Source organism: Panthera tigris, chromosome E1, assembly GCF_018350195.1.
Source record: "Panthera tigris isolate Pti1 chromosome E1, P.tigris_Pti1_mat1.1, whole genome shotgun sequence".
Taxonomy (NCBI): domain Eukaryota; kingdom Metazoa; phylum Chordata; class Mammalia; order Carnivora; family Felidae; genus Panthera; species Panthera tigris.
This window is the reverse complement of record NC_056673.1, coordinates 3,568,092-3,777,717: the sequence shown is the minus strand read 5'-3', so window position 1 is coordinate 3,777,717 and position 209,626 is coordinate 3,568,092. Positions and strand designations below refer to the sequence as shown.

The 209,626-nt window shown below is 53.7% G+C and overlaps 1 protein-coding gene and 2 long non-coding RNA genes across 3 annotated transcripts; 2 read left to right on the top strand and 1 right to left on the bottom strand.

Moving 5' to 3' along the window:
• Window positions 1-761: 761 nt before the first annotated feature.
• Window positions 762-170,764, bottom strand: NTN1 (netrin 1). The gene is made up of 6 exons (XM_042966267.1): window positions 169,747-170,764; window positions 64,649-64,837; window positions 51,507-51,656; window positions 48,969-49,022; window positions 16,872-16,946; window positions 762-1,097 (listed from the first exon to the last, which is right to left on the bottom strand). The coding sequence occupies exons 1-6, from the start codon at window positions 170,762-170,764 to the stop codon at window positions 769-771; spliced, it is 1,815 nt and encodes a 604-aa protein (XP_042822201.1). The 3' UTR covers window positions 762-768.
• On the top strand, window positions 3,002-6,560 carry LOC122233525. The gene is made up of 3 exons (XR_006211100.1): window positions 3,002-3,397; window positions 5,578-5,879; window positions 6,288-6,560. It is a non-coding gene; the product is annotated as an uncharacterized LOC122233525 (long non-coding RNA).
• Window positions 123,034-124,181, top strand: LOC122233524. The gene is made up of 3 exons (XR_006211099.1): window positions 123,034-123,363; window positions 123,457-123,686; window positions 124,003-124,181. It is a non-coding gene; the product is annotated as an uncharacterized LOC122233524 (long non-coding RNA).
• Window positions 170,765-209,626: the final 38,862 nt, after the last annotated feature.

Genomic DNA, 209,626 nt, shown 5'->3' with positions numbered 1-209,626 from the left:
CACCCGGCTGGGGCTGCTCAGGGGTGTCCTTGGGCCCACTGCCCTCGGCACGGGCCAGAATTCCGGGCCGGCACCCATCGCGCAGCTGGGCGGTGACAGGCGCGGACCCCGCGCTCCGCTCCTCTGGCTCCGCGAACTAGAACCCCCACCCCACCCCACGACCCCCCTGGAGGACCGAGTCAGCAGGTGGCAGCGGAGGCCACAGGCCGCCCGGGGACTGCTAGGGGGACACACCGCTCCGGCCGCCCCCAAGTGCCTGCAGGCCCCTTCAGACGGGGGCCCAAGTTGTCGCAGCCAGGGGTCCCGTGTGGGGATCCCCAGACAAGGGAGGGTCAGGGGGAAGGAGGGGCGTCTCGGTCTTCTGTGTCCCGGGTGGTGGGCGGCCGGGCTCGCTCGGTCCCCGGCCCCAGGTTCACAGTTCTCACGTCCCCTTCTCCGGGGGCCACCCCACCTGCGCGGCTGGGCGCCCGCCCTCCGCCCCCCGCCCCGCCCCGCCCCGCCCCGGCCGGGACCAGCGGCCCCGCCCCCTCGTCGGCCCCGCCCCTCCCGGGGAGCGCGCCGCTGCTCTGGAAGGAGCCCGTGAGGTAGCTAAGTCTCGTCCTCATCTCTCCCGCCCCGGGCGCGCGGCGGGGGCGGGGCGGGGGGCGGGGCCGCGGCCGGAGCCCCGCCCCGCTACGGCCCCGGCCCCGCCCCGCCCCCCTCGCCCGGGAAAGCGCGCTCGCGCTCGGCCCCGCCCGCCCGCCCTCCCGGCGCGCCGCTGCCTCCGCGCTAGGCCTTCTTGCACTTGCCCTTCTTCTCGCGCTGCTGGAACTTGCGCAGCCGCCGCGCCCACGTGTCCCGCCATTGGATCACCAGGCTGCTCTTGTCCGCCACGATGCCGCTCTGGTCGGGCGAGTCCTCCGCGTTGCCCAGGAGCAGGTACTTCTTGAGGGGCTTGATTTTGGGACACTTGCAGGCGATGTCCCGCGAGCGGATCCACAGGCTCTGGTCACCGCGGCGGATGCGGCTCGTGCCCTGCTTGTACACGGAGATGATGTTCACCGTGAACTTCCACCAGTCCCCCGCTTTATCCGCCTTCAGGATGTGGATCTGGACCGCTGCAAGGAAGCACAGTCGGGCTAGTGCGCCACGGGCCGAGAGCGCCACCTGGGCCCCCCATTCCACCCCCTGGTTCCTGTGACCCACCCACCCCCTCCCCACCCTCCTCGAGCCGAGGGTGGGGCAGCCCACCTGACGGCGAAGGAAGACGAGACCCACAGTTGGAAAGTGTACAGGGTACCCCACTGGGGAACGCGTGGGTGGTGCGGGAGGCTGTGGAAACCCACCTGCTGACGTCTGGACCGGGGCCGCTGCTCCAACGAGCCTCACCCGGTGCCCAGCTTGAAGCTGCCACCCAGCAATGCCTTTGAGCACGAGCCCCCTCTGGGTCCAGGAAGGCCAGGAGAAGCTTACAGGAACTGACCGCCCGTCCTCCCAGCCCTCTGGGCAGAGTCCGCCTGCCCAGGACAGGTGTGCTCTGTGAGAGCAGTGGGGGCCACTCCTCACAGGCTGGGCGGGAACCCCTCTCAACCTTCCGCCATGGCTTTGACAAAGGCTCCAGTCATTTAACATGAGCCTCAGGACCAGACGCACCACCTTGACCCAGTCTCAGAAAACCATAATGGGATCTCGGTGCCAGTGCCGAGTACCGTGAACCTGTCCTTCCAGGTGGCCGCAGTCCCCTTCCAGAGTCCAGGGTCCTCTGGATGCCCACCTCCCATGCCCGCCAAGCTGCCTCCCCCTCTCCTGACCCTCCCCAGTTCCCCAGGCTATCCCCCCCGCTCCTGATTCTCTGCCAGTCTTTCCTCCTCCGGTACAGGCGTGCCCCACCGGAGCCTGCAGCAGAATCCCCCGGAGGGCCTGTCAAACACACATTGCCTCGCCCCGGAGTGTCTGATTCCGTGGAGCTGTTCGGGGCCCCAGAGCCCGCCTCTCTCACAAAATACCAGCTGGTGCTGACACTGCTGCTGCAGGAAATACACTTGGCCCTAGGAAGTGTTAATAAAGGTCATTTCTGCACATTAGGTATTACAAAAGTAGGAAGAAATGCTTTTTAAAGAAAAAGTGGGCAGGGGGGAGCTGGGCTCAAATACGTTGGTGAAATTCTGGGTCAACCAAAGTCTAGAGGTTTCCTGACTGCGGGACTTTTCAGAGCCTTCAATCTACAAAGTGCGTGTACGTGTGTGTATGTGTGTGTGTGTGTACGCGTGTGTGTTGGTTTCCCAAACAAAGGTGATGGCAGACCTCTCTGGCTAGTGCATCTCAGGTTAGCAGAGCCCCGTGGGGTCCATCTGGGGAACTACTGGGGGGACGTACAATCATTCCAGGGGATAAAGGGAGGGGGTCTCTGTGCACTAACCCATCAAGGAAAACCTGGTCATCTTCCCCATCCCCATGGTCAGAACAGAGGACATCCCCCTTGTCGAGCCCACTGGCCACCCCTGCACCCTTCATCTTTGGGCCAGGCTGAAAACTGCCCTGGCAGGTGAGTGGGCTTGAGCCGTTCTGGAAAAGCAGCAGCAGATGACAGCCGAGGAAACCGAGTCGCCGGCAGGCTCAGCCGCTCCGGCAGCCACGAGGACATGTCCCCAGGGAACACCGATCGGTCACCCCCTGCCCACCTACGGCTCGGCCGGGCGTCCCGTGCTGGCCAGCCTCTCTCCGGGTCTGCCACCGTCACCCCCGGGGGCCCCGTGCCCCCCTTCCGTCCCCGCGCTCAGCCCAGGACGACGGGCAGGTTCAGGGACGGCTGGGCTCAGGGGAGCAGCGAACACCACCCTCATCTGGGGTGAGGGAAGTGGCAGATTTTCCCAGATTTTCATTTCAGCTGTTCCTGGACATCCTGAACTTTGCACTCCAGTGTGAGGGCTCCAAAGAATGGCTGCCATGGCAACCGTTTCCATGTTTTCGTCACCAAGGGACTCAACACTCAGTGTGAACTCCGAGGTGGGGTGGGGAGCCCTCCAGCCTGCAGAAGTGGCTGGGCCGTGTGTTTGACTGTGCAGACGGGGGTCACCGTGGCAACTGAGTGCCCCTCGGCTAAGCGACGGGGGAGCCGGCGTCCCTGAGAACCCCGGTTTCCTCTCCGTAGGACTGAGCTGAATACACAATGAGCCTCCCTCAGGATGCCACTGTTTCCCTGCGTGCCACCGCAGACCCCTGGCCCGTCCACGCTGGCCCCCGCCACCACCCCCCGCCAGCCGGGGGACCCTGGAGAACGCGGCTGTGATCCCAGGCACTGAGCGTCTGCTGGTGTTACAGGCTGAGCTGTGTCTCCCAGATTCATATGATGCAGTGCTAGCCCCCCACCCCCGTTTGTCGGAGAGGGATGGTGCTCGGAGACAAGGTCTTAACGGAGGTAATTAAGTTAAGACAGAGTTATTGGGGGCGGGGGGACGGCTAATCCAGTATGACTGGTGTCCTCGTGAGGAGAGGAGATCAGGACACAGACGCACAGAGGAAAGACCCCACGAGGACACAGCGGGAAGACGGCCGCCAGCCGGCCAAGGAGAGAGGCCTCAGGAGAAGCCAGGCCTGCAGACTCCCTGGATCTCGGGCTCCCGGCCTCCAGAACCGTGAGACGATACATTTCCGTTGTTTAAGCTCAGTCTGTGGTACTCGCTTCTGCAGCCCTGGTGAGGGGTCCCAGCTGTGCTAAGGAGAGGCCGGAGAGAGCCGGCTGGACAAGGTCAGGCCTCGGGCTGGCCCTCCAGGCCCCCAGGGGCCCTTCTTTGTCCCCGGAGCTGCGCAATGCGGTCCTTCAGGAAGCAGGAGACCCTGCCCCACCTCTCCTGGTCTGGAGTCTCCCTCCCCTCAAGGAATTCCCTGGAACAACGGGCAGGGCGTCCGAAGCGGCTGCCCACCCCACCCGTACTGGCCGGGCCTGAAGGGGATCCGCTTAGCACTGAGGACGCAGCCCAAAGCGGGACCCAGCCCCGGACACCTCGCCGTCCCCGAGAATCTGGGGGGCAAAGCAGTGGACGCGGGTCCTCCTCCGACCCCAGTAGCTCCCTGGCCTTGCGGTGGGACGGCACGGGGCGGGGGCGGGGGCGGGGGAGGGCGGCGGGTGGATGCATGTGATTATGCTGGAAAACATCCACAGTTCCGCTGCCCTTGGCGACGCCTCCGCACATTACACAGCCCACCAAGTATGAGCCGCACACGCGGCGCACGGGCCAAGTCCCTGCAGCACATATACAGCTGAAAATATTCAAAATACACACTGAAACGGTGACCTCAGGCAGACCTGCTCCGCACGCCCGGGAGCGCACCAGGCACAGCCCAGCGCCAGGCCCGCCGGCCCTGCTGGCCGGGAGCCCGGAACGACTGGGGTCTCCCAGCACCCCCCCCCCGCCCCCACCGAGGCACTGCCCCACCGGGACGCCAGGCACAGCGGCCAAGGGCAGCCCTGCCCGCCCAAGGACCTCGGTCCCTGAGGCTGTGCCCCTGATGCGCACATGACACTCACTCCCGGCCAATTAGCCTCAGCCCTCAGGACGCCTGAGCCCCCACCGTCTGTGCACCGATGTCCTCAACTGACCTCAACGAGGACAGGATGGGGGGGATCCGGTGAGGATCCCTCATCGTGCAGTCAGGAATGAGAGAGATGGGATTAGCCCCGGAAAGGCAGACCGTGAGATCAGTCTGGGACGCTAAGAGGCGTGCTGGGACCAGCCGGCAGGAAGAGGGACCCAGCCGCAAAGCCACAGTGGTCCTTCTCGGAGGCAGATGCTGGCTGGGAGGGGGAGCCTGGCCCCCACGCTGCTGGTGCCTCGGGCCCCTCTGTAAGCGACGCGCGGCCGCATCCCTGGGTCCACACCGCCAACGCCCTCCCTTACTCTAGCTCACCCACAGAATGCGGGCTGAGGCTGGGCAGCAGTTGCTACTAAGCGGCTGTGCTCGTCGCTTGGCGCCCTGCTCTCCGCGCAGACAAAAGCAGGCATCGGGGTGTGGGACCCGGAGCCCGCGAGGCGGGATGGGTGAGGGTGGCTCTGGAAAGCCCAACCGAGCTGGGGCACCCGCGGGCTGCAGAGTGGAACAGATGCCCGTGGAAAAGCAAGGAGAGAGCGCTCAGGCTCCGGGGAGCCGGGAGCTGGCCCCCCACGCCCCGGGCCTACAGGCCGGGCTGCACTTTGTCTCCCGGCCTTGGAGTCCCGGAGCGCCCCACGTCTGCAGCCAGCAGCCGAGCTCTGTGAGCAAGGCCGCGAGCAAGGCGGGGCCGCGGCCACCCCACGAACAATGCCGGGGCTCACAGGAAGGACCTAGTAGCCACCGGGGCCGGGCTGTGATGACTGACTTCTTTTCTAATTCAAGCCTGTTGCTGGGCGGGCAGGGGCACGCACCTCCCCATCCCGTGACTCCAAGGGGCGAGAGGGGGACTGAGGGCCAGGCCGGGCCCCTTGGCCGGAGTCAGCAGTAACGGCCGTGGCCAGAGTTGAGCTGGTCTGGCCAAGGGGCGGGGGGCCAGCCCTGGGGGTCCTCTCGGCTGGGTGGGGGCATCCAGGCCACGGTGCTGGCTGTCCACGTGTCCTTCTATAGGAGCAGACCTCGGCCGTCCTTCCCAGAGCTCCCCGACCTCCGCAGGGTCCCAACGCGAGGAGACTCTCGGGCCACCAGAAGCAATCTAAGAAGTAGGACGCTCCGGGTCCTGTGCTTGGGTTCCTCCAAAGGGGGCCCCGCTCCCCTAGGGCAGGCAGCCTTGTTCGTCATCCCAAGCCTCGCTCCCCGGCTCCAGTCCTGGCCCAGGAGACTCACAGCCTGTCAGCTCTGGACCCTCGGAGGACCTGTCCTCCCGGCATAGCGGGAAGTAGCTCCAAGCTGACTTATGTCCCTGCTTGCAGGTTTGGGGGACCTCCTGCGGGCATCAAAGCTCCCTCCCGGCCTGGGCCAGGTTCTAGGAAAGCTCTTTCCTCAGCACAGGGCATAGAGTAGTTGCTCATTCATCTGCTGGGGGAAGGGCTCTGGGGGAGGGCTCCAGGGGATGGGGCTTTGGTGGAGAGGCTCTGGGGGATGGGGTTCCGGGGCAGGGGGCTCTGGGGGAGGGGCTCCGGGGGATGGAGCTTTGGTGGAGGGGCTCTGGGGGATGGGGTTCCGGGGCAGGGGACTCTGGGGGAGGGGCTCCGGGGGAGGGGGCTTGGGGGGAGGGGCTCTGGGAATGGGGGCTCTGGGGGAGGGGCTCCGGGGGATGGGACTCTGGGGGATGGGGCTCTGGGCGAGAGGGCTGTCAGCCATCTTTCTCTACCCACCAGCCTTGAGCCCTGGGACACCTCTGCGGGGAGGCTTCCTGCCGGCTGGAGGTCTCCTGGATTTATGGACCGCTCAGGGTGGGCCCCCAAGGGCTTCCCAGCAGCTGCCCCTCCCAGGGAGGCTTGGGTGGCCAGCCCCGGGCCTCCCCCCCTCCCAGCCATACCTTCCTGTTGGGCCAGTCCAGCCAGGGAAGGCTTGTCACCCATCTGTCTCCGAGACAGCAGCCAGGACGAACGGGGGAGGACACTAACCCCACAGAAACCATTAAAACCATGCAGCCCCATAAATCTCCTGGTATAGAAAGTATGTCATGAGCTGCAGCTGCTTTTATAAAATGCAGCTCTGACCACATGTTTCCCAGGCCCCCGTGAAGGTAAGAAGCAGCCGAGTACAGCCAAGTCCTGTTCTCGGAGATGCTGACTCGCCAGCGGGGGCCGGAGCAAGCGTGCGGGGTCGGGGGCGCGGGGCATCTGGGCGGGCCGACGCACCCTCGATGAGGTGTCACCGCCTCCCCCACGAAATGAGGTGGAGAGCTGGAGGCTGGCTGTGGCCAGGGCAGGTCACCAGCCACAGCCACCCACAGGGGTCCTCAGGCTTCCCGGGGCTGCCCCCTCCTGCGGCATCCGCACATTGACGTGAAGGCTGCCTCGGTTTTCCCTGCCAGGCCCTGGTGCTGAGGCTCCATTCTTGGGAGAGGAGAAGGGGTCAGGTGCCCGGGACCATCTGACTGCACAGGGGTCCCCGGAGGAGGAGGGAACGTCCGGAGATCTGGGAATCGGAGAGCCAAAATCTGGGAGCCCTGTTCCCTGGGAAGCGGTCCCAGTCTTGCCTGGCCACCTGCACCCACCCCCCCCACACACACACCCCACCCTCACAAGTGTGAAGGGGTCGGGAGACTGGCTGCCCTGCCTGGAGAGAGGCTCAGGCAGGAGAGTGGACCTGAGCCCTGCCTGCTCGGCGGGGCCCCCTCTCCCAGGCAGGAGGAACCCCCCGTCTCCCATCCCCTACCCCTCACCCGCGGCGTGGCCACAGCTCCAGAGTCAGCCGGAAGGACGGCCTCACACAGCCTTGGGAGACGCCCGACTCACCAAACGCACCTCCCAGCAGCCCCTGAGGGCAATGGTGGGGGGGGGCCTGGCGCTGGGAAACACCCCCCCCCCACCGAAAGGCCCGGCAATGAGCACCGCCCCGGCCAGTGCGTCTGTGGGACCCTGGCCTCCGAAGCAGGGGAAGGCAAGAGGGCCGACCTCCCCCAATCTGGCCTCCGTCCAGGCCCCTCATCACCCCCTGGTCCCTCCGGGACCTGCGACCTCCAGGACTCACAGAAAACTTAGCACACAGGGTGCTTCTGGCCACAAACTGACAGCCGCCCCACAGTGGGGGTGTGGCCTATCAGGCCCCCCAACACAGCCCAGTTCCCCATTAAGCCCTCTGCCTCCAGCAAGCCCCTCCTCAAGAGCGGGAGCCCAAAGGGCAGCCCCCGCCCCCCACCCAGCTGGAGCCCTGGAGCGGGGCATCCCGCAATCACTGGGCCTGTCGTGCACTTGCACACCGGGCACCCTTGGCACACCACGCCGGGCTCCCGCTCCTGAGGCACCCCACGCCTGGAGGACGGAACCTGCTTCCCCAAGAAAACCGGAAGACGGGGCCTCGGGCCCCGACACAGCAAGCAGGCAGGGCCCAGCACAACACCAGGGTCCCGGGGCTGCTCCCGAGCCGGCCAAGTTCGCCTCGGGGAGTCGAGCGGGCGTCTCTGAGCTTGGAAGGGTGTTCCCGGTCCCACGCCTCGCGTCCCGCAGCCGGCCCTCGGGGCTGGTGGCTGGTGGCTGGGGCCTGGCCCCACCTCCCATCCCGGCCGGGCCGTACACAGGCAGGTGCTGGAAGAGGACAGGGCAGGCCTTGGGCAGGAAGCCCCAGGACGGTGACCGGCGCGCTGGGGACCTCAGTGCCAAAGGCACTAAGCCCAGCGGAGGGGCAGTGTCAGGACCACCAGAGCCACCCCACGGCGGGGAAATGCCCAGCTGAGACGAACACTGGTTGCGGGCAATGCTCTGTGACCCTGGAGACAGGCCCCTGGTGAGCAGAAGACGGGTCTACCCCTGGAGGGTGTCCCCGCCCCAACTCGGCCCCAGCAATCCAGGCACCTTGGACAGATCCCTCCTCCCACCCCTCCGAGCCTCCGCATCCCCATCTGCATCTGTGAAATGGGAGGAGAGAGGAGACACCTTACATTAACCAGCCTTCCCCAGCCAGCCCTCCTTCCTAAAAACCGGTGCTCAGAGGAGAAGAGACTGTGAGAAGAGAAAATGGAAGGAAGCTCCAGGGAGGGCGAGATGCGGCCGGGAGCAGCCCCAGCCGCCCGGAGGCCCCTCTGGAGCTCAGCACCCTGCGGGCGGCTGCGGGGGCGGGGAGGGTAGTGCTGGGAGCCCAGAGCTGGGGACTCCCTGGGGATAGAGGGTCACCTTGCTGGGAAGGGCTGCGGGAGACCAGGCAGCGCGGCACCCTGCGGGACCAGGGGCTCCTCTCAAGCTGTCCCTGGGGCCCGTGGGCCCTCCCTGCCCAACCTGGTGGTCACCCGCATTCCTCGACCTCCGCCTGCCTCACGCTCACCCCGCTCCGCATCTGGCCTCCATATGGGGCTGGCGCTCTGGGGGTGGGGAGGAGAGGAGGTCACATCTGGCTGGGGAAATCGGAGGATGCCCAAGGGGCCAGTGACCCCCAGGGAAGGGTCAGTGAGCCTCTGAAACACCAGGCCACGTGCGGCCAGCATCTGTGTCCCGCTCCCTGGAACGGCGGGTGATGCCTTGGGGGCCGGAGTGGCGTCTCCCAGCCTCAGCCGGGGGCCCTGCCAACTGCCTGGCTCCCCAGGAAGCTCTCCCTTTGGGGATCAGCCCCCCGGGTGCTCCTCTAACACGTGTACCCACACCCAAGCCCCGAGATCACAGGACGTTACAGACACAGGATCTCCGGTTCTAGGACGGGGTCGGTAACCCGTCCGGCTCTCTGAACTTCAAGGGTTTGACCCCGATCGCGGGAACAGCTACTGACCTCAAGGTCAAGAAAAGGAAGGGGAAGGGGTGTACAGAGGCAGAGATGCCATCATTTGCTGAGAGGCCCCGTGTCGCTGGAACCGGTCAGGCAAACAGAAGCCCGAGGTGGGAGACTCGTCCCCGACCCCATCTGATTTCCAGCCTGAGCAGCTAGACCGGAGCCAGGCTCAGCCACAGTGTCCCCAGCGTCCCACCCCCAGCGTCCCCCCTACACACGCCTTCGTGGCCAGCTGGGGCGCCCCCCCACCCCATCACGGATCCGCCCGTGACCTCCCTCCCCGACACCACCATGCCCACCACCGGCACCCCCTGCCCACCCCACCGTGTCCGTCACACCAGCTCTGTCATCTCCAACAGTCACCCCAACACCACTGTGACGCCTCCCGCTTGCTTCCCCGGCAGGATGCGTCTGGCTTCCCCGGGAGCGGAGAGTCAAGGATCCTGTGGGGAAACCAGTTCTAGAGCCTTCGAAGGGACTGCTGTGCCCACTCCGGGCCGCCCAAGGCTCAGCGCCCTGGCAGCACAGGGGACAAACCTCTCGGGCTCTGGAGTCCCTGGCCTCCAGCATCTTACCTTGTTGCGTCTCAGCCTATCAGGGCGGGGAATGAAATTCCCTCTGTCCCAGGTGTTCAGTGAGGACGGGAGAGGGGAGGTGTGAGGTGTCCCATCGGGGGCCTGGCGAGGCCGCTCCTCTCCTGGGCTTCCGCGTCCCCCGGGGGACCCAGGGCACACCTGGGGGTGCTGATGCCAATCAGAGGCCCACTGAGGTCCCAGACCCTCTTCGGCCACGGGGCCCCCGAGAAAGCAGGAGTACGGACAGGCACGCGCACGCGCACGACCCGAGAGCCTGGTCCCTCCCCACAGGTGCCAACGGTGTCCCCTTGGGAGCCGTACCTCAGAAGCCATCCTTGCGGATCTCAGGAGGAATCCTGGACCCAAACCGTCTTGTGGGAAGCATTCTGATTTTTCCATCTGCTGGTGCCAAACGTCTTTCAACAAAGGGGGTGACTAATAAACACTTCTGGGAACGAATAATTTTTCCAAGAACTGGCAAAAGTGAGATGATCTCACCTTTCAGAATGTGAGCTGTCTGTCTCCCCCCCCCCCCACTAGCCTCTCCCCTGCTTCCCCGGCCCCCACCCCTGCCCCCAGCCTGTTTCCACTTCTGTGCCCGACGCCTTTCTCCCTCTGCCCGGGAGCCTTGCTCTGCCCTGTGAGCGCCAGCTACCGGGGCTCCCTCCTCCAGGAAGCCCTCCTGGAGAACGGGCCACGCCCCGCTTGTGCCCACCTCAGGCTGGACGCTGCCCACACGTCCACCCTCCGTGCTCTCATCTGTGTGCCCGTCTCTCCTCCTCGACTGCAAGCTCCTTGAGGGCTGAGCCTGGGTCTCCTCCCCGTTAAGCTCAGTGCCCAGGACAGGACGGGGCACACAGCAGGTGCTTGGTGGGTGTGCAAAGAGGGGATGGCGGCGGGACTTCCCGGGCTGCGGTGAGCACACGTACGCACGTGAGCCTTCTCGCACACACACCACGCTGTCAGAGGAGCGCACATACTCTCGCACACACGGTCGCACAGGCACTCGCACGAGCAAACTCACATGCTGTCACACACGCACTCTTTCATGTGCACACTCATACATGCCTGCTCACATGCACCATGCGCTCACACCGATGTGCACACGCATATGAGCACACCCACGCACGCTATCACACGTACACTCACACACACGCACACGCGGGAATACACATGCACATGCGCATATACGGTCATACTTGCACACCTACATACCCGCATGCTGTCACCCACTCATGCGTGTACTCACAGGAGCCCACTCACACACATACCCACACTCACTCACACACACACACAAGCATACACGCACATGCTCAGTCACATGAGCACACCCACAATGCTATCACACATGTACTCACGTGTGCACACTCACAGGCTGTCACACACACTTTTGCACACATGTATGCCCACTCACACCACACATGCACACCGACATGTGTGATCACATGAGCACACACGCTCACACACTATCACATAAACAGCCACAAAGCTCTCATACAAACACACTTACACATGTCCACCCACAGGAAAACACACCCACATGCTGTCACACGGGTGCACTTGTACTTGCCACTTGCACACCCACATGCTGTCACACACTCGTGTGCACTCACATTAGCACACTCACACATGCCCACACACACCTGCACACATGCACAGCCGCATACACGCACGGTCACACGAGCACACCTGCACACGCACACCCTCACGTACACACTCACATGCCGTCCCGCATGCACACTCACGGTGTCATACGAGCACGCTCACACCGTCACGTGCACACTCACAGTCCCGCCTGCACTCGCACACACGGCGTCACACATGCCCACACACGCACCGTCACAGTGCACACACATGCTGTCCCACGTGCGCACACACGGTGTCACGCGAGCACGCTCACACAAAGGCCCGTCCCGCCCGGGGCTGGGTGGTCCCGGGGACCCGGCAGGGATGCCAAGACACCGGACGATAACGGAAACTGCCTTCTGCGAACCGAACCACCGTCCCTCACCGAGCCGCAGGCTGGCGCCTTCTCAAGCATTTGCAAGGTGAGCCGGATCCCCCTAGAGGGCGACAGAGGGCTGGGGTGGCCCAGGAGAGGTGGGCGGAGGTGACCTCTGCCCCGAGGAGATGGCACCTGGCGCAGCGGGCCGCCATCTGGTCTCATCTAGAAGGGCGTCGTGTCCCCTTGACGACACCTGCATCTGACAGACTTGGAGCCTGAGGCCCAGGCTGCCGAGACTCCTGTCCAAAGTCCCCCAGCAAGTCGGGAACCGGTGCCTCCAGATCCCGGGCGGGTGCCCCCTTCCGTGCCCGGATGTGAGGGGCGTGGCTGGCGGGCTCAGCCCCGAGGCCCGACCCCGACCCCACGCCTTCTCGCCTTGCGCGGCGCCCGCCCCAGCCCTACCCACGTGGGGCCCCCTCGTGTCAGGAACGTGCCCGAGACGACACAGGGCAGGACCGGCACAGCCCAAGCCAGCCACTGATCATTTCTCACCGCCCTGCTCCCCCCACCCCCCACCCCGCCTTCCGTCCGCTGCCCAGGTCAGCGGGGTCCCAGATCCACGACCTCTGGCATGAAGAAGGGGGTCTGGGGCCTGCTTGTCACCTGGCGGGGGCGGCAAACCCGAGGTACTAATTAGCTTCTGGAACACCCCGTGCGCTGCCTGGAAGCGAAGGAAACGCGTTTTCTAATTGGCTCCCTGCCGGGTGTCAGTCCGAGAGGACGCGGCCCCTCAGAGGCCCGCTCCCCAGTCCTCCCCGGCCCCCCCTGGCTGCTCTGCCGGCCTCACCTAGCTGCCCATCCCCAGGCCGGGTCCCTCCTGCTCCTCGTGCCCCTGGGCTGGCCCAGGTCTGCCCCGGGTAGGAGAGGGATGCCCCCCACTCGCACTTTTCCGGGGCTCTCCAGTCCCAGCAGAATACAAAGAAGATTCTCTACAAAAGTCCTGCAATCCAATCACGGGATCTACCCCCAGCCCCAGAGCACCCGTGCGCCCCCTGCACCCACCCCTGTGGGCACCACTCACTGCTTCCGGAACAAGCCTCTCCCCGACGGCCTGACGCCCACCCTGCTGGGCTCTTGGAGACCCTCCCCCTGCAATTCCGTCTCCTGACACATCTTTGTCCTGCCTGCTGCTTGACCACGCAGGCCTGGATGCTAAGCTGGGGTGGGGACTGCTCCCCAGCTTTTAGGTGACCCCAAGGGAATCAGGATCAGTCTTGGGGACCAGAAGCCCTCCAGGATCTTTGGGGAACAGGAGGGGACAGTGCCAGTCCGGGCCTCGAGCCAACAGGCTCTGGGGAACGGTCAGGAGGACTTAAAGGCTGGCGGCACGACAGCCTCAGAGCTCGTCGGCTCCCCGAGGGGACGCCCCACTTCTCCTGCCTCTGCTGCCCCTCAAATGTCACCCAGCGGCAGAACCGCGGGTGCCCGGGCAGCGAGTGTGGGGCAGGAGCTGGGGTGGCCTCCGTGAAGTCTTGCAAGGGTGGGCCCGCTGGGCTATTCCTCACCCCTCCCGGCCTTGGGGCAGGACCCGGGTGAGGCTAAAGGTGATTCGAGAGCGGCCGCCCAGGGCAGGCCATTGTGGACCGAGCAGGACAGGCCTCCGTGGGCAAGACACCCGCCAGCTGGGTGACACGAGGGGACTGAAGCCAGCCGCCTTTGACACCGCTGCTCTCGGATAATCCATGAGGAGCCAGGGGCTGGCAGGAAGGCGAGGGTCGGGCGGAGGGGTGGGGGGCGGATGGCAGAAGGAATCCCACCTTCCACACCCCCAGAAAAGATGTCCCTGCCGCCCGGGTGCCACGGCAGGTGAGGGGCTTCTGGAGTGGGGTGGGGCCCTCTGGGTTTAGAAAAAGAGGCTGTGCGGCCTGCCTGCTGGTAGGGGACAGGAGACCACTGAGGGGGACCAGGGTCCCTTGGAACATCACAGGTCAGGGAGGCAGAATCCAACATAGTAAGAAGAGAACAAAGTGGGGCCAAGTCAGATAAAACCAGGTGGAAAACAGGAGCTGCCCCGGGAATGTTTTTAAAAAGTCTAATTGTTCCTTCCTTTACTTTGCAATGAGAACAGGGGCTGTGGGCCAACACCTCACGGGACCACCTGGCCCTTCCCTTCCTCCCTGTCCAGTTCTGGGCAGGTGCGGGGGCACAAGGCTCTTCTCTATGACCCCGGGCTCTCTGGGCCTGCGGAGACAGCTCGTGCTTGTCCCCAAGCCTGGGAACACGACGGCACCCTTGGACCTTCCGGCCTGAGGCCTCATCCCTCAGAAGAGCGCCTGGACCTCAGCAGAGGCAGGATGCTTCTGGCGGAGAGGACGCGACCCTACCCGGGGCCCCTCCTTGTGGTCGTCACCAGGGCTCAGAGATGACTCAGGGCCCAGCTCCTTTACCTTTAAACCATCCCAAAGTCTGTTATTTTCCAGTGGAAGGCAGACGTTCCTGCGGGCACTGTCGAGGGGCTTTGGGGAAGGTACTGTGGGCCCCAGAAGGGTCTGGAACGGGGATCCCCACGGCCTGATCATGGCCGGAGTCACTGGGATCATGCTCTGGGCTCCAGTGTGGGGTGTGCACGCGTGTGCGTGTGGGTGTGTGGACAGATGCTCTCGAGGAGGAAAATGAGCAAGTTTTACGAGTTCTCAAAATTCCTTTGGGTTCCCTCGGGCCTCCTCGTTCATTTCGTTATGCTAAAAGGTCCCGACCACCATCCTTATCAAAGAAGGAAAAAACCACAAAAACGTGTTTGGTTCAAATGGCCGACCCAGGTTAAGACCCAGGTAAGACCCAGGTAAGACCCAGGTAAGACCTGGCCGGATGCCCTTGGGTCGGGGAGGGACGGACCAAGGTTCTCTTCCACCTGCTCTGCTCCCTTCCTCCCCTCCCCTCCTGCCCAACTGACTGCCGACCAGCAGACGACACCCCTTCCGGGGAGCCCATCAGGCACCCGGCCCTGTGCTGGCTGCTTGTAGACACAGCCAGCAGGTGCACGGCCTTCATGCTGCACACAAGGAAACGGAGGCTCAGAGAAGCAAGTGACACGTCCTGGGTTCTACAGAAGGATTGGGGGCAGACCTGGGAAGCTGCACAGACGTGAGAAGCCAGAGCAGGGCTGGGGGCCGGGGGGACAGGGCCGCCGAGGCCTCGGATGGGGAACTCGCCTCCGAGAGGCCGACTGCAGAGGGACAGACGGGACTGGGCAACACCCAGCGGGAGCGGGGAGGCGGCGCATGGGGGTGGGCAGGGTGGACCGTCCGTGCAGGAGGAGGCGGCCCAGCCCCCGTCCAAATCGGCCAGGCCCACCAGCCTGGGGGGAGGCCCCGGACGGTGGAAGCCACACCGGGCCCGGGTTCAGGGCCCCTCGGGCCCGCATCCAGGCGGCAGTGACCTCCCGGCCGGGTGACGGGGGCCTCGGCTGCCCACATAGATGCCCGGCTCTCGGCACAGGGGCCTTCCCCAGCTGTGCCCACAGATCCTCCTGGGACTTCTGTTCACCGGGCCGGCTCTGAAGTGCCCCCCAGCTCGCTGTGCACATCTGCCCGGGGGCCCTGGGGGCTTCCTCACCTCCCGCGGCCTCCCCGACTGCTTCCCACCCACCATGACCGCAGTCAGGCCTTGCCCCTGCACCACGTGATGTCTGGCCAGCGCAGGCCCCCAGCCAGCACAGACGCACTCAGGTAGCGGAAACCACAAACCCAGCTCCCGACCACAGGGAGAAGGGGCGCGGGGAGCATGGCCTGGAGTGAGTGACGGGCTGAGTCGCCCCTTCCCGCCGAAAGGGGCCTGACGGCTCGAGTGACGGGGCACCTGCACGGGGCTCCCGGGGCCGCCAGCCCCAAAGCTCCCGGCTGCAAAACCCCTTTGGTGACCCCCGCAGCTGCGTTCAAAGTTCAGGTACATCAGAATTGTCAGCACGCCCTGTAAAATGCAGATTCCCAGGTCCACCTCAGCCCTGCAGGGTCGACCTCTGGAAGGAAGAGGCTTCAGAAATACGAGTTTTAGGGGCGCCTGGGTGGCTCGGTCAGCTCAGCGTCAGACTCTTGATCTCGGCTCAGGTCACGCTCTCACGGTTCAGGAGTTCAAGCCCCGCATTGGGCTCTGTGCTGACAGCGCACAGCCTGCTTTGGATTCTCTCTCTCTCCCCCTCTCTCTCTGACCCTGCCCCACTCTCTCTCTCTCTCTCTCTCTCAAAATAAATAAATAAAGATTTAATTTAAAAAAAAGGAGGGGCGCCTGGGTGGCGCAGTCGGTTGAGCGTCCGACTTCAGCCGGGTCACGATCTCGCGGTCTGTGAGTTCGAGCCCCGCGTCAGGCTCTGGGCTGATGGCTCGGAGCCTGGAGCCTGTTTCCAATTCTGTGTGTCTCCCTCTCTCTCTGCCCCTCCCCCGTTCATGCTCTGTCTCTCTCTGTCCCAAAAATAAATAATAAAAATAAAAAAAAATAAAATAAAAAAAAAAAATAAAAAAAAGGAATAGGAGTTTTAAACCCTTGGAGCTCCCACCGCCTTTCCTGAAGAACCCCACTTTGAGCACCGGAGGGAGACTCAAGTTGGAAGCCCATAGAATGGATGAGGGCACCGAAAACCAGAGAGGTAAAGTGACTAGGCTGAGGCCACACAGCAGCCCCCCCCTCCCCATCTCCGGGACAGAGTGAAGACCAGAGGCCAGACTGGGCATCCCAGCCGCAGGGGAGCCCCACTGGCCCGGATGCCAGATTCTCCTCCCTGCCAGGGAGAGAACCCAGCCCTCGCACCCCGCGGCCCCTCCCGCCCCACGGCCCCTTGCCTCCGAGGACCCAAGTGGAAGAGGTGACAAGCCCCTTGGGCGTGGGATGCCACCAGCCGGGCCCCTGGCCGGTCACAGGGACTCCACGACCAGCACGCAGCCTGGACCACGTGCAACCGGGCCCCACTCCCGGCTGGTCACGTGGCCCCGCTGTCCCCGCCAGACAAGGGGACTCACACTCACCATAGTCCTTCCTGCAGTACTTTTTCATGTTAATCTTCAGCTTCCCTTTCGAGGCCTTGCAGTAGGAATCACAGTCTGCAGGGGAGGGAGAGCACAGACAAAACCTAATTAGGCTGGCAATGAATAGGCTGCAGGCCGAGTGGGAGGCCTGCCTCCCCAGATACCCAGAGGCCTGCGATACCCTCGGGCCGAGCGGGCGGCCATTCAGGGCAGGCCTGGCCTTCTAAAGAGGCGCCTGGGACAAAGGCTCCCCCCCCCCCCACGGCCGACCCACCCCCCTGGGGCCTGACGAATCCCTCCTCCGCTGCCCGCAGCCCCCCTTGGCCTCCGTGAGGGATGCGGGGGGCTCTCGTATTGTGCCACCCAGGGCTTCTGAGCGCCACACAGATTCCCCCCACCCGGTTCTTAAGACACAACTGGAGCCTGATTAAAGCCGATAGAGGCCTCATTGTCACCCCGTGCCCTGGGCCTGTGTCAGGCGCTGGCTTTCATGGCGCGGGGCCTCTGGCTGGGGTCAGACCCCAACAAAAGAGGTCACGGAGGAAATTAGCAGCCCATGAAGCATTAGAAAGCCCCTTTGGTGTCCACTCTACTGGAGTGTGCAAATAGAATGTTCCACGAAGAAGAGTTCAGTTCTAATGGGCCCTACTGCTGAGAGCCAGGGCTGCTGGGCCTGCGTGCGCCGGGTATCACTTCGGGGGCTTCCCGGAGCCGGAGCATGAGCCAGGCGCGACGTGCGGGCCCTGGGGCCTGCCGAGGTCCAGTCTGCTTCTCCCGGGGGCGGCCTCTGTCCACCCGAAGCAAACCTCCAGCCTCGGCCCAACCACGCCCTGTCCCCCACCAGCTCTTCCCGCTCCAGTGATGCAATTCCTTTGCTGGATCCGTGTGTGATGTGACACCCTCATTAGCGCGACGGCCAGCCCAGCCCAGAGGGGCCTAAGAAGTCGCCCCGGCCCGCCCTGCACCACCGCCTGACGGGTCTCGCTCAGTTCTTGATACGTGGGTGATACTCCCTTCTGGCAGATAAGAAAGCCGGGACTACCCGCCCGGTGCATCTTGGAGAGCCGGTGCCCCGGCTGGGCCTCAGACTCAGATCTGAGATGCTGCTCGATTACTGCACTAGGTTATGCCGAGCAGTGTCTCTGCAAACCAACGGATTCCCTCAAATGTGGGCCATTACGCTCAGAGCTGGGGACGCACACACCACCGGTGGGGAAGCGGCCTGGGGGCTTGGACGGCCCAGCCTGGTCTAGGAGCAGACACGGCATCGGGCAGTGGATGTGAGCTGGGCACGTGTCCTGGTGACGGGCGAGGAGAAGGGGGCTACAAAGGTCACACACACACAAAGAGGTGACCGCCCCAGGAACAGGTGCCATCCCTCACTCTGCAGAGGGGAACACCAAGGCCAAGGTCGGGGTGAGCAATGATTTGTGTGGGGGCACAGGACAAAGCGAGAGCAGCAAATCAGGCCTCCCAGTGCATCTGCCCCCCTGCCCCCATCATGGCTCCGACAGGCAGAAGAGAATATTTAGAGATTTCCCGAAATTTCCTGAGATTTCGCTAAAGTCAGCCTCTGGCCCCATGGGAGGTGGATGCCTCCTTCCAAGTTCTGGAATTCACTGACTGGTGCCTCGGTTGAAGGAAAAACAGCTCCATCCCACTGCCCTGAGGACCATGGGCCTGGCAGCCCCCTGTCCCCTCCTGAACCAACTTCCTGGGGCACCTGGTTGGGTACCAGTCTCAGGAAATGGTGGAGAAAAGCAGCCCCTCCTCCTGTTGCCCTGCGGTCTGAGCCCTTGGACCTGAGCCCTTGCCCACCCGCTGGGAGGCCCCACCCCCCCCCAGGATGCCCCGCCCACCTGCCAGGAGGCCCCCCTCACCAGCCAGAAGGCACCTGTCAGGATGCTCCGCCCACTCTCCAGGAGGCCCCGCCCACCTGCCAGGAGGCCCCGCCCAGGAGCACCAGAGGCCCTGAGTGCTGGCTGGCTGGTGACTGCAGCAGGGGCCTCTCGGGACGCAGGATCTGGGCTGTCCAGACACAGCAGCCTGCATTCTGTGGCCAAGCCCGAGAGGTCAATGTGAGGTGATGGTGGCCCGAACGCACACATCAGTGGCACTGGCACCATGACCACCACAGCGCGCTTCACCCGTGGGAACGGCTGCTCTTAGCCACATCTCTGCCAGCTCAGGGACAGATGACGCTCACAGCAAAGCCACCACTGCGTCTGAACCCGGGTTGTGCGTAAGTCCTTGTGGTCCTGAGCGAGCTGGCTCGAGTCCCTCCCTGCCCTCTCCACTGAGGGAAGCGAATTGGAATACGAGCAGGGCTGGGTGACGTTATTCCTGGGGCAGCCTTGAATCCACTCTCGTCGCTTCCTTATTATTTTTACGAAGGTCGAACGTCGTTGGCCCGAGTCAGGACTTGCATTCCAGTCTGCAGGAAATGCCCCACACCCTGCCTCCCCGGCACTAGGGCCAGACACAACCCCTCCGTCTCAGCCCGGGGCACACAGCCCAGGCAGTCAGCGCTAGTCCCACCTGAAAGCCAGGAAGGTTCCAGAGCATCTGCCACAAGTCAGCCCGGCACCGTGGGGCTGGAGGGACGGTGGCCGGACCCCGTGACACCTTCGGCCCTGGCGCCCTCCTTTCCCTCCTGGTAACATCCACAGCTCCTCCTTCCGGGGCCAAGTATCCACCTGGCACAGAAACCGTCTTAGAACGTGTGGCGTGCATCCCTGCCTAGTGAGACCCTGCTTGACAAAGCCTCGGTGGGTCCCCGTGATTATCGAGACCCAGCACCTCAATGGCAGCCCCTCAACATTACCAACGAGGCACGAGGTGTGAGCCCTCGGCCCTGACAATTACCGCCTTTTAGAGATGAGGTGGTCTGGCTGGAAAACTGCTACTCACACCCCGGTGGTTCCCCACCCGGGGCCCTAGGGGGTGGAATTACCCAGAAGCTTTAAGAAACACTGATGCCTGAGTCCCACTCCCAAGACGTTCTGATTTCACTGGTTTAGGGGGCATGTCCCGATTTTAAGTTTTTATTTATTTATTTATTTATTTAGAGAGAGCGAGCGAGCGAGCAGGGGAGGGGCAGAGAGAGAAGGAGAGAGAGAAGAATCCCAAGCAGGCTCCTAGCTGTCAATGCAGAGCCGGATGCGGGGCTTGAACTCATGAACTGTGAGATCGTGACCGGAGCCGAAATCAAGAGTCGGGTGCTTAGCCAACGAAGCCACCTAGGTGCCCCTGCATGTCCTGCGTTTTAATTTTTTTAATGTTTATTGTATTCTTGAGAGAGACAGAGAGACAGAGCATGAGTGGGAGAAGGATAGACAGAGAGAGACGGAGACACAGAATCCAAAGTAGGCTCCAGGCTCCGGGCTGTCAGCACAGCCCCCGACGTGGGGCTTGAACCCATGAACCATGAGATCATGACCTGAGCTGGAGTCGGACACGTAACTGACTGAACCACCCAGGTGCCCCTGTCCTGATTTTTTAAGTTCCCCAGGTGAGTCTGATGCGAGGCCAGGGTCCTAGGAGTCACTCCTGGAACTAACTATAGGTGTGGAAGGTAGGGCCAGGGTGCCCAGGGCACCCAGACTGGCAGAGGAAAGGCCCAGAGACGTGGTTGTTGACTCAAAGTGGAGGGTGCTCACAGAGAGCGCCTGCCCTTACCAGGCACTGGTAAGCATTTACAGTTGTATCTGTTTTCACTTTGGTGTGTGAGTTGTGGGGTGAGAGCAGGGGTCCTATGTCTTTCCTTTTGGTCCACCAGAAACACCTCTTTTTTTTTTTAATTTTCAAAAAATTTATTATTTTTGAGAGAGAGAGAATGCACGTGTGAGCAGGGAAGGGGGTCGTCAGCATAGAGCCTGACACGGGGCTCGAACTCACGAACCGCGAGATCGTGACCTGAGCTGAAGCCAGACGCTTAACCGACTGGGCCACCCCAGTGCCCCCATCAGAAACACTTCTTAGGTCAGTGTGCCCGTTGTCAAAAAACGTTCCCTATCCCCTTCAGAGTTGCCGGTTCCGATTTGGTTGTGGGCTAGGAGTGCAAAGACCAAGACCGTTAGAAGTGTGCAGAAAACACGGGTAACCCGGCTTCGAATGAGGGAAACGGAAACACTCTCCTTTGGGTAAAGCGAATAACGCCCGGAACATGGACACCGTGGCAGCTATCTGGCTGCTTGTGCACTCTTTGTTTGGGTTGTATTCCAGAGAACTGAGGTCACTGGACAAGTGGTCCCTGGATAGGGAAAATGTTCCTGCACTTCCTTCTTTGATCAGATGCACACACAGCTAAGGAGCCTGCTGCGGGACGGACGAGCCACAGCTTTTACACGACGCAGTCCCGACTCCGTCAAAATGGCACATCTACTGGGCAGCTCCCGTGGAGCCTCTCCTCGTTTTGTTCCAAAATAGCTGTAAAGACGATGGGGGGTGGGGGGTGGGGAAGAAATTCACGCTAATGCCAAAAACTAAACTGATAGATGACCCAATGTTGGAATCTGGGAGCAATCTTTATTAATTAAAGGCAGATGGTGGTGAAGCAAGCAAAACCTGTCCCAGGTTCTACCTCGAGATGCAGCCTTTTGTCTGATGAACAGAAAAGATCTTGAAAAAAAGAGAGGACACAGAGGCAAAACCACCAGAAAACAAAGGGGCAGGAAGTGGGTGGGGGCATCGGCGGTGGTTCCCTCCTCCAGGGAAAGGAATCTTTTTTTTTTTTTAATGTTTTATATATTTTTGAGAGAGAGAGAGCGCGCGCACGGCTGAGGGGCAGGGAGAGAGAGGGAGAGAGAATCCCAACCAGACTCCACACTGTCAGTGCAGAGCCCCATGTGGAGCTCAAACTCATGATCCGTGAGATCACGACTGGACCCAAAGTCAAGAGTGGGATGCCCAACCGACTGAGCCGCCCAGGCACCTCTGAACGTGCATTTTTATCAAGATCACTAGTGCAGAGAATGAGGAGACCAGGCAGTGCAGACAGAAGGATAGCATCTCTACAGAGCAAAAGTGAATTGAGGGAAAATGCTGGTAGGACCCGGGGAGCAGGGAGGGAGCTGCACGCATTCCCCCTGCCATCCAGCTTGGAGCTGAGATGAGAATCCGTCTGTCACGCCAGTAGAGGGATCTGCAAATTTTTTTTTTGCAAAGTGCCAAACAGCAAATATCTTCGGCTTTGCAGGCCATACGGTCTCTATCACACGTATTCAAACTCTGTCACCACGGCTTGAAAACAGACACAGACGACATGTAACTGAATGGGCATGGCAGGCTAAAAAAGATCTAAAAAGGCACCACCTCTATGCAATTGGAGAAGAAAGCCATAAGGGAAGACCACTTGAGCTGAAGAGACTGTACCATACAATAGTACACAGAGTGTGACACAGGAGAGAAAGAACTGGGAAAACCAAAACCGAAGCCAAAACCTAAAAACTCAGGAGCACCGTTAAAACCCACTTTGGCGGTTGGTGAGATCGAGCCCCATGTCGGACTCTGTGCTGATGGCACGGAGCCTGCTTCAGACTCTCCCTTTCCCTCTCTCTGCTGTGCTCCCCTGCTTGTGCTCTCTCAATAAACAAAAAAACAAACAAACAAACAAACATAAAAAACCCTCCTTTGGAAGCAGGAAAAAGAAATGATACTGGAGAAACCTGATTCAGACACAGAGAGAATAAACTGGAGAGACACTCGTGAATTCTAGAGGAAAAGGTTAAAGACACAGAAACCACAAAAGAGAAAGTGGTAAGGATATAAGAGAGACAGTGGAGTGGGAGACAATGCAGCAGAAGTCAAGTGGAACAGAAACAAGAATCAAAGATTGGGCTCTTGAGCTAAAGGCAGACCTACATACACACAGGGAGAAGGTTCATGGATGTTTTGGAAAAACACCAAGGAAAAGACACCAACACTCAGACATGTCTCTGCACGACATACAAAATACCAGGATGAGAGAAAATTCTATATGGATGAAAAATCAACAACAAGAAGCCGGCCAGATGACCATGGAACAATGCTCATAGGAGGAGGGAAAATCTGTTGGTCTAGGATTTTTATACCCAGCTAGACTGTCTCATATGTGTGCACACCGCAAAGAACAGAAGGTGTTCTTCAGTGTGAAAGATCCCAGACAATATTCCAATCATGTATCCTTTTCTGAGGGAGATACTCGAGAATGTTTTCCAAACAACCATGAAATGAATCAAAAGTAAGAGTTTAAGAGGGGAAGTCTTGGTGAGCCTTGATGAGATTGTACAGTATGAATGCGCCGGTGATGGGCTCTGAAACCAGCCCTTGTGGACATTTCATATTTGGTTCTAAAACTGAAAGCAAATATCAAAATAATTTAAAAAAAATTTTTTAATGGTTATTATTTATTTTTGAGAGAGAGAGACCGAGTGCAAGCAGGGGAGAGGCTGGGACAGAGGGAGACACAGAATCCAAAGCAGGCTCTAGGCTCTGAGCTGTTAGCACAGAACTGGATGTGGGGGTTGAACTCACAAACTACAAGATCATGACCTGAGCCGAAGTCAGATGCTTAACCAACTGAGCCACCCAGGCACCCCTCAAAATAATTTTTAAATTTTTGAAAGAGAACATCAGTGAATGAGTATATATAAGGACATATACGTATAAATAACGATAAAACGTAGCCTGAAATTTTAGATCATATTAACAAAGACTAAGCAGTAGAATGGGGTGGGGATACAATTCTTAGTCTTAAGTAGGTAAAAATTAAGAGATGCTGTTTCATTTTTGACTCTAACAAATAAAAGCCATTAGATCAAATAGTGCTTTCAAAAAACTCAAAGGCAACCACAAAACACCAGAGAATACGGGAAATATGTTATAGGTAATATGGGGGCGCCTGTCTGGTGAGGTCAGTAGAGCATGTGACTTTTTTTTTTTAAGTTTATTTATTTATTTTGAGGAAGAGAGAGACCAAGCAGGGGAGGGGCAGAGAGAGAGGGAGAGAGAATCCCAAGCAGGCGCTGCCCTGTCAATGCAGAGCCCGATGAGGAGCTCAATTTTACGAACGATGAGACCATGACCTAAGCTGAAATCAAGAGTCGGACGCTTAACCAACCGAACCACCCAGGTGTACCAAGCGTGAGGCTCTTGCTTGATCTCATGGTTGTGAGTTCGAGCACCACATCGGGTGCAGAGATTACTTAAAAAAAATTTTTTTTAATAATCATAGGAACTATGTAAAAGAAAAAGAAAAATAGAAAAAGTGGAATATATAAAAAGCAACTGAGGTTAATCAAAATTACAGAAGAGGAATTACAGTTGTTATAGAAAACAACTGGAAATGGAGTCAACCCCTCTACTGAAAAATGGATTAAAAAATATTATATAACCATTTCAGCGGCACATAACTAAATGAAACAATTTGGGTTTTTTTTTCAAGTGTATTTATTTTGAGGGGGGGGGGGTGCAGAAAGAGAGAATCCCAAGCAGGCTCTGCACCATCAGCACAGAGAGAGATGAAGGGCTCGAACTCCCAAACTCCCAAACCATGAGATTCTGACCTGAGCTGAAATCAAAAGTCAGTCACTCAATTGACTGAGCCACCCAGGCACCCCTGAAGCAGTTTGTTTTCAAAGCTTACAACACTGAAAGAAGTTGTAAGCTTCTTTAAGGAAGTTATGTTCATCACTAAGTAACAAAGAAGTTCGCCCAGTAATAAAAATGGAGAGAATGTTCTGTGTGGAATAATATCTTATTGAAATATATTAACCAAAAGGTATTAGCAACACACAAAGGAACGGGCAGACACATAAGCAGTAAAAGGATGCTAAATTAATTCCAAAAGAGCTGGAAATGTACAGGCCACATTTCCCAACCGCATCGTAATAAACAGGATTTATTCTTAAACGGAAAACAATGAAAACAAATGCACTCGACTCTAGAAGTTAGAAAGTGAGCAAAACAACATCTGAAGGGAGCTGGGGGAAAAGATTAACAACAGAAGTAGAAAGTAGTGGGACAGAATAGCAGAAAAACTCACAAGACGCAAACACTCCCAAGAAATGACTCTCAGGAAAGCCCCCGAACCAATAAACTCCAGCAAAAACAAAAACAACAAAAAACAAAACAAACAAACAAAAACCCAAAACAACAACAACAACAATAAACCAAGCAAACGAAGACCAGACAAAACACTGTCAGGTTTAATTATGAATTAAGAGAGAAACCTCAGATACGCTTCAGGAAGTAATGAGGAGAGCAGTACAACCCACGGTCTAAAGAACATTTTACAAAGTATAAAGCTACCGTAGACAGCTTTAGGCTGAAATCTTGGACACTGAATGAAAGGCGTTACTTTTTAGGAAAACGTCAATGACCAAGTCGGACTAAAGAAGAGAGAACTCATCTTCAGAAAACCCTGGATCCGATGCTACTTGATCTGGGGCAGAAACACAGAAAAAGGTGGAAATCGGTTAGCAGGACCGTGTGGAAGTCCCTAAAATCGATCATTTTTCAAGTTAAAAAAAAAAAAAAAAAGGGAAAAGCAGTGTCCTACTGGTTCGACGCTGATATAAAAACCAGCAGGAGCGTGTGCACCCACAGACCCTGCAGACCAGCTGACTGATCTCATTCAGCAGCCGACCCCGCGTTTTGTGCCCGGCACAAATGACTCTCAGGAAAGAGGGTCCCGTCCTCGCCGGGCCAGTGGCCGGGCCCCCCGGGTGTCTCCGCACAGGAGCAGAGAGTGAGGGGTGGGCCCCCCCACTCTCTCGGGGGACCCCCTGGGGCTCGAACTGAGGGTACGGATCAGTACAGTGAGATCCGCAGGGGCCCCTACGCCAGGGTCACCTGCCAGTCCCATCCTCCTCCCCGGAAAGACGGGGACGGACAGGGACGGACGCAGGGACCAGAGAGAGCCGCCGAGGCCCGGAGGCTGCCGTCTGCAGCTCGCAGCAGGCCCATCCTGGCCGGCTGGCGTCCTGGCTCCTCCTGGGAGCAGCCGACCTCCCTTTTATTCCCCCCACCTGCTCCCCGGACCAGCCCGCAGCCAAGAGCCAAGAGGGGGCCCTACAGGCCCAATCCCAGCGGCTGAGCCGCTCCCGTCCTCTCCCACCACCTCGGGCAGCTCACCCCTCTGGTCTGCCTCCTGTGCCCCAGGTGCCAAAAATCCTGCTGGGCAGGCCTGCTCGCCAGATCGAGGCTCATCTCCGAGCATATGGCAGGCGGGGCCCAGCGTCCCCCCGTTGGAACCAGGGGCACTGCATCTGGCACCTCCCTCGGAGCAGGGCGGGGAGCTGGCCAAGGTCTCGCTCTGAGCAGCACCCCTGCCTCTCTGCTTTTGGGCTGTCAGGCTCGGGAAGGTGGGGGTAACGAGCAAGGGACACCAGCCACCGCGGTCCAGCCCCAGGCTGAGACCTGCAGGGCTGGGTGAGCTGCTGGGCGCAGGGGAGGGGGCTCCTGGTCCCCACCCCCCACCCCCCTCCACCGCCACCTGGCCAGGGTGGAAAAGTTCAGGGGGCAGGGCTAGGAGGGACACCTGGCTGGCTCCATCCACTTCGACTGGGCCACTCTGTCCACCAGCAGCTGACAAAAGGCAGGTGAGGCCAGTCTGTCCGGAGAAAGTGTGTTTGGGCTCCACCCGACCTAGAGCCACAAAGCCACTCAGACCTCCTCAGGCCAGAGTCCCATTGGCACACGGTGGGCGCCCGGGGGCTTCATAAATTAGGCCATTGTAGGGAAGGCGTGGGGAGGGTGGAGGAAGCACTCCTCGTGAAGCCAACTCCCCCCCCCCCTCCATCCAAGGCTGCAGGTGATTTAAAGACTCTCCCCGAAGTAAGACCACCTTCCTAGTATATCCACCCACAAGCCCTTTACCCAGGGTACAGCCACCTCTCGGGGACAGCCAGGGTCACAGGCCGGACATCTCTCTAAGCCTGTGCTGGTCTTGCCAATCTGCTCTGTCAGCCCTACCTGCCTCTACAACGTAATGCCCTTCTGACTTTGGGCTCGGGGGCAGAAATGCCTAGGACTCCCCAAATAAGGCAGCCCCCAGGAACGGCCTGGCAGAGGAGCTAGGCACCGGGTGCCTGTGACCTTTAAAGCAAACGACTAGAAAAAAGCCAAAAGTGTTTGCGACATAGATAGGATGGGGGTCTTTAATATGTAAAGAACTCTTGGGAATCAATAAGACAAGCAAGCTAAAATTCAAAAGAGAGAAACAGGCAATTCACAAGAGAGGGGGATAAAAGGGACAAGGAGATGTAAAAATGGGCAATCTCAAGTGATCAAAGAAATGCAACTTAGATCCACGGGAATATAGCACTTTTGGCTCACAAACTCGCACACGGACACACGCACAACGTGGTAAGGGTGCAAGTTAATGTTCCTTGAGTGCAACCGGCATCGAAATGTCAAAACCCTGGAAAAATGCATACCCTTTGACGTGGCACCCCCACTTCTACGGATTTATCATCCATCCACTCACTTAAAGAGCTTGCTAAGCAATTTCCATGTGGCCAGCTCTGGGAGGCGCTGGGTGGACAGTGAGGCTCACGAAACGCTGGGGAGGCTTCACAGCGGGAGGAGACAGGTCAACAACATGAGCGTAATCACGCCTATCAAAGAGTGACACTCATAAAGGGGAGGGAGACGTGAGCAGCGCGTGTCAGTAGAGAACGGGGGCGGGGATGGAGACCTACTCAGATATGAAGGTCAGTCCGCGGGAGGTGGCATTTAGGAGGACAAGGACTCAGCTCTGTGAGGCACACAGGGCGGCAAAGGGCCAGGCGGGACACAGACACAGAAAGGAGGGGAGCCTGGAGCTGGTGAACGGGGTGGGACTGCGTCGCTTGTAGGGGGTCCCTGGGGGCTTGTCGACCTGGGCAAGGGTTTGAATTCTATTCTAGCAGAGTATCTTATGCACCAAAACGTTGCCTGGCGGGACTAGGGTTGGTTTTTATGCTCTCGCTTTGGCTTATCTGTATCTTTAGTTTTACCGTAATGAGTATACAACTCTCGTGTTCAGAAGAAAGGAACACTAAAAATATTCCGAAGCGAGTCCCTTCTTCGGTGAGGATGGGGACCACTTATTTATGGGATAAAACAACCCGGAGACCTAAACAGTGCAAAGGAGGCGGGGCATGAAGATCTGAGGGCAGAGGGTTCCAAGTCAGAAGAAAAGCCTGTGCAAAGGCCCTGAGGCAGGATCAAGTGCCTGGCACAGCCCAGGGACTGAATGCAGGCTGGGGTGCCCTGCACAGAATGAATGAAGACAGAGGCAGAGATGCGACTCACACAGTCTGACAGGCCGTGTGCAGCCAGATACAGATTGGGTTCTATTTTAAATGTCACGCAGAGCCACCAGGGGCTTCCGGCCCAGCCTCGGTGGCTGGGGGCTGCTGGGTGCAGGGTCTCAAGTTGCACTGATGGAGGCTGGCCCTCACCCTCTCACTAGCAGGGATGGGATGGGCCCCCGCCCCGCCCCGCCCCGCCCCGCCCCGGGCTGCCCAGACAGCACTTCACAGCTGAGGCCACCGCAACGTGATCGCCACTCTGGACTGTCCTCACGAAGAGCCAGTTCCCAAGCCTTCTCATTCCGCCCCACAAGCCTCATCCCTCGTCAAAGACCACAGAGACACGTTCCGGTGAGGAAGTGTGGACACGGGTGTGTGCTCCACAGTGGGGTGAACTGGATCGTCCTCCTGCATGAAGCTGGGGGCCCGGGGCTCAGTGGGTTAGAGCCGAGGCTGGTGCTCCGGACCCTTCCCCATGCTCCAAGGTAAGCCCTGCCCTGCCTTTCTGCCCCTTCCCCGGCTCCGGCCACCGGCGCCCAGGGCTTCCCAGATGGTCCCCTTGCTGCACCCGCATGGGTGGAGACATGTGCGCTGTGCCAAGCCCAGCCAGGACCCTGTTTTCCCGTACTTTCCCCTAGAGAGGCTCAACCATCAGACCCGGGTCTGACGGATCCAGAACAGCCTCCCTGGTACCCACCCTCCTTTCTTCCCAGATAGCAAACCCCGATGTTTGCAACTTCAGATACTCTCCTTCCGAGACCCCCCTGCAGCCCACCACGGGCCCGGCCCCACTTCTGGCCCCAGAGAGGAGCTCCAGGGGAAGCAGCTGCTTCTTATAAAACAAGATCGCATGCCCAGCCCAGTGATCTGGGGCCCTTAACTGCTCCAAGTCTCAGTCTCCCCATCAGTGAAATAGGGGCACGGCAATGACAATAACCGTCCTGCCCCCGCGCGGGATTTAGGAGGAAGTGACAGTAGTGTAGCGTCAGAGACGGCTTCTCTGGGACAGGACCTCGTGGCTGGGACCTCGGGGAGGAGAGGGCGCTGCGGAGTGGGCGTGGCCCTCGGAGCACCCCCTAAGCGGGTCCCCAGCTGAACGACAGTGAATGATGAGCAGGGGGAAACGTGGGGCCGGACCAGTAGGGTGACTGGACCTGGGCTTCAGCACAGACTATAAAACTGACCCCCACCGAGCAGCAGGTGGCACGGTGGGGTCTGGGCACCCGAGCGCATCTGCCCCCACCATCTTTCTGGACCCAGAGCGGGCAGCCAGCGTTCCGAGCGCCTATCTCACGGTCCAGAACAGCCTGTCTGCCACGTCTCCTGGAGGTGCACCGGACCTCGGTCCCAGCACCGGGCACAGTGCTGGCTGAACCCACCGGCCGTGGCACCGTAACACCAGCCGAATGCAGTTGCCCCTGTGAGATGCTGCTGGGACACACAAACCCGCAGATACAGGGTCCCCAAGCAAGAGACACAGTCAGCCCCCTTTGCAATGATCCCCGTGACACCCTGAGAAAGGCTGGGGCGTCCCTTAAACCGGCTAAGCTCTGCGACAGCAGCACAAGCTGGGCTGGAGAGGGCTTGAGGGGCACCCGAAATCAGGGTGCCCTACTGCCCGTATTGAGACGCGCCGCTGGGATCTGAACAGCAGCCCCCTCGAGCTCCGCACCCGGGGGCTCCTCTGCGGGTCCTGGCCTGTTCCCTTTGGAGTGTCTGTCTCTACCCGAACCCCGGGGTTCAATCCACTGGGAACGGTCCACCCCAGAATCTGATGGACTGAGGGGCACTTAGCAGGTGGCTGTCGAGGAACCCAGAGGACTGGCTCCATGACTTTCAAGCTGTGTGTCACTGCATGTCTCTGAACCTCAGGTTGCTCGTGTATTAAATGCACGGAACCCTCTGAAGATCTAACGACATGCGAAGCTCTAAAACACGTAAGCTACCCTTATTTTTTTACTACGGTTCAAGGACCAGGACAAGAAAACGAATCTCGGTGTATTGTGGGCGCACCCAAAGAAAAGAATTTCTTTTTCTTTCTTTTTTTCTTTTCTTAAATTGCTCGCTCGAATATGTACTGACTGACCTCTGGTTGCTCCAAAAAGCAAACCCATCTCTGGGGGATCTGGTTTCTTCCCAGTACTTGTCACAGAGGGCTAGAAGCTACACACGATTCAATTCGGTGTGTTGATTTTCTGCCCTGCCTCCCGGAGGACGAGGGGCCGCTGCCTTGTTCGCCGCCCTCTCCCCGGGGCCTGGGACACATGTAAGCCCTCGATAAATATTTGCTGAGTGAGTTGAATAAAAGGGGGGCTCAGCTGACACCACGGCTCCGTGCAATTTCGGCACCCCCCTGTCCAAGGGCGGGAGGCACCAGGCCCTACAAGGGACCCCGCCCCAAAACGCAAGTCTGTGTAAAAACGCAGGCCCGAAGCGGGCTGCTGGAGGGAGGCTGGAGAAAGACAATTTGGGGGAAATGCCGCGAAACACAAAAGCTGAGCCTGGACGAGTGGAGGCTCCAGGCCTGGGAGTAGACTGGAGCTGATAAATCTCCCCTCTCCGGGGAGGGTGGAAGGACGCTGGTGTTTTGTTTAGACTTTAGGCACACGGGTCCTGGGGCGCCTGGCGGGACTCAGTCCGTTAAGCGTCCGACTTCTGCTCAGGTCGTGATCTCTCTCGCAGTTCGTGAGTTCGAGCCCAGCATGGGGCTCTGTGCTGACAGCTCGGAGCCTGGAGCCTGCTTCGGATTCTGTGTCTCCCCCTCTCTCTGCCCCTCCCCCACTTGCTCGCGCCCTCTGTCTCTCTCAAAAATAAATAAACTAAAAAAAAAAAAAAAAACACAGATCCTAAAGCTGCTGCTTTAATACGAAAATATAATTGCAGATTTGAAGTCCTGGGCCTGGGATGCTGAGGGCAGCCCTCGCAGGAGGAGGCCAGGAAGGTTCCGGGCCGGACCGACCCCACGGGAACGAGCATTCCCCTCCCGCACCGCCCGCCCAGAAGCCTGTCCTGCTTCAGTCAGCCTGACGCAAGAGGCGGGCGCACTGGACTCCCGGGAGAGGGGACCCGCAAGCGGGCTCTCCCTCCCTGGGCTGAGGAAAGAGGTGGCCAGCCCCCAGCCCCTCCCTGCAAGGCGGCCCGGTTTGGGGGCGGGGTGGCCGGGCTGGGGGAGGGTCAGGGGCTGCACTGGCCCGCGTGAGGCAAGAGAGCAGCCCCTCTTCTCCCCTCGGAACAAGAGGGTGCCATGAGTCCCCGGCGCACTCTTTCTTCTTACTGAACAAGATGGATTGGAAAACAAATTGGCTCAAATAAAGCATGTAATTAGATTAAAGCCTCTTGCCCAGAGCCCTCGGGGCTGCAAAAAGCGCTCCTGACTGGAGGCAGGAGAGCTCGGCACGCCGAACCAGCTCCTGGACGTCCAGAATTTTCTCTTGACCCCTGGCCGCCCACCCCCAGTCCTCCCCAGCTGGCGTGAACCACGCCGAGGGGATTAATTCGACGGCAAAGATGGCCCCAGACCCTGCTCTGTCACCAGCCCCGCGGGCCTTGGGGTCAGCCGGCTCCCCGCCTGCGGATCCTGCCCGGGCCTCAGACGGCTGCTGAGTGCGGTCCACGGGGCGCACGCAGCTGGGGCCCAGCCCACGTCCAGCCGGAACACCCGGGATGGTGCTAAGTCTCCACTTGGGCAGCCCTCCCTCATCCCCGTCCGAGCCACGTAACGGCCTCTACGGGCATTTCGCCTCTGCTAACACCAGCTGCCTCTCACCCCACGTCGGAAGAACCTCTGTCCCCAAAGCCAAGGACAACCCGATGACCACTGAGCTATGCCCCTTCCCCTGCCCCCACCCCGAGCCAGGGGCTCCAGGGCCCATCCTCTCAGCTTCCGGTTCTCGGGCAGAACCACACCCTTTCCACCGGCGCGCCCCTGCCCCTCGTCCCAGCAGCCAAGGCCTTGGAACATGCAGCTGTGGTCCCAGAGGCTGCCAGGGAGAGGAAGGGGCAGGCGGGCCACATTCAAGAGCTGCCCCACGGAGGGAGGAGTCTCCTCCTCCTCTTACCGCAGCTGTTTCGGGAGTAGTTCCTTCCCCCAACGAGTTGGCAGATGAGCTCCCGGCTCTTACTGTAAACGGGAGTCCAGGCGGTGCAAAGGAGAAAAAGAGGAAAGCAGGTATGAAACTTGGGGCTCCTAGACGAAAGGCTTGATGATCAACAACCTGTCTCCGGAAAAAAAAAAGACAACGAGGGCTGCCGGGGAAGACACAGGTGGAGCACAAGGCTGGGTGGGGCAGGGAAGCCACCAGGCAGCAGGTGGACCAACAGTCTCCCCGGCTGAGCTCACGGCAGACATCACTAATCAACCTCAGAACTCAACCAAGGCGTTCCGGTCGCCCTGTGGGAAAGCCGACACATTCTCTCCCTTGCCAGTGACTGGACGTAGGCCACGGGGGGGCCACCTGCTTGAAGGTCGGCCCATCCTGGCACCTCCCCGTGGCCATCCCGGAGCCTGAATCTGCCTCAGCGCTGATCCTGGGGCTGCACGGGACTTCTGTGAGCTGAGCCTCACCTGTTTCTGTCTCTCCCCCCGGTGGTCTCAGCTCCAGCCCGTATGTGCCCACCACCTGTGTAACCAACAGATCAGCCCGCAAGACCTTCGAAGAAAGCGCCCCCTCCCTGGCAAGCCTCCCTGGGTCCTTCAAGCTCCAAAAGCATGGCTTTCAGGTGCCCCACCACATTGGCCTCTCTTCTGAACCTGCCTGTTCCTCAGTTCTCCAAAGGGAGAACCAAGGGGGCTCTTCCTGTCTCCTCTTCCTGGGCGTCTGGGTTGGGTGTGGAAATGCTTCCTGGCTACAAAATCCCTCTCAAGTGGAGGCCACCGGTCTCTTTATCTCAGTTCTCTGGAATATAGGGGAGAACCAGGAAGGGACAGGTCTGGATGGCCCAACTGCCTTACAAAGGCAATCCCTTTGGGTCTTTGCTATACTTTAGAGCTTATTTATTTATTTTGAGAGAGAGAGAGAGAGCACACATGCACATGTGCGTGTGCACGTTGGGGGGGCACAGAGAGAGAGGGAGAGAGAGGATCCCAAGGAGGCATCAGCACGGAGCCCGATACAGGGCTTGAACTCACGAACCTCGAGATCGTGACCTGAGCCCAAGTCGGATGCTTAACCCACTGAGCCACCCGGGGGCCCCCGCTCATAGTTTAATTATCCTTCCTTCACGGACTCCGATAATAAGTGTTGTTAGCACTGCTCCTTGAACACGGTATGGAAGGATGTATATATTTAAATGGTGGGGGACCCTCTAGAGATGGGCCCACTGGCGAGAAGAAGGAACAGGTGGCCAAGAGAAGGAGAAGACGACGCACAAAAGTAGGAGACCTAGACAAGCAGATGTGGGATACCTAAGGGCCACTTTGAACAGAGGCAAACAGTCCCTACCACGGCCCAGAAGCTTCGGGATTGTGGCCGCATCACAGCACGACCCCTTCTTGCAACCCCTGCAACATCCTGAAAGGTGAAATCACGTTCAACGGGTAGTGCTCACCGAGCAGGAAAGTCGGCGATGCGTCTGGGAAAGATCTGCCTCCAAGATGATCAACCGCAGAAGAGTTGCATGGCATTAGCTGTCTGCAAACCGTATTTATGGGGGCCGCTCGCTCCCCAGCAGAGCAAGACCCGTGGCAAACACTGCGATCCGCCCTGTCGAGACCCAGCCCTGCTAACCTTCCCACGTGGAGAAGGAAGGTTGTGTGTCTGCTCTGGGGAAGAAAAGAAATCAAGAAAGACTCCAGGTAATCAGAGACACAGATGCTCCTCCTGCAGAAGGTTCTAGGAGTCTGCATGTTCCAGGGGGAGGCACAGCTACTCTCCCCTGAGCCACTGCAGGGCCTAGAGGTTGGACGTCACCAAGGGGCCAGTGGACAACTTGGACTTATCCCCACCCTGCCCTTGCCATCTGGACACGTCTAGGCTTGCACAAGACAGTCAAGTTTTTTTTTATATCAGTCTTTCATGTCGTAACCACCTCTTCAGGCTCCAGGAACTCCCAGATTTCCAGCAGATGCTCCACATCTGTCCCCCAGTCCTGGAGGGCCTCCTGACTCCCACCCACCACCCACAGACCTAAGGGAACCAGAGGCCTGGCTGTGCATCCCACAGATCCGCCAATGGTTGCACCCGACGTGCCCGCTGGAGAGGCGGCCGGGACAATTCTGGTGCAGAGAGACCAGCCAGCCTTCACCCCTGGGTTTGGGGGGCATACGTGTGGCACATACCATTTAGCTCTGTTCCTGGCACCCACAAGCACCAGCTCCTGTTAGAAACCGGGCAACAGCTACCTGTGCCCCCGCCAAGGAGAATTCCTCAGAGCCCACTGATTTCATGCGCCTCTGCCCTGGGGAGAGCAGGCTTTACGGTAGGCCTGAGGTCCAAGCCACCCCCTTCACCCCCCACCCCCACTATAACATGCTCACCTAAACCCTGAGCCACTGAACAAGTTCCAATATCTCGTCCGAATCAAAGATCAAAACTCTTGCACCAGAGATGAGCTCTGGAAAGCCGCTCGAGAGTATAGACAGAGATGTCTTCTCACTGCAGAGAGCTGAGCTGCCTCGCCTAATAAGGGGGGCTGCCTGGCTGGGGCAGATGGCGGGGGTCCCGTCTCTACATGAGGGAGAGACACGGAGACCGAATCTGCGTCAGAGCCAGAGGAATACGGCTCCCTAAGCTTTCTTCAAGGTATAAAGTCTGCCACATTAGATGGACTTTCCAGAGGTTTTGCTGGAGGACCCCAAATTTCTAGCCTTGCCCCTGATTCTCTTTATCTGCCATTAGGAAACAAAAGCCCGCCTGGAGGGATGACAGGCACCTTGGACTTGAGGCTTTGGACGAGGTAGAACAGACCCAGCAGGCTCTTGGCGAAGCCTGACATCGGGAGGCCCACGCAAGGCCACGCGGGATGCCTGGCTCTACCGTGACAGGCAACAGCCTGAATCAGATTCATCGATCTATGCCTCTTTCTCACACAGTAAACCACGGTCCCCTGAACTCAGGCCCCGTGTTCCATCCTCCCCGTAACCCCAGCACAGGCCCTAATACAGGCCCTCGGTGAACGTGCCACGGATGGATGAATGAACAGACAAGCGCACCAACCCTCGGACTAGAATTCCCAAGGAATGTTGGGGATGGGGGGGGGGGCTCCAAAGAGATCCCCATTTTCAGCCTGCAGCCCAGATGAGGTCGAGGGAAGGATTTATAGAGCACGGGATCAGTATTTCATAAACCCTTCCAAATTGCAGGCAAGGCTGCACCTGTCTCCGTCAGTCTGCGGCTGCTAATCCGCTGTAACAGCTCTGTGCCCCCCATTCTGGCTCCCGCCTGGAGGGCAGAGTTATCCTGTGTATCCGCCTTTAATAAGCGGCCGCCTTTCGGGCGCTGCATTCACCGGAATCTGCTCCCACAGGGCCAGCCCCACGGGGTCTCCTTGTCGGCTCTCTGAATGAACAGGGGATTTTGTGTTCGGCAGGGAAAACAAAGCTGTCCCAATGGGGATCCAGTTGGCTGTCGATACACCCGTCCAGCCAGAGCCAATGGTGGACACGGCCTGGAGCGGCCGTCAACACTGAAGGGTGGTTCGGGGGGAGCAGGGGAGGGGGAGGCTAAGCCGGGGCTCCCTGGGAAGGTCATGAATGAGGGATGCTTGTAGCCCCGTAGCATCCACCGGCTGCCTGGTTGGCCGTTTGGCCCAGCTGGTGAAGCCACTGCCAATGAGGCCATGCCGTGGAACCCAGCGTCGCCTCTGTGTACTTTCCCGGGTGCGTCTGCACCCCAAATCCGGGCAGCTGTCGGGCAGCACGCAGGTCCCTTGTCCTTCCTACACAGAGAAAAGGCCATCACATTTTTAACTGTTTCTTTCCAGTGCCAATAACTGGATGGCTGCAGATGCCCCTGAGGCCAGGACAGTGAACAAAGGTCTGTGGCAAAAAGCGTCAGCCATTCCTGCTCCTCCTGGGATTACGGACTACATTAACCGGCATCCCTTGCAGCAGGTGTGGTCAGGTGACTCAGTTCTGGCCAATGGGACACAGGTAGAAGGGACGCCCTTCTGAGCCTCCTTCCTGCTGCCCTAAGCTCTCTCTTGCCAAACCAGTGATGACCCCAAGGCCCTAGGGGAGGGCAGAGCCTCCTGACCGAAGGAGCCTGGACCCCCGACTCACTGCTTGGAACGGAGCCGCCCCACCAGGAACACCTGCGTTGGGTCGCTGGGGCTTCTTGCTGAAGCACAAGGCCCACCCTAAGCAACACTGTCATTACTGAGTGACTGGCTGGGTACCAGAGAGGGGACACGGGGCCCCAGGGGATAACCACCAGGTCTTTATACAGTGTGGGGTGGCTGGAGTAGACAAGACAGAAATCCACAGAGGGTCCCCAAGTCCCAGTAAAACGTGTGTCCCCCTCAAATAGCTTACCCAGTAGAGCAGATGTGATTGGTACCCTGCCCAGAGCCCCCTTACGGGGCCAGCACACCCACCTCTGGCCGCTGCAGGTGCTGAAGCCTAATGGCTCCCGCTCACACTTTCTCTGAAGGCTTGCCCTGGGCTGATGGGAACTCTACTGGAAATATCTGGAAAGTGGCACGCCCCCTCCCGGGGAGGGGGGGAGGCAGTCCCCAGCCTATGGCTAGCTACACGGGCAGGTATAACCGTCCAGCCCTTTAACCTTTCTTCAAGCAGGACAGCTGTGGTATGAGTCACAGTCCAGCGCTCTCTGTGGGAGCAGCTGGAGGGAAGAGGGCAGTGACTGAAGCCTAACCCAGCTGGGCTGGAAGGAAATTTCCAAGCTGTTCTCATTTCCAAACCTGCTGCCCCAAAGTTCATGAGTGTCGAACCCGTCTCCAGCAGAAGGAATCTCTTCCGAGCCCCAATGTCAGATTTCTCCCGACGGCTCACTCCTCGGAAGGACGCTTGCTCGAGGCACCTCAGTAAATGAAACGTTGGCAAACCTGGATCCGCCCCTGGGGTCCTGCCGTCAACCTGCTGTGTGACCTGGGGCAAGTCACTGTCCCCCTCTGGGCCTCAGCCCCCCCCCGCCACCTGTCAAATGTGGGCGCCAGACCGGATATCGAGATCCAAACTTCCATGCCCGGGATGCCCTTCGGAGAAAATGCGGAGAAAAACGTAACAACCAGCGCTCTGGGGAGAAAAAGCCTCGATCTGTCGCATGTGCTAACTGCCAAGGTGTTAGTATTCCCACCAGGGCCAATTCCCAACCACCAGCGTGGCGCCCTGAAGGAGGCGGGAAGAGGGGTGCCCCGGGATTCTCAGCTGGGAGGGGTTGGATAGATCACGTAGCTCATTTGGCTTCATTTCATTGAGAAGACTGAGCCCCAAACCATCAAGTGGCCCGGAAGACACTTTCATTGGGGGTGGCGGGGGGAAGGGTCACGAAATCCATGCTCTTAAGTAAATAACTGTGGATTTAAAGTTGTGGCTACAGACTACAACCTACTACAGCCTGCACGGTATCCCACCAAGATCCCCACAATGGGATCAGGACCCTTATGGGAAGAGACGCCAGAGAGCTCTCTCCTGGCCGGGTGCACCGGGTGAGGACACAGCGGCTCAGCAGTCTGCAAGCCAGGAAGAGGGTCCACACCAGAACCCGACCACGCCGGCGGCCTGATCTTGGGCTTCCAGCTTCCGGAAACAGTGAGAAAGGAAACTTCTGTTGTTCAGGCCGCACCGTCTCCGGTGTTCTCTTGTGGTGGTGCTGGCAGACTAATCCATCACTACGATTACGATTAGTTTCGGTCTAGAGTGGTTTTAAACCTGGCAAGGTATTTAAGAAATCGGAGGGACGGCTGTGGGGGCTGCCTAATGCCCACCTCTGGGGCGGGGAGGCTTACTTTGCTCCGGGTCACTGGTTGTGGAGGTTGTGAGGGGCCAAGCCCGACCGCGATCCTGACCAGAGAGGACGGACCGTGAGCTCAGGGGCTTGGCCAGGGAGCCCCGCACAGCCCAGCTACGGTGCGCACCGCCCCCCCCGACCAGCGCCCAGCCCCAGGCCTCGAGAGGAACCCCCCCAGGGAGGCTCAGGCCTCTGCCCCCACCCTGCCCCTGCCAACAAGGACCCTGTGATATCTGTGACACAGGGGCGGGCCCCCGGGATTCCGATCGCCCCTCTCTCTGACACCTGTCACTTGTCCCATTTCTCATCGGCCATCCCCTTGAGTCTCCAGGGGGAAGAGCTCCCGGGAAGGGCTAAATATTCCGCCCCCGCTCGCTCCTCTGGCCGCCCAGGCTATCCCTTTATCCTCTTCCAGCCATGGGGAGACAATGGGGTCCTGGGACCCGCTATGCAAATGGCTTCCTTTGTGCTTCCTGGGGCGACTGAGGCCCCAAGCAGGGGGTGGGGGGTGGCAGTGCTCTCTGGGCCCTGCTCACCCCCAGCCTGACCTCTGCCCCAGCCCTTTGTGCAGACCCCCAATGGGGGAGAGCAAAGGGGGAGGGGGAGGAGACCGGGAAAGAGAAGGAATAAGAAAGGTGGTGGAGAGGGGTGATGAAGAGAGACAGAAGTAAAGGCAGAGAAACACAGAGACGGACAAACAGAGAAGGAAGGAAGGAGGACAGCTTCACAAAGGCTGCCCAGAGCAGGGCCTCCTGGCCCAGAGGAGCCAAACAGTAAGCTGGACCCTCCAAAGTGGCCGTTTCTGTGGGTCACCAGTGGTCAAAGAAAATGGCAATACCATTCGTTCCAACAGATTCGGTGTGGGATGAGTTTGGTCCCCAGCCAGGGTGCAGAGAGCAGGTCCCACACACGGGCCCCATGTCCCTTGAGCTCAGCCTCTGGCCTCCTTTCCTGGGGTGTTCTGGGGGTTGTTTCGTCCCCCAGCGACATTTGACTATCACAACTGTCTGGAAGGTGGAGGCCAGGACAGCCCCCCCATCCACCCCAACTAAGAATTTTCCAGGCCCTCTGTCAGCCACGCTGGGATTGAGAAACCCTGCTTTACACCCTCCTCCTTGATGGACACCTTAGGTCACTGCACAATGTCTCCACACTCCCACCATGGAGACACATAGCAAGGATTTACGATGTTGTCCCATTCCCTTGTCCCCTCCACTGTGAAGGTGCCTCTCTTCAGGGACATTCCCCTGAAGGAAGCTCAGAGCTCTTGCCCCCTACCCCCACCCCAAGTGACAGGGTGGGCCTACACTCAGGCCGGACATAGCCTCGCCCCTTGCCCTGCGCTGACAGCACCGAACCTGCTTAGGATCTCTCTCTCTCTCTCCCCTCTCTCTGCCCCCCTGTATGCATACTCTCTCCCTTCCTCTCTCTCAAGACAGATATATAGATGACAGATAGATAAATAGATAGATAGACAGATAATAGATGATAGATAGATAGATAGATAGATAGATGATAGATAGATAATAGATAGATGATAGATAATAGATGATAGATAGATAGATAATAGATGATACACAGATAGATGATAGATAGATAATAGATGATAGATAGATAGATAGATAATAGATGATAGAGAGATAGATAGATAATAGATAATAGATACAGAGATAGATACAGAGATAGATAATAGATAGATAGATAATAGATGATAGATTAGATAGATAGATAGATAGATAGATAGATAGATAGATAGATAATAGATACAGAGATAGATACAGAGATAGATAATAGATGATAGATAGGATAGATAGATAGATAATAGAGAGATAGATAATAGATAGATAGATAGATAGATAGATAGATAGATAGATAGATAGATGAAACTATTTCAGGAAAACATGTTGAAGCAAATGGGACAACACATTCATTGTTAAGTCTAGGCAATAGGAATGTGGATGTCCCCCCTCTGTTCTCTCTGTGTCTCTGAGGTTTTCACAGAAGTTTAAAAACTGGGGGCGCCCGGGTGGCTCAGTCAGTTGAGCATCTGATTCTTGATTTCAGCTCAGGTCACGATCGCAGGGTCGTGGGATCGAGCTCTGTGCCAGGCTCTGCACTGAGTGTGGAGCCTGCTTGGGATTTTCTCTCTCTCTCTGCCCCTCCCCAGCTCACTCTCTCTCTCTGTCTCTCTCAAATAATAATAATAATAAAAAAACGTGTAGCAACTGGTTAAGCCACGTTAATTCCAAAATATAGTAATTTATAGTAAAACTGAGAATTCGAGATAAATTTTATTCTAGATTCGGCTAAATTTTCCATGGAAAACGGATTAGCAAACCTTTCCTGGGTGAACACAGGATTTCCTTGCTGAGGTGAGAAAACCCGCTTTTTAAAGGCTCCAATGCACCCAATTCTTTTTTTTTATTTTTCTATTTTTTTTAACGTTTATTTATTTTTGAGACAGACAGAGACAGACCACGAGTGAAGGAGGAGCAGAGAGAGAGGGAGACACAGAATCGGAAGCAGGTTCCAGGCTCTGAGCTGTCAGCACAGAGCCTGACATGGGGCTCAAACTCACAAACTGAGAGATCATGACCTGAGCTGAAGTCAGACGTTTAATCGACTGAGCCACCCAGACGCCCCCAGAATCGATTTATCTTTAATCAGGCGTCTGGTCCAATTCTTCACCAGAGTTGACCCTCCCTGTGTAATGTGCTTTGGCAATATACTATATTTTTCCATTTCATATTTGAATATTCTCCTGCAACATAATTACACGGATATCCCATAATTGAGTAAGTAAAACTCTACTGAAAGACAGCTGGTTCTTCCCCTATTTTATTATAAACAACGCTGTAATAACAACCTTATAGCTAAATCTTGGCATGCATCACTATTTCCTTAGGCTAAATTCCTAGAAATGAAGGGATGGGGTCAAAGATACATTTTGATACACGATGCCAAATCATCCTTCACAAAAGTAGTACCGGGTTGCCCTTCCATAACCACAGTGGACGAATCTGTTTCTCCAACCCATTCAACACAGGGAATTACTTTTTGTTTTGTAAATAGTTACCAATTTAATACCTTTTGAAATGCCATTCCTGTTAATGTTGTTTTTTTTTAATTACTAGCTAAGTATAATATTTCAGATGCTTACTGCCATTTGCTCAAATGCTCTGAATTTCTAGTTCATTTTGTCAGCCCAATTTTGTATTAGAATCTCTCTCCCCACCCTTTCTTATTGAATTATAAGAACTCTTTATTTATTGAAGATATTAATCTTTGGTCCTCTATGTCACAAATATTTTTCTCAGCTTTTAGTTTGTCTTTCTGTTGCTTCTAGAGAGTTCTGATGTACCGAAGTTTTCATTTTTAGCCACTTAAAATCTTTCCTCTTATGATGTCTGAGTTTTATATCATATTTAGAAAGCTTTCCTCACCCCCAAGATTACACTGACATGGATATGTTTTATTCGAGAACTTTTAAGGATTCATTAAAAATACAGAAATTATTAATCCTGGGATTTATGTTGGTTTATAGCATGAAGCAGAAATCTCATTTATTGTTATTTTTTTTTAAAAATAGGCAGTTTTCCCAGCACTGATTCCTTTCCTCACTGAGAAATAATCATAGCTTTACCACCTACTAAGTTCTTATGTTTACATTTGAGTCTATTTCTGGACTTTCTACTCAGCTTTTGTGATTTCTCTATCACACTAATTTAAATATCCTGGTTACAATATTGTAAAAATCTGGGAGGGCACATCACCCTTCCCTACTCTTCTTTTCAAAAAATTCTTGACTATTAGTACTCATTTATTTTTCTAGCCGAACTTAAGGACCATGTCCTATCCCATTAGGATTTTGACTAGAATCACGTTAAACTTATTTAGGGGACAAGTGACATTTTACAGTGTTCAGTCTCCCCCACCCAGAGCACAGTAAGACCTTCCTTTTTTTTTTTTTTTTTTTTCCTGGTCTTCCATAATGTCCCTTGGAAAAGTTTTACCCTCTTTAAAAATATACATTCTGAGGATGCCCGGGTGGCTCAGTCGGTTAAGCATCCAAGTCTTGATCTCGGCTAGGCTCAGGTCACGATCTCACGGTTCATAGGTCCGAGCCTATGAACACATCAGGCTCTGTGCTGACAGCGTAGAGCCTGCTTGGGATATTCTGTCTCTTTCTCTCTCCCTCTCTCTCTGCCTCTCCCCGACTCCTGCATGTGTGTGAGTGGGTGCTCACTCTCTCTCTCAAAGTAAATAAATAAACATTAAAAAATTTTTTAAATACACTGTACTTTTAATGCTACGTTTATTTCTGCGTATTTGATATTTTGGCTACTGTTCTAATTGGGATTCTGTTTCCATTATACGAATGCTGTGTATTCACCCAGTAACACTACAGGCCAGACATCCCCTTAACATTTCACTCACTGGGACACTGTTTGTAAGTAGTTCCTGTTGATATAGAAGAAAAGTTCCTGCCCTCTGAATGTTAACTTTGCAGTGGCCTCCCTGCCCTCCTCCTACCAGTGGTAGAGGGTTTTCTTTTCGATTTTGGAAAAGGCATGTTTTTATAATGCAAATTTCATCCTGGGCGCACGCGTGTGCGTGTGCGTGTGTGTGTGTGTGTGTGTGTGTGAAACGCACCTGCTCCCCTATCCAAACTGTTCTCTCATCTAAGCTGACCCATCTGCCCTGTCTCACTCGGGGCTGCCTTGTGACCACAGGGACCGAGTCGTGCATGGTCCTCCATGCCCACTACCAGTGGCTTCAGCCACGCCAGCCCCACATGCCAGCCGGCCACACGCTCCCTAGAGCCGCTGTAACTGGCACCTGCAAAGGACAGAAGCTTTTCACTGCCTGCCCCTCCACCTCCACCTCCGTCCTCCGACCTCGCTGCTGCACGGGTTCGTCTCCTCTCTTGGCAGGATGCTACCACGCCGTCAGGAATTACCAGAAAATTACCCGAAACTGACCAACCAGCATAACTACCGGAGGCAGAATGACACAGAGGTCAACGCCACTCGCGGACTCGGAGGCCGGGGGACCTTGGCTGGAATGTGGCTGCAGCTGCACTGCTTCCTGGGACTTCTTAACCTCTCTATGACTCAGTGTCTCCTGCTTAAAATGGGGGCTCATCGCAGTACCTACCTCATCCGGGTGGAAGGGCTGGTTAATGGTTAATGACTGAGAAGAGTGCCCGGCACCGAGTAAGCATTACATAAATGCCATCTCCTTCCCCTGCTTCATGCAGCCAAAATCTGCTCCTCGTTACCTGGTCCAACCTCTTCTGGGGATGATGTTTATCTGATGGCAAATTCACCTACACAGCTGATTCCGGACAGCCTAACATCCTGTTCCATGCCAGCTTGGAAAAAACCAGGGCCTCAGTCAATTCGCAGACCCTCTTCTTCCAGGTGACATGGGCTGCCCGCGTGGTCCACGGTCTCAGCGCCTTCCAGGAGTCCTCCCCTCCACCCCCATTGGATCCACGGGTCCCTTTCCCCTGTACCAGGAATACTCAGGGCCCGGGGAACACATCCTTCCCTGGTGGCTCCAAAGGGAGAAAGACGATGCAGGCAACGTGGCCAGACTTTTTCTATATAACGCGAGGGGATATGGTCGCTGCCACACATCTGGAAAGCGACAGATGGACGTCTGCCATCAACCCCGTGTTGGCTGAGCCACGCCAGCTGGGAGATAAAGTGTGGAGGTGCCAGAAGGCACCCCTTGACCTTCAAATTCTCCCAGTGAGCAAGGGGACTGGAGGGCAAGCATGTCCCCCATTGCTGTTCAGGCCCCAGAGCCCTGTCCCCATGGCTCCCGCTCTCCACTCAGCCCGCCCCAAACCAACTAGGTTCACTTCACTCTTGACTGTGACCTTTAAACATTTGACTTCTTTTTTTTTAATTGTGGTAAAATACACATAACATAAAATTTTACCACATCACCCGTTTTTAAATTGGGGCAATTCAGTGGCATCGAGCACATCCACAATATTACCTGTCACCACCACCTAGTTCCAGAACCTTCCCGTCACCCCAAAAGGAAAACCTGTACCCGTCAAACGTCACTCCCTGTTCCTCCCCACTCTCAGTCCCTGGCAACCACTAATCTGCTTTCGGTGCGTGGATTTGCTCATTCTGGGCATTTCACGTAAGTGGGATCATACGCCATGTGGCCGTGTGTCTCCCGCATCTTCCACTCTGCACACCGTCTTCACGGTATCCCGTTCCTTTTTCTGACGGAACACTAGTCCAGGCCTGGGTAAGCCGCGCTGCGTTGAGCCACTTTTGCGACGATGGGCATCTGGGCTGTCTCCACCTTTTGGTTATCGTGAAGCCAAGTGCTTGGCCCTTAACTGACTTCCAGTTTTCGGCTCCCTGCTAGGTTTAGGGTCCAACAGCAGCTGCTGGGAAGGCTGTGTGACGAGGGCACCCAGCAGTCCCCCGCCTGTCTCGGGCAACACCACCCGTTCCCTCCCAAGGTCTTCTCAAGAGCCCCACCCCCAGCAAGCTGACCCCGTACACCTGTCCTCATGCCAACAGCCCACACGGTAATCCTGCCTTCCCCATGAGCCATCGGGAGACCCTGCATTGTCCCTGCCGTCCTACTGGGTTTTCACTGAGCATATGACAAGCCCACCGCTGAACCAGAGCCGTCACCCGGATTCATCTCATGCAGCCCCCACGGCGACCCTACGAGGCAGGGCTATTATCACAGCAGGGCCCCCTTATCCGCGGTTTTGGTCACCCACGGTCCGGAAGCAGGCGATCCCCCTTCTGATGTGTCATCGGGTCAGCAGTGTCACGTCACCCTTATGCCCACCTCCTTCGTCCCATCCCGGGGGCATTTTATCATCTCCCAGCCTCACAAGACAAAGGCTGAGTGCAGGATGGTAAGATTATTTTGAGACAGAGACCGACCACATTCGCGTGTCTTGCGTTACACATACCGCCGTAGCTGTTCTGTTTTATTATGAGTTATGTTGTTCGTCTCTTACTGTGCCTGGTTGATTACTCAAACTCTAACACAGGTATGCACGTAGGGGGCAAAGCAGAGTACGTATAGGGTTCCGTACTGTCTGTGGGTGCAAGCATCCCCTGGGGGTCTTGAAACGTGTCCTGTGTGGATAAGGTTGGGGTTGGGGCGGGACGGGAGGCGGGACTACTGTCTCAGGAAACCAGATCAGGCACAACTCAGGGTCTCAGGCTCCTGATTCGGTCAGTGCTCCGTCGGCCCCCCGTCCCGCCCCCCAACACCTGGCCAATACCCGCATTCAAGTGTTACCAGGTGGTTTTTTCCACACTCACCCAAGCTATTCCTTCACTTGGAAAACAAAAACCCCAAAAGGAGAAAGACCCAGACTCATCCAGATGGCAGGTCTATATAAACCCAATTTCCTTCCATGAAAAAAAAAAAAAAAAGAAGTATCAAGAGGTGACCAGATGAGACACATCTAAGGTCACCCCCCGCCCAACACCCACACCTGGGGGTGGAGTCCTTCCTCCGGCCACTGGGCTCCGTGGACGGGATGTCTCTGCAGGGCTGGTTGCCCGGATCTGGGGCCTCGGGAGCAGGAGGCAGGGTGCAGGCCCCCAAAAGGGTGAGCCACAGAGCAAAAGTGGCAAACGTGAAGACCAGGCCTTCCCCAGCCGTCGTCAACTCTTCACCCCAGTACCTCTGCCCACACCAAGCTCTGCAAGGGGCTGGGGAAGAAGCCCGTCACCAGAGGCACGGAGACAGCCAGCAGGCATGACCCGAAGGTCATTGCCACCGGGAGAGGCAGGGCAGGGAGGGCCCCAGTGGCCCCAGCTCGCCTTCATTCTTCAGGGGGAGGCAGACAGAAGTCTGAGTGCCTTCGGAGGCCTCACAGCCAGTGGAGACTCAACCCCAGATCTCCCAGCTCCAAACCACAAACCAAACAAACAGATCAACAACCACCCCGGAGCGGAGGTGATGGAGGGCGAGGGGAGGCAGGCGGTCCCTTTTTAGCCCCGGGATGGAGGTGTCTAGGACCGTAAGTAGGCAGGTTTGGGGTGGGCAGTCTGTATCCCCTTCCTATCCGGTTCCCCGCTGGGCCCCGGGTCCCCGGACCTCCCACGGGCAAGGCATCCCTCACCTCCCGGCCCGGGAGAGGGTCCCAGCCCGCTCCGTGAGCAGGTGGTCAGTGTTCCCTGAGGGAGCTGGCCCTTCAATGGGAACGGGTTCAGGGCGAGGTTATGTCCATCAGCTTCTAGGACAAATTCTCCGTTTATTAATTCTCCTCCATTACGCAGGCAAAAGTAAACACGCTTTTCTCAGGCAGCCTGGCACAGAGGCCTTCCCTATTCAAACACTGCAAGAGTCTTGGACGTATGAGCTCCCAGGCCTGCTTCCCAGGGGGCCCCCTGGCCTCCTGCCCGCGACATCCCAGCCTGCCGAGACAGGAGAGCGGAGCTTTGTGCGGTGGCCGGCTCCAGGGTCCGGCGCTCAGGGCCTGGGAATGGCCTCGGGTCTGCAGGAAGCACGGGAGATCCCGGTCGCCCGGGGCACAACAAGGTCAGAAAGGGTCTGGCCAAAGCTGCGGGCGGGTGTCACACCTGCCCACTTAACCCCTCCATGAGAAAAGCGCTTTGCAAAGGCGTTGAATGCCTGCTTCCATTTAAATCATGCTTTTAAAGGTGCGGGGAGAAGAAAGGAAATACACAATAAGGAAATGAAAAGAACTGATAAATGCAGGCTTTGCAAAGGCGGATGCTGCACCTGTTTCTAAGTACTTGCTCAGGAATCTTTTACCTGCGGAGCAGAGATGATTGCATGTTTTTTTTTTAAGTTTATTTATTTCTTTTTGAGAGAGAAAGAGAGAATCCCAAGCAGGCTCCGCACTGTCAGTGCAGAGCCCGATACGGGGCTCGAACTCACAAACCACAAGATCATGATCGGAGCCGAAGTCAGATGCTTAACCAACTGAGCCACCCAGGCACCCCGATGGTCGCATGTTTTATACCAGCTTCTTGCGGCCTGGGCAGGAATCTCACAATTTGTTTTTTCCTTCTATTTCCACCCCCTCCCCCCCCCCCCATTTCTGATTGGGAAGGAAAAAAAAAGCCTCAAACCACACTGCATGAGGCATAAAGTCAAGCTGCAAGCACCAGAAAAGGGGAGGCGAGACAGAGAGAGAAAGAGAGAAAGAGAGAGAGAGAGAGGGAGGTCACCACCCACCTTGCCCTTGGATGAGCCGTGTCCAAAGCCCCCAGGAGCTTGCCCAGGTGACTTCTCCTATGACCAACGTCACATGGCGGAAGCAAGAATCAAGACTCGGTTAAATGTAAGCATCTTTTGGCTGCAAAACTGCTCTCCCCCAGAGCTAGACTAATTGGGAGGTGCCTTTACATTATGTTTTTACTTATTTTTTTACGTTTTCTTTATTTTTGGGAGAGCGCCAGCGGGGGAGGAGCAGAGAGAAGGGGACAGAGCATGCGAAGCGGGCTCTGTGCTCGCAATCTGACAGTGGCGAGCCCGATGCGGGGCTCGAACCCACGAACCCTGAGATCATGACCTGAGCCGAAGTCGGACGCTCAACCGACTGAGCCCCCCCCGGCGCCCCGCATTATGTTTTTACAGAAAGAGCCTCATCCCACCTCCCAGGTCGTGCTACCTCTCCCCAGTGCTTTCCCATTACTGTTTCTCCTGGAAGTGTCCCCTGCAGCTCAACCAAAGGGGACTGAAGACTATCCGGCAACTCAAGACTGAGATCTTTTTGGTTTTCCGTGGAGTGTGGCCACAGGCACTTTCTAGAATGTTCCTCTATCCTTTCCGATTTGAGGACTGTTGACCAGGGTGGCTGGTCCCCACCTGGCACCCCCTCCAGCCAAGCTATGAGCCCAAAGCCGGGGCTATGTAACCCCTCCCGGACCAGGGACTGGTGACTCCTGGGGACCCTTTCTCATGGCAATATTTCTAATTTTTTTAATGTTTATTTATTTTTGAGAGAGAGACAGAGCGCTGGGGGCGGGGGGGGGGGGGGGGGCAGAGAGAGAGGGAAACACGGAATCTGAAGCAGGCTCCAGGCTCTGAGCTGTCAGCACAGAGCCCAACGTGGGGCTCAAACCCATGAACCGGGAGATCACGACCTGAGCCGAAGTCAGACCCTTAACTGACAGAGCCACCCAGGCACCCCTCAACAGCAATATTTCTAAATGCAAACACAAAATACCCAGAACTCCAAAGGAGACTGATCGTACTGAAATACGCTTACCCAAATATCTTACAAAAACCCAGCTTTACGGTACAGTAACGGAATAGACGGGCTTCTTTAGTAATGATTACAAATCACGATCTGGCAGAGGGTTCTGTCACTTCCGTCATGTCGAGGCAACAAACGAGCACAGACAGTATTGCGTGATAGCTGCACAATGTGACATCTGCACCGCCTCTCACGTGGTGTGAAAGGAGCTGTGATTTCCGTGGGCTGCCCACTCTGCCGCGGCTCGGGGCCGAGCTCCCCGGCGGAGAGAATGCCCGATTCCGGGCGGAGGGGAGGGACGCTGAGGGTGTGACCTTCTTCCGGTCCGGGTTCCCGGTCCCCCTGAGTTCTGTGCTCAAGGTGCCTTTTCCAGCCCCACCCCCACCTCCTTCCTTCTTCTCTGCAGCCCCAGCTGGGCGTGCAGGCAGCTTGTGACCCTGGGACCGGCAGGTGGGGTGCAGCTCTGAGGGCCTCAGGCCTGGGCGAGAAGCTGGTTCACAGGCACCAGGAAGCCCCCCTCCCTTTAATCTTGGGGGGAGCATCACGGGAAAATGCCCTGTGTTTCCATCCTCCTCGATCCAGCCCAGGGGTACCCCTCACACCCAGCGGCGCCCCGATGGTGATTCTGAGGCCTGTGGCAGCCCCCTCCCCTCCCCACGGCGAAGCAGGACACGCCTACCTTCCGGTTCCTCCACGCTGCTGGCTGCGGTGGTCGGGGGTGCCACGGGGATCTCTGTGGGGTTCGGGATGGGAGGAAGAGAAAACCAGGTGAGAAGATGTTACTTTTGGCCTTAGAAAAAGACGAGCACAGCACAGACTCCTCCCTGGGCCCTCCTCCCTTCCCCACTCCAGAAGAGGAGGGCCAGGGAGGAGGAGGAAGCTGGTACGGGTGCCCGGAATGTGGCCTTGTTCTCCTTCGGGGAGGCACGTGAAGGGACGATGCGGGGGGATCTGTGCCCCTGGCCCGGGCTCCCGCAGGCCCACACCTCACAAACTAGGCCATTTTCTCCGTGGCCAGAACAGACCGGCCACGGAAGATCCAAGGGCCTCAGAGACGCATGCGCTTTCCGGGGGTCGCTCCCTTTGTACCTCGAATGGCAATTCCTTCATACTAGCTCCCGACTCCGCCCTGTACCAGGAAAGGGGAGGAGGTTCAGCCAGTCTCCAGGGGGGAAACCACAGACCAACGGTCCCTGAGGGGAGGGACTGGCCTCCCCTGGTGAACAGAAGGGTCACAAAGGTCTCCACGAATCCCCCCAGACTCTGGCCACCATCTGGCTGCTGGGGGCAAGACCTCCCTCAACCTCAAGACTCTGGATCAATTGGGGCCTGAGGCTTGGTGGGTCGAGATGGAACACTCAGGCCTGGGGGCCTGCCGGAGAGTCACCTTCAGAAGGAATGGGCAGGGGACCCAGCTCTCAATTAGGAGTCAGATCCTGCTCTCGGGGGACTTTTCTCTTGGCCCTCATGAGCTACGCGGTCCCAGCAGAGTTTCCGGAGGGAACATCGATGGCCCACGTACACCCAGCAATGGGGCTCCCCAACCCCAGTTCCTGGGCCAGTACTGGGCCATATGCAGAGGGCCCGGCTCCCAGACCTGCGACAAGTCAGGCACCAGCCCCCAGGGAACACTGTCTGGGTGTCTGTAGCCAGCGGGTGGCCGCGGGAACACCCGGGAATCCCGTGGGAATGCCTGGGCCCAGCATCGGCCCGCCCTTTGTGAGGGGAAGGGAGAGAAGGCACAGAGTGGGTCGGAAAGCGAGGGTTCCACTTCCCGAGGTTTCTGTCTCCTTCTGTCCCCAGACTGTGGACCATCAGCTCCATTTCAAAGGCTTTGAAGTGATGTTTCCAGCCATTTCTGAGCTCAACCCCCAGCCCCACCTCCCCGTGGCAGCCCTGGGTTCCCCCAGCATTCCACAAAGATTCACTTTGCAGCTTTTTGGACAGATGGAGGAGAAGGGTTGTGGCCAATTCTAAGACTCTGACAGCTACATGTAGTCGTGAAAACCATTTCTCCCCTGGATGGATACTGAGCTCAATTTCCCAAAGGCTGGGGTCCGGGTTATCAGCTGTTACCGGACCCCTGGGAACATCCCGGGTCAATGGACTCTCCTGTAAAGAGCCAGCCAGTAGATACATTCGGGGCTCCGCAGGTCGTCCGGTCTCCACTGCAGCTACTCAGTTATCCTACAGCTCAAAGCAGCCGCAGACAAGCAGATAAACCAGTGGGCGTGGCCATGTCCCCATAAAACTTGATGGACACTTCACTTTTCATTGCCTATCATTCCACACGTCATAAAACATTAGTCTTCTGACTTTGCCTTCAAGCGTTAAAAAATTATTAAAAGAAAACATTGAGCCACACTAAAACAGGTGACGGGTCAAATCCCCAGGGCCAGAGTGGGCTCACCCCTGCTCTGGAGAAACAGACCTCATCCCTCGGGTCGGCCTGCTTAGCCGGGACCCGATATTTTTCTGCTCTCCCTTCTGGGTTGAGTTGGCCTTGCACAAGGAGTCGAGAAGGCCAAGGCCGGGGGAAGGCTCCCAGCCAGACTGGACGTCCAGCCAAGGCTAAGTCTCCATCATGACAGATGGTTCCATCCTACCAGTTGCAGAACAGTAAGCCCCTTCTGAGCCGGGACCGCTGCTGAGTGACCCCTGCCGTCTTGCTCATCCCTTCCCCTGGTTTCAGCGACTGAGGAGTTAACAGCTGGGCCGAGGGGCCCCCAAGACACTAAGGGGTGCTGTCATCCATCATGGCCCCGGGGCGGGGGGGTCACGCATGGGAACCTGTAGTGTCAGTCCCTTGTGAACCTGCCAGGGCAGGGGGGGAAACTGGAACCCCGCAGCAGCCACAACGGCGACCCCCAGGACAAAGCCACCCCAGGTCCAACGCCAAGGCAGAATACAGGAACAGGCCCTGGGTGGAGGAAAGGGGCTCGCTTTCCTCTGGGGGCAAGAGACTCAGTCACTCTCAGGACGGAAAACAGCAGACTGGCTCTGCTGAGCTCCCAGCTGCTTCTGCAAGAACCCCACGGGTATGGCGGGGAGGTGGGGGGGGCTCGCATGGGGTCCCACCGAGTACAGCGCATCGAACACAGAGACCCCATGTCCATCAGCGCTCAACCCGCTGGACGTCAGCAGTCGGGGTTGAGGAAGGGTTTCCCTCCCACACAGCCGGGGGCGGGGGCAGGGGGGCGGGGAGGCTCGCACGTACTTATGCAGGGAGCGATGGGGGAGCGGCTCTGCTGGTAGCCTTTGGCACAACGGTTGCAGGTGATGCCGGTCACGCCATCCTTGCAGGGACACTGGCCGGTGGTCTGGTTGCAGGTCTTGCCAGCAGCACCCACGGGGTGGCAATCACAGGCTGTGGAGGACACAGGACAGGAGGGTCAGAGGGCGGGCAGTGGCCAGCCCCTCCCTTGGGGCTCCCCTTTGAATCCCATCCCGGACGAAGAGCGGGCCAAACACACACACACACACACACACACACACACACACACACACATTCCAGAGGCTCTGAGAACTGGCCACCTGGAAATGGGGAATGAAAATCAAAATGGACCATCTTTTTTTTTTTAAATGTTTTATTCATTTTTTGAGACAGAGAGCGTGAGCAGGTGAGGGGCAGAGAGAGGAGGAGACACAGAATCCGAAGCAGGCTCCAGGCTCTGAGCTGTCAGCACACAGCCCGACACGGGGCTCCTGGACCATGAGGTCATGACCTGAGCTGAAGTCGGACGCTCAACCGATTGAGCCGCCCAGGCGCCCCTCAAAATGGACCACCTTGAAAGGCTGTTTCAGCAGCAGGGAAGCAAAGCAGGGGAGCCCCTCCAGAGCCCCGAGAGGAAGGCTGGCCCGAGCTCGAGAATGTTTTGGCAAAGGCCAAGCCCACAGGCTGATCACAGGTGGGAGAGTTCAGAATCTCAGCGGGTGAGTCTGTGCCCCTCACTCCTCCGCCCCCAGCCAGCTCCCGGCCCCCAGGTGTCCTTCCCTACCCTCCAGGTGGGAGGAATGGAGTTGGGGGCCCGACACGGCCGCGGGGCTGGCCAGGTCTGAGATGGGTCTCTCCAGGCCGCTGTGCCCGCCTTGATTGGCAGCCAGGTGGCCCGAGACCCAGGCTTCTGGATGGCACAAGCCATAAGCTGTCGCACCAGGAAGGGACACAGGGGTCACCTAAACACCCTGACTGGATGTGTCAAGACTAGAGAGGGGAAGAAACGTCCCGGGGCCTCGCAGAAAGGGAGCGGCCTTGCTGGGAGGTGGAGGCCCCACTGGGCAGGTCAGACAGCAGAGACAGTGTGGGTGGGGGGGGCCACCTGAGTCCCTGGCTGAATGTGATGGGTTAGGAAGTGGGGGGGGGGAGGGGAGTTGTCTGCAGGAAGCTGGTGTTTCTGCCCCAAGTGGGGAAAAAAAATCCAAGAAAATAAGGGCGAGCAGAGGGTCCAGCCAGGGTCCAGCAGAGGGTCCCCTCCAGGGAAGGGAGGCCCTGGCTGTCACGTGGGCAGCCCGGGGTGCGGGTGGGGGGAGGTTGTTGGTGGCTTTCTCTCATTGAAGGATCCACGGGAGCAAAATGGAACCGTCCCAATCTCTCCCGTGTATACAGCAGTAAAATCCCCCCCAGGAGCCGGTCTTCTTAAATCAGCCCTACGTTCATGTTCATTCCCTGTTGGTCTTGTCTTCCTTTGTCTCCTCTTCCTTAGTAAGAAAGGACTCAGCCTGACACAAGCTGGGGCTTGTGCTGTGAGGGGGAGATGGCTGGAGCAAACCTCTGGCCTCTCCCTGGGCCCTTCAGTCCCCTCCTGCGGCGGGAAGGGTGACCGAGCACGGGCAGCATCTCTAAGACGGCCACGTGGAAGCTGAGGGCCCCAGCACGACCCCCCACCCCCCACCATCCCGAGCCTGATGGGGGCACAGGCACCGGGTGGGTGTGGCCTCCCGAGGCTCATGCCAGCTGACCTCCCGTGGCCTGCCTTGCAAGCTTGCTGGTAATGCAAAGATTCCTGCCAAACTTCCTCCCCTCCGTGCTGACGGAACACAGCTGCGTGCCAGTAACTTCTGGATCCCGGCACTTGGCTGCAAGGAGGTCACCAAAGGTTGCTCGGGCACTGAAGGGCCAGAGCTGAGCCACCGTGGGCACGGGGCACCTCTCCCGAGGCAAGAGCTGTCCAGAGCAGAATCTGGGCCAGGGGTGGGGGTGGGGGGTGCATCAGGAAGGCAGCAACAGTCCTCACCTCACCTCACCCCCTGCCCACCTCTAGTCTTTGCTGCCCCTCGCGGCTGGTGACCTGTCGGCTGCCTGGGCAGGAGCCAGGCGCCGGCTGACAGCGGTCGGGGCCGAGGGCCATCCTCAGTGAGGGCAGGCCCGTCCTTGGATCAGAGAAAGGGGCTGCCTCCTGCTGGGTTTCCAATCTATCTGCCCCGACTCTGCCAACACTTTGAGCCACTGGCCCCTTTCACCTGGTCCGACAGAGGCAGCAGGCTGGCTGGGCTTCCGCGAAAATCGCTATTCCAGGAAGAGACGCCACCGAGGTCCCAAAAGGTGGGGGCCTCACAAGGCTTACTCGGGTCCCTTCTAGGGCGGTGGGACCAGCATTCCTCCGGCTCAGCACCACCGCCCGGATACCTGTGAACACCTGAGCGCACCCACACGCTCTCACACGCCGTCCCCTCGGCTCCTCACGCCAGCCCGTGGAATCGGCACGGCCACAGAGGAGGGGACTGCGCGCTGGCCCGGAAAACCACAGGGGAAGGGAGGCAGGCGGGGCCTGATCGCGGAGGGCCTCAGCGTCTCCGGACAGCCCCCTCCGGAGTTCCTGTTCTACAAGGAGAAAGACCTGCTTACCTGTTGAGACCAAGACTTGGCAGGATTGCTGTTACAGGCGGCCAAGTGCAATCCTAACAGCCTCACCCGGAGCTCATTCTCAAGTCCAAGCACAACAGCCCCAAAGTAAGGACCTTCCCCCAAAACCTACAGACAGAGAAAGCCCAAGTTCTCCCCTCCGTGCAAAGAAGGGTGAGCTTCAAGGTGTGGGGAGAAGGGACAGGTGACAGTGCCCCACAGTGGCTTCCTCTGTAGCCTGGGACAAGACAATCCGCTAGCAACGTCTGAGGGAGGGAGTCTGAGCCCACAAAGGAGGCCCCAGGCCCTGGCCCCTGGGGAGAGAAAACCAAAGGGAGCTTGCTGTGTCCCCTCAACCCTGAAGCATGGCCACACACACACCCAGATTTCTACAAACTCACGTGCACACATACTTAGACCCCCACAGCTACAAACACACACAGACTCCTACAAACTCACACGCACTGGCTCAAGGGGCACCACAGCGGGCAGGGCAGTGGAGGGGTGGGGCGGGGCTGAGCAGGGGCGCGGGGTGGGGGTGGGTGGGAGATGCAGAAGTGAAGAGAGCGGAGGTCTTTCCTTTTGCGAGGGGTCCGGGGAGGGGACGAGGACAGAGCTTCCCTAATTCTTCCGAGAACGGGGCCTGGGGCAGGGCGCGTTCCGCCCCTGGGAGCCCATCTGGTGACTCCAGTTTCCCTGGAAGTCAGCCACTTTTTCTAGGAGGTCAATCCCCTCCATGGCAGGTCACCCTGTCTGCATGGGCCAGGCAGCACCTGGTCATGGGAAACAATGTACCCGAGGTTTTTCCACAAAGAGGAAGGTGAGACCAGACGGAAGCCCAGGGCCCTGAGAAGGCGGGAGGATTAGGTTTCTCACGCACTCGGCGGGGCTGGAGTGCCTCCCGGTGCAGAGGGGAGCCCGGGCCGTCTCTGCCCAAGGCCATCAGTCAGGGCCAGCCAGCTCGGGGCACACAGGCGCTTTCACATGAGCCTCAGGAGGCCCAGGTCCGGGCCTGTTCCTGCCAGTACTGCTGTGTGACTCTGGGTTAGTGCCTTGCCCCCTCTGGACCACAAGGGGCTCATCTGTAAGGACGGAGGTCTGCACGGCCACTAAAGTCACTTCCAACTTAGTGTACTGCTTGTCTCCACGGCTCCAAGGACCCAGCCGGCACCCCCGCCGTCACTGCGGTCCTGGCCCAGAGGACGGCGCCCAGTGCACCCGGCCTTCCGTCCACACCCTCTGACCATCCTGCCCCGACACTGTTGCCCGCTGAGCTGCGCCAGGATCTCGCGGAGATTCGGTCTGTCAGCTAAGAGAAGCTCACCAGGCGTTTCTGGGCGCCCTGGCAAGGCTGACCCGAAAGGCAGACCGTCCCGACCCCGGGCCGCCTGTCCCGAGCACTGCCTCTCCCAGCACCTTCTGATGTGCTCTGTCCCGGGTCCCTGAGGGCCCACAGCCACCATCAGGACGGGGCGCATGTCTGAGGCCGGCCGCCTCCACCGCGGCTCACACCGTGGCTTTTAAAAATCCATCCTGGGCTCCTATCAGGGGATCTGGTTCCTTTTCCCGCAGCCCTGGCCCCAGGGGGCCCTCCGGGTCGGGCAGGACCCTCCAGGGGGCATGCTTGCAGAGGACAGGTGAGCTGGCTCGGCACCCGGACCCTCTGAAGCTTCTCCAGGCAGAAGGGGTGAGAGGGAACAACCACAGCGCTGACCCCGGCTTCAGAGGTCATCGTGGCCGCCACCTGGGCTTCCAGCCAGTTGGGAAGGACAGCTTTGGACCTGATCTCACCTACAGGCTCAACTGTGTCCCCCCAGCATCCATGTTCCTAACCCCAGGTACCTCAGAGCGTGACCGTCTTTGGAGAGAGGTGAATAGGGTAAAATGAGGTCACCGATGTGACTGGTGTCCCTCTGAGAAGAGATGAGGACACAGACACACACAGAGGTAAGACCGTGTGAAGACAGGGGGTGAAGGTGGCCATCTGTAAGCCAGAGAGAGGCCCCAGAAGAATCCAGCCCTGCAGCCTCCTTCACCTCACACTTCCAGCCTCCAGGACTGTGGGGAATAAACGTCTACTGTTTAAGCCCCGCGCCTTCCCAGGCCCATTGCTGGCCTCGAGAGAAGGCAGACAAGCAGCCTGGGGATCCTGCTCATACTGTCAGTGAATGTGGCTGCTCCCCCAAGGGCCGTGTGTGCCTGTGGTGCTGGGTGGGGGTGAAACATTCTCCTCTGCGTTGATGAGACTGGTCTGTGTGCCTGGATGCCATCCACAACGAAGGCAGAAGCAGGCAGGGCCCTCCATGTGGGCGAGGGTGAGCTCCAGCTGCTGTGGGAGATCAGGTAGGGAGGAGGGAGAGGGAGGAAGGAAGAGGAAAGAGGAGGAGGGAAGAGGGTTGAGAAGAGAGGAGGGTGGGGGGAGAGAGATGAGGAAGGGGAGGAGGGGGGACGGGAAAGCTGAAGGAGGAATAGGAAAGAGGAGGAGGAAGGGGAGGAGGGAGAGGAGGAGGAAGGAAGGGGGGTGAGAAAAGAGGAGAAGGAGAGACAAGGAGGGAGAGGAAGGGGGAAGTGGGAGGACGGGAGGACCAGGAGAAGGGGGAGGAGGACTGGAGCACGCTCAGTGCAGGTGACGGTAGCACAGGAAGACAGAAAAGGCCAGCATCGTCAGAAAATCAGGTTCAGATCCAAAGGGTTCCCACGTCTCTTGTATGTGTGTCAGGCCTTGTGGGGGAAGCCTGGTGGGAAGCCCCTCACCCAGAGGTGGTGCTGGGAGAGGACAAATGTCAGGTGCTAAGGGGTATCCAAGAACCTGCTTTTTCTCCATTCCCAAAACAAGGTGAGGACTGGCCACCAAAAAGAGAAATGTGAAAGCTGGCTAGGGCTGATGGGGTGTTCCAGAATGGAGGGGACCTGGTACAAGGTGGGAGATCGGCGAGGTGGGTCTCAGGGAGGCCGGGCAGGAGGGGGAGTGAGTGCTGACCCAAGGACAACTGGTGACCAAGTGAGTTCAGGGCTGTGAGGAATGGGAGATGGGGAACAGGGAGGTCCAAAGACACAGTGTCAGAGAGTCCTATGGAAGCAGCTTCCTACCATCACTATCACCCAATCAGGATACAGAACATTCCAACTCTCCCAAGAAGCCCCTCTTGTTCCTCTGTGGTCAGCCCCCCATCCCAACTCCTGGCAACAACAGATCTGTTCTGTCCCTATAGCTTTGCCTTTTCAGAACATTGTATTCTGGGACCATACAGTACGTACAATGTATAGATGTATGGCATGTAGCCTTTGGGACCGGCGTCCTTTACTCAGCCAAATGCACCCGAGCTGTGTTTGTGCTGCTGTGTCGATCAAAAGCCCATTCATTTTCATTGCTGCATAGTATTCCACGGTGTGGATTGCAGGGGTTTACGGGAGACCTATAATTTTGTAAGAAACTGCCAAACTGTTTTGCAGAGTGGCTGTGCCATTTTGAGTTCCCACCAGTATATGAGTTCCAGTCATTACACAGCCTCGCCAATGCTTGGAATTGTCAGTATTTCTTATTTTCGATGTTCTAACAGATATGTGGTGGTGTCTCAAGGTTTTACTCTGTATCTCCTTAATGACTATGAGGGTTCCAGTATTTAATTACCATCTGCGCATCTCTGTTAAGTACCTGTTCAAGTATTTTGCGCATTTCTAACTGAATGGTCTGTTTTCTTACTGTTGCGTTTTGAGAGTTCTTTACATATTGTGAATCTCGTCCTTTGTCGGATCTGTGATTCGCAAACATTTCCTCTCATCTGTGGCACAAGGAACATTTTAAAAGCTAAGCCAGACATATCACTCAAGTCTCTCCTCTCCTGACTGCTCCACCTCGTGGCTTCCACTGCTCTTGGAATGGGGCCCACCTCCCGTCCACGTTCCCAGGAGCTGGCCCTGCCCTCTGCCTTGGCTCACTTTCTTTCCACCCTGTGTATTTCCTCCATGTGACTCACCACAATCTATAATAATCCGCTACTTACTTTTTCTCATTTGCTTTCCATCAACCTCCCTCCAGAAAGTGAGCTCCAAGGGAATGTGTCTGCCTCAGTCACCTCTGTAACTACCCTGGCTTCTGCATGTAGCAGGTGTTCAGTAAATACTTGCTCAATCAGTGCACAAACTTGGGCCAAATCCCGGCCCCAGCGGGGGGCAGCAGGAAAGATAATCCCCTCACATCCTAGATCATCAGCAACCACAGTGTGGAACACCCCCCACTCCTAAATTTTCCATGCTCATGAGGGAGCGAGGATAATTTACATCCACAAAGTGCATCTCAGCTGTCTGCGTCCACCTCCTCCCTAGCTGTGTTTTCCTTTCTCCCAGCAGTTGCTAACAAGGCACAAAAGAATAAATGTTTCAAGTCGCACTACCTCGCCTTTCCCCTGCCACCTTCGGATCAAGGTGCAGACAGCAGGAAGCGAAAGGGGAGCAGAGCCCTCTAATCCCAAGCTGGGTTATTTGACCCTCCGTGATCTAGTTAACCATAGCCTTCCTGCACCTGATTTACAGCCGAGGCAGAAGGCACGGGTCCTACAGATGGTTCCCAGAGAGAGGCTGAGGGGTGTGTGTGTGTGTGTGTGTGTGTGTGTGTGTGCGCACAGGCTCAGGGCAGGTGGCCAGGGGCTGGGCAGCAGAGTGGGGAGGCGCCGGAGGGCCTGGGTCCTGTGCAGTGGGGTAGTGGGGGCCAGCTGGGGCCTGGCATCCCCCTCCCAGCCCCAGGCCAGTCAGGTGCCCCCAAGAGGCTGCCAGGCCTTCCTTAGTAGCCCTGAGATGTACTTGGGCACACACGCGGCCCGTCTCCACCTCTCCGCAAGCAGCTGCCCGGCACCCATCTCTGCCGTTCAATTCATTTGTCATTTTTGCTCCCAAGGCGTGTCAATCCTTGATGGAGAGTGTGCAACGGCATTGGGGCAAACCCCGGGGCCCTGCCCAAGTCCTGTGGGAATTGGCCTCCGAGTCCACACCCGGGCCGAGCCCTTCCAGTGAGAGGGGCCGTTCCACTCACTGAACACACTAAGGCAACCTGAGGTTCTCTGCTCTGTGTGCGTGCTGGCGGGGGCAGGGACCCCTAGTTATTCATCTTAACCCCCCCTACCCCGTCGCCTAATGGCTAACAGGTACGGAGCACAGGCCTCGTGCCGGGACCTCCTCTACATCATCTGGTTTCCTCGACATCCCCAAGCAAAATGCTCTCCATCAACTGGGGAAGCTCAGATATGAACGTTTGAGCTTTTCTGCTCAAGAGCAGGGCCTCTGGGGACTTCCCAGGAATGTCCAGGATGGGTGGGCTTCAGAGAGGAGGTGGCTGACAACCGGGGTGCCAGGGAATGAGACACAGAGTAGAGCCTGGAAGGCCCCGCAGGGCACTGTGTGGGCCGGTCCCGGAAGCCACGACTCTCTTCACTTGTAAAGACCCTGGGACCCAACCACCTGCACCCGATTTCCTGGCTCCACCAGCTTTTCCAAGTTCCCGGGCCGCAAACTTCACTGACACAGGACACTGTCCCATTGTTGTGGGGTGGGGGGGGGGGGGAACCCGTAAAATTTTGAACATTTAAAAAGAGCACGCGGGATGTAGAATGTGGAAGTTGGCTGGGACTCAGAGATCATAAATCTGGACGCGATTTCACAGAGAAGGATACTGAGGTCTAGGGAGGTCACATGACTTGCCTGCCGCTGCAGGCTTTGAACCCGGAGCCAAAGCCAGAGATCGGGATTTCTGACCTCCACGTTCCCCAGGGAACAGGGAGAGGATGCGCCCACAGCGGCCACAGTCGGAGCTGGCTCTTCCATGGGGGATTTTCTCTCTCTCCATGGGTGCTGGGCCATAATAGCACCCTGATAGCACCCACCCCCTCGTGCGGTGGTCTCTGTCCTCTAAGCTGGGAGCTGCTGTGGCCGCCGAGTGCCTTCCTGCCTGAGACAACCATCCTTTCCCCTGCGGTCCCGGCAGAACAGACAGGAAAAGGAAAGGTCACAAGGGACCCACAGAAAGAAAGGGCGTTCCCAAGGCTGTTAGGCTTTTGTAGGCTGCACGGACACCGCCTTAGAGTCAGGAAGGAGTATGGGGTCCCAGGCTCCTAGCTGTGCTGTGACTAAACCCTCAAATGATCCAATCTCACAGGCGCGTGCGCACACACACAATCTAGCTGTGATAACCAGCTGATCCAATGCCTTCCTCCGGACACAAGCACCATAGGACGCACCAGCTAAGCTCCCAACCTTGCCCGGCAAAATTTAATTTTTTCTTTTTCTTTAAATTTTAAACACAACCCCCTCCCACCCAGTTTTCATCAAGAGAGCCATAAAAAAAAAACACTTGAATTCACTGATAAATCTCTCCTCTCAAAAGAATAAATCCTGGGGATCTGTGAGCGCCTCCTTTCTCAACGCCAGCACAGCCCCCCAACTCCCCGACCTTACTCCTATTCCCCAGCGCTCAGGTCTCATCTGACTCGTTAAATAAACCAGAATCCCCCCAGGGCGGGGTGGGTAGGACTCACGCGTCAGTATTTTCAAATCTCCAGGTGATTCCAAATTGCAACCAAAGGTGAGAACAAGTTAGAGAGAAATCTACTGAGGGTGCCCTGGAGTGATGGTCGAGAACCGAGGGTAGGAAAGACAAGGGGAGCCGCGCTCATGGTCAGGGAGCCAGAGGGGGTGGGTCGGGGAGCCCACTTCCTCCCCAGGTTCTCGCAGAGCTGAGGGAAGAAACAGGGGGTTGGGGGGGGGGGCAGCGGCGAGGACCAGCGCGCGCTGCCCCGTGACGGCCCGCATATTCCAAGGACCCGGACACCTTCTTGGTGACCTGCACCGGCCCACGCTGACCGCGGCTTTGAAGGGGGCAGCGCATCCAGCGAAAGAAACCCTGCTGCTCAGCGACGTGGGACTCAAGCCCTTTTGTGCGGGGGCGCTAGATGCACCGGTTAATTTCTTAATTCTCTTCGCGACTCGGTTCGCGGGAGACTCCCGGAACGTCTTTATCCGTCACAGATGGTTCGGGAAGATGATAAATTAATATCGTTTAAATGGAGACACGGCTGGAATGGTTAAAAGGCGGCGTCTTCTCTGCCGGCCCCAAAGAGAAAAGAGCCCCCAAGTCCATAAAGAAGACAAACGATAAACAAAACCGCCTATCTTTTGACAGATTCCAGGATGAGAGTATCTTTCACAAACCATTCTGCGGAGAAAAGGGAGAAATTCATCTCATCTGACTTTGTATAGGACAACAGCCCACGCCATAATGAGGCCTTCCCAGTGCTGTGAAATTGCACTGAATAGCCGAGAGTGCAGCCGCCTGTTCCCTGGGCATGTTTATTACAGCCCTTTGTATGCACCAGCCCGGCCAGCCAGCCCCGGGCTTGGTTCTAAACCAGGGGAGGGGAGAAAGAACCCAACGAATTTGTTGCTATGTAACTTCCCAAATGGGACGACTGCATAATAACGTTTGGAATCTAATGCCCTTGCTCCAAGCTGTTCTTGTCTGGGTCCAGCCCTGCTCCAACCGATCAAGGTCGAGAGCCAGCCAATCATCAGCAGTGCCTGGGTGGCCTCAGCCCCCTGCCTGGGGCTCCTCCCAGGCCCTGGGAAGTCAGGGGTAAAGAGGGCCCCAGTGGCCATTCCCAAGCACCCTCAGGTCAACTGTTGATTGGAGTCAAGAGCCTCTGTCAGTTGTCCCAGTGCCCCCCACCCCCACCCCAGTGCAACGCTTCCAAAACAGAGTGAAAAAGCACAGAACGTGAGGCCACGACGGGGCTCCCCAAGGTGAGCCCCGGGAGGCCGGGGCCTGGCCAGGCTGCACATCTCCAGGACTTGGGAGACTTCAGCAGCCTCTGAGAGCAACCCATCACAGAGCAAAATGCTGGGACCATTTCCTTAAACCGTCCCGCCCTGCAAAGACAAGACTGTGGACAGACTCCGTGGGGTGGGAGTTGGGGAGGGACAGAGAGACTCCTGTCTGAACACCTCAAGGGTACACAGTCCCCTGCCGGCATCTGACCTCCTGCAGCCGGTTCCCCCCAAGAGCTCAGGGTCTCAGTCTGGTGGGAAACGTCCCAAGGGGGAACAGAGGATTCAAAGATTCAGCCCCTCCGTGGAGGGGGAAGGGGAAAGATCAGGAACTTCCGAGAGACGCCTTTTCTCACCGATGAAAAGGCGGGACCTTTCAGGTCACATTCCTCTTGTTCACCAATCAGGGAAGGGATCTTCTTCGCAGTTGTCTTTCCTCCCCAATCAGGAGGCAGGATCCCTGAAGCCTTGTCTTCTCCTGCAAGTCAGGAGACCCCTTGTCCCACCTCTGCCTGCCTGTCACGTTTCCCTGGCAGGATCCGCAGGCGTCCTTCTGGGCAGAATAGGTTCTTACATTTGTCCTCTTCCTTGGGCTCTTCTCCCAGGGTCCCACCAAACCTGGAGGCAGCTGCTGTCCAAGGCTCAGAGGGAAGACAGAGCCACCAAGGCCAGCCACAGTGCTCGAAATAACGAGACAGGACCACCGGGTGTCTCCACGCCACTTAACCGGAGTGGCAGGGCCCCAGAGGATAATCTGCAGGTTCCCAGGACCCTGTGGCTTCCGGACATCTCACCCTGAGCCACGAGAGGCCACACGTGGCTCTTGCACCTTCCACATCAAGCGAGCAGAGGGAGAGGAGGCAAATGGTAAGATGACGGAGGCCCCCGCTCCCAACTGCCTCTGCAGGGGACACAACTTTCCTTCACGAAAGGCAGAAAGAAACTGGCATCACAGTACATAACCACTGCCCTTCAACGCAGAGCTGAGACCTTCTCCACAAGGGGCACGGGGCTGTCCACCTGAGTGCCTCCCGGTGATTAAAATTTCCCCCAAGGAATTTATGTCTACCAGTTGTTTCCAAGACTTTGGCTTTGATTTCTGTAAACAAAAGACAATAAGCAAAGGGGCTGGATACCTTCCAACTATGGTCTCAAAACCCAAAGCCCTCTCTCCCTGGTCATGCCTTCCCGCCATGGTAGCCGTTTCTGGGGTCCTTCTCCCAGGCCACCTCAGCTGCTACTCAAAGTCTCCTAGGGGAGCCTCACCTTGATTGGCTGTTTTGGGGAGGCGGAAATAGCCCAGCTGCCTTTAGGCGTAAACTTCTCTTGACTACCACTAGAGGCAGCCTTGAGCCCACAGATCTGGAAGGACAGCTTGCTGGTGTCTTGGGAGCCACAGGATTCATCCGTGTTCCTGGGGAACCGAAGGGATTTCTCCTGGAGGAGACAGACCGGGAGGCTGTTTTGTTTTGGAGAAAAGTAATTCTCCACAAGCAGGGCCGGCTTCATGGGCCCAGGGCTCACAAGGGCACGTGCTTGGTTAAGGATCTGCTGCTGCCATTTTTTAAATTCTTAGCAATTCCAGAACAAGAAGCCCCGTGGTTTCATTTCGCACTGAGGCCCACAACTCGGGTGATCGGTCCTGCACACAAGTGCCCAACATCTGGCAGACTTCCTGATAAGACGCTCTGGCTTCATCCAAAGGCTAAGCCGTGGCCACTGAGGGGTTTCTCGACCGCAGCTCATCATCTTGAGCCTGACAAGGCTGGGGTCTTGCCCGTGTGGGAGTCTACGCAGGTCCGCGTCAGGACCCCGTCCACGCTGGATGGTGGCCACGCGCCCTCAAGCATAAAGATCTTCTTGGGAAGCCCTGCTCACGGCAAGCTCTGGCCCTAGACCCCAAGTTTTGGGCCCGGACAGCTCAGTTTCCTGGAATTCCCAAAAGCAAACGTGGAGTCGGGGGGTGGAGCGGGGAGGGGGCCACGTCTCCCCACCCCCTATGTCACTAAGTTCCCTGGCATGTCATCAGCTCCTCTGAGTCATCTGTCCATTGCTTTTCTGCGAGGGGAGAAAAACACCTCGCAGAAAGTTAAAACATTCGAGCTCGCCTCCGTGACCGAAAATAGTCTCCGGTCTCCCTTTAACTTCGTGTCCTGAGAAGCAAAGCTATTTGCAGGTGGATTAAATGTTCCTTCGGAGACCCTGCCCCTGAAGCGGTCCGACCTCACCGCGACGGTGACCGTGTGTGTCTGGGCGAGGGCCGGGGGGCCGGGGGGCCGGGGGGCCGGGGGGAAGGGGGGCGCGCACACATCCAAAGGAATAGGCTCGCGTGGCTTCGGTAAAAGAGGGCCCTTTGTGCCGCCGCCGGTAAGCCTGGCGAACTTGACCCCAGGCCTGTGGTATGCGGCGCACCTGTGCAGCCGGAGGAGCAGCCGGGCGGGGGCGGGGCCTGCACCCTCACCGGGGTCCCACCTCCTTTCTTCTCCTCGGAGCCACTTCTCCATCGCCCCTTTGTTCTGGCTTCCACCTCCGAAGGCCGGGGGCCCGTGTGCGCATGCGTCAGTGCGCGTACGTGTGCGTGCGCGCGCGTGTGCGCATGCGTGCAGATGACCCGCTCTCTTTCCAGGCAGGTCCGTACCCGGGACCAGGAAACGGAAAAGCAGAGGGAGGGGACTGTGTTCGCGAGGCCCCGGGGCCCTGCCTACCTTTGCAGGCCTTCCGGTGGGTGACGGGCTTGCCCATGTCGCGGTAGTAGCCCTCCTTGCAGTAGTGGCAGTGGCGGCCGGCGGTGTTGTGGCGACAGTTGAGGCAGACGCCCCCGCTCTTGCGCCCCGACAGCTTGTACAGCTCGGTGTTGAAGCGGCAGCGCCGGGCGTGCAGGTTACAGTTACAGGCTGCGGGGAGGCAGGGAGAGGCGTCAGGGCAGGGGCGCGGGAGAGACTGTCCCCAACATCCCCCCACTCCATTGCTGAACCGCAGGGGAGACTGTCCCCAGAATCCCCCCCACTCTAATGCTGGACCATGGGAGAGACTGTCCCCAACATCTCCCGCTCCATTGCTGGGCTGCGGGAGAGACTGTCCCCAGCTTCCCCGGCCAGACCGCAGTCCTTCCGTGGGAGCTTCTCCTTGGCTCCCCTCTTTGCAAACAAAATTGGATCCAGAAGAACCCACCGGCCACCCAGCAGTACCTGAACCACGGCCGTGGCTTCTGCTTCCCTCTCAAACGGAGTCTGTTCATTTCTACCCAGCAACCTGCAATCCCCAACCCTCCCATCACACATACACACCCCTCAAAGCTGGGAGGTGGAGCTGGCATCCGCCTCATCTCACGCCCCGATCCTGCCTGTTGGGGGGGGGGCGGGGAGGCCGAATGATGCCCCTCTGTCCATTTGTATGCAGAAGCGCTAACCCTACACCCGAGAACAGGTCTGTGTTTGGAGATGTGGCCTTTCCAGAGGTGATGACATCAAAATGAGGCCCCGAGGGTGGGCCATCAGCGAATGCAACGGAGTCCTGATAGGGAGAGACAGTTTGGACCCACCGGGTGCACATGCACAGGAGAGAGGCCCCAGGAGAAACCAACCCTCTGGACACCTTGACCTTGGACTTGGAGTCTCCGGAACCCTGAGACATGCATGTCTGTTGGTTAAGCGCCCAGCCTGAGGTTTTCTGTTAGAGCAGCCAGAGCGGACCCCTGTGTTGCTTCCAGGGCTTTCGGCTCTGGCCAGGCACACTGCCCACCCCCTTGAGCTCCAGCCACCAGGCTGTCCTCTGTCTTGGGCTGCTCTGAGTGCACTGAGGGCTGGGGGGGCCGCTACACTGTCATCCTTCCCGCCTTCCCCTCGGGAAGCTTCGCACGGCCCTGGGCACCCTCTTATCTGCTTTTCCTCCTGCCCAGCCAGTCCTCTGCTTCCCTCTGCCTGCTCCCTGCACACCCCTCAGGACTCAGCACCCTCTCCCCTCTGCTCAGATGTCACTGCCTCCTACTCCTGGCTCCCAAATGCGCATTCCAGCATCCCATGTGGGGCCTCCACTTGGGCCCAGAGGCACCTCCCCCAAACCCATCCCTTCCTCACCACCCCATCCATCGCCCAAGCTGGGCCCTCCAGGCTGCCTCAACACCACGCGCAATTCAGCGGCTCTGAGCTGCAATCTAAGGATGTCCACTGCCAACTGAAAATCTCTCAATGGCCCTGCCGATGTTCCTCTGGGTAAAATCTAAATCAGATGTCACAGCCCTCGGAGCTCCGAATAAGCCGGTCCTGCTTCTCTCCCCACTGTAGCTCTGCTCACCCGCTCTCATTCTTATGTTTCAGCTGTCCCAAATCTTTTTCAGTTTCTAGAGCATTCCATGCACGAGGACCCCTTGCCTGCCCCCTCCGTGACCCTCTTCTCCCCAGGCTCCGCCTCATCTGTCTGCATCCTTCTTATCCTCCAAGCCTTGGCTTCAACGTCTGTCCCTGGCCCATCTTCCCCCCACCCCAACCCCCTGGCATCCAGTGTGGCCCCCTCAGACCACCCCATGACGCCCATGACCTGCTTCTGTAGGCTGGTACCTCCAGGATACTCCAGCTTACGTCTTGCCCACTCTTGCTTCAATACACTTTGCCTGCTTTTGTGCTAAGCATGTTTCAAATCGCATTTTACATAACATCTAAAGAAATGCGTGGGGCCAGACACTTGATAAACAAAAGCAAAAAAAGAGGAAAAAAATGCACTCAGATTTCCAGTGACCGCTGTTAATGCAGGGGTCTCTCCTTGCAGGCTTGAATTAACCTTTGCTCAGCTGTGGAGCTATTTTATTCTTTCCCATGGACATGGACCATACTGTACATTTCACTTCGTGGCCTATTTTCTCACAATGATGGCCACCATTTAATGCCAGATACAGTTCATCGTGATTTTGAAAGGTTGTCTAATCCTCTCCTGCACGCATATATGTCATTGGCTCCCTGGAATCCCCAATAGGTGCATTTAGAGGCGGGTTTGGTTGTATATTTGTGCCCTGCCCTGATGGCTGCTGTGCAGTGAATTTCTCAAGACAGCACAACCGGGTTAACTTTCGAATCTACATGTTTTTAACTCAGGATCCAAATTGCCCTGAAGAAAGGCTGTCCTAGCTTCCACTCCCTTCCAGCAGGATATGAGAGCTACTATTTCGCCACACCCTTGAAAAAAAAAATAACAACACGCATTTAGTATCAGAATTCTTTTTTTTTTAACGTTCGCCAGTTTGTCTGGAAAACACACACACACATGATTTTAATTTGCATGTCTTTGATTCCCAGTAAGGTTGGACATTTCGCCATGTGTTTGTTTTTCTATTTATATTTCTTTTGTGTGTGTGTGTGTGTGTGTGTGTGTGTGTGTGTGTGTACATTGCCTGTTCATGCCATTTGCCCAGTTTTCAAATAAGGTGGGGTTGTTTTTTTTTCTTACCACGTCCAGTGCTCTTACATACGATTGATTAAAAACTATGTGTCTTTTCTACCACACAAGTGGCACAAATTTGTACCAGCTTCTTATTCATTTATTACTTTTGTGATTTAAAAAAATTTTGCCTCTTTAATTTGGTCTCTCTGACAGTACACGTTTCTTTAAATGTTCTTGCTAAAGACACGTCCATTAGTCACTCAACTGACAAGAAGAGAAGGATGGGGCTCAAGGGGAGGCATTGTAGGGGCCACAAGGGGGAAAGCCTCAGTTTATGCCTGAGTGTGGAAGCAATCAGAAGGCAAATGAGGCCAGAGAATGATTCCTGAGAGTCTTACCAAGGGTCCCTCAGCCCCTTCAGTGTCTGGGACTGAGCTCAGCCTCACCTGCCCACCAACACAAGGGACCATTGTGCATGTGTATGCATGTCCACTGTCCCTTTGGACTCAGCCAGATGAGGGTGCTGAGGGCTACTCAGAGGGGTTAAGTGACCTACCATTTATTGCACCAAGGCAATAAATGGGGGCCCAGGACCAGAACCTGGGTCTTCTGGCTCTTGGCCCAGCACCTCAGAGGAAAGGACCCACATCACTGGAAGGAACAGCAGGGACTATAGTACAGAATCTGGAGCTTTCCTACTGGCACAGAAGTCAAAGGACCTGGCACCCCTGCCCAGGGACAGGGATCTGGGAAGAGCACCCAGGTCTGGCTTCCTCAAGGCCCTCTCGTACTGGGAAAAGCCCCACCAGCAGTATCTTCTGGTCCTTCTTGGAGGCAGATGCTAATCCTGTGTCTTCCTCCATAAAGACAGTGCTAGCTGTCCCCCACTTCCCCAGTGGGGTTGCCTGAACCTCTGAGCCCCTCCAGGGAGCTCAGCAACCCCCCTTCCCCACCCCAAGGGGAGCCCCAGGTGGTATCCGTCTTCCATATGCACCTTACACCAACAAAAGGTTCTTCCCAAACAACCGGTCACACAAAAGAAAACTCAGAGGCCGGACATCAAAAGGCAGGGCTCCCCTCCCTCCCACCTCTTGGAGCTGTCAGGGGACATCAAGTGGCAATTGCCCACGCTCAGGCTTCTACAAAGTATTTTACGGCTTGTTTTCTTTTCTCTGTGTTTTATTTTCTCTACACAAATGGAAAAATGCATCAGGCAGAGCGGCCCCCATCTGGGTCCCTCAGCTCCACACAGAGATGTCACCCCACTCCCAGCCAGGCCCTCAGAAAGACACCTTAATCCCTCAGGCCTTCCTGTTTATCTCCTGCCTCTCTTGGAGGCAAAAATATTGGGTATTAGTTTCATTATCAGATTTCAAGGCTTCAAGGGAAGGAAAGGGTAGCTTTGTGAGAACAGAGAGGTCAGCCTGGGGGAGAAGGGGGCAGGGGGGCAGCACAACCTCTGACGAACCTCGGTGAGCCAGGGCCAGGAGCCCTGCAAGGCACTGCATCCTATCCAGGGGTCCCCCAGCCACCCAGAGAGAGCTGGTCTGGTCTAGACCCCAAGCCCCATGCCCTCCTTCAGCTGTCATGTGGGGATCCCCAAGGACACATCACGTGTGGCTGCGTTTCAGACCCAGGGGCGTAACACGAAGCAGGAGGTAGGAGCAGGAGTTCACCCCCCCTCCATCTCCGCCTCCTGAAACCTGATGGGGAAAGGGGCCCAAGAGATGGTCCCATCAAAATATCCTCTAAATCCTATTTTAACATATGCCTGTCACCACCATTCCTTAAGCTTTTCCAAACCTGTCCCACCAAGATGGGTTGTCTGATCCCTCATCAACCCCCAGGCCCATTCAGTTCAACACACATTTGAGTGCTCCAGCTACATGCCAGGCCCTATGCCATTGGCCATGAGGGAGACAGGGATGGATGATGCCTCCTCAACTATCCAGGGCTCCCTATCTGACAGAAGGAGGGGGCAGACGAGGGCTCTCGGCAACAAGCTCTCAGATAAAGCGGGACAAATGCTCTGAGTGTGCTGGTTCCTAGAGGACAAGGCAAGTGTTTGCCCTTACATTCTCTAGCCCAGAGCAGATCTCGACATGTTTTCATTGTATAGACAAGAGCGAGCCAAAGTGGGCAAGTCAGAAGGAAGACAGATAATAAATAGCTGAGTGGGTGGTGGATGGATGGATGGATGGATGGATGGATGGATGGATGGTTGGCTGACTGCATGGATGGATGGATGGATGGATGGATGGATGGATGGATGGATGAGTGGGTGGATGGATGGATGGATGGATGGATGGATGGATGGATGGATGGACGGATGGATGGCTGAGTGAGTGGATGGATGGATGGATGGCTGAGTGGGTGGATGGATGGGTGGACGGATGGATGGCTGAGTGAGTGGATGGATGGATGGATGGCTGAGTGAGTGGGTGGACGGATGGATGGATGGATGGATGGATGGATGGATGGATGGCTGGCTGGCTGAGTGAGTGAGTGGGTGGATGGATGGATGGATGGATGGATGGATGGATGGATGGATGGCCGAGTGGGTGGATGGATGGATGGATGGATGGACGGACGGACAGACGGATGGATGGACAGATGGACAGATGGATGAGTGGATGGATGGGTGAGCTGGGTGGACTGGTGCATGAGTGGATAGATCAATAGGTGGGTGGGTGAATGGATGAATGGAGAGAAGGGTGGATAAGTGGATGGATGCATGCATAAATGGGCAGACAGGTATGTACGTGGATGGGTGCATGGGTAGATGGATGAATGGGTGCATGGGTAGATAGACAGGACAGATGGAGAACTGTGTGTTCTGCCTGGGCCACATTCTGACAAGACATGGCTTTGTGACATTTGTGACATTTCCTTTATTGTTGCTTTGAGCTACTTAAAACTTGTCTTGCTGCTTTAACTCACCAATTTATCTCCCATCTGCTCAAGTAAGACTCCAGCGCTTTAAGGAGAAAAACCCACATTTAGGATGCCCTCAATTCCTCCCAGAACCCCCAAGGAGGACCTTACAATAGAGACTGAATCTGCATCTACTGGTTTGATGAGTTTACCAAACATGGGTAAACTCTCCCAGAAGACCTTGATAAACTTAACTTCCAGTCCCCCGCCTGGGTTCTCCCAGGCCCAGAAAGGATCCTGAAGACACTGTTAAGCTGTATCCTGGCCCTGTGTCTCAGGGACTCTGGCCCTGGGTCCCCCAAACTTCACACGGCTCAGGGGCTCTCTCAGTGGAACAGCGAGGCCATTTGACAATGGGCCCCCTCAGAGCTCTGGGCTGGAGCCAGGGGCCCTCCTGTGCCCTCCCAGGACTCTGGATCCCTCTTAATTCTTCCCTCCCTTCCAGGGCAGTTCTCTTAAGAAGGAGACCCCATGTTGTTTCTCTAGCACAATAGGAATCTTAGATTTACATATCCGCAGCTACACTTTCCAAAATAACTGGCCTACGTATGCACTGTCCACAGGCTGGGGGCTTTGTACGCAAGAAAACGCTCCCCAGCCCTTGGTTACCCGCACCCCCGGGTAAGCTCAGCCCTCGGATCTACCATGATCATCAACAAATTTCTACACATCCAGGCCAACAGGGGCAGTGTGGGGCATGAGAGGCACCTGCAGGCTGGAGGCGGGTGCTGCTTTCCTCACCAGCTCCTTCGCCAATGTTGTCTGTGACTACTGGGTAGGGACCACGGGACTCAGCAGGTGCAGAGCTGATTGAATGCCGGGGATACGACAGCAAACAGGACAGAGTCCTGCCCTCAGCATGCTTCTGCCTCCAAGGAGAAGAACGATTGGCTGTCTAGCAACTGCACAGGAGATCAGGAATGTCCAACTGTCCCAAGTGCCGTCAGGACTGACACTCACGCAGGGCATTCTGCTCGGTGGACAGCGCAGGCCCTGAGAACTGGGACACAGACGCCAGGTTCCCACCAGCCAGAGCTGCCCCAACTGCGCCGGGCACAGGGGCCACCTGGGCACCTGTTCAAATGCAGATTCAGCTTCAGGAGGTCTGGGGCCGGCCTGGGAGTCTGCATTCCTGACAGGCTCCCAGGTGCTGCTGCCGCGGGTCCGCAGCCCCGTCGCAGGCTAGTGCACGGGCAACGAAAGCGAAAGAAACGGGTTGGAATGTGAGCCTCTCCCTGGAGAGAGAGCTCAAAGGGAGATAAGGGGTAGAGTTTACAGCCGAGAATCCTCTGAGGCAGCAGGCAAAGTTTCAAAAGAAACTACTCTGTAAGCGATTGGTTCAGAACGATGCAAATATTTGAATTATTTTTAAGAGTTTGAGGCAGCTTGTATTTCCTTTTATCTGTTACTTCGCTACTCTATGTGGTATCCTATTTATTTAGAAACGGTCTGACCCTTGTTTATAAATCTTACGCTTTCCGCCCCCACGTGGCCTGTTGTCTGAGCCCAGATGTCAGCTCCCCGCAGAAGGCGACCAGGCCGAGCAGCGGCTGCTCCCCGCACCTGGCTCCCGCCAGCACCTGGGGACACCCTGAGCTGGGTTTCCCCACGGGCTCCTTCCTGGAGCGGGGCCGAGAGACGCAGGCCTGGGGCCCGGACACTCTCGTGCCTAGTAGTGAGCTGGGCATAAGTGAGAGACGACCATGCATTTAGATGCATTGACAACATGATCACAGCCCAGACCGCAGGGTTCACTTAATACTCGTGGTAAGTGCGGTAGCTCGTGGATTTATTTATTCAGTCCACAGATCCTGCCTGAGCCCCTACGGCGTCCCAGGCGTGAGGCAAGGTGCTGGGGATATAACAGTGAGCCGGACACCTTACTCCAAGGTCTGCCCCTATCTCCCAAACAGAGGGCTTCAGGCTCATCACCAGAGGCGTCAACCAGCAGGATTCTGCGAGCGGTGACCGGCTGGGGTGGGCCAGACAGACTGAGGAATCGCCCAGACACTAGAAGCAAGAGCAATCTGCTTCCAGGCAGGGTCCTAGGGTTTGCGATCATCTGAGGGTGCCGTGTATCGATGTTAATTGAAGGGCCGTCGGAAAGCATCGCCTAGACACGGACCAGGAGAACTGGCAAATTCGCTTGTCTGAAAGAAGCGAGTGAAGGGTCCACGTCGGACGTGACAGAGCCCAGGGGAGGTGAGGATTGTTCTGTGGGATCCCCTGGGTTCCAGAGAGCACGTGTGGGAGGACTGAGCACCACCCCAAGTCGTGGGATGGGGCCACACTGGCGTCCCCGACAGGACCCGCCTCTGCAGGACTGCTGGTTCGTTTCTTCATTCAACAAACACCGATGGAGCCCCCTGGACGACACGTCAGCCTCTGAGTCGGGAAGGACTGCTGCTGCTGTGGGATTGACACCTGTGCACGTCCCACTCTCAAGACTACACCCCCCTCCTCCTCTCGAGTTCTGATTGGCAATTCAAGTAGCCACTAACTCCCCCTCCAAGACCCCAACGTGCAACGGTTCTCAAACGTGGGTGCATAGAATCACGGAAACTGCCTGCCAAGACCCAGAGGGCTGAGCCCCAGCCCTGGAAGTTTCTGATTCGCTAGGTTAAGGCTGTAGGCGGGGCGAGACGGTCCGCACCGGTAACCGGTTCCCAGGGGATGGAACTCCGCCCACTCAAGGACCACACTTTGAGAACCACTGGTGCAGATGATGCAGAGGTGAAAAAAGCTGTGTGAAGACAAAGTCCTTGGCACTAACGTGCGGGCGTAATTATTATTTATTTTTAAGTTTATTTATTTATTTTAAGAGAGGGAGAGAGAGCAAGCCGGGGAGGGACAGAGAAAGAGAGAGGGAGAGAGAGAGGAGAGAGAGAGAGAGAGAGAGAGAGAGAGAGAGAGAGAGAGAGAGAGAATCCCAAGCAGGCTCTGTGCTGTCAGAGTGGAGCCCGGTGTGGGGCTCGAACTCACAAACCGTGAGATCGCGACCTGAGCTGAAGCCGAGAGTCGGAGGCTGAACCGACTGAGCCACCCAAGCACCAGTCAACAGAGTATCACAAGGCAGCAAGGGCCAGAGGAAAGGCCGCCGGAGGGGATTTGGGAGACCTGGACCCCGGGGGCTGGTGCCGGCTCTGAGGCTCACCCAGGTGGGCACCCCTAGAAAGCCCGCTTGGCCTGCCTGAGCTTTCGTATTCTTGGCTGGGAAATGACAACCCCGGGGTGTGAGGATTTCTGGCCCTAGAAGTCTAGAGCCACGGGATACCAAAGCTCCTGGGAGGTAAGGGGCAAATTTTCGTGGGGAGGGTACGTGGGAGTTCAGGAGGGGTCTGCTCCAGGTGTGAACAAGCCTGGGGGCTGGGACTTGAGGGGACAAGAGGCGGGGCTGTGGGAAGGGCAGAATAGACCAGCCCCAGCTGACAGGCAAATCGCAGGTGGGCATGGCCCGGGGTGAGGGGGGGGGAATGGAGGGGGTATCCTGCAGCTTCCACGTGCTTGTCCAGGGTTGGGGGGGGTGGCCAACAGGACAGTGCCCACCTGGGTCTTCCAGAAGGGCCAGGCATGGCAAGGATACTCACCAGGTTATCGACTGGAAGCCATTCTAAGGAAAAGAAAAGGAATCCACTTTGGGGCATGTGGGGGTCGGTAGGGGGTGGCTTGGTGGTTAGAAGCAGAGAATTGGCCGGTGGATTCAGGAGCCCCAGCCCCCAAAGCCACGTTCTCACAAGGAGGAGCCCGGACCCCTCCCCAAGTCTCTCTGCCGTGCCCCGCCCCCCTCGGTGGACATAAGGCCTGGGGAGCCACAACAGTATCCTTCTTTAAAAAAAAAAAAAAAAAAAAAGTTCCAACTTGAAAACCGAAACTCTGACCCCCGGACCTGTGCTTTCTCTCTGATATCAGAAACAGAATCTACAAGAAATGGACCAAGGTGGTCGGAAAAATGAACCATAAAAACCCACCGGGAAACCCGGTCCCCGGTGTCAGTCAAGGAGGCTGGGAGCTGGCTTTAGATGGTTCCTGATAAAGTCCCGGGAGATAAGTGGCCTGTGTTTGTCGAGGGCTTAGAGAGCTTTAGCGGAGTCTGCACACAAAGGGGTCCTCTGTCAACAGTCCCTCAGACCACTAATAGGGCTGAACAAACACTGAGGGTAACAAACTTTTCACACCTGTGGGGCTTGGGAAAGGCCGGCCCCTTTGTAGGGGTGTCAGACAAAGGAGTGGCTGGGAGCTGTACCCACACCCAGCCAGACCCTCTCTGGCTGCTGCCGGAGAAGGAAGGTGCGGGGGGGGGGGGGGGGGACAGATCTGAGGTCTGCGGGGGCTTGCCTCCTTTCTCTAGCAGCACCGTGAACTTCAGCTGGGCAGAGGGGGCGTCCCCGATATCAGGCTGATGGCGAACTGGGGCTGGGGTCAAGGGTACCGAGGTCAGCGGCCCTGCTCTCCCCCTGTGCACAGCCGTGGCCCTGCTGGGGCGGCCGGCCCCCCTCCTCAGTGGACCGTGCAGGGCCACCCCCGAATCGGCTTGACCTCGCCGTCACTTTTTCCACTGACTTTTTTTTTTTTTTCTTCTTCTTCTTCTTCTCTGTAAACATCTTAGCGTTTTCTTCCCTCTGCCCTTTTTTGGCTGCTCTCTGCCTCCCCTAAGGCTTTGAAACGATAGCTCCTTTCTCGCGGCTGCTAAGGAACAACTCAGGGCTCCCACCGCACAAACACCCTCCTCGTCACAGGGCGGGGAGGCCCCTCTCCGTGGAGGAAATGCCAAGGAGGCTTTGGTGAGCCGGGAGCAGTCATCAATTCTTTGCAGCCTATTCCTCAGATCCTCCCTGTGGGCCTTTCCAGAGCCCCGCCCCAGGCAGCTGGGCAGAGGGGACCCTGCCCTGTCACCTCTCCCCGCCTCCCCCTCAGCCCCGGGACTCCAGTCCCCGTCCGCCCCAACTCCAACGGCCCTCCTCCCCAAATCCCCCCTGAAGCTCCTCTCACCTTGTCACCTCCCTGTTCCGGAAACTTCCAGGGGGAGGGGGCAGCCCACTAACTACAAGATGCAAACTCTCTTGCCCGCAAGGGTACTTGGTTGCCAAGCAGAGGTCCAGAGTCCAGGGGTCTTACTTCTTCCTTCCAACAGGACCCCGTATGAACACAGCTCCCCGCCCCCCCCCGACCCCAGCCTCACACCAGATCTATCTGCCGAGCACGGCAAGACGATATTGTCCCCCCAAGGGCAAAACCAGGATCTTGGAGCTGGTGCGGGGCTTTCAGCTCTTCCCAGTTTCACCCTCTTGTGGAAGACGAGAGGAGACAAATGCGGCCCCAGGGCAGACAGAGAGACTTCGCCAAGGACCTGGAACTAGTTAGGGGCGCTCCTGATTCAGGGCCCTTTCCGGACCCCCAGCACGCGAGAATGGCATGGCCGGGGGCAGGACAGGGCTTGGTACACACCCCCGTGGCTGCCGGGAGGCATTCCTGAAGCCCCAGAAGTTTCGAAGTAGAAGAGGTTGTCCGAAGAGAGCCTCCTCCCCCCACGGCTTTGGTCCCCACGAAACCCTCCTTGCCCCGTGTGGCTCGGCCACGCTGCCCAGACGCCTGTCCGGCAGCCCTGGGGCTTCCTTCCAAACCCTCCTCCCCAGAGGTGATGCCCATGCTCCCCGGGCTTTCTTAAACGGACACAGGAAGGCGGATTTGCCAGCCGCTCCGGCCAAGCCTGGCCCCTGGCTCCCTGGAGTCATTTCCCATCTGTAATGGGTCCCATCACCGGATCTGGCACATGCCGGGCTGGAGACGCAAGGCCGGACTCCAGCGGCCACGGGAGAGGCCGGCGGCGAGGGGGGACTTAATGACTTGCAGCGGATTCCGCCCTCCTTGACACCCCCCTTGACACCGAGAAGGGAAAACATGCAATTCCCAGGACACCTTTCCCTTCCCGCCACCGCCGACCCACGGGCGGTACCCCTCGTCCGCTGGACCTGTTACTTATGTCAACTCCGCGGTTAACTCTGACTCAGGCGGGCGGCTGCAGAGACTGGCCGAACCTGGGGCCCAAACTGCTCCGGGGATCCGACCCGGTACACAGGACCTTGTGAGCCCCAGGGTCGGGACACACAGTTCCCTGCCCTTGGGACGGCCACAGCCCGAAACCGGGCTCCCGGCGGGTCACTCCAGGTCAACCTCCCTTTCTATTTTCCTAATTCGCTCTACGACAGGATGCCCAGTAAAACTGGAACGTCAACGAATACTTTGCAGTGAAAAGAAAAGAATGCCCGGAGAATCGTACAGCTATCCTATCTCCGACACCTTCCAGATCCCCAGCAGACGTGTGCTTTGCCTAAAATGTGTGATTTTACATAACAGCTTTTTTTTTTTTTTTTTTAAATCAAAGGCAGCTGTAATCTTGTCGGCATCCACAAGTCCCGCAAAAGGGGAGGATGGCCGGGGGCGGCAGGGTCCCTGAATCCCGCGGGAGCCTCGTGGAATCACACCGCCGTTCAGGGAGAAACGGGAGGGGGAAGGCAATTTGATCAGAATGGCCCCCACTCTCCAGGCAGAAAAGGCCATTTTCATCAGGACATGCTTCGCAGTGGAATGGACCAACAACTCTGTGCCTCTCCTCTGAATCTAGTTATTTTCATCACACCAGCAGGCCTCCTTCGTTTAGATATCAGGAAAGCGTTTCTGAGAGCACAGTTAAAGGCTTTAATTACACGTCACGTCACTGAAGAATGTAGGGGGCCGAGCGCAGGACAGAGGGAGTGACAAGGAACGGCAGATTCCAGGAGACCAAGAGTGAGATGGGCCACCCCCTGGAAAGAGAGTGATCTTGCCGCTTCTGGAAGCATTCAAGCGGGGGGACACAGTACAGGAGAGTCTAGCTCCAAGGAGGAGGCAGAAGGAGACTGGTGAAGTCCCTGCCACCTCAGCCTTGGAGAAGACACCGTTCTGCCTCTGGGCTGGGAGATCCTTCCCGGTTTGATCTCATACGCGCACAGGTAGAAGGGGTGTCTTGAGACATCTTCCAGTCTGGAAATGACCCTGAGCCCTTGGGGCCAGGGACCGTGCATGTCTGAAGGAGACGGCAGAAGTATCGGTCTACCTGCGGACAAGCGAGGGGGATTAATCTGCAGGAAATGAACCCAATGGTCCCTCTGCAACGACGTTCTAGTTATCTGGGGGAAATGGCCTGGGGACTACGGTCACCTGCTCCTCGTGGACAGATGATCACTCTGTAGCCCAAGCATTTGCTGGATGTTGGCCTTTAGAATCTGCGCAGGGGGGCGCCTGGGCGGCTCGGTCGGTTAAGCGTCCGACTTCAGCTCAGGTCATGATCTCACGGTCCATGGGTTCAAGCCCCGCGTCGGGCTCTGTGCTGACAGCTCAGAGCCTGGAGCCTGTTTCAGATTCTGTGTCTCCCTTTCTCTGTGACCCTCCCCCGTTCATGCTCTGTCTCTCTCTGTCTCAAAAATAAATAAACGTTAAAAAAAAAAAATTTTTTTTTTTTTAAATCTGCGCAGGGACAGCGGGACAGTGGGGGCTTAGTTAAAAACAAATGAACAAACAAACAAAACACCAGCCACTCTTTCAGAGTTTCAAAGGCTTTAGGGCAGACCAGTCCTCCGTGGAAATGTCCCAGGACCGCTACATGCGGCTGGCATGTCCTCGATGGGTGGTGCTGGGAAGTGTGGGGCATTTTGCACAGATCCCGTGGACATAGGACAATAAGCCACACCAGGGTTTTGCTGGTTCTATCAGGGTGAAACTCCCAGGCAGGAACCACAAACAAGGGACCGGCCCTGGGGGGGAATGAGGAGGGTCCCTTAACGAACAACCCCTCCAGCCTCCTCCAGCCTCCTTGTGCAAACTGTTTTCAGGGCCAATGTGGCCGAACGCCTCCCTCCCTAACAACCAGAGAGAGCAGGGCTCCCCCAGCCCCAAAGCCGGCCGGCGACCGCAGGAACAGCTCTCCGTCCCCTTCCTCTCCGCAGAGAGGGAACGCCAGCACAGACACATTCGCTCTCTCACACGCCCCGCGCCGGACGACTTTCCTCGCGTCTCCCCAGAGGAAGCCATAAAATAAAAGTGCCGAAGGACCAAGGAGGCTTAATTTCATCTGCCTTGTCCACCGAACAGCCTCACAAACAGCCCATCTTCCAGGCCGGGACGTCGAGGCCCCGCGCGGGGTCCACGAGGCCTCCGCTGGGCTCCAGCTGGGAATTTGGCACCTTCCCCCCCTCTCGGCTGCAAACGGTGGGGCTGAGCCCTTCCCCCTGGACGTCTGCTGGCTTTGAAACCAGAAGAGAACTCTTTCAGGCACAAGCTGAGCTGGACGGGGGCTGGCTTATAACAACAGTGCCCCTCAGGTAACGTCTTTGGAAGTGTTTTTTTCTTGCCCTAAAATTAGGGGGTTTGGGAACCAGACAGGTTCCTTGTACAAGGGGCCAGGGGCAGGGAGGGGGAGACCCGCATGTGAACGCCCCGCATTTCTTGGCCCTGGTGCTCTGGCTGCTTTGGATTTTGGCTAATTCCCTGGGCGCCCTCGGTAATTCCACAGTAATGTGGCTTTAATTGTCCCCAAAGCGGGCCATTCTTTCTTTATTGTGCAGTAAATTTCCCTCCAGAGTTCGGATTTCATGCGCCTGCCCCGGCTCCTAGGCCGGGAGCCCGGGCCAGCCTCAGGGGGAGGCACCGCCGTCCTCACGGCCGCCCGGGGCCCTTCTCCCCCATCCTTGGCCCTCACTGGGACCCGAGATGGCCGTGCGGCTGTCGGACCCCCGTGGGTGGGGGGAGTACGCGGTGGGCAGGAGGCAGGGACACTGGTCTGTGGTTCTGTCTGGAAAACCAATTAACTTCATAAATTCAAACAAGCTGCAATCCCGGGATTCATTAGGCCGCAGTCGGGGCGAGGGACCAGGTTCCACCGTCTGCCTCCTCAGCAATCGCCACCGAGGCAGGAGGGGAGGTCCTGAGACCGGGTTTAGGGGCCTGTCGGCATCTTCCACCTGTGTGCCCGGGGACCCGTCACCTGACCCCCCTGCCTGTAAAGGGGCAGTAATCCTGAGCACTCCCTTATCCGATGAGATAAGGCTCGTACAACACAGCGAAGAAGGTGAACCTCGAGCTGAATGCCCTTGAATCCTGCCCTTCCCACCAGCACGGTGTACTTGACCTTGGGTGCATTTTGGTTACCTCTCTGTGCCTCAGTTCCCTTATCTGGAAATGAGGACAATGACGGTGTCCACCTGTTAGCAGCAGCTGAGCTCCGATGGTCGTTCTGACCATGCTGTTGCAGGTGCAAGGGGGACACAAGCCTAAGAGGTGGGCCACGCCCGGCCAGCTTTGTGCCCAGGGCTTCAAGGGCTTCTCTCTGGAACAGTCTTTCCTTTCCAGGACGATGCGGAAGGAAGAAAATCCCCGAGCGGCCACACCGATGCTCCCCGGTTTCCCCCACTGAGACGGATGTTATCACGCCCACCAGGCCTCTGTGGCAGGTGCGTAAGAGAACTGGGGTCTACATATGGCAGGGCTCATGGGACTCCCAGAGGTGATCCCACGCACCCCTCCCGTCTCCGCTGAGGAGACCCCCCCCCCCGCCCCCCACCGGGTCTCCAGGCCATCTACTTCCCCGGCAGATGGTCAGGCCCGGCCACCCGCTTGGGCCACACCAGCATCCGCAAGAACAAGTCAATCAGGGCCGGTGAAGGGGCCCCTTCATGGTCATGACCTCCTCCTCTCTCCTCTACTCCGGCCCACACCGGCCCACACAGCCGGCCCTTCTAGGAAACTCACACCACAGGGAAGAGGGACTCCCCATAAATCCGAGGCCACCGGCCTCCCCAGACAGCCACTCCTCTCCCCTCACCACTCAGCTGTCCCTTCCCAGGCAGGCCTGCCCTGGCCACACTCCTGAAAACCACACGCTCACTGGTGGCCCTCCCACGCCCCCGCTCTGCCCGTAGCACACGTCGCCTAGCACACGCACGGCACACGTGGATTTCTGCCTGTCGCATCATCTTAACAGCAGTCGTAGGCCTCACACATCCGCTGATTTATTTACTGGGCTTCCCCTGTCCCAAATGGAAGCTCCGTGAGGTCAGGAAGGTATTCTGGTGTCTCTTTTGTTCATGGCCGTACCTCCAGGGTCAAGGACACAGGGCCTGGTACACAGTAGGTCCCCAATAATACCTGCCGGGTCAAGAATGCATGAATGGGGCACCCGGGTGGCTCGGTCGGTTGGGTGTCCAACTCTTGGTTTCGGCTCAGGTCATGATTTCGTGGTTTGTGAGTTTGAGCCCCACGATGGGTTCTGCGCTGACAGCTTGAAGCCTGCTTGGGATTCTCTCTCTCCCTCTCTCTCTCTGCTCCTCCCCTGCTCTCTCTCTCTCTCTCTCTCTCAAACTAAATAATGAATGAATGAATGAATGAACGAATGAATGAATGAAGGGGTCCTCAAGACCTGTCTCCCTCTCCCTCTCCCTCTCCCTCTCCCTGGAATGACCCCTCACTTCAAGTTCTCCACCCTCGTTAAACCTCCGGCCACTCCCTCCTCGTCCCCACCCACCCCTGTCATCTTAGCCTCACCTCCTACTGCTCAGAGGAGACAAGAACGCCTCCATCCTGTGGCTCCCACGTTGAAGCCACCTTCTCAGGGGCCGCCCCTTCCTCCCCTGCAAAGCCCGTATCCCCGCTACGGGCCTCACCCCTGTGCCTCCTCAGAAAGCACAGCATCACCTCTCCCCTCCTTCAGACACCTGGCCTCTCCCTTTCGTCCCCCTCGTACCGGCAGGACCCCCAGCTTACTCCCCTCTGTATGAGCCCTCCGTGCAGCCCACAGCTCCCGATAGCTGCCCTCTGTCCTGGCATCCCCATCTGGGCTCCCCGGCTGCCTCACCTCCAGCTCACCTCCACCCACCCCACTCTGCCTGCCCCATCCCACAGTCCCAGCAGGACACCATGCTAAGGCCACCTCGATGCTGCGGACCCCACCGATGGCCACCACCGCTCCTGCGGAGCCCGTCCATGGCTCTTCTGCAAGCCCTGCTTCCTCCAAAGCAGCACCCCACCTGGCTTTCCTCCCCTGCCTTGTGTCCCCTCCTACTCGCTCTAATCAAAGCCGGGTCTCTTCCAGAAGCTGTGCTCCTCTCCTCCCACTCCACTGCCCTCCCTGAGCATCTCACCTGAATCAATTATCATCCTGTATCTCCAGAAATCCTCTCTGGGCCTCTGACGTGTGTGTCCCACCACCCGGCCCCCGACTCCAGTCTCCCAGGGGCCCAAATCCAGCCGTCCTCCAGGACACCTGCCAGTACATGCAGGCTGGACACAGAGGGGTCACACCCCTGCTTCCTGACCCCGACACCTGTTCCATCACCAAGTCCCAAGTCCCATTTACTCTTGAATTCTCAAATCTCCCCCAAATCCCTTCGTTCCCTTCCTTGGTCTGAGTCAACCCTGGGATCTGAGCCCCACCGTGCCAGGGGTGGGGTGGGGTGGGGGGGCTGGGGGGCTTCCGGTCGCAAGGGTTGGACAGACACCATCCCGTCCAAAGCCAGCCCCCGGGCTTGCTCACCTCCAAAATTCCATTTGCAATCTGTGGACCTCGGCACATGCCTCATTTAGCAATTTTGTTTGTTCACCTCTTTTTAACTTTTTTTTAACGTTTATTTATTTTTAAGAGAGAGACAGAGTGCAAGCGGGGGAGGGGCAGAGAGAGAGAGGGAGACACAGAATCCGAAGCAGGCTCCAGGCTCCGAGCTGTCGGCACAGAGCCCGACGCAGGGCTCGAACCCACGAACCGCGAGATCACGAGCTGAGCTGAAGTCGGACGCTTAACCGACTGAGCCACCCAGGCGCCCCTGTTTGTTCATCTTTAAATTACTTCATGCCGTACTTTGTTTCTGTGGCTTTCAGAGACAGGGTATCCGTTCACCACACAGCCGGGAGCAGGGGTGCGGACACACGGCCGGGAGCGGGGGGAACCAGTACTGCTCAGCCCCGCTCTTCGTCACTGTCCCCACGATGACCTCTCCTTTCCTGGTGACCCACGGCACACACAGCCCCCGGAATCTGCCAGACAGATTCTCCCAGACTGCCCGCTAACTGGTATTCAGCATGACGGTTTCAGCTCTCCAGGGTGGTCGGTGCCTAACAAGCTGAAGGTAATCACCCGTTAGCAAGCAGGTCACGAGATGGGGGTAATGGGTTCTGGGACAGCGCTAAAAATAAAGAAGTGAATGGGAGGTATCGGGGTGGGCCACACATAGCAAGGGTTTATTCAACTTGGATGGAGGGATGGATGGACAGATGGATGATGATGGATACACAGACAGACGTACTAGGTCAGGGTTCATAACGGTAAATATATTTCTACTGTGTGTCTGGTCCAAAAATTTAACTTAAGTTCCACCGAACGTGGTTATGGTTAGTTCTTGAGGGCCAAGGACATGTTTTCTTTCTTTTCTATTCCCTTGCCGGGCAGAGAGGCGTGCTGGGCACCCAGAAGGCTCTCTTGGCCAAACACTGGGAGACAGGGGGTCAGGTGAGTGTCCGGGATAGTGAGGGCGAGCCCGGAGGGGTAGCCTGGGCCACCTCTCTTGGAACTGAGGTCCGTGAGGTACCAGCGAGCTCTCCATGCAGCTCCCCCTGCAACAGCCTCACGGTCGACCCTGAAGCCAGGCTTTGGGGGGAACTGGTTTCCCTCAGCGTGCGGCCACGGGGAGACTGATACATGTGGGTGGCAGGCACCAGGGCCTGAGACACCCGGGCTGCCCACTGGGGCCTCCCCCTGCCCTCATCTTGCCCACTCCCTGCCCACGTGGGGTCCTGCCCCACACTCCCTCCTCAGCACCCATGCCACTGCTGGATCTCAAGTGTCTGCTCCCCCAGGCGCTTAGTCTGTTGCAAACATGCCCTGGGTCCGCAGAGCCCGAGGGACAAACCTAGACTCCTCAGCTTGGGACGTAGGCTCCCCACGACCTCTCCGATCACCATTGCTCGTGTCACCCCACGTCCCGCCACTGCCCCGCCCACTTAGTCACTCCCCCTGGCCCCTGGCAGCCACAGACTTGGCCCGAACACCTGTCCCAACCTTCTCCGCCACACTCAATCAAGCAACAGCACGCAGCAGGAGGCTGGCCTGGGGCTCCCAGACACAAGCAACCTGGGGCTCCTCTGGTGGGAGTTCAGCCCCAGAGGACTCCTGGCCAACCTTCAAGACCCTCTTTTTTTTTTTTTTTTTTTTTAACGTTTACTTATTTTTGAGAGACAGAGAGAGACAGAGCATGAGTGGGGGAGGGGCAGAGAGAGAGAGAGAGACGCAGAATCCGAAGCAGGCTCCAGGCCCTGAGCCATCAGCACAGAGCCCGATGCGGGGCTCAAACTCACAAACTGCGAGATCATGACCTGAGCCAAAGTCGTATGCTTAACCGCCCCTTCAAGGCCCTCTTAAAGTCTCCATCTCCGGCGCTTGGGTCCCTGGTCTCGTCTCCGTCCCCCTCCCCCTCCCTCACCCCCGTTCCCCCAGAGCTCTGACAGCCGGTCAGCCCTGGCCTGGTACCTAACACAGCCGCCTTGTCTTGTGCGCACTGCCCCCCACAAGCTCTTATCTCCTGGTGTCTTTCACTTCTTCGTGTCCCCAGGGCGGCACCCCGCCTGGCCGTCAGGATGCCGGTGCACTCATTCAATAAGTCGGTGCGGACTGATTGACTGATGGCAAGGCGATGCCAGAACCCAGGTGGAAGCCGGGGTCCGTCAGGCCTCTGTCTCCCGCCTTTGGTGACAACGTGAGGAGAGAAGGGGAGACACCGAGGTCACGGACGGGCAGGTCTGGGTCCGACACAGAGCCCCCACAGGGCACGGAGGGTCCCGGAGGCCTCGTGGTCTCGTCTTCCTCCCACGGCCGCTCCTGCTCTCGAAGGAGCTTCGGCAGAGGACAGAGCCCAAGAAAGTCGCGGATGCACGTGCCGGGGCCAGACTGAGGCCCCGCCACTCGTCTCCGCGGCCCTGTTACGAGGTCCATTTGAGCTTCCTAGGCCTGGGGCAGTATCTCACCACGAAAATTTATGCAAATGAAATAATGAGCAATTTGGGGAAAGGAATGAAGTGCTGAGCAGGGTCCAAACCACCCCAGACACCCGCCTGCAGGGGTTTTCAAGTTGAGCAATCATTTTAAAGTTGACTGAAAGTCACTCGCTGGGAAAAAACACACCAGGGCCTGCAAACCAGCAGGCCCTGTGGCTTTGGGAGGCTGCTGGCCTCACCGGGGGCAGCAGGGGAGGCCGGGCTGGGGAGGGGACGTTGCTCACTGTTCCCTGCGGCTGGACCAGACGGGCTTCGGGGGGGGCCCTCCTGGGCAAAGCCTCTGGCCGGGGCGCCCCGAAACACCCACCTCGTTCCCGGAATCAGACACGGACGGGGAAAGCTCCCGGTGCAGCCAGGAACGCCCCAAACGGGCATCAACTCTTACTAGCAGAGACATGACTGCCCCAGACACGGGGCACTCGGCGTCTTTGTTCGTTCATTCCTTCATTCACTCAGCAAACCTTCCCGGAGCGACCACAACCTAGAGGTTCTGTCCTACGACACAGCAGCAAACAACTATTCGCTCAGCGAATGTTCACTGCATTCCCCCATCTTCTTAACATAACTGACCGGGGTTGGGGCAGGGTGGAGGGGGTGGGCAGGAATACAGAAATGAACAGGAGACCAGGTCGCCGGCCTCTGGGAGTTTACAGCATGACGGGAGGGGAAAGAAAGCAGACAAAACTCAAATTCCAGGCACAGATAGTGTGTGAGGAGGGTTTTTAGAAAATGCAGAGATCACTTCGGACAGGGCAGCAGAGAAACCATAAGGGAGAGGCCATGCGAGCCAGACCCTTGAAGAACACACAGGAGCCGGACACACGGGAGAGGGGAGAAAAGCATTCTGGGCAGAGGAAATGGCACGGGAAAAATCCAGAATGACATGGGGAGTCCCGGGCCATCAGCCTCTCTCTGGATCCCTGAAGCCGAGAATTAGCCTGAGTAAGTAAGCAGTCACCTTGTTTATTTTTTTCCTACCATTCATGTACATTCCGCTAAAGAGCTCCTACACGCTCCCAGTTTGCAAGACCTGGGCAGGTGAAGCAAAAGAAAGTATAACATTTTTGAGAGAGACAGAGTGTGAGTGGGGGAGGGGCAGAGAGAGAGGGAGACACAGAATCCGAAGCAGCTCCAGGCTCTGAGCTGTCAGCACGGAGCCCGACGCGGGGCTCGAACCCACAGGCTGTGAGATCATGACCTCAACCGACTGAGCCCCCCAGGGACCCCTGTAGTATCCTCTTCTCTTAACTACTTCAAAATAAAACGAATTTTGGTTTGCTTTGGTTTTGTAATGATGGCAGAGGGGCCTTGAGTGCCGGTTCTGTGGACCCCAAGCGCTGGCCTGGGGCTGGAAAGCATCCTGTCCACTGCTTCCAGGGAAAGAAGCCCGTGACAGCTTCCGCTCGGCGGGGACGGACTCTAGGACGATTCCAGAAAGCAGCAAGTGGTCAGAGCAACAGGAAGGCGCCAGGAAGAAAGCCCAGGGCTTGCAGGGAGGCAGGTGCGTGTGTGCGAGTGCACGTTTGCATGGGGCTCCGGCCCAGAGCGCTCTGGGCTGGGAGCGTTCGCACTGCGCTCTGGGCCTGGGCCGGGCTCCGACGGGTCGGGGCGGGCCCAGGGCCGGCACTCTGTGGTCTCCCGAGATGCAAAGCCAGTCCGATGCTCTGTGAACTCTGGATGCCAAATCCTACTGCCGGGGCGTGATCCCAGGGCAAGGCCTCCAGTGGGGCTACCCCAGGGAGCCGCATGACCTCAATCCACAGACGAGACAATGGTACCAGAACGCATCAGGGTCTAGTACCTGCAGGGAGAACAGGCTTTGCAAACACCCACTGAACCCACCAGCGCCATGGGCTTCAGAACTCAGGAGGGCGTCCATGGGCTCCACAGAGCATGGACTTGAGCTAATCCTCTCCTTCTGGGGTCAGGAGAGAGGCTGAGGGTCACAAAGGGCTAAGCAGTTGACCCCGAGACTGTCTGGTGGGGGGGCGGGAAGGAGACCGGCTGAGTCTTCGAAAACCAGGGGGCAGGACGGGCAAAGAGGGCAAGCAGCACGAGAACAACTTCAACGCGGTTTGGCTGGCGCGACAGGGCCTGGAGACGGGAAAGGAGTCGGGCAAACGTGTGCTGGGGGACCTGGAATATTCAGACCCAGGTGGCAGTTGCTCTCAGACACAACCCGCACAGCAGGGAGCTGCTTGGAGCAAGGAGAGACCAGGCCAGGCAGATGATGGGGGTGGGGGCGCACAGACCCGGCAAAGGTGAGCAGAGGCGGAGGCCTGAGCTAGCGGCATAGCGACAGAGAAGACGGGATCGCCCAGGGACAGTCCGGAGTTGGGGGGCATCGTGCCCGACTGGGCCCGGAACAGACGGGGACACCAATTTCTGGGGACAGAGCTCGGAGGGTTTGGTGCAGGGTATGCGGGGTAGAGACACTGGGGGAGTATAGACGGGGTGTCTATTCGGAAGGCAGCACTCCCTGGGCCTGGAACCCAGACAGGCCTCCCAAACTAGACTGTCAAGTCCTGGAACGAGTTTGCTCACCTCTCTCGGGACCCAGGACTGAGGAATCCTGGCTCGGTTCACTTCGGGCCTGCAAATACCTAACAGGCAACCACCGTGGAAAAGACCCCAGGCCTCAGGTGGCAACTCCACGCACTGTGGCACGGGGGCTGTGTCCCCACACTCCCCTTGCACTTGGAACGGTCCCAGCAGGGCAATAGGTATGAGCAGCTGTGCCCAGAACGACACCCCTGGGACCACGGGGCTGCCCGGAAGGACTAATTTGTTTTTAGAGAACTGGTTCTGGGGGTTCACCATTCTTGCCGCAGATCAGACTCCCCAGGAAAGTACAGAAGAAAGAGCGGCTTCCCCGCCACTAGATGGGGAATTGATGAATCCGATAAACGAGTCCAAGTGAGGCTCTGATGGGTAGTTTTGAAAAGCTCCCAGGTAATTCGAACCTACAAGGTGTGAGATACTAGACCCCAGGGGCACAAAGGTGAACAGGTGGCTGGCAGGTGGCTTGAAAAGTTCATATCCCAGCCAAGGAGGCAGGCACGGTCGAGGGAGTGGGGTCCCTGCTGGAGGGGTGCATATACGTAAGGGTGTGCGCTGGGAGGAAGGGTTCAAAGCAGGCGAGGGATGCAGAGGAGTTTTCCACAAGGCCAAAGGTAAGGGCATCCCGGAACAGCAGGAGCAAAGTCGCGGAGGTGGAACGGATGGTGTTCACAAAAGCCCATGGCTCGTCACCGCACAAAGTGAGGGAGAGATGAACCCAGGGTGAGTGTGAGGGGTTGGGGGAGGGGACAGAAAGCAGGATGTGGGCTGTGTGGCCAGGTGGTAAGGGATTGGGTGGGAGCTACAGAGAAGCCACCCGGGGAGCCAGCCTCTCAAAGTCCGAAGTGACGTGCTCAGATTTATACTCGGAAAATTCAGATGGAGGCCGAGACAGTCACTCATCACAAAGGAATCAAGGAAATACTATGGCCCAAACTAAGACAAACGCAACACGGCCCTACCCTCAAGAAGGCCGGGGTCTAGTGGAAGAGAGGCCAAAATGGACCATTTAAAAAATGGGGTAATGCACTTCATTCATTCATTCATTCGCTCATTCATTCAGCAGATGATTTGTTGAAAGTCTTTGTGCTGGGCCCAGGGCATTCAGCAGCGGACAGACAAAAGTCCCTGTCGCTAGTGACTGAGGAGAGACAATCAACAGGGCAGGTAAGGAAATCATCCGACACGTAAGAGGATAAATATCGTGAAGAAGAATCAGGCAAGAAAGGACAGGGTATGCTGGGTGTCAGAGAGGAGCGCTGTGATTTTAAATGGTGGTCACGGAAGCATCATGAGAAGTGACAGTGTGAGCCATGCTGATACACAGGGGAAGAACGTTTCAGAAGAAGAAACAGCCAGTGCAAAGGCCCTGAGGCAGACTGTGTTTAGCAGGTTAGGGAAGAACAAGAGGCCATAATTAGAAGACACACAGGTAATCAGGGCTGGGACCGAGGAGGGGTATCTAACCCGGCTCCAACCACAGGAAGGGCGGAGAAAAACACCTGGTAGATGTAAGCCCAGCCTCCACATTAATGAGCGAATAGAGTCTAAGACACTGAGATAATCAGGATACGCGGCTCACGATAGGTAAGAACAACCATCATGCCACAAGGCCTTGCACACTTGGGCGGGACGGGATGGAGACTGGAGGCCATCCGGGTGTGGGCTGGGGGCCTGAATCAATGGGAACAGGGCAGGAAGCCCACTATGGAAGTAGTTAGGCAGACGTGGGGTTGCACACCAGCGTGTGAAGATTGGGGGGGGGGGGTATCTGGGTGACCCTGAGGTTCTTAGGGTCCAAGAGACTTCAGGGACCAAAGGTAGAATCCAGAGCAGGGACAGGTCTGGGGTGGAGGGCAGGGTGGAGTCAGCCCTGGGTGGTGGAGTTCGAGGGGCAGCCAGTGAGAGGGAGCTGGCCACCCGAGCTGCAGCTGTGGGGCACAGAGAGGTCTCTGACCGGCATCGGGAACTCCTGGAGGACAGGCACTGAACCACCCACCTGCTCTCTGACGGAATCCCCCAGCACCCGGGAGAGGGAGGAGGGGAGGGGAGGAGTCTCTGAGCAACTATCCCGGGTCTCCACGCCACCGCCCTTAATCCTTGGGATCATCTCCATCTTCTAGCCAAGGGAACAGGTGCACGGAGGGCTGACATACAGGAAGGGCAGACCTGGGAGGGAATGCATGTCTCTCTCAACCCAAAGGCTCTGCCCTTCCCTACCTCCCAGAGGTGAGAAATTCAAACTTGCTGCTGACTCCCATCAAGGGAGAGAGCCGGAAAGTCAGGCATCGAGCACCCTGATGCGGGAGTCACGGCTCGCAGAGCGGGTGTCCGAGCAAGCCCTTAATGGCTTTCGGGCACGAAAGAGACTTAACTTCTCGCACCCTGAGCACCAGCACAGCACAAATAAGGCACCTTCTTCTGGAACTGATGTCCAAACACCTGGGTCACTGGAGATGGTCTGGACACAATCCCTGGCCCCGTGACATTGTAGCTTTCAAACTCTTTTGTTGGACTGAGATATTTAGGATCTCATCCATCCGAGATGCACGCTTTTCTGCCTTTTGCCACCTCTGGGGCCACCGCAGACCAGGTGGCGGGGGGGCTCAATAGTCCCTTGGCTGCACAGGAACGTCCGATCCCGCAGGGTGGGAGGCGACAGCATAGCTAATGGGGCACCTGTGATTCTGAGTCCACAGAGACTGGATGTGATGTGTGACAGGCTACGGGAGCTCCTGGGCTCATCTACAGTTTCCTTTAAACACATGCGCAAGCCTTAGGCTAGAAAGAACCGTAGGTGTGATGGGATTCACTAGGCCAGTGGCTGAGGGCTGGGGCTGGAGGGGCTGGTTCCTCCCAGAGAGGAAAAATCCATCAGGGGAATAATCCATCAGGGAAAATCCATCAGGGGAATAAAAGTAATTCCAGAGTAACAGCATTCAGCCCAGAGGCACCACAGACTCAGCAGGGCATTCGGCTCAGGACTCTGCCTCCATTTCAGACAGCTCTTCCCTGGGCAGGGGAGGCAGGGCTCTCCAGGGTGGAGCCTTCCGGGCAAAGTGCCTCTTAAAAAAAATTTTTTTTAATGTTTATTTATTCTTGAGAGAGGGAGAGAGAGAGAGACAGAGAGCCAGCAGGGGAGAAGCAGAGAGAAAGGGAGACACAGAGTCCGAAGCAGGCTCCAGGCTCTGAGCTGGCCGCACGGAGCCCGACGCGGGGCTCGAACCCACAACCGCGAGGTCATGACCTGAGCCGAAGTCAGACGCTTAACTGACTGAGCCACCCAGGCGCCCCTAAAGTGCCTCCATTGTGAGGCCAGACTCTCCGGTGGTTCTACAGCCTTGCAAGATGGCCCTGAACGGCGTCTCCAACGGAGACCGCATGCACGTTTTACCAATTTCTGCAAAGACGTAACTGAGAGTGTCCATCTCAGTCCTCGTGTTTTGCCGGACTAGGCAATGAAAATTATCGCTGCATCAGACAGTGTTACTGCCGGAAAGGGTCTGGGGATCACAGAGCCAGCACCCTGACTTTGCAGGTGAAGAATGAGCCCCCGGCCCGGGTCACACAGGACAGTGTCCAAGATGGGGCTGCAGGGCCCTTGGTTCACGTAAATATCTCTTTCTTCTTCTCCCCAGCACCTCAGAGAAAGTCACGTGGGATTTCTTTTTTTTTCTTTTCTTTTTTTGATCCTAGGGACCATGTCTTTCTGTTCTCAGTGTCCAGGAACTCCAGGAAGATTCTGATGTTGGTTCCGACTCTGCACTCGGTTTAGGTGAACATCAACCACGTAGCCCTGGGAAACCGGCAGGGTGGAACTTACTAGAGGCCCCGCGGTTTGGGGAAGACGCCCTGGGGGTATGCCAAGGGATCAGGCATGCGGAGGACCCTGGGTTTCTGGCTCCTCTGAAGATGTGAATGCAAGGAAAACATCCAGGTACAGTGTTAGGTTCCGATGGAGAAAAGTAGTCCAAAAACGAGAGTTTGAGGCAGGGGTGAGGCACAGGAGGCGATGCTTTGCTCTAGGGATTAATAAAGAACAGGTGCCAGGCTGGGGAGCCACCCCCACCTCCCGCCAGCAGGCTCCCTGGGTCTTGGGGTGACGTCCAGGAGCGTCAAGTTCACGGCCCATCCTTCGATACCCTTCCGCATCGCCGGTGAACCACAGAAATGGCTCTGGAGTGGGCTGGTCGGATCAGAAGCTCCCGCTCCGGGGCCACAGGGGCCAAGGTGGCCTGGGATACCCTTAGATGAACCTGAGCTTTCTCTTCAGCGTCCCAGGATCAACTCCACCCAAGCCACTCACTCCTCACTCATTAACAAGGTCACTGAGGGTGGCACATTTCCTGAGGAGACTTCCCACCATTCCCAGGGCAGGAAGTCTGGGGCACCTGGTACTTGCCTCCCCACCCCGCTGAGCCCACAGTGGGTTGTAAGGTCAGGAGTGCCCAGGGAAGGCTGAGCTCAGCCAGGGAAACCAGGCGATGAGTCTGGCCCCTTCGCTCCTGAACCTGCCTCTCCTGCTCTGAGCCTCTGGGTCTGCACCCCACTCCCGGGGCCACAAACTGGGGACGAAGAAACCTTTCCTGCTCAGCCACGTGCCAGGTCCTTCTCCAAGGGGAACATGGGACGGGACGGGACAGGACGGGACGCATGCAGCCTGCTCCCCAGTTCCACCCCTAGGGGAAGAGGGGCTCATCAGTCCTTCAGGCAAACACCCATTCTGGCCGCCTAAACACAAGCCTCCTACAGCACAGATCTGTGCCCCCCCCCCAACAGCGTGACGCCCTCGAGGCCACAACTCCCCGGTGTGCTTGCCTCCTGTGGCTCCCGTCCGGTCCCCGCAGACCACAGACCTCCTCGCAGTGTCCCAGCCCAAGGCCAAGCCGGCCCCTCCTGGCCGCCCATCCCCTGCAGCTGAAGCACTGAGCCAGGGAGAGCAGCGTAGCCGGGCACCGACGAGGCAGGCAAGCTGAGAGTCTACCCCCCCAGCACTTCCCACACCCCTCGCTTTTCATTTCCCTCACAAACCCGGAGGCGGGGAATCCGCTGTCTCTCCTCCTGACGCCCATTAGCTCTTCACCTTTACGACACCGGCTTCCCTAGATCCTAGGAAATCCCTTCAATGTTCTCCCGCTCTCCAAGCCTTTCAAATACTGTCCCTCGTGTCCACCCCACTTGTCCTGGCTGTGCTCCAGAGCCAGGCCAACTGTGCACGACACCTGTCCGCTGGCAATCTCTGGCTAGCGACTCGGACTCCCCGAGCTCCGGGTTTCTTATGGTAAAACAGACATGACACCCCATCCAAAGGCTTCTCGAAGGTTCCATCAGACAATGTGATACAGAAGCCAGCACGATGCGGGGCAGTGATGATTCCGTCAGTATCGTCATCATATGTTTACTGAGCATCCACTCGGCGGACAGAAGGTGCTCACGGAGCTTGCAGTACCAGAAGCCTAGGGGAGATGTGCACGCACACACACGCACACACAGCTGCACACACACACACGCATGCACACACATGCACATGAACACACGTGCACACAGCTGCAAACATGCACATGAACGCATGCACGCACACACAACTGCACACACATGCACATCAACACGCGCGCACACAACTGCACACATGCACACACACGCACATGAATGCATGTGTGTGCACACAGCTGCATGCACACACGCACGCACACACAGCTGCACGCATGCACACACACGCACATGAACGCACGCACACATGCACGCACATACACAGGAACGCACACACACACATGTACACACATGCACAGGAACACACGTGCACGCACAGCTGCACACACGCACACACATGCACAGGAAGGCACGCACACATGCACACAAGGAATGCACACACACACACACACAGCTGCATGCACACGTTCACACATGCACATGAACGCATGTGCACACAATTGAACACATGCACATGCGTGCACACACACAACGGCACACATGCAGGCACACGTGCACAACTGCAAGCACACGCAGGCATGCACACACAGCTGCACGCACACATGCACACGCATGAACACACATGCACGCGGACACATGTGCACGCACACATGCACACGACTGCACACACATGCACACACACGACTGCACAGACACAGGCACATGAACTCACATACACACACGTGTGCACACGTGCACACACACAGCTGCAAACACGCAGCATGTACGAGGCACCGCCAAACGTCCTAACTCATGTAACCCTCACATCACCCCTGTGAAGCATCATGCCCATTCTACAGATGAGGAGAGTGAGGCACAGAAAAGTTAGGTCGTTTGTCCACAGGACACAGCAGGGCCAGAGTCAGGGCTCAAGCCCACGCAGTCGGGTCCCGGGTCCGAGAGCCCCCCCCCGCCCCCCACCTGGCCCTACTGCCGTAGCAAAGAGGACGGGGACCGGCGCTGACAGGGCAGGTTCCCCTGCACCCCCCACAGCCCCCCGGCCGCTGTTCGGGGCACAGAGCAGGTAGACGCTCAGCCACTGAACACTGACCTGTGAACCCAAGGCCTCTGCAGGATTTCCACTGCGTCATCCGGCTACTGCCCAGTCATCGCCGAGCTCCCCCTCCTCCTCATATCACAGGCAGCCCCGTCATCGGAAAAGAAAGCACGGCTGAGCGTGGTCTGAATGTGGCCCAGGCCCGTATTAGGCCCTGCACGAGGTGTGGCCGAGGATCACTTGGAAGCCTGGGCAGACCACCCAGCAGGCTTCCCACCCACAAGCTGCCTCCGAGTTCAGGAAGTGGGATCCGGAGAGAAGCCGGAGGGAGGAGGGCACAGGAGGACGTGTCTGTCCGACCACTGTCATGGCAACGGCCCCTACGGGGGTGGGGAGGGGAAGGGGCGCCCCTCACCCGCTGACACTCCATGGCCCCCACGTTTCCACCCCTGAAGTCCCCACCTCGGCAAGGAAAAAGCAAGGACTGTGCCCGGCACACCCAATGACAGAAGGGGAGCGTCTAGGAGTCCGAGAACATGAGTCAGCAGAGTGGGGTTGCTGATTTTTAAGAAAAACGGATGTGATTATGAGACGCGGAGGAGCTAAGGGGCCCCGGCTAATGCAGACCCGCCTTTCCCGGGCATCAGGACCCTGGTGGGGCTTAGTGGCAGGGGACAAGCCTCGGGCTGCGAATAGCCCTGAGCGTTCGCTGCTTCGGGGGAATCCCTGAAGGAAAGCTCTAAAATAATACAGATGGTTTACTCTCGCCAGGGAAGACGATATCGGAACATACGGATATACAACGTCATGAACAACTCTTTGCTTTCTGCGTGCCGTCCTGCCATTGACGAAGCCTCCCGGAGTCTTGAAAGTGTAGCGTGAGCCTCAAGAATCAAAACAGCGTGAACCAGCATAGAAGAATAGAGAGAAAAATGTAATCAAATGGAAAGTCTAAAACAAGACCTGTTTGTATCACAGAAGGGGCCAGGGGGGCGGGGGGGGCGGGGGCAGGGAGGGACGTCAGGGAGACAACTGGTCTACCATTCACGACAGACACACACACACACACACACACACACACCCCATAATAGTTATGCTCTACTTCCACACCTTCTACCAAGATGGGGGGGCTCAGTCGGTGAAGCGTCTGACTTCGGCTCAGGTCATGATCTCACAGCTTGTGAGTTCGAGCCCCGCGTCAGGCTCCGTGCTGAGCCCAGAGCCCGCTTCGGATTCTGTGTCTCCCTCTCTGTGCCCTTCCCCCACTTGTGCTCGCTCTCTCTCTCTTCTCTCTCTCTCTCTCAAAAATAAACATTAAAAAAAAAATAAAAAGCAAATAAAAATAAAAAGGGAACCTGCAAAAAAGAAAAAAATAAGACATAATCCCATGTTCAAGAAGGCCTGTCTAAAGTAGGACACCAGAAGTGAAAGCTGGAAAACACACGATGACACTTATAAACACATCCTATGTCAAAAGCAGCACAAGTTTCAAAATTTCAATAATAAAATACATTAACCTGAAAGACATATCTGTAAGACAAAAGATGGGCCAAAAGCTATGATCTTTAATATATAAAGAGTTCACTCAGAAAAAAAAAAAAATGAACTTTTACTAGAAAAAAAATGTATGAATGCCCCGATTGGTAATCCGCAAAATACAAATTCAAGGAGTCCTGTTCAGCCTTTCCCGTTGGCTTTGAGAGACACACAAATTAAAATAATCGAATGCCACTTTTTTGTCTTCCAGGTTGGCCAGTATTTTTCAAAGTAACTTGTGCCCAGAACACATCAGGAAGTAGGGGCAAACACGCCACGCGCTGTAACTTGGGGTAACTCTACGGACAGCAATGACACAATATGGATCGAAGGTCTTAAGCCTGGTCTCACTCTCTTACCTGGAAGCTCCACAGCTAGGAACCCATCCTAAGGGAACACTGAGATGGCAGAGAGAGAGAAACAGGAGCGTCTGAGCAACCCAGAAGGACAGTCAGGACAGCAAAGCTCCGAGGGAAATGGGTCAAACGTCCAAACTTAAATGCCTGATGAATAGAGTCATGGTAGTGCCCCACTGATCCCACACTAGGCAGCCACTCGAAACTACAGGAAAGAAGACTATCGAACAGTGTGGGAAGACGGCAACAAAACGCGAGTAAAAAGTTCTAAGACTGCCAGAAACACACACACAAGGAGAAAGGTCTACAAGGTGACAGGCCCTCCCTCCAGCAATCGCGTGGTCGCCAGAGCTCGAGGCATTAACTACCACCTACATTTTTATTTATTTAGCCATTTTATTCCTAGCCTGTATCTTGTAGCTTTTTTGTTTTGTTTTGTTCACAATGAATAGGTATTGACTTGTCACATGGAAAACAAACAGTACAATAGCTTCATCAGAAAGAAAAGCCCAAGGGGTGCCTGGGTGGCTCAGTCGGTTGAGCGTCGGACTTTGGCTTAGGCATGATCTCGCGGTTCATGGGTTCGAGCCCCGTGTTGGGCTCTGTGCCGACAGCTCGGAGCCTGGAGCCTGCTTCAGATTCTCTCTCTCTCTCTCTCTCTGTCCCTCTCCCCACCTCAAAAATAAATAAAAACATTTTTAAAAAAGAAAAAGAAATGCCGAGAGGTCCCGGAGAGAAAAATGAGCATCTGAGCTGAGCAGAGGGAGGAAAATCGCAGAGGAAGTGTGCTTGGAGGAGGCCAGATTAGCAGAGAAGCTGGGGGAGGAAATCAGATATAGGATGAGGTACAATGGCCAGATACTCTGCTTCGGAAGGAAGAAGGATTACTCCTGACGGAGGGAAGGGAGGGAGTGGCCCGGAGGTGGTAGCTCAAGGGGAAACAGAAAGCCACGGGGGAGCTTGAAGCTGAATTGAAATGGCCTTTGGGAAAGGGCGAGAAGCGTCCTTCCGGGAGGAGACAGGACCTCTGTCACCAGTGGGTCATTAACAAGCTGGCTGTGGGGACGCGGTTCATCCCGTGAGCAGCTCAGCCCCCACGGGAATTCTAATGACACCCAGCTATCTGCCCGGTGTGTCCATCTGGGCCACCTGCGGGTCCCCGCCCCGGCCCTGCACTGACACAGGGCCAACCTCCTTCCTCCTTCCTGGTCCCACCATGTGGGCCCGCCTGGTGCCTTACCCCTCAAGGTCCCCGTGCGTCCCCTTCCTTGAGGCTCGGGACGGGACCCCATGGAGGGCCGGAGACGTGCTTGAAACGCCGAGGTCAAACCGAACCTGAGTTCAATCCTCGCCAAAGACTATTAACTCTCGGAACAACCGGGATATTTTTAAAAGCAGGAAGAAAACGAACAGGAAGGCTTATACGGAGCCAAACGGCCACCTGAGCCGCAAGCAGCTGGTGCCAGACAATTCGGGCTGACGTAAACGCAAGCCAACGGCCCAAGACCAAGGCGCCGTGACGAAACGGGCGGGCGGGGGGTGCGAGGGCAGGACGTGGGGCGTCTTGATGGGGCCCCCATCGACACCGTGCGTGCTGGCCAACGGGGCTGCCGGCCGTCTCCGGGGGGCCTGCAGGCGAACAGAACCCAAGTCCCGAGCGGCGCTGAAGTCATTGCCAGGTGTGGGAGGCACGTGCCCGCCACTGGGGACTCGGGGAAAACCAAACTGGAAAGTGGCAGGTGGGCGTGGGGGCAGCAAACGTCCCAGCCTCTCCCTGCATGGAGGAATATTTGAAGACAATGCAAAGCTGACCACTGGCCATTTATGCCGTACCCTCCGCCCCCATTCCCTGGCACAGGTAGCCCAGAAGTCTGGCACGGCCAGTTCTGGCAAATCTCCCTAGCGGTGACCTACAGGGGTGCTTCCCCCGGGGCCAGACATTCCTCCAGCCCTTCTAAGGACTAACTTATTCATTAAAATGGACAAAGAACCTGAGGGGCCCCTGGGTGGCTCAGTCGGCTGAGCGTCCGACTTCGGCTCAGGTCGTGATCTTAAGGTTCGTGGGTCCGAGCCCCTCATGGGGCTCGGAGCTAACGGCCGGGGGCCTGCTTGCGAATCTCTCTCCCCCTCTCTCGGCCCCTCCCCCGCTGGCGGGTGGGCTCTCTCTCTTTCAAAATAAAGAAACTTAAAAATACATACATAAATAAATACACGTGTAACCATATGGTATATCCGTAACACTGGAATACTACCCAGCCACTGAAAGGAAAGACGTTCTGTGATACGTATTACAACATGGATGGATCTGGAAGTCAGTATGCTAAATGAAAGAAGCCGGTCACAAAAGACTGAACCGTATACTTTGAAATGGGTGCATTATATAGTATGGGAATTATATCTCAATAAGGCTGCTTTAAAAAAGCTATTTAACTTGGGGCGCCTGGGTGGCTCAGTCGGTTGAGATCTGACTCCTGATTTCGGCTCAGGTAGCGATCACACGGTTTGTGGGTTGGAGCCCCGCATCAGGCTCTGCACTGACAACGCAGAGCCTGCTTGGGATTCTCCCCCTCCCCCTCTCTCCCTCTCTCTCTCTCTCTCTCTCTGCCCCTCCCCTGCTAGCTCTGTCTTTCTCAAAATAACAAAATTTAAATTAAAAAAAAAAAAGCAATTTAACTTAATCCTCATGTTCTTTTGGGGTAGGTGCTGGCATTAATCCTGGTTTACTGGTGAAGAATCAGAGGCTCAGAGAATAAGGTGGCCCCAGGTCACTTGAAAAATGACAGAGCCAGGATGAGGGCCCCCCCCCATGCACACACACTCTCAAGCACCAATGGCAACTGTTTGCAGCCTGATTTATGCATTCGTCCCTCTTATGCACCCGTCCCTCTTTATTTGCTCCCTCTTTTTTTTTTTTTTTAATTTTTTTTCAACGTTCTTTATTTATTTTTGGGACAGAGAGAGACAGAGCATGAACGGGGGAGGGGCAGAGAGAGAGGGAGACACAGAATCGGAAACAGGCTCCAGGCTCCGAGCCATCAGCCCAGAGCCCGATGCGGGGCTCGAACTCACGGACCGCGAGATCGTGACCTGGCTGAAGTCGGACGCTTAACCGACTGCGCCACCCAGGCGCCCCTATTTGCTCCCTCTTTACTTGCAACGCGGAGGGGACAAAGCGGGCACGTTACACCCCTCTCGCTCCTTCCCCTTGGGGTCTCAGGCAAGGTGGCTCTCTTGCCCCTACCGTGGACCTTGCCCCCTACCCCAAAAGTTTGGGTGTCAAGAGTGGGGACACGAGACCCGTCCAGACAAGCCTCCTCCAGGCAACAGCTCACTCTGCCGGGCACAGACCGGAGGCTGGTGGCTCTGTCTGTCCTCATGCTTCAGAAATGCCCAAGCCCGGGGGCGCCTGGGGGGCTCCGTGGGTTCAGCGTCTGTCTGACTTCAGCTCAGGTCGCCATCTCACAGCTCATGAGTTCCAGCCCCACGACGGGCTCTGTGCTGACAGCTTGGATCCCGGAGCCTGCTACGGATTCTGTGTGTGTGTCTCTCTCTGCCCCTCCCCACCCCTCTCGAAACTAAATAAATATTTTTAAAAATCACAAAGAAAGAAAAGCAAACGCAGAAGCCTGACTTCTGCCATCAGCCGCCAAGTGTTGGGCCCTCGCACTCAACCTTCCCTTGGGGGGCAGAACATCCTTGCCACACTCCCCGTGGCCAGTGGCCAGCAGCACGGCCCCTGCTACCAGGCAGCCCCTTCCCCCCCAGCTTCCCGGACAATCTGTGCCGTGTCCTCTCGGCCTCCCTGCTCTGTCTCAGCTTTCTCTCTATTCGCGCGCTGTTCCCTTAGACGCTGCATTTTTTCCTATAACATCATGTCTGATCCAGACTTTCCTAAAAGCACCCTTTTAGGGCTCCCAGCTTCCCCGGTGTCGCTCCGGGGGGGGGGGGGTAGGGACCGCACAGAGGCCCCCCCCACCACCACCACCTTCGCTGTCAGCCCAGCCCAGCCCAACGGGGGGCGGGGCGGGGTGGGGGAAGGGGCATGTAGGTCCTCCCAGCCCCTCCCCCACGCCCCTTTCAGGGAGCCACAATACACATTTTCATATCAAAAGCCACCCCTAGGCCACAAATCCTTCCTGAAGGCAGACAAGATAACCTCAATCAAAGATAAAATAAACAGGATGTCCCCCGACACTAAAAAATATTTCCTCCCCAGACTCTGTATTTTCACGTATCAGAATATTCTCCCCACCTTCCAAGTAATACGTTCTTCTCACCTTTTCTGCGGAGGACAAGGGGTAGTTTTCCACGGTTCTGAGGAAGGCCAGTCCCCAGGCAATACAAGCAAGACCCTGTACCGAGAGGCCTCTGGAGGCTGACCTTCTGGGACCTTCCAAAGTCACAACGAGAAGTGGGTGGATGGGAGCGTTTGCTGCCCCCCATGTTCAAGTTCCTCAGCTCTACAGAGAGGCTGCTATCTCCGCTTTGGAAATAAAATAGGGGAGGATCTGTGCACGAGAGAAGGAGGCAGGGGAGGGGAGAGGAGGGCCTCGGGCGGAAGTCCCCTCCATCACAGCGGGTGCTTCAGCGGTTGACACAACCAGACCGACAGCAGAAGGTCCAGAAATCTTCCAGCTTGACCTTCGGGAGCAAGAGACGGGACACTCGGGCCCAGCGAAGGGAAGGACTTGCCAGAAGCCACACAGCTAGTCCGTGGGGGGGTGGGGGGTCACCCCGGGGGCCGCTTCCCGACCCCGCGGGGGCTGTGCCCTCCCCCCCCCGCCCCCCCCCCCCACACACGCTGCTGACTCTTTGGCCCAGGAGCACCTGCTCCATCCCTCGGCGTTCTGCAGACACTTGCCTGTGTGGACAAGGGTCTGAAAGGCCCACAGCCTCCTCTCCAAGAACAACAGAGCCCTCGCCAGCACCACGAGGCCATGTGCTCGGTTAACCAAATATGATGAGACCCACAGGCGGCTTTCCCAGGAAAGCTCGTCCTCCGAGAAGCTTCCCCAACCTGCCCCCCAGGAGAAAGGCTGGAGAAAGGGCCAGCCGGCCCGTCCCCGGGGCCTCCAGCCCGTCAGCTCGTGTTTGTTTTGTGCGAGAGGAAGATTCTCAGACTGGCCACCGAGGGAGGCGTGACGTGGGTCCCTTCCTCCCGGGCTGGGGCCCCAGGAGACGGCGAGGCCCGCGCTCCAACAGGCGTCCATGGCACGCGGGGAGAGAGGCTCCCCGGGCTCCCCCCACCCCAGGCCTGTTGTCTCTGGAGGCTGTGGCCGCGGGAAATGTCAGAGACGTGTGTCACCGCCCCAGGGGGAAAGATGAGTCAGTGCGCAGACCTCGCTCCCGCCTGCCTTCTTTCCTTCTGAGGCCTCCTGATTGTGTCTGTGAAGCTGGTTTTTAAATTAACTCCGGCATACACGCGTGGGGGCGTGTACAGCATTTATCAAACCCTTCTCCAGACGGCAGGCAGCCGGGATCTGTCCAGCTCCGGGGCCTCTGTGGACCGGGGCACGGTCGCAGCACAGATGGATCAGGGGGATGACTGCGTGCCCCAGCCCCACCCCGGAGGACACGGGCCAAGCTGAGGCCAATGCAGTGGGGTCACTCTGGAGACCCGCGGGGAGCCGTCTCCAGTTCCTACACCCCCACCCGAAACCCCAAAGGTTTTCTCAAAAGTCTTGAACTTGCCAGTTGGGTCTCAACACACCTTCTGGTCCCTCCCCAGTGAATGAGCACCGGGCCAACCTCTTCATTCCTCCACCTCCCTCCCTGAAGAAGTTCGGGCCGGGGTCGGGGAGAGCCGCCCGGCGGCCCCCAGGGACAGAGCTCTGTGGGGTACCCAGGCCCTGAGTGCCTGCTCCCTGATGCGAGCCCAAGATCTGCCCCGGGAAGGATGCCCCACGCATCTCTCATGGGCACCCACTCTGTCAGTTTCCAGAAATACTAAGACTAGGGCGCCGGGGTGGCTCAGTCGGTTAAGCGTCCGCCTCTTGGTTTCGGCTCAGGTCGTGATCTCACAGTTCGTGAGTTCAAGCCCCGTGTCGGGCTCCGTGCTGACAGTGCAGAGCCTGCTTGGGATTCTCTCTCTCTCCTTCTCTCTTTCTTCTCTGCCCCTCCCCTGCTCTTACAAACACACACAAACACACACACTCTCTCTCTCTCTCTCTCTCTCTCTTTCTCTCTCTCTCAAAATAAATAAATAAACATTAAAAAAAGAAGAACAAGAAATACTAAGACTGCCCTCAGCAGTTCACAGCCTCAAGAGGGGAGGGAGCTGGACGCAGACACAAACGAGTGCAGAAATGAGGACACTGCCACTCATGCAGGACCCAAGACCCGTAAGAGATGAGAGGGGGGAAGATGTGTTTCCACACGACTCACACTAGGAAAGCCTGGCTCTCCTTATCCCCGCCTTAATTTTATTAAAAATTTTTTTAATGTTTATTTATTTTTGAGAGAGAGAAAAAGAGAGAGAGACAGAGCATGGGCAGAGAGAGAGGGAGACACAGAACTCGAAGCAGGCTGCAGGCTCTGAGTGGTCAGCATGCAGGGCTGGAACCCACAAACCATGAGATCATGACCTGAGCCAAAGTCGGATGCTTAACCGACTGAGCCACCTGGGCACCCCACTTTAATTTTTTTTTAACTCAAGTAATACATCCATACATTGTTTTGCAAAAAAAAAAAAAAAAAAAAAAAAAATCAAACCGTACAGAAACATGCGTGGTATACAGGAAAAGTAACTTTTCTCCCACCCTAAATAACATAGTCATCCAGACCTTCCTCTAAGTAAGCATTTTCTTAAAAGGGGAAATAAAAAAACTTACCATGTGCTCATAATATTTTTTTTTATTTTAGACAGAGAGAGAGTGTGAGCAGGGAGAGCGGCAGAGGGGGGGGGAGAGAGAGAGAGAGAGAGAGAGAGAGAGAGAGAGAGAGAGAGAATCCCAAGCAGGTTCCGCACTGTCAGCACAGAGCCTGACATGGGACTTGAACTCACAAACCATGAGATCATAAGCTGAGCTGAAGTCAAGAGTCGGATGTTTAACCGACTAAGCCACCCAGGCGCCTTCATACTATTTTAAATCCTGCTTTTGTCCTCCTAATTCTTTGCAAGTCAATGAATAATACACAACACCTTAACAGCTGAATTATACATATTTCGCTTTATGGCTATATCAGAGCTTACTTTCCCAATCTATCGTTGGAGACATTTTTTGTTCCTCACTGAAAGCTGTATGGATTTCGATCCTGCGATTAACTCTTTACGTTTCTTGTAATCTTTCTCTATATGCCATCTTACCCTGCCTTTTAATGTCAGTCTATCCTCTACCGAGGAATGTTGGCTTAGGTTACACAGAGAACGCGTCTGCTCGCAATTTGAGGCTGCCGATGTCCGGACATTCGCGCCTGGATTTTTGTGGTCTAGTCATTTTCAGAGGTGGGAACTTTCAGATACAGTTGACTCTCATTATTCAGGATGGTTGTATTCTTTTTTTCAAATTTTATTTTAATTCCAGTGTAGTTAGCTTAAAATGCCATGTCCGTGTGGGTACAGTCTATAAAGTTGCTGGAAAGACTCAGCTGGCAAATACTGAACCATTGCTCCTAAGAGAAACACAGGATCAGGTTCCCGTGAGCCTGTGCTCACAGCCTTTTCACAAACCCTTTAATATGAACCTTGTTTCGTGCATGTTTCTGTTTAAAGACACCTTATTTAGTATATATATTGTTGATTGGTTAGCAGTGAACCCATGGCCATCATCACAGGAACTTGTGCTCATCTAAACACGCATATTTTCTAAATCACCAACCAAAAGCACAAAAATTCAAAAAATGTGGCACCAAGTAGACTGCCAAAAGGACACTTGTTTACAGAATGAGAGCTGCCACAGGAGGTCGAGAGTCACTTTGTTCGACCTCCGCTGGGATGTGCACGTAAGGTGACTCACATTCTTCACTGTTGTGCTCATGCCATGGGGACCTGGAAAAGGCCATGAAACTGTTGTTCTTGGGGCCACAGATAAATTTCAGTGAGTAGGTAGATTTGCACATACAGAGACCACAAAGAATGAGGCGTGACGATTCTATTCTTTTTCCTTGACTCTGCTCTGCATTTTTTATGGGTCCTGCTTGTTTCCCCTTTACTTATCTTCAAAAGGGCAAGACCCACACAACATTAGTATCTGTTAAGGGTCACAGGAGCCCACCCTTGGTCCTGTCCTGACCTGCTTTTGCTGGGGGACAGTCGCTTGCTCAGCTGAACAGTGGAGCGACAGATTGACGGCCACTTCCAAGGTTCTACCTGGCTTATACCTGCTCACCCAAGGAGACGCCTTCCTTTTTATCCGTTTCCTGTTTTCTGGGACTCTGAATAAATAGAAAAACGTGATAAATTACAATGCCCAACATGTACGGCCCCTCCTCTCTTGGGGAATAACACCTCTTAGAATATACTGCTTTCGCAGAATGTACTTTTCCTCCTCTACTTGGTACCCCCCTCATACACACACACACACACACACACACACACACACACACACACACACACACACCCTGCTTTTAGCATAGCTATTCTCTGGGATTTGTGGAGTTTGCTGAATGTAGTGGATCAAATAGCCCCAAAAGATATGTCTATGTCTCAATCCCTGGTGTCTATAAATGTGACCTTATTTAGAAACAGGGTCTTTGCAGATGTAATTAAGGTAAGGATCTTGATACGAGGTTTTTCCTGGATTTAGGGTGGGCCCTAAACCCAACAGTGGGTGTCCTCCTGAAGAAGGGAAAGATAGAAGAAACAGAGTCACACAGAAGGGAAGGCCATGTCAAGACAGAGGTGGAAACCACCATGATGTGCGTACAAGTCAAGGAAGGACAGGCGTCCCCAGCAGCCACCATCACTTAGGAGCGAGGCAGGGACAGATTGTCCCTTGGAGCCTCCAGGGTGGAACAATCCTGCAAACGCCTTGATTTCAGGCTTCTGGATTCCTGAACTGTGACAAAACACATTTCTGTTGTTTTGAGCCATCTGACTGGGGCTATTTTGTTACAGCAGCTGCAGGGAACTCATATACATGGAGAGACACAGACGCAGGAGGTGGGAAGATGGGAAAGGAATTCTGCTCTTTCCATCTCAAAGGGCAACACCTGAAGGGATTTTGGGTTTTCGCACTGATACAGACACTGAGGTTCTGTGTCGGGGTGAGGGGTGGGCATCCAGTGGGGAAGCATTGTTTTGCCCTCACTCAAATAGTTCATGAAGCAAAACCAGGTCAGAGGATACAAAAAACAAAACAAAACAAAAAAAACAGAATGGAAGAACAACAATAGACTGGGTAAAAAGAATGGCACCACATATAACACAGGATTGGCATCTAGAATATATAAAGAACTCCAACAAATAAATAAGAAAAAGACAACCCAATAGAACACACACACACACACACACACACACACACACAATAGCTATGAATATGCACACTACAGAAAAGGGAATGTGGACAGCCAATAAGCACGAAAAGGAGCTCAACCTCACTAATCATCAGGCATATGCAAATTAAAGCAATGTGTATGCAAATTAAAACCAAAACATATGCAAATTAAAACAATGCATATGCAAATGCAGGCTTAAACAATACACCCATCAGACTGGCAAGAAATATACAAGTGTGATAATATCAAGTCTTAGCTAAAGCAGAGGGAAATGAAAACTTCCAGGCAGAACTGGGGGGATTGGGGCAATCATCTTGGGCAGCAATCTGACAGTATCTGATAGTGTTGGAGATAGCCAAACAGTTACAGTTTTTGATGTCTATGATAGAGAAATCGCACACATGACCCCAGGAAGGACAAACTGATCTGTCTGCTGCAGCAATGTCCATAATAAGAAAAAGCTGGGGGGAAAGAGTGGATGGCCATCAGTAGGAAATGGATCAATGAATTGTAGCTTGTTTATGAGATGGTATGTGGTAAAAGCCTTAAAATGAAGGAAGTACACAACTCAAAAACACAGCAAATCACAGGGGTGCCTGGGTGGCTCAGTCTGACTTTGGTTCAGGTCACGATCTCACGGTTTGTGGGTTTGAGCCCCAGGTCAGGCTCTGTGCTGACAGCTCAGAGCCTGGAGCCTGCTTCGGATTCTGTCTCCCTCTCTCTGCCCCACCCCCTGCTTGCTCTCTCTCTCTCTGTCTCTCAAAAATAAATAAACATTAAAAAAAATTCAAAACACAGCAAATTACAAAATGATCCACCTGGTACAAAAGAATTCAGATAAACTCTAAACTCATTAGCTCAAAAAAAAACCACTCTATATTGTGCATAGATACACATATGCAGTAAACGTTGCAAAAAAATATAGAAAGAGAAGTTGTATGATTGGTCCCTGGGAAGAAGGGAGTTTAATGGAATTAAATGGGAGAACAAGGTACTATATCAACAGTGTTCTCCTACTCAACACAAGTCACGAAGACATGGAAGAGAAAACGTGAAAGCCCGTAACTATCATACGAAGGAGAATAGCTTCCTGGAGAGTGAGAGAGAAAGTGCTCCCAGAATGCAGAGGACACAGACTTCCACCTTGGGACAGCTTCTGGAGGAGGTGGCCCCTGAGCCTTGAAAGACAGAGAGGTGGAATTTGGAGATGGGTCTGAGAACCTCTTCCACAGCTCCCTAGGCCAGCTCTCTCAACACTCTGGGCAGGTCTCGTTTGCCGTGTTTACCGAATAATGTCTTAAGTTCTCGAGTTTCAATATAAAAAGTGAAATATAGTAAAACCTTGGGTTGCGAGTAACTTGTCCGGCGAGTATTCCACAAGACGAGCAAGCATGGCTAATAAATTTTAACTCGATAAATGAGCCATGTCTTGCAATACGAGGAGTACATGACCCTGAATGTCACATGATCACAACTGAGCCAATGGTTCTTCTCTCTCTCTCTCTCTCTCTCTCTCTCCCCCTGGGATTGTGGGTGATCATCTCCCATGTTCGGATGCTCCGTCTCAGGCCAAGGTGTTTGGCAGAAATCAGTGATTTTTCGGAATGTTGGAAGGTGCCCACAACAGGCATTAGTGTATTTTTTGTCACTTCCAAGCATCTCTGGACAGTCCTTTGCTTTTCCATCCAAGAGCGAGCCTAGGAATGTTGTGCTCCATTCTAGGTCAGGCTGCCTGCAGATACAGACCCTTTCCTCTGCTGCCTTATGGCCAATTACACTAAATACAGTATAAGAGTTTATTAATACCATACTGTAGTCAACTTCCGTTAGTGATAGTGAAAGTCGTCCTACGCAGTAACCCTCCTCTCTTGTCTCCCTCACACCAGCCACGAAAGTTTTCAAAGGTAAGTGCAGGTGAATTTTTCTTGATATTTTGTATTTTCTTTATTACCTTATACCATATAACAGTACTATAATCATTTTTATATGAATGTTTTTGGGTTATAGAATGAATCATCTGAGTTTCCATTATTTCTTAGGGGGAAATTCACCATGAAACACAAGTGCTCTGGATGACAAGCATGTTTCCGGAACGAATTATGCTATGCAGAACCAAGGTTTGACTGCATCTACCTTTCAAGGCAAAACTACCATCTCGAGATGGTGCCGTGTGGCGGTGGCCTGTCTGATCAGCGTCCAGGGGCTGGAGGGCAAGAAACCCCTCTCAGGCTCCCTTGCAGCTGGGCTCTGTGTACAATTTAGTTCTGCCAGTTAGACTTTTGTGTGAATCAGCAAGGAGAGAGCCAGGGCGAGAGCATCCTTTCACAGGGCGGGCTGTGCCAGGAAGGTGTGGTCCTGGAGCTGGCAGAAGGGCTCCACTGGTGGTGCACCCGGGGGGGGAGGGGGTCGGGGGGGGTGGGAGGGTTGGGGACTTTGCTCCCGTGAGTCCGCACACAGTCTTCCCTTCAGCCCTCCTGGCAAGTCTGAGAGTCACCAAACTCTTTAACAAATCCCCTTCTGCTTGAGGTCATAGATTCTGTTATTTGCAGCTAAGGACCGTGACCCATGCAAGTTCACTGAACGTTTCTTTCTCAAGCCTCTGGTCCTTGATTACATTTTTCTCGTGGGCCCACAGCCCCTGAGCTAAGGTCTCTCACCACTGTGATCAAACCACGTTTGCGAGATACGTGAACTTGGCGAATGAGGGAGTTTCAAGCCTTTGTGACACGCAGCGGAAAGAAAATTCAGAGGAGACATCCAACATGTTAACACGAGACCGGGGTCTGGCAGACTTTCTTGCCGTGAAGGACCAGACAGTAGATATTTTTGGCTCTGCCGGCCACGCGGTTTCTGTCACAATGACGCAACTCAGGCGTCGCCGTGTGAAAGCAGCCATGGACAGCATGTAAACAAGTGCGTGTGGCTATTTTCCAGTATAACTTTATTGACTAAAAGAGGGGCTGGCTGGATTTTGCCCATCGACCATAGTTTGCCGACCACCCCCACCATAGGCTAAACATTCGTTAAACCAATCACCAAAGCGACCCCGATCTGTGCAGAAGTTGGGACAAGTCACACCCCAGGCATCTATGTCCCTGTCCCCACTGAACGAGCCATAAACATGATCTCATGTCTCCATGTTCGTACAGGGTCCTCTGCCCCACCTCCATCTTCCTCTTTCCCTTAAAATCTATGATCTGGAAACAGTCATAACTAGGAAGATAGCATACATGTGTCCTTCCCAATTATTTTTGTAACACTGTAAGTCATTTATTTATTTTTGAGAGAGAGAGAGACAGCGTGTGAGTAGGGGAGGGGCAGAGAGGAAGGGAGACACAGAATCCGAAGCGGGCTCCAGGCTCCGAGCCATCAGCACAGAGCCCGATGCGGGGCTCAAACTCACAAACTGAGAGATCATGACCCGAGCCGACTCGGACGCTTGACCAACTGAGCCACCCAGGCACCCCTCCACTTTGGTCTTCAATTAAAACACAATTACAATGCAAATGGAAATCAAAAGTAATACAGACATTAGTGTTTATAAGATGCTTTGGCTCCCTTTAACACATGATCATAATAACTAAGCAAATTTTGACACTTACAGAACTCCTGCCCCACAGTTGTGGAACTCAGGGACCGTCACAAGTGCACTACAGTTCTGCCTGGCCTCCGGAGCGTAAGAAAGTGTGGTGTTCCAGTCACATGTGCCTCGGCCCAAATCCCATCTCTTCTGTTACCAAGATGAATGACCGTGAGCGCATTATTCTCCTTCTAAGCCTCGGTTTCCTCAGTTCTAAGTGAGACTGGTACTGGGTAGATGTGACAAGCCCAGGGCAGGGATCCCAGGGAGCCCTTGATAAAGGGTCAGCCCTATGATGATGGTAGCAACGATGACAGAAAAACATGGTTTTAGGGGAGCCTGTGGGGGGGGGGGGGCTCAGTCGGTTGAGCGTCTGACTTCAGCTCAGGTCAGGATCTCGAAGTTCATGGATTCGAGCCCCACGTCGGGCTCTGTGCTGACGGCTCGGAGCCTGGAGCCTGCTTCGGATTCTGTGTCTCCCTCTCTCTCTGCCCCTCCCCTGCTCATGCCCTGTCTCTCTCTCTCCCTCAAAAATAAACATTAAAAAAAAATTTTTTTTTAATTTTTTTTTTAAAGTTTAAAAAGAAAAAGCTTGCTTTGAAATATCCGTGATCAGAGAGCAACCTGGCGATATGAGCCGGGCCCGCAGCATTTGGGGCCCTCAGCTCTGGGTGTTAACTCTTGGGCCTCCATCCGACCTCACAGCTCTACCCGCCCTCCGTGACAACAGCTCGCGCAAAACTTCGGTCCCCGAGACACGAAACGCAAATGGACTCGCCCAGGCACAAACTCTCAGTCCCAAGAGTTAGGTGTGGCTGCCCCATCTCACCTACACAGTGGGCAGGGAGCCCCCCCCCCCCCCCCCGGGCAGTTAACCCTCTGGGGCCACAGACACCCACTTCACCCTCTGGGCCAGGATGCGTGGCCCGGTTCGCACTTTCCAAACTTCAAGGTGCATGTGAACCGTGGGGGATCTTGTTGAAATGCCAGCTGGCCGTGACTCGGGGGTGTGAGGCGGGGCCCAGTAACGTGCATCGCCCACAAGTTCCCGTGTGATGCCCAGACATCCTGAGAGCACGCTTTGGGGACCGCTGGCCTAGAAGATTCCCGGTTTCCCACAGCCCCAGCCTAGCACACTTCGATCCGAACACTAGGGCGTGTCTGCTCACCATCCATCGCCTTCTTTTTCCTTCCCTTCCACCCACTCCTCTCTGTCTTTGGGCCGCCTCCTTTTCTGCCCCAGGCCCTGGGTTCTGGGGGTGAGGAGGAATCTCATAGTTGCTAAAGAGCCAGAGATAGGTTGCCTGTTCTCCATCAACAGCACAAAGAGGCACCTGAGTGGCTCAGTCGAGGCTAAAGGGTGAGACTCCTGGTTTCGGCTCAGATCATGATCTCACGACTTGTGAGTTCCAGCCCCGCATCGGGCTCTGTGCTGACCGCGTGGAGCCTGCTTGGGATTCTCTCTTGCTTCCCCTCTCTCTCTGCCCCTCCCCTTGCTCACTCTCTCTTTCTCTCTCTCTCAAGATAAATAAATATTTAAAAAAAAAAAAAGGGCACAAAGACACAGAGTGCGTGCACAGATCGCAGGGAATTCAAGACAACCTTTTAGGGGCAAATTCCTCTTCTCTCTAGCGTGGAGCCCTCACCCCCACCCCACTCTCCACGCAGATGCCAGGATTAATATCACAAGTACTGAAGAACTCCCACGTCTCCACACATTTATAACAAAACTGTCTCAGCAGGAAAAATTATTCTGGATTAATGCCTCCTACATTCACCTGCCAGCTGGGGAGCATTCTTTTCTGAGCCCCCCAAAATGTGCCTAAGGCGTTCTGGGGCCACCATGCAAACACGCCAGGCTCCAGATACCTCCAGAAAAGGCCCCGATCGGCAGCTGGCTGCCGGGGAGGACGGGCCTGGGGTGGGGCGGGAAGAGCCCAGACCCAAGACTGGGCAGAGGAAGTGGCCCCAGCTGACCGGCCGGGGCTGGCCCTGAAGTCCAGGTGTCAGAAGGCGGCTTTTCTGGGAACCGTGTCCCTGCTGGTAAGAGTGTTAACAACATGCCTTCCCGTCCCAAAGCGGACATTCAAAACCAAACACCTGACCACACAGCTGCCCAGGGTTCTGGCACATTCAGGAAGCATGAATTCTGCCCCCACAGGCCCTGAGGACAGGTCAGTAGGGCTGCTATTCCCAGAGGGCACCCCCCTCCCGCCGACCCTGCCCCCTTGGAGGCTCTCACTGCCACCTGGCCGGTGGTGTTCAGGCATTTGCCTCTGACTTTGCATGTCCTGTGGGCAGCAGGCCCTGCCTGGCACGCGGGCCCGCGGTTCCAACTACCCAGAAGAAAGCCCGCAGAGGAAATCCCGCCAGTGCTCAGGCCAAGTCGCCCGTCTGAAGTCTCCCGTCCCCAGGACCGGACAGAGGTCCTGCTGCTCCAAGTTCACACGAAGGCCAGGCCGGGTGCTGCGGGGCGAGAGAAGCTTCTTTCCAGCCAGCACGCCTGCCCTCCACCGAGCCGGTTTCTACACGTCGGCCCGCGGGCCCGCTGGCTCTGACCTTAGTGCCGCCTCCCAGGTCTGTGGGCCACTCTCCGCCCTTCAGAACCTCCCTCCAGAGCCCCCTCTGCGCTCTGGGCTCGGCCGCAGCACCCCCTGCCCGGGGTTCACCCCCGTCGGGAGACGGGGCAGAGCCGGCTTCGTGCCGTCCAGCCTTACGTGCATCTAGTTTTTTTTTTTTATTGTCGTAAAACATATATGACGTAAAACCCACCGCCCTGCCGGCTTTTTTTTTTTTTAATTGTCGTAAAACATATATAGCGTAAAACCCACCGCCCTGCCGGCTTTTTTTTTTTTTATTGTCGTAAAACATATATGACGTAAAACCCACCGCCCTGCCGGCTTTTTTTTTTTTTATTGTCGTAAAACATATATGACGTAAAACCCACCGCCCTGCCGGCTTTTTTTTTTTTTATTGTCGTAAAACATATATGACGTAAAACCCACCGCCCTGCCGGCTTTTTTTTTTTTTTTATTGTCGTAAAACATACATGACGTAAAACCCACGGCCCTGCCGGCTTTCAGGGCACTGCTCGGTGGCATTGAGTTACCTTCACCCGTCGTCAGTCGTCACCACCGTCCGTCTCAACAAGTTCTTCATCTTCCCCGACTCAAACTCTGTCCCCACTGACCACCACCTCCCCCTCTCCCCCAGGCCCTGGAGTCCACCATTCTGCTTCCCGTCTCTGTGACCTTGACCGCTCTACGCACGTGCTGTTAGCACAGTCGCACAGTATCTGTCCTCGGGGGTCTGGCTCATTGCCCTCAGCATAACGCCTCCAAGGTGCCAACGTATCGTAGCTGGTGTCAGCACGCCTTTCCTTTTTAAGGCCGAATCGTGCATATCCCATTATGTTGTGTTTATCCATCCACCCATCAACGGACGGTTCAAGACCCTGCCTCCAACTCTTTTGGGGTGCGTACCCCACCGATTACTTTCTTAGAAAAAAATTTTAATGTTTAATTTTGAGAGAGAGCGAAAGGGGCAGAGCGCGAGCAGGGAAGGGGCAGAGAGAGAGGGAGACACGGAATCCGAAGCAGGCTCCGGGCTCCGAGCTGTCAGCACAGAGCCCGAGGCGGGGTTCGAACCCATGAACCGTGAGATCATGACCTGAGCCGAAGTTGGAGCCACCTAGGCACTCCCCCCACCGCCACCAAGTACTTTTCAACTTCTTAACATAGAATATTGGCCCGAGGGGCACCTGGGTGGCTCAGTCGGTTGAGCATCCGACTTCAGCTCACGGATCGTGGGTTCGAGCCCCGCGTCGGGCTCTGTGCTGACAGCTCGGAGCCTGGAGCCTGCTTCCGATTCTGTGTCTCCCTCTCTCTCTGCCCCTCCCCTCTCTCAAACACAAATAGACGTTTAAAAAAAAAAAAAAAAAAAAAAAAAGGATTTATAACACAAAATGCTTGTACCAGTTTATACTCCTGCCTGCAGGGTATCTGACCAAAACCTCATATTCTCTTTTTCATTGCAGCCGTCCTAGTGGCTGTGCAGTGGTCGTGCCCTGGGCCCTTCATTTGCATTTCCCGGAGGACCAATGAAGGTATTATTTCCTCTCTAGTCTTAGCGACAGGTCGCAAGCCCCCAAGAAGAAGGCGCAGCAGGGATCTCAGTGTCTTTCTGGGCTGGATCTTCAGCCTCCCATGCAGCCGCACAGGATGAAATCCAAGGCCGAGCTGTGTTACACGAGACGAGGCTAAGCCTTCTGCTCACCTGGCCAGGCTGTTGGGGTGGCCCCGGGCAGCATCAGGTGTGGCCAGCCCGCCGCCCCTCAGTACCTCTTTGCCCATAACGGTGTCCCAAGGGCCAGGCCTAAAGGCTAAAGCCAAGAGTGCTCGGATGTCACTGGGCCGCACTGGCTCATGTCAACAAACACAAGCGTGCAACTCGTAGAACAAGTTCCTCTCTGGAGCACACACACCGCAAATAACGGAGCATTCCGCAACGGGAAAAGGACGGAAAGTCACCCGGGTCTGGTCTTAAGGGTCAGGCCAACCAACTCCCTGAGCCAGACCTGATCCCTTGGTCCTCCCAAATTCAACACAGTTCCATCTAGCGGGCATTTCCGGAGGTCTCTACTAGGAGCCACACATTGGGCTGATGATGCTAGGGTCACAGACGTGGAAGATGGTCCTCGCCTCCGGCGAGCTTTACGGTCTCCAGGAACATACCTGATATGAGAGCAGGATCCGATAAAAGTAGTAAGGTATGGACATAGCACAGGCAGGACATCAAGACTATAAGGGAGAGAAAATGTCTGGTTACAGGGAACCAATGGGGGTAGGGAGGCAGGGGGTTTCAACAGCCTCTGAACAACAAATGGGGCATCTCAACCCCTGGAAACTAGCAAAGAAGGCCCTCCAGATGGGGAACAGCACACGCTTAAAGACACGGGGAAGTCGAGGTTGGTAGAGAAAGTTTCAGAACTCTCGAAGAATTGGATGTTAGTGGTGATTATTTCTAGGTAGAAGAGGGGTTACTCGGTTACTTTTTCTTCTTCATGTTTTTTTGCTCTGTTGTGTAATTTTTTTATTTTTATTTTTATTTTGAGTCAGAGAGAAAGAGAGAGAGAGCAGGGGAGGGGCAGAAGAATCCCAAGCAGGCTCCACACTGTCAGCACGGAGCCCAATGTGGGGCTTGAACCCACAAACTGTGAGATCACGACCTGAGCCAAAATCAAGAGTCAGACCCTCAACCGACCGAGCTGCCCAGGTGCCCCGTTTCATTTTTTTTTTTTTAATAACACTGATTAAAATTCAGGAAAGAAACAATTCAACTTTAAAAAATATGATACGCATGGGGCACCTGGCCTACTTCAGTCGGTAGAGCGGGCGACTCTTGATCCTGGGGTCATGAGTTCGAGCCCCACACCGGGCGTAGAGACTGCTTAAAAGTAGATATATGGTATATGATAATTATTCTCCTGGTACATAGGCAAAGATTTTTTTTTAATAATAACTATTGGGCAAGAGTTTAAGGCATTCTCCTATGTTTCTGGTGGAAACAGGATTGCTTTAATCTTTTTGGAGAGCAAATTTAAATTTTTTTTTTTAACGTTTATTTATTTTTGAGACAGAGAGAGACAGAGCATGAACGGAGGAGGGTCAGAGAGAGAGGGATACACAGAATCTGAAACAGGCTCCAGGTTCTGAGCTGTCAGCACAGAGCCCGACGCGGGGCTCGAACTCACGGACCGTGAGATCATGACCTGAGCTGAAGTCGGACGCTTAACCGACTGAGCCACCCAGGCGCCCCGCAAATTTAAATTTAAAGCTTATCCTTTGACCTGAGAATTTCACCTCTAGGAATCTATTATACGGAAAGTCTGAATTTACACAAATATACATCTAGGACATTCGTCGTAGAATTTTTTTAAGGGGAAGGAAGGAGGGACGGAGGGAGGAAAGGAAGGAAGAAACAGAGAAACCAAAACAGCCTAAGTTTCTAACAATAGCAACTTGGTCTTAAATAAATGATTCTAGGGGCGCCTGGGTGGCGCAGTCGGTTAAGCATCCGACTTCAGCCAGGTCACGATCTCTCGGTCCGTGAGTTCGAGCCCCGCGTCGGGCTCTGGGCTGATGGCTCAGAGCCTGGAGCCTGCTTCGGATTCTGTGTCTCCCTCTCTCTCTGCCCCTCCCCCGTTCATGCTCTGTCTCTCTCTGTCCCAAAAATAAATAATAAAAAAAAAAACGTTGAAAAAAAATAATAAATGATTCTATACTCGTAAAGTAAGACTGTATGCGACTACTGAAATGATGTTACAGGATATTTAATAACGTGGAAAAAAACATTTCGAAGGAGGCGCATAAAAAGCCTAGGTTACAAAACAGTATGTGCAATTCTATTGCACCTAAAGATTCAGGTGCAAAAAAAGGAATAGGAAAAAATACCAGAAGAATGTATGCCAAAAATGTTATTGGTGTTTTCTCTGGATCGTAGGACTTCAGATCGCTCTGTCCTTTGCAGTTTTCCCTATTTCCTTAGGGAAACAGATCTCTCAACTAACGCGCCTGGCTTTCGGAATCAGAAAGAAAACGAACATCAGCCTAAGTTAACACTGAGGGGCAAGCGAGCGAAAAATCGCTCATCCCACCCGAGCACCCTAAGCTCCCTCATACCCACCAACCCACCAACCTTCCTGGCCCACATCCCAGTTACGGATGGTGGTTGGTCTCTTCCTGCGCTGGGGTGGCTGGAAATGCCCCGCAGCATCCCATGGCCTGCTCCAGCCCAGGTCCCGCAATGACAGCATCGGGCCTCGTGGATGAGGTTCCTGCTTGGTGCTGTGTCTCTGCCAGAGTCTCTCTGCAATGACAGCCCCCCCCCCACCCGGCCCCCACATCCTTGAAGACCTATCGCACAGCAACACCTCCATGTCCCATTGTTTGCGTTTCAGCTCACTGTGATGGCAAGACCACACAGGTGCCCCCCTGACGGCATCGCTGGGGATGCCGCATGGCCAGGTAAGACTCGCCTGGCCCATACGTGATGCTGAGGAAACGAACAGAGAATCAAGGACAGCCCTGGTGGATACAGGTCACATGACCAAGTAGTGTCAACCTCGTCTCCAGGGACAGAGGCAGGAGGGATCATTTATCCGGCAAACTCATTAGTAAACAAGGCCAGGTGACAATAAAGAAATGAGTCAAGGGGCGCCTGGGTGGCTCAGTCGGTTAAGCATCCGACTTCAACTCAGGTCACGATCTCGTGGTCCATGAGTTCGAGCCCCGCATCGGGCTCTGGGCTGATGGCTCCGAGCCTGGAGCCTGCTTCGGATTCTGTGTCTCCCTCTCTCTCTGCCCCTCCCCCATTCATGCTCTGTCTCTCTCTGTCTCAAAAATAAATAAACGTTAAAAAAAATAAAAAAAAAAAAGAAAGGAGTCAAGGTCCCACTTTAGAGCTGCAATAAACAATGTAAAGTCCTTGACTAAACTCCATTCACTTTGCTCAAGGGAATCATCAGACCCTCGTTCAGAACCTGTTTATTCCCAGTTTACATTCAGCATCCAATGGTTCACCTGTTCCCCTTCTCACAGAAATCAGAGTAAGTAGATCAGGAACAGAAAATCAGAAAAGGGGAGCCAAGGCTTATATTTATACAGATGTTCACTGTAGCTGTTTTTGTCATAGCAAAACACTGGGAAAACTTAAGTTTTCGGTACTTATCGGTAACTGTGTGAATAAATTAACCTGCATTCGACCGCATAATGAGAGATTCATAGGTGCTGATTTAAAAAGACTGGGTGGCTCAGTTGGTTAAGCGTCTGACTCTTGATTTCGGCTCAGGTCATGATCTCGCAGTTCACGAGATAGAGCCCCTCGTGGAGCTTAGCCCAGAGCCTGCTTGGGATTCTCTCTCTCTGCTTTTCCCCTCCCCTTAAAATAAATAAATCAATAAAAGACTGTCACAATATAACAAGTGGAAAAAAAAAAACACTTTATCATGTGACAGTGTGTTTCAATTTGTATTAAAAAAATACAAAGATGTATATTTAACACGTGTCCTGGTACAAGCATCAAACCTGTCTGGAAGGATACAAAGTTGCCTTTTTCAGAGTGAATAAATAGTCTGTGTGAGAGAAGACACTTTTTATTACAATGTTTGAATTTTCCGCTTTTTAATTTTTACTTTTGTTGTGCTTGAAAGGTTTTCCATGCTCATGGATTATGACTTCAATTAAAATAACAATTTAAAAAAGAAAAGAGAGGAGAGGGAAGTACTCTTTTGGAAGCAGACTCAGTGACAGCAGAAATAATTGATAACAGACAGCTTGGGAACAAGACAGAAGATACAAGGAAAATTTAAGTAAGTCAATCCTGTGAGAGAGAGAGAGAGAATGAAGGTAAGAGTAAAATAGAATTCTGGGACCTACAAGTCAAATAGATACACAAGACCCTGCATTGATCCCTGGTGATGTTACTGTATGATAGAATAATTTTTAATTATGAACTAACAATTCCTCTGAAAGATCAAAATTAGATTGCACTGAGCACTCTTTAAGCAGAAAAGTTTGAAACACTAGAGATATTCCCTCTTAAGGCAGAACTAAGGTAAGGATGTCTGTTGTCATCCTTGCTATCCTATTGCCTTAAAGTTGTTCTGAAGAGTGTAGCCAACGCAATAAGACAAGAAAAGAGAATGAACAGCAGATATGCTGGAAAGAGACAGAACACTCTATCAAGATGCTATGATCGTCTACAATTAAACCCAGGAAGACAGTCCTACAGTTAAGTGAGCAGGCCTATTCCTAAATAAATGCATGAAAATCGACTTCTTTTATATATGCCAACAGCAAACAATTAGAAAGGATAGTGGAAAATGCCATTCACCTTGGCTGCAAATATCTCAAAATGCCCAAGTATAAACTTAAGAAACCTACACAAGAAAACCACATGAACAACATCCACTGAAGTTTCAGATGAGAAGATCCAATATTATAAAGATTCCAATGCCCTCTACATTCATCTAGAAATGTAATGCAATTTCAATCAGAATCACAGAGGAATTTTTTTTTCCAAGTTGACCAAATCATTCTAAAGTTCATCTGGAAATAAAATGCAAGAGAACAGCCAAGGAATTTTGTAATCATGGGATTCATGCCCTAAAAATAATTAAAATATTAAAACAGTGTGGAACTGGCAACAGAAAATAGATTCATATCATTGGACAGAGAAAAAAAAAAAAAACCTCCAGAAACAGAACCAAAAGTATGTGAGAATTAACACATGGCAAAGGGAGCGTTTTGAACCAGTAGGAAAAGGACAGTCAGGAAGAGGTAAGGTTGGATTCTCTACTTCACAGGAGACATCCGATCATTTTAGAAATGCATTCGAGATTTAAGTGTGAAAAGTGTAGCTACAAATGTGTTAGGATAAACTAAAATGTAGACAAAAATCTATAACATCTTAGAGAATCACGAGTCACTAAGAATGATACCAAATGCAGACGTTTAGAAGAAAACATTTAGAAATGTCTCCACATGAAAACAAAGCTTTTTTTTTCCTTTTCTATTCTTTCTTTCTCTCTTTCTTTCTTTCTTTCTCTTTCTTCGTTCCTTCCTTCCTTCCTTCCTTCCTTCCTTCCTTCCTTTTTAACATCAACAAGCACTAAAAGCAAAACTGAGGAGTAAAGGGCAAACCGGGATAAAATTGTTTGTGGTCGATATGACAAACAATTTACATCTTTGATACACAAAGATTTCTTACAAATTCATTTTTACAAAAATATGAAATCCCCCCAAGGAAAAAATACACCAAAGGTCACGAATAAGCAATTCCCCAAAGAAGGAACACAAACAATTAAAAATAATTTTTTTTTAATGTTTATTCATTTTTGAGAGACAGAGTGTGAGCAGGGGAAGGGCAGAGAGAGAGGGAGACACAGAATCCAAAGCAGGCTCCAGGCTCTGAGCTGTCAGCACAGAGCCCGACGCGGGACTCGAACCCAAGAACTGTGAGATCATGACCTGAGCCGAAGTCGGATGCTCAACCAACGGAGCCACTCAGGTGCCCCAAAACAATTTTTTTTTTTTAAATGACAATATGAAGTTCATCAGTGAGGGGACGGGAAACCACTACTCTTTTGGGCCACTGAGGAAAAGAAGTAAAACTCATCGGACAAGCAATTTGCCAATATGTGTAAAAGATCCAAAAGATTGACAAATGGACATATACCCTCTAACCCACTGACTGTGGTTCTAAAAATCTGTCCCAGAGAAATAAACAAACATGCGCACAGAGGCTTCACTCCAAGGATGTGCCCTGCATGCTGCTGGGAATAGAGGAAAACTGGAAACTAGTGGGAAATGGGCTGGAAGTTGTGGTACATTCATGTACCGAAATGCTAAGCAATCATCAAAATTATGTTGCAGCCCAGGAGTCAAGGTATCATCCAGTTTCAAAAAGCAAGATACAAAATAGTGAATGTGTTCGAATATGAAATCCCTGTTATTAGAAGCAGGATGTATATACACATTCATAAGTGAAACACGGGCACCTGGGTGGCTCGGCTGGTTGAGCGACTGACTCTTGATTTTGACTCAGGTTAGGATCTCACAGTTCGGTTGGTGGCTCCAAGCCCTGCATCAGGCTTGGCACTGACAATGTGGAACATGCTTGGAATTCTCTCTCTCTCCCTCCCTCTCTCTCTGCCTCTTCCACACTCGTGCTCTCTCTTTCTCAAAAAATGAATAAATAGGGGCATCTGGTTGGCTCAGTCGGTTGAGCGTCCGACTTCTGCTCAGGTCATGATCCCACAGTTCGTGAGTTCAAGCCCCGCGTGGGGCTCTGGGCTGACAGCTCACAGCCCAGAGCCTGCTTCCGATTCTGGGTCTCCCTCTCTCTCTCTCTGCCCCTCCCCGACTCGTGCCCTGTCTCTCTCCCTCAAAAATAAATAAACATTAAAAAATATTTCTAAATAAATAAATAAATAAATCTCAAAGAAAATAAGCAAAACACAAGGGCATATACCGAAATTTAAATACATATACACCAAAAGTTTCCCCAGATGATAGAATTAGGGATGATTCGTGTTCTTTCAACTTGCCTGCCTTTTAAAAACGCTCTTTAATGACCATACCTCTGAAATAAGAAAAAGCATTTTTCAAAAGGCACTTGCAAAAGACACCCCCATTCATAGCAGGACTGTTCGCAACGGCCCAAAGGCAGAAGCGACCCGAGTGCCCAGCGACGGATGCGGAAACGCAAGGTGGTCTGTGTGCATCGTGGGATATTATTCAGCCTTAAAAAGGAAGGCAACTCGGACACCTGCTCCAACACGGATGAACCCTGAGAGCGTTCTGCCGAGTGAAAATCAGCCAGACACAGAAGGACAAATGCTGTACAAATACTCCACTTCTACGAGGCTCCTAGAAGAGTCAGATTCGTGGACACAGACAGGAGCACGGTGTTGCAAGGGCCTGGCGGGGAGGGGCACGGGGAGCTGGCACTTGCTGGGGACACAGTTTCAGTCGGGAAGGATGGAAGTTCTAGAGACGGACGGTGACGACGTAGCACAACGATTTAAAACGCATACGTTTGGGGCACCTGGGTGGCTCAGTAGGTTAAGCATCTGACTTCAGCTCAGGTCATGATCTCACAGTCTGTGGGTTCGAGCCCCGCATCAGGCTCTGTGCTGACAGCTCAGAGCCCAGAGCCTGCTTCGGATTCTGTGTCTCCCTCTCTCTCTGCCCCTCCCCTGTCATGCTCTGTCTCTCTCTGTCGCAAAAATAAATAAAAACATTAAAAAAAAAATTTAAAAAAACAAACGCATACGTTTAAACACACAAATTTAAGATGGTAAATTTTACGTTATGTCTGTTGACCACGATTTTTTTAAAAAAGGCTCGATACACAAAATAGTTCGGTTGTTAAAGCTTGGGGTGGGAGCCTCAGTTCTTTAGCAAAGTCGCTTAGAAGAACAGTTCCGTCTCCAATAATGCCAAATAAATTAGGTGTTATTATAGACAGTGAGACATGACCAACACGACACTTCGGAGAACTTTCTCCTCTGCCCGGCACCCAGGAGGCCCCCCCTCGAGCTGGCACCTTTTCAGCCCTTCTTCCTCCGGGCAGCTGTGCCCACCAGGCTCGGGGCCGAGGGGTCCCACGGGGGAATGGTGGGGGCAGCAGGGTCCCCCCTCCCTGGCCGCCCCCCTCCTCCCTCCCCTGCAGCAGCCTCAGAGCGGGGCAGGCGCCCGAGTGGGGCCGACCCTCCGTCAGCCCCGCCAGCCTCCCTGCCCCCTTCTCTTGGCTCCCAGTCCAGAGGAATATTGGACTTTCTTCTGCTTCTCCCCCTCCTCACAAAAAAGGCCGAACGTTCCCCAGGCACTTGGCCTGATTTCTGTGCCGGAGCAGAGATGGCCGGGAAAGGCAGGCAGTGAGAAGTCAGCCCCAGTCAGTTCTCGAGGGCAACTGCCTGGCACGCCTCCCGCTTTGCAAGCCAGCATCGACGTGCCCGTCTTTCTGCTCCTCGGTGGCCAGAGGTATGAAAGGACTTTCTCGCTCAGGGTCGCAGATGGGAGTCCCTAACTGCCAGGGGGCGGGGGGGGGGGGGAATGAGAAAAATCCAGACTGGGGCGCCGGCCCCTGGTTCCCCACCAAAAGACGATCAGTGTCTCAAGCAGCAACCTCTGTTCACAACCCGTGGCCTGTCCCGTGGCCTCGGCCATGTCCCCCCCGTGTCCTCAAATGCCCATCTCCCTGCGGGGCCTCAAAAGGACGGGCAGGCACGTGGGTCTCGGGATTTCCCGGCCCAGAAGAAAGCCGTGTTAATTTTGCTGCTGTGTCCGGATAGCTTTGTTAGTGTTTAAAAAAACAACCCTGGCCACTCTAACAAGTGCTGGCCAGAAACGGCAGGAGGCTGGCGGCAGGAGCCAGGTTAGAGCAGGGAGAGGGGACCCCCCTACCCTCACTCCTTAACCCCAGGAAAAAGATGGTCATGTGCAAGCGGCTACAGCTGTGAACACAAGCCCGGTCTCCAGCCCGGTGATGTTCAGGGGGAGCGGAGGGAGGAGGCCCCAGGGGGGCTGAGGACGGACGCCCAGGCCCAGGGGGGGCCTGTGCCGGCAGGGGGGTGGCGGGGCTGGGGTGCTCGAGGAGGGAAGGGGGCGATTACCACTCAGGGTCTACCAGCAGCGAGAAACCTACCAGGAAGGGGTGCATCTGAGAAAGACTCAGCCAACTTTCATCACAGTGTGTGATCTGCCCGAGAAACGATCATCATCCAGAACGTGGCTCCTGCGTGTGCCTCAAGGTGTGAAAAGGGAAAACTGCAGGGTAACCAAAATAGGTACGCCGATGTAATGACCCCAGCTCCTCCTGCCTGGCTTTTTTCTCAGATGTTCACGACAGAGGAGAACCTGTCCCCCGGCTGGGAGCACCGACTCCCCAAACGTCACCACCGTTCACACGGCCGCCACCCAAGGTCCGGGCGTGGGGCCGCAGAGAGATTCATCAATCAACCCCACCACTTAAATTTTTCAGCCACGTCACGCTTTGCAGGGTGGACAGGCGCACGAGAGGTTTTGGTGACGGTTGGCCACAAGGAACCCGGAGAGAGGCCGTTTCTCTGGATTCGGAGTCGTTCAAACTCTTGGTACTGGAAGGAGAACAGATTTTCAACCCCGAGGTCCCCCGTTTCTGCTCCCGGCCAGCTCGGAAAATAGTTACCGTGACTCAGCCAAGCTGCCAGCCCCGTCTGAAGACCCAAAACCTGCAAGGAAGATAATTGAAGCAGAAAAACCCTCCATCTGGGACGATTGAATGTGTTCCAGGCTTCCGGGTCTGCCCTGAGGTCTCGGGCTTCAAATATGCTCAACCCACCCAGGAGTAGCGCAGCGGCCGACGCGGGGCCGGCCCACCCATCTGTCTGGGGCGCCTACTGAGCCTGGGTCGCTGGGGTTCTAGGAGCTCCAGAGAACTGTACGGGACCTCAGAGGATTCCTGAGGCCAACCCCTTGTTTCTTAACAAGCCCCAGAGAAGGGCAGGGCTGGCCCAACGTCACCCAGGTTGCTGGTGCTAAAGCCAGTCCTGGGACGCAGAACTCCTGACCCCAGCTCAACGGGGATCCCTCCACATCTCGTTGTAGAACAGGTGGCCCAAGACCCCTGAGGCTGGCCTGCAGATAGACCCCCTACCGAGGCACGGCCCCCCCAGCCCAGACCTCAGCTGTTGTTCTTTCCTCCAGCCTCCTGCCTGTTCACCCCCAACACCAGCTTGGTGGAACCGGGGTTCTGGCAGTGGTGTGGCCCCCAGCTCTGGACACGGCGGCCCCGTTCTCCAGGACAGTCACTAAGAGCCGTGCCACGGCCTCAGGGAAGGGAGGGGACAGCAGCAGGGAGCACGGGGCTGGTGGGGCTGGTGGGGCGACACCTGCTTCTGAGCAGACTGTGAGCTCCCTAGGGGGGCAGGACGGCCAAGGGGCAGCGTGCTGAGAAAGGAGAGTGATGGGTGTCCCTGGGGGGAACACCTGAGGGGACCTGGAGGGGACCGCACACGCACCGGGGCATCCTGTCCTTCTTCTTCTGGCCCCGTGCCTCTCAAATGTGGGGGGGTCTACTTCTACTTCAGACTCCCCCCAACTGCTATCTCCCTGCCTCAGTCTCCCCTCTTAGCTCCTGTGTCCACCTGGCAACCACAGTGATCCTTCCACAGCACAACTGAGTTGTGCCTGCCTCTCCTCCACTGCCTTCCTCCTGCTGCCGTCACAGCATCCAAATGCTGGAAACGGCCAACAGGGGCTTATGGGGTGGACTCTGCCCCCCGTCATCTCTCACCCCTCACACACAGGTGCCGACCACGCAGCCTTTTTGGGTCCTCAACTGCCACCACTGGGCCCCGTGCCTATGACCCTCTCTCCCTGAAATGCTCGTGACCCCCACCTGCCTGGCCAACCCCCACCCGTCCTTCTAATGTGGTCCGTAAGACAAGGTTCCAGAGCATACATCAGCAGAAATGTACCTCACTTGGACTCTACCACTAACTACAAGAAGCCACCTGGAAGGCTCCTGCTTACAAAGTGCCCCAACTTGGAAATCCCACATTTGGTAACCCTGAGAGCTGGGGCTGGGGGAGGGGGGGAGAGTGGTCAGAAGAGGTGACAGTTCTCCCCGAGCAGGCACTGCTGTCCTCTCCACTAGGATACAAGCCGTCTGAGAATGGGGACTTCGGTTCAGTTTGCTCCCTGCGGAATCTCCAGCACCGTGAACACACAGTGGGCACTGGAACCCTACTTGTTGATTGGCTGAATGAAAACAGCCATCACGGCAGCTCCCATCTGAGTACCCGACTCTGTGTGGACGGCGGGCAAAGTCCTTTCTCATGTGTCATTGAGGTCGGCAGTTTTGTCGTTTCACTTTCACAGACGAAGGTACTGAGGCTCAGGGGGGTTGAGGCAGGGGCCGGAGGGACTGGAAGCGGTCCTGTGGACCCTGTTCTGTAGATGCAGAAGGAAAGTGAGGCTCTGTAGCAGAGACGCTAACTGTCCCCCTGCCCATCCCACCCCTTCCTCTTAGTCATGGGGTTTTGTGGCCACCCGTCTATAGACCATACCTCCCAGGATGCCTGGCATCTAGGTGTGGCCATATGGCCAAGACTGAGGCACATGGGGTATGACCAGAAACGATAATGTGCACCTCCCATGCCACTTCCTTAAAGAAACTGCTCTCTCTCCACTCTCCTGGCAGGGCTGGAATGAAGACAGGGTGCTGGGGGACCAGCTTTCACCACGACATTGAAGACAACACCCACGGGGCCGGTGGAACAACAAGACAGAGGGCTGGGTCCTGCCCGGGTGACGTCATGGAGAGAGCTGCCCACCTCCCAGCTATTAAGTGAAAGAGAAATAAACATCCACTTTGTCTGAGCCCGTGTGTTCTGAGGCCTCTGTGTTCCAGAAGCCAAACCTACCGCTAACCAGGGGTTCCCTGCCCAAGTCCCACAGCTCATTCCATTTGTCTGTTTCCTTAGCATCCTGGTACAAGGGAGCGGAGCTGCTGGTCTCACGCGTGTTGCTTTAAGTACCAGAAGGAAGTGGTAAAGCTCCAAAATACAAAAACAAAACAAAACAAAAAAACCCGAAGCTAAGAAGCCCCCAGGACTGCCACGCAGGGAGCTGTGACATGTCCAGAGGTCTCCTCCCACCAGCGCTCTGCAGAGTGGCAGGACAGAGGAGCCCGCACTCAAAGGCGTATGGCTCCCCAGATGGAAATCTCCCGGACAAGCCACTCCGCGCTCCCTCCAGGGCCACCCGGTGACAGCATCTTGTGAAAACCTCACTCGGGTGGCTGTTTCTACACTGGAATGACGACAGCCGGTGGAGCTCGCGTCTTCCTCCCCCAAAATGACTAGACAAAACGGCTTTTGAGTCACATCATCCTGGGCCTTTGTGAAAATGTTCTCTTGCTATTCCCAGCATGTCCGTGGCAGCTACAGGACACGTTATCTCATGCAAAACACGTGCTCCTCCGAAGTTAACAACTCCGCGTCTCCGTGAAACCTTATCCTTTTAAGAAGGTATGTGAGTGAGCTCTCCACTGAAAGGGCTGTTGGGCATCCAGACTTAAAAGCAGATCATCACCCTCACTGGAGATGCTTTTTAAACCTGGGTCCCACGTGCTTGGCCAGCCTAACAGCTATTCAAGGGACACCCTGCAATCTCTCAAGATGCCTCTAAAAGACCAGGGCCCAGAAGCAAATGCAATGTTCAAGGCTTCTGTGTCTCTCCCCAAGCGAGCAAGGTCTCTTATCCCTGTGGCCAACGAGACCCTCCATGTGCCGGGGAATGGTAAACTCAAGCCAAAATGGCTGAAGAGAGTTTTGCGGGTCTGGGTCACTGAAAGGTCTAGCGGTAGAGCTGGGTTCGTCCAGGGAGGTCCTCAAGGACTTGGCTTCTTCCATCTGTCCTAGCCCATGTGGTATCATCCCAGGGTGGGTGTCAAAATGGATGCAGCAGCTCCAGGCTTTGTATCCACATGCCACACCATCTGGGGTAAGAGAGAAAGGGCTGGCTTCCGGCATCTCCTCCGGAAGAGTGAGGTGCCTCATCACGAAAGCCTCCAACCAATGTGCTCTTAGGAATCTAGCCCAAACTGGGTCACACATCCGCTCGTGAGCCGACTCCTGTAGCCAGGGAAATGCTGTGTGTTGACCAACCATGTGGCACGAGGAATGGAGTCATCCTGATGGGATCAGACAAATCATAGACAAAACCCACCAGGACCACAGCCCACCAGGCTGTAAAAGGGAGAAGAAGGGATGATGAAGGCATTGGGCAGATGATCAGCGGCCAAAGACTGCACCGGCTTCCTCTGGCGGCCGCATCCCACATCTGACACCTACAAATGTTCCCTTCCCCTAAAATCCTTAAGTCTCTCCGATAATAGGGGGACCCCCCCCTTAAAACAGCGAGTAAAGGGCTGCTGTTTCTATGAAAACCAAACTGGAAAAACAGCACAAGTAAGTCACTACATTTACAAAACTGCTGTCAACTGAGATGTGGAGGAGGTCTCTGGGAAAAAAAAAAAAAAAAACTGGGGAGACGTCGTAAGAAAGAAAAGATTCTGAACTCAGATAACTTCACAAGCTTCTCCACGGGAGTCATTTCACTTTGATAAAAACTGGAGACCAGAGACCATGCATTGTAGGCAGGGTTTCTGCAAGAAAGAATACAGGACCCAACCGGCAGACCCAGACTCAAAGAAAATGCCTTGGCCCTTCATCAAAAGCTTGGCAAGTGGGTGTCCATTCACATGTCTTAAAGTCAAATATTTAAATGTTTATCTGACTTATTTGATTATTTGGCCAACTATTGCCTTCAGCCGGGAAACATTAAAGGGCTCCCCCCGCAACGGCTCTCCCAGCCCACACACACCCAACTTCCGGCCATTCAGAACTTTACTGGCCAGTCATCAATCTCTTCCTCAAAGGAATAAAAACGTTGACAAGGGCAGGCCTGAGCCTACAACTCCCTCTGTGCCAACAGGTCTGCTTTCTCGTTGACGCTGATGATGGAAAGAGGTACTTTATGACAGTGAGTGTGGATCTGTGAGGCAGGTGGGAGGACCAGCTGGGAGGGTAGTCAAGTCTCTGGGCGAAGAAAACTTTTTGCATGTTGGCAATAAGAATGGAAAGAAGCAGGTGTAAACAGGGCAATACAAATCAACAAGACTAGGTGATCAGTTGACGAGTCAAGGGCTCCTGGGTGCCTCTCGTTGGCCCACACGGAGGAAGCACGTTTTGGTTTATAGGCGAGATTTCAAATGTTCTAAGCCTGAGATGACACTATTTGAAGTTTCAAGAAAGACTAGAACATGGATGGATAACTTGGAACCATTTACATCTCCATGCTAAGGATGAATGGAGTCATTGAGATAAGGGGTCTAGAAGGCTAAGTGAATACCAGGGCTTACCCCAGAACCAGGGCACCCACATCTCAGGAGGTGGAAGAGGCAAAAGCCAAGGAAGGAGAGAGACAAGGCCTGAGCAGAGACATGGGGACACACACCATGGCCATGAAGCCAAGGGTGAAGAGAGTTCAGTGGGGAAAGAGAGGTCCATTTAGCCAAACGTTTCAAAGAGGTCAAGCAGGGCCACCGGATTTAGCTATCAAGGTCAGTGGTTACCTCACTTAAAAAAAAATTCAACTGTGTGGGGTCCCACAAGAATCCAGGAATCATGGCTGCCTGGGGGCCATTCCTTCGGGGGCCAGAAGCAGTTAGGAGGGGTGTTAGGGGGAGGGGATGGAATTCAAGGGGAAAGAAACAAGGTTTACCCCTGAAGCCATCAATACAAGGGGAAGAGGAGATTAGCTCCCGGCCCACCCTGTTAGGCAAGACACGTTCTCAGGAGGGCAAGGAAGGAGCCAAAAGCTCAGGAAGCAGTGTTTCAGTCGCTGATGAAGCGGCCAGGCTGGAGAAGGTGGAGCACAAGCCACCACACTCTCCCCTTGGGGACCTGCCACGCAGTGACAACCCACCATCCTCCAGAAGGGCTCCTCTCCCACAGCACGGTGATGGGAGTCTGCAGAGGAAGGCTATCCGCAGGGAGAAGAGGAGCTGAGGTCTAGTGGGACCTCATTTCCAGGATGCACAGAGAACTCCAGGAGCAACGTACCGTTGGACTTCTGCTCCTTTGCCATTTCAGGTCCTGCTTCCCGCAGTGGGTCTCCACTCCCAGGGCCCAAGGCTGGTGTGTGGAGGGGAGAAGCTGGGGAGTCACGAGGACCACGGAAGCCAGCAGGAACCTCCTTTCCAACGGATGTGCCCCAGACTCCTAAGTCAGTTTCTACATACCCCCAAAGAGTGGGTTCAAAATAAAGCAGAAGGAGGGCGGGAGGGCGGGGAGGGTAAGAACAATCAGCATACTGAGTGTTGACAAGGAGACCTGAACCACCATCTGGGAAGGGGGGACACATGAGCAACAGAACGTGTTAGGGAAAACATCTTCTTTGGGATGACCTTCACGCTCCCAACATGGAGCCCAGGGCCCCAGAAGCCTCCACAAATACTGATGACCAACAGATGATAACTGAGCTTCAGCCCGGCCACACCCACTCAGATGGATTCTTGGCTCTCTGGTATGACTCAGGGTTGGATCACTTGTCTGACATTAGATGAAAGGGCGGCTTAGACACCATCTCTTCTGTCTGAAATTCCCTCCAATGGCCTCTTCACCGTCTTGCCAATCTTCCCGGATGTTTTACTAGCCGTTAAAGTTCATCCTCCCCAACTCTCCCCACTCTGTTTCTACCGGATACATCAGGTCGATGATGATGGTGATGACATTGATGGCGGTGATGATGACGGTGCAACACCCAAAAAACAAAGGGTGTCATCTCTGTCTCAGCTCATTTGGTCTTCACAACTACCCTGGGGGGTGGGAGTTGGGGATTATTGCCTCCATTTTGCAGGTGAGGACACTGAGGCTCAGAAAGGTGAAGCGACTTGCTCTATGTGCTAAAAAGAACGGATGGTACCTCCGGCCTCAGAAACCTGGCCTTTTTCCCTCCCGGCCCAGTGCCCCACCTCCAATATCCTGTTGCCTCTGGATGCCTTCCCTCTCACCTCTACCGCATCCGACCTTCTGTTCTCCTGGGTCCGCTCCTCAAACAGTGTAGCCCCAAACCTTGTCCCTCTTCCTGGCCAAAACCCACATCATTTCTTCCATTTCTTTTCTTTTTCTTTTTCTTTTTTTATATTTCCATTTCCAGCTGGACAGTTGGGGCTGGCTGTCCACATTTTGGAGACATTTCATCTCCAGCTGTTATCAGGTCTTTCCGTTCTCCCTTCCTTTGTTAATTCCAAGATGCCCCAAACAGGAAAGACAGCAATAGCATGGTCAATCCTACATTCACCCAACCGTGTGACCATGGCCTGCCACAGAACAGGGCAGGGTGCTTCTCCAGGAAAGAGAGGGGGGAAATCAGCAGTGTGGCTGTTTCGGCTTCAAAAATGAATCCCCTCCCCTCTGACTTCTTCTATGCAAGGTGAGCAAGACGCTGGAACCCACACTCACGACTCAAAGCTCAGGGTCGAGGCCCTCTGAATCGTCACCATTTAGGAATGTGCCAATGGTCTACACTGGATTTCCTCCAGTAGATACAGGGGAGCTCCCCCAGCAAGAAAGCACCTCTAACAGCATGGAGCCAGGAACACCCTGGGTGGTGGCAGGTGGTTGATAAAGGCACCCAGGAGGTGAAAATAACTGATGGTCAAAACACACAAATCGGTAACCGCACAAAATGCATGGCTCTTGTGTATTCATTTTGGACTCTGTTTGTTAGACATGCTGAAGGCTGAGAAACTATAGGAAAGGGGACGTGTCCAAGCATCCCCATCGCTGTGCCCTGAAGCAATCCCCAGCTGTGGCCAGTTTGTGTGCACAGGATGGGGAAGACAAGGGACTCCGCAGGCCACTCCTCTAAGGTTGACTCCATTCCACTTTGATTCTGGGGCCCCCTTTTGGCAGCAGAGGTGGTGGCTGTCTCGAGTGTCAAAGGGCACCCCGTGGGCATACACCTTGCAAAGAGGGGAGGCTCCCATGAGTGATGCCAGCTGGCCTTGGGCAATCACTTCTCCTCTTTGACCGGCAATTTCTAAAATACCTCAAGGGGCCCCAGGATTTGGTGGCATCACTTCAAGGGCAACTCTGGGGCTGCGGGGTGGCTCAGCCTGCGACACCTCCCTCCCTTCAACACAAGCAACTCTTTCTTCTTTTCTACCTACCCGGGGTCCCACAGGATCCTGTCAGCTAGACGAGTGTTTGCCAACCACTGACTAGTTACCCCATCGCCGCCCCCTAGGGTGGCGCATTCTCGCCCTGACTTCTGTCCTGTCTCCTGCCCTCAGTGCAGGGCCTGTCGTGGGGCCACACCTCCAGATGGCTGCAGGCTGACACCGGGCCACAGATCCCCCTGGCCTCAGACCACAGGGCTAACGTCCCTGAGGTTCCTAAGGTCCCTCCCAAGGCGGCCAAGGGAAGCAGTAACGTGGAAAAACTGACCCACAGAAGTAGGTAACTCGCCCAAGGTCGTACCAACGATGAACAGGTGGGGCCCGGATCTGAACCCAGAGAGCCTGGCTCCAGAGTTCACACCCTTAGTCAAGCCCACCAGGCTTGACCACAACATGGTGAGGTTGACTTTTCGAACGCGCCAGACCGTTCCACACCCGCACGCACGCCCGTTCCACTAAGACCCTGGCGTGTTGGGGAAGGCAGGCTGAGTACTTGTCTTAAGGACCTGCCCCCGGGGGCTTCTGAGTATCCCAGGTGGCGGCAACTTCTCGAGCCCCTGGCTCCGTTTAAGACGTTTACATCCAGCCCCAAACCTTGGGTGTCAAGTCTGGCGAACAGGCTCAGAGAGCAAGCTTGGGTGATGTTGTTGTTGGACGAAAACTAACCGTAGTGACAAGGCAACAAAACCAGTTCTCCCCCATGGGGCTGGTAAAAGGGCTGCACAGGCCAGCGGAAGATGTGTTTTTCCTCCCAAGGTGGCTACTAAAGAGGACAGGACACTCATCTGGGCCTGTCGACCCGGGGCTGTTTGGGGAAAAACAAAGAAGTCGGTTCCGTGTTTTACAGTCACACCTCCAAAGCCAAGGAGTCGTGAACTTGGAGTTGTTTTTCCAACGGCGGAGACGACTTTCCACTGATCCGCACACCCGCTCACCCGCTCCACGGCTCTCCTCCGTAAGGAATGACACACATTTTCGAGAAGGCTGGCCAGGTGAGGAGTTCAGCCCAAGGCCGCGTGCAGACACACACTCGCTGACCCTTGAGGAGCATGAGTCACAAGCACCGAGCTCCAACCAGAGCGAGCTGGCCGCGTCCCATCCCTAATCCCTCTGAAAAATGCAACTGCTGAACTCACCCACCACCGCTGTCGCCAACCTGTTTGGCGTTGGTTGGATCTCAGCGCCGCGAGCTGCTTCCGGCACCACTGCCTGCTTCCGGATGCCCCCTGTGCTGCCTGAGTGGTGCCTTCGGCTCGAGGTCCCCTGACGTCCTCATTCAACGCATCCACCGATCCCTGGGCCTCTTGGGCTGGGCACCGTCCCCAGAGAGCTCAGGGCGCTGCGATACTGGTAACAAGAACTACGCGCCATCCAGGCTCTGTCTCCAAACAGCTTCCCTCTTCCCCGTGTCCCTCCCAAGACCACTGCAAATGGTAGGGAACCAGCTCAGGGGTGCTGAACTCCCTGCACCCGGGAGAGCTGGGAATCCCAACGGGCAGCCACACCAAAGAGAAGACCACAGCCACCTTCACGGCAAGCACTTTCCAAGCACCTGTTACGTGCCAGGCACTGACCAAGCCGGATGCTGCTGTCTGTGTCCCCAGAAGGCACCAGCGAGATCAACAGGTGCCACTTCCGGAATCCTTCTCCGAGGACTGACCTTGCGAGGGAGTAAGCACCTGTCACCGGAGGGGACAAGGGAGGTTAAGTGGCGGGATCAGATGTTGGAAAATCTCTAAGGTCCTCTGGACGTCTTACATTGAATAAGTCTAGGGGCGCCCGGGGGGCTCAGTCGGTCTGACTCTTGACTTCAGCTCAGGTCATGATCTCACGGTTCATGGGATCGAGCCCTGCGTGAGGCTCTCTGTTGAGTATGGAGCCTGCTTGGGATTCTCTCTCTCTCTCTCTCTCTCTCTCTCTCTCTCTGCCCCTCCCCCACTCTCAAAATCAATAAATAAACTTAAAATCTTTTTCAGTAAGCCTACAAAAATCTGATGCAAAGAAAGATGCACACACACACACACCCAGCCTACCACGGATGCCAGTGCCCCTTCCTTGGTAGAGATGGAAAAACTTCACCCCAGGCTCTTCCAGGGACAGAGCTGCCCCAAGATTCAGGCCCCCGGCCTGATGAACTCTCCGGGCAGGAGGCGACAGAAAACTGTCTCAGGCACTTGGTTGAGTTCGATTTCTTCCCAAACGACTCGCTTTCAGGCTCTGGAGACCACCCCCACAGGCATCTTCCCCCTGTTCTGCCCCTGTTCTCTGCACGCAGGAGGCAGGTGTCTGGGCCCAGGTGGGAGCGCCGACCCCCAAGGGCCACCGCTGGCAAAGCCGGGCCCCCGTGGGCCCTGCCTCCTCCTCGCGGGCCCTCCACCGTGCAAACCAAAGCGTGCTGCCAGCCTGCTTCCAATATCCGCTCGTCCCTCGCTGGCCTACCAGCCAGACGGTCCCCCCACCCCTTTCTCTTTGAAGAAAAGTGATTTAATTTCATGAGACTTTGGGGTAATCATGTTATGATCTTCAACATTAACCAGAACCAACTCCCTGCTACAGGAGGGTGGGGAAGGAAAGGGGAAGAAAAAAGTAAACAGTCCCATTCGGGATTGCCAGAAATGAGAGGAAAAAGAAAGTCACAGCAGCTGCTTTGCTGGTTCCCCTGTTGAGGACGGGCCTCTGCCAGAAACGGGGGCCTCTGTGCCAAGGTTTCTGGAAATAAGGAAGTTGGGCTTGGCAGGGCCTCCATTTCTACAGGTTAATCAGCTCAATTCAGGGGAGGGGGCGATACTGGTTTTCAGTCCTCAGCCTCCCCCTTCTTCCCACCCCACCCCCAGCTGAGATGACCCAACATCCTTCTGGGGGGGGGGGGCGGAGCTCGGGCCTCCCTGCCTCCTCTCCGAGGCCGGGATGCAGGGCTGCTCTGGAGACCAGGTCAAGCGGCCACCTTGGCCCTCCGGGAAGGGCTTCCCTTCCACTCCCCCGCCCACCTCTCCCAGCTCTTCAGGCGACAAAGTGAGGCTTGGTGAGAAGGTCGGGTTGAGGGGAGGCACGGAGGAGTCAGGAGGAGGGGGGGCTTCAAAACCAGAGAAGGAATCATTCAGGGCACAACCCCAGAACAGTGCATGTAAGGGTTAGCTGCAGCCAGCGAGGAATTCTCATGAACAATGGTCCTTCCTGGCAGAGAGTCCAAGGGTGTGGTGCTAGCTTGAAAAAAAAAAAAAAACAGCAAATAACCCAGGCTCCAGGGCCACCGGGGAGGGGGCTGGTGTGAAGCTGGAACGCTGGGGCCAGGGCCTTCCCGCCGGGTCACACGGCCCCAGAGACACCTTGGCAGACCTCAGCTCTGTTCCCCGGCCCTGGCTCCCCTCCCGTCTCTCGGGGTAGCCGGTCTGCTCAGACCCCACAGAGGCCTCTGCCGGTTTCCCGGCCCCTGCCCACGGATGCCGAAAGCACAGCGCCTACTAGAGGCTGTGGCGAGCGGGGACCACACCGCCGCCATCCGCCCGGACCCCCCCCCCCCCCCCCGTGTCCATCCAGGTTTCACGGTGGGACCCCGAGCGTCTGAAGAATCCTGGCAGGGAACAAAGACCCCGGACGTGACTCTGGAGACATATTCTCGTGGTTTCAGTCCCTCTCTAGGGTGCAGGGAAAAGAATACAAGAGAAATGGGCCACCAGGAGATGGCATGTTGCCCCCCGCCCCCCACCCTCCACACCAGGCTGCTGGCAAAGGGCACGCGTGGGGTCTTTCCCTCCGCCGGGCAGGCAGGTGGACCACCCCCCGGACCCAGGGTCCGGTCTAAGCCAAGTGCGCTGGCCTCCGTGGGGCAAGACGGTGCTGGCTGGAGAAAACTGTAACTCCTTTTAATAACATTTTTTGTCTTTGCAAACACGTTTCGGGTCTTTTGTTTGTTTGCTTTTCGACTTCATATAAAAAAAATTTAATTTAAGATAAAGGTCAAACAGAGTAGAACGGAGGGATTATAAAGTCTAATTACCAAGAACGTGAAGAGATACCATTAAACTAGAAAAGTGATCAAAACAGGCTTAGAGCAAGCCGTCGACCACGTCAGGAGCTTAATGTGGCCTTTCCAGAGACGGCCCTTGAAACGCTCGAGAAATACTGAAGAAAATCATCTCTGTCCAAGGGTCTCGGTGTTCATTCCGTGTTATATCAAAACTAGATCTGTGTCCCCTGAGACAGCAGACTCCTTCGGGCAGCTGACGAAGGTGGAAAAGAGCTGTGGGCTGTTCCTGCAATATGGAAAGTTCTAGGAGGCTGGAGGAACTGAGGTCTGTAGGGAGGGGGGACCAGAGAAGGGCTCTTTGGGAGGCACTGTGGCGGTCGCTCGGGGCAGGAACATTCTGGAACAGAGTAGCCCAGAAGTCTTGGGAAGCCCCAGTTGGAGGTCTAGCCGCCCCAAAGCAATCCATAAAACACTTATCTCTCTCCCTCTCTCTCTTTTTAATGTTTATTTATTCATTTTGAAAGAGAAAGAGAGATAGAGAGTGAGCAGGGGAGGGGCAGGGAGAGAGGAAGAGAGAGAATCCCAGCCCGACGCGGGGCTCGAACTGACGAACCGTGAGATCGTGACCTGAGCCGAAACCAAGAGTGGGACGCTTAACCGACTCAGCCACCCAGGCGCCCTAAGCACGCGTCTCTTAAAAGGGAGCTGCAAGTCAGAGGCCGCTTGGACGAGTGGGGACAGCACTGAACAAGGAAGAGGTAAGAGACTTAGCTTCTAATTCCACATACGCTTGTCCAAGGTCTCGGTGGGGGGGGGGGGGGGGCACTCAGGCTAGAGGAGTCGGGCTTGCTCTGTGTCGACTCCGTGTCTCTGTGACCTCTCCAAATAGCAGAGTGAGTTTAGACAAAAGTAAAACAACTCCCTTTCTGGAAGGGAGGAAACAGCCACAGATGACATTTTCTGAGTCGTCCTGGCCAGCGGCTTAGGTAAAAGCCACCCCGAACGATCACAGCGAACATTTACTGAGCACCTGCTATGAACCAAATACGGTCCCAGGTCCTTGAAGGAAGTTACTGGACACACGGCAATCACAGGAGGGCACATCCCCATCACCCCGGACAGACATTAGGAGAGCGTGGGTCGCGGAGTGGCTAAGACACCTGCCCAGTGTCGCAGACTCAGTACTGATAAAAGTGGGGTTTGAGCCTTAGATGCTGGGACAGAGGGACAAGACTACGTGCCTTCCAAGAAGGAGGTGTGGCCGCAGGATTGCCAGTGTGCCCTGGCCGTAACAGTCCTTAGCCACGTTCCAGGAACACAGAGACTGGCTCGCCCTCTTCTCTCAAAGGGCTGCCCGCTTATATCCAGGCTCCCCACTGACCCCTTCCCAGGAGGGTGGTCCCCAGGTGGTTCGTTTGACCTGTGGCAAAACATGGGGTCTCGGTCCACTCCCCAAGGGAGACAAAGGTCTCCAAGGGCCACAAATAGAGGGTCAAAACCTCAAACATTTTTTTCTCCAATGTTTGCTTATTTTTCAGAGACAGAAAGAGACAGCGTGTGAGCGGAGGAGGGGCAAACAGAGAGGGAGACAGAGACTCCGAAGCAGGCTCCAGGCTCTGAGCTGTGAGCACAGAGCCCAACGTGGGGCTCGAACCCACAGACCTCAAGATCATGACCTGAGCCAAAGTCGGATGCTTCACCGACTGAGCCGCCCAGGCGCCCCTTAACCTCAAACATTTGCTTAACATGTCGATCAACCTCACAGTCCTTCTTCCTTAGAAACAGCTGGGAGCCCCATGAAACACCCCTGCTTGAGCTCTGCACATCCATTCTCCAAGTTGCCTTTTGGCCCTTCTGTCCCCAGATCCCTAAGTTAGGTCCCTGAGAAGCAGACAAGGCAAGACCTCTGAGGTGAGGGACAGGGGCCCAGGGAAGATAGCACTCAGAAGACAAATTCTCCTTGAGCAAGAAATGACCTCCTTGGCCCTACCATTCTGTTTCTCCCAAGGTGAAAGTGGATTAATCCACATGCAGACCAAGAGTTTACATGCAGAGTCTGCTGAGGGCTTTTAAATTATGAAATATGAAAGGGAAAAAAAAGTTCATTCTTCTGCTTTGCAATAACAACCAATATTTAAAGACCAGAAGGAAATGTCCCTAAAACTTAATTCCTACTCATTTTTTTTTAATTCCCATAACTATAAACTAGCTGAAGAGACCTTTCAAATGTTTTAATAGGAAAATTCCTGGGAGGGGAAGTGAGATCTTGGTGTCTAAGAGGTTCAAATTTAACAGCTAAGAAAAGCGTCTCAGCAGCCCGCAGTCCCCACAAGATTGTGAAATTCACCAACACAAGGCTCCTGGTGCTTCCTATGAACGGTGGAAGAAGCCAGGCTGGTTAAAAAGCAGACGAGCCTATTCCTATACGCGTGGAGGGGTGGATGCGTGTCCAGAACGCAGGGCGCCAGGCGAGGAGAGAGCTAAGGGGTCAGTTTGTATAGGTTGGCATGACTTGGGAACCTGTCACTCTCTATCCTTCCCCCTGGATCCCCTGCTAAAAACTTGAGGTTGAGTCGATACACTGTTCCCTCCCAAGGATCTAAAGTGAGAAAAGATCGAGCGATCGATTGATGGGTCGGTAGATAGAAGATGGGAAGCAGGGAACATAATCTGACTCTCTATTCACACCAGAGAGGTACTTCGTAAGCTCATCGATCCCCGCTGAGCTCAGCCATTTATCTGTACATCTATCCAGCCCATAAACCTTTTTTTTTTTTTTTTTTTTTTAATTTTTTTTTTCAACGTTTTTTATTTATTTTTGGGACAGAGAGAGACAGAGCATGAACAGGGGAGGGGCAGAGAGAGAGGGAGACACAGAATCGGAAACAGGCTCCAGGCTCCGAGCCATCAGCCCAGAGCCCGACGCGGGGCTCGAACTCACAGACCGCGAGATCGTGACCTGGCTGAAGTCGGACGCTTAACCGACTGCGCCACCCAGGCGCCCCCCATAAACCTTTTTTAAGCATCTCCAGCGAGACACTAAGCACCACGCAGGGAGACACGACCTGAGCTCTACAGGAGCAGAACCAAATGTGCGTGTTTGTGCCAGAGGGCATCTGGGAGCGTCCTGGCTGAGGAGGGATGCACCTGGCATTCGTCACCTGACCCCCACCCCCCTCACCTGTGGGCTGGACCCACGGACACGCCTGCAAGAACCCCACACCCAGGCCCAGGGTACCAGCACTGCACAAACCTAACAGGACAGAGGTGGGGAGGTGGGGAAAGAGGTTGGAAGAGGGCAGCTGGGAAGGGGCGGGGCAGAGCCTTGAATTCCCTGCGGAGTTTTGGACTTGACTGTGTAGGAGACAGGGATGGAGACTCAGAACCACGGGAGGCAGCTCGGAGGGCGGTGTCCCCACGAACAATGGGCGTGTGAGTGGATCCATCGAGAGAGTGGGGGGCTAATAAAATGCACCTTATTTCAGTGGTTTGTGTACTTGTTATCATGGAAATTATGGTTCCACGGCAAGGCTCAAAGACACTAAGATTCAAAATCTCTGTGTTCTTCTGTGGCTTGCTCTAAAACTCAGAGCACAGATTCCTTCTCCGTCCCCACGTCCACAGCCTCCCGACGACGTATCCAACAACCTTAGGAGTCGCTGCCACGTGCACGTCCCTACCGACAGTGCCACGTTCAATACCAATTACTCAATGGCACCTGTGAGTTCAATTCGACCATTCCGGTCATCCATCATTGGATTTCCTGTTTGGGCCACACAGAAGGCAACCGAAACTAGTGTATGATATCTTTATGTTATTTTCAATTTAAAGCTCTTCTCTTTTTAATGTTTATTTATTTTCGAGAGAGAGGGAGAGAGGGAGAGAGAATGAGAAGGGGAGGGGCAGACACACACACACACACACACACACACAGAATCCGAAGCAGGCTCCAGGCTCCGAGCTGTCAGCACAGAGCCCGATAAGGGGCTCGAACCCCACGATCCTTGAGATCACGACCTGAGTCGAAGTTGGACACTTAACCGACTGAGCCACCCAGACGCCCTTTATTTTATTTTAGGGAGACAGAGAGAGCATGCAAGAGGGAGAGAGACAGAGAATTTTAAGCAGGCTCCACACTCAGCGTGGAGCCTAACTGGGGGCTCGATCCCACGACCCTGGGAGCATGACCTGAGCCAAAATCAAGAGTCAGAGGCTCACCTGACTCAGACACCCAACCCAGGCGCCCCTCTAATGTCTTTAATACAACCGGTGACCTTCTTAATCCGGCAAGAAGATATGTTCTTGCATGGTATCCATTTTCCAATGTATTATGGACACATCCACGTGGGGGTGTCTACTCTATTGCATTTTGGGCTGGCGTTGTATACCTTTTCCCAGATGCAGATGTGTGTGTATCATCTCAAGCTAAAGATAAGTATCCTAGCAGAGAAACGAGGACTAACAAAACGACAAATGAGGAGTCTGTGCCTCGACGGTCAAGTCTGTTCATTATTACAATTTGTTCAGATCAAGCTTTCCTCCTCCTTTTCTAGGAACTTGTCAGTAGGTGGTAAAGTGTTTAAGGGTCCACATACCTCGCTGACCCCACAGCACAGGCCACCCCGTGATAGGCCAAGGCGCCCAACAGTATCCTGCTCGTGGTCATTCACACCTTCCTTCCTTTTTTTTTTTATCGTTTATTTATTTTTGAGACAGAGCATGAACGGGGGAGGGGCAGAGAGAGAGGGAGACACAGAGTCGGAAGCAGGCTCCAGGCTCCGAGCCGTCAGCCCAGAGCCCGACGCGGGGCTCGAACTCACGGACCGCGAGATCGTGACCTGAGCCGAAGTCGGACACTCAACTGACTGAGCCACCCAGGCGCCCCCACACCATCCTTTCTTCACTCACTGCAGACTATTCCTGAGCTCACACGCTGTCCGCAGAACAGTCCCAGGCCTGGGGCACAGGGGTCTCAAAGCAGACTCTGTCCTAATGGCACATTCACTGTGGTGCCGGGAGACAGGCATGAAATGCACACGTATGTAAACCAGATGATTTCAGATGGTGAAAACAAGACCCCATGGTGACACGGTGTGAGGCCACTACCTGGGACCGGGTGGTCAGGAAAGGCCGCTGGAGCCTGGGCTGCAGGAAGAAGAGGGCAGGTGGGAGCCCCTGGGTCGGGTGGGGAAGGAGGGGGAGGCTGACGGGGAGGGGGGAGACAGGGCGGCACAGCGGGAGCCGCCCAGGGTTTACAGCAGTGGGTTTGCCATCTAATGAGACCACAGTGCTGCCTTGTGCAAATGCACCGAAGACGGGGACCAGCAGAAGCAGGAGAGCAAGGAAGAGGCAGCGATGGTGGCCCAAGAGAGGACGTGGGACAGACGGGGGAGAAATATTCTGGATGGTGCTGGCCAGACTCAGTGATGAACTAACTGGGGGCGGGCGCGGGGGCAGAGGAAGAGGGGAGGCGTCCTCTCCTGGGTGTCTAGCCTGAGCGGTGTGCCCACGAGACCCCCAAGTGAGGCGAGAAATCGGGAGTTGGGGGTTTGGAGCTCAGAGGCGCGCCGGGGCCAGAGGATTTCACAAGGCTTCCTGCAAGGTCAAGGAAAAGGTGAGGTCACCTACAGAGAGACCACGTACAAGGAAGGGAGGAGGTAACTTGGGCTTGACTCCCCGACCTGTTGGTCAGATGGGGGAGGAGGGGTCAGGAGAGAAGGCTGGGCAGGAAATGGACAGATGGACGCATGCGTGGACGGATTTACATGCCAAGAGCCCTAACCAGCCACGTAAAGAGAACTATTTTCTTGATACACTCATTATCCTCCCCACTGGCTTATGGTTTCAACATCCCTACAAGACAATACAACCCCTCTTTCCTCCCCCTCCAAAGACAGCAACAAACCATAACTGCCCACTGGACCTCGACCAAGCAAGAGCCAAACAAGGAACCTGTCACCAGGAGACTCTGTATTGCTCACTTAATGCTTGAAAAATACATAAATCATATTGGAAAACGCTGGGTAAAGAAATCAAGATGGATTTCTCTCCTTCCCGCACGACAATAAGGTTATGACAGTGGCTCCTTCCTTGAGGCAGGCATCGGTCTTGGCTAAAAGCGAATCATTCCTCTGCTAAACGCACATGATAACCTCATCGTCCGTAGCAAGGTGTGGAATCTTCAGATTACGGCGAGAGCCTGCCTTTGAGCTCAGACCACACAGAGAAACACCATCTTCTGTTTATCGTCGCAAAAATACAACAAAGCTTTGACCGTCGTTAATAAGGATATCTATGAAAGGCTATGGGATACAGGATGGATGGAAATTAGAATGTTTCCTTAAAAAAAAAAAATAATAATAATAAGGGTATTATAGTCTCATCTCCGGGGTGGGATTTCTCAGTAGAGAAAAAGGAAAAGTAGAAGTTGGGAAGATGTGTTTTCGGATTTTAAATAGGCATATAACAATTTCTAAAAATGTTTGCCACAACCCTGTATTTTTTTTTTTCTCCCTTAACAGCTGGCAAAGGCTGTTCGATTTCTACTACGAGTTGACATTGTCACACCTACAGATACACTGGGCGTCAGATATCCTGATCACATGATACATGAAATCTAATGCCTGAACATAATGTTACGTGCTATTTCTCTAAGCTCGCTCTCTCTTGAAAAGCCGGGTGACTTCTTGGGTAGCAGCAACTTAAGGTTCACACTCCGGTAATAATCAAGGTGCCTGATTGCCCTGAATAACATTCCAGGCTGTCAGAATATTTCATGGCTGTGAATTAGCATTTCAAAACCTTTTGAAACCAAGGGTAGGAGGGCTCTTTCCCCTTCGCTAAAGACTCTGCTGGCTGCAAAGAAGTGAGCGTTCAGGGAACACCTGGAGAAGCCGTATTTCTGTCGGGGGAGGAACCGGAGAGAGCTTTCAAAACAAAACCAAAATATGTCAAAAGGCACATACATACATACGGCCTGAAATTCCCCCAAACTGTCTAAGTTCCAACATTTTGTTCCATGTCTCTATAAAGCATTAACCCATCCTGAAAGTCTCAGGGGCGCCTGGGGGGCTCGGTCGGTTGAGTATCTGACTTTGGCTCAGATCATGATCTCGAGGTTTGTGAGCTCGAGCCTCGCGTGGGGCTCTGTGCTGACAGCTCGGAGCCTGGAGCCTGCTTCGGATTCTGTGTCTCCCCCTCTCTCTGCCCTTCCCCTGCTCACTCTCTTTCTCTCTCTCAGAAATAAACATAAAAAGAAAAATGTTTAAGCATCCTGAAAATCTCAGCACTTAGGCAGAAACATTCTTCTGCATTGTTTCTCCAGCCTGGGAATAGACCTAAGTCTTCTGATAGCCACAGTCTCTAATCCCAAATTGCGAAAAACATACCAGGGGAGCCTGGGGTCATCAAATTATAACAGTGGTCTCAAATTATTTTTTGCTAGCAGGTGATGTATGCATCCAGGTGTAAGGATCCACCAAGATATGACCCTGACCGGGGGATACGACCACCTGATTTCACAAGTGACTGCTCTCACAGCCACCATCTGTATCTTTCCATCAAGCTTGTCCCCTATTAAAAACTGGTCCTGGTTTCCCATGGCCTATGAGTGGTTCCACTGTGGCCTCCGGGCCAGCAGCACCAGCGCCATCGGGGAACTTGTCAGAAATGCAAATTCTGCGGACCTTCTCCCGGACCTACTGAGTCTCTGGGGGAGGACGCGGCCATCTGGGACTCCGACCACCGCTTGCCTATGTAAAGCCCACGCAACCCGCCCGCCATCTTGCCCGTGCTATCCCCTACCACTCCCCCACTCCAAGCCCAGGTCCTGCCAAACTACTTCACTGACTGGACACCCTCTGAAAAAATGTCAGCCCCACCCATTCCCTCCGGACCATTGCTCACCTAGAGTGTGCTCTATTCTTCACTCCCTTGTCCCACTGCCACTCAACTAACCCAGATAGAGCCCTCCGCCCCTCTTCCACCAAGCCTTCTCTACCTCCCTGGCCACCTAGGGGCTCTACTGGTGGGACCAGAGGGTTCTACCATGACAACAGAGCACAGCGGTCTCCCCCCAGCACAAAGCAAACTACCTAAGGAGACTCACTTAAGGGCGCTGTGGCAGAGTAGCTAGCTGTAATTTCATCAATGTATGCTTTTCAAATTACGCCTTTCTCCTAAACCTTTGCTGCCTCCTCCTTGCTCTCCCACTAGCTAAAGGAAACACAGATGAACAAGCTGCAAAAAGCATGATGACTTTCTATGCTCTGCATAGAGCTGCACCTGTTCCAAAGCCCACTGGTGGGAAGTTCCAGTCATGTGGCAGGTAACGTACCTTCTGGGATCAAACGTACTTCTCTTATGTATCCTTCCCTAATCATAAGGGCCAGTGTTTGGGTAACGTTTGCACGCATGCACCCTGATCCCAGTGTGCCCAGCTTCCTCTGCCCTGGGCCATCCTTCCATGCTATTACTCCCCTCCCTCACCCCCAGGGCTCAAAGACATGCACACTCGGCTGTACATGGCCTTGGTGGCTTGGACCTACCCTCTGGTGTCTTCTCATCTCCATGGGTCTTTTTTGTTTTTAATTATACTTCCTTTGTTTTTTTTAATTTACTTTGAGAGAGACAGAGACAGCACATGAGAGACAGGGAGAGAGAGAGAGAGAGAGGGAAAGAGAGAATCCCAAGCAGGCTCTGAACTGTCAGCACAGAGCCCGACACGGGGCTCAATCCCATGAACAGCGAGATCACGACCTGAGCCGAAGTCGGACACTTAACCGACGGAGCTACCCAGGTGCCCCTTTTCCTTCTTTTTTTAAAAAATTTATTTTTGAGAGAGAGAGAGAGAGAGAGAGAGAGAGTGCGGGGGAGGGACAGAGAGAGGCGAGGGATCGGAGGATCTGAAGAGCGCTCTGCACTGACAAAGGGGAGCCCAATGTGGGGCTCAAATTCACGAACCACGAGATCATGACCCAAGTCAGACACTCAACCAACTGAGCCATCCAGAGTCTCCTTTTCCTTCTTGTCTTTAAGCTGTCTGGTGTTGTTGTTGTTGTTGTTGTTGTTGTTGTTGTTGTTGTTTGAGTGCCTATCATGGGTCATGGGTCAAGAATCCTATGTAGGCCCTAATGCTCACAAAATTCCTATAAGATAGGTATAATTGCCGGGGCGCCTGGGTGGCTCAGTCGGTTAAGCGTCCAACTTCGGCTCAGGTCATGATCTCATGGCTCATGGGTTCGAGCCCCGCATCAGGCTCTGTGCTGACAGCTCGGAGCCTGGAGCCTGCTTCTGATTCTGTGTCTCCCTCTCTCTCTGCCCCTTCCCCACTCATGCTCTCTTTCTCTCTCTCAAAAATAAACAAACATTTTAAAAAACAGAAGCTCGATTATGTTTGGGGTGCTCTGTTTAAGAAGGCAGGTAAGTATAGGGGCGCCTAGGTGGCTCAGTCGGTTAAACATCCGACTTGATTTCAACTCAGGTCATGATCTCATGGTTCATGGGATCAAGCCCCATGTGTCCAGCTCTGCACTGACCATGTGGAGCCTGCCTGGGATTCTCACTCTCTCTCTCTCTCTCTCTCTCTCTCAAAAATAAATAAAAACATTAATTGTTTTTTAAAAAAAAAGAAAGCAAGTAAATATAAAATGCGTTACAGAAAGATGCTATTCCAAATTACAAGGTAAAATAAAAGTATTGCATTTAGACGAGCGGGGTGTAATTTTCCAGAAAATTATTTTATGTAAGGCCTGTCAAACCTGATCATGGCCTCCAGTCAGTGACCTTGCACAGTGGGTCAACAATACCACCTTCCCACCTGCAGCCTTTACTGAGGTGTTTTGTAAACTGCGATCAGCAACTGAATTATAAAAACAAGGAAGAAACAGCAGCAATGGAAAATACCGAGAACTCAATCCAAACAGAGATGGGGAACGGTCAGCAGAGTGAGAAGTGTCACCAAGAAAGCGCCGGACAGGTCATGCTATCGCCCCGGGAAACAGATCAGCAGGAAGGGCAAAAAGCAAAGAAGCGAAAGGCAGCCCTGGCCAATCGCTAGGAAACAGACTCGGGGTCACCACGGGATCTCTGTGCAATCAACCGGCCGCACGTCAAATTGAGGATTAAGTGAAAATGAAATTATTTCGGCCAACAGACCCGTCCACCTGCTGTTTACACAGTAAATTGACTGAGGTCAAAAATAAGAGGTTGTGGAAGTTGGTACCAGGGTTCTCCTTACAAACCATGTCCCCTGGGGCCCTAAGGGTCCTTTGGTCATGGGGAAGTGGGGGGGGGGCAGTAAGACAGGGCGTGGGGTGGCTGGTGGGGGGTGCAGACAAGGATGATACATTCCAGTCACCCCCCCACCCTTTCCTAAATGCCTCTTTCAACCAGAGCAGCTCAACGTTGACCAGTTCTCCCACTGAGTTTCCATGTGAAATTTTAAGATTTCATGTTTAAGTCATCTCTACACCCAATGTGGGGCTCAGACTCACAACCCCGAGATCAAGAGTTGTGTGACATCAAGAGTTGCTGGCTGAGTGAGCCAGTGAGGGGGACACGTGAGTGAATGCATGAAGGAATGAGGAAAGGAATAAGTGAATGAATGGAATGAATGTGTGAGTGAATGAGTGGGTGGGTGAATGGATGGATGGATGGATGGATGGATGGATGGATGGACAGATGACAGGAAAAGGAATAAGTGAATCAATGGGATGAATGTGTGCATGCTTAAGTAGATGGAAGGATAGATGGATGGATGGATGGATAGATGGATGGATGGATGGATAGATGGATGGATGGATGGATGGATGGATGGATGGATGGATGGATAGATGGATGCATGGATGCATGGATGGATGTGTGGATGGATGGATGTGTGGACAGATGGATGGATGGACGGATGGATGCATGGATGCATGGATGCATGGATGGATGTGTGGATGGATGGATGTGTGGACGGATGGATGGATGGATGCATGGATGGATGGATAGATAGATAGATAGATGCATGGATGCATGGATGGATGGATGGATGGATGGATGGATGGATGGATGGATAGATGGATGCATGGATGCATGGATGGATGTGTGGATGGATGGATGTGTGGACGGATGGATGCATGGATGCATGGATGGATGTGTGGATGGATGGATGCATGGACGGATGGATGGATGGATGGGTGGGTGCCAAGAGGAATAAGCAAATGAATGGGATGAATGTGTTACGAATGAGTGACTGGATGGAGATGGCGAATGAATGAGTGAATGAGAAAAGGAACAAGTGAATGACCGAGGGAATGAGTGTATGAACGAGTGAACAGCTGAATGAAGGCAGCAAGGCCTGAGGAAGTGTCTGGCTCAGACAGGCACCCACCTAGTGATCCTCAGCCCCGCCCACAGCCCTTTGCCCAGGGGAAGGCTGAACCCAGCAGAGTCCTGCCCAGCCTCGGCGGATCCGCTCCGGTGCCCACGTCGCCCAACTGAGATGCTGCCGAGAGGGCATGTGCACTTTGTTCTGCTTTTTCGGAACCCAGATAAAACTTTTACTCTGTCCATTTACACCGCCATTGTTCGGCCCTCCCCTCAGGAAGGGCCAAAACTAAAATTCCTTTCTCCACTCATTTTCCCCTTTGTTGCAACAGAAATGCTCCATTTAGCATTCCTAAAGGCCCATTAGCAATCCCAAAGCTCTTGTGCAGCCCGGCTGGAGGCTGTTCCCGAAGGGAAGGGCTGTGGGCCGATGCCACCCGGCCAGGCAGCGCTCGAGCTGAAACTTGGGCCCCTCAACCCCCACCCCCGCCCCAAGCCCAAGCCCCCTGCCACTTGGCAGGGTCTCCTGCCTCGCCCGCCAAACCCACCCAGCCCTCTCATTCCAGATATTTAGCGTGGATTCCCGTCCCCGACTCCTGTTCTGAAGCATCCCCCCCCCCCCGCCCCCGCCCCTTTCTTGCGGCCTCATGAGGGCACCTTTTGACAAATACCGCACGGGGGATCTTTTTCATTCCAAAGAAAGACCCCCTCTACAAGGCAAGATGAATATCCCCATTATAGAACAAATGGGGGTGGGGGGTTAATCCGTCCCTCGCCACCTGCCCCCCCTCCCTGCCCTCCAGCCCTGCTCGGAGAGAAAGCAGAAACCAGCTCCCCAAGCGAGGCAGGTCGGACAAACCTGGGAAGGCAGCCGGCCACAGGACCACGGGACAACTCGTGTTTTTCTAGGCTTTTCCCCAGGCCTGAATGAGCGAGATTTCCTCCCGGAGTTAACAACATCTGGGCTTGTCAGGGACGTCACTCTGTGTGGCACATTGTTCTAGATAATCACCCTGCTGCTGAAATTAGCCTGTGAATCAGACAAAACCTCTTCTGGAAATGCTAACCCAGTTGCCTGATTCTCTGGGACACAGACTCTCTTTTCCCATGGCGACCTGGTGGGTCCCACACACAGCCTAAAAACTTAGATGTCAGGTACCCGATAGGGATCCCTCTGCCGAAGCACACGGCTGAGCGCCCAGTCCCGGGGAAGAGCCTCTCTCTGCAGCCTTAGAGCAAATCACGGGCACCAGGAGGGGCCGACACAGTCACGGCAAGACAGATCTGCTCCCCGCGGCACCCAGAGCCCCGACCATCGTCACCGGGTCCCCAGTGAAGGGAGGCAAAACACTCCGTTTCCAACCGCGGTGTGCTAGACCCATTTGCTAACCATTTGTCCAGCTTGTGGCTTCCTGAAGGTCAATAAATTTCCTTAATTTCTGGTGAATGCCCTCTGGATAGGCTGCCCAAAGCAAAAGAATGAGGCGACTCTTATTTTCAACACTTTTCATCCATGTATTTCTCCCCCACCACATGTTTATTTAAGCACCTGTTCTGCACCAGCATTCAGAGAGGCCTTAAGGACATAAAGACAAAGGCCAGAGGACTGTCCTTGGAGGCTGGGACATAGGGGTGGAGGGGGAGGGAAGGGAGGGGACTCAGGTATGCGGGGGAGGGGGCTTACTTAAGAAACAAGGCATTTCAGAAGTTCTGTGGCTAACTCCTACAGAGAGCTACACGGGGAGGACGTGGCTGCAGGACTGTGTGTTGGTGAAGCAAAGGGACGTGGTGACTTTCTTAATGATTAATTTATAATAAAGCAAGCATCATCTGGGCTTTTACAGACAAACCCCACTGAGCCGCACAGCAGCAGCAGGGAAGGGCCGGCTCTTCTGAACAGCCCCCAGGTATTGGAAGCGATGGGGCTGGGGGCGCCTGGGTGGCTCAGTCAGCTAAGTGTCTGACTCTCAAACTCGGCTCGGGTCATGATCTCACGGTTCTTGAGTTCAAGCCCCATGAGAGCCTGCTTGGGATTCTCTCTCTCTCTTTTTCTCTGCCCCTCCCCTGCTCATGATCTCTCAAAATAAATAAATAAACCTTTAAAAAAAAAAAAAAAGGAAAGAAACGGGGCTGGTCTGGGAGAAGGGATGAGGACAAGGTTCAACAACCTTTTTCTGGAAAAGGCCGGATAGTCACTATCTGAGGCTGTGCAGGCCACACAGTGTCTGTCGCAACCACAGGGCCCTGCCATTATACGGAAAGCAGCCACACACAATCCATAAACAAGTGGGTGTGGCTGCGTGCCAATGTGAGTTTACTTACAAACCAGGCAACAGGCAGAATTTGGCCCACAGGCCGATTTTGTCAATTACATACAGGGCCCAGCTCAGGGCTCAGACAGACCAACCCCCTGGCTCTTCGTTAATTTAATGAAGTGAATTAATAACCCGCGCGTTATCAGCGAGGCCAGTGAGGTCACCAAGTTCCCGAAGCCAGATGCTATTCTGAAAAGCACCTACTGTGCGCCAGAGCTGAAAAGCAGGGGTGCAGGGATGAGGGGAGACCCCTCAGGGGAGCACTGCGCATCAGTGGTAGATGAGGCATGGGATTTCGTTTCGATGCATCAGTGGTTTCATACTATCCATCACGGCATCCTGCCCAGGGCCACACACGTTAAGTTTACGGTTTTCACCTGCAGCGTTAGATTGTACGTTAACAGTTTACGTAGCCATTTCCTGCCACGCACATTCAGGCTGTGTTTCTTTCTGCGTGTGCATGTGGAGACAGGTATGTGGGTATTACAGACGCAGGTTATAGCTACACAGAGACTGGGGCACCTGGGTGGCTCTGTCGGTTGAGTCAGACGACTTTGGCTCAGGTCAAGATCTCGCGGTTTGTGAGTTCCAGCCCTGCATCGGGCTCTGTGCTGATGGCTCAGAGCCTGGAGCCTGCTTCCGATTCTGTGTCTCCCTCTCTTTCTGTTCCTCCCCTGCTCACGCTCTGTCTCTCTCTCAAAAATAAGTAAACATTAAAAATTTTTAAAAAACACTGATTTCTGGGTGACTGGGTAGCTCAGTTGGTTAAGCGTCTAATTTCAGCTCAGGTCAAGATCTCGCGGTTTGTGAGTTCGAGCCCTGCATCGGGCTCTGTGCTGGTTTGTGAGTTCGAGCCCTGCATCGGGCTCTGTGCTGATGGCTCAGAGCCTGGAGCCTGCTTCCGATTCTGTGTCTCCCTCTCTCTCTGCCCCTCCCCCGCTCGTGCTCTGTCTCTCTCTCTCTCTCAAAAATAAATAAATGTTTTTTTAAAAATGTATAGTTATAGAGAGATAAAAGGAAGAGAAGACAGACAGGTAGACAGATCTCGATCCACAGAAATCCGGGACACTCCCAGGGTATCTTTCTGTGCACCTGTGTGTTTCTCTAGGGTGGGCGCTGACAGGTGAGGCCTCCATATCACAAGGAAAGCAGGCTTGAAACGCACTGGGGCATTCCGACGTCCTATGACTGTGCCTTTTTAACTTTGGCTCATTCTCCTGCAACCCTCTGCTCACGTGGGAGACCCAAGTGACAGAACACGGAGGAGGCTATGTGAAAACACACCCTGAAAAACTACCTAAGGTACCTGGCCTGCTTTGTACACTACCCGCTTTGTTTGACTTCAGGATAATCCATTAAGAACACCAGCCGGGCACATGTATCCACATGCCGCAAAGTTGGGGGAGGAGTCAGAAGGGGAGGCAGGTGGACGGAAGGGCCACCTTCGGGCCCGTCGCCCGGTCTCAGCTGTCAGGAGAATACGCACCGTGGGGGAACTGGCTCTTATTTAAGTCTAATTAATTTGTCCGCAGAGTCAACAATCAGAACGAGCCCAGGAGAGGAGCTGTGCCCCCGGATCCTTGGCATTTCTGCAAATGGGAGCCAGGATGGTCTGGTCTGTCTGCAAGCTCTGAGGACTTGGATTTCTGCATTCAAATGCCAAGCCAGGCCTGGCACTGGCCAGGTTGAGCCTTCCTTTGTGTCTGAAAACCCTTTTTGTTTGAAGTTGGTATGACTTGAAGCAGCCTGCCAACAAGAGAAAGCTCTTGTGAGAAAGCTCCCAGGCCGGCGGCTTCTCCCCTTCCCTCTCCCGTGATGCCCCTTTCCTCGGCTGCCAGGCCCAAAGAGCCCAGCCCAGAGGACCGATCCCCTCCCTCCGAGGTGAGAGGTGGAGGGGAGACTGGCGTTTCCCCGAGCCCCTGCTTCATGAAGGTGCCGCACTTGGCATTTTACGAGCATCACTTCATTCAAGCCTCCAACCATCCTAGAACACCGACGTGATTAAACCCATTTCCCAGATGAGGAACTGAGGCTGGGAAGCCCGAGGTCTGGCTGGGGGTCCGGCTGAGGGCCGTCTGATCCCGAAGCCGGGGCTCTTCCTGCTAACCCAGTGGTTTTCAGGTTGGGAATCGTGACGCTCTAGGAGAGTGATTTCTTTGTCATTTTTCAATTTGAATTTTTGACTCCCAAAAAAGGTGCAAAAGACTGCAAAGAATTCCTGGGTACCCTTTACCCAGCTTTCCCCCACTGTTAATGTCTCAACATACCCATCCCACAACGACCACAACCCAGGAAACTGAAATCTAATCTATAACACTCATAAGCTGTGACAACTGTCCCACCACTGTCCTTTCCTGGTCCAGGGCGGATCCAAACCAGGGGCTGATGTTGTATTTACGTATCTTGTTTCTGCTCTCCTCTCCCGTCTGGGCCAGTCGCCCCAGACTTTCCTTGCCTTCCTTTGCTACTCCGGAAGAGTACGGGCCAGTTACGTGGTAGAATGTCTCTCGTTTGGTTTTAGCTGACGTTTTGTCACGATTAAGCGCAGGTTATGTATTTTCAGCAAGATCCCACAGAAGGGATGTCACATCTCCAGCACCTCCTATCAGGTGGCACACAACGGCAATATGTCCTGTTGCTAGTTATGTTAGTTCTGGTCACGTGGTTAAGGTGACGTCTGCCTGGTATCTTCAGTGTAGAATGACTTCTCTTCCATTGGAAGTTGGGGCAAGATACTCGGATGCCGTGGAAACTTTCTGTCTCTCGTACCTTCACTTGCTAACTTTAGCACACATTGTGATTCTCTGCAACAACTATCACTGGGATTTTTTTTTCCCCAAATAGTGATTTTCTATACCCATCACTTTTGACATTGATTAATTGGACTTCTCTTCTTTTTTTAATTTTTTTTAAACTTAGTTTAGAGAGCGCGCACAAACCGCGGAGAGGGGCAGAGGGAGAGAGAACCTTAAGCAGGTGGGGGCTCGATCCCACGACTCTGGGATCACGACCTGGACTGAAATCAAGAGTCGGGCGCCCAACTGCCTGAGCCACGCAGGCGCCCTATAAGTGGACGGAGATTCTTAAACCTCTCTGCAAGCTGGTTTCATTGAAAGTGTTAGCCAATCAGCAGATTTCTAGGCTGTACCCCCAGAGAAGTGACTTCGTGAAACCAGGGAAAGGCTCAGAAATACACATTTCAATAAGTATTTCCTGCTCCCCCCAAAAGTTTTTTTTATTGATATAATTTGCATACCATGCAATTTACCCTTGAAAAGTGTACAATTCCACAGTTTTTAGCACAATCATGCAGTCGTGCTAAAACCATGCACATCACCACCATTATTTCATCCCCAACAAGAAACCCCAAATAGTCATTCACCCCTCCCTTCAGTCTCTGGCAACCACTAATCTACACCCTGTATGAATTTGCCCATTCTGGACATTCCATATAAGCAGAATCATATAGTACATGGTCTTACGTGACTGGCTTTCAATTATCGTGAAATGTTTAAGATCTGTCCACGTTAAAGCATGTCTCGGTACTCCGTTCCTTTACATGGCTGAGTACTATTCCATTGAATGGATATACCACACTTTATTCATCCATTCGTCTGTTGGTGGATATTTGGGCTGTTTCCACTTTCCAGCTGTTATGAATAATGTGCCTGTGAGCATCTGTGCACAGGTTTTTGCATGCACATGTACTTCTGTTTCTCTCGAGTGTATACCTGGGAACAGGACTGTGGGTCACCTGGTAACTCTGTGTTTAACCCTTCGAGAAACTCTTTCCTAAAGCGACTACCTCGCTTTTCATTCCCACCAGCAGTGTATGCACGAGGGTTCCGATTTCTCCAGATTCTTTTCAACACCTGCTATCGTCTTTTTGATTACGAGCCATCCCGGTGGGTGTTAAGTGGCATCTCAGTGTGACGTTGATTCACATTTACTGTGGTTAACGAGGGGAGCTCTTTTCACATGCTTTACCGGCCACGCATATGTCTCCTTTTCAGTTTGTTTGCCTTCATATCGTGGAATTGTAAGATTTTTTTTTATAGATGATATTCTTTAAATATTCTGGGTCCTTATCAGATATATAATTTGCAAATATTTTCTCCCATTCTAAGGGTTGTCTTTTCATTTTCTCAGTAGTGTCCTTGGAAGCACAAGTTTTAAATTTTGATGAGGTTCAATTGGTCTGTTTTCTATGGGTTCCACGTTAGATTTTATGTACATCATCTATGGGCAGCTGTCTGGGAAACACTCCAGGGTTTGATTGAGAAACTAGGATGTTACACTTTCAAATCTATTAGCATAAAATTATTCATGGTATTACCTTTTCTTTGTCTCTGCCAGATCTCTAGTGATGCCTTTTTTTTCATTCCTCATGTTTTTCTTTGTGCCTTCTCTTTTTCTCTTGACCAGTCTTTCCAGATATTTGTTTATTCATCTTTCCAAATAACCAACTTTTGGCTCTGGCTGATCATCTCTGTTGGGTTCTAGTTCATTCACTCCCGATCTTATTTTGATCTCCCCCCCCCACCCACCCCTTTTTTCCTGGCTTATTCTGTTAATTTTTTCCTCCAATTTCTTAAATTGGATACTTAGCTCGTTAATTTTAAGCCTCACTTATGGTTCTGGTGTATTCTATGAAATACATGCCTGTCTTCAGCATCCCCCTCTTCCTCCCATGAATCAATCACCCCTCGGCAGGAAAAGGAGGAGAAACAGAGACAGGCATGTGCTGGCTCTCCTGCCCGTTCCCGCAGGAAGCCGCCTATGGAACACTGTTTCAGGGAGCTCAGGGCTCCTGGGGGTGGGGCAGGGGGCATATTCCAGAACCAAACTAAGCCTTTGGGGTCATACGTCATTACGGGAGGCGGCGCCCCATGTCAGTGAGTTCTTGCGGCCTCCCCATCTTGTCCGTGTAGACAGACTTGTGTTTCAACAAACCTCCTTTGCCCAGACGAAAGGCAATGATGCTCATGTAAGGACAGGAATGAGCCCAAGTAATAAACTCAGCCCACCTGTCAGACCAGGAATCAGCCTGTTTTTTGTGCTGCTTCTTCTCCTCATTCCAGGTTCATTCCCTCCCTGGCACCACTTAGTGGGGAACCCCAAAACCACCATCATGGAACGGGAGCACTGGAAGAGACTGAGGAATCACCTGCCAACTCCCTGTTTCCGCTAAGGAGGAGCCCAAGGCCCAGGTGACACCCACTGAAGTTCACGGTACGGTGCGTGCGTTTTTCCTGGTATCAGTATACAAGAACCAGCTTTGCCCTGGGCACAGCATTCTGCTCGGAACTTGACCTTTCAGATACGACCCCGTGACACCCCCGCTTTTACTCGGAGTTCATGTGCCATATACGCCTTTGCACGTCCCCAGTTTTTTAAAAGGTTGGACGACTCTGCCTCCTAATTGGTTAAATACTGAGAGCGATGGATAATGTTAGCATCTCCCACTAAGATTGTGTTTTTGCTCCCCGTAGGCGAACATAAAAACAAACATACAGAGTATCTGGAAAAAAAGAAAAATCGGTAGAGATCAATTTAACTAATATGTTGAAGTCTGCCCTAACACAGAGTCCTCCTTCAGTTCCTATGGAATATCAACAGAACTGATCTTACACACACACACACACACACACACACACACACACATACAGAGACACATGAGATTATTAATAACTATACAGGCTGCAATAAAGTTGGCCATTAATAACAAATCCTATATTTTAAGGACCCACTTGCCTGGAAATGAAAATCCAATTCATAAATAACTCCAGGAGCAGAAAGAAGGTGAAAGTCACAATGACACATTGTCATTGTCAAAGCAGGGACAGTGGCAGGATCAGACTGAATGGAAACGAAGGGCGGGTACTAAGAACTGCTCTGTAGACAAAAGTCACGGCCTCAGATGGTTTCTCTGTCAAGCAGGAATCAGAAAACTGTGATATTAGCTGAACTGAGCATTTAACGAAAAATATCTCGAGGGCCGCAAAAACAAGAAATGAATAGAAATGAAACGGAAATTAGAAAATTGGAAATAAGGGCACCTGGGCGGCTCAGTGGGTTAAGCGTCTGACTCCTGGTTTCAGCTCAGGTCATGATCTCATGGTTTGTGGGTTCGAGCCCTGCATCGGGCTCTGCACTGACATCTTGGAACCTGCTTGGGATTCTCTCTCTTCACCCCCTTCTCTCTCTCTGTTTCTCTCTCTCCCACTCTCTCTGCCCCTTCCTCGCTCTCTCTCTCTCTCTCAAAATAAATAAATGAACATTAAAAAAAAGAAAATTGGAAACAATATACAACATTCAAAACCAAGGGACAGCACCAAGCAGTAAGTTAAGAGCCCTGCTACTGAGAGCAGGTGGGTCCTGTTGGCCTAACACCCTGGGCTTTGTCACCGTGTGACATCAGGCAAGTTCAAGGTCTTTTTTTTTTAAGGTTTATTTATTTCTTTAAGTCTATTTATTTGGGGAGACAGACAGAGAGAGAGAGAGCGCAGGGGAGTAGCAGAGAGAGAGGGAGAGAGACAGAATCCCAAGGAGGCTCCAAGCTGTCAGCACAGAGCCTGACGCGGGACTCAAACTCACGAACTGTGACATCATGACCTGAGCTGAAAGGAAACCAAGAGTCGGATGCTCAACCGACTGAGCTGCCCAGGCACCCCAAGATTTTAAAACCGAGTGCACACACAGTACTCAGCACGGGGCCTGGCACACAGAGAGCGTTTAATAGACGTTATTAGGTGTTACCACCGTCGCTCTCAAAAATATCAAGAAAACAATAAACCTAGACAAGAAGAGAGTGAGAATAAATATGCAGTGTCAGAAATCAGAAAGGTGGTATAGACACATATGGAAATTTTCAAAAATAGTTTTAGTGATTGTTATCTTTACAACTATGGTAAAAATCTGGGTGAGTGAGGGGCGCCTGGGTGGCTCAGTCAGTTGGGCGTCCGACTTCGGCTCAGGTCATGATGTCAGCATGTCACAGTCTGTGAGTTCGAGCCCCGCGTCGGGCCTTGTGCTGACAGCTCAGAGCCTGGAGCCCGCTTCCGATTCTGTGTCTTCCTCTGTCTCTGCTCCTCCCCCACTCGTGCTCTGTCTCTCTCAAAAATAAACATTAAAGAAAAAACTTTTTTTTTAATCTGGGTAAGTGATAATTTTCTTGGAAAACAAATTACCAGATTGGACTCAAAAAGCAGATGAAAAATTCCTGAATAAACATATAAGCACGGAAGAGATTGAAATGGTTATCGAATAAGTACTTCCACAATGGCACAGGGCCCAGATGGGCTAATTCGGGCAAATCGTCAAGGGACATCTATTTCTCATGCTACTTAAATTATTCCAGAGCACAGAAAAGTCTGGAAACTTCTCACTTCAGAATGTAAAGTTAGAATCGCCCCGATACAAAAGGCAATATAAAGAGAAAAAAAGTTCAGGCAAATCTCACTTTTGAAGAGATCTAAAAAAACCAAAAATAAAATACTATCAAAGAACAACCTGTCACCAGATAAACGTCTTCCAAAATGCTAAGAACAGTTCAAATTTAGAAAATCATGAAACCACAATGAGATACCACTTCCTACCCACCAGAATGGTTATAATCAGAAAGAGAATAAGTATTCACAAGAAGAACATGGTGAAGGGGTGTCTGGGTGGCTCAGTCAGTTGAACGTCAGACTCTTGATTAAGCTCAGGTCATGATCCCTGGGTCATGGGATCGAACCCCGCATCAGTCTCCATGCCGAGCATGGAGCCTGCCTAAGATATTCTCTCTCTCTCTCCCTCCCTCCCTCTCTCTCTCTCTCTCTCTCTCTCTCAAATAAAATGTTTTAAAAAGCAAAAGAAGAAGAACGTGGCGAAAACGAAACCCTCACCTGTTGCGTGTGGGAATGTAAAATGGCGCAGCTGCTTTGGAAAATGGTCCGGCAGTGCTCCAAAAAGTTAAAGAGTTACCGTGTGACCCAGCAAGTCCCTCTTAGGTATAAGCCATGAGAAACAGGAACACACATCCACATACACATATCCACCTGAACATCAGTTCTCATAGCGGCATCATTCCTAACAACCAAAAAGTGGAAACAACCCAAATGTTCGCCAACCGATGAACACGTCAATAAAATGTGGCATATGTATACAATGGAGTACTCTTCAGCCATACAAAGGGATGACGTACTGACACGCTACAACATGGAAGAAGCAGGAAAACATTACGCTAACTGAAAGTAATCAGTCAGAAGGGCCACATATGGTATGATTCTCTCTGTGTGAAATGTCCAGAACAGGCAAATCTGTAGGGATTGAAAGTGGATTACTGGCTGCCTACGGTTGGGGTGCTTGTGGGTTAAGTGGGTTAGGAGGGAATGGAGAATGATGGTCAATGGGTACAAGATTCTCTTGTTGAGAGAAAGAATGTTCTGGAATTACCTTTAATGATGGTTGCACCACTCCATAAACATGCTCAAAAACGTTGAATTGTATACTTTAAATGGGTGAATTGTATGGTATATGAATTATATCTCAATAAAACTATTTTAAAAAATTTAGGAATGCAAGTAATGAAATTCATTACATTAATAGTCAAAGCAAGTATATGATCATTTTGATTAATATCCAAAGGATTAATATTCCACATATTCTTCTTATTTAAATAATTTATTTATTTTGAAAGACAGAAAGAACCAGTGCGGGGGGTGGGGGTGGAGAAAGAAGGGGACCGAGGATCCAAAGCAGACTCCAAGTTGACAGCAGAGAGCCCAATGCGGGGCCCAAACCCACAAACCACAAGATCATGACCTGAGTTGAAGTCTAACACTCAACTGACTGAGCCACCCAGATGCCCCAATATTCCACATATTCTTAATTTAAAACAACAACAACAAAAAGGAGCAAACTTCCCAGTAAATCAGGAACAGAAATAATTTCTTTAAGCACAATAAAAAAAATCTATATTAAAACTAGTAACAAAACATACCCAGTGATAAAACTCTAGAAACATTCTTACTCGGGTCAGAATCAACACACAGGTATATGCCAGCATTCCTATAAACTGTTTTTTTGAATTCTATCCAATGCCATAAGACAAGAAAAATAAAAGTACAAGTATTAGGGGGAAAAAAACTAAAACATTCATGGTTTGAGGATTATAGTTGAATATGAAAAAATCCAAGAACAGAGAATTAACTGAAACACTATTAATTTAAAGACCTACAGGTTGCAAAATACTTATATAAAAATCATCAACCTTTCTATATGTCAGCAATATCCAGTTAGGAAATAAAAGGAGAAGGAAAAAATCTTTGTCCTAATAGTAATCAGAATTCTAAACACATGGAAATCAACTTTCTTTTAAGAAGTGTGAGGCTGGGGCGCCTGGGTGGCTCAGTCGGTTGAGCGTCCGACTTCAGCTCAGGTCACGATCTCGTGGTCCGTGAGTTCAAGCCCCGCGTCGGGCTCTGTGCCGACAGCTCGGAGCCTGGAGCCTGCTTCCGATTCTGTGTCTCCCTCTCTCTCTGCCCCTCCCCCATTCATGCTCTGTCTCTGTCTCAAAAATAAATTAAAAAAAAAAAGTTAAAAAAAATGAAATAAAATAAGAAGTGTGAGGCTAGGGGTGACTTCATGGATCAGTCAGTTGACCATCCAACTCTTGATTTCTACTCAGGTCATGTTCCCAGGGTTGTGGGATCGAGCCCCACATCAAGCTCTGTACTGAGGGTAGAACCTGCTTGGGATTCTCTCTCCCCCTCTCTCTCTTTCTCTATCTCTCTCCTTAAAATTAAAAAAAAATGTTTTAAATGTGAGGCTAAGGTTTAAAATTGTAAATCTATCTACCATATACCTCTTAGAATGCCTAAAATTAAAAGTCTGACCATATCACCATGTATACTGAAAAGACTGACGATATCAAACGCTGGTGAGGAACGAAATTGGAGAAACTGGAACGCTCATACACTGCTGGTATAAATGGAAAGTGGGAGTACAACCATTCTGGAAACCAGTTTGGCAGCTACTTAGAAACTTAAATATACCCCTACCATATTATACAGTCACTCCACTCCCAAGAGAGATGAAAGTGTTTCTGCCTGCAAAAACATGCCCCAGAATGTTCATACCTGCTTTATCTGTAATAGCCAGAAATAGAACATGACGCCAATGTCCATCCACAGGTGCATGGCCAAATTGGGGTATGTCCACACAACAGAATACTACCAGTGACAAAAAGCAGTGAACCGCGATGCTCATAGCATCATGAATGAAGCTCCAAATAATCATGCAGACTAAAAGAAACCAGACAAGGAAGAAGACATACCATATGACTCCATTTATATAAAACTCTAGAAAGGCAAACTAATATAAAATGACAGAAAGTGCTCTGGTGGAAAGGGGCAGGAAGTGTGGGAGGAATGACCAAGTAGCATTAGGAAATATTTGAGGCTGATGGATATGTCCTATATCTTGATCGTGGTGATGCTTTCATAGGTACATACACATGTCAAACTTAACCAAAGTACACTCTTCAAATATGTGCAGTTTATTGATTTCAATTAAAACTCAATAAAACTTTTTTTATTTAAGAAAACATTTTTTTAATGTTTATTTTTGGGGGAGAGAGACAGAAACAGAGACAGAGACAGAGAGACAGAGAGTGAGCAGGGGAGGGGCAGAGAGAGAGGGAAACACAGAATCCAAAGCAGGCTCCAGGCTCTGAGCTGTCAGCACAGACCCCGACACAGGGCTCGAACCCACAGACCGCGAGATCATGACCCGAGCCAAAGTCATAAGCTCAGTCGACTGAGCCACCCAGGTGCCCCTCAATAAAACTTTTTAAAAACTTATCTAGAAGAAACAAAGGGAAACACAAAATTTGTGATTTTGACCAGATTTATATCGTACCCACTTCTTATCCTTACAACCCTAATAGAGACATTTCGATAATCTAATCTATTAAGCACAACAGTCGAGTTGATACAGTTACAATTTAAAAAGTGTAAAGCGATCCATTGTCACCAAGTTCAGTTTAAGAACAGAGTCATCAAATTATCAATGGCATGCATACCAAAGTTTGACAAACTCAACTAAAGCCCACGTGTGCATACATACGTAAGAACAGCAATGAGAATAAATGAAAAAGAACCAATGTGAAAAGAATAAGTCAGTAAATACTGAAGCCACCAGGCACCAAAATGCACTATCCAAACAGATAGGAAGTGGCAGGAAAACAGATCAGTGAAACAAAATGGAAAATCCAGAAAACCGATCCAAGTGTATAGAATACTTAAGCATTTAATAAATATGGCATCTCAAATCACTGAGAAAGAATGATTTTTTTCCAACAATTGTCACTGAATAACTGGCTACATATTTGATGAAAAAAAATATAGAGATCCTTACCTCACACCATATGTCACAATTAATTCCAGATGGACGAAAGATTAAAATATATGACTTCGAGTTCTGGCAACAAGGGGGACTGAGCTCATGCAGAACCCCTACCGCTGCTAACATGTAGAAATACTAGATGAAATGTACTTTTAAAAAATATTTAATCCACAGCAGATCTCACAAGAAATAAAAGGAAATCCCCAGGTGCTGGAGGAAATAAGAATCTGAAAGCTAAAGTATTAGGAGAAACATTGAGACCGTGGTGACCAAGGGATGTGTGTGAGTGGAGCTGGAAGAGAGGGAGAAGAGATCAAAGAAAAGAAAGCCTGGTTATTTGACCTGGAAACAGGCCTTCGTGGCTTTGGACTCGGGTTTTAGGACCCATACACAAAAAGGAAATGAGACCTTGGGTCTTACAAGGCCAGGAAGGAGTTAGAAATGAGACCCTGAATTCTTTCCTCTAACAAATACTTTAGTGAGTACCTACTATAGGCCAGGCCTCTTGTGAACAACTCAGACAGGACTCCTGCCCTTGCATAATCTTGCTTTCTTTTTTTTTTAATTTTTTAATGTTTTTATTATTTATTTTTGAGAGAGAGAGAGAGAATGCCAGTGGGGAAGTGGCAGAGAGAGAAGGAGACACAGAATCTGAAGCAGGCTCCAGGCTCTGAGCTGTCAGCACAGAGCCCTGCGCAGGGTTCGAACGCACGAATTTTGTGGGATTTCCACAAAATTTCCCAAAAAGATAAGCTCACAGTCAGACATTACAAAACACACGAGGAAATCACTTGCATGAGCAAAGGTCAGGAGACGAAGCAAACAGGATGATTGGTCCCCCCAAGAAGCTGAGCTCATCCCATCAAATAAAAAAGGACTCCAGGCTTACGTTATGTTTCAGACTATTTACAAGGAAATGACGCTGAGCAAAAGGCAGGTACCTGAAGGGAACATATGGGATGATTTCATTTATATGGAGTTCAAGAGCAGTCAAAACCAAATCAAGGGTGCTAGAAGCTAAGATGTCGGCATACGGTGGGGTGGGTGATTTGAAGGACATACGGAGGCCTTCTGGAAATATTTTCTTTCTTGATGGCTGAGCTAGTTACACAGGTGAGTTGATTCTGTCAACATCCATCCAGCTGCACACGCGCGATCTGAAGAGAGGAGCCCAGCCAGCTGACACGCAGGAGGGCCAAGAAGGAACACATCCCACGTCTTCCCCTCCCCAAGTGGAACAGAGGAGGAGAAATCCCTGGTGGTCTTGAGGGGCGGGCCCAAGTGAGGTCCTTCGCTCTCAGAGCCTGACCAGTCTTTGGAGGGACCCCCCCCCACCAATGGAATAGAGAGGGGTTGGGTAATACAGACCAGGAAGGAGGTGCATTCTGCAGGAACACAGACTATCAGAACTGAAGACGGTCTTCGTGCCCCAACCCCTCACTTTACAGAAGAGGAAACTGAGGTCTAGAGAAGCCAAGGGCACCTTTGCCCCCCCGCCCCGGTATCATCGGTTTTAGATCTGGATATATGCGGGTGAAAGACGAGAGGCAGCCAGACACAGCGGTGAAAAGCAAGACTCTGGGGCCCACCCCGCCTGGATCCTAATTCCAACCCCACCTCCTGCTCCATGCGTGACCCTGGGCAAGCTCTGTGTCTGCCACGCGCCTCTGTTTCTTCCCCTGTAACGTTATGCACAAATGTGAATCTGCACGGCCGCCTTCTGCAAAATGTTGGGCCGCTGTATAACCACCATGTCCTGGGGCTGAGCTGACACCTCCCCCAGGGTCCAGGGATGCTGCCTCTGGACACACGCCCAACAGAAACGCATTCGCATGTGCACGTGGCAAAGACGAGAGAGGAATTTCCCGAAGAGTAATAATAACATAACCCACGTCATAGTCTGCTGTGGGGAGCAAATGAGGTAATATCCGTACGGTGTTTAGAACAGAGCGCGGCAGTAGGGAGGCTGACGGACGTGTGTGTGGTGATAAAAACCCAAAGTCGAGGACGAGCGCTCTGTCTCTGGGTCTCCTTCCTATGCAGAGGCTCCTCTCTTTCCCCGGCCCCCCATCTACCACGGGGGTCTTGCACGGGCCCCCAGGACGCCAAGGATATGGAAGGCACACAGAGCTTCAACGACGTACCCAAAAGTCCCAAGCAGTGTGAGGCTGGACGTGGGTTCTTTCAACCATTACCCCTAACGCATACATCTTGACAGTCCATATATAGTTTTTTCATGTTTATTTATTAAGGGGGAGGGGCAGAGAGAGAGGGAGACACAGAATCCGAAGCAGCTCCAGGCTCCGAGCTGTCAGCACAGAACCCAACGCGGGGCTCGAACTCTGCGAACCGTGAGATCACGATCTGAGCTGAAACCAAGAGTCGGACGCTTGACCAACTGAGCCACCCAGGCGCCCCCTGATAGTCCATATATTCTTAGACAGAAAGCCGTGCTCTCCGATCTTCATTCCTACGGAGCAGGAAAATAGCACGTGCCTGTCACTGACATGTGGCTCATATTCTTCTGCGGGCATCCTGGACTTAAGAAAAACCACCAGCCCTCCCACCCTGGTTCTAACAGTAAACAGGGCTGAGAAACACAGAGAAATGCCCCGTCTCATTCTTCCCTAGCATTTCTCGCTATCGTGATGGCCCATCGGCCCGGGAACACGGCTTCAGAAGGGCTGGAGCGAGCAGTGCTTTGCGCCCTTCTCGGCCGGGCACTCTCTCTCCCCGAGTTCTCGCATGGTCTGAGCCAGGAAGGGAGACAGGGCCGGGTCTGGGAAGGAAGAGTTGGCTGGGAGCACCCTGTCCACCTCTGAGGGCTGACTTTGGGCAGAGGAAGCAAGCTGGCCGCGGGACTCGGGGCAGGGTGTCCAACAGCCCTGCCCTGGGGCGTCCAACTCAAAGGTACTTTCAAGTTTCTGATGCCAAGTCCTGTATCTGTAAACACAATGTGTTTCCTTTTTCATGCTGGGGTTGGAGCCGTTATTGTCTGGCACTTTCTACGCCGGCCGGAGCGTAAGCAGAGCACCGGCGGAAGTGGCCCCGGGCAGAGTCTCTCAATGCCACACAGATGTGGCTTGGGGGGGGCGAGGGCCCCGCTTCTCAGGTGGGAAGGGCCCCCCCCAACCCGGGAAGCCTCACCTCACCGGAGTCCTGAGCCCCGTCAGGATAGCTCTGGAGTTGTCCCCGTCCAGTCCAGGGGAACCTGCCTGGGAGGGGCAGACGCTGTGGGAGGACACTCTTTTCAGAGAACCTGGTCTCCCACGCTCTTGGCCAGAACAGAAAACACAGCAACAGAGCAAAAATGCACGCCGAAAATGTGTCGCAGTGGACTGTGACCCAGTCCTGCCATGTGACAGGAGCCAAATCCAGACCCTGCTTCCTCTGCAGAGCTTCAGAGCCTCCCCCGATCCGCGGCGTTGGGCCAAATTCCTCCCTTTGAACTGTGTTCACGGTTTAAAGTACAGGTGTACAAGAATTCACCCTTCTCATGCACAGCCTCCCCCCCCCCCCCCGCAATGAGAGTACATCCCACCTGCAGGGAGGGCACCCACTTCATGTGTCTTTACGTCCCGGACCCAACAGAGCCCCCTGACCCCTGACGGCTCTAGAAACGTCCACTCCCAAGGGACTTCTTGGTCTGCCGGCCCGGGGAGCTGGGGAAGGTCTTCTGGGGCCACAGATGTCATACAGTTTTCATCTCCTAGGCTAATCCTAAGTAAGACCGGCTGCCTCGCGTGTTATAACGTAAAGGACTCCAATACCCGGTAACCATTTCTGGCCTTAAAGGAAAAGAGTGCTGTGATCGATTAGCAATGTCTGCCCTGGTGTCAGAACGGGAGGAGAGCTTTTGCTGAGTCCTTACCCTGGCCACTCCAAGCAGGAAACAGATCAAATCAGAAGCCCTGGCCAGTGATAATCAGACGGGCCGAGGTGAGGGGCCCAAGTATCTACTTGAGATGCTCCACCAAGTATCGAACGCAGGGCAACACACAGGTGCTCTGGGAAACTACGAGAGGTCTATTTTCACTTCCTGGTTACCTAAGTAAGACTCAGTTATTCAAACCCAGCCCATTTAAAGGTCCCTATGGCCCTACAGATTGTTGAACTCAGGCGTGGAACTTTTGGAACGTGGAACAGACAACTGCTCGTGACAACCAATACTCTCTCTCATCTGTAGGCAGAAAAGGACCCAGGGAGGAAAAAATCTAAAAATCTATCAATAGCACCAGCCGGAAGAGGGCACGAATGGGCTCCACACTGAAACTCGGACTACCTGCACAGGGGGCTGATATCTCCCATGCGTTACCCAGGCCAGTCCTAAATCCTCCACAAGAGGCAGACTTTCCAGCACCTTCTTCCAGGCTGAGGTGGGAAGATTCCTTGGTTATCAGTGGCTGTAACGCACTAGGGTGTCGCTTTCTGCCTTTCAGCGTTTCCATGCAAGAAATTTACTTCGCCCTATGAAAAGCCACCACCCCCCCCCCCAACACCGCCCCGGATCAGCCTGGACGTCCGCCACACCTACAGATATATGGGTCTTCTAGATCTCCTCTACACGCGTAAACGCACTGCAACACGAATTCATTTCACCCTAACGACAGCTAATACACCAGTCCCAACGGCAGAAGACCTGGGGACCTCCAGGGAATGCCTCGAACATGGGCAAAGGCAGAGCCCGCTTCTGGGGCAGTCACTGAAGCGTCGGAAGAGAAAGTCCCAGATGAGAGGCATCCCACATTTCGTCCATCCCGTGACCACAGCCCCTTCTTGTCTCTGTCAGAGCGCAGAACCCGCACAAAAGAACTGGGGGAGGCGGGGAGAGGGGGGAGGCGGGGGGGGGGGGGATTCACACACATTATACAACGTTTCGAAGGCCAATTAAAAGCCAATTCTGAGTTTCCAATGGGAATGCGTTTTTGGAACAAGAATACAACGATGCGATACTGAACTCACTATGTTGTGCGACACAGGTCAATCAGGACGACAGACAGCATGGAGGCAAAGAGATAGACTGTGTCTGGAGGACTGTCTCAGGGCAGCTCAGACATTTCAGGTGTCGTTCAGAAAAACTGCCCCTCGGAGCTGGTTACAACAGGATGCGGTTCTTAGGTAATCAGCCTTATTATTAGTGTTATTATTAAGGGTTTTTTAAATTTATTTTTGAGGGGGGGGGGGAGACAGAGCATGAGTGGGTAAGGGGCAGAGAGAGAAACACACACAGAATCCGAAGCAGACCCCAGGCTCTAAGCTGTCAGCACAGAGCCCGACGCGGGGCTCGAAGTCACGAACCACGAGATCATGACTGAGCCACCCAGGCGCCCCTATGTGACCAGCCTTTGAAACGAGCATGATCGATACTCCCCCTTGCTCTCCGCGCATGCAACGGCCTCACTGAATAAGCCACGGTGTGCCCCGCAGACCGCTCCACACTTAGTTGTGTCTGTGCAAACACTGCCCTTTGGTGGCGGGGACGTCCGTCTTTGGAAAGCTCCCATTCCATGCGGTAATCCGATTCATCAAAACAAGGCACACAGGAAGCATCTGGCACGATGCCTGGCGCTTAGTAGGGATCTGTGGTCTGTCCTCCAGGGTGCAACCTGACGGTCACCTTGGACCGCCACCGGAACCTCTGCCATTCCCCTCGGCCGCCCAAGCCGATCGATGCCCCATCTTCCAAGGCTGCAGAGACCACAAGGGCACTGTGTCTTTCCAGACGACAGGCAAAATACTGTGGGCCACTCTGAGTAAGTATTAGGCTTAAATCCTGAGCGTTTCAAAAGCCCTCTGAGACCTGCAGTCTCCCTCTAATGAAAGGCATTGCAGAAACCCAAGGTATGATTATCACTTCTGAAAGGAAGAAAAAAAAAACAAAAAACCTACTGACTCACAAAATCTCCTTACTGGTGCATCGACAGATAAGGCTGTTTTATAATCCAGTTCCCTAGAGAGCCATTTATTTTGGTGAGGCCAATGTGCATAACAGACACTATAGAAGCCATCGAGATAACACGAAGAACAACCCAGTGGACATTTGAAGTGTAAACATAAAAGTCTATTAAGAATACAATGTTGGTTTAATCCCAAGACAAAAAATTTACTTAATGAAAAGCACAACTCATTTCAAGAAGGAAATATCGATACCAGCTGTGAGCAGAAAATGAGGGGATTCCTTCCAGGGAACATCTGAATTTCAACCCACTGCCTTTCCAATATTTACTCTGGACATAAAGTCTCAAATACTTTTCCGAGGATCTCATTTTTCTACGGGAGGAGGAGGTCAGAGAGGAGTCTGGGCAGGGCCAAAAAGGCCTCTTGGCAAAGCCTGGAAATGCACAGACCCACCCTCGAAGGTTTACCCAGACACAAGTCTGTCTCCCGCCTCTCAGTAGAGGAGGGAGCAGCCTCCTTGCCCACCAGGTGCTCAGGAGAAGCCCGGCGGAGACCCTCCCTCCAGCTGCCGTGGGGCCCACCGAGATAAATGTCGGCCCCGCGTTACCAACCTACGTGAGCTGCACCCACCAGCTCCATGCTCGTGGCCAGGATGCGCCCGTAAACTCCCCTCTCCAACAACACTCCTTGGCCCCTTCCTTGGTTTTTTTCCATATGTTCCAGAGAAGCAAGGGAGATAATGAGCACTAGGGAAAAGGAAGAGGCCTTATTAAAGAGGATTTTCTGATCACGAGCTCTGTTCCACCACCTCCGAGAGAGCTCGCGGGCCCTGGAGATGAAGAAAACGCTTGGCCATCACCAATGCTTATGGATGTCAAGACCCACCAGAAAGCATCCAAAGTCTCTTCCCTTATATTCCTAACAGCCAGCTCCCATTCGTCCTGATGGCTAAAATGAAGGACAATTTCTTACATGCAATTTCACATTTAAATATGTATGAGCACAATTAATACAGCACGACATAATCAACATAGACACGGAACCATCTCCACTTCCAGAAGTAACAGGTCGTTCCATCTTCTCTCCTGTATGTGGATATATAATGGCCCCCCACCCAACCACCGACCCAACTATCCATGCATCCATCCATCCGTCCGTCCATCCGTCCATCCTATGTGGAGTCAGCGCGAAGGGTCCGATGCGATAAACGTCAGGTCAAAAAGTTTCTAGCTCTGCCATCTATTAACTACGTGGCTTTGGGTAAACCATTTTAGTGTCTCTAGGTCATGGTTTTCTCATCTGTGAAATAAGTGCCATCATCCTGCTTATTATTAGCACAGCCTCAATGATTAAATGACTAATACGAGTGCTTGGCAAAAAATAAGCTCTCAAGCGTTAACCACCATAATGACGGTAATTATAATAATTACGAAGACTGTAAAAACATTCACTGGTCTACAGCTCTGTGCCAGGCTCTAGCCTAAGCGGCACATAATTTTAGCCTTCTGATTTTGCAAGAGTCTTTAGTGGGGCATTGGATTTCTCACAGCAACACCTCCAATATAACACCCCTCTCCTGCTGGGGATGATGGTGGGCCAAAGTGCGAGAGCCATTTACAGCATGAGGGACCCCCCCACCGCCGCCAGTCAAAGCCATGTTTAAACAATTACCAGCATTATGTTGCAGGTACCCATGACCATAGGAGGCTAGCCCAGCACGGTGCTCATCTTGCAGAGACCTCTTTTGTGTGGGTTTTGGGTTTCAGCTGGGCAACGCAAAGCCATAGAGTGAGTCGCAAAACAAGTTTTCATAAGCTTACCCTGTCACAAACCAGGCAGGGGTTCACAGTGACATTCCCACAGTAAGATTAAACAGCATGCTTCGTCAGGCACTAAATACTAACACAGCTCCGATGTCAGGGGGACACTGATTAAAACTGATGTCAATAATTTATGAAACACAATATGGTCTTCAGATGCTCTTTTGGAAAAAAAAAAAAAAAAGAAGGGGGGAAAAAGGGCCTAGCAACCCAGGTGGTTTAAAACTGTTCATGCATTTTCCCTTGAACGTACGCACACCCCCACCATGCATGGATGCTTCTTTACGCAGTGAATGTAAATGCACATGTGTATAAGAGCATGTGAATGCTGCTGATACATATGGGCGGAAGAAAGTATTTAGTTATTCCACTGAGGGCTGTCGAGGCTGTAACGTTATACATGGTCTTGTCTTTCATATTGTTCTGAGGGGTTTTTTTCCTCCAGAAGAAATCCAAAATTGGATTTAAAATAAAATTGGGCTTTACAAAGTTCACATTTATTCCGGAGAGAACTCAACCTTGAAACACCAGAAAGAAAGCTGACCAAAGGAAACCTATAGGACATACACATTTCTTAGCAACCAGAAATTACCGCGGCCCCATCTAGAACCATGTAGTCAAATAATAACATCCATGGGTATTTTTTAAGTTTTAGGGTTTGGGGGGGGGGGCGGGTAGGGAGCAGGGGGGTTAACCTAGGGAAGGATGCCATTTTAGTCTATTATAAATCACTGTCTCATTATTTCATAAAGGCAAAGACAGAATAACACAGTGATGCTTCATTTTTTTTTTTTATCAATACCGATTTTTGAAATTAAAAAACAACCTTCTTTACTTTGGCTCCGTTGTAGATAATCAGGGTACCTTGACTTGATACGTCAACAGTGTGAAATTCACAAGATGGGATTAGGTTGGGGAAAAAAATCTGAGCCGCTGATAGTACAAAAGTTAGTGTTTGAAGGATTTATTAATGCTTTTTTTTTTTTCCCTAGCACAGTGCCCTGTAGTGTCTCAGAACACCTGTCAAATACTAATTCACTCACATATCTCCACTATAGGGCCTTTTCATAAAAAGCTCGACCTCTAATTGTAAATCACTTCTAAATTGTCTTTCCTGGCTTTCTCTTCTGTGGAATGATGGAAAAATCACCAAGATTTCAATTAAGACTTTATGGGAACTTCAACCTGACACTCCCGGGGCTATAACTACAAGATATCAGAACATCTATTCAAAAAGGAAACTATAAATAACTTGAACTTCGTTGAATTGGCTTTGCTTTTATGAGGTGACTGAATAATCGGCGAAGATTTAAAGATACTTTAACTACTGAGAATTAAAATCACCTCAGTTAAAACCCAGAAAATATTGTTAGCTGATTGTTTGTCATGCAGATGACGTCCTCACCAGGCCTAATTAAACTTTTTGAACAAAAACACTTACTAATTACATTAGTTCATATGTTGATTGCTCAATTTGGCTTAAAGAAAAAAAAAAAAAAGCAGTCAATCCAATTTCTGCACGTAGTCAAGGCTCTGGTCAAAAGACAAACTCCTAAACTACAGAGACTATTCCGAAAGCATGACCATTGTTAACAACAAATGCGGTTTGTGTCTCCACATCCGAAGTGACTGGCAGAGCTGGGGGTAGGTGACGCCTGTGAACACCATGGGCTAAGAGGAATCTTCAAGCCAGTACAATGTTACCACGAGACCCAGTTTACTGGCCTCAGTGTAGTGAGCTGCTTTTGTCCAATTTCCACCCTGCCCACTGACAACTAGAAGGTGTCTTTCGTTTGCATGTAGGAACTCAAACTGATAGCAAAACCGTGGGAGGCCCTTCAAATGTCAATAAAGGGTTTTTACGCACAAAAGGAAGAAAAGAAAAGAGGGAGGGGGAAAGAGAAGGGATGGGAAAAACCAACATTTCTGAAGGAACTGAGCAGATCAAAGGAATTTTATTCTCAAAGACCACTAAGTCAGGGTATAACTACTAGCTGGCTGCGGAATCCTGAGAAGTCTCTTCAATCTGGCAACCAGTCCCAAGTCCCTTAAATGAGGGGCATGAACAATCAGGTCTGCAAAAGCGGGACGCAGTGCAAAAATGGAGGCCGTGCCTGTGCAACAGGAGGCGAGACCCTTCGCAGACCAGGGCGCCTGACTGGGCCTCGGTGCCCACCCGGCTCTCCGAGACCTGTTTTGCGCCGGCTTGCTCAAAAATCTGCATCCACAGTCATGAGGCACAAACTATTCGACAACACCATGACAATTAATCAGAACCAGACTCCGAAACGTGTGTTTGTGGGGACGAGCAAACTTAGCCATGTGCCACAGTGGGAGAAGAATCACACAGTGGCAGCTGGGGGGTGCGGGTGGGGGAGGGCGCATAACTATAGGTTCACAAAAGATGCACACCCAATGGTATGTTGAGGGGCGAAATAATTTTCATTAAAATAGAATGTGGAAATTGGAAATTTACATCTCATACTAGAATCCTCTGGCATTCCTCTCCTCCTCCCCCCTCCCTTTTCTCTTTCTTTCTTTCTTTTTTTTTTTTTTTTTTTTTTTTTTTTTTTTGCTGGGGAGAAACTGACTTTCCACTGCAGCAAAGCTGTACAATTCAGAAATAGAACGAATCTCTCTCTCTCTCTCTCTCTTTTTAGCCTCATTTCTGACCCAACAGTGTTCACAAGTGCAAGCCTTGTCAGATTTCTTTCAGGACTTAAAACCCCATTACAAAGAGAGAAGCTGGATCCTTGGTTAATTCAAATCTGTTTCATTTCACCTAATTGTGACGCTAACAACACACACACACACACACACACATTTTGGTACACTTTTCTGGACCAGGATTGAATTATTTTAAAATCATTACTGAACTCTCCTTTGTAATCTGTGGATAGTAATTAATTTAAATCTCATCTTTAAATCCCAGCTAACACAAATACGCTGTTCAAAAGGGGCAAAAAAAATATTTTTTGCCCCAAACTATGAAAGGCAAATGGAGGACGCAGGAGTGATATGACTCGCCCCAAACTGCAAATCCCTTTGCCATCTCCCAAGGGATCTGTGATTGCGGAGTCGGAACCCCCCGGGGAACAGGGCCGGGGTTCCCAACAGGGTGCCCAGCTGCAGCCCTGGGAAAGGGGGAGGGGGGGGGGGGTACAGCGGAGGCGGATCCCAGGGTCCCGCCAAACTGAGGTTAAAGACAGTGGATGCTTTGCATTTGAGCCCGGAGTTAGGGGGACCGGTCGGCAAGCTTCCTGCAAAACCCTCTCCCCCGAAGCACTTCTCAGCCTTCCTGGCTTCCAGAGCCCGCCGGGCGCAAATCCGAGAGTCCCCGGCCAGCGCCACGCGCGCCCGTGAGCCCGCTCTCAGCCCTCCCGGGCCCAGGACTTCCCGGCACGCGCCTCCCACGGCCCGCGCGGCGTCCACGGGGCAGGCGGTCCTCGGGAGCCCGCCCGCCCGCCCGCCCGCGTCCCCGCGGCGCCCCACTCACCCACGCACTCGTTGGCCTCGCGGGCCGTGGCGCGCTGCCAGGGCCGGTCGTAGTGGAACGGCTTGCAGCGGTCGCATTCCGGGCCGGCCGTGTTGTGCCTGCAGTCGCACACCAGGCTGTCGTCGCGGTCGCGCACGCAGCGGGCCGCGTGGCCGTTGCACTTGCAGCGGCCGCCCACCTGCAGGTCGGACACGGCGTAGAAGTACGAGTCGCGCGCCAGCTCCGAGTCGTCCTCGTTCTCGTCGCCGAACGTGTGCAGGCGGCTGAAGGCCACGCGGATGTCGGTGGCCGTGACCCAGTCCTGGAGCACCGGCGAGTTGTCGAAGTCGTGCGCCGAGGGCCGCCCGTCCAGCGTGCTGAAGGCGATGAGGCCGCCGGAGAGCGGGCGCATGTCGGTGTGCGAGTCGGTGCACACGGCCTCCTGCTCGTTCTGCTTGGTGATGGGCGCGCGGTGCGGCCGGTTGTACATCTTGCGGCACTGCGTGGAGTAGAACTGGAAGGGCACCCACGTGCGCCCGTAGTCCATGGACTTGTAGATGGCCATGGACTCGGGCCGCGGCGAGCAGAACTGCAGGCTCACGTAGGTCACCTCGAACTTCTTGCCGAGCGACAGCGTGAGCGTGACGTTGTGCGGGAACTGCAGGTAGTTCTCGGACTGCCAGCACGTCAGGTTGTGCGGGTTGTTGAGGTCGGTCAGGAAGGCGGGCGGGTGCGCCTTCTTGGGGTCGGACGCGTTGCAAAGGTGGCAGGAGCGCAGCCGCTCCTCGCCGCGCTCGCTCACCACGCAGTAGCGCGCCGGGGGCCGGCCGCAGGTGCTGGACACGCGCACGTCCTTGCCGAAGGCCGCGTTGACGAAGTCGGGGATGCAGCGGCGCGGGTGGCCGTTCTCGTCCGAGCAGGGGTCGGGCTGCGCCGCCTGGCCGGAGAACATGCTGAGCCCGGGCCCGCCGCGCACCGCGCCCACCAGGCACGCCACCGCCGCCAGCGCCGCCAGCGCCTCCCACACTGCGCGCATCATGCCGCGTCCAGCCTGCCCCGGCCCCGCCGCGCCGAGGAGTCGGTCCGCCCGCCGCAGAAGGCGCCTGCGGAGAGAGGGGAGCTGCGCTCAGCCAGCCCGCCCCGCGCCCTCCACCCCGCGGCGGGCGGCGAGCCCGGCTTCCCCGGCACCATCCCCGCCGGCCGCCCGCCCGCCCGCCTCGCCTCGCCGCCCGCGGTCCCCGGAGGAGGGGGGGGGGGAGGCTTCCCCCCCACCCCCACCCCACCCCCGCGCCCCCCGAGCCCGTTCTCCCCCGGCCCGGGCGGCGAGCCGGGGCCGCGGGCTGAACGCTCGGCTCCCCGGGCCACCGCCGCCTCCACGCCGCCCGAGGGGGGCACGCCCGCGCCCGCCCGCACCCTCGGCGGCCGGCCCGCCCGGCGCCCCGAGCCCCGGCGCCGCCGCACAGCGCGGGGGACCCGCACGGCCCGCGCGCCCCCTTTTTCCGCCCGCAGCCCCCGGGGGTCCCTCCGGGCCGGCCCGGGTCGCGTCCCCGCCGCACAGTCCGCGCTCGGGACTTTACCTCCGGAGAGGGCAAAAGAGAAAGAAAAGTTTGCCCGGCCCCGGCCCGGAGCCCGCGCGCCGCACGGCGGAGAGCCTCTCGCTCGCGGCCAGCAGGCGCGTCCCGCCTCAGCGCGGGCTTGCGAGCTCCATGCCCGGCGCGGCCGCCGCTGCCCCGGCCCCGGCCCCGGCCCCGGCCCCGGCCGCCTCGCTCGCCCGAGTGACGCCGCGGCCGCCCGGCTCCCGCCGCTCCCGCCGCGCTCCGAGTGCCGCCCAGCCCGCGCCCGGGGCGCACACACACTCACGCTCGCTGGCGCGCACTCACACACACGCACGCACGCCCCCGAAGGCTCCGCCGCCGCCGCCGCCGCCGCCGCCGCCGCTGCCGCCGCCGCCGCCGCCGCCGCCGCTGCCGGGAGTGGGGGGCGGAGGGGAGCGCGGGGGCGGGGGGCGGGGCCGCCGGGCGGGGCGCCGGCCAATAACGTCGGCGAGCAGCCGCCCGCTCGCGAGCAAAGTTTTAACCCCGGGAAAGAAGAAAGTTAAAGGGAAGCGTCCCGGGGCGCGGGGCGAGCGCGAGCGCCAGCGGGTGGGAACCGGGGCGCCCGGGGAAGGGCCGCGGAGACAAAGAGAAAGCGAGGCGGCGAGCGCCCGGGGAAACCCCGGAGAGGGGGCTGGGCCCGGCGAGCACCCCGGGGAGGGGAGGAGGGGCGGGCCGGGGACTGTCAGCCTCAAGCCCGGGCCCCGCGCCGCCCCGGGGAGCCCCGCAGGTTTCCGTCGGCCCCACGCCCCGGGGGAGCGCGCCGGCGGGAGGGCGGGGAGGGGGGGGGAGGGAGGGGACGCTGTGCTCCCTCCTGGTCCCAGCCAAACACATCTGTGTTTGTTTTCTTTGCTGCGCCGAGGTCGGGCCTTCCTCCAAGCCGGCCCGATGGCCCCCGGTGGCACCGCGCACAGGGCCGTGCCCCTGTGGGCAGACAGCCGGGAATGGGGAGGAGGAGGAGGAGGAGGAGGAGGTCACCTCTGCCTGCTCACCCCTTCTTCCTGAAGCCCACCGGGGGCAGGCGAGAAGGGGCTACTGGCGTGTGCCGCCCCCGCCCCCCCACCACAGTTGTCACCCTGCGGTTGGCCTATCTGCCGGAAGGGGAACGCGGCTCCTCGCATGCCGGGGATGCGGTGCTGGGCTGGAGGCCGGAGGGGAAGGCCCCTTCCAGGCGGGTCTGCCGGCCTCAGGCTGGGGACAGCCCAGCCCGCCCCAGGTCCCCCCCCCCCCCCGCCACAGGCTTGTATTTTCAAGGGTGCTGTATACCCTGTACTATCTCACGGGAGCCTCGCAACAGCTTTGCAAAGTAGGTCTTAACTCCATTTCGCAGATGAGGAAACCGAGGTCAAGAAGCTTGCCCCACGTCTCCCAGCTAGTAAACATCAATCAAATCCGGGAGTAGACACCAGGGGCTCCTGCCTCTCCTCCTTGTCAAATAAACCTGCCCAATTATCGTCTCAGGAGGCATCCTTGGGGCCACCCAGCTTGTCCTTGCCTCATCCTCTGCCACCTTACCAAAAGGACCCAGGACAGTGAGAGCCTCCTTTGACACTCTCGCAGCGGTAGCCAAAGCACTTTGAGGGAAAGAATACACCGGGCTGAGAGTTTCGAACTCAGTCGCAGCTGGTTTGTTACTTTCGGATGAATGATCTAGCAATAAACCTGGACTTTTGAAAGCCCAGGGTCCTGGTTCCGGCCCAAGAGCTGGCTTCCTGGATCCTCTCCATCGAGTGTCGCGTTCGGTCTTATTGGCATTTTCATAAACTGTGAGAATCGAAGAAGGGGCCTCGGGGCTCATTTGGCCCAGCTCAAGTCTCCTTGGGAAAAAACCGCCTTCCCCAGCCTCCCTGAGAGAGGGCCACCCAGGCCAGCTCTTCCAGGGATGGGACTTCACCCACAGCCCAGGGACATAAATGTGTTCCCTTGCAGGAAGGGCCCGGGGTTCATCCTCTGCCCTCGGGGAACACTTTAGTTCTGCCTTCTCCCCGTGCCATTGACCACTCCCTACGCTGTTTATTTCTGCCTTGCCTTGTGGCAGAGAGGATTCTCGGTGACGTATGAGGGTACTTACAACATGACAAAATAACATAAATTAGACAGTGGGGTGGAAGGAGAGAAAGGAGAGGTTTAATGCTTGTGGGCTGTGAGATCCCAGTGCTGTTCTGAAAGGCAACATAGCAATGAGGAGCAGCGCTTTGAAACCCGAGCGTGTGGCCTTGGCAAAGTTAGCATCCTTCTGTGTTTTGCTCTCTTCATTTGTAAAAAGGGGACAAGAATATCCATCTCATAGGGTTAGGAGCATCAAATGAGTTAACACATACGAAGATTGTAGCTTATAATACGTGTACGTACACATTGTACTCCCATAATGTACGTGAATAAAAGCGTCTGTGTGAATATACCTAAAGCCAGGCGCATGGTAAGCGGATGTAACAATGTTCGTCGTTACTATTAAGTTGCTAGATCCTTACAGACGTTGGCAGTAACTTAAAGTAGAGCCTTTTAATTACACGGAGAGAGGTTCATGACATATTATAAAATGGGGGGGGGGGGAGCAAATTATAACACACTATGCCCCCAAAAGACACTATGCACAGTATAAGCTCATTTTTATTTTTATTTCTTAAGGATGCATAAAAAGACAACGCGGTTCACTGCCATCATCTCAGGATAGTGAGATTCCAGGTGATTTGCATTGAGTTTTGCCTGCAGGTTCTCAAGGTTGAGTGGTAAGGTAAGAAGGAGAGCTAAGAGAAGGAAGAAAAACCGGGAGTAGAAACGGGAATAAAGCTAAACTCCTCCCTGGAAGGCCCTGTTCACCTCCGGTGGGTGGGCCACAAATGTGTCCCTAAGCTTTCTTGCAGCCAAAATTAAAAGGAGACCGTGTCGGTTAGACAATGCCCAGCGTCCGTGAGATAAAAACAGACCCATTACTCAAGAGAATTATAATTATTCATGGTGCTAATGTCAGACAGGCATTTCTCCTGGGGGGGGGGGGCGGTGCATAAAGGAAACACAGTATGTGATAGTGAGCACACATCCTCAACGGCATCACCATGGTGGTCATAGCGGCAAGCTCCGTGGGACAGTTTCCGTGATGGCCCATGACAGAAGCTGGTGGCATCACACCAAAACACGAGTCGGGAAAAGGCAGTCCGGCCAGGACGGGTCTGAAAGAGGCACGTCGGGGAGCCCAGCTCACTGCCCACACTACTTGGGTCTATTTTGGGGTTATCTACTGGGCTGGCTCACGGAGCTGGCTCCGAGCCTTCCTCCTGCCGTGCTGTTTCTGTCTGCAGAGTTTGTTTTTCTTTTTTTAATTTTGTATTTTTTAAGTAATCTCTACACCCCATGTGGGACTCGAACTCATGACCCCAAGATCAAGAGTCACAAGCTCTACCCACAGAGCCAGCCGGGCACCCTTGTCTGCAGAGCTCTTGATGGATCCTGCATGGCAGCAAGTTTGGAAATGGAGCGTAGCTATTCTGTGTTGATAGCTGGGCTCGAGCCGTGGTCTTGGGGTGGGGGGAGAGGGGCACTTTGATCTTTTATTGTGGTCACTTGGGTACTAAGTGACTAAGTACTAGTTGACTTAGTACTAAGTGACTAAGTGACTAGGTACTGAGCATATCTTCTTTAATAGTTCCTGGTGGGCAGGACTGTCTGTATCCTGGAGGTCCAGAACATTCTGGGACACAGTAGAACTTGTCTCCCTCCGATCAAAACCCGCCTCCCTGCCGCTAATACACTTGATTCCATTCCAGCCCCACACGGAAGCCCAAACCAAGGCTCTCTGCCTCCTCAAAGTTTTGAGGTCAGCCCCCTATCATCCTTCATTTTTATCTGTTAGGCACGACGTTTCCAGTTTGCTTCACGATTTCCCACGGGACAGTTTTCTGGCCACTCGGCAGCCTCTCCCAATGCCTCTAATTTGTCAGTGTCCCTCCCTAAAGTATACTGCCCTCCGAGGGGACAAATGAAAAAAACAGATGTCCAAGTGTTGTGCGAGCTTCTCACCGTGGGGGTTATAAATACACACCCGAAAAGGCATGTTGGGCTTGAGCAGCAGGGTCCAGAGCACACACAGGAGTTCAAAACACAACAGTGCAGCTCTTGGGTGAGAAAGCAAATCCCCAGGTGTTTCTGGAAGGAATGCATCGGGAGGGGGAAGCCGCCATTCTTGGTGCCCAGCCTTACCTGGGAAGCCTAAGGATCCTTCTAGGAAGAGGTGAATGTGGCCGTTTTACAAGAAAATTTAGAAATAGAGGAGGAGGAGCAGGAGGGGGAGGAGGAGGAGGAGGAAAGCCAGAAGGCTCAGGCGCCCTAGAAATCAACAGGGGTGTTTCAAGGAAGGAAGGGTGGTGAGCAGTGTCCACATGCCTTCACGGTCAAGATAAGACCTGAAACGAGTCCTTTGGGTTGACTGAACGGCCAGGAAGTCGTGGGTGACCTTGGCTGTTTGGCTGGCAGTGGCAGAGGAGTGGTGGGGACAGAAGCCAGGCTGCCTCGGGTCATGAAAACGGGGACAGCAAGGGTAGACAACGTTCACGAAGTGCGCAAACACGTGGAAGGAAAGAGAAAGGGCGATAGGAAGGAACAGACGCAGAGACGTTGACGACGGATAGAATCAGCCTTGGAGAAGTGGCCGTCAGGTGTCCTGAGAGCACCTCTTGGTTCAGCGGAACAGAGAGTGACAGCATCTCCTGAGGGCACGGGAGCAAGTAGAAATATTATTGGGTCATTACGTAGGACAGGCTGATGCTTGCTGGCCAGAACTCAAGGTCCTGCTGAGGTTGGCGACCATCTGCGAGAAAGAAAGCCCCAACCGGCAAAGCCACCCCCCACCCCGCCGTGCTCAGCAGCCCTTGTGTAGACCTAGAAAAAGCAAAACCACTGAATTAATCTGGAGTTGCAGGTCTTTTCCAGGAGGTAGGACGGAAGGGGAAGAAGGTGGCTGCTGGGATGGGCCACAGAAGTAAAGTTAAAGAGAGAAAAAGTGAAGACAGGCCATGGACGGAGGAACTGGAGGCCAGGGTTCTAGAGCCGTGCTGTCCAATACGGTAGCCAGGAACCACATGGAGCTATTTCGATTCCAGCTTGAGTGATTTAAAATGAAATAACGGGGGCGCCTGGGGGGCTCAGTCGGTTAAGCATCCAACGTCGGCACAGGTCATGATCTCACGGGGCGTGGGTTCGAGCCCCGCGTCAGGCTCTGTGCTGACAGCTCAGAGCCTGGAGCCTGCTTTGGATTCTGTCTCCCTCTCTCTCTCTCAAAAATAATTACACATTGCAAAAAAATTGTTAGTAATAAAAAATAAATAATGAAAGATATAAAATGAAATGAGGTTAAAGCTTCTTCAATTGACCCTCATTTGGACAGAGGCAATAAAGATCCCTTCTATCATCGCAGAAAGTCCTATTGGACAGAGCTGGTCTAGAAGATTCAGGAAGACAGAAGAGGTGTGGTGAGTAGCTGGAGTCTGAATTAAGATTCCAGAGGTGGGTGATAACAAGGCCCGCTGAGGACAAGAGGGGGCTTTCTGCTGGGAGGCAGAGGGGAAGGTGACTGGAGATAAAGAGGTCAAGGTGCTGGATGAGTATCTTTTTTTTTTTTTAACGTTTATTTTTTGAGAGACAGAGAGAGACAGAGCATGAGCAGGGAAGGGGCAGAGAGAGAAAGGGAGACACAGAATCCGAAGCAGGCTCCAGGCTCCGAGCTGTCAGCACAGAGCCCAACACGGGGCTCGAACCCACGAATCGTGAGACCATGACCTGAGCTGAAGTCAGACGCTCAACCGACGGAACCACCTGGGCGCCCCTGTCCACCTGCATCTTAGAGACGTGCTGGCCCGGCCTCAGGACTTGGGGCAGAGATGAAGGCTGAACCAGGGTCTGGTGTCTTCAGAGAAAGAGGAGCGTGCCCTGGATTGTGGGGCGGAGGCGGGCGGATTCCAAGAAGGAGCTGTGGAAGCTACAACAGGTAAGTGTGGTTCTGGCCTTAAAGGAGCAGGGTGTCGTTTCTCCGAAGAAGCTGGAAAGAACTTTGCAGGTGGAGGAGGACAGCGGCCCCCGGTCCTGGGCGTTGGGCAGTATGGTGTGGGAGAATCGTCCCACTGAAGAGGCCCGTGGTGTGAGTGAGGGCCAGGCTGGGGGGGTGGGGGGGAGGGTAAGCATGAAGGTTGGGTGGGGGGAGCCATCAGTGAACACGGTGAGGACGCAGGGGAGGGCACCGGGGATGGGGGGCACCGGATGGCCCAGGCTGATGGTTTGAGAGTAAAGGCTCAGGAGAAGTGAGATAACCAAGGACCTTCATCCTGGGCATGACCGCGGGTCCTACTTTCTAAATCAAGCATTTACTGAATGCTTACTGTGTGCCAAGCCGTCTTCTAAGCATTCCATCAATGGCTAACTCGGAATACTGGTAACAGCCTTGCAGGATGGACACAGATAGCCTCATCATCTCCTCTTTACGGAGGAGGAAGCTGAACTACAGAAAATTACTGTGCTGAAGTAGACGGCATCACCGGTAAGCAGACGAGCAGGGATTTGAACCAACACGGGGCGGTGCCCGTGTCCGGAGGTCTCAGTCACGACCCACGGGCAAGACAGGCTTGGCTGACAATAAGCTTTTGACACATACGGGCCTCAGCTACGGCTGGACAGCGGAAGGGATGTGTGTCTGCCTGAACTATGAGCTGGGACCTGACTCGACTGAGCTTCTGAGTGTGTCTGGTTGTGTTAGGCGGGCAGACACGAAACGATTGGGTCCCCGGGACCCCCGACGGAGGCTGGACACTGCAGCAACGGAAGAGTGTGATGCAGGCGTCCGGGCTCCCCACAAAGGTCAGGGTGGCCTGCTTCGACAGTGTTTCCCTCAGAAACAGGAAGAAATGGAGGCAGGCAAACCTTGAGTTCTGGCCACCCCTGACCAACTGTGTGACCTTGCTTTGCCCATCTCGCGGTGAAATGGGGGTCATCGCGGGTACCATACAGGCTTTGGAGGCTGATTGAAAAGATGGCTGTGAAAAGAAAGAAGTTGGCCCGAGAGATGACAGTGTAGGGGTTTTCTGGCTTTTGACTCTCGACATCCCCAGATCTGGCTCCCGGATCCCTCACCCTGGAAGAATTAGGGGCATCCCTGTACTTCTAGAGCCCAGCTCTCCCGGTGGGCCTCCTGGAGGGTTGCTCGAGGGATCCCCTTTCCTCGGCAGAATTTCGGGAGATACGACTGTTCTGGAAACAGTTTTGGAGCATAGAAGAACAGGCCTGCAGAGAGTGTAGGGTTCCTGGAGATTTAGCCATTTCCTCAGCAGTGTGGATGATTCTCATCTTGAGCTCGGGCCTCCCCTATTGCCTGGCTTCTTGGCTGAGGATTCAGCAGTTGGGCACAGAAGCCCATACAAACCCCAAATCCCCCAAATCCTTTAATCTACCAGAGCTCTTTGAAGGGGTGAAAATGCCCCGGGGATAAGGGGACTGAGCCCCTGTCGTTTATTTTCATTTGCGAGAAGCTTTTGACAAGGTCCCACCCTGAACTCTATTAAGATAAAGAAAATGGTAAGATAAAGAAAATGGTTCGTGGTGGGAAGCTTTGTCATGGGTGGAAGGAAACAAAGAATGAAAATAAGAGGAGAGTCCTGTGGGTGGAGAAAGTCGTTGGGGGAGGGGGTTCTCTTGAGTCCAGAGTTGGGGTTCAGTTCATTCAACACTGACACACACTCTGGAGGACATCCCCTCAGGGAAACCTCAAAGTCCAGAGGTGACATTGCAGTGATTACCCAGAGGAAGGGAATGAGTGAGAGGCTTTCAAGAGATAGTGCAGGCAGGGGCATCTGGGTAGCTCAGTCGGTTGAATGTCTGACTCTTGATTTTGACTCAGGTCATGATCCCAGGGTCATAGGATTGAGCCCCACATTGGGCTCCATGCTGAGTCTGGAGCCTGCTTGGCATTCTCTCTCCTTCTCCCTCTGCCTCTCTCTCTCTCTCTCCTCCTCTTTCTCTCTCTCAAATAAAACTTTAAAAAATTAGAAAATGGAAAGTATAAATGGGCTGGGGACATATGGTTAGCAGAAGGTGATGTATTTGGGGGAGAAATAGCCTGAAAAACTATTATAGGGCTAAAGGTTTTTAGGTACAGTTGAAAAATGCTATTTTAGGGCCAGAATACAGACTGTTTCCTTAAAATTGTTTCCCCACAGGGGTGCTGTTCACCTTTAGGGCCAGAAAATTCCTCACTGGGCAGAACGGTCTTATGCCACTGCTGGACATTTAGCATCCTGGACCCCTGCCCGTTAAACGACAGTGGGTCCCACCTCCCTGAACACACCAGTCATTTCCACCACTGAAAAAATGGCTCCTCACATCCCTCCCTAGAAGAGCCTCCTATTCTCCCACACCGTTCTGATCCACTTGAAATTTAGCCCAATGTGTCACTAAGCACAGCCTTCCCTGCAAAAGCTAAATAAATTCTCAGAAAAGGAGTTGCAAATGAAACAGGATGCATTTAAGGTTAGGATCTTCTGGAAAGTTCTAGTCATCACATCTCAAAATGCCCTCCGAGATGGAGATGGCCTGGACCAGAGAAACATGATTGTGATAAGATCTGGTAACATGAATAAGGCAGAGGACGGGATGGAGAGTGTCAGGAAGGAAGACGCATTTTACACAAGGTACTGGGGTCGGGGAGGGGGATTGCCTCTCCGAGAAGGATCCAGTAGAGGAGAGTTAAGTGAGGAAGGGAGCTGTGGGGGTATGGGGAGGGGGGGAGGAAAACGTGTGCTCCAGGCAGAGAAAACAAGTGCGGAAGTCCTGAGGCACAGCTTGACTTGCATGAGGAACAAGAAGGAGGCCAGCTCGGTGGGGGCTTGGGCAGTGAGATGGAGAGTGGTAGGAGATGAGGTCAGAGAGGTGAGGGCAGGCCAGGGTACGCACGGTCTTGCAGACCTTGATAAGGAATCTGAACACTTTGGGATCCATCCTGGGTACCTCTAGGGCCTTGGAGTTGTTTTTCCCATGGCTCTTAACACCACATCGTTGCCCTGACTTGACTAATCCATGGGCGTCTTGAGGGAGGGAGACCCACTGTTTCACACGCTGCCAGGCACAGACTAGGAATGCACTACAAATTCATTAAAATTAAGCAACTAAAACCCACAGAATTATGGAAAAATGCCGCCCCCCCCCCCAGAAGCCACTTGTGTCGTAATCCCTGGGACCTGTGAATGTGACCTTATATGGCAAAACAAGGTCTTTGCTGACGTGACTCAGTTAGAGACTATGAGATGGGAAGATCGCTGTGGATTATCTGGGTGGACCCTAAATGCCATCCCAAATGTCCTAAGAGAGAAGCAGAGGGAGAGCTGACAAGACACAAGAGGAGAAGCCACATGAAGTCAGAGGCAGAAATGACAGTGACGCAGTCACAAGCCAAGGATGCCAGCGGCCACCAGAAGCTGAAAAAGACAAGGGACTTGTTCTCCTCCAGAGCCTCTGGAGGGAGCACAGCCCTTGATTTCAATCCAGGGACACTGATTTCAAACCTCCAGCCGCTAGAATTGTGAGAGGATAGATGTCTGTTGTGGAAAGCCACCAAGGCTATGGGAGTTTGTTATCGTGGCCATTTACCAGCAAATCCTAGGGCTGCCAGAATGAAGAGGGTCCCCCTCAAATCTTAAAGGGTGAGCTTGGGGTAAATGAAAGGAACAAAGAGAGGGACCACTAATAGTCTGATCCTGAAATGTTCCTGAAGTCTTGCTTTCGGTCTTCTCCTCATGAGCAGTGACAGAGTCTCGCTGTCCATTCCCTCCCACAATGCTGAGTTGAGCATTTTCTGCATAGGCTTGCCGAGAGCTCACTGTGTTGGGGTATCATAAACCCCCTTTTCTGGAAGCCAGGATTCCAGCCCCTTTATGATTCAGGACCCAGTCCGGAAGAAGTTTCGATAGTCTCCTGAGCATTTGAGAGGAAAGGAGCCACAATATGAGGGGTCTTAGCCCACGGGGAAGCCAGAAGCTCTTCACTTCGAGGTGTTTATACACTGAGGTCAGGCACCTTCGGTTCTTCTGGAACCACAGATTAGGATGCTTGAAAGAATGGGAGACCACTGGACGTTGTGACTCTATGAAGTCTATCCCAGTCACCACTGAGGGATTCAGAACAGGTCCCACTCAAATTCCCAAGGGTGCCTCTGTATTGGAGCCCAGCGGAGTTGGAGAAGGATGGGAAGAGCCCTCAGAGAGCATCTTCTTCCAAGGGAAGAAACTGAGGCAGGGAGGTTGAGCGAACTGCCCAGGAGATGATGTTCCTAAAGATGGCTGGGAGTCATCAAAGTAGGTTATGGGTCACCCACTCGACCACACCTAGGGAAAACCTGCTACATTCGATCCTGCTAACTTAGGTGGGGGGAAAATATCATGATTTGATGAAAAAAACGTTTTTCATGACAAATGATTACATAAAAAGTTTCTATATATAAAGGAGTAAGCTTCTGTTTCTTGCCAAAATCAACTACGTAGAATAGCTTATTCCCCCCCCCCCCCCCAAACATCAGTGAAATAAGACATTGCTGGTCTACACATCACACAGGGAGAAAGTTTAGGGGACTTAATTCCAAGAGGTGGTACAGGATGAAAACAGACGCGGACCATTGATTCGGATTGGGTGAGTGCACAGATTATTCGACCACAACAAGGTGTTAAAGGAACGTAGGATTGGGGGAGGAAGAGAACCTCTCTGTCTCACTGATGTTGCCCTTCAGGCAAGGAGGAGCCAGCACGCTAGCCCCCCGAATGATGCCAGAAAGTAGACACAGGGCTGCATAGACGCGACCCACCCTGCAGAGCGACCTCCTAGCCTCTGGCTGCGTGTGTGGTTTATGGGGTCTGTGCGGGCACCCAGCTTCCCGCTGCTGCTTGCGAGGAGCTCCTTGAGGGGTCAGCAGGGCAGGGCAGGCCCGAGAAGATCACGAGGATCGTGCTCCAGTCACACCTTCAGCTCTACACCCCTGTGACAGTAGGTGCTTGGACTACGCAATTATGTCCCTCCCGAAGTCATGTGTTGAAGCCCCAATCCCCAGTGTGATGGTATCTGGAGGTAGGGCCTTTAGGGGGGAATCAGGTCATGAAGGCGGTGTCCTTATGAGAGACACGATCTCTCTCCTGGCCGTGTGAGGACGCAGCGCGAAGGCAGTCATCTACAGACCAGGAAGAGAGCCTTCACCAGGAACCAAACTGGCCGGCACCTTGGTCTTAGACTTCCCAGCCTCCAACTTGTGAGAAGTAGATGTCTATTGCTCAAGCCTTCCCGGCCGGTGGTGTTCTGTTACAGCAGCCTGGGCTGACTGAGTCAGCGGGCAAGTCGTTTCGCCTCCGGGAGCGGCAGTCACCTCTCCTGAGAAACGGGGATGGAAGCGTTCTCGGCCTCCTCCCTGCCTGCCGCCCTCCCTCCCTTCCTCCCTCCCATCTCTTCCGTGGGTATATCAGGAGTACCGAGTACAAAAGACCGCGAGATGTCCCGAGCTCCAAACGAATACACTTTTTATAAAGAACCCTGTACAACTGCCCTCGCCATGGTTACCACAGGGCCACCCCCCTCTAGAGAGGATGACGAACTGCCCTGGGCCACTGGAGACCAAGTAGGGGACGGTGACACTGGTACCACAAAAGTCTGGACTTGGTGTTAACAATACTTTACTAATTACTGGTAAGTCAATGAGCACGAATGATAAGTATTGTTAAAAGAAACCACTTCAGCTTGGGGTTGGGGAGATCCCAGCTTGGGGTTGGTGGAGTCCGTAATCATGATCACGGCCACAACGACCCGGCCACCATCACAGTCACCATCACCATCACAACCACAGTCACATCACTGTCACCATCACAAACATAATCACAGTCACCACCAGAGTCACCACCAGAGTCACCATCACCGTCATAATCACTGTCACCATCACAGTCACCCTCACAACCATAGTCACTGTCACCATCACCATCATGACCATAGCCCCCGCCACCATCACTGTCACCATCACAGTCACTGTCACCATCACAACCATAGTCACATCACGGTCACCATCACAAACATAATCACAGTCACTGCCAGAGTCACCACCAGAGTCACCATCACTGTCGTAATCACTGTCACCATCACAGTCACCCTCACAACCATAGTCCCTGTCACCATCACAGTCACTGTCACCATCACAACCACAGTCACATCACTGCCACCATCATAAACATAATCGGACACCATCACAACCATAATCACAGTCACCGCCAGAGTCACCATCACAGTCACTGTCACCATTACAGTCACCCTCACAACCATAGTCATCATCACCATCACACCATCACCATCACAATCACTGTCACCATCACAACCATAGTCACATCACTGTCACCATCACAACCATAATCACAGTTACCGCCAGAGTCACCATCACAGTCACCATCACAGTCACCATCACAGTCACCATCACAGCCACCATCTCCATCACCCTCACAACCCTAACCACAGTCACCACCACAACATAGTCACTGTCAGAGGCAGAATCACAACCACAACCACAGCCACAGCCACGAGCACAACCACAGTCTGCATCGCCATCGCAGTCACAGTGACAATCCCGGCGGCAGCTCACGCGTGTGGAGCCCCGCACTTGCTGTCGGGCTGGTCCGGGAGCTGGCGCCCTGGGTCTCCGCCAGGGGGCTCGTGGCCGCGATGGTGGTGGCCGTAGGGCGGCTGGAAGGGAAATCGCGAGAAGTTTCTCTTCTTAGGGAGGCCCGGGGGAGGGGGGGCGTAGCAGTCCCTGACCCATGACGGCACGCGTCGTCCCCCGTGCTCACTGCTGCACGCCCGACGCCTAGCGCGGAGCTCGACGCAGGGCAGGCACGGAAAACCTGCTGCTGAGTGAACAGAGAGGGGCCCAGACGGACCATCGGCACGTGGAGAGCAGGGATTCTTCGTGTCCAGAGCGTGTCCGGGCTCCAGGCTAGCGGGTCCCATTTGACATTTGTTTCCCATGAATCCTTCACCCGCCTGAAGCCTTGCAGGTCATGTTGGGCTCGCTCTAGGACTCGGATGATCCTTGGCAGAATCAAAATTCCATAATCTGTCACACACACACACACACACACACACACACACACACACACACAAATACCACGTCTCCTGGCTCCAGAGCGGGAATCAGCCCTTTTCAACGGCAGCCAAGCACCCTCCCTGGGCTGGGTGCCCTCACCCTGGGTCCAAAGGACTCAGGAGACAGCTGTCTCCTGCCTGGGCCCCCTCAGCTAAGATCTGATTTTCTCATCATCTGGATAGTCTCAGAGACTCGCAGCAAAGGGATGAACCAGGCTGACCTTTCTGGAGGTTTGTTTAAAGCAGAACAATGTTTGTCTTGTCCAAACACTATGAATTACTCCAAAGAATTCTGCCCAGTTTTACAATCCACAGCTACAAACGCCTTACATAAATAGGGACTCGCCCCCTCCTCTCCCCCCCCAGCCCCGTTTTTAACAGCTTCTCCTACTCCCCCCCCCCGCTTTCTCCCACTCTTCTGGGCCTTCCCCCTTCCCCCCCTCACGCCTACTCTCCTCTGAGCCCCAGCCTGGTGAAGGGGCAGGTGTCGGGTGTTGCGGGCCACAGCTCACACCTGGGTTATTCCTGGCACGGATCCCCTATGGGGGGCAGCTTCTCTGTCCCTAGTGTGGGCAGGGTTTGCCTTGCCAAGGGGGGGAGGGGGGCTCTGGGCACATTTGTACTGGTGGGGGGCGGGGCTGCTGTGTTAAGTCCTGCTGTAAAAGCGTGTTGGTAAGAAAAGGCCCCTAGGTTTGGGGGTTCAACGTCCAGTCGGCCTGCAGCCCACATCGACCGTCCTCGTTTGGTGGGGTGCTCAGCTCACCCACAGTCTTTCCCTCGCAGGCTGCACATTCAGGGGATCCCCAGGTATCTCCTAGGAGTAGACCCCCCCTGCCACTTCGGGCCTCCAGTGGGGGTAGGAGGCAGCAAGTTTACTGTTGATCAGATATAAAGAACACCACACAACCATGGGTCCCAGGAAAGGGAGGGGCAGCCGGGGACAGAGCCCAGGTTCCTAAACTATGTCCCTAAAAATAGTCCCTACACCACCTGCATCAAAAATGCTTCGGGAAGCTTGTTTTCAAAAATGCAGATTTCCGGGCCCCTCCCCAGGCCTAGGGAAGTTCTCTCTGGGGTTCCGGCCCAAGGCCGATGCCAGAGTCTGACAAATGCACTGTAACCCGGCTCCTCTGACCAACTGGGACGGACGTCAGCTGGTTGGTGGCTGGGGGTGTGAGTGGTCTGTGGGATCCTTCCACTGAGGGTCCCCGCTTGGAGTCAAGCCTGTTCCCATTTCCTCTTTGCTCTGCAGACAAGGAAACTGAGTCAGAGTAGGGAAGAGTGACTTCCACTCAGAAGCGGGTGAGGAGACTTGAGATCCATCAGCTATAAGCTCTGGGACACGCACCTGGCCATTCCAGAAAGGCCCCCTCCTCCCCCCGCCCCCCCCCCCCCCAGCTGCTTCCCTGGTCATTCCAGCGTCTCGACGGAGCTGAAGTTGGATCTTAAGAGGGGTCACTGCTCCTTCTCTTCCCTTGATGGGAGGGTCCCGCCGGGCAGAGGTGACCAGAGCCAAATCTGTCCCTCGAGAGGGACACACGGCGAGCCCCAGCAGCAGGAAAACCAAGCGCCTGGAGCCTCTCACCCTGGATAGAGCCAAGCCGGCCCTGCCCACCCGGAGGCTCGGCAGCCGGGCTGGGGGCGCTGTCGGCGCGCGGTCCGCGGGGTTAGGGCCGCGGCTGCGGCGCGCGATCCCGCTTCGCCAGAGGGCAGAGGGCGCCCCCACGGAGAGGCCCCCGCTTTCAGAGCTCGAAGGCCGTTGGTGCCCAACACTCGCGGCGACCCCGGGTCGAGAAGAGGTCAGAGGATAACGCCGCTGGAACTCAGCCCATGCACCGAGGCCGACCGTAGGGTCCGGGCAAGGAGCGGCGAGCTGGAGGCCAAGGCGGGCCCCGGGGCTAAAGAGCTGATCTCGCGGGGACCCCAGAGTGAAGCGTCTGGGGAGGGTCGGGATTGCACCAGCAGGCCCTGTCCCTACGATCTAAGGCTTGTGCGTTGGATTCCATTCACAATTTGGGAGATCCAGAAGCTTGCTGCGTGACCCCGGGCACGCTACCGGCGCCTCTGGGCCGCGGGGTCCTTCTCTCCTGCGAACCGCGCGGGCTTTGGGACGGATGCTCCCCAAGGCCCCGCTCCAACGTCCGCGCCTTGAATTAGCAGCGCCTCCTTCTAGTTTAGCATTTGATTTTCTAATCAAGCTCTTTGTCCCCTGCGGCCTTAACCCGAGCCCCCCGGCTTCCCCGTTTCCCCTCGACCCCCGCCCGGGTCTCGCCCTCGCCCGACTTTTCCCGTCGAAGGCCCTCGAGGGAGATTCCCGGGAGCCGAGGCCGAGGCCGGCGGGTCCGCGGCGCGGGGCCGGGGCTGTATGGAAATGGCCAGAGAAGCCGGCGGGCGCGGCGGCGATTTATTCTGGGAGTGACAGCCCCTTTGAGCGCTCAGCGAATGGCATTTTCTGTCTGTGAAAGCCTTTCTTCCCACCTCTGTTCAGATTAGCCCGGGGGATGAATGCGCCCATTATCCAGCCCGCTGACCATTCTGAAACGCCAAATTAATTACTAAGCACTGAATCGGGCGCCGGGGCCGGGGCACCGGGAGGTGTGAAAATAGCGAGCGGCTGGAGATGGGGAAGGCGAGGGGCGCAGCGCCGAGAGGCCGGGCGGGGTGGCCCGGGGCGCGGGCGCGGGCGCGGCGGGGCCCGGGCGGGCTTGGCCGGCGGCCGAGCGCGACCTGCCGGCGTGACCCGGCGCGACCGCGGGGCGAGCGGGCCGCGGGGACCCGGCGGGCGGGGTGGCGCGGCGCGGGGGTCGCGGCTGCGGCCGGCTGGGGGCTCGCCCGGGACCGCGGGCCGAGCGCGCCAAGTGCGCAGAGCGCGGGGCGGAGGCTCGGCCGTGCGCCGCGCGCGGGTGCGGGTCCCCGAGGCGGCGCGGGGGGCCGGGCCGCCCCCGGACGGCCCCAGCCGCCCGCCACCCGCGCCCGTCCCCGGCCCCGGCGCTGCGCCGCTCGCGCTGCCCTCCGAGGCCTTCCCCAAACTTGGGCGCCGCCTCCCCCCACCCCACCCCCCACCGACCGCAGCCCGGGCCGCAGCTTCCCGAGCGCGGGGCAGCCCCGGGCCGCCCCCCCGGGGCCCCGACTCCGGCTGGGCGGACGGCACTTACCTCCCGAGGCGCCGGGCGGGAGAGGGAGGCGAGCTCTCGGCGGCTCCCGCTGGAGTGCGAGGGGCGCGGAGGAGCGCGCGCCTTTAAGACTCTTCCCCGAGACTCCGCCAGGTGGTGTCAGGCCGGCCGGGCCCGGGCGGCTCCTCACCCCCGCGGCCACCCTGCTCCCGGCCCGCCCCGGGCACGGCCCCGGCCGCGCGCTCCCACTCCGCGCCCTGCGGCGCCCGCTCCTGCCGCGCGCAGCCCGGAGCACGGGAGGGCAGGATGGGGACAGCTGGGGACCCCCGGATGCCCCAGAGGGAGCCACTCATCCTACGCACTCTGGCTTAGGATGGCCTGGGGGTCGGCGGAAGCTATTTTTGGACCGGGTGCTGGGGCCGCGCGGGGGAGGGGGGCGCGGAGGAGAGGGTTGGAAAGTCTTGTCCAAGGACGTGCGACTCCGTCCCCCACTGTCATCACCTCGGGACGCGCCTTAGGTCCGCGCGAAACCGGGACTGTCGCCCTTGATCCAAGATGGCGAGCTGACACGCCTCCCCCAATCACCGCGGACAGGACCCGGGGCGATAAAACAGAGGCAGAGCCGTCGCCACTTAAAACCGAGGGGGGGAAGTGTCATTCACACTCCTCAAACAGGAAAGTTTAAGAGGACCCGAGGGAAGGCTGAAGGAACGCCAGTTCCTCGGGCGAGAAGCAGGAGTCGGCCTGGAAAGAGCCTAGAGCAACTCTCCCGCGTTACCTCCTCCAAGTTCAGGGTCGTGACCGCGTTCACGCGCGGCCGGCACCTGGGGGACCCCGCGCAGAGCTCCCCGCGGCCGCCGGGCGCCGGCTGGCGGGCACAAACCATCCTTTTAGCTCCAGGCCGTGATCAAAATGGTAAAATCCTGTGTCTTCCCTTTCAAAAAAATTATTATTTTTTTTGACATTTATATTGGGATTTCAAGCTGCATTAATAATTAACTCAGGTTTTGTTTTCACTGTTCACTATTTCTTTTATACAAACGCCTTCCTTGTTCCTGAGTTTCCTACTGTAGTTTCTGGCACAACTGAGATGTTGCTTTGAGAAAGCCTGAGGGAAGGACAGGTGGACGGTGTCCTTTCTGAGTCTTTGCCTGTCCAAGAATGTCTCTGTTCATGTCTACGCAGGCAGGAGGTAGACGTAGGATCCTGTAGGATATAGCACCCATAACCCTTCATTTACATGTCCAACTTTGCAAGAAAGGGATGTTGTTAAGAGTAAACAGGGGAGGGGCGCCTGGGTGGCTCAGTTGGTTGAGTGACCCGCTTCAGCTCAGGTCATGATCTCACCATTCCTGGGGTGGGTTCGAGCCCCGGGTCGGGCTCTGTGCTGACAGCTCAGAGCCTGGAGCCTGCTTCGGATTCTGTCTGTAGCATTTCACACCAAGTAGGAAGGCTGTAGTGAAAAAGTCAGGCAATAACAAGTTTTGGCGAGGATGTAAAGAGATTGGAACCCTCGTGCATTCCTGATGAGAATGGGGGAGGGAGGGAGGAAGGGTGCAGCCATTGGAAGACCGCCTGGCAATTCCTCAAGAGGTTAAACATAACAGTTGTCATATGACCTACCAATTCTACTCTTAGGTATACACCCAAGAGCAATGACAATGCAAGTCCGCACCAAAACTTGTACACAAATATTTAGAGCAGCCATTGTTCATGATAACCCCAAAGGAATAATAACCCAAATCAGCCATTAACTGATGAAGGGGTAAATAAAATGCGGCAGATTCACGTAATGCAATGTTATTCGGCCACGGAAAGGAACAAAGTCCCCATCCATGCTGAAAATTGGATGAACCTTGGCAGACGGGATGCTGAGTGAAAGAAACCAGGTACCAAGGGCCGTGTGTTATAGGGTTCCATTTATGAGGACACGCCCAGAATAGAGAAATCCATACAGACAGCAAGGAGGTTGGTGGTTGTTTAGGGCTGGGGGTTGGTGGGGGTTGGGGGCCATGGGGAATGAATGGGAAAAAGAGTAAGCTTTCTTTGGGGGGCGATATAAACTGATGATGGTTGCAACCACCCCGGGAAAATACTCAAAACGATCGTATACATTTAATCTTTTTTGTTTAAGCTTATTTATTTTTGAGAGAGGCAGAGACAGTGCCAGCGGGGGAGTGGCAGAGAGAGAGAGGGAGAGAGAGAGAGAGAGAGAGAGAGAGGGAGAGAGAGAATCCCAAGCAGGCTCTGCACTGCCAGTGCTGAGCCACCCAGGCGTGCCCTGAAAAATGACCGCACTCTTTAACTGGATGAATTGGAGGGTATGCAAATTATACCTCAATTACAGAGGGTATATCAAAAGGACGTACTGAGCACAGGGTACGGATCAGGTGCTGGGGTAAGCACTGGTGATGCGGGAGTGAATGAGGAAATGTGGGCTCTGCATTCACGAAGCTTACGGGCATAGCGGGGGGGGTTAGCTATTTCAGGGGCCCAGGATCTGCCTGAAGAATGAAGCCAACTCTTTGCCCCACGCACGAAGATTTCCACAACCCCTACAAAGGCAACGCTAGCGTATTAACATCTTTTTCTTGGCCATGAAAGCAGAGAGCAACCACTGTGGCATGGTGATTACGAGCGGCAACCGTGGAACCAGACGTCCAGGGTCCGAATCCCAGCCCTGGCTCTGGCCAGCCGCTTGGACGTAGTGAAGGCCTGGTTCACAGACCTGCTGTTTTTTCATGTCCCACCAGGTGGCGCAGACGTACCACCCGGCTTGGTTAACTCGGGGCTTTGATAAACCCAGCAAATAGTTTGCTCCTGCTGTGTTTGTGCCTTTATCCGCGAGCTATGGAGAGCGACGTCACCTATAATGCGGCAAATTTCTCTAGTCACTGGGAAAAGTTTTCTCCAACCTGGAGAAACCAGTGCATGCGTACAAACGAAGTGCGTGGTCTTGAGTAAAATGTTCGCTGGGTATCTGAGCTCGTATCCAGCCACCGAACTAAGGCTGTGAAGCATCCTCCCCCTTTTTATTACAAATAGTTCATGACATCCTCCCTGATCATCCTGAAATGACACTTATAATAATATAGTTTTCCCACACACACAGCTTCCTCCCCCAACATAAAACCCTGAGACTAACATCAGGGAGAAATAAAAATGAAGTCACGTAAAGTAAAGTAACACACATTTCGATGTGTCAGTGCTTGGGCACAGCGACATTAGACGACCTAGTAGAAGAATTTGAATGTTGCGGTCTAAGGGTAGAATTACCAGGAAACTTCGGGAACAAATGCGGTCTGGTCGAGATGTGTAGCTCGGGTAATTCAAACAACCTTGGGCACCAAGATGCCGCGGACGATATGATTTTCCAAAGCGGCCAATGTTTTTTGATCAAGTTGCCTTCCTGGAAATGTTACTGTGTGTTAAAAACGTTTAACCGATTGAGCCACCGAGGTGCCTCCTCCCTCTTTTTAAATGTTTTTATTTATATTTGGGAAAGAGAGAGAGACAGAGTGCAAGCGGGGAAGGGGCAGAGAGAGAGGGAGACACAGAATCAGAAGCAGGTTCCAGGCTCTGAGCTGTCAGCGCAGAGCCCGCCACGGGGCTCGAACCCACGAACCGCGAGATCATGACCTGAGCCGAAGTGGGACACTTAACCCACAGTGCATGTTAACACGGTGAATCAAGACAAAACAAAATGAATCCTTTGTGTTCATTGACAAAATACAACTGGACTCGACACGGATTATTTTTTTTTTCATCTTTTTTTTTAATTTTTTTTTTAACGTTTATTTATTTTTGAGACAGAGAGAGACAGAGCATGAACGGGGGAGGGTCAGAGAGAGGGAGACACAGAATCTGAAACAGGCTCCAGGCTCTGAGCTGTCAGCACAGAGCCTGACGCGGGGCGGGGCTGGAACTCACAGACCTCGAGATCATGACCTGAGCCCAAGTCGGCCGCTCAACCGACTGAGCCACCCAGGCGCCCCCTTTTTTTTTTTTTTCGTCTTTACGAATGTTCCGTGGGACACTTAAACGTTGGGTGGGACTGTCCCCTAGGTACATCGCAGCTGTCTGCTACCTGTGGTCCCCGATTACTAACAAGTGGTAGTGTCCCCCGATCACCATGATGGCCAAACTGCTTCACCACAAACCCTCAGCTCAACAGTAACACCTGCGTCTAGGACCATTGGTCCGGGGTCAAAATGGCTTTGGGCATTGCTGGCGAGGCTGACACTCGGTCAGCCTGGGGCTTAACCTGTAAAAGGCATTTGTTTTCCTCTAGTCCATGCAAATCCACTTGTCTGGGACAAGAGCTGGGACTCAGGGAGAGTACCAGAGAGAGGGAGGCTGTGGGATGGGGCCTTTCCTCCCGGGACCTCCCTACATGTAGCTCTTTGTGCAGAAGAGGGGAGGGAGGGCAGCTGAGGTAGGCTGGCCTCCTCTGCCAATCTCAGGCACGGCCCAGGGGTCTTTTTGAGGCGTTTCCTAAAACCCAGCTGTGAAGTCAATCAGCACAGACATAATCCTGATTTTAGCCACGGGGGCCAGAGCCTTGGAGCAGACCCCTGGCTTATGAGAATTTCCTGCCGCACGTTTGCTTGGCTGGTCAGTCTCCAGCTATCTTTGCTCTGCTCTCCCAAGGATGGGGCCGGGAGAGCAGGGCGCTTTGCAACAAAGTTTCGACACGTTGGCCTGTACAGGCTTGTTGGCTGGGCTCCGTTAATTATGTCCCCCTCTACCTGCTCTGGGGCTTTTTCCGGTCTGTGCATCTGGCCTCTCCTTTCTCCCCACGGTTATGGCACCTCTCCCCGCCCCCACCCTCCCCCCAACTCTCAGCTTGTCTGTCTTGAGAGGCAGGTATGACATGACCCAATCTCTCCGCTGGTATTCCTGGAATTCGGCTAAGTTTAGCAAACCCAGACCCGATCTCTCCCGATTGGGGCAGCCGTTTCCACCCCTTCTGCCGATCGGTATCTTGGGGCCAGCTGGTCGGCTAGGACACAGGTTTTGACACCTCGAGAATTTCCTTGCAGACTCTCTGGGCGCAAAAGGGCAGCCGAAGGGTCCAGAATGCTTCCCGCCATCGAACAAAAGAGTCAGAAGCCTTTAACTCTGTATTCCTGCTCTTCAGACGACAGTCCAAATGTCTCCTCACTCAGACATCCATACACCTGCAGCTGTAAGCCTACGTGGCTTATCCAATGCACAGACATGCATTGACCGCCTCCTGTATGCCATGCACCACGGTGCAGTGTCCCTGTTCCCATAGGTGGAAAAGACAGACAATCACACGGTTATGTGATCGCAGCTAGGGGGAGCGTTACAAGAAATACGGAAACCAGGCAAGGGACCATAGCAAAGACTAGGGTGAACAGAGCTGGGAGTCTGGCATCGCCGAGGAAGTGACATTCACGCTGAGACTTGATTGGTGAGGTGACAGCCAGGTGAAGAGAGTGGTGAGGACAGCACAGGGAAGGTCCCGAGACCAGGAGGCAGCTTGGCGTGATCAAGAAATTGTAATAGTCAACATTTCTTGATCCCGCACTGCGGGCCCAGCCTGTTCTAAGAGCTTTATGGGGATCAGTGCTACTGTTCACAGTGGTATGAAATCAAGTACCGTAAGCCCTGTTTTACAAATGAGGTAACTAAGGGGTGCCTGGGTGGCTCCGTTGGTTGAGCGTCTGACTCCAGCTCAGGTCATGATCTCAAGGTTCAGCTCATGATCTCAGGGTTCGTGGGTTCAAGCCCCGCGTCGGGCTCTGTGCCGACAGCTCGGAGCCTGGAGCCTGCTTCCGATTCTGTGTCTCCCTCTCTCTCTGCCCCTCTCCTGCTCACGCCCTGTCTCTCTCTGTCTCTCAAAAATAAATAAACATTAAAAAAAATTTTTTTACTCAAAAATAAATGAGGAAACTGAAGCATGGAGAGGCAACGTAATTGTCCCCAAGTCCCCAGCTACAAAGTGACAGAGCAGTCATTGAATCCAAGTCCTCTTACTCCAGAGACTGTATCCTTCTTTTTGTTTTTATTGTTATCCCCCTCCCCCGAAGCTTTACCGAGATATAATTGACCTACAACACGATAGAAATTTAAGGCGTACTATGCCGGGCTTTGATACACATATATATTGCAAAAATGATTACAGTGAGGTTAATTATCACGCCTTTGACCTCGCGATGGTCGTTATTAGCGGCGTGACCTCACATCGTTACTATTTTGCGGTGGTCGGTGGTCGTTATTAGCATGAGAACAGTAAACAGTCTGCTCTTGGAGCAACTTCCAAGCCTGTGGTGCAAGATTGTTACCTCTACTTACCAGGCTGCACCTTAGATCCCAGGAACGTATTCATCCTATAACTGAAACTTTGTACCCTTGGACCTACACTCCCGGTTTCCCCCATCCCGCCCCCCCCCCCCCGCCCCCTGGCGACCACCGGTCTGTTCTCTGTATCTGCAAGTTTGATGCTTTTAGATTCCACACTTGATGGTGAGACCAAACGATACTCGTTTTCCTCCGTCTGAGATTTATTTTTGAGTTTATTTATTTATTTATTTATTTATTTTGAGAGGAAGAGAGAGTAAGAAGGGGAGGGGCAGAGAGAGAGAGAGAGGGAAAGAGAGAGAGGATCCCAAGCAAGTTCTGGGCTCCCAGCATAGAGCTCAGTGCACGGCTTGAACCCACGAACCGTGAAATCGTGACCTGAGCTGAAACCAAGAGTCGGATGCTCAACTGACTGAGCCAGCCAGGAGCACCCAAGGTTTTATTTTTAAGTAATCTTTACACCCAGCGTGGAGCTCGAACTCACAACCCAGAGATCAAGAGTTGCACAGTCCACTGACTGAGCCAGCCAGGCACCCGCTGGCCGTGAGGTTTTGATGTGCATTTCCTTGTTGATAGGTGATGTAGACAACCCTTTCATGTACTTGTTGGACTCCTGCACATCTCTGGAGAAATGTCTATTCGAGTCCTCTGCCTATTTTTACATCTGAGTGTTTGTTTTTCTATTTCATTATATGAGTTCTTTATATATTTTGGATATTAACCCCCTATCAGTCGATGGTATCCAAATATGTTCTCCCATTCTGTAGGCTGCCTTTTCATTTGGTTCTTGGTCTCTTTCGCTGTGTAAAAGCTTTTCAGTTTGATGTAGTCCCATTTGTTGAATTTGCCTTTTGTTGTTTGTGTTGTCAGTATCTATATCCAAAAAACACTTGCCAAGGCCAATGTCAAGGAGCCTTCCACCCTACGCTTTCTTCTAGCATTTTTATAGCTTCAGGTCTTATACTTAAGTCAACCCACTTCGGGTTAACTTTTGTGAGTGGTATAAGAAAAGGGAGAGACCTTCACCTGTGGGTGGGGGCATGCTGGCACATTCTGTGACCCTGGGTCTAGTGGTGAGGGGGTGTGGCCGCTCTGGGTTCGTGATGCCTTGCCGGCTCAGGCTACTGGAGTCTCCAATCGCAACTGTGTGGTCCTCGGAGGTGGTGGCACCTGCAGTCAGGTGCCGCGCACACCCTCGGCCCCAGGTGCCTGTGCGGTGGCCGGGGCCAGCTGCAATCATACCCGTGGTGGTGGGTGCCCGGGGCGGCGGGGCACGCTGGCCATCGTGGGGGCCCAGGCTGTCGGCGTGCACTCCTGAGGCTGCAGGCTCTCTCACCTTGAGCAGGTGCACGGCAGTGACACCCATGGCCGGAGTCAGGCGGGCAGAAGGCAGGCGCACCGCTTAGAGGGGCCAGCTGCAAGCGTGCACATGGCCGCAGAGGCTGGTGACAGGACAGGGGTCACGCCAGCAGCCTGCAGGTGCACGGCTAGAGAGGCCAATCCCGAGGGCACGCACAGTGGCAAGGATCCCCGGTCGGGGTCCGGGCTGGTGTCTTGCACTCGTAGGGCTGCGGAGACCTGAGCCGGCTGCCCGTACAGACCCCGGGCTCCGGCAGGAGCCCGGTGGAGAAAAGACTGGAAAGGGATTCAGGCGACTGGGGTCCATAAATGTGAATACCCGTGGGGTGAATGGTGGTATCCACAGGGGTCTGTGGCCGCGGGGCTGACTGTTCCCTTCTTCAGTGGGGCAGCCGCTGGGTCATCTGCATGGTCGTTCCCGCTGCGTGGCTCATACTGGCAGTCCCTGCTTTTCTCCCCAGTTCCTGGCCATCTCTGCTCGTCTCAGCCTTACAGGTCTCTCTGAAGCGGGCCCTCCATGCAGTGCCCTGAAAGGCTGGGCAAGCTGGTGGCTCTCCCCTCTCTCCCTTCCCCGGTCAAGGGGAGCTCTGTCTCGGCGGGATGTCCCCTCCTGGCTCTGAGCAGGGCCCGCCCAAGGGATGGGGTCATGCAGCCAAAACGAAGCCCTTCTTCCTGCCCTCTTTTGAGTGGTTGTTCTCGGGCTTTTTGTCCCCCCGTGTTGCTGAAGCTTCTTAAGTGGACTCCTGAGCTCTCCCAGAGCTGTGTTTGTTTGTGGACGGCTGCCCAGTTGTGGATTTTCATCAGGGGAGTCTGAGCCTGGGGTCTCCTATTTCGCCACCTTGGTGACGTCACTCACAGAGACTGTCCCCTTAACATCTTTGTCAGAGTCCCCAGAGAAGAGAAAAAGACACAGTCATGACAGGAACACACAGGTTGGATGTGTGTCAAGAGACTGATAAAAGCACATTGACAGTTATGGGAAGGATCAGCTATATTTTCTTATTTTCTGGACTCTCGATGCTCTGGCCTCTGGGGTTTGGCGGATGGGGGAGGGCCTGCCTGTCCCAGGGCTCGATAATTCTAGAGCTAGCAAAGGACCCCCCCCCCGCCCCACACCAGTCCTCACCACCCCAGACTTAGCATCAGACAATTAGGGACACCCCCTAAACACCAGAACCTACTGGAACGGTTCAAACTAGCCAGTCCTGAGCCTGCGTACCCTGCCCAGCCTGGCCAGTTCTGTCCCGCAAGAACCACAACAAAGCCTCTGCCTCGAGGTTGGCTTCCCAGGAGACCCTGCATGGTGTGGGAAGTGTAACAGCCCATCTCTTCAGTGACAGTCACCTTCAGCTCTCCTGCCTCGCCACACTTGGATAATAACCAATCCTACCTCTTAAGACAAAGGGACCCTGGACGTTTAGCTGAGGCTTCAAGGAGGAGAAACACAGAAGTAGGTCTCTGGGCTCTGTCCCCAGTTTGTTCCTCTTCTGTCCAGGGAAGGTCGTGGGATGGGGGGAGGGACAGGGAGAGGCAAGTCTGGGGGGCAGAGGAAAAAGCTGTTCAGAAAGGGAAAAGAGACCTATTTCTCAGGTAAAAACAGAGTCGCGAAGGGGGGAAGGCATTGGAGGGGACATCTGGGTAAGTGGAGGCAAGGAAGAAAGGAACAGTCGAAATATTTTGTCGTGTTTATTAAATCCGTGCCGATTATCGGTGACAGCCAACTCTCCTCTGACATTTCCCGTGAGCCGGGAGCTCTTTTAAGTGCTTTCTGGGTAACGGGGCATTGAATCTATCTAACACCTAATAAGGTCAGTATCGCTATTATCTCCATTTCGGAGAGAGGGAAAGGGATGCCGGGGGAGGGGCTCGGGTGTCTCAGCCCTGCGGTCTGGAGCCTGCTTCTCAATCACTGTGCCACATGGCCTCTCAAATGATCTCAAGGCAGGCTCGCCTATCAGTGGGAGCCCACGGCGGGGAGAGCGGCCCGCGTCCTCTGCTGTGCATAGATGGAGGAGAGAACTTTCCAGAAGGCTAGCGGCCCTCCTCACATTGCCTCGGAAGCTGTGAGCCCCGGCTGACCGCCAGGTGCAGGAGAGAGGATGGCAGGGCCCCAAGCCGTCGGCCTGGAAGCAGACCCGGCGATATCTCTGCGGGTTCTTGCTGGCCTGGACTATCCCCACAGCCATTGACCCAGAGCTGGGGGGCCATGTTGGCAGAAGCCTCTCAGGGCTGCTTGGCAGTGGATTCACCCACCCCGGGAGGGCTCTGCGTGAGTCTGGGGCGGTCACACCGAGAGTTGCACCCGCACGGTCAACGGGGTGCGTGTGCGTGAGGGTGTGGAGGAAGGAGAGGAGGAGATAGTTTGGGGTGATGGCATCTGAGCCCTGCCAGGGACAGTCATGGGCACTTGACTCTCTCTTGGCGGGAGGAGCCAACTCCTCTTTCTTAAATACCAGCACCCCCTGGTGGGAGCAAGCTTCCACTCACCCTTCTGGCGCCTTGATCTGGAGGGCGGGACTTCAGAGGGCAAAATACACGTCTTAATTTCCACTCGCCTCCGTCCCCGGTCAAGGAGCAGGTATGTCACAGCGCGTTAGAGTTTTGACAGAGAACTTGAAATACCGTCCGTGTTGATGGCCACGTCGACATGATGTCAGCGATTAGATCTGCGACTGGGTCATGTTATTTCGCACGTTCGTAAGGAAGCACATGTTCCTGGATTTCTGATTTGTTTCTATTTATGTTGAAACTGTAATAAGGGCGCCTGGGTGGCTCAGTCGGTTGTGTCCGCTTGAGGGTCTGACTCTTGATTTTGGCTCAAGTCATGGTCTCGCGGTTTGTGGGATCAATCCCCTCGTGGGGGCTCTGCTCAACGTGGAGCCTCCTTGGGATCCTTTCTTTCTCTCTCTCTCTTTCAAATTAAATAAATAAACTTTTTAAAAAAACCCTGTAATACAGTAGAATTGTTTTCCTTTTTTTTTTTTTTTAGTGTTTATTTATTTTTGAGAGAAAGAGAAATTGAGGGGAGGGGAGGGGCCGAGAGAGAGGGAGACACAGAATCCGAAGCAGCTCCAGCCTCTGAGCCATCAGCACAGAGCCAGGCGTGGGGCTCCAAGTCATGAACCCCGAGATCGTGACCTGAGCCAAAGTCGGCGCTCAACCGACCGAGCCATCCAGGAGCCCCAGAATTGTTTTCCTTTGTAATCTTACGTGCTTTACTTTCTGCATTTAAAAGATTCTGAATTAGGGTGCACAGCCTTCATTGGGCTACCAAAGGGGTCCCTGATATAAAAATGGTTAAGGAACCTTGCTTTAAAAAGGGCACGGCTAGTCAGACCTTATGCTGCTGCGACGATAGAGGCCGCTGACCCACAGTGCAGTTATGGGATTCAGGACAGCCAGGATCAGGGACATCGGGGAAAGTGACCACCACGGCGTCTGCCTTGGGCTGATGCACGGCTGACATAGTGTTTTGAGTGGAGACATCGAAGTTTGGAGTCTCCAAATCCTGCTGGTTTTCGTGTACAAGGCGCAACGGGGCCCCGCCCAGGTGCCAGCAAATGCCGGCCACTAGGTTGCATTTTAAGACAAACACACGACAACACCATGAGATAGTCTAGCGTCAAACAGAATGAGGCAGAATTACCTTCAGGAGAGACAATGGCTTCCAGGTCCCAGAAGCACATGACATTGCCTCGAATGTTGATGCAAAGAAAAACAAAAAAAAAAGATCCTTACCTGTAAAGAGCTTTTAAAACTTGTAAAATTGTGAAATGCCGTGTGCATTCATGAAAGGGCATCGAGCGTATGTACACAGCTTAATACATAATTACAAAATGTGTAATGACCCCCAGGAAATAAAATATTAGCCTCTCCCCTAACACGCCTGCCACAGGCTTCTCTCTGATCATAACTTGCTTTCCTATAGAGGTAACCACTATCCCCACTTTGGTCGTTTTAATTTGCTGATTACTAATGAGATTATGCAGCTTATATGTCTATTAGCCACGCTTTTTTTTTTTTCCGTCAAGGGCAAGTTCATGTCTTTTGCCCATTTTCTACTCAGATGCTGTCTTTAATTTGCCGATGAAAGGGTCTTATATATTCTGGTTGTTACATGTCAGTTACACGTGTTGGAAATACATTCTCCAAGTCTGGGGTTTGTCTTTTCGCTTTCCTTACGGTATCTGTTCATTAACAGAAACTATCAATTTTAAAGTGATTTAGGGGCGCCTGGGTGGCGCAGTCGGTTAAGCGTCCGACTTCAGCCAGGTCACGATCTCGCGGTCCGTGAGTTCGAGCCCCGCGTCGGGCTCTGGGCTGATGGCTCGGAGCCTGGAGCCTGTTTCTGATTCTGTGTCTCCCTCTCTCTCTGCCCCTCCCCCGTTCATGCTCTGTCTCTCTCTGTCCCAAAAATAAATAAAAAAAAAAAAAAAAAAAAAAAAAAAAAACGTTAAAGTGATTTAAATATTTTTTGTTATAAAAAAATTTTAATGTTTATTTATTTTTTGTGTGTGAGAGAGAGAGAGTCAGGAAAAAAATCTGTGGGTTTTTTCTTCCTTCCCGATGCCTTCGCATTGTGCTGTTGTTATCCTAACGCTTGGACTTCGGTCTCTAATACAATGGGGAATGGAATGGTAATATTGTACCTCCTTGTCTTGTACTTGATTTCTTTTTTGAATCCAGATGTCTTTTTATTCCAAACTGACTGCTCGTGTCAACATCCCTCAGTTCATTCTCTGCTCTTTCAAAAAGAGTTTTATGGAGGCAAAATGCATGTGCTGGACAACTCACCCATGTGAAGCACGCAGTCAAATGGTTTTTAGCATATTCAGCGACCTGCAGCCATTACTGTAATCAACATTTTCATCACCCCAAAGAGAAACCCATACCCTTCAGCGGCCCCCCTCCTCCGCCATTTCCCCCAACCACCCCACCCCCATGCAACCACTTACTGGTTTGCTTGGTTACCACATTGGTTACTAAAACCAATTTACTTTCTGTCTCCATGGATTTGTTGCCCATTCTGGATATTTCGTAATAAATGGAACCATACGGTGTGTGGTCCTTTGTGAGTTGCTTCTCTCACGGTATAGTCACCAAGGTGTCAACACAGTTGTTCCTGACTTTACGCCCCCTTACGAGAAGAGCAACCAACATCTATTCAAGAATAAGACATCGCTGAGAGTATTCTAGAACATGGGGACGGGGCTGAAGCACCCCCTGTACCTCAGAGAGCAAGACATACTTAGAATAAAATTTTCAGGGTTCATCTATGCTGTAGTTTGTGCTTGATTTTAAGGAGGATACTTCTAATATTTCCTCACTAAAATTGTTTATGATAGGTATTTGGTAGAGGTTCTATCTCAGATTAAGAAAGTTCTTTTTTTTTTAATGTTTGTTTAGTTTTGAGAGACAGAGAGAGACAGAGCGTGAGCAGGGGAGGGGCAGAGAGAGAGAGGGAGACACAGAATCCGAAGTAGGCTCCAGGCTCTGAGCACAGAGCCTGATGCGGGGCTCGAACCCACAAGCCGTGAGATCATGAACTGAGCCAAAGTCGGATGCTTAACCAACTGAGCCACGCAGGCGCCCCTTTGATTAAGGAAGTTCTATTTCTAGTTTTCTAAAAGTTTTTGGCTTTTTTTCATAAATTGAGGACTTCACCAAATGCCTTCTCAGCATCCAACCAGATAATTACATGATGTTTCTCCTTTTTCACTGTTCATACGATGAGTGACATCATAGAATTTTCTAATGGATTCCTGGGATAAACCCAAGTGGCCATAATGTATAATCTATTTTGGCCTCTTAATATCCCTGCATCTAGATTCACAAATAAATTGGCCTATAATTTTTCTTTTCTTCTCCTATCTTTCTCAAAGGTGAATATGTAGCTTATGGTGGTCTCATAGAATGGGTTGTGGACAACTTCTCCCTTCGGTTGTCTAAAGGGGTTCATATAAGATTAGAATGATCTGTTCTTTGGAAGTTAGCTGGGATTGTCTTTGTGAAAAGATTTTAAGTTGTCACTTTGATGTTTTACTGCAGTGGGACTGTAGGCATTCCATTTCTTCTCGAGTTGGCTTTATTAAGTTATTTTTTCTAGGAAAAAAAAATCCCCTTTCATCTAAGCTTTAAAATGTGTTATCATAAAGTTGTTTGTTGTGTTATATTATTTTCATAATCTTCACTATATCTGTGATTACGTCTCCTTTTTTCATCCCTAATGAAGACGTATCCTTGTCAGATATGTATTTGTCTTTCTTAAGAACCATCTATTGGCTTTATTTTGTTTTCTCTGTTGAATATTTGTTTTCTATTTCATTGATTTGGGCAGTTGTTTTTATAATCTCCCCTTTCTTGTGGGGGGGGGGGGGGTTAGGGTAGAGACTTATCCTGTTTTCTTTTTCTAACTTCTAAACATAGGCACTTGGCTAATTAATTTCAGCCTTTGTTCCTTTCTTAGACTAAAATTTAAGAGGCTATAAATTTCCTTCCACTATTTTTATTGTATCACATGAGTTTTGATATGTAATATTTTCATCACCGTTCAGCTCTAAATATTAAAAATTTTTTTTCCATTGTGGTTTTTTTCTTTGAGCCAGGGGCTATTCAGAAGTGTCAAATTTTATGGTAATTTTTAAGTTTTTTTGTTATTGATATCTAATGTAATGGCGCCACGGGCAGGAATGTAGTCTGTATGACATCAGTTCTTTGATATTTATTAAGACTTGGTTTGTGACCTTGCACATGACTAATTTCCATGATTGTTGCATGTGTGCTCATACGAACATGATATTTTCCAATTATTGGGTGTAGGGTTCTATATACATTCATCAAGGGCAATTTAATTGGTTTCAATCAAAATTTCTATATATTTAATTTATATTTTGGAGAGAGAGAGAGAGACAGCATTAGCAGAGGAGAGGGGCAGAGGGAGAGAGAATCCCAAGCATGTTCCACATTGAGCACAGAGTCCGATGCGGGGCTCAATCCCACGATCCTGGGATCACGACCTGAGCCAAAATCAAGAGTCTGATGTTCAACGGACCAAGCCACCCAGGAGTGGCTGTATTTTTTAGATTTTGAAAAATTAGTTTTGTGCAAGTGTAGATAAGTTCTATCTGCTGGTGAATTAAACCCGTATCGCTACATAGTGACTATCTCTACCTCTAATAGTACTTTTGTGTATTTTAATATGAAACTAACACAACCAACTGCCTTTATTTTAGTTAGTATTTGCTTGGTGTTTATTTTTTCAGCCTTTTACTTTCAACCCCTTTGGGTCTTCATACCTCAGATTTACCTCTTCTAACCTGCAACTAATTGGATTTGATCCAATCCAGCAATCTCTGACAGTTAAGAGGTCATTTTGTTTCACTTACATTCATTATGATAATTGATACAGTTTGGCTTGTTTCTACCATTTTAGCTTGGTTTCTGTATTTCTCACTTTTTCTGTTTCTTTTTCCCTCCTTTCTTGCTGTTTGTGTGTGTGTGTGTGTGTGTGTGTGTGTGTGTATGACTAGAACTTACATTATGTATGTACACACACACACACACACGCACATACACACATACACTCACATACATGACTGTTGTAAGATTGATTCCCAGAAATGGAATCTGTAGGTCAAAAAGTTATATACTGGTTTGAAACTATATTTTAAACCTCCTAGGTCATGGATACCTTTCCATTTTATTAAATGTTCTTCTGTAATATTAGTATTTAGTTGTTCATAACATTTTACTATTGCACAGACTAAGCATATTTTAAAACTAATTCTCTATGTTTACATATTCACGTTACTTATAAATTTTTCACTGCTTTAAATTATAAGCAAACTGGTGATGAATATTCTTGTGCGTACAAAATTGATTTATTTTTCCTTCAGAGAAGTGTTTAGAAGTAGCATGATTGGATTAAATAGTACACGTATTTTGATGTTTCCATACACAAAACCAAATTTATACTTAATCGTACAGTTTATGAGAAGTAGGTCTCCACATGTTTGGAAACTGTGGGTAATATAATTTTTCATATCTTTGCCTAGTTTTCAGTTGGAAGTTTACATCTCATTGTTTTAATTTACCTTTCCCCTGATAGTTGAACATTTTTTCATACACTTATGGCTACTTGTATATGTTTGGTGAATTGTCAACTTCTCTGCTCTGATCTCTTTTCTTTTGGGTATATAATTTTTTTAATGTAAAATATATTTTATACTAAGGATGGAATCCTCTGTTATTGCAAACATCTCGCCCTCGTGTACCATCTACCCTTGATTGAATGTTCACGGTCATGTTTCACGTACAGAAGTTATTTTGCTTTAAAATATTCAAATCGGGGCGCCTGGGTGGTTCAGTCGGTTAAGCGTCCGACTTCGGCTCAGGTCATGATCTTCTGGTTTGTGAGTTCGAGCCCCGCGTTGGGCTCTGTGCTGACAGCTCAGAGCCTGGAGCCTGCTTCCGATTCCATGTCTCCCTCTCTCTCTGCCCCTCCCCTGTTCACGCTCTGTCTCTCAATCATAAATAAACATTAAAAAAATTTTTTTTTAATATTCAAATCAATCTTTTTTTTTCATGAGTTCTGATTTTGGCATCATGCTTTGAAAAGCCAGCTAAAATTCCAGCATTATATACACAATTCCTTTTCCCTTCTGACTTCTCTTGTTTTATTTTCATTTTTAACATGTGGATCTTTAATTAGTTTTTTTGTGTATAAGATTTGAGGTCGGAGCCACGTTAATTTTTTTCTTTCCACGGTTAGTCGTCCTGATCCGTTTATTGGATAATTGATCCTATCTTCTTTATCACATATTACATTCATCCAGATACTTGTGTTTCTGTCCGAAAGATCAGTTTGTCCCCACTGGTCTTATACTTTCTACATGCAATACTATAGTGATTTTATGGAACTCTGTGATTTTTTTATAGAACATCTTCCTATCTCATATGGCAACTCGTCTCATCACTACACCTTTGAAAAAGTTTCTTGGCTATTCAATGGAAAATCATCTTGTCAATCTCCTTGCCCCCTCACCCAAAGCCTTATTTGGCTTTTGATTGAAGCTGTGTTACATGTACATATTCAACTGGGAAAGAATAAATACCTTTTATAACATTGTTTTCCAATTCAAGAACATGAGGGGTTTTTCCATTTATGCAAGGCTTCTTTTGTATCCTATAATAAAGTTTATAGTTTCTTAAATAACAGCTTTATTGAGCTATAATTCACATACCATGCAATTCACCCACTTAAAATGTACTATTAAATGGTTCAATCATATCCAGAGTTGTACAATTGTCATTTTGAGCGTTTTCATCACCCCAAAAAGAAACCCCATGCCCGTTAATATATCCCTCCTCCTTTTATTCCAACCATCTCAGCCCTAGGCAACTGCCAATCTACTTTTTGTCTCTATGGATTTGTCTATTCTGAACATTTCAGATAAACGGATAATTCCATAGTATGTGGTCCTTTGTAACTGGCTTCTTTCACTTAACAAAATGTTTTCAAGGTTTATCCATCTTGTGGCATGAATCAGTACCTCATTTCTCTTTATGGCCAAATAATGGTCCATTGAGTGAATATACCACATTCTATTTACCGCTCATCAGTTGACAGACATCTGTGTTGTTTCTGCTTTTTGACTATTGTGAATAAACCTGCTACGAACATTCACGTACAAGCTTTTGCGTGCACATGTTTTTACTTGTCTTGGGTATATACCCAGAGTGGAATGAGGAGATCATAGGGAAACTCTGTGTTTAACCTTTTGAGGGCCTGTCTTTCAAGGCAGCTGTGCCATTTTATATTCCCATCAGCAGTGTTCCAATTCGTCCACATTCTTGTCAATACTCGTTATTAACTGTCTTTTTGATTACAGCACGTATGAAGTGGTATTTCACTGTGACTTTGATTTGTAACTCCCTGATGGCCAACGGTGTTAAGCATTCATTTCTTCACATGCGTGTTGGTCATTTGTTTATTTTCGCTGGAGAAATAGGTAGTCATAGCTTTTGACCATTTTTCCATTGGGTTACTTGTCTTTTTATTGTTGAGTTATAGGAGTTCCTTACATATTCTGGATTCAAGCCCCTTATGGATATGATCTGCAAACATTTTCGCCCGTTTCGTGGGTTGTCTTTTGTCTCTTGATGGTGTCCCTGAAGCACAAAAGCTGTTAATTTTGGTGATGCCCACCGTATCTAATTTTGTCTTCTGTTGCCTTCTTGTGCTTTTGGTGTCAGATCTAAAAATCCTTCATGTACTCCAGGGGTCACAAAGATTCACCCCTGTTTTCTGCCAAGGGTTTTGCAGTTTTAACTCTGACAAGTAGGTCTTTGCTCTATCTTGAGTTAATTTCTGTGTGCGGTGTGAGGCAAAGACCCAGTCTTTCCATAGGGACAGCCAATTGTCCCAGCATCGTTTTGGAAGAAACAATTCTCTCCTCCTTTGAATTGTCTTGCACCTTTGTCAAGAATCAATTGATTGTACCGGCGGCAGGGTAGCTTAGTCGGTTAAGCATCCGACTTCGGCTCAGGTCATGATCTCGCGGTTTGTGAGTTTGAGCCTCGCATCAGGCTCTGTGCTGACATCTCAGAGCCTGGAGCCTGCTTCGGAGTCTGCGTCTCCCTCTCTCTCTGCCCCTCCCCTGCTCACACTCTGTCTGTCTGTCTCTCTCTCTCAAAAATAAATAAACATTAAAAAAAATTTTTTTAATCTATTGATTGTAAATGCGTGGGTTTATTTCTGAACTCTCAATTTTATTCCACTGATCTCTATGTCTACCTGGATAGCTTTGTGATCAGTTTTGAACTCAGGGAGTTTGGGTCCTCCAACTTCTTCTTTTCAAGATTGTTTTGGCTATTCTGGGTCCCTTGGATTTCTAAATCCTAGGTGTTCTTCTTGTTAGGGTGAATGAGATCTATTTTCTCTTTGGTCATTGCTGAGTGGCCAAAACTACCGAATGTCATGTATTCATTTTTGTGTCCAGCTACTTAGCGAACTCTCTCATAGGCTCTAAACATTGCTCAGTTCATCAAGTAGACAATCGTATCTTTTACAAATAGCGATAAGCTTGATGTTTCCTTCGCGAGTTTATTTATCTTATTTATTTTTCTACCCACTGATTTCCCTTGAATTTCAGAATATTGTTGACATCATCCACAGGACGACATCCTTGCTTTTTGGCCCTCATTTCCGCAGGAATGCTTTTGTTATGTAGGACTATATTTGCTCCCTATTCCAGATCCTCATCTGTCTTTGGACAGAGATAGACACATTTATCATCTCGACAAAGCCTTGTCATTCCCAGTCACTACTCATTTTCAACAGGGCGCATCTTATTAGGATAATTACATGGTTTTACTCCTGTGTCCTATTCGTATGATGAACAACATCAATAAAATGTTAACGGTGACCCACCTTCCATAAATGAAGTGTCTCCCGAGCCAGTGGGAACAAATTAGCTCACATTAACAGAAACAACTCCGGTCTTATTATGCAGGAGTATCTCCCACCTGCATAATATAAAACAGATGTCACAAACTGGAAGTCAGTAGTGACCTGTCTGGTTTGGCCTGCAAGGGGTTTTAAAAATACTGTTGTGGGGGAACATGGGTGGCTCAGTCAGTGAAGCGTCCAGCTTCGGCTCAGGCCATGATCTCACGGTTGGTGGGTTTGAGTCCCGAGTCGGTCTCTGTGCTGACAGCTCGGAGCCTGGAACCTGCTTCAGATTCTGTGTCTCCCTCTCTCTCTGACCCTCCCCTGCTCATGCTCTATCTCTCTCTCTTTCTCTGTCTCTCAAAAATAAATAACCATTAAACAAAAACACTGTTTTGGATTAGCTTCCAGCACTTAAAAAATCAAGAGATTTTAGACTAATCATTCCGATTTCAGATTTCTCTTTAAAAATTATAAAATCTGGGGTGCCTGGGTGGCTCAGTCGGTTGAGCGTCCGACTTCAGCTCAGGTCATGATGTCACAGTCTGTGAGTTTGAGCCCCACGTCGGGCTCTGTGCTGACAGCTCAGAGTCTGGAGCCCGCTTCAGATTCTGTGTCTCCCTCTCTCTCTGCTCCTCCCCTGCTCGTGCTCTGTCTCTCTCTGTCTTAAAGTAAATAAAAACATAAAAAAAAAAATCTAACCACACTGGTCCTGTATTCCCACATGGCCACAGTGGGCTATGACTGCCCCCACCCCCCCTGGGGTGGGGGAAGAGAGGTCCTTTAGCATTCTTTTTTTTTTTTTTAAGTTTATTTATTTTGAAAGAGTGAGGGAGGGGGAGGAGGGGACAGAGAGAGAGGGAGAGAGAGAGAGAATCCCAGGCAGGTTCCGTGCTGCCAGCATGGAGCCCAATACGAGGCTCAAACCCACGAACTTCAAGATCACGACCTGAGCAGAGACCAAGAGTGGGACACCTAACCGACTGAGCCACCCAGGCGCCCCTAGTGGTCTTATTCGCATGCTTTCCACACCCTGTTTTCTCTACAGCCTATTGTTGCCCAGACATCAAGGTCAAGGGTCAGTTGCCAGGTTTTGTATTTATGCAATTCTTCTTCTTATAACGGAATTAGGAGAGAGTGAAATGTTTCTTGCAATCACGTCTCTAGCAAATGTGGGAAAAAGGGAAGCAAAGAATATTCCTATAGGTTTAGCACGCAAAGTGTGCCTGTTGGGAGAAGACAGCGTGAGATGCCCCTGGGGAAAGAAACCGTAAGAAGGATACTTTGTGTGTGTGTGGGGGGGGGGGGGGAAGGAATTACCAAACTGGGCGAAAGGAATGAACTGTCCACTGGGTTAGTTTCAGGAGGCATGGAGTATAAACAAGGCTGTTAGGAAATGCCCTTGGATAGTAAATGAACCCCTCACCGGTTCTGTCCATAAGTTTGAGCTCTTGGCTCTCGAAGACACTCGAGTTTCAGTCCCCTGTGCTAGTCTTCTAGCTCCCTTCCAAGCTGCCTTTCTAGAATGCTTCTCCCCAGTCCCTCCCATCTAGCTCCCCCATTAGGTTGGAAGACCCTAATGGAAACAGACCCTTTGCTTCTGCCTGAGACTCTTTCCCCATAAGGTTCAGATGCTACGTCCCCACGAGGCTGACCGGGTACAGCGGCCACACTCCCGTCGGTGGCAACACCAAAGGACAGTCTTGGAAGGAGTCGGGGGTGAAGGTTGCCTCCACCTCCACCAGCTGCTCCCAAAATGTCTGATCTCAATTTTAAAATGGCGGCCAATCCAACAGACACTCAGCTTCTCCTATGTTGACCTTCTGGAACTTTCCCTGGAGTCCACTCTTCCCCGGGGCCACCCACAAACCCCTCTTGGCAGACCAGAGATGCTTGTTGGCAAACCAGTCCACCTGAGGCATCAAATATGTCTGAATCCCTTGGGTGCCTCAAGGATGTTGGCATTTCCCGAACGAACCCTACTCTGTTGTGGCATATTACTGTTTTCATTAAAGGCTGACTACACTTTGCTGTTTCTTTCGGATTCTTACATCTGTATCATGGAGAAGAGTGGTCTAGAGTTTCCTTTTTAAGCTTTAAGAACAGGGAAAATGAAAGGGGAAGTTTTTTCAAAGTGTGTAAGATTTGCAACGTTTCTTTTTTTTTGCTTTTTTAAGTTTATATATTGATAGGATTTTTGAATGACAAGAAAAAGTTGCCACCATCGAGTTCCCATAAAACTTTCACCCAGTTTCCCCAAATATTAGTCAAGAACATGATACAGTATGATTATTAAAATCAGGAAATTAATATTGATACAGTACTATTAATCAATCTACAGACTTTATTCAAATGTTGCCAATTGTCCCACTACTGTCCTTTTTTTCTGGTCCAGGATTCCATCCAGAATCCCTCACTGTATTTTTTTAAAGTTTATTTATTTTGAGAGAGAGAGAGAGAGAGAGCAGGGGAGAGACAGAGAGAGACAGAGAGAGAGAATCCCAAGCAGACTCTGCACGGTCAGTGCGGAGCCCCACGTGTGCGGGGGGCTCGAACTCACCAATGTGTGAGATCATGACCTGAGCCCAAACCAAGAGTCGGATGCTTACCCCGACTGAACCACCCACACGCCCTCCTCATTTCATTTCATTGTTGTGTGATGATCTGTGAGTCCCTCAATCTTCTGTTTCCTGACCTTTACGCTGTTGAAGATTTTGTAGAATGTCCCTCAATTTGGGTTAGTCTGTTTTCTCACGGTTAGATTGAGGTAAGGCATCTTTGACCAGAATGCCGCGGAAATGATGTGTTTTTTCTCAGCGCATCAAATCAAGAGGTAAATGATGTTGCTACGCCTTGCAATGATACTGTCAGGATTTCTCACTTGGTTAAGGTAGAGGCTCCCTGCTTTCTCTGCTTCAAATTAC

What these genes read in the sequence shown, in the direction of transcription:
- NTN1 (XM_042966267.1), bottom strand. Translation starts at nt 170,764, where the DNA reads ATGATGCGCGCAGTGTGGGAGGCGCTGGCGGCGCTGGCGGCGGTGGCG. An exon ending in CCACCGGAAGGCCTGCAAAG is followed by an intron (nt 51,657 to 64,648) that starts GTAGGCAGGGCC and finishes TGTCCTCCACAG; the next exon opens with CCTGTGATTGCCACCCCGTG. An exon ending in GTACTGCAGGAAGGACTATG is followed by an intron (nt 1,098 to 16,871) that starts GTGAGTGTGAGT and finishes GCTTCCTTGCAG; the next exon opens with CGGTCCAGATCCACATCCTG.